This window comes from Fringilla coelebs (assembly GCF_963513975.1).
Source record: "Fringilla coelebs genome assembly, chromosome: 2".
NCBI classification, from domain to species: domain Eukaryota; kingdom Metazoa; phylum Chordata; class Aves; order Passeriformes; family Fringillidae; genus Fringilla; species Fringilla coelebs.
In genome coordinates, this window is record NC_140029.1 from 18,603,631 (window position 1) to 18,891,988 (window position 288,358).

Here is a 288,358-nt window from a genome sequence, read left to right on the forward strand (position 1 = left end):
CCACGGTTTAGTTCTTCGGTCATAGGTTGAACTGGATGATGTCGCAGGTCTTTCCCAAACCTTCTGATCCTGGGATGCTGTGGGCTCGCAGCTCTGTCCCGGCGAGTGACCGGCAGCTCCAGGGGCGGCTGCGGGAGCGGGGCCCCGGCCGCGCCTCCCCAGAGCACCACGAGATGGCGCCGCGGGCCCGGGGAGCGCCGGGCGGAAGCGGCGGGGGAAGCCGCGCTGGCCGCGCTCGGCCCCGCCGGAACGGAGCGAGGGAGCGCTGGAGGCGGCTGTGCGCGGCTCTCCGTGCCCGCCGGAGCCCCGCGCTGGCCGGGTGGGTGCGGGGATGGCGGTGCCCCCGCGCAGGCTGCGGCCTCCCGCCCAGGGAGGGGACCGGGCTGAGGGCGGTGGCAGCCGGGGCCAAACGGCGGCGGGAGCGGGAAAGCGAAGGGCTCAGGAAGGAGATGTGGGAGCGCGGGCGCCTGGCGGGGCCAAGGCCGGGGATTGTGGCCCCAGGCGGTGGTTGCGGTACCGGTACGGGCGCGGAACTTTGCCGTGTCTCTGCAGTTTATCGGCCCTGGCCTGAGGTGGCGGGGAGCGAGCTCGGGCAGAGCGGCGCTCTGTGCGCTGGGGGCCGCCGGGGCGCTGGGCCCGTGCTCCTGCCAGCCCTTGGATGTAATTGTGTGCCCTGCTAGCAGAGGCAGGAGCTCTCTTCCCTTCTTGAGGCTTTCAGTCACTTGCCGGAGTCTGGGCACGAGATCTGTGAGACCAGAAAATTACTTACGCCTTCAAAAGATGTACTGGAGAAGTTCTATCCTCTTCCTTGTTTATGACGAAATTGACCAGATATATATGAAACATAAGCTAACTGGGCTACTGATAATTGTACAGCTTTTAGCACTTTATTTCTTCCCTCTGAGTTTTGGCCAAAAGAGCTTTTGGGTTTATGTCCTGAAGCTCAGAGAATAAAGACCCTCTTTTGGGGAGCCACAGTGGATTACACTGCCTCGGCTTCTGATATGGCCAAAAGATCTGTAGTACATGTGCTAAAGTTTGAGAACGTTATTTTGCATTATACTAATTTGTTTCCCTTCCATTCACAGGAACAGGAGTTGCTGTTGTTGATTTAAAGGCATTGGTGTGAACATCATAGTGATAGGTGGGTGTTCATAGCATTCCTGTTGGGGTGAGAAGCAGCTGTAACTGGATCCTAAGTGCTGGACATGTCCTGTATTTACAGCCGTTGGCAAACCAGAATGCAGGGTATAGTGTTGGGAATTTTTACCCCTTCTCTTGAAGAGAAATAACTTTTGCTGCCAGCTGTCCCAGCAATCACAGGCTTGTGTTTCTATGTGACTGTAACTAGGACACTTCGGTATTAAAGTTAACGTCACAGCAGTGCACAGTGTTAATCTGAAGCACAGAATGTCAGACCCCTTGTCAGACATTTCCCTCTTCTGGTGGTAATTCTGCATCAAAAGTATAAAATGAAGTAGTGTTCATGGGAAGATGCACACTATTGATGTTGTGATGTTCACATTTTTTTTAGCTAGTATGTACTAAGGTGAGTTCAAAATGCACAGCACAAAATTATGTTTAATCCCTTAAAGTATGAAACTTACTGCCAGGGGATTTATTGGAAACACCCGTTACTCAAGGGGGTTTTGGCTTTAAATGCCAAAACCAGTTTGGGCATTTAAAAAAAAAATGTCTGAACTACCATTTGCTGAAATCAGGAGAAATGTATGTGGGAAAGTAATTCCTTTATGAATATGTTAGCATCACGTTTTACTGAGCATCTCCTACTAACCGTTGCCAGAAACTGGATACTGAGTTAGGGCAGCTCTGGCCTGACTGAAGACAGTCACAGCAGGGACAAAAGCAGCAGTGGGCAGAGGGGCTGGGCAGCTGTCTGTTGTTAGGGACATTTCCAATTCAAATGTAGTTGGCTTTTTCCTGAAAGCTTTGTAAAAATATGTTTTGTTGAAACCTGCTGAATTTATTGAAATTCCACCTTCCTTTAATAACATACTATGTTTTTACTATAATATCGTGGAATAGTTTAGGTAATCTTGTGTCAGTGGATATTGTGAATAGTGGAACCCTCGCTGATCCTGCGCTGGGCTTGGAGTTGTCCCTGTTTCCTTCATGTAGCCACGTTGTATCCAACACACCACTAGTCCCAGAATGGGATTTACTTAGCAAGTAATAAACCCTGGTACATTGAGGTTGAATCTAAGGTATGACAGACATTGTCTCAATTTCTATTGACTCGAAGGGAATTAAATGCTGTCATTGCTTTGATGGGATTTATTTATTTTCTCTAATGCTCACCTGCCTCAAGCTGGTAAGGGGGTCAGAGATATTTTGATGAAAGGGAGTACATCCCTGGTTCATTGTCAGTGGAAAAATATTTTAAAACCGGGACAAGAAAGTAGAAAAAATGTCCATAACTAATGATCAGTATAAGCAAACAAATCTCCCATTTTAAATTGTACATTTGGTTGTGAGTTTCATATATTCAATGGTTACATATTTTATTTTTTAAGTATAAATTATAGAAGTAGAACTATTACATTTATATTTCTGCTGCTTGTCATGGTTCATATTTGATGTAGTTTGTTTTGGAAGAGTAATTCAACTGAAAAGAAAACAAACTCACTTTTTAATTTTGTTTCCTCGCTTGCAGCATTTTTATGCTCTGCTCTATATTTGTAGTCTAATGTTTCATAAATAATTTATTAAAATAATTAAAGTTTCTATATTTGGCAAAACAGGCTTTTCATATTTGGTAAACTAATATAGTTGAATGATTTTGCCAGGGTTTTTCCCCTCCTTCCCTTTCAGAAAGCATAGGTACATGTTGTATGTTAATTATAAAGTATCAGACTTTACCAATTACTGCTTTAAAAATTATTTACATTGAGATCAATCCTGATTTCTATTTATTCTGAAACTGTTTCAAAGAAATTTTTGTCATGTAGGAATTAGAGTGAACATGAAAATTAAACACACCTACTTTTCTGAAGTAGAGAATGAAAGAATTTTATATCATGGGCTTAGGTTTTTAAGTATGAGAAAAAGACTTTATGGCAACCTTGACAGTATCCAGATGTATCTGGGAAAGATATATATGGGGAAGAGACAAAAAGTATATGTGTACATCATGAGAGAGAAGATGAAAGTTCTGAAGAAGGCAATGGTTGTAATGAGACGTTTGAAATGCACAAAGAGGGAAGGCACAGCAATCTTCTATCTGAGCATGGGTTTTGGGTGTTACAAGTCACTGCAGTGTTTTGCAGTGATCTCAGTGCTGGGTTTCCTTCTTCCTCCAAGCAGGCAAAAAGAATCCAACATGCTTTAGTTGCCTAATGCCTGAATCTGCAGCCTTTGCTGGCATGAGTAGTTCCATCAACTGCAGTGGGACTGCTCCTGTATGTAGAGCTTCTTGCAGACATGGGGTTATGGTGTTACCAGGGGTTTATGGCTTTGAGCTCCCACATCCAAAAGGACCATCATTTGTTTTTGTAGTTGCTGCATGGTTTGCATTTGGTTTGACCATTCCATTCTCCTTTCATGCAGTATGGCTTGTCTTAAGTGACAAAAAGTTGCTCCCTAATGAATATTGTTAAATATGAGGCAGAACACAACTGTACTGTATTCATATGCATTTTGAAAAACCCTGGCTTTATCCTGGTATGAATCTACAGCAGTTTTAAGTGCTGTCTTGGCTGTATTCCAATGTTTCTGGGAATAGCATTTGACCATATTTTAAGAGTAGCAATAGGTCATTTAGTGTACTCTATTTCTATTGCCTTTCACTGGCACCTAAAATAAAGTTCAGGCTAAGGGTGAGAATGTCAGGAGAAATATGTGAATGAAGCAGCTAACCTATTAGTGTAATAAAATAATTGTCAGATAAGAAGAGATTAAGAATATTTCTCAGTGATATGTACTGGTTAACCACCCTGGATATGTTGATGATTGTACATCCTGCCTGGTGGTTATAGAGCTCTTATTCTCCCTTTCTACCTTCACAACCAGTTTTTACTTTTTTTTTTTTTTTTTCCTGTCCGGTTGCCCCTCTTCCTTATGCCTTTTCCTCACATTTAAAAATTGTGGCTGCAACTTGAACTGACCTGTGTCCTGTGTTTTCTTAATGGGATGCAGGATCAGATGCTGGGGGGGGGGCGGGGGGGCAGGGAAGAAAAGCAAAGAGAAAGAATGGACAGTATGTGGTCAAATGTCCACCACAGGTTAAACAGAAACCTCGCTGCATGAGTGGAATCAGGATGGGTTTAATCATTTTATGGCAATTGCTTATTTTATACAAGTTTCTGTGCTGACACAGCTAAAAAGTGAGAACAATTTGTTTCCTTTAAGTTTATGGTTTTTGTTTGGCATTAATTTGAAGAATAAAGGTTGGGAAAGCATGGAAAAAGAGAAGAGCAATGGCAGAAATGTTCAGTTCCAGCATTTCAGGCTGCATTTTGTAGAAGGCTCTATTTTAACTTTCTTACTGTAGTGGAGAATTTTAAGGAATGGGATTTTTACTGCTGCTAATCAAAATCTATCAGTAAGAGACTTCAACTTGCCCCAACAAAGAAAAGGAGTACTTAACAGGTGTAGGTCATAGTACTCAAATAAAACAAAAAATATATTCAGTGTCTGTGACCACCTTAATGCATATATTTTTATGAATTAAAAAGCTACTCTTTTCTTTTCTAGTTCACCTTGATCATCAGCAGAACAAACTCCACAAGATATGGTAAGAGGTCTTCACAGGTTTCTATGGAATAGCTTAGTCACATTTTATATATAAAATGCATATAAACACTTTCATTGAACTGTGAGTGCAGACATGTAAAAATTAGATGTAAAAGTCAGTAAATTGCTTTGAAAATAGAATTCAGATTACAACAATGAGTGATTTGTCTCCTCCTGGGAAGACTCCAGAGAAATAACTGGAGAATAACAGAGGACTCTGATCATTTGCCTTGGATTTATAGCTTTTGTTTCCTTGAGGAAATCTCTTATTTCCATTTATTCCACAGCTGAAAAAGCACAGACACAGAATTAAGTGAGACCAAAAGTGTTCCTTTCCCTTTTCCACCCAAATGTAAAACATTTCTGTAAATTCTTTTTTAACAGATGTATTTTTAAAATTCAAATGTAAGGAGGTTTTCAAGGGTGGCTTTCCACAAAAAAACCCTTACAAAAAGTAGTTGGACAAGCACCAGCATCACAGTTCTGTCTGTATGAACTGGCTTTTTGTCTTCCTTTCCCCTAAATTAACAACTGGAGCTAGTCAGCCAGACAAATCAACCAACTTGATTCCAGAGCTTTCAGTAAAGTCATCAAGTTCCTTTTTAGAAACATTTTATTAGAACTGGAGATAATTTTTGAGCTTTAAAAGAATATATTGTCTTTTTTGCAGATATATAGAATGTAGGAGATACCTGCTTTTGTCAAGCACCATGGTCTTTCAAAACTGGATTTTAAAGTATTTTAAAGAAAAAAATAATCAAAATGTTTTAAAAGTAACTTAATGTATCAGGTTTGATAATAGGACATTCTCATCTCTCTGCTGAAGGATGAGGAGTCAGTATGACATTCTTAAGCAAAGGGAAACAGTAAATAAAGCATTGTTCATCCTAGCTGTTAGGTAGTTGGATGATTAAGGATGAAGAAATTCCATATGGAAGGCAGATGCTTTCTTTCTACCCACTCATCTTGGGAATGATGCATTTTGGGAGCTCCAAATGCATAGTCTTGTAGCAGTGCAGTGCTAGACCAAGAGGAGAATAACAGTGAAGTTTCATCTCCATTAATTCTTTCTTTTCAGGAAAGATAGGTTGTCTGCACTTTTAAATCACATAGCTGAGCTACACAGCCCTTCACAAATAGCCTGCAGTTTTTGATCAGGAATACCTTAAGGAATGCAAATTTGTGGTGATTTTCTTTATGTACTCTGTCAGCTGAAGATACTTTGTTTCTGAGAGCACTTAGCAGTGACCTAAAAAAGATACAGCATTGATCTCTTATGGAATAATAGGCTCAATTTTCCAGAAAGAAAGGCAGCATAAAAGTTGTAATTTTTATTCCAAGCTCACTAGCATTTGCTTTATTGTCTGAGAACCAGAAAGTGAAAACAAGTATAAGTGAACTAAATGAACTTCTCTGGATAGTGTTAAATGGAAAGTATTTTTTAGGTTTGAGTTTTCTGTTTTTGCCTTGGGATTTCTTTTCCCCACAGAATCATTTCTTTAAAGGGACCAAATGGTGCCAGGGCAGATCAAGAAAACAGACTTGAAGATTTTTGTCCTATATGTCCTTAAAAGGGAAAAAAAAAAAAGAAAATAAAAGAAACCACTTTCATAAAGGACCGTAAATGTCACATTCATCTCTGAAAAAGCCAGCTAGTTTTGCCATAGTTTTGAGTGTTTGCCAGAACATGGGTTAATTAAAATTTTGCTATTTAAAGTAGAGGCATTCTGTTTTACTCCAGATAAAGTATTTTCTATGGAAATTAAGACATGAGGGAAAGGGAGAAAACATTTGCTATTTAGTTTACTTGTTCTAGGCTCTAGTCTACTTTACAGCTTTGGTTTTTTAAGATCCTCTATTATCCTGCTTTTTGAGAGTAGGATGAGGTGGGAGATGAAGTGGCTTAAGGCTACAAGGACTGTGGGGCTTTGTAGTTACTGGTGAAATCTGAACAGCATGAAACTTCTTTAATGAAAACTAAGATTAGCTGGAAGACAGGAGAAGGTGTGTTACACTGTGTTTCTTTCTATAGAACTGTTTTTCTCTGTACTTTATCAGTGGCACTTTATTGCCTCTTTTCATGTTTTGGTTGGTGATGGATACAAAAGGGAGATTTACTGGCAGCTTGCATGTGGCTAAATACAGTCTTGTTGGTGGATATATGAACTTGCCTGAATTGCTGTTTGACCTTTTCTGAGAAACTTTGGCTGGGAGATGAAGGAAATACATTACTGGAGGAAATATGTTACTGGATAAAATGAATGCATTTGTTTAATACAGAAGAATCTTAATCTCTTGTGTTTTCTGTCTGTGGAGTTGGAAATTAGGTATAGGGTAATATCCACACCTGCGAATTACTCAATTCTTAAAGCTTATGTGAGTGTCTAAGGAATTGTGGATTATATCCACATGGCATTTTTCTTGAAAAAAACTGATTCTTACTGTAGTAGCATGAACACTTGGAAAATACCTTCTGGACACTACAACTTCTCTGTTTCTAGTTCTTCAGTGGTAGTTGATGCCAAAGGTGTCTCTTGTAGGAGTAATGAAGTATGGTGCAAATGCACTGTGCTCATACAAATCTCTGTGTTCTATCGTAGCTAAAGGATGACTAAAGATTAAAAGGCAGCATTGTGCTTGCATTTAGTTGCTCCCCTCATTTCTCTCTCTCTTTATCCCTTCTTTTTGGGGGGGAGCATTAGTGCTGTGGTGTGTGGTTGATTGTTTGTGTTCTTTCCCTCTCCCCGTGTGCTTTGGCCGCAGGAGGACATGGAGCCGTGGTACTCTCAGAAGGTGTATGCAAGGTACTGGAGGCACTATGACTTAGCCATGCGCTGGATGCGCAGGCACCAGAAAGCCTACAGGAAAGCCATGGAGTCCTTCTACTGCCTGCTGTGGCATCCCTGGCATCCTGCTGCAGCCTCTCCAAGCAGCCACTACTCAGATTGGGATGGGAATGATCTCCCACATATCCAAAACTATTCTTCCAGCTACAGACCAGATGTCAGAGTTCCGTGTCACGGGGGAGTTCAGCAGTATGCAGGTGCCTACCAGGAGAGGGAGGATGCTGATGAGGACTCCGAAATGGAAGAGGATGCGGAAAGGGACTCTGAAATGGAGGAAGACTCTGAGTCTGAAGGAGAGATAGAGTATGACTTGAGTAACATGGAGATCACAGAGGAGCTTCGCCAGTTTTTTGCAGAGACAGAGAGGCACCGAGAAGAGCTGCGTAAGTCCACATTTGTTCTGTGTTTTGTGGTATTTGGTGGCCATAACATTGAGTGCTGGATTGCTTCAACATTTACAGGTTTTGTAAGAATTCACAGAAATAGGCGCTGCAAGTGAGGAGGTCAGCTGACTGAAATAGACAGAACTGATGGGTGCACTTAAGTACCACTCATTAGAAATAAGTTTCAGTAAATGTTTGGAAGTTTTTGGTGAGAGAGAGAGAAAAAAAAAATTATGAGTGCAAAGAGGAGAATAACACTTCTGTCCAGAAGACAGTAATTAATCTTCAGTGCTGAGGAAAAAAGCTCCAGAATTTTTATGGTTAAATCTAGTTAAAGTGCTGTATGTCTGAGGGGGGAACCCACAGGAAATGCTTGAATATGTCACTGAACCCTTGAGTAAGCCTCAATGTATTTTATTACATGGAGCAGCCATTTTGTTTCTTATTCTTTGGCTAACCTGACAGTAAAATTTCATGACCCTTTTCTCCTCGCCCTGCATCCTCTTCATTCTGTACTATATCACAAGTTTTTCTTTGTTGAGCATCTTGATCTGGACCCAAGTCCTTTAGTAGGGATTGTAAGTCTTAAGATTTTTCTGAGGTGTTGATCCTCAGAGGTCATCTTTGTTTCTGTGAAATCCTTAAAAGAGTAAAGGATTAATCTGTACTTTATTGATACTTTACTCATATACAGATGTTGCAGAAAAATTTATCTGTTTTAAGAAAGCAGAATAATAAAAATAACTTTTCTCACATTACTCCAGTAGAAAATGTGTAATGAATGTTTAATAGAACTTTTTCTGCTTCTCTGAAGGAGAAAGCATTCTAAAAACGTGTAATAAAGGCAATGATTGGAAGGGAAAGAAAGAGTATTTTGAATTCTTTGATCAGCAGGTATCAGAGGGTGAGCTGATAGCTCAACTTCACACTTCTCATCAAGGTGATGCAGAGTTGATGTAGTTAGCAGAGGAAAGTGAGTTAAAGAGTTCTGTGGTAGTGCCTGATAGGAATCCCTTTCTCATTGTGCTTTTGCAGAATCAGCTTGGTGTTCTCTGTTGAAATGTACCTTTGATGAGATACATGGTTCTTTAAGACACCGGGTACTTCTGGGAATGCAGAACATTTTCTTTGGATTTTTTTTTACCAGTATGTTTAGTGGTATTTAAAGGTATGTGAGTGATTAAAGGTGGTGTCCTGGAAATTGGGAAATCAGGGCTTAGACCTTGGTGTAGCTATTTAGTCTCTTCCTGACCCCTCACTGGCTGTGCTTGCTAAAAATATGATTTGTTCTTTATGCTGAGCAGGTGAATTGAGAAGAAGTTTATGACTCAGAATACAGATTTTACTTTTGTTCCTTCCACCACAGCAGTACTCAGAGCCTTTTAGAATGATTTGGTCTCTGCTCTGTGCTGTATAGTAACCTAGTTCTGGATGAGTGTAACTCCATGTGCTTCAGTGGCACTTTTGCAGATCTTCATGCAAATTCAAGCAGGCTCTGGTCTTTCACTACTGCATGCCTCAGTTTCTTTAGTAGCTTTCCTGATAAAGTGAGGATAGTGCTGAGGAAGTATCTGTAATTCCTCAAAGCATGAAAAATAAACAAGTACTTGACTTGAATGAAATTTAAAAGTGACATAGACAGCTAGGGTGAATGTTGCTTTCTAAATGCTAATTTTGTAAGCAATTGAAAACTCAGTGTAATCTTGTTGGAAATAATTTTTTCTTGCATGGGGAGGGAAAAGGAAAATGGAAGAAATTTTTTATTCTGTTAAAGTTTCTAAGAAGAAGAAACATAAGCAGCAGGAGGAGGGGAAAAATCATTGTTTCTCTAATGGTTTGGAAATGAGCTGGTGTGGAGACCATGTTGAAGGCAGTAATACTCTACTTTAAGAGGTAGTTTTATTAATTTTCCTGATTGCTGTTTATGAACGAAATTAAATTTAGAGGTTCATTAAGCTGTGATCCATAATGATGCTATATCGGTTATATCTTTCATACTGTTTAACAGTTGTCATTCTGTGTTGCTGCTTGAGAAGATTGAGATAATGCATCCGCAAAAGAAACCCTCAGTTACTTGCATATTTTCTCTTTAATGTCTTTTCCTTTTAATCCCAAACTGCATGTCCTTAGGAGCACATTTACAGAGAGGGTAGCATAAGCCTCAGTAATGCCTGAAATTTACACCTCCACTTCTGAGAAAGACATTTGTAAGGGTGAGGCAAGAGTTTTACATAGCTTTTAAAGCATATGAGATTGTTTGGGTGTGCCACAGTAGAATACCAATAGGGACCTTGACGATCAGTTAAAGTAAAAGCCAGTCGTTATGGGACATTAGGGGAAGGCTGTGTCTCATGTTTTCTTCCTCTGGCATCAATAAGGGGCTCCGGGTGGAATTCACAGCCTCTGACCCCTACACCTTGATATTCATTTGTCTGGGAGAAGATACACAGCTTGCTCTTCTTCTAAAGGCAAGAGTTTGCAAGAGTTAGATACACGCCTATGGGCAACTTAATGAGGTGGGAGTCACAAGGGAGCAGAGCATCAATGGGGCAAATAGGAATGGGAATTTGGCAGGTAAGGAAGGGGATACCAATCTTTGTGAAGTATAGCCTCCATTAGTTCGGTGTTTTTCTACCAGTCCAAAGTTAGGAAATACTACGCAGCATTAATGCATCTATTTCGGACACGTGTAGTGAATCTGGATTTTTCACGTGTGATACAGCTGGTTCCCACACCTGATCCACAGATGTCTCGGCAACATGTAGAAGGATTATCAAGTAGATTAAAAGGAATCCTACCTGTCAGATTCCTCACTTATAATGCCTGATCTAGAGCTTGCTGGACATAAAGATCACAGACATCAGAGGATAAGATCTTCCAAACTGCAACTGTGAAAGACTTAAGTAGGCCTGAGGTAGGTGGGAATTAGGTGATTCAATCTTGGAGGTCTTTTCCAGCCTTAATGATTCTATGATTCTGTGGCTCTTTGGAAGGCATTTGAGCCTAGATGGTGGCATACAAGCCTTAATGCTAATTGCAAAGAGAAAAGCTCCTTGGATATGAAAGATGTTGTGTCAGACTAGCCAAAGAAGAAAACTTAAGTTTTATTTCATTTCTTTGTAGCTGCCACAAACTTGAAGAACAAGCAGATTTCTAACCTCTGTAGGATTTTTGGTTTTGTTTTCTCAGTGGGCATTTGCAGTGATTGGCTGACTTGCAAAGTAAGGGCTTTGAAACTGGCAAACTTGCTGCATGATTTAACACTTCTGCAGTGATACAGTTCACAACCAACCTCTTCTTAAACAATTTTTTTTTTGTCTTTGAAGTCACATAAATTTCTTACTAGTTTTTGTATTTTTATCATATGTTGTAGTCAATTGCATGTTCCTGGAATGCCCAGAAGTAATTATGAGTAAAGTTTGGCTGAGGCTGTATGAACTCAGACATACTAATTCACTACCTGCTTATCTCATGTTTTAGATAAATGGCATTTGGTTAAAACCCTTACAGACAGTTTTAATTCCTCTTCATTTGTTTCTTCATATGCAATCACAATTACATAGTGATTCTCTTTTTTAGATGGTCTTCTTGTCAGGCTAGTCTGTCGTTCTGGTTCTTCTTGTAGCTGGTGATCCAAATGTACTACACATCTTGGGAACGTTTAGGGTTGCATTTAAGTTTTCCCTCTGGCAGTTGAAAAGCATGAGGTTGTTCTCCTGGGTTACCATAGCTGTGAGACCTACATGTGGTAGCAGATTCTTCAGGCATCCTACATGTAAAGGATAGAATGCAGTAAGTTGCCTTTTTACATTTGCAAGAATTAAAAGGGCAAAAATCAAGAAAGGAAGATTTACAGCCCTAACAGTTGTGTAAATTGTCTAATTGCACATATTTATTACACTTTTAAATTTAGCCTTTGAAACATGTACTTTGTCCTTATACAATTTTTCTTTGTTTCCTTTTGCATATAAGAGAAAATCACTGCTAAAATTGAGTGAGTACAGCATTGCAAGTACATTGAGAACCATTCTGTAGTGGTTAACAGTAAGACACAGACAGAATCCTTTATTTAAAAACAAAGAAAAGCAAGGGAAAGTACCATCATGTCAGTTCATTACCAAAGGATAATAGTCTATAATTTGTTAATGCTCTGACTAGATTTTTCCATCAAAGCCTCTGTTTCTGTTGCCCACACATAGCCTCCAGCTTTTCCCAAAAATAATGTCTGAACCTAAATTTTTTTTAATGCTAGATGGAAAATATTTTTTTTATAAATGAACGGAAATGGTGAATGAAGATCTTTGTTTCAAAACTGCAGTCTGCAGGCTTTTTCCCTCAGGTTTCTTTTTCTCTGAAAGATGGTAGTTGCCACTGTCTCCTCTGTGAAGAGGAAGTAATGGAATTTTCCATGTTTTGTAACTTGTTTGAATCGTACCAGATCCATGAAGCTTTTGGTTTTGTTTAAAGCCTGCATGCCTCTAGGAAAATAGACTTTGATTCGGGGTTTTTGCCACCATGTTTTCCTTCTTTCCTTCATTTTAGGTAATTGCTTTTCCCTGTTTTTTATCTGCCTTTTTCATCATAAGACTGTAGCTCAAATTCTTGGAACTACAGCCTCCCCACCGTTTCTTTTTCTTTCTTCTTCACTACCCTAAACTGTCCAAGCAGTGTGGATGGTGAATTTATAAATATCTGCTCAACTTCCCTGCCTTTAACAGCCTTTGTTGACAAACTTTTTGACAAACCAAAAAGCCTTATTTGGCATGAACTTCAGCCACAGTCTGTAGAGGCTGAGATGCTGAAGCTTCTGAGAAATGCCTGTGAAATAAGAGTGCTCTCTGCAATATGTGTGGGTGCTTGAGAGATGCTTTTGAAACATGTTGTTTTGTGAACTGAAGAAGAAATGTGAAAGTTACTCTTTTGTACCACATCTCTGGTCCTGATGGTTGAACCTTTTGCTGTGTAGCAGCAGAATCTTCTCAAGTGCACACACTGTGTCCAGCAGAGGCTGTGTTATTCGGTACCAGAAGCCAACAATTGAGAAAATGTCCCTTACTAGAGAAACAAGGAAAAGTGCTGCAATTTTCACTGCTTTAATATTGAAAACTAATCTCTATTGCAAAGTTAGAGAGTCTGAAGAGCAAGAGTTGTGCACAGTTTTAGACCTGTTTCCTGACAGACAAGGTTATCTTTATATAAAGCATATCAATTTGTAAAATATTGTCAAGAAAATGTCCTTGGGTCCTATGGTAAAGACAGAATTTGAGCTTAAGAGAATGTGTATCTTTTCTCTGTGAACCTATGGCTTGCTGCTGCTGGAAGTAATGGAAGAGAGACGTTGGAAAGCTCAAGGTACCGTAGAGGAAACTGAGCTGTGTGCTCTGGAGAGCTGCAGAGGAGTTAATACATCTACCTAGGAATTACATATAAAGTCTTTCTTATGTGTTTGTGCCTCAAGCTGAGTCTGTTTGACAGTGTTGGCAACCCCTGAAAGTACACAAGAGCAAGGCCAGGCTTCTTGTTTTCAGCTAAGGGATGCCACAGGCTTCAGCTCCTAGGTGGCATCTGGGCCTTCTGTGGACCAGGTTCCCATGGGTGCAGCCTGGACAGTTGGGTGGAGCTGGGACATGAAATGCCAGTTCCCTGGGACCTGGAATGCCAGTTCCCTATCTGCCAGTGGCTGCACTGTTCTTAGTTTTTTCTAAGCATGCTGTGGATACTGGTATTTGAGTTATAGCAGGTTTATAGCTGGGAGTGTGGAAAAAGAAGCTTATGTGGTTCAATGTGACTGTAGTGTAGATGCTGCTTTAAGAGGTATGCCAAGATACTGAACACTTCTACTTCCTCTTAAATTTGATGGAAATGAAGAATGCTGTCTTAATATGAACGTACTCCAGAAACCTGTGTTTGAAATTGTCATCCTTTATTTGTCTGCCTGATGTGTTCCTGTTATTGTAGTGAGACAGTACATACACTAGGGGGCTTGTTGAGAGGTTCAATTTATTCATCTTTATAAGGGGTTTTGAGGACCTCAGCAGGAAAAAAGCAAAAGCCTCAAATGCTAAAATAATGAACAATCTGATCCAAGTGTTCTTTATAGACCTTTTGCTTAACAGTTAACTTAGATGTCATCCCTGTGACCAAAATGCATCTTATTGACAACAACTGTGCTGAACAAACACAGAATTTGATCTACCTTTCTCCCAGGAAGCTATTATCCCTAAGTTATTCTTGACTCAGTAAGAGAAGTCAGGTAATCTTGTATTGTTGCTGCCCTGGTAAATCAGTAATGCGGTAAAATTCCTTCTGACTGGACTTGTCTTGAGGCTGCATGAATAAAAACAGGAGAGACGGGTCATTGCTCCTCTCAGCAGCTTTGTCCCTCAGCATCTGAGATCCAATTAATAGCAGTTTTTGGTAGTTGCTGGTTGCAGAAGGATCCCATGGAAACTGGAATAGAAGGATCACCCACTGGAACTTTCTCTTTACAAAGAAAATACATGTGGTAATTCAGTTTTAGATCACACAGAGTGTCAGGGCCTGTTTTGTGTACACGAGGTTTCCAAGGATTGAAGGTATTGCTGTGACATACTTGGGCTCTGCGGACTTTTGGCAAAGAACTGACAGGTGGGCCCCAGGGCTGAGGCCATGAGTGCAGCAAGGAATCCTTCCCTAGTCTTTTTGTAATAGCAAATATTCCTTTCAGAATGCTGTTATGGAAGATTGCTTCATATGGGAGCAGTTTGGTGTGGGAAGATGCAGACATTACTTACCCTCAGAACTGGTGCTGGTAATTTTTTTGAAGGCAGGTTTTCCTGCTTGGTTATTCCATTAGCATCTGCAGCTGCTCTGAGTGGCTCCTCTAGTCTCCTCTTCATTCTTTGTCCTTGCAGGGAAGGCTGTTGGAGCAGCTGCAGCTGCTGTGGAAAAGAGCAGGTGAGACCATGCTGACAGACACAGCTCTAGGGAAAAGTGGCAGAAAAGCATCTCTGTGCTAATCACTCAGCTTGGGCAGTCTGTTTTCACAATTGATGCACTTTTCCCTAAAATTCCTTGATTACTGGTTCCATCTGGGTGCCATATGCAGCATTTCTGGTTCTCTAAATGATCTTAGGGAAGAACTGTGTTTCAGTTCTCTGATGATAAATCTGAATTCATCTGCCTTTAGTGTGATACTTTCAACCTTGTAAGTGGACAGTGACATTGAGGACTGTGAAGTGTTTTCTAATACAGTCTATTTTGGTATCTACTGGGGGCGTTTTTGTTGTAGAAAGACTGTTTAAAGTTTCAGGCTGTCCAGCACTGGAGTAATAGTGAAAAGCAAATGCCAGAGAGCAAGGTAGGAATGGATGTAATGATGATGTCTTCTTTCTACACTCATGATGTACAAAATCTGCCCAGAAGCTGCAACAGAGCATGGCAACAAAATACCTTGAGTGTAATACATTTTAGGTCTCTCTGTTACAAAGCAAATCCCTTATACAGACAGATTTGCTTGGAGACAGGTAATTTACCCTGGCTAATTTTAGTGGGGTGTTGTTAGTGCCAGGACCTCAGAGGCACCATTTGCTTTTCAGCATCTCTCACTGTGCCTACTTTTATCAGAAGCATCCAGATGGAGTTCAAATCCTTTGCCATTAGGGAAATGTGGGTGCTGGCGTGGCAGAAACTGACAGTTCAGAGATTTCCATCTGCTGGGGTCTTTTCATAACTCATTTCCTTGGATGCTTAAAAATCAAGTGAAAGATGCAAGGCAGAGTTTGTTAGGCCACCCGGCTCAGACTTGGGTGGCCTGTACAGACTTCTGTCACAGCCTTGGGTGTGCCGGTTGTGACTAGATCCACAAAAGCTTTCAACATAGGTAGACTTCAGAAACAAATATCCCATATAATAGTCTTTGTCTTCCACATGCCTGCCAGGAAGAAAAAAGCTAGTCATTTATACCCAAAGGATGATGCATCTTGAACCCTAAGCATACAAGGGAACATTGTCCTTCTTGTCTTTTCCAGTGACAGGGTTGAGCACCTCTGCCACTATGTGATGTCATCTGCTGTGAAGCTCATTCCAAAGAATCTGAACACATCCTGCTCTAGGAGTTCTTGTCCATTTTCTGTTTATTTAGACCTTTAGCACAGGAGTGATAGCACTTCCATGTTGCTCAGAGAATTGGAGAAGGTTGATATAGCAACATACTGAGAAACACTTGAGCTGTAACCCTATGAAGTACCCAGTACAGAGCAATCCAGCAGTTCAGTGTTAAAATTATTACAATTATTGCTGGCCTCCAAAGTACCCAAATCTGTATGTTGTGTTACTGTCAGAATTTCCCACAATATTTTCAAGGACGCATGTCTGAATTTGTCAGATCACTGCTCTGGTACACTGAAATCATGGAGGTAAAGTAAAAAAATGAAGGCTAAATACTAAATGGATATTTTTTACTGAAATAAATAACGTGGATCTTACACCACTGAGTGTTATCATTCACATTTAGCTGGATAAGAATCTCCTGGGTTTAATTTCATTTGTAGTTGCTGAAGTGATTGTTGCTCTAAAAGCCAGCTCTGTGTTCACAGAAGTTGTAGAAAGGCCTCAGTTTTTCTGTGGTTGTTCAAATGCTGAAACTAATGCTGCTGTTCTCACTTTGTACGAGCCTTGCAGAATACCTTGATTTCTAGAAGGTCTGCAGTTTGTTGATGTGGTTGCTGAACAGAGTGTTGGCAAAATCACTCTAAAATTCATCAGTTGTCATTTCCTTGGGATTTTTGGCCATTGGTAAATGTAAAAGTGTCTACACTGTGAAGATTGCATCATGTACAACATGCTGATGGAGGAGGTGTTGAGGTGGAGATTGCAGAACAGCTGGCTGGCTTTGGAGAAGCATCTGCATTTTTCTGATCTCTCCATTTCTCACTAGGTGATGCTGGTGACATGAAGACATTTGCATTGTCTGCTTTTGCATCCTTCCCTTGGCATTAGGTACTGACCTCTGTCATGAGCAGGCTGTCAGACTAGGGCTTTAAGTCTGGTGGCTCTCCTTGTGTAAAGTCTTCATCAAGTCACTGAAATACTTAATATAGGAAATATCCCGTTGAAGTGACAGGGAGGAGACAGAAAGCTCCCAAGTGCTAAGAAGTACAACTTAACTTTCTGACAAGTGGGATCCCAGCTGTCTCTCTTAAAAAAGAGTGCTCAGATTTGTGCTCCAGCACCAAATCCTGGAACTAACTTTTGAAGTCAAACATTCCCATTTTGTGGAAGGTACAATAGATGCACATCTGCAGGTTTCTTCTGGCATATGTCCCCAATGTTTTTTGTTGTGTTTTTAATGCTAGGTGTAGCAGTCACCCTCATGGGTTCAAGTATATTTCATTTAATTTGCTAGAGTGCTGAAGGGAGCAATGAAAAATTCAGAAGGTCAGAGGTAAACTTATATTTCCAAAGTTATCCTTCAACTATTCCTTACAAAAACTATGATATGTTTCACCATCTCATTTAGTTTGACCCTTTTTTCAGATGTCTCTTTCCAAATGCTTGGTCAGGCAGCACACATAGTTTACTAGCAGCATGGAGAAAATGTTGCTAGTAAACCATGTGTATTTACTTGCTGAAATTAATATTCTTTGGATTAGACCTTGTTATTTAATTCTGCATGTCTTTGGTAATACTGAATTTCGGTCCTGCCGGTTAACTGAAAGGTCACTTCATAGCCTGACTATACTTCCAGAAAATCAGCAACATGGCTGCAGGTTGTTCTCCAAAATGTTTTTCAAGTGTTTTTGATAAAGTAGCTCTCTCATATCAAGCAATAAACCAAACTTGAATTCAGCACTGTTGTGTGCCTGGAGTCAAGAAAGAAATTTCGGTGAGAAGTTCAAATGTGTGAGTTTGATCTAGAAGACTGGCACAGGCTATTTCCTTTCTTTTTTTTCCTGAAAGTACCAAACTCAGTATTATTTAGCTGTCTAGCAGTTCAGTGCATTGTGAAACATGTTCTTCCAAAAGCGTGTGTTTAATTTCTATTCAGGGCACACATAAAAAACTATTGTGAAACTCATGTTTCTTCTGTGTTCTGGTTTGCTTTCAAAGTAGCACTTTTAAATTTTAACATTTCCTTGTTCAGTCTCCTCAGACTGTGCCGTAAATGTATGTGAAGACATAGTTATATATAGATTTAGGTAATCCTTCTGTTTACTCTAGCAGTGTTGTCTTTGTCTGGTGTCAGCATTGTTGCCATCAGTGACAGATTGGAGTTGTTTTGGGGGATGGGAATGCAGAGTCAGCTGGTCTGTATTTAAATAATCTTATTGGAGTAGACTTGATCCTTACTAGAGGCAGCTGCCAGTGCCTGATCCTGTTCTAATTTCTTAGCAGTGGTCGTTCAGCAGCTTCCTATCAGTTTAATTGTGTCAGAGGGCACCAGGGTACAGACACCTTGGTGCCTCTGGTGTGCTGCAGACCCCTGACTGCACAGGGCTCACCTCTGAGTTTTCTCGTCTTCAACAAATCTCTGATTGTGAATTACATTTAGAGCAATCGCATTCTAGAGCAGGCTTTCACTTGAGATTCCATTGATTCATTGATTGTTTCAAATTCATGGGGTTTAATTGTTTCAGTGCATTTTCTGGTTGGACTAAAAATACTTATTTTTAGGGGTTTCATTGTGGAAGGTAATAGAAGAAAATAAAGGTGAATTGATGTTTAGCTGGGCAGTAACCAGTGTAGCCTAGTGCTAATGTCAACATGGACATGAAGGCTTATATTGTTTCTGTGTAGGATCCTTGGCAGCTTGTTTTGGAGACCGCAGAACAATCCTTGGTTTCTAATCATATTTCTAAAACAGAATTCGGCTTCTTTATTCTCCAGTCAGCTGTATAACTTTGTGCCAGTTGCTTAACCCAAATAACAAAATGAGATAATTAATTCTTTAAAGTATTAATTTTACAGATTGTTTACAGTGAGGCATGTGGTTAATTAACTTGAGAGTGACACATACCATTAACTACCAAACCTGAAAGTGGAACACCTTAGTTCTAATCTTACTTCCTTGATTTCTATTCATTTTTATTTCAAAGGTAATTTTTCTCCATTTTCTGTCTCGATAAGTAGTTTTGCCCTGTTTCCACAGAGCTGTCCTCTTCAAGCTGTGTAGAAAGATTGGATTACAGTGAAAGAAGGTATTGGAGTGTGTCAGATGTCCTGTTGCAACTGTGTCTGAGGGAGTGCAGTCTCTTACCTGAGATTATTTCCTGCTCTTAGCAATAGGTTTGAGTTGGGCTGTGCTTCAGTAAACACGTCTTGGTGCCAAAGCCAGGCTAAGCAATTCTTCTTCCTAGCCATTTGTTCCTGCTCTGGTGTTTCCAGGGCACTGAACTGTACTAGAACTAAATATAATGTGTTGAAGTTTGGTTTGTTTGGCGGGGGGGGGGGGGGGGGGAGTTGTTTGTTTTTTGCAGGATTCTTTGTGTTGCCCCTTAGACAATTATAGCGTGAGAGATATGGGAGCTGGAGCACGCAGCTAAGGGGGAAGAGTGGAAATTGCATAAGCTGGTTTTGTAGCTGAGGAAGGAAAAATGTCCATGGAACCATGGTTTCAGGCTGCCTCAAGCTTGCCAAGGAATCACATCTGCTCTTACTTCAAAGCCTGTAAGGGAATGTTTTCCTTTTTTTTGAGAATATTACATTGCTTGTAGATATATGTGATGAAATAGTCGATTTCTTTTAACTCATTCTTTCCTCAACTAGCAAATGGAAATTTAGTCAGTGTAGATATTTGGGGTTTTAATATCCTCAGGATTTTTGGTAGTTCTTTTTCATGATTGTCATGACTAGTAACTGAAAGCTTAACATTGCAGGCAATAACTCCCACCAAAAGTAATTTTTATTCTGAATTCGTGTTTTCCAGTCAGCTACAGCATTTGGTTTTTCTGTATAGGTGAGAATGCTTGCATAGTAAGATAGAACCTAGCTGTCCTTGAAGATCAGACTTCTCCTAAAAATGGGAAGGGGAAAGTTATGTGGTGTCATGAGGAATCCCTTTGTCACATCTTTTGAAGCACAAAGTTTTAAATTTAAGAAGTTTTAAAAGAAGTCTATATTCCCCAAGCCAGCTTACAGCTAGAACAAGGCTGTTCATTCTGCTATAAAATCATCATTCTCTTTCAGTATGTTTCCACAGTTTCAGTAAGTTACTTAGTGTTCATAGTGACCTACCAGCAAGCAGGACCATGCTGGTTTTAGCAACCAAGAATATTTTATCTTTACCGATGTGGGGGTAAGTCACTATTGTTTGTATCTTGTAGACTCCCACTGATGGAAACTTGTTCTGCAAAACTTTGCACTTGATAAAGAGTAGTACTTGAGATTCCAGCCCTGTGGAAATCCAGAGCTCTGCAGAGCTTTGCAGAAATTAAACTCCTTGAATATCCTGTGTACAAATCCTGATTTAAATCCCTGTTTTGGTGGAATTCCTTGAGGCAAAGATTTTTATTTTCCCCACATTATGCCCAGTTCATGCAAGTGTGGGTACAATAAAATGGTCTGATTCTATCACTTCAAAAAAAACCCAAATTCTTATGTAGGTTTATGGTGAAGGTACTTTAGCTTTTCTAGGAAGATGAAGAAGCTGGCATTTTGCATGGACAAACTTGTGTGGGCAGAACACTTAACACAGCAGATAGGCTCGTGGGAAGTGGCATTCAAAGAGAGAACTAGGAGTTTCTAATCAGTAGAAATGGGTAGTGGTTTTAACTGTTAGTGTGGGCTGCTCAAGATCAACTCAGGTAGCATTTAAGATGAAAAGCTCACTAAGTGCACACACAGCAGTAGCAGAAAATAATTAATCATTTCAAATAAGCAGACAACTATGTGAACACACAGTCTGAAATCATGGAAAATTAAAAACACACCAAGACTGGAGAAAGTGCATTATTTCCTTGAAAAATAATGTGCTAACTAAGCAAGCAACTGAAAGTCAGTAATGGCATTTAACACTTGGGAGGAGCAAGCCCTTGGTCTCTTACCACACCTACCATTGTGTGGGGCAGCACATGGCAGGCTGCTGAGTGTGGGCACCTACAGACTGGTGGGGAAGAATGTCTGTATATGAAATGTTGTCAGATGGAATTATTATCACTGGCTGAAGTGAGCTGAGGGTTGGATGTATAAATACCAAGAGCTAAAAATGGTACAAGAGACCACACAATGCTGGGTATAAGTCTTTCATTTAAAATCTGACATAGATAATTATCCTTCCTACTTCTATCTCCTTTTAATGTTGCAAAGTCTCTCCATGGAGACTTCTTCCTAAATAAGGGAATTTGTTTGGGTTTTGGTTTTGAAGTTGTTTCTTTTTCTTGGTTTGTTTTGCTGGTATTTTTTTTTTCTTTTAATAAGAAGAGGATAAGTTCTGGACAGGAATTTTTTTATTATTGCTACTTAAGCTTCTCAAAAGATTTTACAAAGAAAGAAATGTAGAGTGGATCAAACTTACAAAAAGTGTGAGACATTTTCCCTTTATAAAATAAGAGTAAAGCACCTGAGTTTCTAAGGAGCCAGGGGGAAAATAGCTTATGTCTTAAGTCATAGTCTTGCTGAAACTAAATAAGAGGTCATTGGTGTGCGTATGAAGGCCCAAATGCAGTGAATGGCTAATGCAGGAGTTAGGGTCCTCTTCTGGCAGTTCCAGAGCATGGAGGTAGTTCCCTGTATTTGTTCACTTTTCTTTTCAGCTAGTACACACTGGATTAAAAGTAATTCATAAAAAGTGGGAAAAGCGGTGAAGGGAGAAACAATAATCCGAAACTTTATTTCATAAGGCCTAGAATTACTAATGATGGACCAGGAGTGTAGCATGAGTCAGGTAGATGTTCTGGTTTTGGCTGGGGTGGAATTTATTTCCTTCACAGTGACTGGTATGGGGCAGTGTTTTGAATCTACACTCAACACAGGGTTGATAATATAGAAATGTTTTTATTATTGCTGAGCAGGGCTTATACACAGCCAAGGCCTTTTCTGCTTTTCCTGCTGCCATGCTGGTGAGGACCTTGGTGATGCATGGGAGTTTGGGAGGAGACACAGCCAGGACAGGTGACCCTAACTGACCAAAGGATATTCCAGACCATCTGACATCATGCTCAGTATATAAGGTGGGGAAAGAAGAAGGAAGGTGAGGACATGCAGAGTGATGGAGTTTGTCTTCCCAAGTCACTGTTATGAGTGATGGAGCCTTACTGTCATGGACATGGCTGAACACCTGCCTGCCTCGTAAAAAAAAAACCCAGAAGAAAACCAGAGGGAAGTCTCCACCAGTGCTGCCTCAGCTCTCTGCCTGCAAGAATGAAAGGAAAGAGCAAGAGCTGCAGGCAAGAGAGAGCTCTGCCTGCACAACCCCGACTTCAAAACAGCTGGCACCTGCTGGCCTCAAGGCTCCATTACCAGATCTAGAGCCTTAAAGAGACACTTTCCATTCTGGCAACAGATAGATACAGAATGCAATAACCTTTTGGGTAACCCAGGACACTGGGTGCATGACAGAGCTGAACTGTTTTTCTTTGTGGTTAAAGAGTTCTATTTACTGTGTTTGGAAAAAGATGCCCTCGCTGATTTTGGCCAGGTAATGATGACTTCCCACCAGAGCTGAACTTGTTAGGAACAAGTTAATTTTGAAGGGAGCTTCAAGAGAGAGAAAGAGCATCTTTGAAAAGAAATGAAGCTGACCAACTGGGAAAACATCAGCAATGCTTTTCCTTTGTGCAGGGACCAACCACCACTGCAGCTGCCTGCCTGCCTTGACAACGTTTGCAAAATACTGTTTCTTGATTGGGGGAAGCTCGCCAGTAGTTGAAGATGAATGCTGTAAAAGAAAGCATGTTTATTTTAGTCTGTGTGAAGTAGAAAGAGGAACTGCTTAAAATTGTGTAAAAATTACTTGTTTTATGTTTATAACCTGGCAGCCCAATGACTTGAGAATTTGGAATGTGAAATTGATCTGAGAGTGAGCTGGGGACTTCATTGCTGCAGACTGAGAATTAATATTTTGATAAACCATGCTGTCTGCTTCATGGATGAGTATGTATTGCTTGCTTCAGAGGAATTCTGCTTGTCTCCATAGGCTTGTGGTTATAGAGAGCTTATAATTTTGTTTGTATTTCCATTGTCAGATTCTAGCTGTCAGCTTTTTGATGAAGAGGTAGTAGCACGTTTAGCTCAAGTTGTACTGCTTTGTATTGTTTTTAAACTAAACTCTGAGGTAATGGATAGAACCCAGACTGCTGGAAATTACAGCACTTCTATTTCCCAGCCCTTGCCCCACCAAAGAAAGTTTAGTGTGCATCTCGACAGGACAGTACTTTCTCTGTTATCTATTCCTTATGTCTGTTTTTGGAAATATTGTTTTTGGAAAAGCAGTAGCTTGCATTCCCATTGAATTTCATGACTTCATTCCTTGATAGTCTATAAAAACAAATAATGCTGCTTACTGTGAGGGTGGTGAAACACTGGAACAGGTTGCCCAGAGAAGCTGTGGATGTCCCATCCCTGGTAGTGTTCAAGGCCAGACTGGATGGGGCTCTGAGCAACTTGATCTGATGGACACTGTCCCTTGCTGTGGCAGGGGGCTTGGAATAGGATGATCTTGTAGCCCAAGCCATTCTATGATTCTGTCTATGACTCTGGAGTTTGTTCCAGTGGTATTTCTGCACAGATAACTGATTTGAAATTGCAATGCATTCCACACAGCTGCAGTGGTATTACCAGCAACAGCTGTCATGTTCTGTGGCTCAAACCCAGCCTTTGGTGCAAAAAAACTGTGGGTCCCTATAGCACATTTCTGTCCTGAGCCTCTGCCTGGATTCTAGACCTGATTTATGTGTCTAAAACTCTATAGTACAATCACTCTGGGACTTTTTTAACCAGTAGCTGTGGAATAGCAGAAGTAAAGTTAGAAAGTTACGGGCACTATATCTGATTAGTGTAAAGTAAAACACTCCAGACATACATCAAGTAATTCTGAGAATGGAATTTAAATTGGTATTATTACTTTGATTGTTGCAATTAGGATCTACAGATTTATGAACTACTCTGTGTTGAGAAATGGAGATTGATGCACACTAAACTGTAATCCACTCATCCATCATGAAGCTTCTGCTGGACATCCATTTAATTTCCAAATAGAAGAATGCATTATCTATCTCCAGAGAAACTTTTTTTTCTTAAGGATTACTGTGTGCAGTGAGCTATCAGACAGTATTCTACAGCAAACAAGTGAGGAAGCAGCTGTCTCTAGCATGCAGCTATGAAAGTAAAGAATTAAAAATTTCCATGGGCAATACAGAAGTACTAGGAATTATTTAGTGCCCCAAGAGAGTTAACAAATATGGGTCCAATTCATTGCTTTGCCAGTTTTGCTGTGTAATCTTCAGTGGGAGACATTGGTTTGCCAGCATAGTCTTGTTTGGTTTTATCTGTCTAAAACTATTCAGTGTAATGTGCACAAAGTTTGTGCTTAAAAGCGTGCTGTGCAGTTGTGGGCAGCGTGGTGTCCCAGGAAGTTGGTTTCAGTGGGGTGCAGGGTGTAGCCTGGGTTTTACCTTGTCCTGGAAGTGCTGAGCCCTCTGTAGGCAATGTTAGTTACTTTAATTCAGACCTTCTGGTTAAAATGGCCCAACACCAAATAAATCTGACTCTTCCAAAAACACATATGGACTCTAATGTATATTTCCTTATGAATTCTGGCAGTGCAGCCTAATGCAGGGGTGTGCCCTTAAAGCAAAATCACAGAAATGTCTTTCTGGAATAGATGGCTAATAAGTCCTCAAGCCCTTCTATGACCAATACAAATGGTGTTTCAAATGACAGGAAAAAAGCTTTTTGTGTTTCTGTCAGACAAACAGATCCCAAAATTTAAGTTTCTGATCATATTGTGTAAAATATCTGTTTTCTGTGAATGGCGTTCAGGGGATAATTACTTTAGGAAGGCTGACAGTCAGTTGGCTGCTCGGTACAGTACTTTCCAGTATAAAAATAAACTGCAGATGTTTGACATACAAATGTCAGGATATTTAACTTTGGGTTAGGGTTTGCAGATGTCATGTGTGTTGTGAAAGCTACATCTCTGTGTTAGGGTGAAAGAGAGAAGAAGTACATGGCACCAAATGCTGAGAAGCATGTCTTCTGTGTGACCAATGCATCCTGACCTGTGGACACTGTCCTTTTGGATGTTTAAAAAATCCTGACTAGTAGTGAATTGTGCCTGTTACACGGTTTTGAGGATGGTCATTTGTTATTGAGGAGTTCAGTGGCTGGGTGATTTTCTCTCTCTTGTAGAAATGTCCCCATAAGAGGGGAGTTTTGTGTAGCACTTTGATGTTTTAACTGCACACAGCATTGTTTCTTTTATCAGAGCAGTACCCAGGAAGCAAAAGTAAATTTGGACATGCACAACCAAGTTCTTGCTTCCAGTCAGGTTTACCACAGAGCATTTTTGTTGACAGATTGGTCCAAATGTTTCACCTCTTGAATTATTTTAAGTCCTCTTTAAAAGACCCGATGCATACTTTATGTTGGTGATGTTTTGTTTGTTTTCAAAGCAATAGAGTAAGGCTGCCAGCTTTGAACTTTGAAAGTCTTGAGAAATGGCTGAGCTTGGACAGTTTATCTAAACACGATGCTTACAGCTGTGTTTCATTGAATGCACTTAATGGCTGACATGACAGACCCATTTGTTCATTTTCACCGAGTAGTAACTGATTACATTTTCTCTTGGCTATCATTCAGCTAAAGTTGCATTGTCCTGTGCATTGTTTCCTTTCTCAGCTGCTAAGTCATTATTTTGGAAACTCTCCTTTTTGTTTGATTTTTTTTTTTTTTTTGCATGGGGAGTGGTTTGGGATTTTTTGGTTGGGTTGTTTCAGTTTTCTTGGGAGGGAGAGGGGGATTGTGTTTTTGTTATTTTGTCGTTTGACTTTTTTACAGTGCCATATGTGTTTTGGGTAGAAATGGAGCAATGTTGATTTTTGCTTAGTAGTACTAACACAGAGGTTTCCTACACTTTTAGGATTCAGTTCCAGGATCTTCTTCCCATTTATCCAGCCTTATTATTTCTCCCCATTTATTCCAGCCTGGCTTTATAATGATTTTTAGTAGAAATTTCTTTATGGAAAATGAGTGCAGCTGCAGCCTAGAACATGTGGATTTTTTCCTTTTAGACCCAGCTAAAATATGAATGTATCATATTTTTAAAAGTTAAAACAAAACCTGTTTGGTTGACAGCCCTGTAATTTACATCTCTTATGGTTTATTTTTCTAGGGAGGCAGCAGCAGCTGGAAGCTGAGGACCCATATGTGGAGGCTGATCAAGACCTGCACAGGAGGGTGGAGCGTTCAGTGGAGCCACCCACAGAAAGGCCTGGGGAGAGGCGCATGGCAGAAATGAAGAAGCTGTATGGTGCTGAAGCTGCCAAAATCCAGGCAATGGAGGCTGCCATGCAGCTTGTCTTCGACAGGAACTGTGACAAAAAGCAGCCCAAATACTGGCCCATTATTCCCCTTAAGCTGTGAGTACCTGTGCTGTGCTCTGATGTGGCCCAGTGCTATAGGGTCAGGTGCCTCAGGTTGGGCTGCTGAAAGAACAAACTGCAAGTTTTGGTTTTGGGCTTTGATGGAGAGTCTGGCAAGGACAGTATGTATTTGTTTGGCCTTTTTTTCTTTTACAGTGTCTGTCAGTGTTGTTCACAGTCCATTCAACACACATATAGTTGTCGAGCAGTAATAGGAGGGACAGGAATATCAAACCTGTCTAAAATTCAATCATTTGATACCCGCTTGCCTTCACCGTACATGCAAGAAACATAACAACATCCATACCCACTGAACTGGGAAAACTTAAAGTCTTTTTCTTCTCTGCATTGCTTTATGAATTGTCTGCTCTTCCTGTTTAGGAATTTGAGTGATCCTATTTTCCAGTCTTATTTAACATAGTAGTATTAGGATCTTGTTTCACACAGCATAGCTTGAAGTGTTATGTCTGCTAATCTTGGATTTTTTTGAGAATCAGGAGCCCACTGGCCAAGATACAACTTATCAAATTACCATAGCCCAGACATTGGAATTCTTTTTCAAAGGTTTATAATAAAGCAGGAAGTTTTTCTTCCAGACTGATACTTGTCTGGCAGGAGTTTGACTCTAAAGCAACATTATATAGAAAAATGTTTTAATGAAGGGGTGGAAGGATCAGGCAGAAGCCTGATGTGGTCGTCTGTTAGAGATCTCTTTAGCAGAAGAGAAACTTAAGAGGACACAGTGCTATTGGAGCCTACAATGTTTTTTGCCATTCTAATAAAAAGCAGCAATGGGCTTGAAGACTTGAAGCTTTAAAGAAAGCTTATTAGGTTGATAGACTATATCTGACCAATGTTTACAGAGCTGTGGAAGCCAGGTAGCCCTGTGGGCTATATGTCTGTTTTAGGTGCAGGTTTCCAATGGCCAAGAGCATAGGACATGCACAAAATTTAACTACAAGCAAGTAGATGTGTTTTCATCCATCTGCACAGAGATGTGCCTCTGTGTGTGCTCATCCATCTGCACTAGCTGTTTTGGTTCTGCTTCTGCCACTCTTGACTTTGGGCCAGTTGTGTTTGCCCACACTGAGTGAGGCACACTGGTGGTTTGTGTAAGAAAGGCTGAACTGGCCCCTCAAAACCTGTGGCTCCTTAGCAAATGGTACCCTGAATGTTTAAAAGGACTCTCTGTGAAGCTCTGCTGATAAATATTATTGTGGATTGAAGGGCAATAGTCTGTGACATTACTACATTTCCATACCAGGGCAAAGGAATTGTCTGCTGGTTTCATAGTGACATGCTCATCTGCCTTCCTGGCAACAGAGGAAGGTTACAATTAAAATTTTAACTTCAATTCATGCTGAGTTTCCAGAGTTTCTCTGTAGCATGTGTAGTTTGTAATACACTCAGCAGTTGCTGTGCCCTCTGCAGCAGCCAGCTGAAACAAAGCAAGTCTGCAGTGCAGTTTGGAATATCTTTGTTTTAGTAGTAGTTACTGTTTTTTCAAAGCAGAATTTCCATCTCAGTTCCACCTCTTACACAGATGAAATTAAATTGAATGCTGAAATGAAAAAACCTCCAGTTTCCAAGACTTACTTCTGGTGTGATTAATCTGAAAAATTTCAGTGAGACAGGAGAGAGAAAAGGATTATTAACAGTTCTGCGTTTGTTGTCACTCTTGTTTTTGGCGGGTTTTGTCAAAAAATCAGTGTTTTGTTTGGGTTTCCTTCCTTTGACCAAATAAATTTTCTTCCTAACACCTTGTAATTTACTTTTATTTTTTTATATAAACAAACTTCCATACTTAGAACACTTCAGTTCTTAGATGGTAAAGCTTTCTTTTAGCTGCTGTATTGTTTAAGGAAGATTGAACTTAGAGCAGGAGTGTTTTTAACATATGGAGAAGCACGAGGAGTGTTGACAGGACTTTCACAGCATTGTCAGGCAATACCACATATGCATGGTGTGGTGCAAAATGAATGGGAGGGTTGCTGTATCCACTGGGGGAAACCCTGTCACAGATTAATATGGATAAATGTCTCTGTTCCTATTTGAAATGTTTCCAGTGTGGTGATGGTGTTGTCCCTGTGCAGTTCAGTTCAGAAAAAAAAGGAAGAATGGGTAAGGTAGGACTGGGCTGTTCTTACTTTTCAACACAAGTTCCAGTTCTTGCTGTGGTTGATTCTTCATCCAACTGGTTTTGCTAGCAGAAGCAGAAATTCTGGTCTCAAAAGGTATTTGTGGAGACTTCATAAAAGACAAACATTGAATTCTTTTCCTACTTCACATAATATGTAAAATAAATCTATAAAAATAAATATATAAAGGAAATTACCATTGGTTCTTCTAAGTATTTTTAAGAGGGTTTAATATGCTTAAATATGCTATGAGGTTAGAAGGAGAGAGAATTGGATGAGTTGTCCCTTAAGAGCCATGTACTAACTCCTGAAATACCCTACTGCAGATTTAAAAGTTGCTGCCAAATAATCTCATTTCAGGGGATGGGCCAGCAAAATGGGACATGTGGCCAACTACCCCTAGATGTCCCATCTTGCTGGAAATTCAGGAGAACTTGAAAATTCTGTGTTGCAGTTCTTTCACTATATCTTCCATGTCATTTTACATTTCTGATAAATACCTCACATAAAAGCAAGTGATCATGGAGGAAATGTAGCAGCAACTCCAAAATGCCACTTCAGTTGTCTGTAACATTCACCTTTCTTGCACACATGTATTATGCTGCAGTCCTCAGTCATGGGAACATGCACACCATTTTTCCCCAATGTTCCTTGACTGGAGTGCCACTGTGGTGCTGCAGACTTGATTCTTCCTTCTCCAGAAGGTTGCACCTTCACTTTCAATTATGCCAACTGTTGGTATAGCCCTGCCCAAAGGGAATTCTTCACTTGCTGGTGGTACTGTTTCTCATGAGCTTTTCCCAGCTCCAGTAGAAGGAATTATACCCTGAAGTCAAAAGTTGTCATCCACTCAGTCTTGATTTCAAAAACTGGTTTCTTCATTTGTTACAAGCAAATCAGCCTTGTTTTCTGGAGAAGAGTTTGTGATTGGTTGAAGATGCTTTGAAGATAGGAGAAAAATGTAATAGGTCTTTTCTACTAAAAGCCTTCTTAAAAGGAATGAGAAAAAAAGACCTTTTCAGAATTGGTGTGATATAAATGTAACATAGAAATGAAGCAATGACCTGTTTCCTACTGAAAGAAAAATTGCTTACTTTTATGATGACGTTGTCAAGAGCTCTTGTTCTTTTAGAATTTTTTCCCCATACAGCAGCTGACAGCTCAGTGTGCCTCTGTGTACAGGGAAGAGATTGAACCCTTTTGATTTGATCATTTTCTCAATCAGTGTTACGGGTAAGTATTCATCCTTCTTGACAGGGGTCTCATTAATGGCTGGCTGCAAACATCACACACTTGGAAAAAATATTAATAAAAAGCAACCTAAATTTCTGTAACAGCCTTTATGAAGGAAAAACATTACATATGTAACACATGCGGATTTGGTCGCTTGTGTCTTTCTCTTAGTAAAAGCTTCTCATTTGTTACATGAAATATGCTGTAAATATTGGTGTCTTCATCTCTTGTTGCACTAATAGCAGTCTAGCTCTTGGTGTAGAAATTGAGAAAAGCAAGACACAGATTCAGCTGCTTGAATTTTGAGTTTTAAGTGTGATTTTTGGCATGTTGGGCTGAACATTTTGGCTGAAAGAATTAGAGAGGGGCCAAGATTGTTGCCCAAAATGTGAAATACAGTCTGTCAAAATGAAACATCCCAACTCTGTTTTCCTTCTGATTTCTTAAAAGTGTAAGCTCCTGGAAAATGTATTATTTGATAAATAATACATTCATGCTGTGACAAAAAATCTTTTTTCATGTTAGTGTGCTAATCAATCAGCTGTCCATCCTCTCTGACCTGCTGTCTCCTGTGTTCCTATATGGATAGTCCAAAGGACACTAATTCTTACAGGCTCTTTTCTAGGCAGAATAGCAGCCTGTAAGGGAGTCTCAGCTGCTTCTGAAGGGTGATTATAGCCAGAGGGTGTTCAAGGCTTCACACCTCTTCCTGTATTCTCACATAGCTGGAATTGCTGAGCTGGCACACAGTGACATGTGTAGAGGAGCTCGGGGTGGGTGGGTGACAGACCATGACATTGCCATTTGGGTGTTGTGTTGGAGACCTGGCTGTCATGGCAGAGGAATTGGCTTGTACTCAGTCCATTCTTTGGAGTTGGTCATACAGGCATCAGCCTCAACAGGTCAGGAATGGTGCTGGCTTGCTTTGCCAAAAGTAGAGAAAGACTTGCTTCTCTTGAGCTTGCAGGGAGTAATGGAGATTCTCTATGCATGGATTTCATTACACAGTAACAGAAGAAATTTTTTCCCCTTTAATCATGAATCCTTTTCTTCTAAGAAGGCAAGCAGGCAGAGTAAATGCAAACATACATAGTTTTTGAAAAGAAAATACTTTTCAGCCTAATGGTGCCAATACCACTGCTGGTTCCCTAAACTAGGTTGAGATCTTTTGCCTGCAAAGCCTTTTGAAAAACCAAAATACACATAACTGCTATGCCCATGACTGTCGTTTTCAGCCATCCCAAAGACGTAATTTGTGGGGAGGAAGGAATGAGAAAAGAGGAAAGGATTGGTGGGGATTGCTAGAGTTACAAGTGGTACTCCTTAACTTTAAGAGTTTGTTTTAAATAAAAGCAACAATTTATTGACTCAATAAGAAGTGAGGCAAAAGTCTATGAGGAGCTATTAAAAATAAATTACACCACTGTCTTTGGATTTCCATAATCTGGACCTTACTGATAGCTGGGGAGGGCTAAAAAAAATAGTGTTTATTCATGTCCCCTAGACAGCTGGCATCAGATGTTGGCACTGGAAGATAACCAGATTTCTGGTCTGTTTATAGGGATGTTTAGGGCTTCTACTGAAGATGGAGATTGAAATCCCAGTTCTAAAGTTCAGCTTTCACCTATCTCATGCATTTTCTAGTTACAGCAACCCCTCCTGTCTGGTGACTCAGCTCCACCAAAGTTGCTGTTATTGAGGTCAAAAGGAGTCAAGTTGGAAGACACCTAGTGTTAAGATGTTTAATGTAATCCCATTTACTTGTTATTTGGCCTGAGATTCAGTAAACTCTTTTGGTCTAGGCTTGTACAAGTAGCCAGCATGAAGAAGTCTCTGCATTGTATTTCAGCAATTTTGATAGTCATATAGCTGGGTTGCTCCCATCCTTTGCATTGGACAGGAAAAGATCTCAGTCATCACATCTGGTTTCTGCTACCTCCAGCAACATCATCATCTTTTTTAGAATTAAGATCTTGTAATATCTTCTATGTGGACAGAAGGCAGGGACTTCACAGAAATAAATGCTTGAAGTATGTTTTTACTTAAGCAATAACTCATCAAAGGCCACATTTCTGGTCTGTAGCATATTCCATGAAGTGGCTGAGTAATAGCTGAAGGCTCCCCTAATGCTGTCCTTTCCTGAAAAGTGGTGAGGTTGAGATAAAACTTCAGCCAGTTATGCTGCAATGCACTTGAAACGCAAGTTATGTCAGTTTTTCCAAACAGAATAATTCTTACATGACTGCAGAATATAAATCTGAAATGCACTTTAAACCAATAGCAGTGGAATGAATAATAGACTGTGTAATGCTAAGGTAGTAGTATTCACTATTTAATCAGTTTTTCTCCACATGTGTTGATGAATTTAGGATTTCCAGTAATGCCAGACCACACTGCAGTAGAGACAAGAAAATATTTGTTGAGCAAAACATGACATTTTCATTATTACTGCTCTGCAACAGAGTTGTGTCAGCAGTGTCACAGCTGCTTTGCTGTCCTGTTTTGATATCACTGCCCTGGGTGTTTGGGGCACACTGGAAGTCCTTCCTCCTCAGAGAAGTCCTGTAGTTGAGCATGCTTATGGCAGCTGTTTTTGTCATTTTATCCTGGCCCTGTGGTCCTTGTCACCTTTTTCTGCTGGCTGCTGGACTCAGATGTGCCAGCTGTGCTGTCTTTCTCTGAAAGGATGCTGAGTGTGGGATATGTGTGATGACATGATGGTCCCATGGCAACAGGCTGTGATATCATCAGTGCCAGATGGTGAATTCTTTCAGGAACACATCAGAAAGAACAGCTGTGTTGTGCTATAGAAAATCCTTACTCCAGAACTGCTCTTCGCTATCACCACAGAAAAGAGAGAAAATGGCAGACAAAATTTTCCCTCCTTTGCTTTTTGTGTTGAACAGATCCCTCTTCAGGTCACGTAGAGCTCCAGTGTGAGAGCATAAACATGTATCTCCAGAATGGAAAGTGCTTTATAGAGGGCTTGTTAACAAGATTAGTTATTTGCCCTTTGTGAGTGTGTTTTACTATGCAGACCTGTTTTAGAAAGATGTCCTGTACTTTCTCTGTCAACAGCATTTAAATCTTGTTTAAAAGCAGAAAAAGAGCTGCCTTTCTGTCTCTTCCCTTCAGTAGCTTAGTCTAGCTGTGTTACTTGCATTTTCAAGTCTAACAAAATGAAATCTGTTTCTCTGGCATGGTTAGAGCTAAAGCTTTTTTGTGGTAAATACATTGATAGTAATTAGCAGCTAGTGATTTGTGTTACTTTTGGAAATTGTCATTCCAGGCACAGCCTGCAGTGCAATAGTCCCCATCAGCATGTCAGAATTGTTCACCTCAAACCAAGAAGATATGATGTCCTACTGAAATAAAACATACCAACTGCTTATATTGTTTGAAAATTTTAAATACCTTACTAAAAGCCAATAATTAAACAATTTTGTTTTGCTAGTTAAACTTCCTTCATGACAGGCTTTTGAAGTCTGAGTTTTTGTAAAACGGTTACAATGCTAAAAACATTCAGCAGATTCTCAAGTACAACGCAGATTTTTTTTCATTCTAGTAGGGTGCCCAAAATTATTATAATAATTGTTAAGAATATGTGTCCAAAGATTGTGTTGTGTTTCTTGATTTTCCAACATTATTTTGATTTCCTGGTTTCCAGTATTAAAATTTGAGTTTTTTTCTAATATAATTCTTAGCCGAGCAACCTTTAAAATGTTGAGTGGGTTAGCAGCTGCACTTTCAAGGCCTGAAATACCATCTGAATGTATATTGAATGTAGGAAAAACGCCTCCACTGCCTCTCCCACCACTGCCACCCCCATAAAGCTGCCTGGAATTAAATGAACATGCACTGTGATGCATTTTTCTGGCCACATCCATGACACTTTATATCTCCAAGAATCCAACTGAGCAGTTTCCTGGGCTTCTCTTTTCCTCAGTTCTTTTCATCACACCTCTCTTCTTGCTCTCTCATGTTCTTTTTCGCAAAGACTCCTTCCTGACTGTGTCTCTCCACCTCAGCACATGCTGTTCTGCAGTCAGATGATGCTCTCTCAGCCCCTGCACTCCTCTTTGCCTCGGACAGGGAGGGCAAAAACTGTTGCCTGGACACTCAGTTGCTGGCAGAGCACCTGAGGAGGACTAATGGAGATGACCAGATTTTCTGGTCAATGCCTCTGGCACCATAAATGCTGAAAGCAGAAAGTACCAAGACCCTTCCCACAGCATTGCCCCTGACCTGTCAGTGGGTAAGGGAAGATTTTTCTCTCCTCTTTTCCTACCTAAAAGAAGATTTTCTCACTGTTGTGCAAATGGTGGGAATTGTGTCACTGCCAGTTTGTTTCTCTCCACTGCAGCCAGTCACCCAAAACCTTTCTAAAGTTGCAGCGCAATGAACCACCACAATCCTGTTGAACACCAGGGAAAGCTTTTGTAAGACTTTCCCCTAGTGGGAGAAACAATTGCTGGATACAGTGCCTGGCCTGCACAATCCATCTGTTAAATTTATGTGTCTCAACAGTACATCTCAGTCAAGTGCACCTCCAAGGGCAAGGAGTAACTGTAACTTGGGAGTTCAGCCATTTGGAAGACCTACCAGGCAACTGTGATCTATTACCACCCAGCAGATGAGGACGTTGCTAAGGCAGTTTCTCGATGTAAGAATGATTTTATCTTTTTTTTCTCTCTTTTCAGCCCTCTTGGCCAGCTGGCATCCCGTTTTTTCCTTTTCCAGCAGGCATTGGTTCAGTTTGGCGTAATCCTTCAGAGTGGGAGCAGTAGCCTATTTAGAGCTTCAAACACATAAAGACTGACTGGCTGGAACCCCAGAGAACAACCTAGCAAGAGGCTGGTGAGGGCATTTAGCCAGACCATCTCTGAAATACTATTGTTAAAAGAACCTGATGTGCATGTTAAGTAAACATCAAATATGCAAGACCCAGTACATGTAACTTGCAGATAATAGCATAAGGTAATGGGCCCTATCTCCAAATAAATAATAGCACCCTCATAACCACAGGCAGTTTCAATATTTCCTGTTCACTTTCAATGTCCTCTGGATGGGTCACAATAAAGGCTCCACAGGCTCCAGCAGGAGCTGGATTTAGTATTAAACCCTAGGTAAAATGAGGGAAAGAAATTTCTCCTGCATGCAAACAGGCAAAAGCTCTAGAATAAATGTGATCCAGGAAGTTATTATATAAAGGCATTGATAATTTCATTTGCATATAAAATAATAACAACAAGAACGGAAGCTAAATTATCCCATATATACAGAAACCCTGGGTGTTCAGGATTGGCTATTCATTATTCTCTTGTCATATAAAGCAATTCAGTCTGCAGCTGCATTTCTCTTACAAATCCAATTCAATCAAGAGAACCGAAACATCATTAGCAAACCCACTGATTTATCCACCAGTAAAGTGCTGATACAGGCCTCTGTTCCTGCTGCTAATAAATTTTCTGCATAGCAGTGTTGGCTCTCTCTAGGGATCTCCCATTATTCTAATGACTACAGATTTCAAACTTAACCACTGGAATTTTTCAACCTGAAAGTCCATAACAGTAGGGTTCAAAACCTGTGGGAGTCACAGGAAAGAAAGGACATGAGCCAAAGCATCCAGTTGCCTCAGAGATGTGTCTAGATGAAACTATAGATAGAGCAGCACCTGGTGCCTTAGAAAATTGCTGTAGTAAGACCTTTTTTTCCCCTTTCTGAAAGACATTGTCTCCTGTTTTGCTCATCACTTCCTCACCCTATTTCCTTCAATGGGCTTGCCTGCAGAGCCTTGCCTCCCTCTCTGTACCTTTCCCTGGCTCCTGCTTGGTTTGTTGCCTTAATTGCCAGCCTGCAGGCTCATTTACCTCTGCCTCAACCTCTGTTCTCCTACAGAACTGCAGGAAACGGTGTGATAACCCCTGGTGGATGTTGTCTCTGGTTCCTCCTGCACATCATCTGCCATCAGGGCTCTGGGCAGTCAGTCACTTCCGAGCTCATCACAGCATCACCTTGTTGATACTACATATGCATGAGCCCTTACACACTCTTTCAAGGCTTGGGCACGCACTTCTGCTTCCTTTCCAAGGTGGACTTCAAACAGTGTCACTTCTAATGGGTGTTTGAAGTAATGTTGTCTTTTTCTTTTGGGAATAATTTTACAGGTGGCAGTTTCTGTAGCTTCTTTGACGGCCTTAGGTCATTTTGTCTGCCAGGTTCTTGTGATGTTTGGTTTGCCTGTGGCCCTTTCATCTTTTAAACACAAAGAAGCTATTTCCTTGGAATATTGGATGGCAGAATTAATGTTCTAGTCTATCTGGCAGTTACAAAACTCTCATGTTCAGCCTGAACTTTATTAAATAAAAAGAAGTACAAGAAGTAAGAATCCAGATTCACCTATGACAGGATAATGTGTTTAATATAGTTTTAATAAAAAGTTTTATTACATTCCTCACTTGGAATATTATTTTTCTATTTGCTGAACATGATATCCAAGAGAACAAGAATCAAATAACAAGAGTCTTAAAAAAGTGTTCTTTATTTAAAAAATACAGGCACTCCTATTTATCTTATGTATGCTATAAATAAAGGATAAAAGTATCATCAATGTAAGATACTCGACACTTTCATTTACTTTTATCTCTCCTAATTGAAGAATGGTTACCTATGGGTGACTAGTGTGTTCTGCTTTTTATGTTTTAATCATGTACTTGTGCATCTGCAAAAAATTAGCTAATTTTTGTCTGTACTGAAAGTAGGAGGACAATGCTCTTGTTTAGAATAGGTGTTTGGTTTTTTTTTAGGGAAAAATCACCAGGTTTATTAGTCTAGAGAATGAGAAGTTACATTAATCTTCCAAACTCAACATTTAATATCAAAATGTCATCTCGTTATTTTTCAAGTTCCTCAGTTTCATTTCTCAGGTTGGGCCTTCTGGGAGGGCTCTTGCTCATCTGACCAGAATGGCTAGAGTTTTTTTACTCCTGAGTGTCACATTTCTGGCAGGTCTAATGTGTTTGGCTTTCTGTGAAGTCAGAAGGAGGTCAGAAGCATTTCCATGATGTCAGCAGATCTGAAGCCACACCTTCCTCCCAAAACCACATCTCACAGAGCTGATGGAGGATGTTGTGTTTAGAGCTGCCTCTGTTACATCCCAGTGAAAAACCTGCAGGGCTCTGCCAGCTCCTGTAGCTCCCCCAGCCCAGGACACCCATCTTCTGCAGCCTGCTGGCACTGTGGGCACAGCAAGGATGGTACATTATTGCTGGCTAATGGAGTCTTTCCCATCTTTCCTCCAACACATCACATTTTTGCCACAAACCACAGCTCTGGTATAGCCACTTGCCAGAACTGGACTGTGCAAAGCAGGAAGAGCGGTACAGAAGCAATAAAACATTCTCACTGTGTGTGGGGAGAGAAAATCCCAACACAAAACCCAAACCAGCATTTTGGAATGTGTGTTAGTAAAAAACTAAAGCTGAGTGGCCCTTTAGGAGAGAATTTAACTCAGCTTTGTGATACAGTTTAAGGCACCATTCCCATTTACAGAGCTGCATTGAAACCTTCTGTAATCAGTTAGGAGATTGTACCTATTGACAGAAGTAAAAAAATGAGAACTAAAGTGAAATCAGCTGGCTATTTCTCAGTCTCCACTGCCCAACTAAAGCAGGAAAAGTGTTAAAATGACTCCTGCAATTTTCCTCTCCAGTTTTTTGAGTTTAATTTTTCAGCTTGCAAAAAAAGGCACCTGAGAATGTTCTTAAATGCTCTCTGTGCCTGCCATCAAAGGAGTTTTCTACTTTGGAAAAAGAGAGAGAGCCTTGTCTCAAAACGTACTTTGCCAGGAATTCTGTCCTGATTAGGCTGCCTTGGAGCGCTTTCTTGGGAAGCTGCCATGCTGAAGTTGTTGGATGGCAGCCATGTGTTCAACACTCTCAAAATAAAGTCTTTTCCCTTAATTTGCAGTGCAACAGAAAACTGAAGTTGAACCTATTGATGCCACTGGAGGGTGGGGCTAACATACATATGTATGCAATTATTTTCAGAATATTGCAATGAGTGCATATATGCTCACACAGAGATTGCTCTGAAGTTGAATTCTAATGTTCCTTGGGTATGCATTTTGCCTCCCTCTCGTTTCTTCATTTGCAAATTATTCCACATTCAAATCTCCCCAGTGGTACTAATGAAAATGTTGGATAATCCATACTCCCCTAAAGACCCTGGCTGTGGCCTCTCCAGCCCACATGATCATACCTCACAATAGGAACTTAGCAAAGCACTTCAGTAAGTGTTTATATCCAAGACTTCTAGACTGAACTCATCAATCTCAAGTGAATTTTTCAGCCCAAATGTTTTAGAATGAGGTATGTGGAAGAATGCCTTCATAGGATTATTGTATCATGATTCACATAGCAGGAGGTAAGACTTTTCTCTCTCTCACTATGAGAAATGGTTGTCAGCATTTCTACATTTCACAGATCCATTCAGGAGGATGAAATGAGATGGGCTGCACATGAAAGGAAAGGTTGTATTCGCTTATGTGTTTTTCTGTATACCACTCATCTGTTTTCAGATTGTTGGTGCACACATTCACTCTCAAGCTTTCTGCTCTATATAATGCTTTACTGAAATCACTCTTGCTCTCTCAGACCACATATTATTTCCTACATGGTTCCCTACCAGGTGTGGGTTATCTATGTGGCATGCAGACAGAGAAAGGCACAGAAGCAATTGTGTGTATCCAGAATAAAAACAGCTTATACAATGATATAAGGTGTCCCCCAGAGCTGGATCTCTCAGGGACACTCATAAAATATCCTTGCACATAATTGAAAAATTCTGTGCTTAGGGTAAGGTCCCTTATGGAGGCCTAAGTAAAAGCAGAGATCCTAATCAATATATTAATCCTTTGTTTCCAATTATATCTCCTGATTTTTTTTGTGCCTCTAAAATCACAAAGCAACATTGTTAATTCCACAATGAGTTCCACAAGGGGTGCATGAAATAGAGATGAGTCTATCTTTTAGCACTGACGATGTATTTAGTACTCCATAATTAACACCAAAATGGTAATCACTAATTTTCAGATAAAATTAACTGTGGTGCATTGGGAAAAAATATGCATTTTGTTGAATATATAATTATATATTTTTCAAAGCAATCACTGCTTATATTTCCATATTGAGAAACAGTTGTTGGAAATGTGACCTACTTGGTAATAAGAAACAGTTTTCATTTTGAAAACTATTTATTTCTTATACTATCATACCTGAATGTTAAATTCCAGGAGGAGTATCTACATGTTGGCTAAACTGCATCAAATTACTTCTCATTTTTTATCTTTCCCTTTCTCTCTTTTCCCCCGGACTAAATAGTGCCAATGATCTGAACCATTTTGTTGAGCATTTTGCTGGATGAGCTTTGCAAACAGATCTCTGCAGTGAGCACTAAAAAGTGGTTTTGGTAGCAGCTGTTGGAGTCTACAGTGGATCAGCTTCACATAATAGGTACAAAAGACAGAGGAGAGCATGAGTCATTCCCCTTGATGTACCTCGAGTTGCTGAGAGGTGACCACACAGGTCACCTCCTCTTTACACACAGATATAAAGTGCACAAAGTGTACAAAGGGACCCAGCTGTCACCTTACTTCTCTTTAACATCCACGGCCTCTGTGAACAGAAGATCACATGGGAGAGAAAAACCACAGTATGCCTCAACTGTACATGGAATCACAGAAGCTTAATGCAGAGAGGATGGCTCAACCCCCCTTGAGAAAGGCCTCAGAGAACACTCACTGCAACTAAAACCAGTTTTTATCACTTCTGATTTCCTAAAAGCTAAAATACATTTGTGTTAACATTCAAAAGGAGGCAGTTTTATGAGTCCCCATTTATAAGGTTTTGGAAATTTGCAGGATTTTTGCAAAAGCAGAGTAGCACCCCATACACTCACTCTAATCCTCTGGTAAGTGGCCATGACTGCTCCCCACTGACAGTGCCTATGTAGTAGTCAGAGGAAGGAATATCATGATTAACCATTAGCTTCACTGTTGGCAGAGGGAGCCATGGGAGAGGGCCTCACATACAGCTGATGTGGGAGCTGAGAACCCACTGAAACACATAACCCATTAGCACATATTTTTATTAAACCACTGTCTTTAATGCACCAGAATGTTTAGTCAAAGCTGAAACATTAAGTGGAAACACACTGCCTTTGATTCTGTTTTTAATTGGGAAGGTTCCTACCTAGGGCAATCTGTCTAGTTAGACAGCCTGAGGAAAGAGTGGGAGTGAGAAACAGAGACAAACAGGTAACGGCAGCTATCATACCATTCCATCCACAAAATGGGATTTGTTTTAGAGCTAGGATGCTCTGCAGTGGAGAAGTGGAGAAACAGATGGAATCTGATAAACTAAAACAACGAAAAAAGAATTCTATGCAATGAGCCTTCCCTTAATCTAGAAATCTGTTTCACCACTAATTGCTGGAAATGGTCAAATACAGTAAAATGGATATTTCCTACTGATGCCATGCCCTCGGTTACAACTAGTGAGACCCCACATTCCATCTTGCCTCTTCTTGACTGATCTTGAGACTGAAGTTACATCTTGGTCTGAACATCAAATGGCCTCCTTAAAACATCTCCAGAGAGGAACTTACTGCTCCAGAACCAGTTATGAGGTAATCCAAGCACCCTACAGGGGGTGAAGGTGTCTCTTGAAACACCTGGTATCACAATGTTAGTATTAGGGTAACTCTGCATATAGAAAAATGTTTGCAGGTTGTCACCTAAACTATGGAAAAGGTTTTAAGCACCCAACATAGACAATGACATAAATCAGTGCAGAATTCTAACCTTCGCTTTCTATTTTGTGGATCAAATGTGCAGCAGTTGTTTTATAATCCCTTGATAAGAGATTGTTTGGACCACTCTGGCTTCCAGCATCATTTACAGCAGGCCTTTATCCCTTCCTTACAGCTACCAGCTATAGCACCCAAGGGACCATTCAAACAGGGAGACAATGCTTCAGCCTTGGTGCTCTACATTGTGTCCTAGATACAAGAGCAAGAGCATGGACCAGAATCCAGTCATGAGCCTTTACCAAACAGAGAAATACCTGCTTCTCCAGACATCTTGGTTTTGAAATTAAATCCATTCGTTTCTATTCCTAACAGAAATTTCAAGTATTCCTGTCTCCCTGGCCTCAATTGAATATTACAATGTAGTTTTGCTTAAGGAACCAAAACTTCTGTCAACTTCTCTCTCCACTTATCAGAGACTTGGTACTTGGTACAGTGAGTGGAAATCACCACTGACTGTGGAGCCATAACCAATATTTGGACAGCTGTTCTTTGCTTTACCCTTTGGAGAGAAAAAAGACCAACATTTCTGAGAATGGCAGAAAGTGAGTCCGTCCTCTCCCTGAAAATGTGTTGATATGGACAACTTCTTCTGCACTCCCTTAGGAATATCTGCCTCATACTTCAGAGGAAGTCTGTAAACCCAGACTGGACAGCACTGATCAACTTCCCTTGAAGAACTCATCCTATGGATTTCAGTGATGTAGAGTTACCCTTAAGTGCAAGTACAGTCAGAACTAAGGGGCATTTTTCAGCTGATTCTATTATAAATCAAACAGTATGCTGTACCAACTTCAAAGAATATAAATTTCAACTAATTTTTATTTTAAAAAAGGAAACTAACTTACACCTTCACCAGCACATAGTGCTGCAAACAGTGGGATGCTCTTACCATTTGCCTCTTGTTCCCACCATATTTCAGTACTATTTAGTGCCACTCTAGTTAAGGGTCATGTGCTATTTCCATAATTAATCTAATTTTTCAAATGTGCATAGCTCATCTACTTTAATTCCCAGTGGGGTCTGGAAGCAGCTTGCTAGTAACCAGCTTAGCTATGATTTTTTTTATCTTTATAAAATGGCTTACTCCATCAATCCACTTATTGCCTGTTAGAGGAGAGGCATTTACTCCCTGATCCCACGGTGCTTGCGTGGTGTTGAGCCCACAGACCTTACTGGAAAAGCATACATGTTCATTAATCAATGCAAAAGCCTCAGATCATTTTGAGACTGTGATTTTTTTTTTTTAATGGAAAAGAAACTACACATTAACATTGCAACTTTAATAATGAGTGCACACACTCTTTTGGGAGCAGGGCCTGAATTTCTGAAGTATGAACTAATTTCCCTAAAAATTAGTGTTCACACTTCTGTCACTCTTTTGCTTTTTAACGTTATTAATATGTTCTTAAGCAATCGATCTCAACTTGAGGTGAAAAATATTGTTACATAATTGAATAGATTGATGTGTTAATGATCATAAGAGGAAATGAAATATATCCTTACACTGCACATAAATAACAGAAGATTAGTGTATTATTATTGTGGCAAAGACAAAAGAAATGCATGCCAAGTACCCAGTTAATGTAAATCAGCACAATCTGATTGATATTAGTCACTGTAGATGCACTTATTCTGTCTAAAGCACAGGCCTTTGCAACTGAAGCAATCAAATTGCTCTAATGGTAAAAGTCCAATTCAGGAAAGCAACTAAACTGAAAAAGCTGACTTCGCCACTCACTTCCCTACCTGTCATCAGTGTCTGTGAAGGATGACTCCTGTGTGATCCTCACTGTTGTTTTACCTCCAACACCTCTCGGTGTGGGGAAGGGGTTACTGGTAATCTCCTAAGGGAGAAACCACCCATATGCCCCTGAACTACCTGGTCTGTTACTTCCAGGGTCCCGTTCATCGAATTTTCCCAAAGCCAGGACACATTCCTCGCAGTGCTTAGAGTGACAAAGTCCCTGCGCGCACCGTCCTACACGGCTGTGTGGCTGGAACGTCGCTCAGGTGGCAGCTCCCGCAGTGCAGCGTGACGCTGGAAGCGGCATGAGACGCTTCAGAAGGGGCTGTGAAGATAAGAATCACACTGCTGAGCACGGGTACAGAGAGTAATGAATGAAATGATGTTGTGTTTGAGCACACAGTGCCCTTGCCATTGTCACAGAGAAACATTAGGGGGCAGGTGCCTCTGAAGGTCAAGGGTGCCCGCAGCTCAGGTTCCCAAGGTTTCCCAGGCGAGAGGGTCAGGGGTCCTGCCTGCCCGCGGCGGCGCGTCCCTGGCAGACTTCGAGGACGGGGGATGTCACGCCGGGGGAGGACGGGGGATGTCACACCCGAGGAGGATGGGGGCGGCGGCGGGACCGAGCGCGACCCCCGGGCGGCAGCGGCGGCCGCGGGGGGGCGCTGTGCCCCCTGCCCCGCGCGGCCGGGCCGGGCCGGGCCCCTGGGGCGGTGCAGGCGGGGCCGCCCCGCCCCTCCCGGCCCTCCCGCCCCTCGCTCCCGCCGCAGGCGAGCCCAGCCGAGCCCGCCACTGCGAGAGCTGCGGCCGCTGCCCTCCGCCTGCCCGCTCACCCGGTACAGCCCAGCACAGCCCGGCACGGCACAGCACAGCGAGCCCCTGCCCTGCGCCCCCCGCACCGCCCGGACCACGCGAGCCGGCCATGGGTAAGCGAGCGCGGCTGCGGCAGAGCCCGCGCCCCGGGGCCGCAGGAGAGCCGCGGCTGCGGGGAGGGTGGGCGCGGGGGCAGGTGCGGGGCAGCCCCGGCGGGGGCAGCGGCAGCGGAGCCGCCTGTTGAGCGCCCCGGCGGAGGCGCGGGGAGGGGGAGCGGCCGCCCCTCCGCCCGCCTCGCTCGGCGCCGCTGCCGCAGAAACTCCGCGCTGGGAGCGGGAGCGGGGACGGGCTCAGGGACACCCTGTCCGGCGGAACAACGGGACCTTGCTCGCCAGCTGCAGAGCGCTCCCTTCCTCTTAAAGTAAATCATTGATGTGGATGATGATAATGATAATAATGCAGAATGCGGGATCTGTAGTTTCGGAGGCGGTTGTACGCAGCCGGCCCGGAGCTTCTGCATCCCGCGGTCCATCCCTCAGACGCCGAGGAAGAGGCGCGCTCGGGCGGCCGGAGCGTGCCCGGGGCTCTCCGCGGGTCTCGGAGCCGCCGCCCGGCGCTGGGGGCTGGCTCGGTGTCCCCGGCTGCCCCTCGGCGTACGGCGGAGCGAGGGGGCGCAGCCCCTCTTCGGCAGAGCCGCGTCCCCAGAGGTGCGGATCGGCTTTTGCCGGGCTGCGAAGTTTGGTCGGCAGAGGGGGAGCAGCCTCGGGGCACGGGCAGGAGAGTGGAGTGGGCAGTGCTGAGCGCTCCCGTGTGCCGGGCGTGATGCACTGGTGTGAGTGAGCACTGGGGAATCCTGCGGGCCCTTGGGATAACGTGGTGCGCTGTTCCCTCGGCTGCGGTGGGTGGAAAGTGGCAACTTTTGTTCCCAAACTTTTGTACCCGGGGAGGGTAGCGCTTGCGGGAGCGTGCTAACGGGAGCAGAAAGGGGGCCCTAGGGAGGGAAAGGTCCGTAGTGCACATGGGTCCGTCGGCAGTCAGCACTCGCCTTCAGCACTCCCATCCTTTCAGCATGGGACTTTTCAGTGTATGGGCTGCTTCCCGCGAGCTCTTTCAACCAACAATACATCCAAATTAATTAAGCAGTAGTGAAAGTTAGGAGGTTTGGAAAAATTAAAGATAGAAAAATACAGCTGTGTCTTTGGTCTGGTTTGCCACTGGCGTATTATTGCTTAGAGGTTGCAACTGCTAAAGCAGAGCTATCAGTGCGTGCCCGAGTGTTAATATGCACATACTGATGCTGGCACTGTCTCTGGTTTTAATTAAGAAGAAAAAAATTAATTACTCAGCCAAAGCTAAAGGAAGCTGACGGAATTCCTATGATCGCTACTTTGTTAAATTAATTCGCATCACCTAATTCCCTAATTTCTAAATGCTTATTAACTGGTTTGTTCCCCAGCTTAGTGAAGATCAGACTCCTCTAGTATTAATGTCTTTTTACTAAGCTTTTTAGAAGTTTTCTATACCCCTTTTAGTGCACAGTAGAGTACTGATTCCTGTAGCCTCAGCAACTCTGATGGTTGACACAAACCAGCTGTATTAGCAGCATCAAAAACCTTATTTTTTGTGTCCATACTCTACTCATTTTTTAGACTATTCTTTTCCTGTGTGAACTTTTGATATTAAATGAAACTGCAAAGTGGGCGGCCTTTCCTCTTGTTTGTATCTTACTATCCTCCTCCTAACTTACACCTTTACTGGCATGGGTTGATGTCCAATAAATCTTGGAATGGGGAGGGAAGAGGGATAGAAACAAAGGAATGTTTTTACTGTCTCATTAAGGGAAGAGTATTGATTTCCATGTAAAATTCTTCTTAAATGTCTTTGCTGCTAAGTGTATGAAATTGGTTTTCCTTCAGTGAATTAAGCTGTTAGCAGTTTGAAATCAAAACGCTGTTTTAAATCTTTGTGAGTGATTCACCTTAAGGAGAAGCCCATCTTTATTTCAGTCTCAATAATCTTAAAAATCCACTAAAGTTAGTCTTGCACATTGTGGGTCTGCAACAGTGTGTGAAGTATATAATTTATGTCCCTATAGAAGGTGTTGTCCTGAATGTAGCAGTTGGGAAAAGGGGAGTAAAGACAAGAAAACTTTTCTTGAACATTTTGCTCATAATGATGATAATAGCAACACAAAATTCCAAGGTCTGCTGAGTTCTTTGCTTAGAAGCATTGTTGGATGACCAAGCTGTGCCTGAATTAATGGCAGTTTGGTCAGTCAGGAGAGGGGACTTGGAGCAGAAATTTCATATGAAGTACTTCAAAAAGAAGTCACAAAAAGAAGCCTTTGTCAGCTGGTGATCCAGTCCCCCATGAATACAACGTTTTGTTTCTGTCATTGCATAACTGTTGCCTTGGCATTAGGTAGACTGAGGCTGATGTGATTGTCTCACCAGGCCTTGTGTGGAGCCCCAGTGCTGTTATTGAGCTCCCTGACCTGATGGCAGGGATGTGTTGGACTGCTTCTCATTAAGACAGCTTGAGTTGTCCTTGCTCACACAAAACTTTTGTGTTGGACTGGCTTACCCAGGCTGGTTTTTGTTTTCCTTTTTGGAGGCTGAGAGCCCTCTGCAGCCATTGTTGTTCTTTGGGCTTTTGGCTCCCTCAGCACTTCTGAAACTTGGGCACCCTATTGCCAGCCCTGGAGAGGGTTTGCACTGGCTGGATGGAGGGTGCTCAGTAAGGACCAGTGCATTGCTTTGAGCATCTCCTCTGAGAAGTCCCACCCACGGGCATTGTGGCACACACTCTCTAAAATACAGTGTTTCACTTAGAAGTGGAATGGTGGGCTGTTATTTTACAAAATGAACAAAAAAACGCAGAAAGTTTTGGTTCCTAAAAGTTTGAAAAGCACAATACAACGTCATTTCTTGCGAACTGTGTGTTTTTGTAATTTTATGCTTTTTCTTCTTTCTACTCTCCAAACTGTTGCTTTTTACTCAAAAGAATAAAAAAGTGGTTGGAGCGATGTGGGTACATATATTATATTTGGGTTGGTTGGTTTTTTGAAAAGAGATACTGAGGAGAACACTGTCTGCAAAGAGGGGATGAAATTTTGCCTGTCTTTCTGTGGGTTCTAGTCCCATTTCTCGAAGTTCCCGTGCAGGAAGTGCTGCCTTGTGGAGCCTTCAGGGGACTCCCAGAGGTGTCACACTGGGGCCGTCTCCTGTTCTTCACCCCTTCTCCAGCCCATCCAGCTCTATCAGCAGTACTTGCTTCTGTGTCCCTCAGTTCCTCCCTGAATCCTAGAGCAGACCATCCCTTTCTTGTAGGCATTATCTTCAGGAGTTCCAGCTTAGGGGCTGTTGCCACCCAGAGAAATGGTCCTTGCTTTTAAATTAAATGTGTCTGAAGTAGGTTCAAATATTCCCTAAACCAGGCTTTCTTCTTATAAACAGTTGGGGACAAATCCTGAAAGAGACAGTCTACTTTCTTTCTATACAGATATACATTTCATTCAGTTAGGAGCTGAAATCTTTAGTGTCTAACATTAATAGTAAAATCTGATTAGCTTTGGTCATTGAGGGTGGCTGGATTTCAATTGTCAAATGGTGTAGTCCATATTTCCTGAAAACATACACCTCTTAAACATATTTAACCTTATTCTTATTAAAAGAAAAGAAACTAATATTAAATTTGTCTTCTCATAAAACCTGTGGAATACAAAATTTTATACTGCTGCCCTTCCTCTATCTCCACAGCACATGTTTGTGCTGTTAAAAGGTACTTAATTTGCCTTCTCACTATAATCCTTCTTGTCTGAGAAGGAGGTGGAGGAGAAAATGTTGTGTATCTTAAACAATCTGTGTTTTCACTATGTTTACAGGTTCTTCCTCATCCTCTCTTTTTAAGTGTGTGGTTCTGTAATACAGGATATCCTCCATCCTGTGTGTTAATTCTGTGTCTGATAGATCTTGAATTGTTACATTTCAGAAGAACCTACTGGGTGATAAATTGCATCCCAGGGAGGTCTGAACTGTCAGTGCCTGCTTGCCTGTCTTTTCAGAGTGTTTATGGAATTTTTAAAACCAGTTGGAAGTCTCCAGGTGTCTTCTAATCATAGAATATTTTGGTTTGAGCTTTAAAGATCAATTAATCCAACCCCTCTGCTATGTGCAGGGATGTCTTTTCACTTGCTCAAAGCCCAGCCTAGCCTGATCTTGAACACTTCCAGGGAAGGAGCATCCAGGGATTGGGGATGCACAACATTTCTGAACAATATTCAGTAATATCTAAAGTCCTTATTCTAAAAAAATAAGTCCAGCGTCCATTTCAGGATAAGGTGAAAAAAACCTTGACACCAAACCCACTTCCTGGTATCTCTTTTTTTTTCCTCCTGCAGCAGTATCACGTTATCTGAGTGCTGCACATTTTCATTAGCGAGGATTTTCTTTTCTCTGAGGTACACAGTTGTTGAAGGCAGGTGCAAAATAACTCCTCTTATTGTATTTCCACTGATAGTTTTTGGTTAGAAATGTGTTGTCTTTTCAGAAGTGGGAGAGCACTGTATCCAGTGACATTTCCCTGAAGCAGAGCATTTGCCGGGTGAGCCGCTGTGCGTTGCTGCGTTGCCTCGCTCCCCACCATGGCTGCTCTTCCCACTGATGGATTTATTTCTCTTCTGTTTTCCCTCCCCCACGGGCACCCCAGCTGTGTGTGCCCTTTGCCTTCCTCAGACACGCACGCAGCTGGTCCCCATGAGTGCCTGCCCTGCACTGCCCAGGCAGCACAGCACCTTCCCCCTGTGGGCAGCTCCTCCAGCCCACCTGTGAAAAATTCTCTTTGTGGCCCCACAGTGTTAATGTTGTGGAAGGTGATGGAGCACATGGCATCCCGCTGGAGTTCCAGTCTGGTGAGGTGTGTGGTGAGAAATTTGGGAGCTCATTCTCCAGGGTTTGCTTAAGCACGCTTGTGGTTGCATTGGCTTGATAGAAATCAAGATTCTTTCTGTTCTTCCGGCTGTTTCCTTAAAATCCATTTGTGTATACCAGTGCCTCTGGGTTTGCACTGGTGTGAGCAAATGTAAGGAAAGTTAGTTTAGTTTCCACGTGGAACATCAAAGATGGTTTATTCAAGTGATGGGTCCCAGCTGAGCCTGCAAGCTTCTCCCTGGAGAGGTGCAGAATCCTGCACTGGCAGGATTACTGGGTCCATACCCACAGTGCTCAAAAGACAAAACAGAGCCCATCACATCCATCTCCTAAGTTGGCTTCTTCCAGGTCATGTGCAATGTAGCCTGTGGCCCAAAGGAAGCAAATTTGGCTTGGCAGTCCCCAGAGAGGAATCCACGTCTCCTGATCCTTCCCCAGCCTTTATTCTGCAGGCAGGGGTGATTTTGAGATAGCAGGGATAGCTGTGCCAGTCCAGATCCTGTCAGCCCTCCCTTGTAAACACAGTGGGCATCAGTGGAGATGTCACCATTCAGCATAACAAGTAGGTAGCATCCTATGTACCACTTAATTCTGTGCTGTTTGCTGCTTTCTATTGCTGCTCTGTCTTGGTGCTTTGGCAGTCTTCCTCTCCATAATTATTTGTCTCTTGGGTTTTAGGCTCAAAAGCTTGCATGGGGAGTTGTGGCTTGGGAAACATTTACAAGCAACACAAAGAACTGTGAGAATTCAACATCTTTTGTTCTCCCTGGTTTTGGAGCTCTTTGATGAGCAGCAAATTTCAAAATGTGAATGGAGCTTGTGTTTCATTAACAGAAGGATGTGCCTGCCACAGAGCTATTGATAGGCACAAACCTCAGTGCCTTTCTCTGCATCACTTTTGGGCATATTTGTTTTATGCTTTGATAGTTGTGTGCATGGCACACTTGGAAATTGTTGCCTAGAATTGTATGTACAGAGAAGGACTCTCAGAAATGTACTTTAATATTTGGGATTTTTTTTTTTTTCCTGTGGGGAGATGTTGAAAAGGACTGTGGTTCAAAGCTAGCTGGGACTTGGGTCACGAGCAAGACTGGATTTCATGAACTGATTTGAAGTATCCAGTGTAAGATACAGCCTTCATAATTTTGTTTGGTTTTTTTTTAATGTCTCAAGTTCATAGAACAATTGTTTCATATTGCAGCCTAAAGCTCTTGTCTTTGAATACACTCTTTCAATGCTAGTAGAAATAAAAAATTGCCCTGGTGTAAACCATACATAAATCAGAGCTGGATTGCACTGAAGGAGAAAGCAGGGCAAAAGTTTTGCAGGAGTAAGGAAGCAGCTGGCTTGCCTTCCAGGTGCTGGTTTGTGGATAAACAGACAGAAAGGACACCTTGTGTTAACAATGCAGCTGGTCAGGAGATCCAAACCCAGCGTAAGAGTGGGAGTTCAGCCAGAGGAGGTTTATGTTTTGAGTCGTGTGCTGGTTTTCTCAGTATTGGACACATACACTTGTGTTTATAGGTTGTTTTGCTGAGCTGGGGCAGTGCAGCCTGCCCTGGTGGCTCACTGGGGAGGAATCTGACTGCCCCCTGCCTTCTGACCCCCTTTGGGAGCCCACTCGGCCGTGGGGCTGCTCTTGGGTCTTAGCTAGGGCTTCAAGAGAGATTTCACACATATAATTCCATGGGTTTATATGTGTTTTCTGATTGGGCACAAATGTTTCATGGCATAAAACAGTGCTTTCATCAACTTAAGACTTCTTTTTAAAATTTCTTAAGTTCAAGGTTTGGTGAATTTCTGTAAGGATTTTCTGGAATGGAGTCCTTGGCACACACCATGCCAACAAACACCATGCAAGTCTGAACTAGTGCAGAGCCCTGGCTGGATCTTCAATACTTTTTTGTAAATTCTTCACTAAAGTAGTTTTAATTTTCTTGTTATCTGTGTTTTCTATATCCTATATTTGTAGTTTTCTTTTTCCTAGCTTTATTTTTTTTGAAGGAATAACTTTTGGAAGGTTTTAAGCGATTGCTACTTGTGTCTAAACTTACGCTTTTGTTACTAAAACTGTTGACATAAATGTCGTGCACTTTCCCAAACAAAAGCGTAAAATGAGTTTTTGTATTTGTTAAGCACACAGCTGAAAATAAGTCTGCCACATGTAGCTTCCCTTGTGGGAAATTAAATGCTTTTCTTGAGCTGTTTAGGCATGCATTAAAAAAAAAAAAAGTCACGAGGAAATAGAGATGTCTAGTGGGAGTATTTTGGAGTTTTTTTGGTGCAAGCACAGGGATCTGCTCCAGCACATCTGTCAAGAACCCACGACTTGCAAGGTGTGAAAACAAGAACACTTAATGCAACATCTGCTCATGCTCTGTGATGGGCACAGGTACAAAAGCCTTGAAATCTCTGAGATATTTGTCATGCCTTGTCAAGGGATGTAACAGAATCCAGTCCATACAATTGTCTCTTACTGCCTGCTCTCCAGCCAGGGAAGTTCTTGGGCACTAAAGCTGGTAACAGTTACATTGAGCCAAAGTTTTGTATAAGCCAGTGCAAGGAATGCAGTGCAGAGAGGGCTTTGCTATGTGTGACTGATGCAGCCCATTATTTCCCTTATGCAATGTTTACCTTCACTTCATAGACATTTCCCCCATACTGTGCTGAAATTGAAATGGTGATTTGTCTGATGAAATGGTAGTTGTCTGATGAAAATCTCCCAATTCAGATTATGCCTGGAGACTTAAAGAAATAATGACGTGGAATAAAAAATATCCAGCAAATAATTTTTGCTTGGTTTAGGCTGCAATTATTTGTTTCGCCCTTTAAATTATTTTAAAGCAGTTTGAAAATACCAGTTTTGCTCCTCAAACTTTATCTAGGAGAAGCATACAGTAGATACTTAATCTTTAACCTTCTCCTGAAATTCTTTGACATTTTTCATGTTATCTTGTTATTTGCCACTGATATGGTTGCAACACCATGCTTGAGAAATTGTTGTAATCTACCACATACTAAATTCCTCTTATTCCTCAGTGGAAACCTCAGAAAAGGAAAAAAAAAAAAAAAAAAAAAAAAAAAGAAGGAGTAAAAAAACTCTTGAAAACGCTGATTTAAAGTAGCTGTGGCAGACTGAAGGTAGGTATTTGAGGAGTGGGTGGAACTGAAACAAAACACAAATGAAGTAGCAGCCCGACTCAAGACTCAATTGATTTCATCCTTAAACAGTCTACAGATTTCATTAAAATTATTTTATTTTCCTGTAAAACTTTATTTGTGGATTTTTTGATGTTTCCTATGGCTGTCATCATAAAATCTGCTGACTTGTCCAGAATGGCTTAGGCTGTTTCCATTATCCTCGCAGAGAGGAAGTGCTGGATATCATGGTCAAACCTTGTTCCTTCCCTCCCTCTAGGCTGCTTTAGGTTTTTTGGACAGGGATGTGTGTGGGTAGATAGTTCCCTGATCCCCTTATTCCTGTTGGCATTTGATCCTCCACTGCAGACTTCCTCCATGAAGTCCAGAAGTGCTTGCTGGTTTTTCACACGTGGTAGGTGAGCGCAGCTGTGACTGTGACTTGTGCTTCCAAGTGAGGGATGTACCTCTCTGAGAGACAGAAAACAGGAGTGGCTTTAAAAGAAACAGCTTTAAAATAAACAGAAAATCAAGAGATGCTTTCTTAAAGCAAAATTAAGTGCTTTACTGGAGGGAGGTTGGAGTCTTAGATTTCTATTTCCACAGTAACAAAAAGGCATGGTACATGTGGAATATTAAGTTTTGTTGCCAAGGCTAATGGAAATGTCCCAGCTGCTGTTAAAACCTGACATATAACTGTGTTAATTACTGCACACTGAGTCTTCCGTTCCTATAAGAACATGCAAAAAAAAAAGGTTCAGGAAAATGGCAGGGTAGTTACAGTCAGCACTAGTTACTTGTCCCCCTTACAAAAACACATTTAGTTGATAAAAATGCTTTGTTTCATGTTTGATTAGTTGATCTTAGATAGCATTGGTATTTTTTGGCTGTAAAGATACCTGCAAAATTGGTCAGTATGATGGCTGTAGGATAGCTATCGACTTTCTGAAGATTACCTACCCTCTTAGAAAGAACAATGTTCAAAGTGATTAAAAAATTAGAAATGTTCCTTATTTGCCACAGAGTTGTTGGGGTTTATCTGAGGGATGAGAATGGAAACAATACCCGAGTTTCTGTTGAAAAGAACCCAAAGAAACCCTACCAGTTATTTGGAATTGGAGCATCTTTGTTCATTCGTTGTTCCTCCAGCCTGCTGACGGGGCTCTCTGTGCAGGACTCCTGAGAAGAGGCTGAGGAGGATGTGCTGGTTTTGGCCAGGACAGAGGTATTTTCTTTGCAGTAGCCATGAGGGGGCAGAGCCTGGAGTGTGGGTGCATCTGGGTCGCTATTCTGTACCTCCCACATCACTGCCAGGGATGGAAGCAAGGGGCTCCTGCTCCTGGGAGGAAGGTGGGCATGGCTTGCAGGGTGGGGAAGTGTGGCACGTGGAGGGTCTCTGCCACTGTTTTTCACTGTCCCAGGCTCGGTGAGCATTTTTGCCTGTTATACACTTCCTTTATTAGTGTTGTTACTGGTACTGTTCCTTTTCTTATCTCGCTGCTGTTTCTAGTAACTTGTTCTTATCTCAACCCATAATCTCTTCCTTTTGTTTCCCACCAGAGTGGGGGAGGAGGGGAGTGGTTCATTTTCTTTCTAGTGGGAGTACTATATTCGGGAGTGCCCTTCCTAAACCAGGACAGTGGACTTCATAAGATGACACAGAAGGGGAAAAGCAGTTCTCCAGCCAAAATGTGAGTTCCCAAAGCATTCCTTGCTCTTTCCCATCACATAAGTCAGGTTTATCAATTCAGAGAATGCCATCATGCTTGTTTAAGTTCTCGTCTACTGTAATCCTTTTAAAAATACTTGGTCCTTAAAACTCTTGTTTTTTAGGGAAGAGAGTGGTAAGATTAGTAGGAGGGAAGCATGCCTTTTTCCTTCCATATGTGTTGGTGAGCGTGACTGCTGTGCCCACTTCCCACATGGTCAGTAGTCTGTCTTCTTCTGCATGTGTGAAACATCCCTTATGTTGGCTCCTGTACCTTGTAAATAAAGTGTTTCTATTGCCTCACTCAGAAAATATGTCAAGCTTTTTGTTACATATGCTTCATTGCTCCGACACTTGAGCTTTGCATTTGCATGTGGTTCTTAGATCTCTATGGAGAGAGATTTATTCTCCCTATCCAAGTTTAAACAGGAAAACAATTATGGACTTGTAGGATGGTTTGGATTGGAAGGTGCCTTAACGATGATCCAGTTCCAACTTCCCTGCCGTGGGCAGGGACATCTCCCACTAGAGCAGAGCTCCATCCAGCCTGGCATTGAACACTTCCAGGGATGGAGCATCCACAACTTCCTTGGGAGACCTGGTCACAGAGTCTCAGTACCCACACAGTAAAGAATTTCATCCTAGTGTCTACTCTAAATCTGCCCTCTTTTCAGTTTAGAGCATTACCCCTTGTCCTTGGTAAAGGGTCCCTCCTATCTTTTCTGTAGGCTCCCTTCAGGTACTAGAAGGTGCTACAAGATCTCCCCAGACCTTCTCTTCTCCAAGCTAAACAGCCCCAGCTCTCTCAGCCTGTCTTCATAGGATGCTCCAGCCCTCTGCTCACCTTTGTAACCTCCTCTGGACCTGCTCCAAAGGGTTAATGTCCATCCTGCCTTGAAGGTGCTGCAGCCCAGAGCTGGGTGCAGTGCTCCAGCTGGGCTATCACACTGCCAGAGCAGAGGGGCAGACTTGCCTCCCTCAACCTGCTGGCCATGCTGCTTTTGTACAGCCCAGAGCACAGCTGGCTTTCTGGGCTGCAAGTGTACACTGCTGGTTCAAAGTTGGTTTTTCATCCACCAGCAGCTCAGGTCCTTCTTGGCAGAGCTGCTTTCAGTGCACTCATCACCTGGCCTGTATGCATGGTTGGTTGCCCTGACCCAGGTGCAGGACCTTACACTTGGCCTTGTTAAGCAAATAAAATGGCCTTTATTTGCCATTTTAACACTATTTTCTCGTGTCAGGCTAAATCACTGACATCACTGCAGTATCCCAGAGTTCAATTTATCCTGAACTGTTGCTTGTAGTCCCAGAGACACTCAGCATAGCCAGAGACATTTTGTGCTCTCAGGTGACTTCCACATCATGAGTGGATGTGTAGCACTAACCTGTGCTCTTCTGTGGCAGACACAGACAGAACTGTGACACTTGAAGCCATCAGGCTTGGCAGCTGTTGTGTGCCCTGCTTTGTCCTGAAGGGGACAGCTGGGAAGAGCACCCTGGTGACAGCCTGCATCCCAGGCCTTCCACAGCACTTGGGATGTACCGTGCCAGTGCTTCCTGCTAGGAGATACTGACAATTAATTAAAGTCCTTCCCCTAGGTCATCATGACTTTACTTTGCACTTACTCAGAAATTGCCTTTCTTCCTTGAGTGTGACCTGCCAAGGCAGCTGTGTTTCTCTTAAGCACTGAAGTTAATGATACAAACCATGAAGCTTGAGAGGAGGAGATAAGGATTCCAGCACTTCTTAGCTGTGTGCTCACTGTCAGCATCCCTTTTGTGGGAGACCAGAAGGATCAGGAGATTTTGTGGCTGCAGGACAAAGTCTAGGCCATGGCTTGGACATCTGTGGTGCTTTCTGCAGTGGCTTTTGAGGAGGGTCCTCATATGGCCTTTCTGGGCTTAGTATGAAAGAAGACAAGCTTTCTTTTTTCTCCTGGTGTCTTTTTGTTGTTTGTTCTTTTATTTGTTTGTTTTGTTAATGAAGCACAAAGGAAAATACACTCTTCAGATGGAACAGTAACATTGCATAAGAGGGTTCTCCTTGAGTTTGTGGTGCTGCTGACACACTCGTTGGCTCCATCAAGCCCTGTGGAGGAGGTGTCACCAGAGGGTAATGACAATGTGCTATGTGTGTGTATGTGCTATGGCACCAACTGCAGAGTGTGGAAATCTGGCAGTGCTCTGCCCAGCTGTGTGGCTTCTGTCCTCTCAGGGTTATGTGGTAACCTAAACTTAACCTCTGTTCACATAATCCTGAGCTGGCTGTTTACTCAATCACACACACAGACTTTTTCATTTCCAGTTTTGCTTGGGAACACCAGCTCTTTGGTCTCTTTTCACGTGTGTGGGCTCACCTGCTTTGGCGTGGTAGGAGTTTGCTCGAGAAGCGCCTTCCCAAACGTTAGCCCGGCGCTGCGTTCCCTGCAGAGCCGTGGAAGAGGCAGGGCAGCAGCTGCCAGCAAGAATCACCACCATCTTTTGTTTCCCTCATAGCTATGGTGACCTGGGTGTGAGACCAGGAATGTATGCGCTGGAGATGATTTAAGGAAATGTGCAGCACTGCATGCTAATTGATTGGGGTCGTGGTGCTCACAGGATAAGTGCAGCAGCTTCCTGCCTCCCAAGTGGTTCCTGTGGTTCTGATGTGAACCTCTTTGGCTCGTGCCAAGAAAATAAAACTGCCTAGTAATTAAAATTAACCTGACCTGCTTTAGAAGAGCCTGGTTTGAATTAGGGCATGATTATTAACTCTAGCACTATTTGGCTTTGCTAAGTCTTTCCCTTTGCTTGCATTTCCTGCCATTCCATCAGCTCAGTAACTGGGGGAATATCTGTTCATTTGAGACCCCTCATCTCATATAGAGGAGGAGGAGGAGAGCAAGGCTTGGCTGGCACAAAGCACAAGCCTTGCTGGGACCCTGTCGGGGCACAGGGCTCGCTGGCTGACAGGGTCTCGTGCTGTCCCATCTGCAGAAAGCCAGCGCTGTGGGAGTAGAAAACGGGGGGAGAGAGAAGATAACTTTGTGTGCATAACTGGCCTGAAAGCTGATCTTCTCATGGGTATCTAAAATAGTTAACATAATTGGGCTGCCTGCAGTTTACTGCATTAAATCCAAGTCCTCTGAGCTTTAAGGGTATTGTCTTTTATATCTGTGTGTGGGAAATTCAAGAAAAGCAAGAGTGCAACAGAGTTTTAATCTCAAACCATGCAAGTTTCATCAGTTTGAAGGCTCAAAGTCCCTTGCTTGTGATTTTTGTTCCCATGAGCTGGACGATGTGCCTATTTTTTCTTTATATGTAGATGACACCATTTTAATGTCTCTTCAAGCCCTCTTTGTTGGCTGGGTAATAGGTGAGCAGGAGTTTTCATAGAAAAAATGCAGTGAAGCCTTTTTGAAAAGGAGCATTCTGCATCTGGCTGTCTTTCCATCAGGTCACAACTACAGAGTGACAGTGTCAAGGTCTCTTATATGATAGCTGTGCTACTTCTTTTCCAAGGCATTTTTCAGACAGGAGCCATTGGGAGCTGCCAAAGTGTTTTCCCAAATTCTTCCCTGGTGTGGTGCCTGTATGCCCTGATGCTCCTGCCTTGTTCTGCTGTGCCATACAATGGTAAGGTCCTCCATGACTGATCTCTGGTGATGGAGTGAATATTCTTCTTTTTTCATTGTTTGTTTGTTTTTACAGTGTTTAAAAAAGTTGTCGTTGGCAGAAAAACAAAACCAGTAGGATTATTTTTTGATCCAAACAAGCAGAATATTTGAATTAGAAAGGTCTTTCTCTCAAAAAACTGAAATATTTTTTGGGAAAAAAAAAAAGGTTTAACATGCACATTGTGTTATGCTGTCCTTTTTTTCCCTCTGAAAGAATTGTCTCTGCAGTTAAATGAAAATGATCCTTAGTTTGAAGGCTTGTATTGGACAGACCTTCAGCTTGGGAACAATTGGAAAGGAAAGCAAATGTGTGAGTTGTACAGAGAGGCTGTGGTTTTGGCTCCGGTTTTCCCTGATTCTTCCTTTGAAGTTCTAATTTATCTTTAGAAAGCATGAGAAATTAGAGGTCACTAAACATAATTTTCCGCGCTCCTACAAAATCATTAACCACTGATGATACCTAAACATGGCAGTCCCTTCTCCCTTTTTGAAGAATCACATTTTTGCAAGATACCATTAACCCCCACTAGCTGTAAAAGAGAGCATCTCTTTGATGTCTCCTTTCTTTCTGTGCGAGGATCAGTGTCCTTCAGAGAGCTGCAGATGCCTGGTTCTTTAACACTGCAAAATCTTTGCTCTTGGATCCTGCTCCTATCCAGCCATTGTCTGTTGTAGTCTTTGAATGCTGAAAAAAAAAATCACAAGACTTGCTATTATTTTGGAGGCTTTTGTTTGCTGTTTGTTTTCTGAGCATTTAGTGGCTGGTACTTACTTCAAATTTTCCTTCTTCCATGGTGATGAATGGAATTTTTTTTTTTTGGTTTTGTTTTTGGTAATAGAAGATGAAGGCTTTCATGTATGCTTCAGAACTGGGACTTGAGCTGGGTACCAGATCTTGATAAACTTGCTGATGGTATTGCAAGAGGCAATTCAAGTGTAGCTGGCGTGTTTCTTCTTGTGAAACTCTGGTACCTTTGCTGTTGCTTTGGGAAAAAAAGGCTCAATGTGTTCTGCTCTACCTGCCCCTGCTTTTTATGCTCTTCTCTTTTGTACAGGGATTACTGTTGCAGATCTATAGGAAAGCACAAACCCTAGGCAAACACTGAGCCTCCAGAGCCTATGAGAAACCTATGTTTTAAGGAAACATATTTGAAAGGAAGTTGTGGAAACAAAAGAGGGATCTCTTTTTTTTGGTAGGTAGTACCTGTTTGCTGTCTGGAGGAGAAGTGCTGTGGTATACCACAGGGACAGTACATTTTGAATTCTGAAAATACTCTGAAATGGGTTTCTTCTCCCATCTCTTCCACCTAGTCAGAGAAGATCTTGCTATTTATTTTCTTTATTTGAGTGGTGTTTTATGTTTGTCTGATACTTCAGTGCATTCCCTGTTCGGTCATTAAAGAGGCTCCATCAGTTGTTACATCTTTGTTACAAATGTGTAGTTTAATACCAATAAATTTGAGAGTGTGGGAATGGGGATTTTCATAGTATGCCATTAAGGAAGTGTTTCAAGACTGATGTAAGGGTCATATTCTTTTGCTCTGCAAGCTCTGCATTTTTCAGGCAAACTCTGCCATAACAGAGCAGTTAGGAAGCAGTGGTTAGTGGGTCAGACAGGCCCAGGGGGCTAAATTGGGGTTTGCTCAGCCAAATGTTAGTGCTTTCTAATCAACGCTGAATTTTGCGTGCAACGTTCTCTTCCTTCCCCAAAGCCATAGCAAAAAAAAAGGGTGTTCAATTGGGTCATGCACAACATCTGTCCTTTGCTAAAGCACTTAGGGAGGTACCCCAGTGAGGAAGAGAAGCTGCCTATAGCTCCTGTTAGAGCATCTTCTCACCACAGCTGCCAGTGAAAATCTGTGTGCAGTCCTCAAACCCCAATTTAGAAGGAAAAGGAGAATTTCCTTTCAGATTTTGTGCTGCATTATTACAACAATTGCAAAATTCCAATAAAACTGTGTCATGAAAATTGGGAGTGCAGTTAATTTGCAGCACTGTGAAATAATTGCATAGGTTTCTTTTCGCCCTGTTCAGCTTCCTAAGGTGTTAGGCTGCTTCACACTAAGGAATTGTTTTGTCAAATCTCTCTGCTACCACCTGTTCAGTCTCCAGTAAATGTAATTAATGTGATGGTATGAATGACAGAGGCTTTGGCCTCTTTTGTCTAGAGGGTTTATGTATTCTCCACCACGGACTATGTGTTAATTGGGCTATCCTGATAAGTTTCAATTTGCTTTTGTACCGGCCTTTTTTGACAAAAGGCTCCATGGAGGCCAATTTAACTTTTTAAAAGTTCATTGCAGTTAAAAAGCCTCAGTGAACATACATTGCAGGCATCTTTGATTTGAAGTTTTTAAGTTCAGCTGAACTTCTTCCAATTAATGGGAGTTTATTAAATTCATCACCCAAAGCAGGCTGAGTCTGTGCTGTGTATTTTAAGCTAAGAATCAGGATTTACTGGATACTTACTGGTGGCTGCTGCAAAGGAACATAAGAGCAAAAACTGGTGATTTTCTTTTTAAAGTTCTGAAGTAATTCACTTCCATGAAATGAAATATGAGGATCTGCTTTGAAGGGACTCAAGGATGATTGAAGTCCAGCTCCTGGCCCTTCACAAGTCCAAGAGTCACACCATGTGGGTGACACTGTTGTCCAGTCATTTCTTGAGCTCTCTCAGGCTTGGTGCTGTGAGCACTTCCCTGGGGAGCTGTTTCAGTGCCCAGCCACCCTCTGGGTGAAGAACCTTTTTCTAATATCCTGTCTAAACTTTCCCTGTCACAACTTCGTGCTGTTCCCTCGGCTGCTCTCACCAGTCACCAGAGAGAAGAGAGATCACAGCCTGCCCCCTGCTTTCCTTCATGAGGAAGCTGTGGACTGCTGTTGGAAAGAACAGGAGAGTTAACCTGCTTTGGCCTGTTTTGGGTGAAGAACTTAAAAATAAAAGCAGTAATTGTTTTTAGGGGGTGTTTTTCTATGAAATATTGTGGCAGTGGATGACTTTCCTCCGAAAGGTCCAAAGCCAAACAGTTTTAAAGGTAATAAAGATTGAAGTGGATAGCTCCTCTCTGGAAAGCCTGGACTAGTTGTCTTCTCATAGTGCTCAGTGCTCAAGCTGCAGAGAGGCAGTGGGTGCAAGTCTGAAAGTATATAATGCATATTGATATATAAAAGTATAAAATGCATGTTGATAAAACCCAGAAACGCTAGAACACAGACCCAAATGCACATTTATTGAAATAACTGACCCTCAGAGGAGAGCTGTGTTTCAGAGTGCAATCTGTTAGCGTCCCATCCTGATTAGTATGAAAGTTTGTCCCAGTTCAGCAGTGCACTGATAGACAGGTCTCCTCAGATGCACCAGCAAGCAGCCCTGTGAGCTTGAGAGGCAATACTCGGTGCACTCGGCAGCAGAACATACGAGGAGTCTGCTTGCTCGGGGTCTCTGTGTGCATGCTCGTGTTAAAAGACATGTTGGAAAACACCCGTGCACAGCAGGCAGAATTTAGCTGATTTGGGACTTTGCAGTAGTGATTTATTGCTATTGCAAATGCTTGCTTTCTTCAATGGACAGGAAAAGTCATATTTTGTGTTAGAGGCAGGAAAAAAAATGGTTTGGAGCAGTGTATAAAGCATGGCTTGGAATAATGTTTATTTGGCTGAAATATTGCATTAAAGACCAAATGAAAGACTTCCTTAGCTTCATTTTTCAGGTAGGTAATTACAGAAGTATGCATTGGTATGTGATAATCCAGGAAACAACTTCTAATTATAATGAAATCTACGAAGCATGATTTATGCTAGGAGCGCAATCTTGGAGATGTGATTGAAGATCACCATCATGGAAATGAAGTACAGTGCAATTTGGATACAAATTATTAAGCTTATGCAGAGAAATTATTTGTGAAAGCATGATTACTGGCCCCTAACAGATGTTTCTGGCTAGTAATGGGGCAGTGTGCATACAAAGTTTGACTTGGAATTCTTTTTCTCTTTTCCAGAACCATGCAACACTTAGTTTTTCCAACTCTGTTTTTACCGCTGGTTTCTATCTAGTAACCAATTGTAATAAGAAAAAAACTTGGTCTGTGGTGAAAATTGTAGCATAATTTCAAATGTTATGCTGTTTCATAGTTGCAAAATACATTAATTAAAAACCAGAGCTTCTAACAGTCACGTATGTGTTGGGAAGTACTGTATTGATTACAGATTACAAGGACTGCAGCTGAGCAGGATTTTCTGAGCTGCATTTTTCACTCTTTTATAAAAATGCAGAAACACCCCCAGATGTGAGTTAATTTTTCAGTAATGAAATGCTAACAATTACTTTTATTGCAACCTTCCTGGGTAATAATCCTTCTGCAGATCACTACCCTTGTATGTGCATCTAATGGTATCAATTAATGCTGTAATACAGACACTATTTCAAAACTGCATTAGATTGTGAATAAACTTTCATCTCTGAAATGATGAAACTCCTTTAGATATACCCATACTTAAACCTACATGTAGCAGCTAGGTGGCAGAAACTGTGCCTTTTTAAAATAAAGTGGCACTATAAATGCAGCAGTGTTGCTTTGTAGTGACTGCTCAGTTTCTTTAAAAGGAAAAATTTTATGATACCTTTGTATTGCCAGAAATGTGTCCTTTGAGAAGGCAACAGTGAGCAACTTCCTTCAGTTTTATTGATGGTACCTTTTCTCTACGTGGTCAGAAGTACATTCTTCTATTGCATACCTGCCATCTACGTGTTTATAAAAGAAAAATAGCTGAGATGTCACCTTGTGCTTTTATAATTGTGGCATTCTCAGTGTGTGCTGCATCATTTACCTGTCACACCTTGCACACCTATATACATATAACAATAAACATGAGAGTGTGCCCCTGTAGAACAGAAGCCTAGGGTGTTAACTATTTAAAAGCAGGGACTGTTTCATGGGTTTGCTTATCAGTGATGGCCCAGTCTGCTGGGTTTTTTTCTCTGCATAAAACATTGGCCCAGCAATGTGTGAAGGTGCTGTCTAATCTGTGAGCTACCTGTGCTGTGGCAAGAGCAAATAATATTTCAGCATGCACCATCTTATCAAAGTTACACAAGTTAGTTTGTTTTAAGAGTCCAGTAGACTTACTGAAGAACGACTAAGTTATTTTGTGTGACAGGCTGGGAAATAAGTGCCTCGTTACAAAATGGGGTATTTAAGAAAATGCTTGAGGATGCAGAACTTCTGACCTCTCTAAATGAACACTTCATGTGCAACAGCTCCCTTAACTCTTGGCTTTCCAATGAGCTTGATTTCTTAACAGCCAGGTTGGTTAGAATTTGCAACACATGCAACAAAGTGGTTGATTTGTCCTGATGTTTAACCTTCATTAAATGGGACACTAAATAGGATTGGATAACTTTACTAGACTCAGAAGACAACATGCAAGTTTTCCTCATAGCTGAAATTGTCAAGAGCACGGTGTGCTAAAGGGCACTGCGAGGGATTAGTGTATCTCACGTGCATTGAACATTGAGGAACACAAGTCTTACATGGCAGTTGAATAATTTGTAGGATTATTGTAAAGCCCTTTCAGTCACTCTTGTTTTTTAATGTCAGTTTTACACATTACCATTATTGAGAGAGCATTATGTTTTTGACTTCAGAAAGTGCTGTCTGAATAAAATGTTCTTGAGAATCTTCTTCTTTATAAGAACAAGCATATTGACTTAGCAAAATGCTAAGCTGTTCATTAAGGCAATATGCTGTAGCCGCCAGCCTCAAGTGATTTACATGAATTTGAAGTCATAGCTGTACCTGTTTCTTGGGTTTATGGCTTTGAGCAAGTGAGTTGAATTCTTTTAGCCCACTTCTCATTCATTTGTTTACGTATTCAAGGTGCTTTATGGGCAATTATTGTCTTCAAAATGCTTCAGTGCCTAAATGGAGGGTGATGCTGAAGAAGTTTCTCTGTGGAAACACGTGACTCAGAGTTGCAGCTTTTATTCATACTTGTTTTTAGCGTTATCAGCTAGTGTGAGTGTTTGCACTCTCCAAAAGAGTGATGATGTGTGAAAAGGCTCATAAATCACATCCCTCTGGTTTCTTCTGTTGCAACCATGCAGTGGAAGACTGGAAGGCAAAATGAGCTGTAGCTGAAAAAGAGGCATTACCTTGCCTTTAAGAAACCAATGGCAGATTTTTCCTGCAGTTTAGTTTCCTTCCAACATTCTCGTGGCACTGTCCTCTCTTTCTACGTGTCTAAATATGAAAGACTTATAGTTTTTTATAATTTCAGAAGAGACAGACAAACAAGATCCAAACAAGATCACAAAACAACCCCCAAAAACTCAGCAAGAAAAAACTGTGCAGAAGTCCACTGCCACTGCTCTCTTGGGGTGCTTCCACCTCTGGAGCTTCAGAAATACAAAACGTGTCCCTGCTGCCTACCAGCCTGTAATTGGTTTGTGTTCACATGGGAAGGCTGAGTTCCATGGTCATCCAGACAACAGGGAGATCTCAGCCTCTGCTACGTGACTGAGAAGAGGTGGCAGACAGGGTTTAGGGTTTTGAAAAGACTTGCTGCATTTCCTGGAGTTCGTATGCTTGGCTACTCTTGAATGGAGAAGCTCTTGTACTCCTTCCTGGTCTTGAGACATGCAGTCCCTTCCTCTTTGTTTACCCATCTTTAAAAATTGAGTTTTTCCTTGTGCTCTGCTGGTAAAGTTAGTGTTCTCTGTCAGTGGCCATCCAAAGGAAGGCAGAGAGCCTGCAGCTGGAGCAGGGAGGAAGTACATCTGCTGTGGGGCCCTAGCCCCTGCCCCACTGGTGACTGAGTGACCTGGGTGAGCAGGGGGATTGCACTTAGGGATGGGAAAGGCTGCACATGGAAAAGTGGAAAGTCATGGGAAAAGAAGCACTCCTTGCACATGAGGTTAATAAAGAAAAAAAAATCGTCTAAACGGGAAGTGAGTTAAAATTTGTGCTTGGGACCCTGTCAGTTAAATCTTAATTTATCTCTTCACACAACTTCTGTACGTAGTTCAATATATTATTACTGCCATAGATGTCAGTGTATGCATTTTATTTCGGATACGTAATGCTAGTAATGCAATGTGGCATAAATCATCTGGAATTTAAACTCATGTTGTGCCCATTTCACAATTTAGTACTTCTTTCCACTGTTAAATTGAGTTATGGTTTAACATCTGTTGGGACAAATTGGGCTGCGTGGCAAATTGTGAGAGGGAAAGTGTGTGTGACTATTACTCATTACAATTTTAAGTGTGGCTAATTTCTCTTTGTCTTTCTCCCTCCCTCATTTCATAAACTAATCTCAATCTTGGCTTTAGAGCCACTGATTTACATGTATGAGCAGTTTCTCACCTGAGCAGCCTCTTCTCTAGCCTTATGGAAGGATTCCTCATGAATTTAATGTGGAATTCACAGTCTGCTTTAAAAGAATATGGGAAGCTGTGTCAATGCTTTACATTTCTCAAGGACACAGGTCATCATGGTATTTTCAGGCCAGATTCTGGTATCTCTTCTTCATCAACAGTTTTCACTGCAAAAAGGTCCAAATCCAAAGGCTGAATGTAGCAGCAGAATTTTACTCTTCTTGGCTTTTACCGTGTCCACTGTGAACTTGAATAATGTTTTTTCATCATGTTTGTGAGATAATCCCTTTTTTTTTTTTTTCTGCTTGATTTATTTCTAACAACTCTGAAGGCCAATGAATATGGTATTTTCTGGAATGAAGTGTGTGTTTGGAGGCTGGGGGGAGTGTCAAGCTGTTTTTTGTCCTTTTGTTTTGAACTCCTCTTCCACAGAAGACGCAGTGTCCTACAGACAGATAGAACAATGCTATATTCCGCTTTAGCATCCAATCACAAGCAGGGCCTTTGGAATTAAAGCTGGCAAATTGCCTGGATATGTCCAGTTTTTAACAAGCACTGCTTTGTGCATTAGCACCCTACGCTTCCTCCCTCCCTCCCCCCAGTGCTGCCACTGAAGAGAGGAGGAGAAACAAAAAAAAAAACCAAAAAAAAAAAAACCCCAAACAGAATAAAAGCATCTGTTAGAGTGAAAATGGAGAAGAAAGAAGGGATGAAAAGGGCAGAAAAAATGTATGCCAGAACAGCTGTCAAATTTGTCAAAAGAGCTGGAGAGCTGGACATTTTAAGTTAGTCACACTCCTGAGTATCTGATTACCTATGTATAATTTAATTTTTTTTTTAACATTAGGAACAGTGTAGATGCAACACAACTGGTTTTACAGAATGCAGCTCAGTTTTCATCAGGATGTTTGAATGCTCGTTTACCAGGACGTTGTACCCAGGCATGAGCATGTGAAAATTTGACACTCACATGTTCTTTTGGGGAAGGGCACTGAGGCTGATGAAGGCTCTAGAGAGTGAGTCACATGAGGAGTGATTGAGGGGGCTGGGGGTGTTCAGCCTGGAGAAGAGGAGGCTCAGGGGAGACCTTGCTGCTCTCCACAACCACCTGAAAGGAGGCTGTAGCCAGGTGAGGGTTGGCCTCTTCTCCCAGGTAACCAGGATGAGAGGTCATAGCCTCAGGCTGTGCCAGTGGAGGTTCAAGTTGGACACCAGGAGGAATTTCTGCATGGAAAGATTTGTTAGGTGTTGGAATGGATTGCCCAGGGAGTGGTGGGGTCACCATCCCTGGAGGGTGTTGAAGAAAAGACTGGATATGGCACTCCGTGCCATGGTCTGGTTTGCAAGGTGATGTTCATAGGTTGAGCTCTGTGATCTCAGAGGTCTTTTTCAGCCTAATTGATCCTGTGATTCTGGGATTCTTTTTTTGAGTATGCAATCAAACATGGGCTGTGGTGAGGAATATAGGTTATTATTGAGCATAGTGGCTAAGTCAGAGTCTGACAGACTTTGAGGTAGATTTTAAAACAGCATTTTATTAAATATTATTGTTTGTGCTGCCTTTCTTCTTAATTTCCTGAAAGAAAAATAAATGGAAGTGCCAAGCTCAAAGGATTATTTGTCTTTGAAAGAGATCTGTGGAAGTATTTATCTGATGACCTGAAAGACAGTTACCCATGAAGAAAAGTACTATCCTACTGTTGGTAAGCTTATTGACAAAATGGTAGGTGAAGAGCCCCTTCTCACCCCCTGCTACCCTGGTTTACTTTGGTCAAGCAGGGTGACTGATTGCAAATCACTATTAAGGTACTATTTTTACTCACCTGAAAAAATGTTTGTCTGGTACATTTAATGCATGTGTCATTTCAGCCTAGCTACAGAGAAAATTTCAGATTTAAATGAGGATATGTTCCTAAAATTACTCGGTTTGCAGTAGCTGCATTCAGTTCTGCCCTCCAAAGAGGAAGGAATTGTGAACAAGTGTGCAAATAAGCCAACCCTTTAATGAGAGAGGGGATAACTAGGAGGTGGCCCTCTGTGCTCCCCAGCTGGGCTAAGCTCATGGGAGCTGGAATCAGCAGGCAAAGCTGAAAACTGAGAGCTGTGAAGCTGAACAGAATTCTTGTAATTCTTTTGAACTGCAGGCAAAATTATTTGATAATGAAAATTGTACCAGAGGAATGTATAAGCTCAAATATTTTCAGTGTAGAGAGCAGAGGGAAATCTATAGTCAAGTAAATGACCATAACAGATGGCGGGTGTTTTCTGCGTTTGCATTTTATTTTTGACCCAGGAATGAGGCTCTGGAGCAAATCTCATTTATCCTTGTGCACTGTGCTTTGGTTCAAATCTCAGAGCAGTCCTGGAGTCCATGACCTGGTTTCCTTTTGGATGAAAATGGCCTGAAGTTTGCCCTCCAGAAGGGCACTTGGGAAGTTCCCACCATTGAGGGTTGCTCAGTTCATGGGATCAGGTTAGAGGTGGTTTGAAGTCACCTCCTCTCTCCTGAAAGTGCATGGGCACTGAGACCTCAGCAGTGCCTGTTCCCCCTGCAAGTCTGCTGCTATTGCTTTGCAAGTTTACTTTTCTCCAGTGACTACTTAAAACATGTTGACTAAGCTGTAGATAGCTTTTTTGGTAACTTTGCACGTGGTTTTGTCATGCATACACTATGCAGGTCTATTTTCAGAAGATGCATAATCTAAGTTTTTTAATTTATTAAAAGATGGAGGATAAATAATAAATCAGTTTAAAGTCGTTCTTGGTTTGAATGAAGAGCCCATTGTTTTAATGCCCTCCAACACCTTCAGTATTTATCAGTTATCTAAAACAACTGCATACCAAATCTGCCAGCATGTGTGGAGCTAGTAAGCAGAAATAGTTGCATCTGATCACTCTTGACCATGAGTATGCTGTATTTTAAACCTGCATGTGATCTGCCACATGCTGCCAGTGATCCACGCTCGTTTTGGCACAGGTCTTTGTGAGAAGGTGCAGATCTGAGGGAGGCTGGAGAGTGGGGAGCCCTTCTGAGGAGCTGGGAGGTCTGGGCAGCTCACACTTGTCCCTCTCTCTGCAGTGAGGTGCCAGGGCTCACCTGGCTGCCTTCAGCAGCATCCTGAGCAATCCTGCAGGGTTGGTGAGGACAGAGCACTTGGGCTGGCTGGTGCAGCCTGGCAGTGTGCTGCTGGGGCAGGGGCGTGCAGGGCCAGCTCTGGGAAGCACTTCCTGGCCCCTTGGGGTAAGGTGGTGGCTACAGTTGGGTTTTTTTCCCCAAATCTGAATTACTCTCTCTAAGCAACTGGGCTGGCAAATAAATAAAATGAGCAGGAAAATGAGAGTTTAAAAACAAAAAGTCATTTCAGTAGTCTCTAATTGTGGGTACTTAGCTAGGGACTGCTGCTAATCTGATTTGTCTTTCTTTGAAACCTAACCAAAAGCATAAGCTCCTTGAGTATAGGCTGCACACAATAATCATGGAGGTGATAAATCTGTGTAAACCTCAGCTTAGGTTTTCAAAGTTTCAGAGGTAGTTTTGTGTAGCAGCATTTTGCTTATGAGGAAAGCTTATGAAAGTATTTTGTTTAGTTTTTGATTTGCTTTTATGGCACATCCCTTTCCACCCACCATAACTCCCCAGCTGTGCTTGAATAGCTGATCAGGGTTCAGAGTAGTATCTGTGCCAAGGAAATGGTGCATGTGAAAAAATCAGGAGGTAAAAGTTATGTCACAAGGGAGTCAAGTTAGTGTGACTCATTTCACTCTGGCCTTTAGATCTGATGCTTTTTTTGATTTTAATTGGTTTCTATAGTTCTCCCTTGAAACTGTGTTTTGGTTTGGCAGAGCAGACTTGATGAACAAGTAAAACAATCAAGTGATGCTGAAATGGTGGTGTTGAATAGGCTGTAGCTTCTGAGATTCTAGAGAGTTTATTCAGGTCTAAGGGCCACCAAATGGATCAGAGGGATGGAGTACCTCTGCTGTGAAGAAAGGCTGACAGAACTGGGTTTGTTCAGCCTGGTAACAAGTAGGCTTTGGGGTGACCCAACCGTGGCCTTCCAGTCCTTGAAGTGAGCCTGCAAGAAGGCTGGAGAGAGAATTTACAAGAGATGTAGGGACAGGACAAGGGGGAATGGTTTCAAACTGAGAGTAGGTTTAGATTAGATGTTAGAAAAAAATCTTTATTGTGTGGGTGGTGAGGAACAGGTTTCCCAGAGAAGCTGTGGATGCCCCATCCCTGGAAGTGTTCAAGGAGCTGGAGTCTGAGCAGCCTTGTCCAGTGGAAGGTGTCCCTGTCCACAGTAGCGGGGCTGGAACTAATTGATCTTTAAGGTCCCTTCCAACCCAAACCAATCTATGATTCTGTGATGCTTGTAGTCAGAATGGAGACACACCATGCTCGTGGCAGCCCAGCAGTGGCAGCCCACATCTCTTGCAGGGCCGGGGGGGAGCTGTGGCTCTTTGCAGGAGGCGCAGGTCTGCATGGGGCAGGGCTGTGCACACAGCAGGTCCAGCCAGGTGTGGCTGTGTCTCCAGAACTGTGGCTCTTCAGCGTTGGTTCTGTGGGGTGAAACCACTGTCCTAAAGGTCCCAGCTGAACAATTTACTGGAGGGTAGAGGGTCATGTCAGATTAGCTCTGGTTGGGGTGCTTGGTGTGCCCCTGGAGCACATGTCTGGGCTTATTTGCACTAACAAGGAAGTCTGTGTGCTCCAAGGCTACACCACAATGTGGGACAAGAGGAGTGGCAAGGGGGGATGACTGGCAATTGTGTCAGAAGTGCACTTACATCTTCATCTAAATATAGTTGTTAGGGTTTTTTGCTCCCCAGCTGTTCAGTCTGCTGTGTTGTTGTAAGAGGTCAGTGCTGATTTTGCCTGTTGAATTTAGCGTTAGTGTTCCCTGGCCATTGAAAGGATCACTGCAGTGTCCCTGGCTTTTTGTTGGGTTTTGGCTGAAGCATATCAGTTATAATTCACATGATACTGTCTGTCACTACTAAACTGCAGCATTGCCCTTGTCAAAACTTGGCTCCAGCTGTTCACCAGAGTGGCGTGAATGGTGTTTGAGTGTGCACATCTGGTCATTTTGGAAGAGGTTTAGTACATTCTTTTCTGTTTTAGAGTTCCATTTGCAGCTGTAAAGCGGACAGACACAGCACTAAATTACTCAGATAAATGCTTTCTTTGTGACTGCTTTGTGAAAAAGATTTATGGCAATACTCTGTATCCTGATATGTTTCTTCCCCTTCTTTTGCCACTTGTCCAAAGTCTGACACCCTACAACTTGTGTTAGTCTTAGCATCTCCTTACCGAGTATATAATTATTACCTAAGCTGAAGATACAAATTGTGTAATTAAAGCAATAAGCTGAAGTAGAAATTTCAATTGCATACCTTTTTGCAGCTGTAGAAATTGAGAAAAATTTAAAAATTGAACTTTAGCCCATGAGTACCAGCAATGTCTCTGTCCTGCACTTGAGGAACATTTTTGTAAACTGTTTCAATACTCTTAAAATAAAGCTAGGAAAGGAACTTTCACTGTCTGGGAGAGCCAGAAATTGATTCACAAAAAGCAAAATCAGATTTTTTTTCTCTTAGAGTTTCACTTGGATGTGTTTCAATTAGTAAGGCCATTTTCCAGAGGGGAGTGTGTGCAAAGATAATTACTGATCTGGTCTAGGTCTCAGTGATGCTCAGACTCAGCAGAGTTCTATATTAAAGACTTAAAATAATAAACTGAAAGTATTTGTTTTCCCTTGGAGGTTTAGATCTTGTTATTTCTTTCTAAGTAATACGTGATGAAGGAGAAATGGAAGGTGCCTTTTAGCCACAATTGCATCTTTATCTCTGTTCAGGTTTTCTCCTTGTCACTGCTAGTGTCTTTGCCTCTTGCATCTTCTCTGAGTGAAGATGTCGAGGCTGTACCTGCTTTACCTTTTGCAGTTTCTAGGAGGATCAGTCTACTTAGTCTTTCATTAATAATGATCAATTGTGGAGGGATGGAATGTAAGAGAATAGTGCAGCAGGTGGTCTCACACCTGAGGAGCTGCAGCTGTACTGATCACCAAAGACAGGAACAGCCTGCCCTTAACAGGCCACAGCTGTGTCCAGTAAGGATGGGTGCTACAAAAGAGCGGGTGAGCTGGGTGAGGAGAGAGCTGGGGTTTGTTGGCTGTGCTGTGGAGAGAGATGGAGGTGTTGGCTGTACTGTGAAGAAGGAGGAATCAGTGCTGTGAGGAGCTGCCCACGAGAAATCACTGAGAAGGTATGGAAGTTTCTCAATAAGATGACAACAATCAATCCATGTTAATTTGGTTATAAATCATTGTAAGAGAAAATATAATTTATTCATATGAACAGTTACAGTTACTGGTGCTATGGAGGTGCAAACTTTCTGTTGTGTCTTTTACAGCGAGTTGTTGGATTCTGTTTCCTTCTTCAGTTCCCAGCTGACTGGTTGAGAATGCTTTTTGTCCCACCTCCTCCCAGCAATTTCTGTCTGCATTGCTAGAAGCAGCTGCTGTGAGCTGTTACCAGTTTGCTGCTTTAGCAGTTCTTGGGATAGAATGCTCAAGAAAGTGATGTTTCCAGGACTAGTCAAAACAGGTGCTAAGTGTTAGAGAGAGCATGGGAAGTGTGGGTGGTGATAACTTGCTGTTTGCCACCTGACCTGAATTATTGTACATTATTGCTTCTATTTGCTTGGGATGCAGAGAACTTGCTGCCATTATCTGTAGTTTTTAAACCCTCTCCATTTTATTCTGCTTTGTAAAATGACTTTGAAGAACGCCCCATCCAGTTCCAGCAAAGGGCAAGCCACTTACCTGTTTGTTGGTTGAACCACTGGGAAGGTGGGTAGTTGAAGTGGAAACCCTTGAAGTGAAAACAGAGGTATTTGCTTTGTACCCTCATGAGCCAAACTGATCAGGCACTTGATGGTGGATGCTGCAGATTTGAATTCCTCTCTGGACACATATTACAGTGCTCTCTAATCTCTTGACAACCTTTTTACTTGTACAGGCTCAAAACCAAAATGAGTGCATTGACTGTGATATCTTTAGCACTATACGCTCCTGTGTGTTCTCTTTGCTAACTTAATTTAGCTAAGTTAGCACTCTGCTAACTTTAAATCATTAAAATGCACTTACTAAGTAAATCACTCAAAAGTGTTTTACTCTTAAACTATAACTGACTACTACATGATTTTAATTTGGTGTGTAGGTCAGTTTGAAGCTTCATGCCTTTTGCAAACTCCTGATAGGGAGGTGGTTCATGTGAGGAGAAGCACTTCCTAAGAAATGTCATCTTTTCTTTTTTTCTTTTTTCTTTTTTTTTTCTCAGATGGTTTTAGGGTGCTGAGTTGGGGCTTGGACAGTTAAATTGTGTTTATTTGTAACAGATTTACTCCCGTAAAATCAGTCAGAACTCAGTCTTCGGGTTTTCCCTCTTCTAAGCCTTTGAAAATGCTTAGGGCACATATGTGCACTGACACATATATACATGCATATAAATATAATAAATCTCTTCTTCATGGTCAGAGTATTTATCTGGTATTGTAATCCTTCTGTTTTACTGTGAAATGCATATGTTGGATTTGCTGGAGTATTTTATGTGAATTGCTGTTGAACTTGCTAGGTGTCTGTTGCAGCTCATAATAAAAAAGAAACTCTTCTTGTCCAGCAAGTTTGGTTTTTATCCAAATGCTGTCTTGAAGGCTCTTGGTTGTTTTTATAGTGCAATTTTTTTTTTTTTTCTCCTCTGTTATGGTAGAAGACTTTTGACAAGTGTGGTGGCTCTTAGCAAGAGGTCAGTGAGACTGAAGTTATTCAAAAACATCTCTGCTTCAGGAAAAGAAGAGCACACCCTTTGGGGTGCTTTGTTATGAACTCTGCTTGTTCAGAGATGGATTCACTGGTGCTGCTCTGTTCTGTCAGTGTGAAACCCACTAAAATGTTCAAAGCATATTAATAATGACTTTTGCTCCTTGATCTGTCACTTCTTTGTAACTGCTTTATTGAGAGATCAGAGAAGGAAATCTAGCAGAAATCCAGTGAAATATTTAGGGGACCAGAGCATATGAGAGAGGAGTCAGAAGGAAGGAGGAAGGCTGGGGTTGAGGGGTGGGTCTAATCCCCAAATCATAATGGAAGTGTGAGAAAGTGGAGGTAAATACTTCTTATGTGTGCACATCACAAGGACAGGGGGCAGTTGTCACTTATAGCAATAAAAGCAATTTTTTTTTTGGACACAAGAAGAAAAAACTGCAGTGAGAGTGGTTAAGTGCTGGAAGTCACTCAGGTTATGGAAACTTTGATCTTGCATATTTTCAAAACTCAACTGGTCAAGGCCTGGCAACCTAGTCTAACTGCAGAACTGTCCCTTTTGTAAGCAAGAGATTCAGATTTATTCACCTCCTGAGGCCCCTTCCAAATGACTCTGGCTTAATTTGAACAGTTCATAACACACCTTTGTGGGTTGTTTCTTCCCCCACTTCTCCTGCATCCCCTCCAGGGAAATACAGACACACAACTGTGGGAGAGAAATCCCTGGCACAAAAAAAAAAAACTTTGTAGGTTTATTAACAAGTAGTTGAGAAAGTCCTTTCAGACAACTGGCCTTTCAAACTGCTGCCTAACTTCACAGGGAAACTAATTCTGTGATTTGTCACCACACTCTAGGTGAAAAAGATGCAAGTCAAATTTTAAATGGATACTAAATAGATGCTAAACACCAGTGTGAATGTGTTCCTGTAACTCTTAATAGCTTTATGTGACCTTGTAGCTGTATATAATTTATCATACATAACTTTTTGCAATGTCCTGCTGTGAGGTGAAGACTGCAATGAGGTCAAATTGCAGCTCTCATTTAATATACATTTAGTGTCTTGTCCCCCCTTATCACACAGACTTAGACCCTGTTACTAATTTTGGTGATGGCAAATACTTCATTACTGGAAGATGTAGTCCAAGTGCTTGTTGTTTAAGCATTATGTAACGAGTCAGGCCATTTTATGAGTATTCATTCACATGATCGCTGCATAATGCTGAAACTAGGCAACCATAGATGGATGATGGAGATGGCATCAGTCAACACAAGATGATTTTCCATTTTCACCTTGAAATAACAAACATTTATCTTAAAGGGTTGATGAAATTTTTATCATTTCTCTATACATTAGCTAGTCAAAGTAATTGCTTTACCTGTGACCACCTCTGCTCAAGGATCAGGTCACTATTTTAAGAAGCCAGAATAAGTAGTATAGCCAGTGTTAGGTTTTGAAAAACTATTTGTTTGAAAAACTATTGTGTTTAAGCTAAGTTTTTTTTTTTACATTTTCTGCCACTTGGAATAATCAGTGACTCTTGTGTTTCAATTAAACAGAAGAAGAAAACAAAAATAAACAGGATGCTTCCTACAGTGCTGATTGGTAGCTAGGAGCTTGTTCTCCCTGCTCAATCACATAAAGGATCTGCATCAAAGTTGTCAGTGCCACCAGTCTCTCATTAGGCACATTATTTCCCTAAGAGGGTGAGAAACCAGGGAGCCCTGGTGCACCTCAATCCTCTGTCACCGTGGAACTGGCCAACTCTTCAGATACTTCCATGTGTGAATTGTGTGATGTAACTATTTCACAGACACACAAAATATTTTAAATTATTATTCCTTGTTACTGGACTAAAAGATGTGTCTATTTTTGAAGTGTTTCCATAGACACTCATTGAAGTGTTTTCTGACATTCAGAAACATCAAGACTGGGTTTTCACTTCTTGTGAAGGTGTGTCTAAAATATATCTGTTGGGTTTTGGACAACTGTCATTGAAATTTGCCACGGTTTTGTGGTTGAGGTTATTGTATTACAGGTTCAGAACTGGACTTTTCCTGAATGGAAAAATTGCTTTTAAGAAACTGATGACCAAACAGAACAAATATGTATGTTGAATAGTTACATTTATGGAGTGCAGCCAATATCAATGTGTGGAAAGAACTGCATAAGTCTTAGGAGATACTGGAAAGATCTGGTCACTAATGAACTATAAAGGATTTTCAAAAATTCCTGGTCTTTTTTTAATATTTTTTTATTGCTTTCTGTGACAACTTTAAGGACAGAGATGCCAAAAAAAAAAATCTGTGGACAAAAGCTGTTATACATTATCCAGAGCATTACAGTATCATTTCTTTAGCTTCATAGTTAAACAAAGAAAAGTAACTTCTACAAAATTTCATTTTAAAGGATTAGCATATATGAGCATAAAACAGGGAAAAAAGAGCTTAGTTGTACTATTCTTGAGTCAATAAAAATCCCTAGCATGATTGACCTTAATTTACTGACCTGATGAGAAATAATTATGCTTTCAAAATGCAGTTCCTTACAGCTAAACAACAAAATGCCAAAGGAATTACCTTTTTCTGTCAGGTACCATCCAGTAAAAGGTATCTGGGTAGCTGAAATTGGTGAAGAAAGCCTTTATTCCCACGGACTCTTTGGATCAAAAAGGAAATTGCAATGTTGCTGTTCCTAAAACCCTGTCAAATGCCTTGGGATGGGTCTTTGCTTCGCCTGGCTTCACTGTGGTAGTTGAAGTCATGAGATTGGGCAGGGGTGAATTGTTGAGGCTAAGAGCTTCTCCTCCTCTGTTCAGACCTTTGAAAATATCTTAAATTGCCATTCACCCTTGGTGAATGCCTTTCCTTTAAGTGCTAATCTCCTGTCAACTCTCTAATAGATACATGGCTGTTGGTGAAAGCATTTGTAAAACAAAACCAGGTGAATTAAATCTGCTCATCATGTCACCCTGAGGAAACACACTGATATCTATCATCCCCTCAGTTCTCCCCCAGCTCCTTGCAGCCTCTGTGCAATTCCAGCACACATTCGTGTCGCTCCTTCTGGAAAACCTCCAGGGGCTGACACTGGGGGCAGCTCCAGGTGACCTGTTCCGGTCCTTACACCTGAGCTGGGCAATTGTCTTTGTTTTTTCTTTTATTCCTCTTCCCTCAATCACCACCTCCTCATAGTTTCCTAATAACCAGTCCGAATTTCTTTTTATCATCGCTTCAAGCCAACTGTACTGTTTGTCCTGAGGGAATAGGGAGGATATTACACTCCCTGTGATCCTCTTTGCAGAAACCTTTCAGACATCAAAACCTTCTGTCATGCTTCTTTCTTTTCTTTACAGACTATCAATCTAGTGAGAGAGGGAGGTCTATCAGAGTTTAAAAAGTGAAGGTATCTGTGAGCTCACAGTTGTGCTCAGTAACCAATATGTAGCATAAGCAGTTGGGGAAAAGCATGTGTCCACTTTCTTTCTGTTGACCACTCTTACCTTGATTTACATGGCCTTTATCTGTGATGGTCAGTTAGTAACCCATAATGCTCATGACACATTTCTCCATAGAGAAGAATGACTTAGCAAAGCTGGGAACAGTAGTTTCTTACAGTTGCTTGTTTATTCTTGCCTATCCAGTCCAAGCACCACCTGTGGGTGGATTGGGAAGGTGGGCTTGCTTGGCAATAGCTGGGCTTTGTGACTGTGCACCCAGCCCAGACCTGAGCAGCTCCTCATGCCGACCTGCAGTGAAATGCTTCGGCTGGAACCAGAGTGGGGCATTTTCATCTGGCCTTGCTTGAAGCTGCTGTTGTCATTTTTATGGAGTGCAAAAGGCCAAGAGAGGCAAGCATCCCCATCCAGGATCCAGAAACAGTGCCAGAGAGCCTGGCCTGAGAATTTCTGGTTTTATGGTTTCTTCAAAAATTATATTAATGAGGTGGACAGTGCAGACTGCCTCCAGAAGTTCTAGCTGTTGTTGCCTGAAAATCTTCCTGCTCAGGAAATAAAAATGGCTTTTTAATGAAAGCTTCTTTTGGATTAAACAAAAGCTTAATCCAATTCAGAGTGGAGTTTACGTTGGTGTGTATAAGCTCTGAAATAAGTCTTGGCTTGAGCTACATTTGTTAGTCCAGTGACAAATTATAACTCTTAAATTGAAAGAATCTTGTTTGGGGGTACAGATGTGGCCTCTGGCATGTTTTCTGCATACTTTCATCAGCCAGTAGTTTTTTAAGGAGGCAGTGGGTATGAGGATGGGGCCTTTGTATATTTAGGAGTTTGAGGTGATGATTTAACTGGGGAGAAAACAGGAAAAACAGCTGGCCTCTGTTAATTTCTCCTATCAGAAATGGGATTTGACATCAGTAGATGAAGGTTTATTGTGAACTGCAAGAGGATGTAGGTCTGACAGCTTAACCCCAGCCTCTTAGTGAAGATTCAGTGGGATTTCTGTTTGCTGAATGCCACAGCACTTTTCATGAAATACTGAAATTACTGTCATATTATTTATTGGTTTTTCACTTGTGCTCTTCTGAGTATAATAATGAACTTCAGACTGAAAAGATGAGTTAAAACAAAACTGAAAAATACATTAAGAAATTCTGAAGGCTGCCAGTGATGAAGCTTGCCTTGTTCAAACACCGGTCAAGACATAATTGCAATCCTGATCCTGTCTCCAGTCCCTTTTTCCCCTTGGTGTGGGTGAACCCACACACCTGCCTCTGTGGCTGAAAGCCCTCTCAGTTGGGTTTGTGGTGGCCTCTACTGGTGTTCCTCTGCAAGCAAAAAAAGTCACAAGCCCAGCTGTGTTCTAGTTTGCTCCTTTGAAAACATAATAGCCCAGAAAATCTCTCCTTGTTAAGTGAAGTTACGGAGAGGGAGGATGAGAAAAGCTCTTCTAGTGCATCTGCTGTTGTGCCCCTTTGAATGAAGACCTGTAACCAAGAGTGCAGCTCTCAAAGCTGAGCGTTCTTCTGCTGACCATTACAGGTTTGTTGCCCCCAAGAGCAGATGTGGCCTGGGAGAAACTCCTCTTGGGCCTGGAAGCAGCTCCTGCCAGCTTTGGTGCTGGGCTGGGGGAGTCAGGGTGCTCTGCCCTGTGTGCTCCTCAGTGAGCCTTACCTGCTTGGGATCACCCAGGCTTAACCTCTGCCTGCCACTCCAGAACAATTCGATTCCACAGGTCATTAAAGCTACTTAAAAGCCTTCCAGCTGTTGTGGATAAAATAAAATAATTAAAATCAAGATAGGCCTTGAGCATGTGTCAGTGAGAGGATGCTTTGTAAAGATGTGAGTACAGGGCTTTTCCCAGCAAGGGAAGCATGGTGGGAGAGCCTGGAGCCGGGGCAAGAACCATCACTGAGAGCAGTTGTCTAGGTTGTGTCTCCATCCTTCTCAGCTGAAGAGCAAGGCATTGCTGTGAGCAGCAAAAGGCCTTCTTGCTTCAGGTTTAATAACTCTTCACATGCTTCTGAACATCGCACCAAGACCTTTTTGTAACCTTTTGTCAGTAAATTGAGGGAGAGGGGATCTATGGGTAGTTGTCCATCAGGCGTGTTTAGCTTTTTCTAGGAACTGGAAAAGTTTCCCAGCTCTGGGATGTTCTGGCCCCTCCTGGCAGTTGTAGTCCAGGGAGGGTGTAGGCTGCTTGCTTTGTTTGGTTGCTTTTTTTCCCCCTTGACTCTCAAGCCCAAAAATTGACTCTCAAGCTGTTAGAGCAGGGGGTCAGAGCTTCCCAAATCTGTCTGTGAACTGAGCTGCTATGCTTATCTAGCTCATGAGGATGGCAGTCTGGTGCAGAAAGTCAGGCTGTTGGAAATTTGTGACCCAAAAGCACATGGTTTGGTTTTGAATTTTTTGCTTTGAGTTTATTAATTTTGCCTCTTGGTCAATAGTTAAAAGTTACATATTTAGGCTTTTTATCAGAAATAAAATCCAGGCTAGAAAATTCAGGTTTGTATTTTATTTTAAACAACTTATAGCTCATGTTTAACGGTTGAAAAGCTGAAGCCCTGTTAAAAGCACCGCATATCATGAAACTTGAAATAAAATCATGAGATGGCAGTGTTGCTTCTAGCAGCTGATCTCTTTGGCAGTGCTTCATTTTCTAGGTCTCTGTGCAAATGCTTTTTGCTTGCTAAAAGCCTTGTATTGACAAATTACAGCCAAGGCTAAATGCATGATTATTTCCACTATCTAACCTGTTTATCACTTTTGTGTTGCTTCTGGATTTGTCAGTTGAATTTCTCACAGGCACAAATTAGTGCACTTGCTTTCCTGGCAACGCCTAGATTTTGAATATGGTTAAATGTATTTAAATTAATCTGACATCTGGGGATGTGGGTAGTGAGAACAGGTTTCCATGTTAGCAGCTAACTTTAGCTGGTAGCTGAGGAGGCTCTCTCTGTAACCATGCAGGGTGGCAGGAGGGAGCTCTGGCAGTGCTGCCTGTCAAGAGTGCCCGAAGGGACTGGCCTCTTGACTGATGTGCTTCAATTGAATCCAGCCCATTTCAACCACAAGGGCATTGTTGGCCTAAGAGCAACCAGGGAGCTTTCAAGTTCAAGTGATTCTTAAACTCCTTCTGGCTGCTTCTGTCCTTAGCTTTTAGCCTGAGTCTATTTAGGCATGCTTTGAAGGAGGCCATTGCCAGTGGGTGTGAGGGTACCCTTGATCGGGTAGGCAGTGCTTTATCAGTTTGTGTTTAAGTGTTTGAGATTTAAATGGGTAAGACCCTGCCTCCTTGGGCTTGCCAGGTACGTCAAGACTCAGCTAGCATTTGCCACCAGAAGAGGTTTCTGTGAAGTCAGTGTCACGTGCTGCTCGCTTACCGTGGTCTGCTGGCACTGGAATAACACTGCAGTGCTTCCATACTGAGCTTGGAAAAGGTCTCAGCTTACTTATGCAGCCCTTTAAACAGGGTCCAGTCCTCAGCAAGATCCTTCTCTGTGCATCAAAGAGTAACTATGCCCTTTAGGCACTTAGGAGTTTTTTCCCTGGGTCTTTTCTTCTTGCCCCAAAGCTTTCTTGCAGTTTGTATCTTCAAAGGGTGAGGGTTTTTTTCCTTTCAGCTGAAATAATGGCTGCTCTTGCTGCACTTGAATAACATTGATGTCCTTTGAGCAGGGGGAGGCAGAATCATTTCCTGGCTAGACAGCAAACCAAACTGGCACAGGATAAGCTTTTAAACAGCTTGCATGCTGTGTGGGCAGGCTTCTCCAGAGAATTCAAGGATGGGGACTTCAATATATGGAATTTTTGCTTGGGAATCAACACGAATATGTCCTAGAGAAGAAGAATTGGCTGTGGCTGAGCACAGTGGTGGCAGCTGCTTCAGAGCTACGGCAAACTCAGGTGGCTGAGCTGGGCTGTGTGATATACCCTGGTGGCAGCTTCTTGGTCCTTTGCAGTGCTGTGAGACTGTGGAAGCAATGAAACATGGCCTAACAGTGTGAACTCAGGAGGAGCAAGTACAAAAATGAAGGGTTGAAACAGAGCAATGAAATGTAAAAATATTCCTTCCTGGGAAGGGCCTTCATGCCATTTAGAAAGGAAAAGAGATGTGCCTGCGTTCTTCTGCCAGGATCCCCAGTGCCTGTTGGCTTGGCTTCAGTAATTTTTAATAGAATTCAACCTCAAGCTCTTCCAAATGAGCAAATAGGAGTTGAATTAACTTAAAGGACTCTTCTGCCTTTGAAAGATGAGATAACAAAAGAAAAATTAATTATAGATATTAATAAATTGCAGATACTTGCCTGTGTCTTGTTTTGGGGCTTTTTTGTGTCTTTGAGACTTGTGTGCAGCTGTTCAAGGTCTGTAAGAGCTGTCATGGTGAGGGTTAATTTTGGAAGGCTGTAATTTACAGGTAGGAAAGGATTCAGGATTTCAGGGAAAATTTCAGTGATATGTGCTCCAAGTACCCACTAACAGCTTTAGTATACCGATTCCAAACCTTCAGGGAGTATAAGGGGAAAGAGATGCAAAAAACCAGCCAGATTCACTTTCTAACATCTGCTTTTGTCACTGAGTCAGAATACCAGGTTATTGCTCTGACACAGCTGGGCATCATTACTTATGTTTTTAAGCAACATGAAATTCCTCTTCCCGTGTTCCCACAAACATCATGCTATAGATATTTCTTCTGTATATACATATGGACATGTTTATTTCCTAGGGGATGGATGGACTGTCATAGTGCTTATTTTCCCATGCTGTTATTTCTAGACTAGTTGATGGTTGTAAAAGATAATTCCCCAAAGAGGAAGATACCAGATCTAGCTTCTTTCAAAGCTTGTCTTGGGCCCAGTGCTCATTCAAAGGGAAGTTTCTTGCCTGTGTACTGTGGGGTTGAGAAACTTGAGGGGGACAGCACAATATTTTGTTATTCTACATAGAAGAAAATAATTTTGTCCTCCAAGTTACTCCAGCTAATTTTTTCAGTTAGGTGTTTGCATCAGGCTGTGTGGATACATACAATCTGTACTGTAGGCTGGATATAATCTCCATGAAAACTTTGAGTTGTCTTACACAGAGTACCTTCAATGACAGGTTTGTTAAAACTTTGTCACCTTGTTCTCAGAAATGTCAAGTGAGGAGTTTCATCTTGATTTTCTTAAGTGGATTAGCCCTGGCATAGCTGCAATGCTACTCAGTCTTCAAGGTGCCTTCAAGGTTGCAGTGTCACAATGGCTTTAGTAATATTGCTCTCAAAATGCGCCTCTTAGCAATTTTCAGCGTTAATGATAAACAAAATGAAGTGAATTCATGTAGAAAAACTTTACAGGTAGTTTAATTAATCACATTAGATAGCTAGCTGACACGTAACTTTTTGTGCTTTAAGTGTTGTGGAATTCTGGGGTTTTTTTAGCAACTCTCCTGTTTCAGAAACTGTTGCAGCTAGTTTATAGTCGATGTGTTTGGTTTAGTTAGTTGTGGAACCGAAATTCTAGTTTGAGGTTTTAAAGAGCCAAGACACAGCAATATTAAAGTGGGATCCTCTAATAACTTCAGGTACTTAAGAGCAAACTGGGGGAGGGAGGGTGTGAAATTCTGTGCTAAGGATGGATGACTGAGAGCCTGAGTTGGCTTCACCTCATGGGTTGGTGTCGTGTTGAACTTGAGTGTCAGTCCCTTCAAAGCTGAGGATGCATACCACTTGTTTCACTGGTGAAAAGGAGCTTTGAATAGATGTTGTTTTGATGGGCAGTTTCCACAAACAGATCAGTACAATGTCTCCTCAGGCTGTTTCAGGTAACAGTTGGCAGTGTTGCAAAGCGTAGATTAAACAAGGGTTACGCCTCAACTTGAAAACTGGTAAAATTGTTAAAATTGCTGCTGTTCTCATGCAGATGTTGGCTGTTGCAAGGGTGCTTTGGGATTACAGCATTATGACTCAGAGGTGCCATCCCATCTCCTCCAGTGTTGTTTATCCATCTGTGCTGACAGTTTTCTCCTGACTCTGTGCAGCAAGAAAGGGAAAGAGACAAGGCTAGATCTGATGATTGGGTGTATAATTCTCATACTTCAAAGTCTATTGCTTGTTCTTGTCACCTTCTGCACTATTTATGTTGTATGTAAATCATCTGATCCACATTGTGCTCCTAATAATTCTCAAGCTGTTTGCCCGAGTTGCTCATCACTGTCTTTGCTGCTATGGAAACAAATTGTTCCCAGTTTCCTAGGAAGAATATTTACTTTTTCTGTGATTTGGTTACAATGCATCAAAAATTGAGACTCTAGGCATTGTTATCTATTACCAGGTGCTTTTAGAGGAGTTTTTGGATGATGGGTGGTGCTGCCTGACATTTGGTGTTTGTTCTCTTTGGAAAATCAAGTGAAAGAGGCAGGGGAAGGGTATTCAATCATATTTGCCTCATTCTGTTAAGGCAAGCACTGCCCAAAAGTCTTGCAGCAACACGTCATTTTAGAAAATGAATGACTGCCATTGTCTTTTGCTTGTCCTTTGTACCTTCATAACAGTATGACTAGTGTGTTCCCATTGACTTTCTCCATGCCAGCATTGGGCAGCCACTACTTATTTCACAGAATCACAGAATATTCTGAGTTGGAAGAGACCCACAAGGATCATTGAGTCCAGCTCTTAAGTAAATAGCCCAACAGGTAGCTATCCATATCCCTGGCATTATTGGCACCATTTTCTCACCATCATTCTTTGCATCATTGTGAACAGGAAGTGATGAATGCAAAAAACAATCCTTTCCTAATTGTGGTATCCTGTGCATGCACTAGTGGGATTTATGGTGGCACAATGCCACCTTTTGCCTGCTCTTAGCTAACTTGCTGCTGGATTGTTACTTAGTATGTTCCCAAAAGCACTAAAGTCATTAAATTGTTTATCCTTTTTTAAGTATGCGAACAATGCAATTTTTTATGCATGCAAACCTTTTTTATGCATAGTGAAGGGCTTGGAGGAAAAGCTGTATGAAGGATGGCTAAGGTCAGTTGGTCTGATCAGCCTGGAGAAAAGGAGCTTCAGGGAAGTCTACGTCTTCCTCACAGGGGGAAGCAGAGGGCACCAATCTCTTCTCTCTGGTGACCAGTGACAGGACCCAAGGGAATGACATGAAGCTGTGTCAGGGGAGGTTTAGGTTGGATATTAGAAAAATGTTTTTTGTTCAGAGAGTGTCTGAGCACTGGGATGGACTCCCCCAGAAAGTGGTTACAGCACCAAGCCTGAAAGAGCACACAAATTGCTTGGACAATGCTCTCAGGCATCAAACCACAATCTCATGGTGTGCTTCTTGGGGCTGTCTTGTGCAGGGCTAAAAGCTGGACTGCGATGATCCATGTAGGTCCCTTCTGACTTGGAATATTCTGTGAAACAACGTATTCTGATACGAGCTGGATTGCTACTCAGACAATTCTGTTGATTTTCATTGTGCCTTTTTTTTTTTTTTTTTTGCACAGACTTTCTGCTTCTTTGTGATGGTGCCATGTATATGTGAAAAGAGCTCCCTGTCTGTAAAGGTGATATTTAACTAAATATCCCTTTCCTATCAGGCCATGATCTCAAACTTCTGAAGTCTCAGATTTTGATAAAATATTCCCTGGTTTCACTATTGCTTTGTCCTTTTAGTCAAGGGATATTCCCTCCCATCCATTTGGTTTGGGGTTTGGGGGGTTTTTTGTGTTCAGCTCCAGTTATCTATATGGCAGAGGATTCAGTCTATGATGACAGCAGTCTGCTTTCTTCACCTCGCTCAGCAGGAGCCTTCACCCTAATTGAGCATTGTAGGTGCTAATGCAGTAAAGTCTTTGCTGATCGTGACAGCTGACAGCATATGGCTGCTTCTCAGCAGAACAAGAAATGCCCTCACACAGCAGAGCTGCAGGGTGGGCAGATCGGTTGCATTTTTACATTTCACCAGCTGGAGCAAACTTGCATCAAAATGTCTGTGGATTCCCCTTCTTGGTACCTCCAGTCGATTTTCATCCTGCTGTTACTGAGTATCTGTGTTCTGGGCTCTACCTGTCAGCAAAACTGTATCAGTGTTTGATTTCAGATTTGGTGGGACCCGCTGCTAACAAACTGAAGAAAAGGGAGAAGGAACAAAGGAATTGAGGATCATTATGATTTACTGGGCTCACAAATCAGGTCCTTGAGTGACAACTGAAGTAGACAGAGAAGAATGAACTGTATCACCCCCACTCTTTCTTTCCCTTTCAGTACTTTGGACCTTTGAGGGTACATTGTTTTAAGCATATCTGAATTATTTGCTTAATTTTTCATCCTTAAATTTGGCAGGAAATGCTTTAGAAAGAAGCTGCCTTTTTTTTTCTTTTTTTGACATTGATGGTTTTAATGTAAAAAAAACAGATTTCTAATGAAAAAAGAAAAATTGCAAGCAAATCATTAAATTACATACTAGCTAATGATCTGTGCCTGTCTCATACCATCCTGAAGGTAAACCTTGATACTGGACATGGAAATGAAGATGAACTCTTTGCGGTCTTCATGATTTACAGCCAATGAAACTTGATGATGGAACAGGAGAAGAGAAAGCTCTCAGAAATACCCTTTTGTCTCCAGTATAAGCAAGAGAGAGTGGCCAGTGCCCTGCCAGGACGATTTGGCTGTGTGGCGTGTGCTGCCATCCTGTTTTGAGGCAGATCAGGTGCAGGGCTCAACAGACACTCCAGAGCGCGAAGGGCTGGGGGCGGGCGGGTGAAACACTGACTGACTTGTGTTGGCAGATGGGAATTGAGGGATTCATTAGTCATGCTGTAGTCTCTTGTTTTGCAGTTTGTCATGATGAAATGTGAAAAAAGAGTTGCCTTTCGATAGCTGCAGAGGGCTTTTAAATACTGCAGGTTGAAGGCTGCTGTGCTTGAACAATGTTTTCTTCTACAGCGTTTGATCATTGAGATAGTTGTCATGCAGATCAGAGAAGACATACATGATGGGATTAGCATTACCAGCTCCTCTTGATTGCAGAAAGTGCTGGATTTTATTTGGGAATAAGCAGAGAATGGTCTAAAGAGACTATTCTAAATGCTTTTTCTGTAAGTAAGACCACCTATTTCAGCTGCTGCATAATCATGCACTACTGTGGTTCTCATCTGACTGACTTAAGGTCTGTTACAGTAAAAACCAGTCAAGATAAGCAATTTATTTTTTTCCAAAGCATCTTACTAAATGGTAACTATTTGATACTCAAATGTGTATTCTACATCTGTCTTCGCTTGCTCTCTCCCCAGGAGGCTGTAATGTGCTTACTTATGAGACACTTTGCCTTGCTGTTCTTCAGTGATTCACTTTTTTGTGTGGAAATTGGGTCTAGACCTGTGCTGTCTGTCAAAGAAGTATAGGATATGAGATATGTTGTCCTGGTCACATCATTTTAATTTTAGATCACAGGAGGGAGGAGGAAGACAAGCAAGTCTTTCCAACCACCTACATCTTCAGGGTTGAAGTCACAAGTGTCTAAAAGGGTGTTAGTAGAAATGATTAGCTATGAAATCATCCATGTAGGTTAATAGACGGGTAAATATACAATGAAGTGAAAAATGCCATAGAATTAATAGCTGAAGAGACATGAGCATTTGTAACCTCGCTAATGTCTGTGGCAAAATGAAGTACTCTGGAATAAATTAGAATAACAATGAGAGGAGTAAGCTTATGAAAAGTTTGAAGTATATTCTATCAGAATTGGGCAGCATTTCTCAACCAGTCACATCTCAGAGGTACACTTCTGCCTGAGAAAACAAAGTGAAGCCTTGTGAAACAATCCATCCAAGAGGAAACCCGATTAATGGGCCATTTTGCAGTGCTTGCTTGGTACAGAAAAATGCAAAATTCCTCCACAAAGTGAGATCAGTTTAAAGGGACTAAATGCTGGCAGACCCTGGGTGAGAGACTTCAAAGCTCGGTTTCACCCTTTCTCTTACTGAAGTGTAAGTAAATAGAAGGGTTTTAAATAAGTGTTCCTCTGTGTAGTAAATGCAGTTTCACAGAAGTCTTTCACCAAATCTTCCTCTTAAGACATTAAATGTTGTGTTTTCCCCATGCTCTCTTCTGTTCTTGTTGCTCTGCAAGCACTGGAAATTTTTTATGTTAGCTGTTTTAGCAACTACTCTTTGGGTTGTGGTGCTTGTCACAAATACCCTTTTAGCTCTTACAGGAAGGGACATAACCTGCCTTGTTTTAGACAATTCAGCTAAGTATGATATTTGGAGAGGATCCCAGCTTTGGACCTTTTTCTTGAATCAAGGGAACTGGTGATTTTTTTTCCATTTCCTTCTTAGCTGCGAGTACAAGTACAAGAAGCTGATGGCTGAGCTTTCCAGGAATGGTGCCTTTGGGGTGCGTAAATACAAACCAAGAGGCCACTTTTGCTTATGTCATAAGGGGCTGCTTCTGCACAAACATGACCAGGGTCCTTTCAGTGCCAAGCAGAATGAACCTGACAAAAACTGAAGCCCCCATCTTTGAATAGCTTCTGGATATATGTGCAGTGCGGGAGCAGCTTTTTTACACGTGTGTGGGGGGGAAGAATTGAAGCATTCGGTATATCCAAAATGTTCTAACCATCCTGTCAGTGTTGCTTAGCAGCAGAGGGTTTAAAATAGCGGTATTACTCAACAGTGTGAGCCACATTTGCACATGGTAATGTTCTGTGTCCTGTATTGACTTGCTGCATTATAAAAGTACTAAGTTAATGTAAGGAAAGTGAAGATAGCTCACCTCCTCCTCTCCTAACTTGAGGAACAAATGGCTGAACAGTGACATGTCTTCCTTATGGTTTTAACGAGCAGATGTCCAGCACAGGGATGCCAAGGTGTTTTGGTCCCCAGGTGTGTGCCTGCAGACCTCATTTGTGTGCAAAGGCCTCTCACACCCTGCTTGCCTCTGAGCAGGTGCAGCTCTTGACCCAGCACCTTGTGCTGGTGCCAGCTCAGGCTGTGTGGTTGGTGCAGCATCAGCTGGCTTGGGGGGCCTGGCAAGGGACAGCAGCAGGTGTGAACAACACTCAGTGGTCTCCCAGCCTAATTTCTCAGTCCCTGCTAGTGCACATTCCCTCCACTCATCTGCTTCCTGGTGGTTTGGTCTTCTGAGTGATGCTGAGAGTACTTGAGGTGGAGGTATCACTCACCCACTGTCTGTGGGAGTCCCAGCCTCTGCTGGAGTAAGTCAGAGGACTTGCATGACTGCAAGTCCTGTACTCACTGTCATCTGCAGAAAAGTGGAATACTGTAGTGATGAAGGCAGTAGATCACGGTGGTGTAAGTAAAAAGTCTGATGCAGGTATCAAGGAGTTCAAGAGTTTTGGCCTCTACAGGGTTAAACTAAGGGTGAATGGTGGTTAAGTTGTATGGTAGCTACTGAAAAATACTATAGATTAATATAATAATTTTATGTAATATTATAGATTACTATGAGTAATATTATATAAAGATAAACAGCTCAGTGTATTACATGTGTTACCTGCTTTGAAGATTTTCAACTACTGCTTTAGAGCCATAGCAATACTTCCTTAGCCTTGCTAATAATTTTCTTAACAAACGTTACCACAAATTATTGTGTCAAAATAGGGCCATGTTTTACAGCCCTGATGTGAATTAAAATAGCAACTGGATCTGTCTTTAGTGTTTTGTATGCTGTACCATGGAACTAAAATGTTCACCAGATGCAGATATTTAAATGCTGACCTTAAAATAAGGCAAATATGTTTCTTAAGCGGATCTCTCTGGTTTTTTCAGTATTTAAAACCGTGGCCTATTTCTTCAGTGAAGACTCATAAACAACCCCAACCCATCTTAAATGGCACAGTTAGAACATCATTTAAATTTACAGCTATTTTATTTATGCTTTGCCTGAAGTATGGACCATGTTATGACAGGCATTCCCTCACACCCATGATATGAACAGTGGAGGAGTATGGCCATTAAGTGTTAATCTAAGACTGGGAGTTGTGCATGTAAAATACTTCATTCAGCCACTTGCAGTTTACAGGGTAATGTTTCAAAAAGAAATGTGGTAGCGCTTGTGACAAATAGCACAGTATAAATTATGATGATTCATGTTCATTTAAACTGCTGGTTTAAAGCTTCTGAGGAAGGGAGCTGAGCTCAGTCAACTGTTTTGGGTTGGGAATAGCAATGGATTTAATACTTTCATGACTTACCTGCCGTTGCTGTACCACCGTAGAGACTAAAGACACAAGAGACAAGGACAGTGGAAAAATTAGGTTTTTTTCCAATTGCTTGGAAAGATGACGATTTTCAGTTGTTAAAAGAAAACAAAACAGACATCCCATCTTAATCAGAAAAAGATGTGCCGCAGGCTGATGCATTTTTTTTTTCCCTGCAATGGTTATGAAAGACGTGAAGGTCATCTGAGACACCTCAAATTGCCCTGCACACATGCTTTGTACTTCAGAAAGCAGCGAGTCTCTGGAGATGTCAGTTGCTAAGAAAAATATCCTTGTGTTTCCAATCAGGCAAGCGGGGCTTGTAAAACCATCTCTGCAACCTCCTGTAGCTTTGTTTCAAAATTCCTCCCAATGGAGGTGCATTCACAAGAACCCAACTTGCAAATTCTTCAGGTGCACAGGAGATGGTGCAAATATTTCTGCCCTACTGGCTTTCCACACTGGGGCCATATGTGACCTAGCTGATGTCATATGCAGACTGAGGATGTTGCTGTCCTTTGCTGCCTGGTTTGCCTCTGAGCTGGCAAAGCCATTTAGAGAGTTTGATTCAAGGGTAGTGCTTAAGGATACACTACAAAGAGGAGAGAGCTTTTTCAGCTGGGATCCCCTGTCAATGAATTGCTCTGAACAGATTCTTGGCTGAAGGAAAGGAAAACTGGGGGATTGGAAAGTGCTCAGTACAGCTCAGTGGTGCATAGGTATTATTTACTTCTGGTTAGTCCCTGAACAAATGATTTCTCTATATAGTGTACAGGTACATACACGTGTGCTATGACCAGCTTTCAAATGTTTATCCTGTATTTCAGAAGTAACTTGTTCTTGTGATTTCTAGTGACATTGCCCATCTATGACTTTTTTTCTGGATGGTTTCCAATGAACAAAAATATTTAGTTGGAGGAAAGCAGCTGAATGCAAATTAGCTGTCCATATACACAATATTGTGTTTTATATGACTGGCTACCCTTAGTGACACACAGAGATGAGCAGGATTTATTTTATTTGTTGTAGACCAAAATCTTGCTAGAGCTTGAAGTTTTTCACAAGTTTGTAAAATGAACTTTTAGTAGCCTTACAGGAATCACCTGGGCTTTAGCAGGGCTTGGGTTTGGCCCTTTGGCAGTGTTATTTCTGTGTACGTGCTCAATACAAGTGTTGTCTCAAGGCTTGCGTGTTGCCTTAGATTGCCAGTTTGTTTTCTCAGAGACCTGGTGACTCCATACAGGAGGAGGGATGGGATTCCAGTTCTTTCTTACCACCTTCCTTAACTCGGTTGGTTTCCTCGTTCCTTTTTTGTGTCTGTGCATGCTTCAGATCATGAATGTAAACCTCAAGCCTGTTGCTGTGGAAAGGAGGAAGCGAGCTCCACGTTCAAGCTGCTGCTGGCGGGAGCCCAGGTTTGCCATGAGTGTCTCGCATTAGGCTCTGAGGCCAGGCCAGGCTGAGAGATACATTTCCGGGTTCCCTTTGGCTTTAGAAACTAGTTTCACATCTGGAGACAATGCTTCCATGAAATGCTTATTCCCTTTGGGCAGAGGCAGATGTGGGCCCTGCACACAGGCCACGTCCCCACGCCCGGATGTTTGTTATGCTCTGCTCAGCTGCTCGTCTGAGCTCCGGGCGCCCGCGGGGGTTGCGGTGGCAGAGCTGGGGGAGCAGCACCCTCCTGCTTGCACGTGGGGTGATGGGTGCCTCAGGGCAGCCAGGTGAGCCCCCTCTTAGTTGTACCCAGGAAGGAACTCTGCCTGCATCCTCTACCCCTAGGCATACCCAGGTGGATTTTTCTGGTTGACCAGATGAGTGTTGTAGTGAATGGGGTGGTATTTCTCTTTGTGATTAAGTGTTGCGATTAACTTCTGTTCTTGTACTTTTGCACCTTGCCAAGTCAGGATCTAAATCATGAAAAACAGAGCTCAGCTGCATCAGTATGACTTCACTTCCCTGAAGTTTGTTGCTTTCCCATGTTTCCCAGTTGCACTCTCCTTGCCAGATGTGCAGGTAGTCATCAGCTGTGGGGAGCTCTTACATGTCATCTCCTGTTCTGGGATGAGTTAGCCTTTTGCTGTTCCTCACTTTCCTTCTTGCTTTAAAGAGAGTTTTTCTTCATTTTTTCCCCACAGCCAAAGGAACAATGTGGTTGCATGTTTTTGTTTAAGCCTAGGCCTTCTGCTTCTAAACATGGATTGGCTTTACTCTGTTTTTCTACCCTGGAGCAGCAGTTGGGAGTAGCTGAAAAGGAATTGAACTTTAAGTGTTATAAGTATTTCATTAGCGTGTGCTGTTGACTTGTAATTAAGGGGCAGGCCAGAACGTGGCAAGCTGCCTGGTAGATGCTTATGTTTAAAGCATCTGTCTTGGTCTTTGTTGTTGAGGGAGAGTTTGAGATGTCGCTCAGGTGCAGCTCCTTCTCCAGGGTGAGTGTGCTCCTGACAGTGCCTGTGTACAAACTGGTATGGTTTAACCTCAGGCAGAGCTGGGATCAGCACTGAACTGCTGGCAGAGGTGTGCTGTCCAGTGCCCTGTTTTTTAAGCGTGTGTTTTTCTTTTGATGGGTAGAAGTATCTAGAAATCAATCCAGGAGCTGGTACTTGCAGAACTCAAGCCAGTGCAAAGTCCTTTTAATATTGGGTGGATATTTTTGGGGTCTGTCTGCGTATTTCCTGGTGGTCTTCCCTCTGCAATTTATATGTCTTGGAGCTGCCAAAACTCAGTGGTGTGTATGAGCTGCAGGATGGGGGGGCGGTGCACAATGCGGTCCTAGATATCTCCTCGCTGCTTCCTGCCTCCTCCAGCCTATCTCTGTTGCTGTGGCAACTCAGAGCACCTACAGGCATGGAGCTGTTGTTGCTTATCCTTGCCATCATGCTTCATAATCCTCGTATTTCTATGCCTCTCCATTTATCACATGTTTTAGGAGTTGGGGTTTCTTTTGACCAAGGCTAGAAACTGCTAAATTTTTAGGAAGGTGTTTGTCTAAGACACGATGCCATAGATTACTTTTGGTCATGCTGTATTTTGTGTTGTGATTGTGTTTGATTAAAATTCCTCAGGCTTCTTTTCTGAGTAAAGCAAAGCACGTGGTCATGCAGTGTCCCAGTCACACGGTACAAAGGACTCCATTGCAACATTTAATTAGAAGTCTGTGTATATCACAGTTGCTCCTATTTCCAATAAGAAACCCACTAACAACCCAAGGGAAAGTCAAATGTGCTGTCCAGCTATCTGCAGCTGTCTGAAAAGTGGTTTTGCAATCCTCATCCTCTGTTTTGTTAAAAATGTCTTGTACTATTTTCAATTATAAGACTTTAAGTTTTATCAACTATTTAAAAAAAGAGAATGATACAGAATCTATTTTGCTGTCACTTCCTTTAATGTAATACTTTATCTTCCACTAATTAAGGTCTTGATCATGAGCAATTACTGTCATCTTATACAAACAATTGCCAAAAGGTTATCTTCGTCTAATAAGAGCACAGGAAATTGTGCTAGGGATTACAGGCTCTGTGGAGGTTTGCCAATAAATCTTCTACATAAAATATTTGTTGTGGTTGTAATTGCATACTATCCTTCATGGTAGTGCAGAATCACATTCTTCCCTCGAGTTCATCATGCCTGAGTCTTAGGGCTTTTATGGTGCTTATGTGTTTAACATGCACTTGCTTCTGCAGCCAGAAAGTAGATTTACGGAGGAAAAAAAATGGCAAATATTTTGCTTATCTCCATTACAGTGCTACAAACAGTAGTAGCACAGATGCAGATACAGGCCAGTGGAGGGGATACTGTCATGCCTGAAGGGCTGTGGCAATCCCTGTTGCTGGATATGCCTGAAGAGAAAGTGTAGGCCAGAACGAGGGGCATCAAGTCAGACTCATCAGAGCAGATTTGGTTTCATGGGGTCTGCAGTGAAATTGTGGTGTTTCACCCTTCATTTCAGATTAAATAAATTCATGCAGCTGTTCTTGCATCTCTTTCCTTCTGACTCAGCTTGTGGTTAATAACAACACAAGCTAGAGAGAATGAAATTTGTGCATGTTCTCTTGTTCTGCCACTGCACCTCTGACAATAATGTGTGTGTGCTGGAGAAAAATGTATGGAAACTGTACAGGTCACTGTGAATACTTGAGCCATCCCCACTCCCACTTGACTCATTCTTTGGCTAATTAGATTGTTCTAGTCAGGAGTCCTGCAAAATTAAACATTGGGTGTTAAAATACAAACAGAACTCCTTTTTTTGTTTGTTTGTTTAATGGTCTTTTGGCTAATGGAATGACTTCTTGATGACTACAATAAAATGAGGTCTCTGGAATAGGATCATTAGTTTGGTGTTGACCCCAAAAGTGTGGTTCAGAGACATCTTTCACTAGCAAACTACTATCTCAACTTTGCCAGTTGCGCATCCATCTATAAGAAAGGCTGTTGTTAAAGTTTGTGTGATGTGTAGTTGTGGGGTGCACCTCTCGTGGCAGGTGTGTTCTGCAGCTGATCTGTCCAACCTTCTGCTCCTGTAGTTCATCACCCTAGATTCTCCTCAGCCTTCCTTCATATGTTATGTTTTTCTGGTGCAGATAGGATGTCTTTTGGCTCTTACAAGGATTAGAATATAAGGAGACAAACTGCATTAAGAGTGTTGCCCATACTGTGATCCAGCTCATTTTCTTTAGTACATCAAGGGTTTTCTTCTCATTCATCTAAAACATCTTCTTACTTACTTAAAACATAGCATTTGAAATTGCCTTAAGTAATCCAGTTCTAGTGCTTATCAAAATACAAAATTAAAATAAAAGCTAAATTTCAGGTTTATAGTATATTTAATATAAAAATAACATATTCCAGCCTCAGTGCCAACTTCTGAGTCGGTTCTTCAGCGCCTCAGCAGGCCCCCAAATCTGCTATGCAACTTGCAAAAGGAAGCCACCAGTTACTCTGAAGCCAAAACTGGCCATTATAAAACCTCTGTAAGCTGGCTGCTAGTCTCAGAGTTCATTATGAGGGAGGTCATTCCTCCTTACAGCAATGAATGTAGCTTTTGAGTACATTTTGAAAGTTTCATTTAATCACAGTGTGGATGAATTGTTTCAGTTGTGATCGCCTGATGGGAAACTAACTTTCTTCTTCCTGGGAGAAAAAATACTGTGTTGATTCTTGCAGCAGCTTTTAGAACTACAGGATGTGATTGCCTTGATTTTTTTTTTTAAGACTTGAAGATTTTGGTACTAACAAAGGAAATTTTTCCTTTCTTTTTTTTTAAAACAGAGTAGTCAGTTTTCTTTTGAAATCGATGAATATGCAGAATAAGATCTTCACCAGGCTCTTTCTGTACATCTTCTTAAAGGTTTTTTCCCCCTCAAAGTGTTTTCCAATACTCCATAAAAAACATCTGATTGCAAAATGCTTCAAAGAGTGTATCAGTTTGAGATTTAGCTGAAGTAGTTTAAATAGGGGAAAGAAAACAAGTTTGTTGTTGGTTGTTTGTTTGTTTTTGTGGAAAATATTTCATGCCCTAATTGGAAGGGTTTGAAGAAGACACCGGGTTCATCTTGGAGATGTATTAGGATGAAAAAACACGTCCTCAAGCCAGAACACAAGAATTGCCAGTGAGATCCAAGGAAATATTTTCTTTTCCCTGTGAGAGTGGTTAAGCATTGGAAGATGTTGTCCAGGGAGGCTGAGAACATCCGTAGAGATACTCAATGCAGAACTGGACAAAGCCATAAGGAATCTGCTGTAACTGATCCTGCTTTGGCCTGGGCAATGAATTGGAAACTACCAGGAATCCCTACAACCTTAATCTTGTTTGTATGTGCAATATCTATGGTATTGGATGAATTTGCTGTTCTGTTGTACAGTTTTATTTTCTGCATGATTGCTGAGAACTGCAGAGAAATGTTGAGGAGTCTTGGCAGAAGCGAGAAGTCACCATCAGCAGATAGCTGGTGAGCAGCTCAAGTCAGGAGCCCAGTGCAGCCAGCTGCTGCTCATTCAGGATATTGTCCTGCAGCCATGGATGGATGGTGTGGGTATGCCAGTAATCCTTGGCCACTTTGTGAGGACTGTCATGTTGTAACCATCTCTGAACAAGTATGCCCAGCCTCAGTTTTCATCATGCACATGGAAATGGTATACAGTTTGAAGTACTGTATAGCTTTACTTTCCCCAATATAGACCCTTTGCCAGGACCAATGTAGAAGACGCCTGTCTCATTCCACTAGGCCCTGAATGTTGGGAAAAACAAATAGCAATGCTTTCTAACATGTCTTCTCCCATCAAAACTCCAGAACTTTTTCCAAGTAAGTATGTACTTCAAAGCATGTTTAAATGTTAAACTTTCACATGACTTACACTAAACATTTAAAGTATCAAGGATATTCAGTTTTAATCCTCTGTAATCTTTTTGATTACTCTGTGGTTGTTGGAAAGGCTATAGATTGCCTGTTGCTGGAGAGATTCAAGATGATCAAAAAGGCATGTAATATGTATTACTTCCCAACCCAAAAGATCAAAAAGGGAAAATTCCTTGGCATTAACTATGTTTAAATATTTCAGCAGAAAATCATTATGGTTTCCAAAAAATGTTGTATTCTCTATTCTGTGTTTCTTTCCTTCCTATTCAGAAGTAATTCATTAATTCAGGTTATCTTAGTTTTTAACATGGATGTGTCAGTGCTGTCCTATTGCAGGTCCATAGAAATTCTGAGCTATAAACATCAAAGAAATTCTGTATCAATGAGGTGTGTGGTCCTGGCTGGAAGGAGATAGGTAAGACAATTTAATTGCTGGTTGCATTCTTCATATTGGTGTCCTTAATGCTTTTTTTCTAAGGTGATTGGTGACAAGGAGGACTACAGACCTCAGGAAGCACTGCATAGTGTTCATGAAAGACAAACTGTTTCATTTTCATAGAGCTGAAGAATTTTTTTTTCTGAAAACTCAGACAAACAGTATTGAGGTGTATCTTCTATGCTGTATAAAGTTGCAGAAGCTATTTAAAACTGTCACACTGCAGACCTGAGATTAAAGTCTTTGTGGCTGTTAGCTGTAACTCAAAAAGAAATCCCTGGATTTTTTTTGTCTCTCCCACTAGCTGTTCATGAAGTACCCAATCTGCATAGTCCAACCAGTCTAATTAAGGGTGACTGTTACAGTCTTATTAACCAATAAGGGAAAAAAAATGCATAAGAAAATTTTGGTCACACTATTTAAACAGTAAAGAAATGCTGTTTTGCATAAATTATACACGACATAATATGTCTTCATAAAAATCCAGTGGGCTTCAGGTAGATGTTGAAGCAGAGGAAGTGGTGCATGGATAAAGGAGAAAGAGAATCTGGTTTTTAATTAATTAACCAGCTGTAGATAATGAAGATGGAGCACTGAAAAAGGGATAGAAAATAGTTGAAATAGGGATTGAAAAAAGTTGAAAAAGGTATTGTTGAAAAAGGGATTGCATCTAGAATGCAAATGTAGGTCACAATCCACGACAGGAATAAATTGCAGTTTGAGGCCCACAGAGTGATGGATAATGGAATATAAACTCTTGGTGTAGAGCACTGGAGGAAGGGATGCAGCTGATGCCCATTTTCAGGAGTGATGAAGATTCAGTACTGTGTGAAAGGGCTTGATTCACATGAGCTGCAAGGAGAACAGTAATTGTAGAAAAACTGTGAAAGACTGAGGTTTTGCCAGATCAAAGAGCAGGTCAGTCTCTATGAGGGGGAATATTTCTACCAGCTGACAGAGTTTGGATTCATAAGGCAGTGGCATCACAAGTTCCAATGTCTGGAAGCTGGAACACAAAATGCATGCTACTCATAAGTAATACTCTTTATTATGCTGATGATTCATCTATGAAAGAACTAAGCCATAAATTTAGTAGGTCCCTCATCTGGCCAGTTCTTTCAAGATACCAGATTAGCTGTGTTTCTGCAGAAGAAATGTCATAGCCTTGTAGAAGACAGTGAGATGATGGAGGACTCGCTGGATGAAGTCTTGTGGGCTATAATAATCTGGAAGCTTTGTGATCTGGAATAAGTCTGTCAGGAACTGGAGTGAGGCCATCAGGTTTTTTTCAGATAGGCTGCTGAACAGCTGTCAGACACTAGCTGCCAGATAACATAAAGAATGTGTCCTGCGTTGCCAGAATGTCTAAGTGATTTTGGCAGTGGAAGGAAATGTGGGCTTGCTTCATAGTCTTTTCACCACAGGAAGGGATGATGCACATTTTAATCTGTTCTAGCAGAGCATTTATTTGGGCACCAGAGGAAACAAAAGAAAATACGGACAAAAATCCAGACCAGTACCCTGTGGAGAGAGTAAGACCAGGTCTTGGAGGCTTTTACATAATATAACTTTTAGAAGCAGATTCACTAAATCATGTAGTACTTTCTGCTGACAGTTGTGACTTGTTTGAAGCTGTTATACATCATTGATTGAGAGTAGCTTCTACTGGACTCACCAAGGTTAGAGATGGGAAATTTGTCTGTTTTTATGTGTCTTTTGTCCAGCAAGCCTTTTTTCTCTTTGCTTAGGCTGTGCCATTTTGGGACTACTGCCCTTTCACAAGTGTCAGATGTGAATGTTGTGCTTTGCACCCAAATGGATGCTAACTTCCTGATGATTTAGGTGTCCACTTTTCTCAAACCCAATCTCCTGGAGGCTTTCCTCCTCATGATGCACAGGGCTTGAGCTGCAAAATGTAGACCATGGAAATGTTGAAAGGGAAACCGAAATCTCTTGTACTCCAAATCTTTTCATTTTCTTCATGACTCTGAAGTATCATTTAAGCATGTGTCCTGTGGATTTTGGAAGGACTACCAGACTCAGTCTAACTTGATGGGTCTTTATGTGCACATACTACCTCCAGTTAAATTCCAATAAGAAAGCCATCTTCAGATGCAAGTTGGTCTTGTCCCCCTACCTGTCTTGTAACACCCTGGCCTGTTATAGCACTGTATCACTAGCAGGTGTTGGGCTGGTGCAGTGGTTTGTCACCTGCCTATTAGGACAGGCTGAGGTCTCCAGGGCTTTCCATGTGAATATCAGATATGTTCAGTGATTCTTCATTACCAGCTGGCTGTTGTCACTCTTCTCAGCTTTCTTAGGAGAGGGGCATAGAGACGGCAAAGACATTAAACAAATCTGGAATTTCTCAGTTTATAGAAACAGTGATGCAGTCTGTGGACATAAAATGGATAACAATAGGGAACCCTAGATTGTACAGACACCAAGTGCTGTCTTGCTCCTGCTTGAAGGTGCCTCATCTTGAGAGAGGCATGAGGAAGATACCAGTGCTTGTCAACAGGGATAACTGTCAGCCATTCCCAACTTCACAAGCTGATGGCGAAGATTTACATTAAAGCAGTGACTGCTAAGTTAATTCTAATCAACTGGAAATCAGGAACTGAGGAAGGATGAATATACTACATCAACACAGCATTGTTCATATAGCCTAGATGGTTAAAATATAACTTTCCTGCTAGTACTGAGAATCTGCTGTCAGTCTTAAAACATAATCAATTGCAATGAAACACAGCAAAGAAGTTATGATTAATTTTCCATCATAATAATCATATTTATATGTAATTTGTGACTGTTCAGTTCTGTGAGAGTCTTAGATCTCTTGGAAAAAAATTCAGGAAAGCCACCAGTGTTCACATGAAAGTGGGGATCAATGCACTTTCAAGTACGTTTATTTGCTCAGCATGTACAAACATAGGGTTCAAGGGGAAACCAGTGAAGCAGCTAGTGTCCAAAGGAAAGATCTTGCTGATTATCTGTTTCCACAGAAAAGCACCTCTAGCCATTACCGTATTTTGAAGGGCCACTATTACTGCGTATTTCATTCTGTAACTGGTGTATTATTAAGAACTACTAATAGAAATTTAAAATTTTTTTATAGTAATTCATAAGTAGTTCAGTATCATCAAAGATGAATCATTTAATTGGATGCTATCCCTCAAATGTTTTTTGTTGTTGTTGTTAAATCCTCACTTCTTTCTGTGAAGTACCTGCTTTGCTTTGCTGAAGATTCCTCACATTTCACACAGAAGGTCCTCTCCCCCACTAACTCCAGGCTGTGCCTGTAGGTTAGGTCTCTCTCCTCATAAACTGGCAGTTTGCGCCTCATATGTTATTGGGAAGCTGTTACAAACTTCTTTAATTTGTTCTGCTCTTCTGCAAACAGTGCTGAATTGCAAACTCCTGCATGGTGCTGTGCATGATGAAGGAAGAGAGCACAGCTCAAAGTTCTTCTTTGGGCCATCATGTGCTCAGGTTATTCCTGAATAGCAGACCCCATGTGGAGCTGTATATGTGCCTAGTGTGGTTTTGTGCTGCTGTGTGAGAAAATGAAGCAATGTGGCAAGATACGAACAAAAATTTACCACGTTTTACCAAAAATAGATTTTTTTCATACCAACTTTTCTGACTCTTCAGCCTTCATTAATCTTTTTTCTTAATTATTCACTTAAAAATGAGTGAAGTGCAACAATTCATAAAGTCAACTTACGTACATAGAGCCATGAGATGTATCTACATATATATAGGATAATTTCTTCCATGTACTTTCCCAGGAGTTTTGTGACTAGCTCTCTAGGCCTGGCAGCAGGACTGAATTACTGGCATTGTAATGCCTTCCTGAGCTGTGATAGTGCTTTTGGAGAATATCTTGGGTATCACATGCTGGAGGGAGAGAGAGGAGTGCCCATCCTCTACCTGTAATGAGAACTAGGGAGAGCAAGAAGAAACCTGGCAAGTTCAGGTGTGTTTACACTGCTATACCTGCATTTGTAATAAACAGATATTTACCTAGTCACAGGCAAAATTGTTGCTTTTCCTCATCAGATGAATCAGTTCAGAAAGAGACAAAGTTTCTATACCACAAGGGCATTCCTGCCAGAGGACAGATTTTTGTATCAGATACATCGAACAGGCTGAAATTATATCTAATTAATGACTGTGTAAGCTGGCCTTGTGCTAGAAGGCCATATGTTCATTTGTGTAGACATGATGAGGACAGGCAAACAGCATCTGCAGAGATTACAGATCTGCCCCAGAGCTGCTTACTCACTGTGAGGCACTTGATGAGGAAGGCACTGCTGATGCCAACTGCCTGAAGTAGCACTGATACTCACGGATTGTACATGATAATATGTGAATTTTCATGGCATATTGCTGCCTGAGGTCTTTTGTCACTATGGGATAGGGTCCTCAGCGTGCTGATTGATTTGGGGTACCTCATCTGTGAAAAGGTTGTGATATAAATGTTCAGATACTCAGGGAAACCTGTGTGTGGGCACTAATGTGTCAGGTAGTGTACAACTGTTTGCTTTTAAAGAGAGAAGGGAAGCAAGCATGAATGGGAATGGCTCACCTGTGTGGACTTAGAGGCGAGAGCTTTTCTCCAGTCTGTTGGAGCAAAGTGTCTTTCATTATCAGGTCCACTGGTCTGAAGATGTGTGCCATAGCTAGCAGGAATGTGTGTGTGCATGTACTTCTGTTAAATACATTTCTAGCCAATGAGGAAAGGGAAAGTGTGTTTTAAAGGTGTTCAAATAGTAGTTCAGTGTAAAATCTCTCCTGGAAATCTCTCTCAGCCTTTGAGAAGGCACTGAAAGTGATTTTTAGTTGTTTTTCTTTTCTGGTGGAAGATGTTGGCAGCAATAATGTTTCAAGGAGTGACGAGGAGACTTTGGGAAGGGCCAGAGGAAAGAAAATAATTTTGCTGTGATCCATTTTGCTGAGATGAATGGTGACCATTACCTTTCGCTAGAGTTGTGTTGTCTCAGTGGGGACGTGATGGCTTCTATTGCATAGGCAGAATCTGGAAAAATTCTATTGAGCTAGAGGAGAAAGGCATTTCTTTGTCCTTGAGGAGTTTTGTATTCATCCTCTGGGATGAAGGATAAGTCAAACAGGCTAATTTTGGAAAACTAAGAAGTCACATAATTTTTCCCCTGGTATTTTTGCCATTTCAGACAGCTCTGTCTTTTCTTCTGACTCTTATTCTGCCAGAGACCAGCATTCTGGGTAGAGGCTTCTAGTGCTCTTCTGCCTTTGAAGAAGAAACATTAGGCAGAGTCAGCTTTGTGGCCACATATATCCTCACTGTCTACGTGCGGGAGCCCTTAAATCCTCCAAAAGTGAGGATTTGCATTAGAAGATGGGAAGGTTTGTAGTTACTTGGCAGTGATCCGGAACCACTTTTACACTTGTCTGTACACCATCAGTGGGCAAGTGGGCTTTTCTGATCAATTGCAGAAGAAATTGGAGAGATTTTAGTTGTCTCAGTATCTCTGTGGGTTTAGTTCTTAATTATCCTTTTGTGCCATTCTGCTGAAGCACGTTTGTTAATCACTCCAGAGTACTTTAACTTCTTTCAATATATTGAATTCCACTTGGATGCTTTTAAAAGTGTTTGCGCAGCATATGCCTTTCTTAGGAGTATGGGAAATATCCACAGTCTGAAACAAAAGTGCAGTGTTCCAAACTCAACATCCATGTTGTTATCCCGTAAATTAGTACGCACTGTGCTGTTACGTAAGTTTGCCTTGTGTCAGAATAATAAAAGCTGAGTGTATGAAAAGGCTGATAAGCCTGCCATGAAGAATTACATTGTTCAAAATTTTCTGTCTTAAAATAACACCTGTTGCGTTACTGACATGCTGGTAGTATAGTGTGTCTTGAGAGCTAGTAGAAAAAAAGAAAAAAAAAGGCAATTTTTCAGGCCGTTCAGGTCTGAGCTTTGGCAGCCTTGAATTTAGTATTGTCTCAGAGCCACTCTTATACAAAAGGACTTCAAGAAAGCACAGCTGTTCTGTATTTTTGGATATTAAAAATGGACAAAGTCACTTTTCAGTAATACTGCCATAGCCTCGAGGACCGAATGCAAAAAACAAGTGCTCCTTCTGTTGGCAGGTGGGAAGTTCAATCCCTTAAAAAGCAAAATAAAAAATAATAAAATAGATGGTTGTGCTGATTCTGAGGGTAGCCTGCAATGAGGGTGAAGGGACAAGTACCCACAGCTGCCAGAGAAAATCACTGCTAGCAGTGTGTGCATATAAAGTGACACCGTGCTTCCAGCAGCCCTTAAATGAGTGGCGGGGGGGAGAGGGGAAGTTCACCCCTGCTACCACAGTCATGCACAATGATCGCCTTTCTGGGTGCCGAGGTCACAGCTGCTGTCTGGAGATTACGTACAGAAGCACTCTTCTTCTCTGGAGAATGAGGTTTCCTGGAGGATTAAGCACAGGCTGAAAGCAGGAGGAGTTATTCAGGAGGGAGACAAAGACTGTGAGCCCAGGGCTGTGACAGGCAATGGGGGCGGAAGACTGTGAGCAAGAACAGGACTGCCAGGAGTTGCTGCTTGGATGGGAGAGCCTCCAGTTAGGGATCCTGAAGTGGTCCAGTTGTGGAGTGAAACCCACTGAGGGTCTGGCATGACCTTGCCTGCTGCAGGACTTGTAGTGTTGCTTTCCCACTCATGGGGAGGTGGATGAAGTCTGAAGGGCTCTGCCACCTCCTACATCTGGACTAAAGTAATTTCTTGCTCTCAATCTCAAGCCCTGTTCAGTATTCAGAAATAGTGATCAATGCAGTAATCTGAATCCCCATGTAAAGGTACATATGCGTTCCCCATCTGATCAGAAAGTGATGCTTTTTGCATTTTCTTCTGTCACTGATGTGTTTCACCATGCCTTCTAAACCCGATGCTTTGGTGCTTCCTTCCCTCTTCCTTCTTAGCTTTCTTTTTTATCTCCTTTTTCTCTCTTATCCTATTTCACCTCTTGGGTACACACATTCCCAGGCAAGTATCCAGAATATCCTTCACCCACGTATCATGTGCCAGCACCTCTGTTTTGTGTAGGAAGGTCTTCTATATTTGAAGCCAGGGCCATCTGTCTCAATGCTAAAAAAAAAACAACCAAAAAACAGGTTTCTTGCAGTTTCCTGCAAGGGCAGTGGCCACAGTTCTTCTACATAACTCTGAAAGGAAAACTGCAATCAATTCTATAGTAATAATATCTGAAACTTTTATTTATCAGTTCTAAAGTTAAGTCTTATTTCACCTACCGGATCAGATTTCCCACAGATCCCGTATGCTGGCAACTTCTTTTTAGTGGCTTCAGAATCCTAGTGCTTTTTATAATCTGAAAAAAATGAGTGCTGCACATAATGTAAGAAAGGAGAGGTGGAGGCAGAGGAGGCTGACAATGCATGCATTCAAACAAAGTGAAAGTGCAAGTGGGAAAAATCTGTGTTGGTAGAGCTTGTCAGAGGGTGTTTCAGGCATATCATGTATTAGGAAATCATAGTTATTTTAAAAGCCAAAGAATGAAACTTCTTAAAAGGAGCAGAATTCCAGAAGGATGCTAATGAGTAAGTATTGGGTGCTAGTGTTAAAATGTAATGTCATAGTTGCTAGTTGTCCCTGCTGTATGGATATTTCCTAAGTGCAGTGTGAGTCTTAACCAAATCACATTTTAAATTCTATTTCCATTTGCGTCTCACTCAGTAAAATCCTCTCTATTGTCAAATAAATTGGTAAGAATTGAAATACTGCTGTTGTAGCTGAAAATAGTTCATGCTTTTGATGTTGCATTTAGGCACAAACAAGAATAAACAGGCGATCATACAAAAAATGTTGAGAGGAGAAATTCATTGTGAGGTAGAAATGTAACCTGTGCTGCTCACTTCTGGCCCTGGTTGATATATTGTTAAGAGCAAAATGCTGAAGAGTGCTCCCTTGCAAGGAGGAACTGAAGCAACTTTGATTTTTTTTTTTTTTTAAATCACCAGTCTTGTGAAGAGTACTGATGACTGCCCACATCTGGTGAATTGGATTAGAATCTAATTAGCATGCAGAGTTTAGAAAACTTTTATAAAGTTTCAAAAATAATAAAATAATGTGAAAGAAATAGCTTAGCTAAAAATTCAGAGAAGAATTACTGAAATGTTCCTCTGAGTATAACTTGAAAGTTGCTTTCCTGCTCCTTAAAGATGTAGCTCATGTGAATGGTAACCTATTTTATTGGTTAACATTTTCTGTTCAGATAATTTGTTAAGTTTAAAGGCATCTGTAGTATCTAATTGACCCCTGTAGCTAAGAGTCCATCTGGAAATCAAGGCACATACTGAGGAAGATCAATAAAGTGATTTTACTGTTTGTGAAAGCAATTTTTGTGGCCTAGTTTATGCATCAAAAAGGATAATTCACCTGTCCTACGTTTGGAAGTACCTCAGCAAACACAAAAGGATAGTCTATTCAGTTTATGTACTTACTTTTTCAACACTGTGTTGTAATGGCATGTTTCCAAGCAAAAACATACTTTCCTGTTCAATCTCATTCACTTACATATGCATCAACTATTTGGTATAGCAAAGTGGTTAAATTCAGGCTGAAATGTGGTCTAAAGGAGAAATGGAGGCAGAAATATGTTCTGTAATTCTTACTGTAGAGGAATGGAAATTCTTTCCCCATGTCTCTAAATTTAGAGCTTTACACCAGCACCGAGAAGCAGTATTTTAAAAAATAAAATGTTGATTTGTGAAATAGAAATGACAAATATTTTAAGACACAAATGGCTACTTTTTTGTCTTCCTTTTCTACTGCAGTTCTGAGTATCTGCTCAGCCTTACGAGTGCAATCTCTTTTTCTGTGGGACTGCACAGGGCTTATTTACAGAGCATATCTATAACAGTGCTTCAACTTGCAGGGGTGGGAAGTAGAGCCCATTTTGTATTGGTAGTATATCTTTTGTGTCCTTAAGGAAAAATCTTAAACAATATTTATGAGAAAGTATCATCATTCAGATGATTGACACTGTGGAAAAATGACATTTCACTTCTGTAGGGCATCCCACATACTTAGTTGCTATGCCTTGGCTTAGTTGGGATTCTTTTACACATATATATATATATACATATATATATATACACACATACATATCTATATATATATATACACATACACACATTTTTTTTTTCCTTTTTGGCTTATTTAGAAGAAAGATAAAATTCTGTCAACATCTGTAGTGATGTTGCATTGCAGACAGAACACAGGCAGAAAGAAAGGAGTGTGTCTTTTGGGGAGAAAAGGTTTCATAAGTATCCAGGCCCTTGAGTATTTCTGGGCTTCTTGGCTTCATGGTGCAGCTCTGTGAGGAAGCCCCTCTGTAGCAGAACACAGGCTGTTTCTCCCTGGTTTGGGATCAGCTTGTGCAGCAAGTGTGGGACCATGCAGGATCCCTGTGGAAACTGCAGTGCTGTAGAATCATGGGTTCTGTACAGCCAGTGTGCTCCAACTAGGATGCAGTAAGATGATGTGGGGAAGCATTAACTGCTTCTCTCACTCTGCTCTATGCCTGCTTGCATCACTCTCCTGATCTTGGTCATGATGTAGCTGGTGGCCCAGCTCTTCAGTATTTGGCATTCCCTGCTTTCCAACCTTGATCTGAAAGGAATTTTCTGTTTATGATTCTGATCCTCTCTCCAAGGACAAACTTGAAAGCCATGGTACTTTTTTCTTTAACATCTGTGTGTCTGAATAAGTTTTGGGACTCTTGCATTTGGAGCAGAAAATTCAGACTAGCAAATTTCTACCATTTCCTGAAAGGACTGAAAATCGCCTCTGCCTTGACACCTGCAGCAAGATCCCCCAAGTCAGGGCAGTGTTTAGAAAGTAGCAAAAATAGTAATGATCCTTGAAATTGGTTTTGTTAGACGGAGTTAAAAGGACAGGAAAGGAAATATGTGGAGCTTGTCCCGCTTCATAGCACACCAGTCTCTTGTGTGAGTGCCAGTAGTTTTGGGGTTTGGTTTTTTTCATGAGATTAATATAGAAGGCCAGAAACTATTTCTGCCTAGAGGAGCAGGCATAGTATATCCTGCATTCTCTGTGTCTTCCTCCTCTGAGTGAATGCTGAAGCGTGAAACATATTCTGAGATGTTTCTATGCTGTGCACTTGCACAGCAGAAAACAACAGTAGGTGGGATATTGGAAAAGTTAATAGCACTTACTCAATGTGGAGGTGAGAAGGTAGTTTTGTTTCAGCAAGATAGTGACTCATGATGCCAAAATGAATGTGATAAGGCTGGTTTATTTTAGCTTAGATATCACACATACCTGTTGAGGTCTGAGATAAACCAAGCAAACCCTCAGTAAGCATACTGTCAGAGTTCAATACCCTGTAGTGATCCAAGTTGTAAAAGCCTGCCTCATCACATGAGAGCACAGAGGGCTCTTTCTGGAGCTCTTTGAAAGGAAGAGTGGTGCCTTTGTTGGCAGGGTGCTGCCCTGTGCCAGAACACCACAGCGGATGGCGGCATGTGCTCTGTATTCATCGTTGGTCTGAATCCAGTGATTCTGAAGAATAAATGAAATTTGAGAATATTTCCTGGACTGAGGAGTGCTGTGATCAGGTCCCATTGGGTGTCAGCAACATGAAAGGCACTGCTTTACCCTGGTCTGAGTTCGTTCACTTCCTTTCTTCTTCACACCCCAAGATGCTGAAGAGAAAGTCTGCAGGTGAGATGTAGTATTTCTAAATACATGGAGGGCTTTTTTTTTTTCCTCAGCTTTCTCTTTCCTTGGTTTAAATTCAGAGTTATGACACTATTTTACTTGAAGTTTCTTTTGATAGACCTTCACTCCTAAGAAGCCTAAAATCTCATTACTGAGTTTACTGGGGATATCTCTTACCACCTGTGGTGGGTTGACCCTAGCTGAACATTAGGTGCTCACCAAAACCACTGCCCTCCTTAACTGGGTAATGCATAGAAAATGTAGCATAAGTCTCATGGGTTGAGATAAGGAAAATTATATGTGAATGGAGCTGAGATCTGTTTTATTTCATTTTCTGTGTCAAGCTGTTGTGGCATTTGATTCCAAAGGACTCATATCAGAAGGAGTAGCTACAAAGTGAAGTTCTCACTCCAGTGTGAATGAGAAAACAACCAGTCTCCATTTTGGTCTTTAATTTCTCTTTTCTCCTGCCTAGACTGTTTTGTTACTCTCACCCATCTGTTAATGACTTAATGAAGGCCTCTGAAGGGTTTCTTAAGTCCCTTCTCCTTTTTCTTTGACATTAGATCTTCCTGTGGTAACATGGCAGCCTTGTCTACTGTTTTTGCTACCAAGTTGTGAAATGCCTCAGAGCACGGGAAAATGCATGTCCAGCCTTTAAAGGCTGTGGTGGTAGAGAAATACTGCCAAATAATGTGTAGTCCTCTCCAGACAGATTCCTTAGTGCCCCATAACAAACACATTGAGAGTGAACCTGTGGCTTCTGAAGACTACAAAAAAGCTTTCCTGAGAGTGAAGCTGGCAGAGCTGGTGCATTAGAGAAGAGTGTGAGTCTCTAGGGGTCAGACCCTTGGGCTGTGGACGCTCAGTGTCGCAGAGGACCTTGTGGGGAGAAGGGAGGGTCCCTGCTGGAGGGAGGAGGAGGTCTATGGTCATATCTCAGTCGCTGCTGCGCAGTTGCCATATGGACAGGGTGTTGTGCCAGTGCCAGCAGCTCTGTCACTGCGGTGGGGACCAGTGAGTGACATGCCTCTCCTGCCAGGTGGGGCAGATCTGTGCGGGCTGGCACTCTGCGGGAGGCAGCGCGGTGCTGCGTGGGCGCTTGGCACGTGGCAGGGGATGGTTGAGAGCAAAGTGCTTGTGCACAGCAGGCACTGTGGAGTGTCTTGAGCTTTGCTGCAGAAGAAATCAAGGAGGAGAGATGGATGCTCATCCTAAGGAAAGTTTCCTGAAACAGAACAAAAGAGTCTGAACAAAGCAGACGTTTCTCCTACAAGACTCCTTCTGCAGGCTGCAACCCAGGCTTTTTTCTGAAGAGCTTTTATATCCACCTCACTTGCAAGCTGCCTGCCTAGGATCTCATTGGCATTCTGCTTTTCTGCTGTAATCTCATGTTGTTAAGGAGTGTGATTTTTCTTCTTAGCTGTGCCACATATAGAAGATTACATAAATACTGTGGAAATTTTGGGAGAGGGAAAACGAAGAAGAAGAACCAAACCCAAACCACCAAACCCTTCCTTGAAGAAGCATTTTGACTTTGTAATCTTATGTCTTCCTCACAGAGGAAATTCTGTTTAATGTAGAAGGAAGGCAGACATGCCTCTTTACCAAGAAAACCACAAACTGGCCTCCTAATGGTCCAACTGTGTTAATGAGCAATTACAGACAAACACACTGAGCTGAGGTAGATTTATTCTCCTGGCAGCTGTTGCCCAAAGATGGTTTGATGCAGCAGTACTTTTTCCTCCTCTTCAGTGTTGAACTCATTTCCATCTCATTCCTCTTGCCCTCTTTTCCTGGGTAAATAGAAATTCACTTTCTAGGTTGAAGTCATTTCATAAAGGTGATACTTCTGAGATTCAGCTCTCCTGTTAAACCAAAGCATAATTCCAGGATGGACAGAAGGCTTTTTTTTGCTTCTCCTTACAGCACAGTGCTTCACTTTCTCATTTTCAAAACAGCGAGATATGTATTTCAAAACAGATATTTTCAACAGGAAGCCCAGGATACAGGGGTAAAATTGAGCTTTGAATACAGGACCCTTTCTACTGGATTGTTGTGAATGTGTTTGAGTTCTGAAATCCTCGATGACAGGGTGTGTGTAAGTGTTGAGGGCAGCCAGGCCAGCTCTCTCTGGGGGACCCTGGGCTGCAGTTCGGTGCAAGCAGCGCACAGACACCGCCTTGCTCTTTGCAGTATGGAAAGGCTGTCTCTTCAAATCTGAAACCCATCAAATAATAAGATTTTATCGTTTGTGCTTCCTTCTTTACGGAAAGAGTGGAAATTTGTTAAATATGCTTGCAACTCGGGAAGGAGAGGAGGAATAAAACTTCAAACAGTGCTGCTAAGAACAGCCCGGGCTGCTTTTGTTTGGACTTGCAAAACGCAGCAGCTTAATGCCTCCATTGTATGCAGGGGGAAATATGCTAATTCAAAGCACATTTCCCATCAGAAGCCCTTTCAGGCCTGTCATCGCTGAGATATGAAGGATGATAAAAGCGGGGAGCAGCGGAGGCCCGTGCTGTGGGAGCGCGGCTGCGGGCATTGTGCGCTGAATGCGGCTGCCGAGCCCGCTCACCCGTGAAGGCCCGGCCCGGCCCGGGCGGGTTCCCATGGGCGCCGCCTGCCCCGCCGGGCCCCGCCAGGGCGCGGGCCTGGGCCGCCCTCACAGACCGGCCGCTGAGGGGCCAGCACCCGCCTGCAGCGCCCTGACCCGGGGTTTCTCTCTGGGTAACACGGACAGCTACTTTCTGTTCGCTTCAAGTGCAGTTTAAGGTGAAATAACAGATTTCTCGTGACAGGGCCTCCATCGGTTCTTTTCCGAGTCGCTGATGCGTGCAGGGCAGTGGTGCTGAGCTCCCTCTGTAAAGAGGCGCCTTCAACTCGGGAAACGGGGCACGGATGCTGCAGCTGGCGAGACTTTTTTCTTTCCAGTTATGCAACAGAAGGGAGTCTGTGAAAAGCTACTTAGTCTGTTACAGTATCTATATGATTATGTTTGAGGTTGAAATAAATGCATTCATCAGTGTTTGGTATGTATTAAAAATCTAGAGTATGTATTAAAAGCCTAGAGTCTGGGTTTTTTTCCCTTCTCTCCTAAAGTTGTGAAAAGGTCTTTAATTGATGGGGTTTGTCCCAGGACCCTGTTGGTCTAGAGCTAGGGAGATGCTCAGTTTACTCAGGAATACATTTTCTGTCTTCCTTTAAACATGTGTGTGTTGTTTTATTGTAGAGAATTAGGGCTTTAGTGAAATTGACGATCTGATAATGTTGCTATGATATTTGCTTGGAAACAATTTGAAGTGGCAGTGAAAAATCAGTTATAGTTTGTTTGGCTCTATAAACTTGCAGCGTACTAATGGCAAATTAAACTAAGAAAATGGGCTTTTGATTGTGTTTGCAATCTGGTGATGTTCTGTCTGCAATAGAAGTATGTTCTACACTTGAACACGCAATTAGTTTCTGAGACCATGGGTGGAAGTAAGTGCTTTTAAATACTTCTAAAGCTGTGGCTGGTCGTCAGTTTCTTTCCTTTACTAATAACTTGTGAACAAGCGGTTTGGGCTGTGTGATTTTGGCTAAGCATGAAAAACTATGGTCTTTTTCTGCAACCTGTGGGCAAGTCTGTGAGCTGCCATGTCCCGTGTTGAGCCACATGCCTTTGGTCACCTTCACCTACGCTTGATGTGGTAGGTTTTTTTCTTCATAGTGTTCTTCTTACAGACAACAGAAAAAAATCTTAGAGCTTTGAGTGTTGTTTCTGCTGTGTGCTTTTCTCTTGTTTTAATTTTAGGTGTTTTTTTTTCAATGTATACATCCCTTATCCTTTTCCCTGGTTCCTCAACTCCTTTCTCTTCCTCTCCAAATGGTGCAAAAAGGTGGAGCAGATAATTGTACTTCAGGAATCAGTAGCAGTGAGATATATGGAAGATGTGTCTGTAGTACTACAGAAATCAAAAATGCCCAGGGCATTTTCAATAACTAATGTGAGTGTCTGCAGAGGAAGCACATGAACAGAATGTTTAGTGTTTACACCTGGGAAGCTCCGAGTGCAAGAGAAATGGTTACAAATGTGCTGAAAACCAGAGAGTAGAAATAAAATGGGATGGGACTGATGCAAGGAACAGATAAAGAAAAGTAGATACTAGATGAATTTCACTCTGAGTCATGATAAAGTGCAGAAATTATGTCTTTCAGCTGTTTAAAACAAGTGAATGTCACGTTTGGAAAGAAACAGAAATGGGCATGTAACTAGGCATTGCTCAAAAGAGAGTCTGGGTGGGTTTTAGGCAGCAGGAATGGAGGCCATTTCAGATGCTGGGACCCTGCTTCTTCTGCACTGACTGCAGTGGGGCCCTGGCCATTATGCCAGCCCTCCTTTTTGCCAAGCCTCAAAACCTGCCGGGCCACAGAATGGCTCTTCTCACCAAACACTGAAAGACACTTAGAAAATTAGGCAAGACAAAGTGTTGGAAATATATACTCTAGGGAATAATCCTGCCCTGGCAAGGGATTTTACTTGACAGCCTATCTGGGAATCCAGGCTGAAAGCTGCTACTTTGTCCTTAACTCACCCTATAGCCCTTTTGTCTCAGAGCTCACTTTGTATGCAGGATCACCCACTGCTGAGGTTCGGCAAAAATTGAGGCGTGACATGATCCAGACGGAGCTCCAACCACACTCGTTGTTAGCAGGTTAAGTCATTCCTTGTTTACAAAGGTAGAGGGGTGGGGTTTTTTTCTTAATTGTGCTGAACTCCCTGAGTGCACACTTGGCTTTTTGTGGGCGCAAGTGAAAGACCTGTAGAACACTTGAGCGGCGTTGTTTGCTGTTCACAGCGGCACTCTCAAAGGCTTTGCAAAGTGCAAAAGAACCACTGCTTTGGACATGACTGGGATCCCAATCGCTGCAGCTGGAAAGAGGGGACTGGAAAAGCTAGACTGGAGAAGTTGCTTGGCACATATTTAGTCGATGAGTTAATTGGACACTCTCAACGTGGGACTTGTTAATGTCCTGCTGCTTTCCTAATGAGGATATCTGCTGTGGCAAAGAATACAGTGATTAATTGGGGACCATTTCGTTAGTGTCTTAACTGAGGATTTCATGACTAGTGTCTTATGTGTGAACAGAGACTACATTTGCAATTCAACGGGCAGTCCAGCACTGCATGACAGAACTGGTCCAGGATCTTTCCAAAGTATAGTTTAATTACACTAGAATGGGAATTTTCTATCTTGGGGAAACAGCTACAGTCATCGTGACTTACAAGGTGCTGAAACCTCAAACAGTGTACTTCAGTACCTCATAGCAATCATTATTGTGATACTTTCTTTTATCTCGACATTTTGACTTTTGAGTTCAGTGGGCTTTTCAAAAAGTTGATGCACAGCTTCCCAACAATCCATGAGCTGCTCTAGGAGCAATATATGGCAGAGCCTGGGGCTGGTGGTGCTGGTTTCCCAACCTGGGATACTGAGATAAACGGGTAACAATGCTCCAAAGGTGTGGCTTAGCTGCGCTGCAAACTCCAGTCTGATCTTGGCTAACTTGGTTCCTGGCCCTGAAACTGTGAGCTGCAGGAGTCTGTAGCAGTCTGTACACTGGAATGGCTGTGCATTCACTATCAAACTGAATACCTATTGCATGACTCTGTAAATTAGTATGTATGCCTCACAGCAGTTCCAAGGGTGCTCATATGGTTTACTGTTCAATAAAAATACATTGTATGCATTTTCTTCATATACATATGAATATGCACACATACGTGTTTTCTGCATGTGTACATACACACGCATATCTACATCCGTGGTTTATGCACGGACTCCTTTGTGACATTCTAGGAGGATTCTTCATCCTTGTCCTTCCCCATGTACCCCCAGTACGCAGTGTGAGGTGCTCTTCTATAATGAGTGCCCCTGGTTTCTTTTTGGGGAGCTGTAGGCTTTTGCACTTCTTTTTATTTCCCTGCTTTTTTCCATGCTTTGTGAAAAGACTGGACTGAAGCCAAGACTGAAGAACAAAACGAGCACTGAATAGATGAGAGATTGTAGGTGGGATGCTGAAGTCTATGCGAAGAGTGGGAGGGCAATTTTGAAAATCAGGACTGGATGTAAAGTTAACAGAGAATTGTCTGATTAAATCTGACTTTGTGGAGCAAAAGGCTAAGTTTGTGTCAAGGCTGAACTCAGTGACGTTTATTTATAGACAGAGAAAAAACATCAACAGGTAGCCTCCCAATGCCAGTCCTGTGTCAAGCTCTTGTGTTTTTAGATGGAACAGCTGTATTAACAGGAGTATATTATAATGATACCTTTGCTGCCTTCTAAATTGCTGGCAGAAATAGCTCTTCTACAAGTACAAGAGGCACTTCTACTTGAGTGCTGGCAAGTGTGACATAAATATCTAGGATGCTATTTCAGTATGTCCAAGTATTCAGAAGCTCCAGTTAGTTTTCTGAGATGGCAGTAAGCTTTGACAACAGTACTGGAGAAGAGAGTTCACAGCAAAAGCTAAATGTGTTGGATTGTCTTCAAAGTGCAGAATTAAGGCAACAAAGACAAAAGACTTGAGCACATTTTTTTCCTGCTGCACTACAAGGCAGAGGCATGATAGCTGAGAACCTCCCTTCAGCTGTGATGGACAGGGGAACCAAAAATAGGTGGTTATGTGTGCCAAAGTCAAAAACTAGCCCTTCAAATTCTGGAGGAGTATTTGAAGTACTGCTGAAGGCTTCATGTACTAGTCACGTATGTGAAGATCTTGCCACTGATGAAGAGAAAAATTTATGGAGATTGGGTAACTCAAAGGCTTGTTTTGCTGCTTCATTGTAAAGTTAAGTATTTGAAACCTTCCATGCAGTACACTTGTAGAAAACTATGCCATAAAATTGTGGAGCTGGAGTAGAAGCTGAGGACAGCCACTGGAGCTGGAGCTCTGAACACTTGCCTAATGAAAGTTCCTCCTGGGGGAGATGCAAGGAAGTCTTTGCTTTCATTTTCTGTATTTCCATGCTCTTTCTACTGTAGTCTAAATGGGCTCTAGTTTGTCACCATATTTTTTTCTGGCATGCCAAAAGGATGGTGCTACTACAGGCAGCCTCACAGGAGAGAGATGCAAGAGGTGATGTTCATTCCAGCTTAGTTTCAAGTGTATCCTATTTTGTTTTCATTTTTATTGCCTTTCCTTGGAAATCTTTGGAATGGTTGAGAGTCCTGTATTTTGTCTGTCGAGTTTTGAATTATTTTCCCCAGATTTTTTCTTTTTTAAATACAAGTTTCTAAAACCCAGGAAAATGTTACTAAGGCCCTTAGATTAGATAAAATCCATCACTTCTAAAATTATTTCCTTCTGTGCTGTTGACTGCCTTTCATAAGGGGAAATGGAGCTCCCACCTGCTTAAGAAGACATCAGCTTTTTCTTTGACTTTCATTACAGTTCTTCAGGCTTTTTTCTTTGGTAGACTTAACATCTCTACAGCTATCTTTGAGACTAGAACTTGATGAGACCTAGCTACTGGAAAAGCCATACAGAACCATCTGCTCACTTTCTAAGGGATTTGTTCTTTCCTTTTGTGTTCCAACTAAATGTTAGTTGTTGGTGTATGTTCTGGATCTGGGCTGTTTATTACCTTTGATTCTCAGCCGTGGCTGTAACTCTAGTGGTCCAGCTGGAAACAGGCTGGCTGGACAGAGAACTGTATGTACCCCAACAAGTGAGTGACATCTTCTTTGCCTGCTGCTTGTCACCAGGCATTTAGCTTGGCAGCAGTCATTGACATCTTCATGAGGCTTTGTTAAGGGAGTCACAGCACTGGCATCTTCACACTGTTAAGGTTTGCTTACCCTCCTGGACTTAGCTCCATTGGTTAACTCAGTTATTTTCTTTGGCTGCAGAGACAACCATTATCCATGCTTAAGCCTTTATTTTTGCTCTTTCTTACAGAAATTTGAGACTGAGACCCCTAAGTGCAGTGCAGACTCATGTCTGTGTTTTATACTGTGGTATAAGTGCGGGGATTTTCCACTGGTTTTTGTTAATTTGGATTCCATTTTCCCAGTAACCTAGTATATCTGAAAGAATGAACTCCAGTTTTTAAGTTTTTGTAAAGTATTTGCAAGGTGTATGACTACTACACAACTGAAAATTTGTCATGCTATGATTTTATCCACATGAAAAGTTAGCCTGCTTTTGCATAAGTATTTGGATTGGGTTAAGAAAGTCTTTGGTAACAGTTTTAAAGCTGAACACGAGCAATTACATTGCACCAAGTGGCTTCACGTGTATTTGTTTTTTCTCTCAAATATTAAAAAAAAAGTATTCTAAAAGTTGTACTTAAAATTAGTTGTTTGGACTATGTGTCAGTCTTGTTTGAAGGACAGTCTCTGTATTTTAACTTCTGAGTCTTGGATCTCATAGATAATCTCAAATTGCTCTTCATCTATGTGAGAACGCTCTTTATTACAGCTCTGTGAAGCTGTTGTAGAAATGGCAAGTGTGTATTCATCCCCTGAAAGCTTGTGAAGAATTTGCTGTAGCTTATGGTAGAGCTTCTCAGCTTGCAGGAATGTAAACTAGATTCAGTGGCATTAAAGATAGATGTTCAAAAGAAACTGGCACATGAACAGAATAGGGATTCTAATGTATTTTTTAACTTCTGCAATTGTTCTATTTTAATTGACTGAGCAAAATGATTAAATGTGTGGTTTGGGGTTTTTTTTAATACCTAGATAAAATAGATTTAAGCCTTTTTTAAAAACTATTTTGCAGTAAATGGGACTTGGTCTGCAGTGCCTTCACATACTTTCCTCCACTGCTATTCATCCTGAGGTTTGGCAGTAGGCTCAGAGCTGTGCTTTAGCAGCAGAAAGCCTTGCTGCTCAGCCCCTCCCCTCATTTTCACTTCTATCTTGTTCTGCAAAAACAAAATGCTGGGCTGAACTTGTCAAATGTAACTAGCTGCCTGCCCTGGTTGCTGGTTATCTAAATCAGCTTGGTCTGTACAAACGGGTTTTTGCTGAATATCAGTCTTAAAAGTTTTGGGGTTTTAAAAATTTTTCCCTTTGTGTCTTAATCTTGTGTTGTGTTCTCATAGGCATAAACTTGATGTCTCCCAGTCTCATCACATATTATGACAAGGATGTATCTGTTTAAGGAAGGGAACATTGAATGAGACAACTTGCTGGCTGAGATTAGTGCTTGAAGCACAAGACCAGCACCCATGTTAGCACTGGAGGAAATAGTATAGTTTGTTTTATTTGCTGTATTTATCAATGATGATGTAAAAGTTTGAAAATCAAGAAATTACTCAGGATGATAAGTGCTTAAAATCTGTCCTATATTGCAGCAATCCAGAAAATAGTAACAAGGGAAGGGAGAGAATTTTACACTCATATATCACTTGGAGCTTTTAGAGGATGATTTAGTTGGTAGCATTAATGCTTTTGAATAGTTGGGCTTGATAATTTTTGAAGTGCTCTGTTCAGGTTCTTGTGAAGTAGATTCTGGTATCGTGCACTGATTTTTCATTGCCTGTTTGGGGAAGGGGTTATTCTGGGAAGCAGTTGAGGAAATAGTCTCCCAGCCTGTTAGTTTTGAGTTTCTGAAACATCACAAACTCTGAAGTCCTGAGCCTGCCTAAAATTCTGCTCACCGGTAGGAAAGCATGCAGCTGTTGAAGGAGTAGGTCTCACGGGTAAAGAGGGGAGGGCTACAGTCATGGGTTTCCTGGTACAGTCTGTAACCACAGGTTATGTCTAATGTATTTCTGTTTGAATAAAGGAAATTCCAGATTATGTTTGTATTTCCTGTGTATTTATAGTGATGAGTGCATTGATATTGCACCACTTGAATTAGGTTATGAACAGGTTTTTGTAACTTAGGATAGTCTGAAGGGAGGTTTCAGCCTTTTAAGGTTTTAGACCTTCCAATCTAAAAGTAAAGATCATTAAGAAAGAGGGATCTAGACTGTGACAGAAGTACCAACTGCATAATGAGGCATTCCAAGAAGAGAATTTTATGTCAGAAGAAATCAAGTGCTTTGACCAAGTACTAAAATTGGTGTGACTTTCAGGAAGGAGGGTGTATTTGGTATGGAGTTTCAGTCTTACTGATGTTAAATGGGGAAAAAGCCCCACTCTTCATAGAACCCTTTCCTTTGTATAATCATTATACCAACAACTTTTAGTAATGGTTAGAAGAATATAGCAAACACATCACCCAGGCTTTCACATTTTGGCTGATTGTTTCAGGGAGTGTGTTTGCAGTCCATGGTCTTGCTGGGGAGGGATTTCAATCTGTGTGTGGATTGTTGTCTTAGCACTGGAGAGGAAGGTGGGGGAGGTATGTCTTGCCACCTAGATTGAGGTCTCTGCTGTGCCTACTGATTTGATTACTTTCAGGAACCCAACCCCTTGCCTCACATTGGCTCCTGAGGATACTGCATGCCATCTACAAATTACTACCATCATCCTGCTTACACAGAGGTCTGCTGAAGTGGGAGCTTCAACTGCAGACTTTTCCTGGACTCCAAGGAAGCATTTTAGACAAATGCTTGACATCAGGTTTTTGTGCTGTGATACGAAACCATCGGATATGACCAAGACCTCCTGGCAGCTGTGCTGAAGCCTGAAGTCTGAGCAGTAATGCCCAAAGCAAAGTAACAGCTGTGTTGGCTGTGGTGAGAGAAGAGGGTTTGTGCACATTTCTTGAAAGAGATGAGAACTTTCTCTGATGGTTGGGTCTGAGGGCTTTTGTGCTTTTCACTTGACATCTAGAAATAAAAATGCACAGCAAAATTGTGGGTTGTAGTAACTTCAACCAGAAGAGACTAAATTGCAGCTACAAATCTTTGGACTGCTTCCCTCTTCCCACTCTCCTGTTTGAATCTGTTATAGGGAACGTGCAGGGGGTAGATTTTGACATCCCCAGCACTTGCTGAATCTGCTGGGTGTCTTTGCAGGCTGCAGAACTGGCTGCAGTGGCTGGACCACAAAGGCCATTACTCCACACTTGCTCCACCATCCTACACGCACAAAAGGGTGCCTTTGGGCACTTGTGCCCTGTGCAGTGTGTTGCACTGTAAGGCATTGAGACAAGCAAGGTTAATTAGCGTCAGTGCAGCCTTGTATGTGTCAGTTGTCCTGGGTTTTGGGAGGGAAACAACACCTCTGTGTGGTGTTGCCCTGCTCTGTGGCTCCCCAGCACAAGAGTGCGCTGGGGACACCTAAAGTCACCTCATGCAGTGCAATGCTGGCATGTCTTGAGTTTGTTGCTCCCAAGTGCAGCTTATTTGATCGTGCTGCAGTATGGATTTAGGGGAGTGATCAAATGTGAACAGCAACTCTGTGCTCACTCCCAAGCATGGCTTTAGGTCTCTAGTGCAGACCTCATTTTAAAGCCCAAGTTGTGTTTTCTTACATATTTTATCCTTTACAGTGTTGCACGTGCATTTTAGCTCACTTGAACTAGCTTCCTGTCTCTTTGCTTGGATATTTTTTCTTCTTTTTTTTCCCCCCCATCGTGCTCACGAGTCAAACAAAGAATTAAAATTTTCCATGTATATACATATATATGCCCGCTTTTGCCTTTATGCTTCTCTCACACAGTCTTTTACCGTGGGTGAGCGGAACTCTCGGCAAAGAAAGCAAACAGAGAGAACAGACCCATCACCCCCCACCCCTTGAAAGAGCAGAGGGCATGTGGAATAAATCAAAATGCAAAGCATAATAACAAGGTCCCATGGGAAAGGGAGCCTTGTGATTGTGTGCCGGCGTGCACTCCCCTTAGAGACGGCGGCCGGGGGGCTCACCTCACCGTGGCCGGGGGCTCCTTTCTTTCTCCCTTGCATCTCCCCTCCCGATGTCACCAATCCATTCACTACCCGGAGAATTGATTAACATTTGTTGGGAGACGGGAAAGAGGGAAGAGCGGAGGGCAGGAGGAAGGGGGCGCGAGCGGGCGATGCTGTCCCCACGGTGTGGCAAGCCGAGGCACAGGATGGCTATTTTATAGCTGGGGACCCTGGTGACGTATAGCTGAGCGAGCTGGCACTGCTCCTCGTGGACCAGTCAGCGGAGCGAAATTGAAGCTGACAAGACTTTTCTGGCATTTTGGAAAGGACTGTAATCTACTGTAGGGGAGAACAGAGCCGCTCAATCACCGCCGCTGTAAATAGGAGACGGAAGGGAGTGAGAAAGGAGGCGAAGAGAAAAAGTGCTTGCTGGGGGGGGAGGGGGGGCGGCATTTTTGGTGGATGGTATGAAGCCAGCCATGGAAACTGCAGCGGAGGAAAATGCAGAACAAAGCCAAGAGAAAAAAGGTACCCAGGGGTCTAACAATAGCCTGTTTAAATCTTTTCATTCAGGGGGCTTAAAGAGGTTTAGGCCAGTTTTGTCACTTTTTCAAATCGCTCTTAAACAATCATTACTGCGTCTTCGGGCTTTCAGCCGTCCTTTCCTGCATGGCTTGACAACAAATTAATAGAGCATCAACCTCTCTGTCTGTGTCTGTATTTGCTCTGAATCTGTCCTAACCCTACCCGAAATGATGCTTGCGAAAGAAGTCTTGTTATTACTGCGTCTTTGACAGATTTTGGTTCATTTGGTTTACAGAGGTAGTGTGTGCCTGTGTGTTTGCGTGTTGTTTTCGGAGCCGTAATCTGGTGTTTTCATCGAGACTAGCCATGTAGCAAGGCTTTGCAATGCAGTGTGGGAGACCTAGGTTATAACAATGTATAATAGATTATAATGTCACACAACCTAGTAGTGTAGTGAGCTCCATGCCAAATGCTAACTCTTTATTTTTAAAATTCCTTTTCTATGGTGTCATCTGGCAAATTTGACTTTTGTAGCTATCTGCCTGCACTATGATAAGGGAGAACAATGCAGTGAGTTTTGCAACATTAGATTTCAAGGTGTGTTGATCCCTGAGAATTGCTGCTTAATGGAGAGAACAATTCCATGGTAATGGTTCTGTTGTAGGGAGATGGCAGCGCTGAAAGAGAGGTGCTTCATCCATCCCAGCTTTACAGGTTGATTCTGTTTGGTCTGGAGTGCTGAACTTCAGAGCATAAATTCAACTCGCAAGGGATATTTTCTTTCTGTGTTGTATAATTTGTGTTAAATAACCGTTCCTCTTCAGTGTAGCAGACTACTCTACAGATCATAGCAGTTTGTTGGGTTTTTTTTATTTACTGAATGGAGCAGCAGCAACAAAATAATTTAAATTTCCACTGTTTTTTTATTAATGCCATAATACATTTTTTTTAACCTGTTGTGTATCGTTTATAAGCAATCTGAGTATCTCATCTGAGTATCTCATAGGCTTAAGCAGCTGATAAACAACTAGTGCATTTCCCCAAGCAGAATTCTTTCATCGATTGTTAAGTAGTTCCGATATAAACATGATCAATCTTGGTAGTGTCCAGTAACAGATTTTGTTTTCCTGCTTTGAATCTGACTCGTGCTACACACTTCATCTAAAACAAGCTTCAGTTTCAAGTAAATGAAATTTGTCAAGTGATTAGACATAGTACTACATAATCCCTTAGGGATTTCACAAAAGGAGGTCCACTGATGAGAGATTAAACTCCGAAAGCCATTAGTGTATGTGGACAATAACCCACCTCACTGCAGATTTTGAGTAATTAATGTACAAAATGTCCTGAATAGGTTGGCTGTAAAACCACCTTGAATTGATAGATCATTCTTCAAAAATTACAGCAATTCTTTCTTCTGATGGAGCTTATTTAAAACCAATGGAATTCATGTTACAATGAACACTAAAGAAAGTTATCCTCATGTATTAGCAGCATGCATTAGCGCAAAACAAAATGTGTTGCTGAGTGTGTTTATGATGAGTTTATGGCTTCCCTTTTGTTTTGGCAAGGATGAAAGAACAACATGTAGAATCGTAAATCTGCTTCCAAGTCAAGGAGGTTGATCTGTTGCTTTCATCAAATGCAAGCAGGGAGCCTCCTATCCCAATGTTACTACAATTTCTTAATTTTTTCTATGATAATTTTATGCTTTGGATCTGTTACATAAGTATATGTATGTAACACTTGTAGGCTTTGTTCCTGCTGATTCTCTGATTCCTGAAAGTAGCACACGGTCCCTCACAATATGCTCTGTATTTCTCTTCACTTAAATTCTCAATATGCTTCACAGCAAATTAAAATGCAGAAAGCTGAAACAGTCCTACTCCTAATTTCTGTAGGAAAACAAATAGACCAGATCCCCTGCAAAGTTACTGCTGTGAAGTGGTCATGGAGAAGGCGTATTTGGTTTTGAGGGGCAGGGTTTCCAAAGTGCTAAATCTGTCGAGTCCAGTTGGGTTTTCAGATGGGCTCAGCAGGCATCACGTACCTCTCAAATGTCAGAATTTTTCAATAGGGCTCTTTCACCAGCAGCTCCTGTGGAGGAAAATGGGCTTTTTTTCTGTGTAAAGGAACTTGCAGGAAAATGCTGCTGCTTTATTTTGGGGTACAGAACAGAAGATTTCATTTACTCTCTGGACCACATCTCTTACTTGTTATGTCTCACATGCTTGCCAGCCTTGCAACATTTTCTTCTTACTCTAGGATCCTACCTGGACTTGGTAATGGCCATCCTTTATGAGATGCCCTAGATCCAGTGATTTCAAGGCAACTGCCACAGCTTGAAACAGTTGAAGTCCTATCACAGGGTCTTTTAACTCTTCCTTCTAGAAATTGATTGCAAAGCCTAAGGAGATAAACCACCATCTGAAGGGGTTTGGGAGATGCTGCTGTTGCTAGGACTGAGCAAGGGAAGATCATGAGCATTCTGCTTTGGGTACTCAAGTTCACACTCAGTATGCTTTTCACTGCCATGTTCTGGGGAAGTATCTGCATTTTTCTAATAGCAAATCATGCTTTTAAGCTAAGAGGTCTTTTCCCTTAGCCAGAATTTTAAACTGCCTGTTTCTGGGGTGTGTTTCCAATGCAAGGATCTTCTTGATGATGTGCTGCAGTTTTGTGGAATAAATACTTGTAAGAAGTTGGGCTAGGACTGCATGCTGTCTGTGTACAGGTCTCCCAATACTTGGGGAGAACCCTGGAGAGCTATGCTGCTGGAGCACTTGGCATGAACAGTGAGGTCTGTTTTCGGTTTGAGCACCCAAAGCAGTTGTATGTGAGCACTGGTGCCACACAGGTGTTGGGTTGTGTTTCCCATCTCTGTGGCAAATGTGGACAGCCAGCTATTTTGGGCTGCTGAGACAATTTGCACAAGCTAAAGTGCTTTATTAATAATTACAGATTGATTAATGAAAATTATTGAAGATTATTTAGACTTTTTAAATTTTCTAAACCGTGCTATCTTTATTTATTTATTTAATAATTTTCATGAATCCCCTGCCTGATTCAGGCAGCAATACTACCCAGCTGATGGATTCAGTGTTTATCTGACATTTGCTTCTCTGCATCCAGATGAGTGGCTGCTGTCCCAGTTTTTTTAATTGGAATTGGAACAACCCTCATGTTGATGGAGATAAGAAATAAGTCAGCTTTATGCTGTGTATCAGCAGCCCTTATCAGAGGAAAACACCATGAAAGCTGAAGCAAAATGTTTAACAGATACTTTGCAGGGCTGCAGGACAGATTGGATGCATTTTAAAGATGAAGGTTTACAAATTATTACAAATGACAGGGTTTATCTTGCAGGCATTAAATTAAATCAAAATGTGAGGACTGGGCAGGCAGATTTACTGAGGTGGAATAAATAAGAAAAACGAAATGCCGTTTTGCATCAGCAGTGAAGGGTATAGATCCTGATACACATTAACAGAGACAAGAAGTTTCCCTTTTCATTTAACTGTGAGAAATACTACCAAGTTGCAAAATAAAAAAAAAAAGGAGAAAAAAAAGAAAATAAACCCCAACTGTGGATGACCATGGTGAATTCACCAATAACACACGGGATGGAAGAAAGCCATGATACTAGGGTTTAGGTTCCTTATATGAATACATATGATGTTCAAATTGCCTGTGCTCTGCTGAGGAATAATGAAGACCAGTTTGAGCAGCTGTACCAAAGGTCCCTTTTAATTGGCTCTTCCCTGCTTATGTTCTCTTGATAAAAGAAGACCTTGTGGTTAGTAATAGCTGTGAGCTTTATTATTTTTACGGTGTATGAAGCCATGTTTCAGCTTTTAAGCTCTAAATAGACAAATATATACTAGTGAAAAATAGCAAGAAAATACTTTGCTTGTCTTACACTATTGCACACAGTTGTACAGTTGTGTTTAAATGAAGCTGTAAAGTGCAATGTGAGAAAGGAATGGATTGTCATGCAGTTTATTTCACTTCTAGTAAAGTTATTTTTACACAGTGAGCTTATGACATTTTGATGCATCACAGATGTATGTTTCATAACAACAAATTGGAAAAAAAAAGTATTTTTTAAAATATGTCTTATGATCATCCACCAAAATTTCCAAGGTACCCACCTAATGTAAGGCTCACACAGTGGTATCAGAGCTGTCAAGCCATTCAAAGATATTTAGTACGCTTCATATTTCCCCCTATTTAAGCAGTTGATTGGTGTTTCAGATCCACTGACAACAATAACTGCTGTAAGTATAAGTCCCTGAAGAATACGACTGTAGGAAGAGAGGTCCAGCCCTGGGAGAATCTGGGACACGCGATATTCTGGGGATAATAATTTGGCAGGCTTAGTGATTTAGGTTTTAATGAATAGGATTTGGTTTCTAAATAGGAGGGGGTTGAAAAATACTCGGAGAATGTACTCATACTGGTCTGAACAACCTCAGGAAAGCAGAAAGCCTAGACATATGTGCCATGGGATATGGTAACGGGGGTGGGGGAAACCCAGATGGCACTGTGTGTGCACAATGGATTTTGCAGCAGGAGCAAAGGGGGCAAAGAGGGGGGGAAGGTCTCCTTAGTTGCTCTGACCCTTCCCCATTTTCTGCCCAGTCTTGCTCCTTGTCCAGTATTCATCATCAGATCATCAATGACCAAACAACACCCTCTCTTTGCTCCCATGGACTGCTTCATCAGCTGAGACAGATGAATATCAAAACTGTGTTTCCTCTGAAACCATAAGATAAAGGCAGCAAGCATGAGGATGTTGAGTGCTGTGAGTTTGATTACAGGCATGCAAGATGATTCATCCCAATGAATATTGAACACCCCAGTCCCCATCCCTGTGCCTGCATGGTGTGACATGGAAACATTGTCAGTTCTTAGCTGCTGTGTCTGTGCAGGATTGAGGACAACCTGGTCTGATGGGAGGCCTCGAGCTTGGCTGTGGGTGGAGGGTATTATAACCTAGACCAGGGAATGCAATTAGTGCAGTTAGTTACTCAAAAAGCAGAAGGTAAGGACACCCTTAAGCCTCTCTCCTTTCCCAGCTGTTTAGGGTGCAGAGTTAAATTCCAATGGATACGGAGTGTGTGCAGTAGTTGTTGAGCCACTGAAGCCTGGGGAGCTTTTGACCTGGTGTTGATTTTTTGTGAGTGGGCCTGGGTGGGTCCCAGCAAAGTCACCCAGAGATACACTTCAGCTTCAAAGGTTGTGCCAGGCATGCACTAAGGGCTACCAAACAGCCATTGCTAAGTGGCTCTTTGCGGAGCAGTGGAAAAACTGAGATTCCTTATGGAGTTTGAGCTGCCTGCTAATGAAAGGAGCCCTGTTATTGCAAAACCAGAAATTGCTAATTAAAGAAACTAACTCCATGGAATATTTTCACTTACAGAAATGATGCTACGAAGTTTACATGATGTCTCTGTGTTTCAGGATTTGATGTTTGTACCGCAGCAGACAGGTGACTTCACCAGCATTCCCCCAGGCTAAGGGAGAAAAGGAGCTGCCTACTCTGCTGCTCTGAACAAGTGCTTTTTGTGGCCACTGCGGGAGAAATCTCAAACTGTGGGTTCAAGCTGTAGGATAAAATCTTCTTGATGTCGAAGGTTTGGCTTAGATGCTGCTGCAGTACAAATGAATAATTATTTTCTTTTTGCAAGTCTTTGCAGCTGATTATTTTTAATCTTAAATTTAAAAAAAAATCTGAATCTGTTACCAGTGTCCAGTAAGTAGCCTCAAAAAGGCAGTGGGCAGACATTGGGGGAGCAGAGAAGGGGAGGTATGCTGTACTAGCGAAGAATTTTGTTTTCCATTTTGTATCCAATTCCTTTTTTATGGCTTTCCTTGTGATCTCCCAAGCAGGATTGTTCCTCTTTGAGCAGAAGGAGGTGATATCATCCTGAGAGTGTGCAGTCATTTTGGAACAGTACTTTCAACACATTTTGAATTTTCTTATGCTCATAAGATCTGGAATTTGTCTTTCCTAAGAGGAAGAGTGAGCCACATAATACAGAATAATGCCTTCTGTGGAAGATTTACTGATACTTGCTTCCTAGTTTGTGTGTGAGATGCAGAGAGAGGAAAATTACCAAGCCACAAAGTATCCTTTAGAGAGCCATTGGTGCTAAATCTACATTGAAAACCCAAAAGACTCCTAGTATTGGAGTTTGTTTGCTGATAAAGAAGACCAACAAATTCTTGGTTTAAATCTCTAGATCCAGCATTTGGATTCAAGGCTTTTTTGTCTTCTTGACATATGCAGTTGTGACTGTGCCAAACTCCTCATTACACAAGCAGCAAAACCATATGAGAGGGACTGGGTCCAGAACCTTCTGAGCCCCTCATAGGCTAGAAATTTATGGCATTTCTACTTCTCCTGCCCCTTGAAATTTGACTCTCATCTAGTCTACAGTAGATGGGGTTTTCATCCTCACAACCTTCACGTTCTCCACGTGCCCAAACGCTGCTGAATTGGATTTGCTTCAGCCAGAAATGATGGTTGCTTTCTCATTTAGCCACTGCAGAGGGGGACTCTGGTGCATTTTGAATAAAGGTCTGTCAGTGTCACCCTGACAGGTTTGACATGGCCATAGTTGTAGCAATGGGGACATGTAGGCTCAAAAGTGGTTTGATGCTGTTTCCTGCCTCTTCAGGGGCGCAGAAACCCTGTGCCAGTGAGTGTGCCATGAGTGTGTGAGTGGGTAAGGTGAGTTACTGCATGTAGGGTTTTGTTGCTGGGCTTCCTCTGAAAAGACAAGGAGAAGCAGGACTGCTCTTCTTGGCCATGAACGTGGAATAAATAGCTTTTAACACACTTGGTCCAGATTTTTGGATGTGAGCAGAGCCTAGGTGAAATAAAGCCTAGGTGACATAAAAAATAAACTTTTTTTTTAATGTAAGAAAGTATCTGTGCAAACCTTTGTGTTTGCCCTACCTTGACATGAAGCAATAACCTTTTTCTTTGACAGCATTAGAGTCTTTTTAAAAAACAGGTAATGTGATTTTCCCTGACTTTACCTTCCTTTTCTGCTGGAGCAGAGCTTTTTGTCATGGACAAAGAGAGGGAGGCATGAGAGTGGGTGGGGGTAAGGAATAGAGAACCTTTCCTTATGTGTTTTAACTCAAATCCTAGGTAGAGTTTCAGCTATTCAACCTTTCTTAACACCTGTGTGAGCATTTTCCTCTTGATCATCCCTCCTAATCTCTTCCCTTAGTCTGTAAGGTTATGTTGTTTCAGTTCTGAAACCACAGTGTGTTTTTCTGGGCTCTTGTTTTTAAAGTTAAATGACTGAAAGTACTGAACTAAAACTTGCTGGTGACACTGACTTTTTACCACCTAAAATTGGCAGTGATCACCAGACCAGAAATGGAAATTGGCAGGTACCACTGGATGTACAGGAGTTCAAGGCCACACCGGTACCATCATGTGCCAGCATTGAGAGGCAATATTAGTCCTTTGGGGATTCAAGGTAAATAAAGGGCTGGGTGAAAGGGAAATGAAGAGTTCAGAAATGGTAGTAGCATAAACTTAATGCTTTGCAGTAGTCCTAACAATTTAAGATAAACGTTCCTCTGTTTTTCTTGTTTTATTTGTTAAGGCTGTAAGGAGTCTACTTCTTTTTGTATGAATACTTGACATAAATTTGAATTTCCTTGTTAATGCTTGAAAGACAATAATGCGTGGTGTGAGGGACAGCTTCCTTTTAACTGTGCTCCCAATTGCTTCAAAATTGTTTACGGATGAGATGAAATAGTTTGGGGGTTTATGTGGATGAATCTATCAGACTTACCAGCCACAAATGCAGAAATGACACTAAAGCAGTGACAGCACATCTGACTCACTGGTAGCCTATGCTTCCTAGACAATATTCTGTGGTTTAGTTTGCTTTTTTCCCTTGCTAGAAGCACTAAATGCATATGTGAGAGTCTAGAGGAGGATTTCAGGTGAGGCTGTAAAAATGGTTGGGTGATTCTCCATGCCTGTCCTTTCGATGTTTGGCTTGAGACCTCAAGAAGATCCTATTTACTTTTCATGAAGCCTTATTTTAAGGGTCTGTGGAGGAACTGAGTTTTTAAGGCACCTGAAATCAAGCCTATGATTGATCACATTAGAAAATTCCAGTCTGACTGATGGATAGCACAGCAAGGGGTGTATATGCTCAGACAGCCTTTGCAGCTAGCTCAATCCAGAATTCTCTTCTCTTTATGGAGCTGGGTGACTGAAGCCTGCTTGACAGCTTGTTTGCTGGAGAGGCCTGCCTCCGCATCAGAGACTTTAATAGCAATGCAGGGAAATATTCACCAAAGCTTGCTGCCTCATCCTTCCCCTTTCCATCATATTTTCCTACTCTCGTGCTTTAGGATTCAAATGGTTATGTATTTCAAATGGCTTTTTTCCCCTAAAAACTACTTAGGTCACAAATTATGATCTCTGTCCTCAGTATCAATATTCATTTGACCATATTTTATGACAAGTTACCTAGGTGACAGGTTTGGGGCTGCTAGAAGACATTTCCAAACCTCACAGTTAGTACACATGGGATATTTTACACACAAAAGAAATGCTTCAGGGAGTAGTGATATATTATGAATGCTGCCTGCTTGAGCTGTGAAGGATGTGGAAGGAGCACGCTAGACCCTGGTTATCAGGGTCTTGGGCCCCTTCAGCTGCCCCCAGTGATGAGACATGTCCATATGTGCCGGCACAGATGAGCCAGGACAGAGATGCACAGCCTTCTGTTACAGCAGCTGGGAGTCTGGCACCTGAAATGGTGCTAGAAACCCTTGTTTAGGCAACTGAACCCTTTTCAGTCTGCCTTGGGAATCTTTCTGAACTAGCATGCAGGTAAATATGCCGGTCATGAAGGAGTTGAGGATGAAAGGGTTCTTGGTGGTGGTGATACCCCCACCAGAGCCCAGAAATGCCAGCTCAAGGGAAGATGTTTTACATGGCTGCACTTAAAGAAATTAAAAGTCTTTTAGGCAAAAATGCAACCTCTCTGAACAGGTTTTGAGTAAAACCAACCTGCCAGTGATGGATTAGCCACTGTGAAAATGCTGGTCTTTTCTCTTGTTCCTTAGCTTGCAGGGAGGATGTCACCTCAGTCTCAACACAAATTCCTGCTGTTAGATGCCTCCCTTCAGCACTGGCCTACAGCTCCCCACTGCTGGGTGGCACTGGCTGCTGTGCTGAGATGACCTCTGCTCCCTTGACAAACCACAGGATTTCTTGGGTGCCTTTGTCTCCTCTGTCAGTGTCCAAATGGGCATCACTATGAGGGCACCTCTGTGCAGTCCTCATGGCATCCACCTCTTCTCCCAGGGTCTCCAGGTACAACATAATCTCACTTCCCTAATTTAAGCTTGAATCCAGCTCTTGAGCAACTGGGGAAGTCAGTGTGGGAGATTCACTGCAATGCTGGAGCCAAGACATCCCCAGAACACCTGCAAGCTTAATGAGCCTTTCAAAATGCTAAAACAATTTTTTTCCCAGAAAGCAAAGTACCATCTTTTTCTCTAGAAAGAGAAACTTTGCAATAGTTGTTTAACATGAGCTTAGCTGTAGGCACTATTCCAGGTTGTGTGGGTGTTGTTTGCTTTATGGATTTTTATTTTTTTTTTAAATCTGCTTCCCCCAGATGCTGGGAGGTGTTTCAGCTGCTCTGTGAGCACATAAGGGCATGCGAAGGTGGAGTATCTCAGTGAAACAGCCTTACTGCTCCTTTGCTGAGACAAGCTCAAGTTTTGGAAATGATGTGGGGATTCAGCTGGGGAAATAATAGCATGAAAGCTGTTGCAGGGCAAAGGACTTCTACTGTTACAATTCAGTTTTCTCATTTATTCCTCTTGTTCCATAGTTGGATGAACATCTGGGAAGATCCTCGCATCTTCAGTTATCTCTTAAATTGAGAATTTACCTTCTGAATCTGAGATCTGCCAGGCTGGAATACACACACACACACACACACACACACACACACACACACACACACACACTGGTTTTGGCCCTGTTTTTAGCTCTAGGGAGAGAGAGGTTGTGTTTCTTGTTTGCTTCTTTATAGCTTAGGGAGGAGTCAGCTGGGGAAGTGGTCAATAGCAGTGGCTGAAATCCAGTGAGGCTAAAGTCTTGCTCTCCTGCTGGGTGCTGAAGGCTGTTGGAGGGTGAGGTGAGTTACAGCTGGCAAAAAGGTGGAGCTAAAAGTTTCAACTCCATTCTTCCAGGTAAGATATTCAGCTTTGATTGAAGTAAAAGTCAGCTTTCAAAATCACATCAGCCAAGATACAGGTGGGTCTGGAGGATCAAGGAAACTCAAGTGTCCTTACAGATTTTCACAGAGCTATGGAAGTTGCTCTTGAAACCAAAATGCTTAGGTGCCTTTGTATTTCCACGCTGAGCTTGTCTAGACCTTCAGGAATTTGGATATTTTTGGCAGTTTGCCCATTGCTTCATCTCTTTTACCTTTCTGCCTTGAGTTTGTCCAACATTATCTCCTGGGCTGGCACCTTTTGAAGCAGCAGTTCCAGCATGTTGACCCTCCTGAGTGTTTCTTCAAGGAGGAAAAAATAAGGGAAGCGAGGGGAGCAAGGGCAGAAAGGAAGGAGGGTCTTCAGGCCTGTTGAGCAGTGAGTTGTTGATGTTTCAGCTGAGAATTACAGCCCCAGTTTGGACCAGAAGCTGCCCTTGCTGGTGCAATGTGTTTGAACTTTGAGCTCTGCATGCCAGTGAGCAATTGCCAATGCCAATTCCACATGCTCAGTCTGCACTGAATCCCAAGGGTTATTTTGGATAGTAAATGCTAGAACAAGTCTCCAGGAGAAATAACACCAAAGCTTTTATCAATAATGCCTGATCTGTCCCTTATGTGAGAAGTCTACTTTTTAAATCACCAGGTTAATTTTTTTCCTGCAGAAGTAGCTTAGAGCTAAGAAATATCCCTCAAGAATTCCCATGGAAGCCTGTTTGAAGTAAGGCCTTTTCCAAGATACAAATTAGGTATTTTTCTTCTGGTATGGATTCCACTGTTTCATAGGCCAAAAGTTAAACAGAGAAGACATGAAGTAAAATGAAGTTGTGCCTGACCTTTGTCCAAAAGCAATAAAGCTGGACAAGAGCAATTCTCTCCTCCCACCACCTCGTGGGGCAGCAGTGTGTGGGGTGCAGGTCTGACTCTTTTCTCTCATACAGCAAACAGCTGGGATGGGCACTTGCAATAAGTATGGATGGAGTGATTCCTATTCTGAGGATTTTACTGTCTGAAAAAGATGACTTCAGAACACCTGTCAGCTTAATGAGCCTTGCAGAGGTTGGAATGATATAGATGGGGAGTGTGTGTACTTCACTAAATGTGAAGAAGGCAAACTAGATAAGGCATGTAAAAAACACATTCAGATAATCTGTCTTTGCATGAAACAGGTTTGGTTCCAGCCACAGGAGTGCAATTTTTTTCCTGTAAGAACTGCTGATTTGGGAAGAAGAGAGTTGGAGGGGAAAAAAAAGGTTATGATTACTGCCATCTGTTCTTAGAGTCTTCTCTGCATCTTTTAACACCATCCAGAAGAAACAAATCTTGCCATAGTGAAACAGCCTTTTCTCCAATTTGAGCATAATTTTTTCCTTAGTGAGAGAAAAAAAAGAGCTTTTGCTGTGGATGAACATTGATAACCTCTGAAAGGCTGTTTAGTTTGTTTGAGTTTTTGTTTGTTTGTTTGTTTGTTTGTTTGTTTGTTTGTGGGTTTCTTTGTTACTCATGGTAGAAGAAAAAAAAGTGCTTGATTTTAAACCTATGCTTACTGTATTTTTGCAGATAAATTCAGGATCCACTTATTGTCATTATTCATACAGTACCACAGCAATACTTGGTACTTTGTAGATTTGAAGAAGGGTCTGCGAATGGTTCCTCCAGGCTGTAAGATGCTTGTTGTTAATGTGCACCAGTTCTTCTGCATTCTCTGTGTTGGTTTCCAGCACAAGAGGTGTGGGCAAGGACTTTTAGTTCTCTTCTACACAAGAATAGGGAAGCATCTAACTGATAACAGAGAATAAATACCTTCTCAGAAGAGGAGAACTGTATGACAGTGCTGAAACCAAATATCTTGTATCCATGTCAAGAATAACTGGAGAAGTTACAATTAAAGCTGATGATTTTCAGAAAGGAGCTACGTGTTCTTCAGGCAGTTCTTAAATAGTAGAGGTTGGGGTGAGGTTTACTTGGATGGATCAGGCTACCCCAGATCTCACAGGTTTTTACTTGAAAGAAGCATCTTGTGCTGGCCACTTGGAAGGATAACAGAGGTGCTCTTGCTGCATTTCTGAAGGTTTGATCCTTCATGGCAGCCCTGATGGCAGTGTTCTCCAGAGGTCATGTCCCCTCCGCCACAGGGACTCTGCTGGCCAGGAAGGAGTTATTGATTAATAACCCTGGAAGAGGGGAGTGCAAATACACTGGGGAGATTATCAATCTGGCTAGATTAAAGTGCATTTACATTAAGTTTTCTGGCTCTTATGAGTTAAGTATAAGGTAATTTCACAACTTCTTATTTGTGTAGGACAAAAAGGCAAAATTAGGAAATACTGAAAGGAAGTTTCTGTGGAAGAGCCTTTAGCAGTTTGTGGGAGGAGAAGAAAGGATTTTCTCTATTTGAGTTCATCACTTATTTAATCTGTTTAATGTTAATCCACTGGTGAGTGAACATTTATTCTAAGTAGTAACAGCAGTTTTTGCTTTGTGTCATGTTTTGTAAATCAGCAAAATTTATGATGAACAGGAATGAGTAAGGATAGAGCTTGGACAATGACTTCATGTGATTTAATGCAGAGCCTTTTTCTTTTAGTCCCTTACTAAAGCATGGAGAGAAATTTGTCACAGGCTTTAAACTTAGGTTAAATATTTTTTCTTATTGTGTTGTTGTCACCGACCCTTGGCTGCAGGTGTGGGTGACAGATGTGAGGCGTTACCTTATTGACTTAGTCTCATGTAAAGGAGAAAGAGGTAAGGTATTGGCTTAGTCTCATGTAAAGGAGAAAGAGGTAAATTCCTATATTGCTTCTGAGGTATTAGCCTATTCCCACATCCCTCACTGCTTCTCCTGGGGCTGCCAATCATGCAGCAGGTAGGAAAATGTACATCCTAGCATGCAGAAGCCATTCAGAATGGAAATTTTCAAGCATACGGTGGGTGGCAGACAGTAAAATTGGCAGTTGCTTTCATTGACATAAAGTTCATTTTCTGACAAAAATCCATGGTGGTTTAGGCCTCCAAGGGTATTATTCATCCTTGGTATTGGGCAGTCTTCAACACTGGGGAAAGCAGGAGGTAAATGTCAAGTACTGAGTTGTCCTCTTACATTTATTTGTTAATTGGGAGAGATGCTAGGCTCCTGAGGATGTGTAGTAATGAGCCAAATTTACATCCAGTGGCTGCATTTAAGATGTTATCTATCTAGTTCTTTCATTTAAGATGTTATCCCTTGGATTTCTTGCAACTTTCCTTTTGTTAGAACAGTTCCTCCCTGTGTGATTGTGGCTCTTTGGTGGAACATGAAGTGCAATTTCTGCCATGTATTAACTGGGCTGCTGTCTGACAGGCCAGCATTTCTTAAAATGTGTTACACAATTACAGGAAGTAAGTGACGAGGAGAAAATTATGCCCATTGCTTTATCTTTTATGGGAGGGGAAGAAACCAAACTTGTAAGGAAAAGAAAGTGGGAACTAACTCAAAGACAGCCACAGGATCCTGGAAGTTTAGCTCCCCGAAATGGAAATCTTTTCAAAGCTCCTTTCAGGTTTTCTTGGTTCTGTAGTTTTTTGTTCCATAGTGACCTTTTGTTCCATAGTGCCTATGGGCCAGTGGTTAGAACCTGAGATGCATTGAGGCACTAGTTCAACCTAGGAGTTCAACATTAGACAACAGGCTGGTTTTCTGTCCAAGAGGTGTGAATGTTCCCTCTTTACAGCATGTTTTCCATGCTTTGCTTTGAGGGAGGGCTTTGTGAACATCAGCCTGTCTCAGCTTTTCAAGTCTGGGCTTCAAGAACTGGTGTATGATGTTCCTAGAGCAAGCCCTAAGAATACTCAAGGAAGCTACCTGATCCTATTGCATTGCCCTTTGTAATTTCCAAAACACAGATTTGACCTTAGTAGGATATGGTAGTGTGTGAGAACTGCTTTTCTTTTTTCTTTTTATTTTAAGACTATTTTCCATTAATTCTCTATTAAATTGCCATTCTGAGTTTAAATCTTAAAGCTGTACTTAAAGTACCAAAGGAGGTTTAGCCACACAATCACCATTTGGCATGGGAGATTGAATGGCTAAGCCCCTGCATGCATGCAGTAGGCTGTACACTGCTGAGCAGATTGTATAATTGTTCATCATACATTAAGCAACCAATTGCCGATTTATGTACATATGTAGGTTCATCCTTTACCAATTTCCTGGGACTGATAGCTGCCAGGAGATTAAAAGAATAGCCAGTTCCTGTTTCTTTCTCTTCTCTTTATTTTTGTCCTTTAGCAAGAATATTTGTGTGTGTGTGTGTTTAATAGCATTCATTCCCTAGAGAATAATCTCAGTCTTTGTTTTAGCTGGCCTCCTTCTGAGAGTGTGTTAAATCTGTAGCCAAGATCACAGGCAGCTCTGGGCAAATCATTGGGCTGTTATTAACCTGCCTCCATGGCAACTGCTGCTCACCAGCCTGAGGACAAAAAATGTTTTTATTCTGCTGAGTTGCACAAAAGGTTCTAGTGATGCCTTACACAAAATGGCCATTGAAAGGGAAGATGCAGTGATGTGTGTTTGCTCTGTACAGTTTCATATTTAAATCATTTTACACTGTTTCATTGGAAGTGGATGTACAGCTGAACATTTCAGCACTTTGGCCATATGGAAAATAAAAACTAGCAGAAAATTGGAGCTGAACTTATTTTAATACGACTTACTTTTGTCAGCTTGAGTTCACAGGCCTTCAGCCTGCAGTTGTCATCAGAGTGTTAGCAAGTTTTTTTGTGAACACGAGCTAGGCAAACATCTTCCTGGGCTTTCAGTTGTACTGTGTGAAGATAGTTGCTGACTTAGAGTTGCAGAGAGAGAACATAAAGGTTTCCTGGAAAGCTTTCTAATTGTTTTCAGAAATCCTTCAGTGCTTCTTTGGGAAGCTTGGTAAGCGTATCTCAGTTCTTGATGAGCTCCAAATTGTATCTGGTTTTGAAAGCTGCTCTTAGCAGTACTGTTTCAGGCTTTTAGGCTTAAAATTACAAAATCGTCCGTATTGCTTGGGCTAGGCATGGCTTTAATCTGCTCATAAGGAGTGTTCACAGTGGGATTTGGGGGGGAGGTCTGGCAGCCCCAGCACTGAGATGAGGTTGCATCCTGCAGTTAAGTTACCGTCTGGCAGGAGGCCGTGCAGCTCTGCTGTCAATTTGGGCGCAGAATGACTATGTATGGATGGATGCTGTCTCTTGGAAACACGCTGGTTTGGGATGCTTCATGTGTTTGCAAGCTGGCTGTGTGCTGTTTCCAGGTGTACCAAAGTCTCTCTGATTCCTGCTTTAGTCTTGGGGTCAAGGTGAGTAGTTCCTGCAGTTCCATATTTGGGCAGTTTTCTCTGTTCAAGACAATGTGGTTGCTTTAGACACCTCTGAGGGTGTCTAAAGCCAAGACACCCTTGGCTTTGTTCTACACTGAGAAAATGAAGGCCACCCAAATTCCATGATGCCTTTTTACTTGGATGCAGTGGAAGACAAAGAGTATGGCTACAAAGACACTCTGTGTAGCTGCCAGTTGCTGAGAGGTGAGAGGGGGTCTGCCACTGTTACCTTGTGTTTGAGGGTCTGTGGATTAGTGGCAGATACTGTCATGTGTTTGGGTAAGGGATCCAACAAACTCCTCAGGGCAAATGTTCTGCCAATGGCCTGGAAAGCTGGCTTGGCGGTATGGGGTATTAAACATCAATTCTGAGTCTACACCAGTTTTCAGTTTTGTCAGGCTGCTCCCATTTTCTGAAACCAACAGCTTTCCTTTTGGATCTTGTCAATCTCTTGGTTTTGCTTCCAGCTGTTTTCATTTTCTGTCTTTGATGGGATCCTTCTCTAGAGCAGCTTGTGGGATCAGCGCAGGTTAAGTGATCAACCTCTCCACACTAAGCAATGATCAGGTGTTGGGTCTCCTGCTTTAGGAGTGTGGCTCGAAAGGTGGTTTGTTTTGTGCTGGGCTGTGACCACAAGTGTGTTGTCTGCTGGGCCAGAGCATGGTTACTTTTGGATAATCTTTCATGGCTAATCCTGCACCAGGTGCATGCATTTCTTGGATTAGCTCCGGGAGGTTTGGACCAGATGCTGTGGAGGAGAGCCAGGCTCACGTGTGTGGCTGCCCTTGCATGTGAGCTGCTCTCAGGCAGATTCCCCAAAGCAGAGGATTCCTCTGCAAGGTTTGTTGTCTGAACTCAGCTCTGGACCTCTGTGATAAAATGAAAGCCAGAGATGATTTCCTCTGATAGCATGCATTTGGATTTTGTTTGGCCCATCACTGCCAAGCTGCAGTGTTTGCTCATTTGGCAGTATTTTTGTCATGAAGATAGTTCCTACTGAGTGGACTCCAGCTGTGGACTAGACTATAAAACCTTCCTAGGCTTGTCTCTATACAATCAAATCTTGTCTGCAGTTAGTGAAGTAAGTAATTTTGATGGTGATAGCTGCTTACGCCTGAGTAGGGCATTTGCTAGTGACTCTCTAAAAGAAGAGTTTTCACTTATGAAATGGGAAATCTTTCAATTATCGGATGCATATTATTCCCCAGTGCCTCACAGAAGTGCCTGCTCTGCAACTCATTCATTAGCGGGAAAGGGAGGGGGAGAAAAATAAACTTGCCTCATGTGGTGGCTGGAGACTTGCTGATCTTTGTGAGGAATTTTTTGGGTGGGAAGATACGATGTCCTCATTTGCCAGCTGTCTCCTGCCTTCAAATGCTTTGTCCATGTAGTGCCTTGCCATAGCAGCAGTGGCTGTCCTGCGACGCTGGCCGCTCCATTAAGCGTTGTCTTAATGGCTTGTGTTCTTTGCAGTTGTATGAAATGCACATTAATGGGGACAGCTTAATGCCATCACCCTGAAGTAATGAATTGGTATGGATTGCCACGACCATTATAGTGCAGTTAAAAGCTGGGTTTGTTTCCGATTTACATTTCCCAGCTTTGTAAGCAGATGGGTTTTCAGGCCACGCAGTTGGAACGAACCTGGCAATTCAGCTGCAACCTCCTTATTACAGTGTTCATACAAATAGCAGCTCTGGGGGGGTGTTTTGTTAACTCAGACCAGTTAAACAATGCATTTCACTTGATTGTGATACTGCAAACTGTATTCAGGGATCACTGTAAATCCAGTGTATCCTATAAAAAGCTGGAAATGTATTGCTTATGTAATACACCCTCATACAGCTGCCCTCGACAAAAATTGTTACTCTTTGGACCCCATTCAATTTTTCTGTTGTAAAAGTATCTGTATCCCTATAACCTCATGTGGATTTATATAAAAAGGAAGTACTGGGAGAGTGTGGGGTGGTTAAGTTTTGTGGACCTAAATGCATTAATCTTCTAATGAAAGTGCAAAGCATCTCCTACTTTTCCAGAAGGCTTCATTGTCTTGAGTAGTTGCCTGTCTGGCTCCCAGACTGTTGCCAGCATAGCTGCCATTAGTAAAGCTGAAACATGGTGAGCTCTGAATGAGCAGCTGAATTGCAATGGATCACTTTAGACAGTGATTTTTTTGCTTTTTCCATTTCATAGGCTTTCTCATCGATCTCCTCTTGATCCTGTAAAGACAGGAGCACTCAGCCCACTTTCTGGGCTCTGAGTCCATACCAACAGATCTGTAGGTCACTGCTTTAGAGGGTGATGCTGTCTTGTACCACCTATAGATTTTTTGCTTAGCATGTCAATGCCTGGGCCTTTTATTCCCTCTGGCTTTTACCAAGTGGAGGACAAATACTCTTTTCCTCATAATTTGCTTTTTGCTCATGACATCTCTTTTGCTTTCTCTCTTCTGCTTAGGTTGCTTTGAATGTTGCATTAAGTGCCTAGGAGGAGTGCCATATGCTTCACTCGTGGCAACCATTCTCTGCTTCTCGGGGGTAGCATTGTTTTGTGGCTGCGGCCACGTGGCGCTCACGGGAACCGTGTCCATCCTTGAGCAGCACTTCTCCACGACTGCCAGTGACCATGCTTTGCTGAGTGAAGTGTAAGTATGCCTCCCATTCCCATTATTCATCATAACACCCTCATGCTGAACGAGTAGAGATGGATTCCAGCCCCAGTCTCCATCCCTGAGTATTAGGTTGCTTGTTTTTGTAACAGCACTCGGTCATTTACTGGTGTTCACATGCAAAGAGCCAAAGTGTGTGTCCTGGTACACCTGCTTATGCTGGGACCAGCACTGTGTAATATCTTCATCAGAATTCCAGACAGGGGAATTGAGTGCATCCCCAGCTGCTTTGCAGATGACACCAAGCTGAGTGGTGCATTTTGCTGGCCTGAAAGGAAGGATGCTACCCAGAGGGACCTTGAAAGCCTCATGATGCTCACCAGCAGGAAGTGTAAGGTGCTGCACCTGGGTCAGGGCAATGCCCAGTATCAATATGTGCTGACAGATGAAGGGATTGAGAGCAGCCCTGCCAAGAAGGACCTGGGGGTGCTGTTGGATGAAAAACTGAACATGAGTTGGAAATGTGCACTTGCAGCCCAGGAAGCCAGTTATATCCTGGGCTGCATCCAAAGCAGCATGACCAGCAGGGTGAGGGAGGTGTTCCTGCCCCTGTGCTTTGGTGAGACCCCAGCTGGAGTGCTGCGTCCAGCTCTGGCTGTGCTCAACACAGGAAGGACAAGGACCTGTTGGAGTGACTCCAAAGGAGGCCACCAAGATGATCTGGGGGCTGGAGCACCTCTTCTGTGAAGACAGGCTGGGAGTTGGGGCTGTTTAGCCTGGAGAAGAGAAAGTTCTGGGGAGACTTTAGAGCAACCTTCCAATACCTAAAGGGACCTACAAGAGAGCTGAAGATTTGTAGCAGGGCCTGTTGTAACAGAACAAGGGGTAACAATTTTATTTTAAGAGTAGATTTAGTTTTTGTTGATGACATAGAGTTGGAAGGGATGTTAGGAATAACAAAGAAGCATGGTTCTGACCATCCCTCTTCAGAAGAAGCTGGTCTGGTATATGAGAAAAAAGAGAGATAAAACTGGAAAGATCTGCAAATGTAGCCTTTGGATATAACCACAGGTGAAATATTTGGGTCATTTATGTTCCCAGTGAATTCTGTGGGGTTAGAGGAAGGCCTGGAGTGCTGCCTTGGGTCCCATGTCCAGCAGCCAGCCCGGCCACGTGTGTCTGTGATGAGGGGCCCCTGGGATGGCACGGTGGGCATGGCTCATACAGGAGTGCACAGGCAGCAAGCCAGACAGGTGATATTTGAATACTCTGGTGTCAGGGCCCTATGCAGCACACTTAATTCTTATTTTCTTTTTAATTTCTGTTGTCACTGACTCCCTGTGTATGCTTTGCAGGCATAGATCTGCCAGTTTGCTGCATGCCCTCTGAGCACTGGTGCTGGTCCCACAGCACCATTTCAGGGCTTCCCCTGTCCACAGGACCCTCTGTACCCTGACCTGCTCTGGGACTGCTCCCCACTGGGGTTCTCCCTTCCATGCCCACACTCAGTCCCTGGCTGTGGCTGGCAGTGTGTCCCCAGCTCCAGGGCATGAGCCACCAGGGCCCTGCAGTTAGACATAAAATTTAGTGAGAAAATGTAAACAGCTGTTCTTCAGCAACTGGATAACAAAACACCCTGTGCTTGCATCAATCTCCATTTGAGCAAAATAGAAGAAATTGCAAAAGCAGCAGTCACAGGCAGCAAGTTTTATGTTTTGGAGAGTTGCTGACAATGTTTCTTGTCATGTCAGCACCAGCAGCTGGGGAAATGCGTAATTCCTACCAAAGCAGCTCAGGGCTTGATGCTGTGGAGCCAAGGGGGTGAGAAGGGAGAAGGGGTGTTAGAAAGGGGCAAATTTGAGGCTACAACAACATAAAGAAAAAAAAATGTTAGTAACACACCCTTTGGAATAGACTTTTTTAACCAGTTTTCCTATTACTAATTTCTGGTAGCATGGATTGGGTCTCTCCTGGACTATTAATGATGGTGAAATGATTTCTTCTATACTCTCTCAAATCCTGAGTTAATTTTTTTGTTCTTTACAGCATAGATGCCACAGATTTATCCAGTTATTTTTAATCAGTTTGGAAAACAAAGATAACACTTCCTACATAAAATTTTAAATGAGCAATATCCTATTTTGATACAAGGGTAACATTTAACTGTATAAATGGTAGTCATCAATTTTCCTTAAGCTAAAACATTCAGATGCTCTTTGGAGATCTATGCCAGCAGCTACTTGGTGGAGAGTGGCAAGAATCGGAAAAAAACTATCTTGAGCAAAGCATAATTATCCTCAGAAAGCTGGTAGTGTGGATGTGTAAAATTAATCTGTGAATAACTTCATCGAAAATAACCATCCCAACAATCAAATTCCTTTTAAGAAGCTCCAGGGAAATCGTGCTAGTAACAAAATACGACTTTTGAAGACCAAAAATGATGTATGGAAGACCTGGAATTCTGGTCCTCCAAAATAATTCACTTTGGATACAGAATCTGATTGATAATATTTAGAAATTATTCTTTTCATCTACCTATTTTAGCTAAAGGAAGAATGCTGTTAGAGTGTCATTGCAGATGGTAGACATCAAGAAATCAAGAACTTTCTCAAATAACATCTGAGGGGAAGTGCTTATACCATGTGCCCTGAGATGATCTTCCTCTGAGTGGTTCCAGAGTACCTAAAATGGAAGCATTTCCTAAATAACTCTTCCATTAAAAAAAAAAAAAATTAGCATTTTGAGGCACTCAGCACTGCTGTGACTTAAAGCACTGAAACTACCAGCTCACTTGGAACTACCCTTCCAGGCTGTAGAGCAGCCTCAGGAGAAGTCACTGCATGTTTGCTGAGTTTTATATCAAATTTAAAATATTGCTGAATTCAGAAATTTTTGCAAACTTAAGTTAATTGGATTTCACAGGTGGAAACGTTGAATTTCAGGGACTGCTTTCTTTCCCTAAGCCAAAGGAATGACCACAGAGCCTGGTAGTTCAGTCAGGGGTGCAGCTCCAGGCTTTGCCACTTCAAAGCCCTGCATTGTCCCTGTCAGCCATTCCCAAGTTAGGTGTCAGGAGCAGTAAGAGGAAAAAGGAAACCTCCATAGTGGAGGCGTGAAATTGCAGCTTTAACATAGTGACTCACACCAGTCAGTGCAAGGACTGCAGCACCAACAGGGGATGCTCAGGTGGCTGCAGGAGTAATGCACATGGGGGTTGCTTACCTGGGAAGGGGCACAGTTGTAACAGTGTTTCCCTGCAGTCTGCTTGCTTAAAATGCTAAGGAGCCTTGAACTTTGTTTCTAGGAGTTCTCTCATTTATTATAATTTGAGAGGACTGACTTTGTTTTTATAGGACTGAAATCTAATTATACAATTTCTTTCTTTTCCATTTTAGAATACAGCTAATGCAGTATGTAATTTATGGCATTGCATCATTTTTCTTCTTATATGGCATAATCCTTTTGGCGGAAGGTTTTTATACAACAAGTGCTGTGAAGGAGCTGCATGGAGAGTTCAAAACAACAGCCTGTGGTCGCTGCATCAGTGGAATGGTGAGTGGGATCAGAAATGGGAACATCAGTCTTTGCTGGCTAAAACCTGTTGACTCCTGGGTTTTGAATAACAGAATGTTGTTGCCTTCTTTGTTTAACTCCTTGTGTGTGATCAAGGTCAGTCCATGTCTTGGTTCTTCTCTCAACTTCAGGGGTGCCTGGTTAAATCAAAATGCTGCAGATGGGCTGGGTGGGGGCTGCCATGGTCTCCCCTGTCATAAAGCTGAACCCACTGGTCTAAAGTAAACTGAGGAGACTGCTAATTTTAAAACACTTAATGTGAGCTAAAATGAAATTCATACTTTTAAACATGGAACACTTGAGTGATGCTTAAAGGCAGACTGTAAAAGGGCTGTGGTTTGCAGAGCTATTTAAATATCAAACTGTAATGGCCCTGACTTCCATAGTCAATTGTGCTTGAGTGTCTGGATCCTTCAACAAACAGTAATGAATGAATGAAGCTTCACAACATCTTTGCACTTGAATCAAGTATTGATTTGCAGATGGCAAAAGGCAGACAGATAGAACAGCGAGGCTTTTTTGCAAAGCCCTAAAGTTACCAGCCATATTCTCTTCAGCATACTTCTGTGTTAGAACAAAATTGTAAGCAAAGTTTAGCTAAAAATAAAACTTCAGATTCTCACCCACATTGTCCCCAAGGGCACACTCTGCAAGAACAGCCATAACTATGTTTCTGAGAGAAGATTTCAAAGCTATTACTGAAAATCTGAATTCAAAGCTCGTAGTTATGGAGGAAGCTAAGCAGTATGACAGATCGCCCACGGGAAAGTGTGGGTGAAAAGAGAAGAGGCTTTTGATGTGATTGTTGCATTTTAATATACAGTCTATATCCTGAACTTAAAAAATATGTACTTTCAGCTGGTTAAATACAAAAGAGATGCATGTTTATTTTCATGAGAGTTAACAATTTTCCACTGTGCTGTTGGGTACTTACTGAATTTTTCAAGAGCTAATAAAAATAAGGCATCTGATAATTTTCCAGTTAAGCAGCTATTTGCTCAGTTTTTTCCCAGCAAGTATGGTCTTCACCAAGGAGCCAAATTAGATCTAAAGTAGTGTTTTCAAAAGATCCAAAATAAAGTAGAAACATACACATCCATTCATCTCATCAGTGCAGACAATTGCTTGTGCAGTTGAGTAGTTACAGGCACATGACTGTCAGCTGCTTATACAAATACCAGTGTGACACATGGAAATAGGGCAGAAAAACGTGTTTTCATGTTTGTCCATACAACGGAGGAGAGAATTTACCAGCTGAGGAATGGCTTGGAGCTCTGATAAGCTGCATTAATGTTTGGTGTTGACAGGAAAAGTGCCTGTGTGCTGCTGTGTAAAACCTTAGGGCTAGAACAAGGTTTGTGAGGACATAAAATGTTTAACAGATTAGTGACTGCAGCTGGGTACAGGCAACAGGCTTTTGGACATACAGTGACTTTTTGCCATTTTCATCAAGAGCTTCTCTACTTCTTTTTTCATTACCTTACTGAGCAAAGTCCTGAAAGGCAGTCCCATCTTGCCTAAGGTTGCCACAGAAGACAGACTTCTATCTTCCCTGAATTATTTGTGTTGGCTCTGGTAACACAGAATAGCCATTTCCCACAGTTATCACATTAAATGTGAGAGGGAGTGTGTTTTTTCCTGGCTATTTTAGGATTTAAAGGCTTTGTGCACTTCCTCTCATGCACACTTCCACATACACATATGCAAACTCATGTATTATTTGTAGTGTATCTACAGAAATCCTTTAACCTTTGGTCCTTCCCAAAATCCAAAGAGAGGATTTTCAGTTCTCACACAAAACATACAGGTCTGGTGAATGGTGCTATCTAATATGAAGTAGGGTATTCCAGTGGAGTTGTCTCTAAATTAAAGCCTAGCTGGGGTTTTATGGGCCATAGTTTTGCAAGAACTTCCCCACACACCACCTCCCTTGACTGAAACCTAACCAGTTGTTCAGCTTTTGCTCGAATACTTGTAGGGTTATTCTGGAAAAAACCTGTGCCACCACTGCAGCATTAGTTCAGTCCCTTGGTTCTGGGTCAGGCTGAGAATCCTCCCCTCTGAGAGCCTTTCCCATCCTTGCTGTTGTCCTCTGGCACACAAATGTTAAGGTAGCAGGGCAGCAGTGCTTTAGTGAAAGTGAAGCCTTTCCAGCCCACTTGCAGGCGAGAGAACAGCCACAGCTAACACTGAGAAGAGAGCCCAGAAGATGTAACAGCATTCCCCCACCTTCCAAGTGGGATCCAAATCCTGGTCTCACCAAGAGGAGGGAGCTAGGAACTGATGCCAGAGCTACTGTTTCACCATAACACTTTGAAGGAGGGAAAAAGGAAGGGGCTTAGTGGGAGGAGGAAGCTGGAGATTTTCAAAGCAATCAGTGCCACATCTTTTAATCTAACTGAAGAAAATGCATGCAATGTAGTGGGTTTTTTTAAAGAGCAAACCTAAACCAGCAAATTTAAGTGGATAAATCCATTTCTAAGGTGAAGTAATTAATTTTCTGCTTGGCAGTGAGTATTAGACCAATTGAATCCTTCTGATTTGCTCTTAACGGTCATGGTATGTTTGCAAAAATAGGTATTTTCAAATGTTACATTCCAAATTGATTTCAATACATCAGGGAGTGTGGGGGAGCTCTGTGAGCATTGATTAACTGCATGGTTTTGATTTGCAAGTTGTATAGAAATGCTAGTATGTTACAGTTAATTTTAAAAAAAACCCTTCAATTGATTTTTGTTGGAATTTATTGGTTTTAGCCTACAACCAGCATCCCTGCTTAGCTGAGAATCTTGAGAAATCAATGGGCTGCTCTTTCACATGAGGGCAATCTGTTTACTCAAGCAGGCTGATAAAAAAGGAAATTACTGTCTGAATTACTTTCTCTGTAGCACTTAAACTACCAAAGTATTTGTAAGCGATGAGAATACTGATTTTGTGTGCTTGAAAATCAAATGCTTTCTCGCTTAAATTCTGAAAGAATGCTTAAGATTACTTTGAAGCATTTTTAAGGAAAATTTAAGTAGTCTTTTGAAAGATAAACACAAAGTGTTTGTGTTTTCTCTGCCCAGTTTGTTTTCCTCACCTATGTGCTTGGAGTGGCCTGGCTCGGGGTCTTCGGCTTCTCCGCTGTGCCTGTCTTTATGTTCTATAACATCTGGTCAACTTGTGAAGTCCTCAAATCTTTTCAGAGCAATGTGACAGTTCCAGGGGACCAGATCTGCGTGGACATCAGGCAATACGGTACCCATTTTAATCCTGATTACATCCTTTATCCATCCTCCTTGGTCTCTCTTCAGTAGTTTTGTCTCAGCCTGATCAGATGAATCAAATGCAAAAGCATCTTCTATCTCTGAATGTGCTATTACTTTTCTAATTAATTCACATTACACTGATCTCTTTCCAGATGCAATCAATTTAACTGAACTGACAAGTCACTTATCTGAAATGATTTTGTAGCAGCTTCCAATACTGTAATATTAGGTTTGAAAATAGATCAGCCTCAAAATAAACTGCTTGGACACAGTGCTGAGAAATAGATATCTAGATTGTGGGTTTTGAACCCATATGCATATATTCTGTTCTTTCAGAAAACTGTTTTACATTTAAAGATGTAGTAAATGTCTGAATGTTGCACTGACAATTACTTTCAGTTAAAAAAAACAAAAACCTGCAATTTAAAAGCCTGCCATAACTAATAATGAGTTAATACTGCTTTCTGAAGACACGCAGAACTCTGAGGGAGCTGGGACAATAACTTAAAATAAGGTCAGGCTTTTCATTTCTTAAGGTGAGTTTTTCCTGAAGTTAATATTTTCAGCTTCCCTTGTGCAGAAGATCTTTTGTCACCATTACCTTTGGCTTCATTCTAGCTAGCATTTTCTAGGACTGTTTCTTTCTTTGGACTAAGTCATTCAAAGCTGAGAAAATGGATTCAAAGTTGAAAAAGTAAGAAAGTTTGGCTTTGCTCTCCTGTCCAGGTAAGTGCACTAGAAGAAACAAGACACTAATTTTAAAAGCAAGTCTTCAAATCAGTTAAACATATACATTCTGTTTTAGCAGCTCACAGCAAGAGGCTGGGAAGACATTTTCTTCAGCAGCAAAGCCTAGGAGTGAAGGGAGATGTGCTCCTCCACCTTCCTGCTTCTCCTGGTTGTTGTGCAGCTGCATTAGTGCTGTATAGGGTTGTATTGCTCCCCTGAGCAGTTAAAACCATTTGGGTTTCAGTGCATGATGGGAGACAGCAGCTCCCTAACAGACACCATGTGTCACTGAACTTTCCTCACCTTTTTGGGTGGTGAACTTTCCTCGCATTTTTGGGTGGAAGCTAAAAGCTGGAATTGAACGCAGCAGTTACTGAGAAGAAGCTGACTTGGAAGAAAATCCTATAAAATCTTTTTGGAAGCCATGCCATCCTGAGATAATTTCAATGACCTGCCACATATAGATTTGCTAATTCCAACCAGCTGGGTTGAAATGCAAAGTTTTATGGGAAAACAAACTGGATTTCTCTTAATTCAAATAGGTTTTGCTGAAGCTTTACATTTGTTACTGGCCTAAAAGTTTATGTTATTTTAAATCTGCTAGATTCTGTTGACTTTTCAGACTTGCAGTCATGTAAGAAAAGTCATTTGGAGTACATGAGGTGCAGCAGACTGAACTTTCTTGTAGCAGTGTTCACTTGATGCTTTTTACCTTTTGGAACTAAACCAGAATAAAATCCTGTAATTCTTCCCTCTTGCTCTGTATTCACACCCTTCCACAGTAGTTTCTTGTTCAAGTAGAACCTCATCTAGTAAGTGCTGCATTGAAAGGTGCCAAGTACCTCTGAGATGCAGATTCTCTCCTCTGTGCCGAGTGGGGGAGTAGGCAGAGTGTGCAACTGGACTCAAAGTGCAAAAACCCAACCAACTGTTAGGCTGCCAGATGGAAAAATCACATCTGAGAACATGCCTTAGCAGCCCTCAGTGTGAGGAGAAAGCATAACCTGAGGGAGTTGTTTGAATTCCTGCTGCCAGCTCCAAGCTGTTCTGGTCAATGCACGGATGCCCAGAATGGGAACACAACTGGCAAGTGGGTGAAAAAGATGAGAGGAATAGAAAGCCTGTGTTGATTGCTAAAATTAGTGGTTTCTTTTCTGTGGTATTTCAGGTATTATCCCTTGGAATGCTGTACCTGGCAAAGCCTGTGGCCCAATTTTAGAGAACATCTGCAACACGAATGAGGTACAGAAATGTAACCTGTGTGCGGCTTTTGCCTACAAGTCACTTGAACACCATGTAATAAATACTTGATTCATGTTTTTGGAGAGAACTCATGCTAGTAGTAGAAAGAGATTGCTTTAATTGTAACAATGAAGTAATTGTCACATCATCCAAAAAAAAAAAAATATCACACTTTTATTTTCTAAAGCTTTGCTACCATGCTAGAAAGATGGTTTTATTATCCTTATTCTCTAAAACACTTGAAATGCATTTTATACTATTCCTAATGAATTACTTCAATGTTTTAAACATGTTTTTTTCTCTAGTTCTACATGTCTTATCACCTGTTCATTGTGGCTTGTGCTGGAGCTGGTGCCACTGTCATAGCATTGGTGGGTAGTATTTTTTGTTGTTTTATAATTAAAAATACTCATTTTAGGCTTAAGATGCTTTAAGATTAAATTTTGTATATATTAAAGGTAGTGATACTAGACATGAAGGGGGGTGAGCTGTAATCACCATTATTTGCTGCTATGGTTTGGTCATCACAAGTCAGCAGGTCCCCAACTATTGCTTTAGGAAGTCACCTTAACCCACCTTCCCCATACTTAGGAAAAAATTATTTGCATGTCCTTTCAAAATCCTACTTCTATCTACTATTTCTGCTTTTATTTCCACTATTTATTTTCATTTTTGTAGTTTATTTGATCAGCTGCTTATAACCTCTTGGTTTCCTTTGCCTGGAGCCAGGCAGATTGACTGGTCCAACCCTGCAGTGCCCGTTCCAGGTAGCGGCGGGGAAAAGGGACGTTAACAAGATGACTCGTTCCTATGTCTAACGCTTCCTTTAGTGGCCAGCTTCTAACCCTGTGCCAGCCAAGCCCTGCTTTAGCACTCACAACTGGCTGACAAAATGGCCTTAGGGCTTCTACTGGGTTATCCTCCCCAGAGAAATGGCAGGTTTATTTATTTGCATCTTCACCCTGGAAGGAGCTCAGAGTAACATCTGTTGTAAAAATATCGAGAGTTGCCCAAGTGGGCTTGAGCCGTCACCTTGTTGTATCTTACTCTCCTGTATTTTGTTCTCTTCCACCAGCTGATCTACATGATGGCTACTACATATAACTATGCTGTTTTGAAGTTTAAGAGTCGGGAAGATTGCTGCACTAAATTCTAAATTGTATAAGCCCAGTAAAAAGCTGCATTGCGTAGCTTGAAATACCACTGACACCCTAGACTAAAAGTCTAGCTTTTTGGATTTTGTTACAGTAATTGTAAATAGCTTCAGTAAGCATCGTTTAGCTTATCAGATTAATGAAATGACTTCTTGTATATGAACTATGATGTGGATGAGATCTGGCTATTTTTTCATGTTGAGAGGATTCAGTTACTGTAGGGGTGTTTATAAAGCATCCTTCTGAAAAGGGGATGTTTTCATTTCAGGTCTCCACTTGATTTCTAACAGTCATCTCAAACAAATACTGGAACAGTTCAGGGTCAGATGCATTAATTTATTCTTCAACACGAACACCAAATATAAATGCCCCTAAGCATGCAAAATATATATGGTGTGAAAGAAAAGGAATAATAAAGTAGTGCCAGTCTATGTTGGCAGAGGTCAGAAGTCCAGGTATTATGAATTAATTTGCTTGTATTTCCAAGTGATTCCATGGATGATGAAATCAATTATTTTCTCTTACTCTTAAGTGCATGCCAAATGATACTCTTTCTCTAAGAAAATAAATCCTTGTCTTAGCTCTGCGTAAAACAATCACATTCTTTCTTTTGGACCCTGAACTAGTAAGAAACAGCATATAAATAGCTTCTGCTCTTGTATGGCTGCACTTTAGTAACTGATTTCTCAGTAGCCAGATCTCAAAAATGTAAGTATGACTGCACAGGAAGCAAAACCATGCATAGATCACAGGGACTTTTTCACAGTGTTGGGGGGAAAAAGAAGGAGAAGCGAATCAATGCTTTCAGATGTAGATGTTTTTGCATGAAGTATGGGCAAAAGAAGTTGGCAAGAGACGAATGCACAAACTAGAAAAACAAACACATAATAATTTAAAAAAGAGAACCGTTTGCTATACACAACTCTTCACCTGAGGTTGGACAATGGAAGTTTAAAATGTAGCTATAAAAATGCAGGATTAAGACTTCTTAACCCAGACATTGCATGCTTTTGCTTAGTTTTGGATTCATGTTTTGATGTTTAATTTTTCGATGTGTTAATGTAGCCTTGTTTGCGTGAATAAAACGGTTCACAGTTTCAGGTTTTCTTCCAGGGGGAGGGTGGAATTTTCATCTGCTTGTTGGGGAAAAAGACCTGCCGGGCTCTGGGCTTGGATATGCATAAACACCACGACCTTAGAGAGCAGTTCTTCTGAGCACCTCGTAGTTTACAGATTCCGTATACTGCCACGTACAAAACTGTTTTCCTGCTTCCCCCCCATTCTGCATTTTAATTGACCCGTACAACTCTGTAGCTCATTTTAATATTGTTGTACTAACTTTCTCTAAATTGTGAATAACCAACTGAATTATTAGCATGCCAAATTCTAGAGATCTTTGAAAAATAGCCTCTGTGCTTGTTTTAATAACAGAATGCTTATTAACGTAGAATAACTATTTTTTTTGGTCGTTATTTTAAAGAGCGTCTATTAATCTGACTAGCAGCTTGCTTTGCCTCTTGACATGCTCACTCGCCATCATGCTCACCCTTCTCTTCCAGATCCACTTCCTCATGATACTGTCTTCTAACTGGGCCTACTTAAAGGATGCAAGCAAAATGCAGGCCTACCAAGATATCAAAGCAAAAGAAGAGCAGGAGCTTCAGGATATCCAGTCTCGGTCAAAAGAGCAACTCAATTCTTACACATAAATGTTTGCCACAATAATTCAGCAGAAGAGTTCTGTAGCTCTGACAAATCAGCAAATAGCTGCTCTGCAGTACAGATGTGTGTCTAGCAAACGAAATTAGAGAGAAGTGTAAAAGCTTCACATTCCAGCTCCTGGAAAATTTTTTTAGGGAAATCATCCCACTGGTAATCTTCCATCCTTTCTAAAAGAGAATGGAGGGTTTATTCCAGGCATTTTAAAAGGCAACACTTTACAAAAAGTGACCAAATTATTCTTCTCTGAGACTTGGTATTTAATATTTGACTTGTTCTAGAGCATGACGCCCTGCACAGAACAGTGGCGGGTGCCCTGGCCGAGCAGGCAGATGATCTGTGCAGACCTCAGGCACGTGCAGGGTGTGTGACTGAGCACCTCCCAAAGGAACCCGTGCCCAGCTGGGATTTCTGAGAGGAGCTCGTGTGTGTGTGATGGCACAGCTGCAGCTCCTCCCAGGTGGTGCAGGGGGGCTGTTTGGGAACGCCCCAAGCCTGGGCCACGGGAGCAGCTGCACTCCTGTGCCACACACTGCCACCATGAAGCCGTCGCGTCCCTGTTCTCACCTGAGGGTCGAGCACATCTCCCAAGTTCTAATCTTTTTATTAACTATTTAATGGAATGTAGATCCCTATACCTGGATAATGATCCCCTTCTTTGAAAATAAATGTCAGCTTTGCCTTAATATTTATTTTCTATAAATGTTGTAGCATTTATATAGTGGCAGGAGACCATTATCCTACATTTTAAGTGAAAGTGTTACCTTATTAAAATGACACTGATCTGACAATTCCAAATGAGTGGATGAGAAAGTTTGCAGAGTTTTACACAAACAATAAAATTTGCAGCCATAAAAATAATACAGGATGTCCACCTTTCTCTATCTTGGTGCTTAGCAAATTTATAGTCAGTGCTTATGTGTTTTCCTTTTTACAAATTAATTAGCACACTAAGAAAACGTGGTGTTCAGAAAAAAAAACAACAAACAAACTGGTGCCATTTTAAAGTCATTTCCCATAGAAGTCTGCCTTCTAATTAATGTTTTTTTTCAGAAGCATTCAGTGATATCTTGAGTATTAGTGATGGTATATTTGGTGTTTGTTCTATATGATATATATATATATATATATAAATGTTGGGGGGGAAAGTAAAAATACATCATTCATTTGAAAAAAATTAAATATTCAAGTCATACCCCTGCTAAGCTGACGTGTGGTTTGGTAGTTTTGACTGTTTGCTGAATATACATCAAAGGAAGCACAAATTCCTTCAAGTCAGTATTAAGAGAAAAGGCATTTTTTTTAGGGGGTATTAACTTCAAATATAATTTCTTTTGTTAACTATTGAAGTCTAATTTGACAGTTTCAAAAAAGGGGCAAAGTTGATTGATGTAGAGCAAATATGACAAAATAGCCTAGTGTATGTTCTTACCTGTTGCATGAAGGAGACATTTCTACAGCAATGCAGGTGATGTTCTAGCCCAGTGTTTGCATAAGGGTAATAATGGAGGCAGTGTCTTAAAGCCTAATTCTTTTCTAATTCAGTGTAGCTATTACTGGGAGTTTTTGAAGTTTTGTTTAAGTAGTCTAATATTTTTATGTAAAGAGCATTAAATTTTGCTATGTATAAATTTTTGTAACCTAACAGTGAATCAATATTTTCTATCAGTGCCAAGGGCTTCCTGTAGTTACATCCAAGTGTTAAAATAAATATTTGTAGATAATAGACAACACTTGTGTATGCTTATTTGAACCCAGACCCACAGCTACTCCATGGCAGTGCATCTCTAGGCTTTATGTCTCTATCTGAGGTGAAACATGTTCTGTTCCAGAGCTCCCTGCCCTCCTGCATGGGGCAGGGCTGCTCTGCAGGTGCAGCTGCAGCAGCAGCTGTGTGCAGCATGCAGTAGTGGTAGTTGTTCCAGGCCAGCATAATGCAACAAGCACTACCCATTCCCAACTCAGAAATTCTGTAAAGGCCAGAGTGGCTGCAACAGCAAATTAAGCAGCATGCAAAATCAGAGTAACCACATCACATTTTAGCTCCATTTCAAAAAGCAACGTTTGTATCTGTCACAGTTTTGGTACTTTGTGTTTAAACATCCAGCGAATTTAAGACAGAACTTTGGTTTTTTTGCCCCTAAATTCTGTCAAACTTGGCTTCATGTTCTTGTAGTTAGGTCAAGATGAGCAGCCTCAAATGCAGTGCAAGTTGTAATATATGCTGCCACCCAAAATTACTTCATTGATAAAAACTACTGTATTTTATACTGTAAATAAAGTTTAATGATCTTGCCTATAATCTACCTACAAAATACAAAGCTTAAATAAAGATGAGTTAAATAGCATTTTTATTTTAATCTCTCCATTCTGGGCTGGTTAATACCAATGAGGTGATACATGAGAGGGGCTGCTTTTGAAAGTGGCTCCTGCCCCTGCTGTGCAGCAGAAGGGACACCTTATTTTGGGTCTGTCACACTCAGTGCTCTGAAGCTGTGTGAGCCAAGTGCCTCTACAGGACACCTTTATATCAGGTGATGATGAGGGAATTTTTCCTTCCTTTTATCCACACTTTGAAGCATTTGGAGAAGGGGTTGGGAGGTGGGGGTTGGAAAAATTCACAAAGTTTAGAGGAGTTCAGTGCCAACACAAATCTACCCAAACATACTGATCAGTTTCTGTTCCCTGCTTTGTTCTTTCTCTCACCCCACCCAAGGGCTTCCTCCTGGATTAGTAACACATCAGGACTCCCTGTTTTAAATGAATGACTGAAGTGATGAAACAGATCAAAATCAGCTTTATTAATTTATAATTACACAACCTGCAGTGTTGGTGCCTAACATTTATTAAAGGCATAAAACTACTTTTAAAATATCTCTCATAATAATAATAAAAATAAAAAAATCAGTAGCTATTGTTCACCAGAAGCTTTCATCCACGTCTCCATGAGAAATGTCTGCAAGACTGTATTGATTATAGGAGGGAAGAAAATAAAGTGGTATGAGTCCAATGTAGCTTATCTTAAATCTTAATACTCATTTTAAAACAGAAGTTAAAAGACTGCCTTTGCTGTTTCAGTGAACTGCTGGCAATAAAACCAACCCTAAAGAAGGAGGATTTGGGCCTTCATTAACTGAAGGCCATCACCTATACCTCAAAAAGCAGAACTATCCTCTGTAGTGCTCACCAAGTGAAAACAACACAACTGGTGCCAATTCAGGAGCAGCAGGGTAGGGTCTGTTCTGTTTAACAGCACAGACAATAGTGAATCATTACTATAGTTAGAGTGAACCTTTATGGGTTTTTTCCCTAACTGCTCCATATTTTTTGCTTATTTTCAATTCTACATCTTGGAATAAACTGAAAGATTTGGAGGAGGATTGTTTGGTTTTTCTCTTGCAAGCAACTAAAACACACATCTGTATTTATCAATGCCTAGAGAAAACCAGAGGAGATGCCTGGGTTGTTGTGACTCAGTGGAGGCAGACAAAATCTCTGAATAAAGCATCTTAAAAATCCACAATGCTACTGAAAAATCAAAGCTAGGAACAGACTATGGGTGAGGTGCAGCACAGTCAAACCTTTACCCAGGGTGTCATCACCCAAGAACAATCCCTCAAACTCCAGCTCTCTGTGAAAAAGTTGTGAGTGCCACAATTACTGAAACAGATCATAAAGTGCAGCTCTCAGATATGGGTTACATACAGTGCTTAACTTGCATGTACAAGAATTGGAAGGATCTTCAATTTTCTGACACAATTGCTTTTGATTAATAATTTATTTGGGTTTCTAAGGAGAAAGATGTCTCTTAACATAATTCATACTAAATCTCTTACAACTATATTATTATTATTATTATTATTGTTATTGTTATTATTATTTATTTATTTATTTAATATGGAGTACTAGAAGTGATTAATACATGAGCCTTACCTGTCATCATTTTCAGTAGACAGAAGTCCTTCTGAAGGTGACCCTTCTCTTATTTCTTCTTTTTTTGAATCCTGGTAACCAAGAGGAAAATACACTTTCTCTAACCAGTTCTAATGTCAAAGTGACCTAATAATAGTATCTAGATTTTTAAGGCTTATAACTGAAAATAAAAATCTTCCAAAGGACCAACCCTATTTCTACAAATGCTACAGTGCATCTAGAACAGTAACTTTTTGGAATTTAGATTGGGATGATGTCTGAATAAAAGCATCCTGCATTCCTTCACTGAAGTAATGTCCACCTATACCTCTTCTTTAATAGTCCAATTTTCCATTTTTCCAGAATAAATTCTGTTGTGTTAGAGGAACACAACCTGACATGTGTAGCTTCAAACTGTATTTAAATGCAATTTAAGCTAAAAACTGAGGATTTTTAAATACTGCCCTAGTGCCTTAAAAAACAAATTTAAACCCCCCCCACCCAGAGGATACCAGTAACCCTTACAGAACAAAGTTTTCCATGTTTTTTTTCTTTTGGATCATCACACTTTTCCAATACAAATCCAAACATTCTACAGATTGTTACATAAAGTTTAGAAATGAAGAAAAAATTAAATACTAATATTGTTTTCATTCTAAGCATGCCTATCAAGACACAAATTTGGTCAATAATATTTTTAGGACAGTGTTTTGAGAATAATCACCTTGTTTGCCAGTTCCTGCTCTCTGCTCTGCTGAATTATTCTCATGTATTTTTCTAATGGATTGGAAGGAAGATCCTTTACATTATTTTCAGCAGCAGTGTTACTATGCTCAGATTTTACTCCCTCTTTATCTTCTATTTCTTCATCTGTTTTTATCAAGTCTTGGATATACTTTAGGACACAAAGATAAAAATAAATACTGATTAGAAAAATACATTTATACCTTACTACATGCAATACATGCAGAATTTCATGTTAAACTCAGTAAAACACACCAGTCTAAGCAGCATTAAACAGGACCTAAAAATCCAGAACACTAAACACTTAAGTGTTTAAGCTCAAAGGGATTTAAGCAAACTGAAGGTCTCCTTATACCCTGTGCTTCCCAGAGTACCCTGGAAGTCCTGACAGATGGACATGAACATATTCTGGTGGTGTCCCCACCTGCAGGGGCCACACCACAGAGACAGCAAATGTTCAGCTTGTTCCAACAGCATGGTGACAGTGGCCATAAAATTGTAGCTTCCAGTTACATGAGGCAGGGAAGGAAAGGCATCTGTTTCCAGTGAAAAAGTCACTTGGCATAAGGAGACACTCTAGTGAGGCTGGTTAATCACACAAGTACATAAAATAACTTAGCCTCTACTGCTTTCACTTTATAAAATAAAAATCTACTTTTAACCAAGTAACACATATAACAATCCTAAAATGCAAGCCACTACAAGGCTGCATTACTGTCAAAATTAAATTACCATGTCTTTGTCAAGCTTCTCCACTTCTTTTGGCTCACTTTCCAAAGCTTCCTGTTGTTCTTTCTCTTTCCTTTCTTCTCCTGCTTTCCTTTCTTCTTCTAAGTTTTTCTCAACTTCTCTGTTTTGTTCTTCAATCTGCCTTTGATCCAGCACCGCTGTGAAAAATTTTTTCAACATCTGTAATTTGATTTATGTAGTTCAGTAATCACTACAAGCACATACAAATCAGTACCAGGTTCCTGAATAACGTTAACAACAAATTAAAAACAACCACATATATTGTTTGTACATACATTGAGCTTACTCTTGGGTATGGGCTAAGGTGTTTTCCCACCTCTAAACATTTTCTAGTCTGATAAATGACTCACCAAGAGTTAAGGAGTAGAGCCAAAGCACAGGCCACAGATTTGACAGATCTGTGCACTTCTCATTCCTTTCCTGGCTATTCTTATTAAACAAACCTTTGGGATTCCAAAGTCCATGTTATTGTATTCTTTTCCCCTCTGCAATGTGGTTGGATACAATTCTTTGTATTTATAAAACAAAGTATTTAAAATCCCATGGAAAATTATTGCAGGACATGCTGCTGATATGACCAATATATTTAGAAAGCTGTGTACAAAGAACAGCATTAGATAGCAATGAGATGGGCAAACTAAGGACTGGGAATCATGAGAAGCTAGAAAGCCCTTCTCTAAAATAAAAAGAACCATAATGTTTCCATCTTGAACAATTAGAAAAGCAGCATATGTTGACTATATATGAGATATTATTCTCATCTAGCCAAAGAATTAAAACTGCATTGTGATAATACAGTTCACCAAGAGAGTCAAGAATAAATTTTAAAAAATCCAGACAAGCAGTACATAAAATTCTTCAAAACATTTAATGTCTAATTCCTGTCAAGAGCAGAAATTATATTTAATAATTACCCTAAAGAAAAAATAATCATCTGACAAGAGGCTGGTGGGGTGGGATTGGTGGCAAGAATGTTTAAATTAAAAGCAAATTTAACTAAAGCCAGGAGGAAAAACATCATCCTCACACAAAAAAGCAAAGGAAAACACTCCTTTCTCTTTATTACAGAAATGGCACTCTCTGGAAAATTTTTCAACCACACCAGTCTATATAGCTACAGACTCTTAAATATTTGGCTGTGTTACATATTTGACATTTTAAAAGGGTACTTTCTTTTGTGTCTGAGAGCTGAGAACTCACTTAAGTCCTGCAGTGAAGTGGCTGCTGCTGGCAGAAGGGCTGTGACACAGTTTCCATCAACAATGTCCCCACATGGATGCAAGACATCACTTTCACACTCCTCTGGCATGTCCCCCTGATCTGGAGAACAAATTTGAACAATGGCTTCATTATTTTGTAATTGCAAAAGTGGAGCACAGCAATGGTCAGAGAGTGTGGGAATGGCCAAATTAGAACAGAAAAATATCAGCACTAATTGAGCATTTTCCTTTCAACTTGATCATCTCCCTGAGAATTAAGAATTATCATAGGCTGTACTTGCTTCCTTAATTACAGAATTGTTAGTTTTGAAATTAGCTATTGGAACACATTTGTTTATAAAGCCAAAACTGTAGAAATATACAACAGAAACCCAAGATGTTTTCATTTCTTTACAAAATCAAGATACAAGTAACAGAAAAATTTTATATCCAAGTTCAGCTCATAGTTTTTATGCATATAAAAATAATCTTTAACTATTTGGTCACACACTCTTTAATGGGGTCTTTGCCTTCTTCAGTGCACAGGATGGATGCTGCTAATTCAGATATTCTACATTATACTGTCTTTTCCCTGTGCAAGGTTGGCTCTGAATTCACAAAAACACAATTACTGTCCTTCCTCTTTGATCATTGCTGTGATATTCAACTGTTTTTAAATTACTGATTTGCAAATATGCAGACTGCTATTATCTCACTTGATGGGAGACAGAAAAAAAGAGCAATTACCTCTAGATAGTCATTGTGGCCATTACCTCTAGATAGTCAGCCTGAAATATACAGGACTATTCTCCCAAGCACTTTGTGTAACATACCACAGATACTCCGTATTTCTCTAGGTTTTGGGTAAAGCTTTAGAAAACAATAATTTTCATCTTTCATATACTAGCAATGTCTCAAACTTTTTTCTTTTTCACATAATAATAAAACAAATATTTTACATGAAAAAACCCAAGTCAACCAAACCAATCAGCCCCTCTCTCTCTCTGAATGGTTTAAATTTCTTTAAATTAAAACTCTTTTAAAGGAACTATAGATGAAAGCATAACAGAAAATTTCTGTGAAGCTGTCATTCTAAGTTAGGAGAATGTTTTCAGTTTCTTACCATAGCAAGAGGAATTCCTACCAGTTTCACTAGGAAAATAAATTCTATATATGGGGTGCTTTTTAAGACTAAAATAATGGGCTGTCTCACTCAAAAGAAAATCTATTCTGTTTTTTTGCTCTCTCTTAATTATAAAGCTATCAACAACATTATTTCCATATGAGGCACCAATAAGCATCAGGTGTATTTAAATTTTAAAAAAATCCTTTCATAAACTTGTCCCTGTTAAATATTACTTCTAACTTGAAAAGTACTGCTAACAACATAAACAAACAAAGAAACCCAAACTGGAACCATTAATAGTAAAAAACATCTTAAATTAGCTACTCTGCAAAGGAGGAAAAAAAGCTAACTCTGTACACATTCACTCCCTTTTTAAGGGTGAACAGCAAGAGATGCATTATTCCCTTTAGACAAGCACATCACCCAGAAACAGTTGCTGCCAAGAAAATCAGCTGATCTTTTCTTTCTAGAACTCACTCATAGTAGGACTAAAAGATTTCCATAGTTTCTGGTATCTCCTTTAAGTCATTGATATTTTTTTACTGTTATCAACTTCATCCTTCACTATATCTTTTTCTGTGCTTCCTTCTTAGCTTTTACTTTCTTACCTACCTCTCCCTGCAATTTCTCCTGAGCCACCTCCTCTCCTTTTCAGCCAATCTGATTTCCTCCTGCATACTGAGATTGTCGAGGTAGGCTCACCCAACTAAGGTACTGTTGATTGAGAAATCATCAGCATATGTGAACTCTTACAATTATTGACCACCACACATCACTAAATGATATGGTGGTCAATAATTGACCTTACTTGGGCACTGCATCTACTCAGCCCTAATTGTCAAGAAAATGCCAGTCTGTTGTCACATGTAATAAAATAAAATAAAAGTGAAATATGTAATGTATTCCCAAAAGTCTGCCATACAAAATTTAAAAAATAAATATAAGTCTAATTAAATGTGAGATGAGTAGAAACCATTAGTGGCTACAGGCTTGGTTCATATTCAAATAATGCATTTAAAGCTTATAAAAGAAATAAATGAGAGAAATAAAACCAGCTGAGTAATGAGTAAAGCTTCACAGAGGAACGCACAGATGAGGCATTATCTCCTGCCAGTTATCACTAAACACTATCAGCACATCTGCTGTTTAAACAAACATCTTTTTTGGTTGCTTGCTTTTAAAATACTGAAAGCCATATTCTCACTGGGTCAGGAGAGTGAGCAAGGGCTCTACTGCATCTTCCATATGAGCTAACCACAGCCAAAAAATAAGCCAGTCTGAAAACATTCACACCAGATAGAATCACTGGTTTCCAAGAAAACACCCCTAACTCTCCCAGACAACAACCACAACCACAATCTCCTCACCACCTATGAGTTTAGTTACACACAATGGCACATGTCCACCAAGCCTCAGGACTGTACAGACCCAATGAAATCTGGAAATAGGAATAGCTGGCTGTTCACTGACAACTTCATTTACTTTAAACCCACAGTTTCATGGGAGATAAGGCTGCTGAGGTTCAACATTAGGATGTCACTCAAAACTAAGTAAAGCCTGTAACTGCTTCTATTTCTCACTCCACATAAAAATGGCTATAAAGGACATCAAGTTTGATTACCCTCTTCTTTCTACACTACCTTAGTTACGTCAAAGATTTTTGAAAACCAACCCTGCAGCATACAGAGAGAAGAAAACATTTTATAGCCTGCAATCAACAGAGAGAAGAAATGCAAATAAATGGAATACTGACCTCAGAGAAAAAAAAAAAAGGACAAAATTCAGGTTTCAGTAACTGAACCACATGTTCCAAAACTACTCAGAGATGCTGATTAACTGCATAAGAGTTCTTTTGATTAACTGCAAGAGTTCTTTCTTCCCACATTTACAAGCAACCTAAAGCAACTTCTGATTAATATTACTATTTAAGCCTCAGTTAATGAAGGAAGAATCAAGAGTGCATGCAATAGCTACAGAAACCTACCTTTAGACTTATAATCTGGTTCTAATTTATGCAGCAAATATAATAAAGCCTCAACTGAGTTCACATACTAACACTTTTCTGTTTAAAAAAAAATTCTACACTATTTTAAAACATTCAAAGCAACCTTCAGACCAACAGTATTCATCAGAACAACGTTATGCAACAAATTTCTGAACAAATTTATGTTAGAAATTTCAGAACCGACTCAATGTCTGCTTATTACTATATACACTTACCTAAAGATGCAAGAATTAAGAAATTTAATACCCCATCATCTGAGACATTGGTTTTCCCTAATTCCAAAATCAGTCAGAAATTTTTCTCTCCAACTACAGTCTTAAAACTGTGAAGACAGTTATCCTATAACTGTTAAGCCCTAAGGTGTTAAAGAAACTGTCTGAAAGGCACTAAAACTTACCTTCAAGAGTAGAAATGTGTTCTTCAAGATCCTCATACCTTAATTTCTCTGGTTTGTGAATATCACTGAGATCTTGTTTATCTGTTTGTTGACTCTGAAATCTGAAAAAAATAAGGAAGAATATAAATAAATTAATAAATATAAATGCTGAACATCTAAGCAAATAGCCATCTGAAATTCACTCACATGCTAAGCAACAGACTAAACCAAACCTAAAATCCATGAAACTTTCTGACTCAAATCTATGGTATTTCAATCCACTTCTCTAACTTTTACCAAAAGTCCACTGCATTCCCCTTCAGCCTTTCCCCAAGGTCTTTACATGACATAATTTTATTACATTAAAACAAAATAAAAAAGAGTAAGAAAAAACGTAAAAAAGGAGAAATACAATTAATTGTGACAGTCAACTGAAACTAAGAAATTTGCCTTTTTAAGCTTTGTGTTACAGTTTAATTCCCATTTTGATGTCATCTTAACAGATGTGTTTGAAATGTATTAGGGTTAGATGTCTGGCAAAACAAGAGATGCAGGGGTGAAAATCTGGGTTCTATCAAAATGGGGTTAGTGCTCTCATTTTAAATCCCCATTTATCTCATCACAAAGATAATGTGAAAGAACAATGTCTCCCACGTGACCCAGCTACTAAACTCTGATCAGAACCAGAACAGCAAAAGGAGTGCAGGTCACTAATGAAATTCAGCATCAGCACTTCATAAAGGAGCTTACTTCACACCAGCTGGTGCTCTTCATCACAGCCTGTTTGTGCTTACAATTTCTGAGGAATACAGGTCTTCCATGGGGCAAAAGTGGAGAACAAACAATACAAACAATACCAAACATACCCCCAACAATGAGATTTGTTCATAAGCAAAAAGTGAATCTGGGCACAGACAAATAAATTTGCATTGCCAGAAGAATAATTCAGTGATGTCGATGGGGAAAAATATCCTGTAAATTAAATAGGACAGAGTAAATAAAATTTCAAGTTTTGGGAATCTATTTCATGTTTGAGTCTTTCCTTCACAGAAATGGTTAAGTGTAAATAATTCTCAAGGGTGTGAAGTTCAAGGACATGCATGTCACTTTCTTCAATAGTGTCCTGCAACACTGCTAGAAAGACAGAGAACCCACTGCCTCAGCAACAACCCTCAACTGGTTTCTTCAGGCCTAAACAAACAAGCTAACAAAAAATTAGGTAATAATCTGCCTTATCACTTAGTCTTCCTGTCTGTGTTTACTGGTTTCCTTCATACCACTCATATCTTGGAAAATAAGAAAACAAGGAGCTCCTGTAGTTGCAGAAGCCATTGTTCTTCCCCACTGACTGAGCTCTGACTTCTAACGGCTTGTCACAGATGTTACAGCACCATGTTCGCTTTTCTTGCCTTTTCAAAGAAGTTCCCATTGCCACTTAAAATCTACAGGTCATAAACTAATCCCACAATAAACACCACTGATGTGGCATTTGCCTAATAATAAGAGTAAATAACTGGAAAAGCCCACACATGCATTTCTCAAATATTTCATGTAACAGAAAACAGTCCAAGGCACATGAAATCAGAAAATACGCAACAAAAGAATGTTTTTCCTTTGAGAAAGGCTTGGGAAAGCAGCAAGTTCAAGACAATTATTGGGACCTTATACCCCTGCTGTGTCATAAGAAACCCAAGAAAGCAACAACAAACTATAGCTGCCTTCCCAGACCCTGGTCTGTCCTCTGCAACACAACTTGCTCATACTGTTCATTCTTCAAGCAGGATGGAGTCTACAAAATCCTTCAAAGAAGTACAGTCCCTCACAGGATTAGATCATTTTCCCCTATCACCTTAACATGCAGGTTAATTCAACCTCCACTTTTTCAGGTCTGTCAGAGAAGTACAAGAAATCTGAGACATACCACAGAAAATGTGAATGGATAGGGAAAGAAGACATAACCTCAAGGGAATACTTAAAGGAAACTGACCTCACAGTCCCTAAATATCCCAACAGCTCATTTTGAAGACAAAAAACATAAAGGCTCTCCCAAAACTCTAAACAGATAAGTAAACCTCTCTGCATTAAATGTATGTTGAGACCTTGATAACAACAAAATAAGAAAGGCCTACAAATGCCTGCTAGAACTGCCCCAACACAAGCTGTCTTCAGCCACCAAATCAGGAATGGCTAGCAGGTTAATGACAATTCAGTTGTCTCTTCTGAATGTAAAAAAAAAAATTAAAAGTTAAATCCTATAGCACAATTCTTAGGTTTGGAGAGTGGAGGCAACACTGGCCATTAAGAACAGAAAAACTCCAGACATGGAAATAGAAGATACGGAGATGAAAGAGAAGCCATTTTAATGCAGCCTAATTTTGTCAAGTTATTCATTTACCTTAAAAAGATCTTTAAAAAAACCAACAAGAAAAGAGAAGAGTTGTGCTACCCATCTCATTCCCACATGCAAAGGACTCTGGAAAATCCTACTTTGAAAACAGGCAAGTGAACAAGCTCTTCAGAGAGAGAAAAGAAGTAATAAATTTAGGATTACAGCTTGTTAATGAATGAAGTGAGAATGTACGATTGCCTTGATTTAAATTCCCAAACAGGAAGCAGAAATTCAAATGCTTCAATTAGCAAAAGCTCATCAGTCACGTCACAGATGTGAAAAATAGAGACACAGTAAAGAGACATGCTTTGCTCAGAGCAAACCAAAGTGTTTTGTTTTTTTTTATTACTAGGTTCCACTTGAGGCATGATATTTGAAATGGAAATCCTCATTCATCTTTAGAAAAGTTTTCACTTATAAAATCAATGGCTTGCTTGATTCGTAAAAGCAGCTACCACTGTGAGCAATTAGATAAATGTTTCTCTAAAAAGCAGGTTAAAAATGTTGCTTTGTAAACAATGTTACCTGATTTTCTGGCTCATGGATGGTGAGGAAGGAACAGACTCAGAAGATGAAAGCAAACATCGCTTTGAAATAGGAGAAAGAACCTGGTCAACACTCTGCTGTGAAGAGGTAAAGGATGAGCTCTTGATGCTCTCTGCAGAATAAAAATCCCACAATTTGTATTAGCTATTTGTGCTACTATTTCTCAGACAAGGCTGGTTGTACAACACATGGTTCATTGTGCATGGACCTAGGAAGGTAAACAGTCAAATGCATGAGCCAGTTTAAAGGAAAATAAAATACTGCATAATCCTTCCACTTGCAGATTATGCAGTAGAACAGCTGTTGGATCTGCCAACTGGAAGTATTTTAGAGGAGAACATACTTCTTCCTTTCATTCTCCAGAGACAGGTGCCGACAACTGAGCTGCACTTAACCTCACTTAAAGGAAAAAACAAATCTCAGACTCACATGCATAGTATCTTCTACCTCTTTACATTTACTTAGTTTTTCAGAACTGGTATTTCCAACAGCACTAAAAAGCTCCACAGAAGCTTCCAGAATGACTTTTAAGAGTTTTCTAGCAAAACCACACCTGGTGCTTCAGCCATCTCTAGCAGGAAAGAATAATACATGTACATGAGTATAAAAGCACTCCTCAGAAGACTCATGAGAGAGAAGTGACATCTCGGTGGGGAAGCAATCTGGAAGCTGACAAATCCCACTAAACAGCATTGAAGCTAACCTTAATATCCTATCACCCAGCTTCAGCCTGGTTTCCTACACTCCAACCACTCTATTTCTGTAACTCCTGAGTCAGGTAATGCACTCCTTTGTTTTTCAATTCTTACTCCTCTCCAGAACCAGTTCTGTGCATTAAGCAAAGAACAGATCCAATGGGAAAAAAAAGAGATCTACCACCCTGTAACTAGCTTCTGAAAAGTACGAAGACAGGACAGATTGTTCAGTTTATGAACACAACTATAGTTTTAACATTTCATAATTTTTCAACAAAACCCCAGTATTATGAAATATTTTGTCTGTGTGCAGTGCTAAACAAATAGTCTGTGGGTATTTTATATAGAAGCTGACAGAGACAACTTACAACAGGAAAGATGTTTTTGGTAACATCTAAGAGTATGATACTCTACATGCAGAAATGCAGGGACAGTCACAATCAATCAGCATCTGCAACCTGCTTCTAACACCACCCATTACCAAAGAAAACTAAACTAAAATTGAAAAAGGAGAATTCTTGTATCGTACTGCTGGAAACACCCATCCCAACCTTTCTTCAATAAATGCTTTCTTGGATCACCCTGACAGAGAAGCTGTATTCCTGCATCTATAATTGTTCTCACAGAAGCAATGAATTACATGGCTTACTCATGGTATGAAAAAGCTTTTAATTTTGTTTCCATTCAATGTCAGGGGATTCTGGGGTCTGTGATACAGTAATCAGTTGATCCCTTTTCACCTTCTTCACATCGCTCATTGTTTTCTGGATTTCCCACAGCCATCTTTCTTCCAAATGAAGCTGCCCTTGTATTTAACCTTCCTTCATGGAGCAGCTGATCATTATCTTTTTTTTTTTTTGTTATTGTCTCTTTTTTAATAGTATTAAATCCACTTCAAGCCAGGGTGAAAAAAATTGCATCACTCAAGAAGCAGATGTACTGCAGATTTGAAACAACAGGGGTTTTTTTACTTTTTGTTCTATTTTGTTTCTATTTTGCTTGGTTTTTTGAGTACTGTCCTTAAAAAAAAAAAAAGACTAAGCAATTATTAGAAACTGTGATATTAATAGCAAATGAAAAATTTTCAAAACTAGGTCCTTCCTCCTTACAATTGCTGAGGAGTATTTTATAAAGATGTCACACAAAATGAACAAACAAAAGGAATCTGGACCTTTCAGACTGGAACTCGATTTACGAGAAGCCAAAGACATCTTCTGCCACACACTTCAACTACAACAGTTAAATGAAAGGTTAGAAATAGAGGAGGGTTAAGAAACTACAATTAATGTTCAAAGTTATACTTAATAGCAAGTTTTGAATTAAACTCTGTATATCATAAAGTTACACCTGTAGGGATTTATATGGTGTAGTCTTCTCTTGAAAGCTCCCTAGAGCATGTTTACGATCCCTCAACATAGTTCTCCGGTACTTGTTTCCAGGAAGAAGCAATACTCCAAGCAGCTGGTATATTCTATCTCCTGCAAAACCACATCTCCTGACTTCTCCTGCATCTTAGCAAATAATGAGTCCATGACTAACACTGCTAAATCTCTCTGTTCCCAGAGCACAAGAGGAACAGTAAGTAAAACCCATGACTGTACCCCATTGAGACTTACCATCTGGAATTTTCTTGTTACTGAGGTCTTTCTTCGGTTTGGAAACAGGAGTGGAAGAAAGGCGCCTTGAAGATGCTCCTCTGCGTGGTGGCGTAAAGGGAGTTTTAAAGATACCGGCCTGCCCAGTTCTTTTGATGTGTTCCTCACCTCTTGGACTGCCCAGAGGGGAATGTGGGCAGCTGGGATTATGCTCCAGCAGTTCCTGCTGGGTAGTCAAAGGGCTGCTACTAAGAGGACACTGCAGAATTAAAGGAGGCTGCATCTTGCTCGGTGTTCTGCTTGCAGCCGCATTCAGCATGACCCTGTGTTGATAACTCCTGTAGGCTTCTTCCAAGTACTCGGCCTCCTTCTCCAGCTCCTTCACCCTGGCCCGGGCCTGCGCGACGCACTCCAGGTCAGAGTCCGGGGAGGCGCCGCGCGGCTGCAGCTGCGGGTGACAGCCGGGCCCTGGCACGGTGCTGGCCATCCCCTTCCTCGGGAACACACCGTCCACGTAAAGGTCGTGGGGCACCAGCCTGTCCCCCGCCCTGTCCCCGAGGAAGTCAAGGACGGAGCGGTCGACGAGCGACGGCTTTGGGTTCCGGTACACCTCATTCTCCAGAGCTAAACGGCAGCAACAAGAGGAAGTGAGTGACACCAAACAGAGAGGGAGACCCACAGCAAAGCAAAAAGAGTAAAACATGGCATTTAAATTCCAATTTGATCAAAATTATTCTACCACGCAATTGGCTTACATTTTGAGAATTTAATAGTTTAATTGAAATGGATTTAAATGTATTTTTAATGCAGCTTCAAAGTTGCAAATTACCACTGCTAGTTTTTAAATATATAATTCTTCCACGTAAAACCACTGTTAAGTATGTACTCCACAATGTTATTTTTTAAATTATATTTAAGTAAATAAATAAACATGAAAACATTACCACTTTAGACATGCTATATCTAATCATGCTGGTAAAGTCTAAGGAACACAGGGCATGCCACAAGTTTTCAGTTTCCCTTTATTTAAATCAAAAAATAATTTTGGAGAAAAACAACACAGGACATAAGAAATGTTTTGTTTTAGTTTTTTTTTTTCATTAAAAGTACTCTAAAATTGTCAGTTAAATTGAATGTTTTGGGGCAGCCAGCTTTGATACACTTGCATGCCTCAACAAGCTGAAAAGACCAATCTGCTCTGTCTTTCAGCAAATTTACAGCCTTGTTTTTATTCTACACAAACGGTTCTTCAATGACTTCATTAACTCTGATGTAAAATGAAAGTTCCTAGAGTACTTTCAGTCATTCAATTAAAAAATATATTTGCTATTTTCATATAACAAATTTCCAATTCGAAATGGTACCAATATGTGCACCATAAATGTACATGTAAGTCTAGTGAATAGTATGAAATGTATAGTACTGCATATACTGAGCTATGAGACAACATGTATGCAATCTATAATCATTGCAGAACTGAATTCCGTATTTTTACACTAAATACACATACTAACTCTTTTATTTATAATACTTGATATTAACAAACTGACAGACAGGCATCTTTAAAAGAACATTTCTTCAGCAGATTGAATTGCTTTATGTAAGTGCTCCTGTTTCTAATGCCCTTACAAGATAAGTTAAGCATAAGTTAGGCAAAAGTTAGACTTGACTAAATCTGTTTAAGAGTTAGACTTAAATTTCTGAGGTACAAAATAAAATTTCAAATGGATTATTTTTATTATAAACACTCAAGAATCAAAACACATTAAAACACAACTTGCCTGCTGGAAAATGTTGTTTATGTTATCAGCAAACATTAATGGCCTTATACTGAGGAAAAACAGACAATAAAAAAATGCAAATCTTCAGGGAGGAGTATTTTTCTTCCTCTGCTAGGTTTGTTTTCTGAAAGGAGTTTAAAATTAGTCTCCTTTTTAAACTGGACTTTAAATAGATTTTGATTTTAAACTTTAAAATCTGCTCCCTGGTGATGTGTTGGTTCTACACACCTGCAGGTTTTTTAAGCTTCTGGAACTTCTTTCACTTGTCCTTCATAAAGGACTGCTCTGGTGTAAGATACAAACCTGCCTGTGTTTGCTTCACTTGCAGTTTCAGTTCTTCAACCTGCATATTTAACTTCCTGACAGTAGCTTCAGAGTCTAACAGCTGGGCCTTTAACTGGGCACAACGCTCAATCTATAGGAAATCAAGAGAAAAACAAAACCAGCGTAATTCAAACAAGAATAATAATCTCAACTGGCTGAATACTTAGTTTCTAAATGTTTTTCAGGCCCAGTCAGATCATATACACCTAGTATCCTACTGAAAGTCAGCACTGACAATTTGGTGACTCAATAAGACTTGGTAATGTTGGGTTGGTTTTATTTTTTGGTAGCTTTTGCTGTGGTGATATGTCGCTTTCTTTAGAGTTATATACATAAAAATAAGCACAGTACAAACAATCCTTGTAACTGCATGCCAAATGGGCTGCACAGGCAGATGGGTAATTGTGAAAGAGATCACAGAAAGAAGAAAAGATTCAAAGAATTTTGAAATAATAATTTACCTCACTTTGTAACTGTTTTTCCAACATATGCTTATGACTTTCATATTCATCCAGCACCACCTTCATAGAATGCTCCACTCTCCTCAGCTCCACTTGGCAGGCCAGGTACTCAGGCGAGGGCTGGGACAGCTCTACCCCAAAAGGGAAACACCAGGCACTCAGACAAAGAATAACAAGTGTGCACTTTGCTACACGATATCACGTGAACACGGAAAGCTGATAAGATTTTAGGAACATAACAAGGCTTTGTCTGAATAAGTACTTGGGGATATTTTTCTTCTTCCTTTTACAAAGGACCAAAATTTTTGTTGGTGTAGTCCTTTACTAGACCGAGACTATCCCTACGCTGGAAGAAAAATACATATCCTTATCTTACATAACTGCACACATATCTCTACTCTCCTGTAATCTGAAAGGCACATTAAAAATACTTTGTATTCATTACTGTAGTCAGGCAAGCACTTCAATAACAATGCCATGTTCTTTTACCATGTTTAACCATAATAATGCAGTGGTTAGAAATATTGCACTGCCTTTTTCAAAGGGTGAAAGGGATATCCCTTCCAAATTACAGCTACCACTTAATTCAGGATTTCCCCCATACAGACATAGAAAAGAAAATAAACTTTTGCCAAGGATTGCTCAATTATATGCAAACACTAGCAAACACAATATAAAGAAAGCATTTTAATGAAACTTTACTTCTAAACAAATACTTGTAGAGAAACATAAACAAGAAAATAACTAAATAATTCACACTGACTGTCTCGAAGATGCTGGTTCTCACTCCGAGTCTCATCCAACTGTTGCCTAAGTACTTTATTCTGCACTTGGAGCTCCACTTTTTCCTCCTTTAGCAAAGGATAGTCTGATACCTCTTTCAGTTTTTCTGTCAACAAATGATTCTGTTTATTTACCAACAGAACCTGGGCCTTCACTGACTCCAAGTCCAGCTGCAGACAAAGAACAGTTTAGAAGCTTATGAACTGCTGTACTACTCAACAATTATTTTTATTTCACTTTTGTTTTATTTGTAACATACCTGAACTGCACCAATTAGAATACAGGCTTCTTTAAATTCATATTTACAATTACCTCAAGCTCTTTGGCACGTGATACAGCTTGCTTGAGTTCCTCCTTTTTTGAATTAACAGCAATGGCTTCTTCTTGCAAAAGCATAGCTTTCTCTGCAGGGAGGATTACAAATGCTGAATTAAAATTAGTAGAGTATTCTAGTAAAAAACTGTATCAGCAGAAAACAGTTTTAAGCTGCTAAGCCCAAAATTCAATTTAAGACATAAAAATGACTGTCATACACACGCCTTCAAAATTAACTAAATCATGCTGTATATACAAATGTATACACATGCATATACACTTAATTTAGAATTAAGTAAATCAAATTCATATGCCTGTGATACATCATTTCTTACACGTCCCTAACTTTAAAGTCTAACCCTGGTATCTGTTCTGCTCTCTTCCGCAAACTCCAATTAAACATTTTGTGCACAACAAATGTAGAAATTGGCAACTGTGCCAGGGTACAGTACCAGAGTTCAGTTAAAGCCTGAATGAGCCAGTAGGACTTCCAAAGGAAATGGGACACTGAAAAACCAGGAATGCTTTGCAGCCTCTGTGCAAAGCAGCAGTTTATGATTCCCACTGCATTTCGAACAGCAACAAGCTGCTGAACTGCCACTGTTGCTGAATGTCACCCGTTCTGATGGCTCTTCTGTCCCTTACACCACTGAACACCAGGACTGTTCAGGAGCAGTAGTGGTTTGCCATGACAGTAAAAGCTCTGGAGATAAACTGGTACTTTATCAATCTCAGACAGATGGTTACCTTTATTTTTTTTCTCGTCTTCAGTAACTTTATTGGTTCTGGCTATGTGTTCTTCTTTCAATTCAAGCTGGTATCTAGAAACAAAAAGGATTATGTATTCCCAAAGGACATGTGTGCATCCATTCCCAAAGGATGTGTGTACATCCTTTATGCATGCGTGCATACATAAAGGATTATATATTCCCAAAGGATGCATGTACACAGGCATTTGTATAAATTCCATTCTTTCCCAAACTAAACTACAATCCCACAGTTATTGACTAACAAAATTAACTATCACAGAGCCACCAAAATGGTTGGAAAGGGTCCTGCCAATCATCTCATTCAACTACCTCCTCAAAAAGCCAGACTATTGCCACCTGTACAGCAGGGCAGATGTGGCTCTTCCAAGCCAAGTCTTGAAAACCTCAAAGGACATATATTATCCTGGATGATCTGTACAAATGCTGCACTACTCTCCCAGTAGATTTTTTCCTTATGTCCAAGCTAAATCTCCCAAGCCATAACTTTCAATCCCCTTCCATATGAACTCAGAGATCACATTTGAGAATCCAATTCAAATGGACTATCCTGGAAGACTTCACCAAGCCCTTTCCAGTTTCTTCATGACTTTTTTGAACTGGGGAGTCCAAATCTGGGCATGGCATTCCCAGCATAGCTTTCCCCAGTACCTTTCAAGGGACAGTAAGTTCCCTCAGTCTGCTGGCCATGCTGCTTCTAATCTTACCCATCATACTGTTTTGCCTTATTTGTCAGAGCATGCTGCTGGCTCATAATCAACCTGGCATTCACTGTAACTCATCCACCTCCTCTTCAGAAATGCAGCTCCTCAGTCAACTATTTTTCCCATTTATACAACCTCATAGGGCTATTCTGCCCCAAGCACTGAGCTTTGCCATTTTCCTTGTTAAAATTCCTAAGATTTGCACTGGCATGATTCCCACCTTGTCAAAATCTGCCTGAACTAAAACTCTGTCATTCACTGTGGAAATGATTCCTCTTAATTAAGCCTCATGTTCAAAGCTGAGGATGCCCTATGCCCATATCCAGATGAAGGTGTTGGACAATAAGGGCCCCAGAACTGGCCCCAGGGATTCTCTGCACACCACCAGTCACCAGCCAGACTCTGAGCACTGCCCAGGTACACCATTATTCATAGCCCAATAGTTATCCAACAGTGCTGTTCCATTGAACTGGAATTTACAGGAGCTAAGAAAGCTCAGCATTCTACATGACTGGGACATAATTATAAATTGTTTCAGCTATAGCCAAATCCATTTTCCTGCATCTGTGCAAATGGTCCAGACCACTCAGATCCTTCTCCCAAAAATGGGATTTAATGCTTACTGCAAAAATAAGAAGATTGATTTGCTAGCAAGCATCACTACTTCTGTAAAAGAAACAGTAGTTCTTTAATACTTTTCATCAATAATTTGGGACAAAAGGATATGGATTTTGTCTTTCTGAGCACCTGCAGCATGCCTTAAAATATTCTGTATGTTGATAAAATAAGCAAAGCAGCAGTTTATGCTTAAAATGCTTTGCTTCTCCTTATGTACTTAAAGGACTTTGCAACCACTATTTGTAACTAGCTGTAAGGTAAGTCAATTAGTTGCATTTCACTGATCTCTAAAAAAATCATCAAATGCCGAGGGATTATTTTTACCAAAACCTACTATCAACATCTTTGCTCTTTAATTTAAAGACCTAAAACCACAGATAATACTGCTCACTGGCTTGCAATAAAAAGTAATGATTCATCAGTTACTTGCTTTAGCTGCCTAAGTGAGACAGGTTCACGACATGCCAAGAGCTCTTGTCTGCATTGAAATATCGAGGAACCCTTCAGGTGACCAAGGTACTACAAGGAAGTGCTATAGTAAAGTTTGGATATACCCACTGCAACATCCCAAAAGATGCCACAGATGACTGCCAATGCCTTAAGACTAGGTTCAAACAGAAGGTAACCAACAAGAGAGAGATCTGTATCACAGAATCCCTCTTCAAAACTGGGAAGGAGCAAAGCTAAGAGCCAGTCTGTCTGTACAATGGGGATATTTTCTCTGTATGCCTCTCACCCCTTTTCCAAGAAACGTGTAACATCTCTTTAATGCTGATTTCCCCTTCATGCCTCTTCTGCATACATAAAATGCTCACTTCTTTTAACTGTGGTCAAAGGAAATAACTAATACTGCTTCAGATCCTCTTGTCTAAATATACAAGCTAATGTCAGATCTCTTTTCCAGATATTGACACAGAATTTAAACTGCAGCAACAATACAACCTATAACCAAAAGATAATTATTTTCTATAGTAAACTTACTAGCAAATAGCTAAGCAGTAAAGTAAAAGATTCAGTAACACTAAAACAAAAACATAAATGCACATTTTCAAAGTCCTTGCTTTGCTACGCTTTTCAAAATAAATTCTCTAGGATTTATTATTCTCTTTTCATAGGAAATATTATGTGTCCTATTAAAGACAAAAAAAAAAATTACTTTAAGAGCTCTGTCTTCAGCTTTTGCTCATATGTCTCCTCTATGCTCTTCACAGCAACCTCACGACGCCGAAGTGCATCTTCTATAGCTTTGTTTTTCTCCTCCTGAACTTTCTGGGTGCTGAAATATCCAGAAATATACAGACAATGACCAGTTATAAAGTTAAAGTTTTAGTTTGGGATTCTGCTTCTTTTTCAAAATAACATTTATAGACATCAAAGGGCAATGTGCTTGTTTGGAATACTGTTGCAATTTGAAATCATCATCAGACTGTCACTGTAGTTCATTAAGAACATGGTGATGTGACAAAACTAAATTGCCCTATTTAAAATTCAGTACCAATCAATTATGCAGCTATCCCGGGTTAACCCTGGCTCAGTTTCCCACAGCAAACACACTTCAGAGGAAAGAGCTGAATAGCTAAATAGCTGAGCATGCTATTCTATCAGCACCCTCTGCTGGGTTGACAGAAAACCCCAAGTTTTTGTTAGCAGGATACTCATTTCACTATGAAAAACAGATGACAAAGTAACATTAAGTAGTATTGAAAGTTTGGCCAAAAATGGATTAGTTACTTTTTTTTATTTAACTAAAGAAAATGGATCTTGCTAAGGACAAATAATTTTTAAAAAATCAACCCCAAAACATAGGACTAATAGGCAAAATATTCATGTGAAGATTTTATGAGTGTTAGGGTTACATACTGTGTTGTCTGGGGGTTTGACTTTTTTAATTTAAGCACTTGAAGTAAACACCTGCTTCCTTGCCTGCAAAGCAACGCTGAACTGTTTAGGTTGGATGAGGTGGAATAGAAAAAAAACCAGAAACATCTTTTTGTATGGGGTATCCCTGCTAATAGAGACAGTATACAGTACTGCTCAAAATGTAAACTTCTAGGATATATAATCTACTTCAACATCACAGAAGCAGAAACATCTTGAGGCAAGTTTTGCAGAAGCATAATTTAGCATTGTACATATCCTATAGCAACTTACATTTCAAATGCCTCCATCCTTTGCTTCAGTTCTGCCTCCCTGGTCCTTATGGCTTCAATATCTTTCAACAGGCTTTGTCTCTGAGCATACACTTCCTTTGCTTCTATCTGCACCACAAAACATTATCCTTAGTTTTACTTCACTGTAAAACTTCATTTACTGTCTAACACACTCAAACGTTAAAGGATCTTCTTCAGGAACTGACTGATCTTACTCCCTTAAATACTATTTATATAGTCATTACATGAAATAACATTTGGATTCAATTTGAACTATCTTTTTTAAATTTCTACTTTCACTCAGAGTAAAAATGTTTTAGATGGAGTCACTTCTGCCTACCCATAAACATACTTCCTTTAAGAAATAGCACTGATTAAAACTCAAGAAAAAGGAAACATCTTTTTTTTTAAATTGCAGAATAAACATGTTCCAACACTTGACTTTTTTTAATAAACAAGTTTTGTATATTCTTCAAAAAAACATAGTTGAAGAAACAAATACCAAAACCCACTGATAAAACCTGACTTAAGACTAAAACTGAGTAAACCAACAGCCTTTCAGTTTTTGCAGTTTAATTTACAGAACTCATAAAAAATTGTAAGAGGGATTCTCCAAGTGATGAACATATTAACATCAAAACCCACATATATTCATATTAATAATAACGGCTTTTTTTGCCCTTAAGCACAAAAGACATTAATTCTCTCAGGAAAACAAAAAAAAAGTCTAAGAAGAAAATTGTGGTTTTGCCATATGGACCCTTCTATCAACTTTGAAAGCCATGTGCATTTGACAGTGCTGACAAATTTAGCTGCTGCTCCTGGTACAAAAAGTAGACCAGTTTCTCAAAACCACATTTCCTAGACCTGAAGTCATCATAGTGAAGGGTTAAATGACCTGACATCATTAATGTAAATATACCTGAACTCTGTTAAAAGAATCCCCAGGTAACTGAAACAAGGCTCTCAGTTAGTGCATAAGCTGACAAGAGAAATCAAATATTTATACAAAATACATTGATCTAGTCATTGGTAGGGTTTTTTTTAATTACTGAATTAATTTCACGCCCACAGAAGAAGACTGATAGCATAACACAGATGTTTTCTTGTCAGCTTTAAAGTACATAACCATGAAATAAATTCATGGCATGGTGATAAAATATTTAATATTATAGTAATTTATATAGACCCCTGCACAGCTGCTTTGTTAACCAATACCACATGTTCTCAGGGAAAAACAAAAAGAGACAAAACCATAATGCCACCACACCAAAGCAAAAATACAGTTAGCATTTGTGGATGACTATTATTTGGATATGAAGTTCTATTGCAGTTAGCAGGGAGGTGGCAAGGCAAACAGGCAACAGAAGAGCAAACAAACTATTCTTTCAAAAACTGAGAAGTAACAGCTTGAGATTGGATAAGCAGTTGAGAACCACACACCAATTATTGTGTACTGTAGTAACAGTTACTACCCTGGCAAAGCACCAAGAGTTAAGAGCCCAGAGGAGTACACACAAAAGTGTTCAAAAAAATGAAATGAGATGCTAGCTTAGAGTAAAGATGGTGGTTATTAATAACAGTCAATATATAAATCCAAACAGGAAGAGCATATCTGTACCATATGAGCTATTTATTCCATTTAGGTTAGAGTCTCTTGAGCAGCTAAAAGAACTTAAAAGTGTAACTAAAAGCTATGTTCAACTTTCTGTGAAAAAAACCCCTGTGATCTGAATTAGGCAAAATTATTAAAACAGATTTAAAAGTATTTATTACATTTAGATCCCAGCTTGCAGAACTGTCTCTTTTCCAGCCATCTCTCTTAGATGTTTAACCATACTCATTCTTGCAGTTGCTAAATGCATTTATAAGAACAAATGTGAATTCTAAGTTTTCCCTAATCAGCCAAGTAAGATCTGAAGATAAATCTCCCAAAGATAAAAGAACAGTCTAATCAACTCACTGAATCATTTTGCAATAGCTTAGGAAAAAAATATTTGGAACTTTACCTCTTGTTGCTTTTGAAGCCTCTCAATAGCATTCTTTTCACGAGAAATCAAGGCTTCAGACTTTGCTTGATGCATCCTCTCTAACTCATGGCGCAGCTCAGAGATTTCTTTCTGGGTCTGCACTTTCTCCTCCATTTTAATCTTTGCTATTTCAACTTCTTTAAAATGTTGAAGCTTTTACATAAAGTAGGAGAGGGTTAAATAGGGTCATCTTCAAATCAAAAAAGACAATTCCTCCTAAGACAATTCTAAATTTCACCTTGAAATTTTTGTTAGGAAAAAAGAAATTGATAATAAATAATTACCATGATAGAAGTAACTTAGCAGCACATACTATCTGCACATCTCACATAGTTTTCATGTGCTTATCCCAAAGCAGATCTTACACAAAACTATCAGCTTTAGACAAGAGCAGAACAGAAGCCTATGAAGAAAAATGCACTGCAGGAGTGATACTCTGCTTGGAATTAAGGAATGGCCACAGTCTTTTACTCCTCTTCCGATGCTGTCTTTATTCTAGTCCCTTTCCCAAAGAACCACTTGTCATTCTAGTGATTCAAGAAATGGCAGAAACAGACCCACACCCTGAATTGCTCAGAAACCACAGTAATTCACCTGGACACAAAAGAAGTGCCAGAAATGTAAAAAAATGCAGAACATGTAACTTATCTAAAGAGGATTACAAAAAGAGAATCCCAATTCACTAACTTCTAAGCACAATTGAAAAAAAGTAAATGCCCATAAACAGGAAAGTACAAATCTTGCAACTGCACAGAAGAATCATTGGGAACATGACTCCATACAGCATGTGAAGGACAATATAAGTGAAAGCAAATGGGATTATAAAGAACTACAATAAAAATTTGGAAAAAAATTGAAAGCAAGCATGCAAGACAAAAAATGTGAGGAAAAACTGAGCAAAAGAATCAAGAGAATGACAGAAAAATTGTGAGAAAGGATTAAAGAGTGGAGAAGGCAGAGTAGGAATGTCTGATCAAGCAACTCAGGTGTGTGGCCACAAATTTTGTGAAAAATTAAAGAAATAGTGAGACGATACAGCATGACCTGTATATATAGAAATTTGATTAGAAATACCTTACAGTAATTCACTTCATGTTGCTAAGGAATTAATGTAAAGCCAATTGAATTTAGAAGAGATTCCCATGTCCTTTGTTACAACTGGTTTGCTTAAACTGATACAAACTTAACACACCAATTAACATGTTTTACAAACTAAAAAAGACAGAGCCAGTTGGGGAATAAAGGCTAAATGAAGAATGATGGTAAAAGAGAGGTTTAACTCTCCATCTTTCTACTTGTCTGGCTAAATAAATGATTACTACACTGAGTGCCTTTAAAAGTGTGTGGAAAAATTCTGATTATCAAATAATCATCTTTACATCCCAATGAATGACTGATCATCACAGAAATTAATGAAAAATATATTGAAATGAAATACAGTTGATTTACTTTTTTCTACCTAAATAAACAGACGATCTTCACCAAAATTTATAGAAAAGAAAAAAGACATATTTAAATAAAATATTCCCTCTGCTCCATTTTTCAGACAGAAGGATTATCAAAGGATTATGTGACAAAATTTTAATCTTATTTCCAAAATGAAGGAAAATTCTCTAAAAAAGCTGTCTTCAATTATAGGAAGAAAATAGGTCAGAAATTATTCATAATTCTGTCTTATGACTTTAGTGTTTCTGTGCAATGTTTTGAAATAGAATGCAAATTCTCATCAGTATTAAAAATTAATGATCTGTCAAGCTACACAACAGCAATTCACACCTCTCAGTTGCTATGCCCAATACTGAAATTCAAGCATCAAAATCTTAACTGGGAAGGAAAATTAAAATTGTGGGATAAACATTTCTCCATAAAACAAAAGAATCAAATAGCAGATAAAATTTACCAAATTAAGACAACCAGAGCAAGTAAATGTTACGTTACAAATTAACATCAGAATACAAAGCTTAACATTCTGTGCACACTTAGCAAAAAAGGGGGATGACAAATGTACATGTTATATCATCAAATTAACAACAGATATTGGATTAATTTAGCCTTCTGTGCTTGTTGTTACTAAGTATTAGATTTTTTTCAATTTGCCTTAAGTATGAAATGTTTACAATATGTAAAGTCAAAGTTAATGTCTCCTGCAAATTCATAAACCAGAGTTATACCTTTTGATGCATTTCTTCTTGAAGCTGCTTCTCTATTTCTTTTCTATATTCATTAAGTTTTACTTCTAAAGATTCATATTTCTGATGTTGAGGATAGGAGTCTGCAAATTGTTCATCAATCAGCTGAAGCTTCTCAGCTATAAAAAAGCAACACATCCATCATAATTTAAAAGCATTCGCTGCAGTTACTTTACCAAGACTGCAGGAATCTCACTCTGTAGGACATTCCTCAGCTTATTCAAACAGCACTATCCTAGAAAGACACAGCACAAAAGCAGAGGCAGCACAGAAATGCCATTTATCTGCTTTATATATCTATAGGCTGTTTAGGTACTATTTGTGGTATTACAAAGTCATTCATCCTCTTTACCATGGGTGGACAAGAATTTCCTTTTGTACGCAACCTGCAGCTTTTTTGTATTAATATATTAATAACAGCATGCATATTAAACATTCAAGGACTCCCAGTCTATGCCTAACTTGCTCACAGAAAGAGGGCACACATTTACAATTCTGCTCTTCGGAACATATTCCAACACATAACATTTACAGTCCATTTGTCATAGGTCTTAGCTGAATGCCTAAGGAAACACACAAGTCATTTAAAAAAAAATCCTATCCTGACCTTGCCTTATTTTAAGAAAATTTAGAAATTCCATGTTCTAGTGACAGACATGACCTTTACTCATTGCAACTTTAGGCTGCATTTGAGTAAGTAACAAAGTAACATATTAATGCAGTGTACATAAAGCCATACCATATACCAGTATGAAAATATCTGGGGAGACTTGATTATACTTACCAAGAGACTCCCTGTAAGGAGGCACTGAGGTGGTCTGTGTTTCTGTGTTGTGAGTTTCCCTGTTTAGATGATGTTCAGTGAGTCCAATTAAAATTTGCATAAGGAAACCTAGCAAGATCCAATAGATTAGTAATTAGTAAATCAAACAGATTTGTAATTAAAGCAATTTTCAATGTACGAGAAAACCCATTTGATTTACAGAAAGAACAAGTATTTCAGTAAAAATCAATACTAGTGAACAATTATAGTTTTATTATAAGCATAATGCAGTCCATCTCAGTCAGCAAAAGCTGTCCTTTTGCAACTTTTCCTCCCATCCATGTCTCTTGACCACCAAAGTCAGTTGAGAGTGAAGATTATTAGTACTTAATTATTAGGCAACAGGGGGTTTTGAAGATCAAGCTCCTTTAGGTTATACAGTATAGCTAGGTTTTGTTATGCAGATATAAGAATTAGTTCTTATATAATACAATGGAAAATCAAATCTGTAACTAGTTTTTGAAGTATATTCTGCAGGCTAACACAGTGTTATAAAGACAACCCAAAACCTGAGCTTTCCAAAGTTAGTATGAAAAGCCTCCAAAGAGCATTATATGTAATACCTGATTACAGATTTTTCTCATATTTCTAATGTTCAAGTCACTTATTTTATAAGTAAATGTCAACAGTTAATCCACAAATATGAGCTGGATAATCCTGAAATATAACATTAATCATCCTGGTGTACTGCAAGTTTCAAAATCCAACTAAATCCAAATTATTCCATACCAACACACATTTAAGAAATCTGCTTTTTTTATTGCTTAAATCTTAATAAAAATTAAGCTAACACAATTATCTCTGTCTGTATTGCATGCAAACATTTTGTACCTTTATGTTTCTTCCGAGTTCCTGAAGTCTGTAAGAAAGAAAAGAAGTTTTAGCCAGCCTATTTTCATCACCACTATCATTTAAGCTTATTTTTAAACTCAAAATAACTTTACCAGTGATTTGTAAAGACTGGATTCTGGATTGATCCTCATTAATTGAAGAAGATCTTGCACAGTCCACAGCTTTGGGGAAAATAAACATCAGTTGGAAAAGGTTAACAAATTTAAAATAATTTCAAGTATGCAAATGACAGTATTTCACAGTTGTAAATGTTTTCAATTTGTGAAAGATTTATTTACTCCCTGTCAAATCATTTTCAGAGGCCTGCTGTTCTACATTTACTTATCTTCACTACTTCAGACATACAGCAGCCAGCATGTAGCTCCATCATCAGCTGAAGCTGTGAAAAGAGTTTTGTTCTCTCCCCACTGTCAACATGTGCTTGCTACTTTCCTTGTCTGTTTTCTTGATTTATCATCCAGATCAGATGAGCTTAGCAACCCAAATGATGATTAACTACTCACCAGGTAAAAAAACTAATTTTCAGTTAGAAACAACTTCACCCTATCACACACTTACAGAGAAGCAAAGGGAAGGCAAGGACTGCCCTTTTCAGCCACACTTCGCAGTTAAAACAGCTTGAACTGCCCATGGAACCACATTTTCAGGGAATTCAATGGTCAAACACACTTCTATCAGGTTCATTTCCCAAGTGCTCTGCCACACAGCCAGATTGTGGCTGCACCCTTCCAGAACAGCACCACTAGCGTACTGCCAGCCTAAAGTATTCATGAAAATGACCCTGAATGACAGAATGTTTTGTGGAGACAATCAGAACCTGTACTTATGTTTGTATTTCCTATCACAAAAAATGATCTTTCCAATTGTTAGAATATTACAACAACCTCCAGAGAACAAAGCTACTGCACATCGTGGAATAGGCAAAGCACTGAACTTACCTTCTTCTTCTCTAATCCACTTTCTGGAAAGAAAACAGAAAGTGAATACTCGTAGCCACATCTCTCTAGGTGATCTGCCACCAAACTGTTGGAAGCAGTGATCAAAAGTGAACTGTCCTCACTTGGAACCATCTGTGGCTGAAGCTCTCCAGTCAAAATTGGGTGCATGAGTTCATGGATTAGCTGGTTTCGGAGGTGTGTCTAATCCAGAAAAAAAACCATTGTATTAACAGTTTTCATGTAATTCAATGAGAGTTTAAATTTTTCAAAATACACAGGGAGCCTCATTTTACTTGTACAACCTACAAACAGAACAGGGCAGACTAATTTTGGCAAAATCTGGAATGCACTATGAACGCCCTGCCCTTCTTCAAAACTTTCTAATGGTGGATAAAATGAACTCTGACTTTCCCTCAAAATGTATCAAACGTAGGACTAAAAAGAAGCTCCCAGTCAAGAGCTCACATAAACACTGCTCTTGTACCATCATTTTCAGATCACTGCTCTCCTGTTTTCCTTCCCTTTGGCTTTAATAATACCCTCCTGATGTGGCATCCATCTCAGGTGTTCTTGGAACTCTCACTGGTCCTCTTTTGAGTCTCACATCAAGAAGCCACTCATGCCATCACAAAAGTACATTGCAAAATAAACAAAAAAATTCAATGTCTTTAATATCAATTATTTTGTAGGGAAGCAAAAGAGTACTAACCAAAGAGACCTACAAGCACTAATAATAACTAAAGGGCATTTTTAAATTATTTATTTGCATTCTGTTCTGGAGTTACAATAGAGGGGAAAAAGTAACCTAAAATCAGAAGATCTCCCTTCCATGAAAGGAAGAAAAAATTATTTTCATTATACAGTTATTCAAGTTGTTTATACAAATTGTTTATAGGAAAAAATCATGGCACAAATAGTGTTTTAAGCTTTCAAAAGCAGGTATGCAACAGGGACACAACTGAATAAAGAGGTGGTGTGTTACCAAAAATGTGACCAAAATAATTGCCAAAACTTAACAAAGCCAGATCATCAGACCAGCCTGATATTTTAGCATGGTCTTCAAGAGAAATTAGGCTGACAACAAAATTACAGAACTACAGAATATTCTGAGTTGGAAAGGATCACTGAGTCCAACTTTCAAACACAACTGAAAAAAACTGTTTTCCTTACTAATTTCTGAACTTGTCCAGTCTCAACTAACTTTAACAGACATAATGTCTCAAAAACAACCAAGAACAGCAACCTCTTATACATCTTGTGGCAAAGTGAAGGTGGACAGCACAGGGCTAAATCCCTATCCCTAGTACAGAAAAGGAAGGCAGAAATAACCTTCTAGACAAGTTAAACAAAGCAGAAAATTGAACTTAAATACGAAGTAATCTGATAGAATGTTAAGTCAAACAAGAAATGGTTCGAGCATTGCAAGCTTGGTATGGAAAGCAGTAACGCAGAAACCAATTGTCCTGAACAGGAAATTCTTAGCTATTGGATTATCAATGATATTTTTTAAATACTGTCTTGATTTTTTTCTATCCATTCTCCTGAAGGAGCAGACAGGGACAAAACAGCTCAAATAGCTTTAAAACGGGAATGTAGTATTTTAGAAGTATTATTCATATAACACGCTTAACTGTCATAGGTAATAAACACATCCTATACTATTCATATAACATGCTTAATTATCATAGGTAATAAACACCCTGTAACCTGAGAGATCCTTTCCAATTTTATATTCTAATTTATTCTTCTCTCCCCTGCCGGACTCCTTTTTTCAAGTATGTGTATTTTCAAAGACCTAAAGCAGGCTTTTAACCTTCTTGAAAAACACTCCGAGGCCAAGGCATAATGAAAGGCCATTCTGTTTAGGAAGAAACTCGAAAATGGGGGGAAAACCCCCAAACACAATACACCCCACCCCCCCAAATAATAATTGAGTTGTGGCAAAAATAATACTTCGTGGAGAGAGCAAGACGCTTGTGCTCGGCACGGCTTTTAGGGCTCTCTATGTTAAAGCAGCACAGAGAGCACAGGCAGCACCCGCTGAAAACAAAGCACACCTTAAGTGTGTCCAGTACGCCTCGGCTCTTAAAAGTCTGATACAGCCTTTTCCGGAGCTCCTCCTGGGACAGTGTCTCCTTTTCAACCGATGCCATCCTGCCCTACGACACCGAAACAAAAAGGGGCATTACTGACTCGCAGCGAGACCCACAGCCAGCGAGACACCGAGCGCTCCCGCCGCCTCCCCTCGGCCCGCTCGGGCTTTCCCGGGCAGCCTCCTGCTACCCACGGGAGGGCGCCGGGGCCGGGAGCGGGGCCGGGCACGGCGGGGCAGGGCACGGCGGGGCAGGGCAGGGCCGCTCCGGGCGCGCTGCGGCGGCCGCTGAGGCGTCACGGTGGCGCCGGATGGGGCGGGCGCGGCGCGGCGCTTCCGGCGGCCGCGGGCGGGCGGGCGGCGGACGGGGCGCGGCGCAGGGTAGGCGGCGGGACCCTGCGGGCCGGGGCTCCTTCTCCCTGCCCGCCTTCCTCTCCCCCTGTGCCGCGGGCCCCCCTGGGGACGGCAGCCCCGCGGAGTCCGGGCCTTCCCCCCGGGGGGCGGCGGGACGGGTCGGCCTTGCCGGGTACCTCTGGAGCGCCCGGGGCTGGAGCCGTGGGACCGTCCCAGGGAGGAGGCGGCGCCCGCCGCCTGCCGCCCTTCCCCTTCTGCCGCCTGCGAGCGGGGCCCGGGGAGAGACAGGCGAGGAGGTTCCTCGGAGGCGGGTGCTGCGCGTTATGGCCTGGCATCGCCGTGACTGGGGGCTCCCGGGGGGTAAACCATCGGTGAGCAGGGCAGGCGTCGGTTTTAGGTACCTAGGTTCACTTCCAGGCCCGCTTCCCAAGGATGCTCTCCGGCTCCCCCGGAATCTGTCGGGTTGGGAGGGAACACAGGCATCTGGCCCAGCCTGCTCAGACAGGGTCATCCTGGAGCACAGGGCACAGAATTGTGTCCAGACGGTTCTGGAATAACTCCAGGCTTTCTGGACAGGCTGTTCCAGTGCTCAGTCACACATACAGCAATAAGTTCTTCCTCGTGTCCTGGTGGAACTTCCCGGGCATCAGTTCCTGCCCGTTGTTTTTCATCCTGGTGGGTGGCTGCACCAAGAAGAGCTCGGCTCCATCCTCTTGATGTGCATACTTAAATGTTTATCTCTCTTTGGCCTCTTGTAAATATGGATGGGAGCACATTGGCTGATTTTTAGGAGCTCTTCTACATGGATTAAGAGTTTGCATATAGGCTCATCAGCATTTTTGTTTTTTCTTGTAGGGAGCATTGTTTTGAAGAATGTCTGGAAGTTTCTACTTCGTGATAGTTGGTCATCATGATAATCCCATATTTGAAATGGAATTTCTGCCTCCTGGAAAAGTAGAGTCAAAGGTGTGTTTTTTCCCCCTGTGACACTCCTGTGACTCTTTTGTAATTTTACAGTGTATTAGAAGCATGACCGGCATTGTTGTTAAAAGAAGTATCAATTGTTTTCTGGGGTTTATTAAACAGAAATTTTGTCAAAGGGAGTAGAGCTCTGGAGTTCTCAAGTCTCTTAAAAATCTTTGCCAGATTATACCAGTTCTTCACAAAACACAGCTTCCTTATATATTCCCTGTTGTATGTTATAGAATATATATCTTAGTTTTGCTTTGGTAATTTCTCTTAGTGTGCAGAGGTTTTATAGTAGCTGTTCATTGTTTAATGCCACTTACTTTTAAGATATTTATATACAGTAATAAGGTAAAGTAAGAAACATAAATTTGAAAGCTCTAGTGAGTCCTTTATTCTTTATGCTATAAAATACCCAATTTTTAAATCATCTACATTAGTCATACTTGCTTTTAAGTAAGGAAAGCTAAAAAATTATATTGATAAATAAAGACTTTGAAAATGTGATAAATGTAATACTACTCAATAATAATAGTTTCCAGTGGGAAAAGAACAAATCTATCTGTAAGTGGCATTACATCAGAGGAAAAATAGATTTCAGAATAAAAGGGCATGTATCTGGGAGTGTATCCAAAAATGGAAGTATGTGATGTCACTGATTGGAACTGCATGGCATCATCTGTATTTTGAACTAATGTCCCATGAAAGATCATAAATAAGGCTACTCAGACTAGACTTTGTGTGAGGATATGTAAAAGCTGATTGCAGGGAAAACCTGAGAGGTGAGAGTGGCAGTAACAGCATCCTGTTACTATGAGAAACAGTACAAAACTGCTCACTTTTCCAGCCTAATAAAAGCTTCCAGTGTGGTTTTGTCCTGTATCTCTTCTTGACAGATGTCCTCTGGTGTTCTAGATTGCCTACAAAGTACACAGGCCAAACACTGTGAACTTGTGTTTATTATAGGAGGAGATGCAGTTTACATCTGCAGGCATATATTTAATACTAGTTGCAGAAAAAAAAAGACCCCAAAACCAATAAAACAATCCTATTTCTAGGTAATCAACATGAGAAAAACAGAATCTTTAGGTGATTTTATCATTGACCCATGGGTTACATTGACTGAAATGTTATAGCCCAGAAAATGCTACATTTTATGTATGCTATGTAAATATCACAAAAACAGATGTCTGTAAAGAAGAGAAAAAAACATACAAGGACCTCTGTTGGGGAATAAGTTAGCAGTAGGAATTTGCCCATCAGTAAACAAAAGAATTCATGCTTGAGTTGATTCCTGAGATGTAATACAGGCTTTACTGATTTTGTTGCTCTCAGGACTGGGTCTGTGATGATCTTTTTGTTATGATCTTTTTTCTCCCTTGAAACCAAATATCATGAAAACATATGCTAGTTTCATTGAATTACAGGATGACACATGTGACAGAAAAGCAGGGTATATGTAACATTGAACATTGGTTCTGTAGCAATTGGAGCAAATGACTGTATTTCATTCCTTTCACTGAATTACTAATCCGCTGTCTTCTGGAAATGCATTAGGATGATCATCGCCATCTCAACCAGTTCATTGCCCATGCTGCTCTCGACCTCGTGGATGAGAACATGTGGCTTTCCAACAACATGTACTTGAAAACTGTGGACAAGTTTAATGAATGGTTTGTTTCTGCTTTTGTCACAGCTGGACATATCCTTCCCTATTCTCTTTCCTTATATTTATGTAAGAAAACCCTTTTCCCAGAAAGAGGTAAGTTAGTTGAAGTGAGTTTGGAACAGATTTCTCTGGCTATTTGCTATTATTGTTAGAGTCATCAGCTTCAGGAAGAACTATATTGGGAGGCACAGCAACTGGAACAGTTGGAAAGGTGGATTTTCACCTTTGTAGGAGCCAAAATAGCATAATGAAATGTGGTACATGGAGTAAAGAGGTATGAGGGGCTCTAAGCAAGCTTGTATGATCTCTGTTCCTACCCCTTTGACCGTGCTGGAGAGGAGAAGTGGCGGTGAACATGCCTGGCATCAGTAACTCCAATGGTGAAAATGCACTGCCGAGGCTTGATACTATGTATGGGTAGTCCTGAAACTGTTTGTTGAGAAACATTTGTTACACATAGCAAGTAACATTGAATACATTTTAACTTTAGGGGCACATGGCTGAGGTCCAGGGAGCATCATCCACATTCAGAATTACATTGTTCTGAAATAGAAACCTTGGATAGAGAGGTGATTATTTTCAAATAGGGGGATGTTATAATATAAAGGTAAATCTTTCCAAATTTAATTGCTTCAATTACTTTTTAAAATGCTTCCTCCTATGAGTCACTGCTATTTCTTGTACAGGTAAAAATTTTAGGTATATGTTGAATTAGATGTAAATGCTTATCTCAGGATAATGTCTCTTTTCTTTGTAAAAGTTTTTTTCTCCTTAATTACTGTACATATGAGATTTTTAATGCTTCATGATGTAAGGCAAGAAGATGGAATTAAGAACTTCTTTACTGATGTATATGAGTTGTATATAAAGGTAAGAAATCATTTTTTATGGTCTTGCTGCACTACTTTTAAGCGTGTTCTGCTGTTTGTGCTCAGGCCCAGCTGCATTAGCGTGTTTTCTCTTGGGGGCCAGTATAAGCACCTGTGCAGTCCACATCAGCCAGAGCTGGTAATGTATGACACAAAGGCTGTATTTTCCATTACACAAAATAGGTTTTTTGAAATTGTTATAAACTGTGCTCTTTTAGACTTCTTCCCTTTAGTCCAGTGGTTTTTTTGTAGAATAGGTTAGAATGGTTTGGGTAGGAAGGGACTTTAAAAAACATCTACAACTTCTTTGCCATGGGCAGTGACACCTTCCACTAGACCAGATTGGTCAAAGCCCAATCCAACCTGGCCTTGAACAACTCCAGGAGTGAGGAATCAACAGCTTCTCTGGGCAACAGAGGACTTGTGGGGCAACTTCTTGTGATGCATTTTGTGGTAGTATGGTATCATTAATGATGATAATGAGAGGACTCTTCTACAGAGCCCACTAGCTTTGCTCTCGGAACACATAGCCCTTGTTCCCAAATCCTGGTGGTACTTCCACTAGACAGGGTCATGGCAAACAGTCGTGGGAAGCATCACCATCTCAGCCTCCCACAGGCACTCAAATTGTCCTAATTTCCACCAGTGTGATGGGTTTGTTCTGAGGAGCTGGTGCTATGGGATGGCTCTGCACATGTATGGAGAGAATGCAAGGGCCTGGAAAGCAAGGACTGTTAAGAAGCTCTGTGTTGTTAGTGACATAAATAGGCTGAAAGCTAGTAGTAGATGTCACCTGAAGTGACATTTTCCAGGGCTGAGCATTGTGCTTACTGATGGGTTTTTCCTTCTTTCCCCAGTTTGCAATGAATCCATTTTATGAACTCAATACTCCTATTCGATCCACTGCCTTTGAAAGGAAAGTCCAGTTCCTTGGGAAGAAACACCTTTTAAGCTGAATAAATAAATCTCCTGAGTGAGTGCTTTTCCTACTTTCCTGATTGTTTGAACTGTACTTCGTCTGGTTAGTCTCCTGCATGTTTTATACTCATCTTCTGAAGACTGACTAATTGGATGCTGAAGCAGTTTTTTCTTTTGCTGATATAGATAAGAACAGCCAAACTTCTCTGGTTAAAAAAAGGTGTATCTCAAGAAGTTTCCTTTTATGTGATATGAAAATAAAGTTTTAAACTGTCAGAGGCTGCAGAGGTACAAAGGAAGAAACTGAGATGTGTTAATGCATGTGCAAAGCATATGCCTCTGACACAGGGTGGGAGGAAATCAGACCTAAATGCAAAAGATGTCACCAGTCAACTGGTTTAATATGAGCAAAAGGGAACTATTGACTGTTTGGCCTAAGTGTTTAATTTTATTATAAACTTTCCTAGTTGTATTCCTTCAGTAGAGAGCTCACTCTGAAGACTAACCAGACTAAGATTACACTCTGTGGTAGTAAATCAAGCCTCTATTTATTGATGTTTATTTTTATGTATATAAACTGCTGAATAAAAAATGGAAAATCAGAAAAGCTGTCTCTAGTACATCAAGAAATTTTGAGGAAAACCCCCAGAGTTTAAAAGTGTCTCATTTCAAATTTTCCACATGTTTAGTGCAATGCACATTTAGCTGCAGTGTTGCATCAATAAATGAAATAGACCAGAATAGCCAGATCTGCCCTGATATTAATTCTAATTTAGTCATGAAAAAAACCCAAACTAAATTTACATGTTTAAACCCACTGTTTTTTTCCCATTATTTCTTCAACTGCTGAAACTTTCATTTTGTAAATAAATTTAGAGGACGATCTTTGCACCATGACACTGTATTTGTTGAGGTTTCAAGAAAGGCATTATTTGGACTGTCTGGCTCCTATTCCACTGTAAAATATTTTAGGAACCGTTTTGCAAAACTTAACATCATTCCAGACCAGTAATTTTTAAATAGATCATTTGGCATATGTGTACTTAATACTTTGCTTGGATTTACAATCTTAAGTATTCTGTTTCTTTTTGCAGCAAATCTGTATAAGCTATCTTGTACTTTTTTTTTCAATGTCTGAAAAATAATTTCCAAAGGAAGTGACATGCTATTCTAAGAAGTATTTTGCATAGTCTGTATAATCAAGGGGGCCACATCTGTAGGCTGTAAGTGTATAGTCAGTCATCATTTCTGCACTTACTGCTAAGTTGTCACTGTAAAATGTTCTATGAGAAAAATGAACATATTTACTCAAAATAAAAGATGAAATGTTGTAGTATGCATGCCTGTTGAGTATACTTTAAGTGATTTTGAAGAAAACTAGATAACCACAGTAACAGTACCTGGTGGGGTGGTCAGTGAAGATGGGAATACCTGTCTTTGCAATGTTTTTGCATACAAACTGCATTGTACAGCACTTTGATAATGTCATGTAATTCTATATAAATCAATTTTTTTTTTCTGTATACATGGAAATAACAAACACACTTGAGGTAAAGCATTCTTGATCGTGTGATAAGGAGCCACTGAGCTGCAGTTATTTTCTGCCTCCTCCCCTGTAGCATGACGTCTGGATTCACTGAGGAAATACTTTAATTAAATAATCATATACTTAGCAGGAAGAAAAGGCTTGGCAAATATGAAGGATTAGTGCTAACAGTTTCTACCACTTTTAGAAGCTAGAGTTTTTATAATTGCATTTGCTGCTGCAGTAGGACATTAAGTAAAATGAAAGCATTTTCTTTCTTGCCTGATTTCTGAAGGCAGTTAGCCAAATGGTGCCTGCCTGTTCTTGTGCCTCCCCTACATCTTTCCCTCTTTCCTCTGAATATAGGAATTGTAGATGGGAAATGCAGACTCAGGTCCACCTAGGCTTTATGAAAACAGACTGTTACTGGCACAGGAATGGAAGAATTATGTCCTAACTCATCACCTTTGTCCTAGAGTTTGTGGTTCAGGATAGTCTTGTGACAGAACTCTAAAGGCCTTGGTGAGGTAGCTCCAAGTTCTCTGTACATGGACAAACACTTGTTTATGCTTTAGTTTGTGATTCTTCTCAGTCAGCTGAAAGACCACTAGCTGAAGTGATGGGTGAAAATTATCTTGTGGTCAGCTAAAGTCACAAATCTGCTCTAGGCCTGAAGGCTGCAGTTCCAGCACGCTTCAGTGAACAGTTTCTCAGTGAAAAGACACCTCCTTTGCAAGGATTACGTTCCTACCCTCTCAGGGGCTTAAGAGTAAGAATTCAAAATAAAGTCTGTTGCAGTACAAGAAAACAGAGATAATCTGCATTATGCAATAAAGGCAATAAAAAATTTATGAGTTAAAGGAACTAGAATTATCCTAAGTCATTCAAAAATCAAGCATAAGGAGATGAACATTAGCACAAGCTAACATGAATCAACCTTTGTAAATCCGGGCTGGAAATGCAACTCAGACTCCACTTTCTACAAGGTTCTATTACTGTTTAGGTAACCTGTCAGGTGACTTAAAGTAAGATCCATTTGAGGTATGGAGCAGCTGTTACAGCAGCTTATGCAAGCATTGATACAGTTTGTTGTGACATGAGCTGTCAGCTATCCCAGGTAGCTTCTTCTACCCCTTCCCATTCTGCTCTCTAACAAGCACAGCTTTCAGCAGTCCCACCAACCTGCCACAACTGGGTTTTTTTCCTCATTTTAAAGGACACTGGAACTTTGCATACGTTACACAGTATGCCCTGTCAATCTACAGAGCTCCACATACTGCTAACAGGACCCTGTAATATTTGAGGTGTGTTTGCTCTTGAAACAAATCAGTGAATTGAAACATAAGCCATAAATGCCTACCTTACATCCATATGGAATGATACCTAGCTTTTAAAAAGTACAGAAATTAATGTTTATTATTAAGCATTATGATTTTATACCTGTCACCTATAAGTGCTTGCCAAAAGATTTTTGATTCTGTAGGCACTAAGTAGTTTCTCTCTGAGACCAATTCCTGACCTAAGCCTAATTCCTATACTGTCATATTTACTAAGCATGTACACTCCTGTTTATCTTTACTGGCCACTTTTGTGATTAGTGTACAGTTGTGGTACAGCAGCTAGCAGCTGCCAGGGCATGAGCAATACACTTCTGTGGGATTACGTTTTAACTTTATTAAACCTATTTCTGAGATGGAGGCTTGGTAACCATGATGTGAAATGGAAAGGGACAGATGGGAAAACACAGATTCCTGCACAGAAGAAAGACAACAGTGATTCTCATCCTTCATTTTTCCCTTTTAGCAAACTTACTTGAATGGTATCTGTAGTACTCTAGTAACAGTAACTTCCGCTCCTGTTTTGTTCCAGCCTTAATCTCAGCTAAAATGAATGTTAACGGAAGCTTTAAGTTATAAGGCAGTGGTTTTACAACAATTCCATGTCACTAATTTAGTAGCCCCTAACACAAGCAATCTTAATTTCTAAAGCTTTTAGCTAAATCCCTCTTAATCTTAGGATGAGAGAGCAAAGATTTTCTTCACAGATCTTTTCATTCATTGACTAGAAATTACACATAAGTAGCAGTTCAACCTATATTTAACTGCTCAGGGATGGAACTTTAAAACACAGTTCTGTTGGTGTAGATGCAGGACTGCAATGATGAATCAGACTTAGGAATGCACAAAAGATAAAAAGATGGATGTTTTAAGCAGAACTAGCAGTTCTGCAGACTAAAGTTGTCCTGAACAGGTTCGAGCAAGAATAAAATACATTCAGAAAAGTGTACTAAGAGCAACAAGAAGGGTTTGTTTTTGCAAGCTTTACTTCCAAATAATTACACCTGGTACAGATTGATCAGATACTTTTAAGATAAAGTGCTTGCTGGTAATGTACTCTCAAGAAAGGCTTTTCCATTGAAACAAAAAAGTTTCTGTACAGAAAGCAATTGTTTAGTGAATAATATGGCCTGTCCTGCAGCATCAGACTTCCTCTTTCAGACCACGTGCACATGTGTGCCTGTTAGCCGTCAATTACAGATGGAAGCAATTGCAAGTGCACTAGCAATTTTGCTATTACAAGGACAGTGGTTACTCTGAGAGCCAATAACCATTTCTCATGCAAGTATTCTAGCACTTAAACTGCAGCTGAAAGACTCAAAAACACCTGTAGTTTTGTCTGCCTGACTGCAAAAAACTATCCAAGAAATACAGATTTTGCTCTGGTTCATAATTATGAAATGAATTCAGTAATACAAAAGATATTATCTCTTAAAGGTGCAACTCCATATCCTAAAATAGCAATTTTAATAATGATCAAATTCAGCTCAAATACTATCTATAGTTATATACCTGTATTAGGGCTGAAAGCTGTCAAATCTACTTTAAGTCAAGAGCTTCCTGAGTTCTCTACGTATTGCCATTCCTTAATATCACAGTGCAGATATTACAAGTAAACACATTCATAGCTCAGGTTAACAGGAACAAGAAGTTTGGAACTTCTAAGGCTGTACACAAGTTTTCCTAAAAAACTCTCACAATGTGGATCCTTTCAAGTGCTATTAAAGCTGACTGAATAAAGCATTTCTTTTTCAAAAAATAGTTATATTTCAGTTACTCAATTTTCTACCTTATTGATCAGAAACATGCCAGAATGGACTTAAGGCAAGGACACACATTAATTTTAAAAATGATCAGTATTTTGCATTAAACCACTGGAAAAATTAGTGCAGCATTAGAATAGTATATGGGAGAAAATGGACATTAAACACGTAGGGAATTTACTTCCTACTTACAAACTTACACAAATTACAGCAACATTAGGCAATTAGAAGACCTGGACGTAATTTATATTAACTTATAATAACCACATTAGAGATGAAGTACCACTCACAGCAAAAGGAATGTAGTGAGACTGAAGTTTAATATCTAGCATTGTTAAGAAACTGACATCTAATGAAACAAAAGTGGAATGCCAATTTCATAAAAATATACACATATAAAAGTATCTTTGTGCCTGAATTCCAGAACAGCTTCTCCAAAGTAGTGCTTCTAGAACTTTCAAGTTTTAATTATATTCAAAGTATTTATCAATTGAATAAAGTTGGCAAATTATATTCTTAAATTATTTTTTCCTTGATGTCTTCCTAAACAGAAAGCATCACCAATTCAATAACGGGTCACTCTGAATGGAGATTTTGCTTTTTCTCCCCCATGAAAGCAGCAGAATATTACAATTTTAATAATAGAGTGAAACCCATTTGTTATTCTATCTACTACACCTTCCCCATTCTTTTACAGAGCAAGCTAGTCAACAGTAATTTGGCAAAAAGAAATTTAAGTCAACAACAAGATGAGCTGGGCTTCGGTTTCCGATGAAGGTTTACTGTATCTGTTTGAATAAAGTGATCTGATCTATCTTCAGAGGCTAGAACTCTTCTAACAGCTTCTTCAAAGGCTGCTGCAACATTAGTGGCATCTTTTGCACTGGTTTCAAAATAGGGATGGTTGCCATTATTCCTGCACCAGTCTTGGGCTTCTTCTGTAGATACTTGCCTTTCATCAATATCAACTTTGTTACCCAGAATCACAAATGGAAAACTTTCAGGCTCCTTGACATCTGCATAATAAATGAATTCTTTCTTCCAGTTGCTTAGGTTTTGGAAGCTTTGAGAGTCATCCACACTGAAGGTTAGCAGGCAACAGTCAGAACCTCTATAGAAAGGAGTCCGCAAGCTCCTAAACCGTTCCTGACCTGCTGTGTCCCATATCTGCATTGTAACAAAATGTCCATCCACTTCCAACTCTTTATTTAAGAATTCCACACCTATTGTATGAAACAGCTGTGCATCGAACTTGTTGGTGACGTATCTGTTCATGAGGGAACTCTTCCCAACTCCACCATCTCCTAGCAGTATTACTTTAAGGAGTGATGATTTTGCTGCCATTGTTACGGGAAAAGATCCTCCTGTTTTCCTAGACCTGAAAAGATTAAGGAAATCATTAAAAAGGAAAATAGTTGTGAGCACCAAATTTTGCACACATAAATATCTAGAATGTGTTTTAAATTCCACCAACATCAAGTTTCATGTACAAAAACAGGACTCCACTAAACAGGAGAAGTGTAGATACACTCTAGTAAGAGTACCCACTCAAGAATATCAAATTAAAGAGGTGTCTCTTCCACAGACAGCAGTCTGCATCTAAGCAGTATGCTGCGTAAATTACTGGTCTGTCACTTAGAGCTATTTTAAACCCCCTAAATCCTTCAAACCACTCCTCCTTTGTACTGAAGGGGTATCACATCAACAATTATAGCATATTTAACAAGTGCTATAATTCATTTATGTTCACTGGAAAAGGTTCATGGAAAAAAGCAGAGTGAATTTTATAGAGCATGTGCCTTGAACTAGTCACTTCAGTGCTGTATTTTATTACCAAAGTTACTTTTTATACCAAAGCACTAGGAACACAGTTATCTATGGAACTAATGCAAATGCTGTCATTAGAGAAGCATTCAATAGTTTAGAGTTTACTCTTTGCAGAACAGCATTGATGAATGGAATACTGTTAAAATTACCACAAAATAAAATTTGTTGTTACTACTTCAATGATATTCAAAATGCCACATACCAAGCCCCAGCCTACAATGACAGTTCAGTTAGGAGGTGTCAATTTCCCATAGTAAAACTGTCAAAAATTCTGGAAGTGGTAGTGAATAGTTGGGCTGCCAGCATGGGGATGGCAAATTAGCAACACCAAAGAAGGCTTTTTAACTGTTAGACTTAAAAAGAAATAATAAAAAAAAATCCTTTAGCACATTAGTTTGTTTATTAGTGCTTTGTACCCAACCTTTGTCCTCACAACTGTAGTGTCATCTAATACTGTAAAATGATGTTTTAATTGCTTGGGGGTAAAGTTTCATTTTATCAAGCCCAAATTGAAGTTTCTGTATGAGAACTGTGTTCCTAAACCTACCTGACAGTCTGGGTTTCAGCCCTAACAGGCTTCTCTGAAAATAGCATCTATTTAAAATGGAAATGGGTCATAAGTTGCCTAGTCCCTCTCTTTCTTTGAAGGAAGGAATGTGGTCTTGCTAGTTGTAATTAGCATTACTGGCATATACATCACCCACAGTGTGGCTGTAGAATTAGTACCTGATACAAGCTGGTGTGAGAGTCTCATGACTCTGTGCTGCCTTACAATCAAGGCCTACAGTAGGAGCAAGAAATTTCAGGAATTTTTTTTTTTATCAGTGACTTTCCATCTTTGAATATTTGCTTGCTAGACACAATCTATAGTAGGACAAAAGGAGTAGTTTGAAGCCTCAACACAAAAAAAGTCAAAATACAAGGAACTGACTGCTTCCATTAAAATTTTTTTCAGAGCAAGTAATTTAATTCATTCATACTGCATAATTAACAACAATGTTTATAAAACCTTAATTCTGTACAGATTTGTATGATGATAAAACTTCTTAGAAGCTACAATAAGGTAGTTCATTTACCCTTCAGAGAGCTACAGGATAATGGCTATGGCTCAGGTTATGAACACATATATTTTAGTGCACATGAAAAGCCTCATTAGAGCACTGGGGTAAGAGTTGCAGGTGTATGCTTAACTCTGAAAATGGTCCAGTGTATTTATTTATGTCTCCAGTTTCTACATCAATAGACAGGAATTGCTTCTTAATAAATAATGCTTTCATGGGAACAGAGGGTACTGAATGTTCTCCTGTTCTTCCCTACCAGTGCAGGGAACAAGTTTTAATTTATTTTTTCAGTCCTGCAGAAATCGCAAGTTCCGTGAAAAAACACAATGTGCATAAATAACTGGCTTAAGTAGTTCTGACTGGTACTATGCACTCGTTTCTTTAGCATCTGCATTTTTATCAATGGCAGTTATTATCATGAAATTGTCCACAAAGCCACATTTTAAACAAAATACATGTAAAGAAAGTGTTAACAGTATCTACTACTTTGTGCATCTAGGACCTGCAAAGTTAATTTGCACAATTTCAACTATGTGGGCCATTCCAGTGAGGTCGAAGAGACTGATGACCATAAAATTAGTTTTACTGGGCAGAGCATTACAGACCAACCACAAGTGGACCAAACCGGTCCTTTCACACAAAAGCTACAGAAAGAGTCTTCCGTGATGTTGCAGGACCATGTGGCTTTTCAGGACATTCAGTTTCCGCAGCCGCCATGCTAGGCTAGAATTAAGTTTCTATAAAGTTTTTAATTCAAAATAATGGTATATATATTCAATAATTTAAAGAGATGCTGACAAGCTGTATCTGAAGCACTAAAGAAGCATATTTGAAAATATTAATAAGTATTTTTGTCTGAAAGCAGCTAAGACTTTATACATCTATAGTTTTATTACTGTATAAGGGACTAATCTGCAGCCACAACTGATAATGTGATTTAGAGTATCTGCTGAATCAGAGTGGTATTTTTCAGAACAGAGGACTGCTGCATTTATTTTCTGATTGTGCATCTTTAAATAAGTTAAGATTTTTAAAGAACTCAATTTTTGTAGTTGTTTTTTCTAAAGTCATGAAGCCTTAACACTCCAACAAACAATACAATGATAAAATACTTAAAACACTACAAGAATTAATATTATTTCTCCTATTATAAAATTTATCTGTATAATGTGCATTTTGACAGTGTTTTTGGAAGGGATGGTTAACATATGATATGATGTTTCTGAAAATTTCCTACGTCAATTTTTCAGTCTTAATCATCATTCATCATCTGAAAACAAAACAAAAGCTTAATTCCTAATGTGCATGTGGTTGTTTTAATCAGCATCAGGAATCACAAGGCAGTATAGAATTACATGGAACTGTTTGCTATAGTTATTTCTTAGTGAGCTACACAGTTAATGTAAAAGTAATCTCAACCTAGTAGATAAAGGGCCTGTATCAAGAATAATTTTTCTCATGTTCTTCAATCATTTCAATATTCAAAGATAGAGCAAATAAAAAGCAGCCCTACTCCGGTTCATTTTGATAACCATTTCTGAATTGCTTCCCCTAACTTAAAAGGATTACAGTGCTTAAATAACTGACTTCAATATTCCTGTTAGAAGCAGGGAATGATTTCTACTAAAAGTAATCTATGACATGAACATATACCATAACACAAAAAAGTAAATTAATTGTTGTCTTTCAGGATGTCCCTTTTAAACAGTAAAATGAATTGTAAGTCAAATATTTCCACTATTAGTGCAAATATTTGCTGTCACAACGAAAAACAAACAGCTAAGCAACCTCAGAAAAATCAGTTTGCATTACAAAACCCAATCCTGCAAAGCTTAAGGAAACCACTGCCTTGTCCACTCTATCCATCTAGATTGTGTTACTTCCATATGTCAGCTTAATGTCTGTCTTTATTTTGAGTGCAAATACCTCTCTTGTATAGGTACTGAGGCAGCACTATAGAAAAGTAAGATTCTTGGTCTAGAAAACCATAGCAGCAACATGTGAACTCAAGTCTAGGAATTTGTCCTTTTACTATAAAAATAATATCATAGATAAGGAGGACACTCTCACACCAGTGTACTGAAGGTTGAAGACAAATGCTGAACTCAAGTTCTAAGGAAAAGCAGTGCTAGCCAACACAGTAACTGCATTGCCCCTATGTCAGCAAGCTGCAAACCCCATGTAAAATATTAAGCAAATCAAGGCAATTGGATCTATTTAGTTTCATTTTCCCCATGCTGATACCAGCCACTTCAGCACACCATTTAAAAACCCAAACAAAAAACCACACATAGCAACTGAAATCTCACCTCCACTCCCCATTTTTAATAGGGCCCCAAACCCTGGATGTATTGTAATACTGCCACACCACTGAACTGCCTCAGCATTTTTGAAGAAACAGATGTAAGGGGTACTTCCAATTTCTAGACAATTGCTTCTCCACTGGTATTTACTTTCTAACTTGGAAACGGGCGAGAAAATTTGTTTCAGCTATCACTGTCATTCAGTGGTCACTGGTAAACCACCTGTTATACAAAACCAAGACTAAACCTAAAGGTTTTCTTGAGGATATGTAGTACACTGTCCTTTAACTAAAGCTGTTAAATGTAAAACAGACTCAAGTTTGTTCCCATCATGTAAGCAATCAAGTTTATTTACAATCTAATATGCCATCAGCCAAAAAGGGGCCATCTTTGACTTAAAAGACACTAAAGTTATGGACAAACAGAATTACCAGTTATATGAGCATAATACTGACCATGTTTCACAACTTCCTATCCTCAAATTTACACATATAAGCACATCCATTTCAGTTTTGAAGCTTATTCACAATTTTATTTACTAAGCCACTGTATTTTATTAAGCTACTAGTATCAGATTAGAAGTTTAAAAAGGCACACCACTGCAAGTATTTTGACTGAAAAAATACTTGCAGTGGTGTGCCTTTCCATAGAAATGTAAACTCCCTCCCTCATTAGCAGTTGGGGTTTTCTCACAGAAACAAAAGCATTTGACAATAATTGCCAGGCTAGCATAGAAAACGTAGTTTGTTAGTTACAGCAGCCCATCAAAGAATGACATTAATTGCTTCTCTGTGAAAGGTCTGAAAAGAACTCCCAAGAACTACAAGAGTTACAGCAGAAAGGTCAGAATCCAAAACGACATACTTTTCAACACTTACTGTTTGTGGAAGATTTACATTTCTCAGCCCTCAATCACTACAGTGGTTAAACTTGTTGCCTATAGCAGATCTGCAAGTTTCCAAAAATCTGAAAAGAAAGGACAGAAGCATGTTTTCTCACTTTTCTCCCCTTAGTCAATCCTTATTCTTATATTTGGGAGGTAGTGGTTTGTACCCTGGTCAATTAAGTGGCAGAAGAATACTTTTTTAGTGCATAAGAGGCCACAAACATTTTTGACCTTGAAAGACTTCTTTCTCAGTTCAAAGGAAAACAACCTGATATGAAGCCAAGATGCTACAGGCTTTGTACTTTTGAATGTGTTACAAGCAGAGACATTAGTCAGTCTCCAAACTGACCCTCCCCTCCATGGGGCATTGACGTAAGAGCTGTGGATCAGGAACACCCCTTTACTGACAGTCACTTGTCAGCTGCCTCAAAGCCAGCCCTTCAGTCACACAGCTTGACTTACCAAAGTCCTAATCTCCTCCTAAGTCTTCCTTCCTGTATCTGTGATTACACCACTGCACTATGAAGATAACCTGTCAGCAAATTATTAAACATCTATCCAAAAGAAAACACAGACTATTTGAAATTGCCTCTAGTTGTAAGCAGCCTTGATATAGCACCAGAATATCACTAGAACTTACTTGCAATTTCTTATATGAACACAACCCAAAATGAACTGCCATTCAGCTGTTGCCACTCATTTAGATACCAAAAAAGTTTTATTTGGGGCTTTCTTTGTAAGGTTTTCACTCCTTTGAAGCTCAGGACACTAGTTCAAACAGTTGCCTGGCATGACCCAGGGCTATGAAAGATCCAGTGGCCAAGGGAAGGAATTGTGAAGTTCCCATAACCCTTGGATCATTAAATCATTTCAGCACCTACTGCCAGAATCTCCTCATTTATTCTAACTTCTAGCTAGACACTAAGTCAATTAACAAAATTTGTCAGGAGAAATACCTACATTTTTATCTCTGCAGTTTAATCTTGCATAAGCCTAACCTTCACCTCCAACCTCATTCCCCAAATTCAAGTAAAATGAGCAAACTTATTTATCCCAATTTAATCAGAGTTGACATTTCTTAGCAGTTCACAGTTAAACATCTTCCAGCTTAAATGCTCTATTACTTTCAGCCAACTTCAAGACACCCTTCAGTGCTGCCTGCTGCTCATGGTCCAACACTGCTAACAATGCCTGAGCTATTTGACATTCTCCTTGCAACCTAGTTCTCTATTACTGCTTCCACTCTTTCAATAACTTATCCAGCAATTATTTCTGCCCAAATGTGCTCATCTTTCTCCCTTGCATTAGTTTCCCTTTTCCTTCAGGGAATCTTAGTAATAGCAGCCTCTATTGGTTCAAGGCTACCTTGTACATTCATATTCTTCCCAGTGTAACTCTTGTGACAAAAGCCCGTCCCTAAGGCATTAAGTGGGTTACACTGTACCAGGCCAACACACTTGTCTGCTCTGCTCAGAAGGAAAACAAAAACAAAACATAGGGGAGAACGAACACTATTAAAAAAAAAAAAAAAAAAAAAAAAACAAAACAAAAACCAACAAACCCTAAGGACTTCTTCCAAGCCTTTTTGCTGGGAAGTTTTTATCCATTGTGAAATATTTATGTAAAATTCCAATCCTAAGGAGCTGGAAGACCTGTTTCCCATAATTTATTACTAACTTGACACAAAATAAAACAAAGCTTGAAATTTAATATCTTACTTGACCCTCTGCAATTCTTTTTTCACACTTATTTTCAATTTAAGGAAACTGATGGTGTTTGAGCACTCAAAAGTAAAACAAGGACTGCCAGAGCAGGTGTTTTGGTTTGGGTTTTTTTTTAATACCCACTGTCTCTTTTTAACTTCATGGAAAAGGCTTTACTAAGATTAAGACAGCAAAGAAAGCTCCATACAATCTGAATGAAGACAGAGAAAATTAACTGTTCATTATAAATTTGATGTTGGTATGAAACACAGATAAAGCTGTATCATCCTTTGATTAGATTTCTCTGAAAATAAAAGTGCTAAGAAAAAAATGTTTTGTATTTATTTTTGGTATGTGTGCTCTCCCTCCAGTTTGCCATTACAGCTTGTTACCTACAAAGCTACTAAAAGTAATGGAAAAACACTTTGAAATAAACCCCAGTCACACATAGCTACCCTTGCTCTAAAAAAAGCTAGCACTGACAACTTCAGTGTTGCACAACACGTTAAAAGTAAAGACAAATAAAACCCACATGCTTATTTAGGGTAGCTGTAAATTATTATGGACAAGAAGGAAAACAACACGTAGGATGGGAGGCTGCATGACGGCTATCTGCAGACAAGCATTTCAATTCCTGAACAAAACTTAGCAGAGACGTTCCCTACTTAACTTCCCACTTAACTTTTATTAACTTCCCACCCAAGTTAATAAAACTTAAATGCTCTCCATGTGTCTACTTATATGTAAAGGCGCTAATGGAGGTTTTTAAAACTATTTTTCTTGCACTATGCTGTTATCCACTAAATTGTTTTGAACAAGTTACCTGTAACACGGATTTACTTAGGCCGAGAGCAGCCCATTAAGCACGCAGACGTAAGCGATTCCCAGCCCTGGCCCATCCCTATCCCTGCCCACACCTGAGCCCGCAGAGCCACCTGCGGCCACGGGGAACTCCCCCGGCCCCGCAGAGCGGCTGAGCCGAGCCACTGCTTCAGAAAAGGAGAACTGAAAGCCAAGGGCGGGCTGGGCAGGCGGCCCCTCTCCACACCGAATCCACCGGGTTGGAAAAGACCTCAAGATCACCGAGACCAACCTAGGGCCGAACACCTCCCTGTGAAGCAGCCCGCGGACTGAGTGCCACGTCCAGCCTTCCCCCAAACACCTCCAGGGACTCCATCACCTCCCTGGGCAGCCCGCTCCAAGCACACAGCAACGAGAGAAAAAGCAGAGAAAAGGAGCTTCAATACTTATTCTGTTCCCAATCTGAAACGTGTTGAGGACACACATATGAAGCCGAGTTTCAGCCTGGCAGACCAGCGGTGTCTCTCAGACGTGAGGAAGTGCTCCGGGGTCGGCGACCGGCCACACAGCAGCTGGAGCCGCTTCCCAAAGGAGCCACCGCCTGCCCCGGAGTCACGGGATCCGGATCACGCCACATTCCCCGCCACCCGCACCGGCCCCGGGGAGCGCCCGGGGCCCCCTCCCACCGCGGGCCCGGCCGGGGCTGTCCTCCCGCTCCCTGGAGGCTGCGCTAGGCAACACCGGGGAGCGCGCCTGGGATCCCGGACAGCGGCGGGGAAGCGAGCGGGGAACGCGCCAACAAGTGAAAGGAAAATAACGCAACCTGACTCGGCTCCAGGCGGCGGGAAAGGAACTGTCGCCGCTCCCGGGCGCGCTGGGAAGGCCGATCCCTGCCCGCGGGAAGGGAATTGCCGCCGCTCCTTCCGCCGGTCCCGGTCCCGGGCTGCGCCACCGCCGCCGGGCGCTGCGGAAGGAACCAACATGGCGGACAGGCCGGGGGCGGGGCTGATAGTCACGTGATCCATGCCCGCCCACTGGTGGGGGCCCCGCCCCGCCCCGACGGGAATGGGGGGAGCTGCAGGGCCCGGAGCGGCGGAAAGGTGCGGGACAGCAGGACAGCGGGACAGACGGACAGCCGGACATACTGTGCCTACAGCCACAGCAGCGCCGGAAAGGCCCATCGAGGGCTATCTCCCATCGAGCACTATCGTGCGCCGTCTGGCAGCGTTCCACAGGAAAAGATAACACTTTTACTTGCTCTAGAGTGCCCTGCATTATTAAGGCCGAAAATGCCTTTATAAAGCGTTTGCCGGTCAGAGTGATTTATGAAAGGCAGTAGTCTCACTGTGCTCCACACTAAGGGGCCTAGGTATGCAAACTCACAATTGTAAGGCAGCTTCACGTTACAAGCAGAAACATTTAAAGTATCAATGAAGAATTCATCGAAATACAAAGCATGCTACTTTAAAAAAGTGGCCAGGCACATTTTTTTCCTGCAGTAATTCAGAATAACACCAACTTGACTGTTAAAACAAGATCAAATGAAAAAAAAAAGCTAAAGGAGACAGTGATAAGAGTCTTTCTGTGTCTTTACAACCTCCCCACAAGGGCAAAGTATAATTAAAATTAAAAAAACCAAAAAAAATTAAAGAGGTTCCCACACCATCAGGAGGAATAGGTGATGACAAGCATAAGTACACCCATTTGCTCAAGCAGTCATCACATGCTTCTGATCATAAGGCAGATGCAACCAGACTGGAATTGCCACTTGTAGAGTTGTCTTGTTTTGGATCAGACATCAACATGGCCCAAGGAATGGAAAACAAGATCTCAGTATCATCAAAAGGAGATGTCTCCTACTGACAGGAGATTATTAAAAGGCAGGCCATGCTAGAGGCAAATCTGATGATACCAGACCCACTTTTATCTAACAAAGCTGGACTTCAAAAATTTTTAAGTGCTTTTTCCCTGGAATCTGCTTTCATCCAATTCTAGACTAAAAGACAAGCAAGTCAGGAGGGGTAGGAAAGTGGACTTTAAATTGTGGTAATTCTAAGGTATATAAGCTCTTATCAGTTATAAATCACTATTTTATGATTTATACAGAAGAAAAAGCTGCATTTAGAAATGGAGAAAATAATTACTCTATTTTGCACTTAATATCTTTTGGGGAGAAGCTACCATGTTTTTGTTTTGAAACAACACTGGATTTTGTTTTGAAACACATTGGATACATGTGAGGAAATCTAGAATTGCAGGATAGTTTGGCTTGGAAGGGGACCTTTAAACGTCATCTAGTCCTATCATCCTGCAATGAGCAGGGACATCTTCAACTAGATCAGATTACTCAGAGCCCTGCCACCATCAACCTGGGCAACCTGTTATAAGGTTTCATCACCCTTGCTTGTAAAAAAAATTAATTCCTAGCCTGAATATAGTCAGTCTGTCCAGTCTGGATCTGTGCTCCTTTTTCATCCTACTGGAACAGGCCCTGCTAAAATGTCTGTCCCCATCTTTCGTATAAACCCCTTTATAGGTCCTATAAGGCTTCAATGAGGTCTTCACAGTCTTCTCTTCTCCATGCTGAACCACCCTTGCTGTCTCATCCTTTCCCCCATGGAGGAGGTGCTCTAACCCTCTGATCATCTTGGCGGCCTCCTCTGGACCTGCTCCAACAGGTCCATGTTCTTCCCGTGCTGGAGACCCCAGAGCTGGATTCAGGACTGCAGGTGGAGTCTAATGAGCACAAAGTAGAGGAGCAGAACCACTTCCCTCAACCTGCTGCTCATGTTGCTTTTGATTCTTTCTGGGCTGCAAGTTCACATTGCCAGCTCATGTCCAGCCTCTGACCCACCAGCACTCTCAAGTCCTTCTCCTCAGGGCTTTTGTCAATCCTTTCAACTCACAGCCTGTATTGACATCAGGGGTTGCCCTGACCCTTGGTACAGCATCTTGTACTTGGCCCTCTTTAATCCTGTTTGACTGTCCTAGTGGTGGGGAGCAGGGCTGGGGCAGTGCTGGTGGAGACAGAATCCCACTGCCGGCAAGAGCCCCATTTTGGCTCCGGCACTGTACAAGCCTGGTGGCCCCGTTCCTGCACCCCACCTTGTGCACCAATCTCTGTCCGACAGCATGTCCCCAGACCTGCCCAGCTCTCACTGGAGTTTTGGCAGATCATTGTCACTAGACCTGCCTAGCTCTTCTTTGGGTGCTGCCAGACAGTGACCCTTACAACTGAAGCCACAGTCCTTGCATGCCTTGTCACCCACCATCCTCCCCTGGCTCGCCCCCCTCTGTGCAGCAACCCACCCTTGCTGCTCCCTCACATGCACCTTCATCTGAAAGCTGACTTTGCACTTCAGGGATTGGTTCACAGAGGTGTATTCATGTTATTATGCCATGTCACAGAGAACAGCACAAAAAACCTCCAATGGCAAATAAAGGGCAACTTTTTGTGAGTAGGAGGAAGTTCTGTATCAGCAAAGCTCTCTTATAATAAGAGCTTGTGAATAATACTTGTTACTATCTGTAGCTGGCAAGGAGAGTATGTCCCATCCTGGCAAGTGATGACATGGCCTCAGTAAAACATGACTTTGTCACTTCTTGGCTGAATTACAACAGCACAAAATAAGGGGATATGAAGTCATTTATGGCTCTCTTAATACCAGAATGCAAGCCAGCTCCCAAGCAATCCAAGAAATTATCAAAGTGCTCTTGTTTCTTTCCTTATCTTCCAGGCAGTCAGTGAATTGGACCGCTACACCCTGAAGATTCCCTGAAGGACTGTAATATTTGCTCCTTAACCACAGCCTGTTACCAGCTAACTTTCCTTCTTGGCACAAAAAAAGAGCTGTTTTTTGTTTAAAGAGCTGCAGTTCTTTGCTTTAGTAGCAAATGTAGATAGCACAGCAGATGGAAAGAAATACACTTTAAATGAAAAATAAACAGCAAAAATTTCCTTTTCCTTTTGAAAAGAGGAAAGAGTTATAAATAACAAATGGCAGCTGAATACCTCCCTAAAAAGTGAACAGTAAGAGGGATATGACAGAGATAAAAAAGGCACTCAACAGAACAGATGGAAGTGGGTCTGGCAGGGGATTTCCGAGAACCAGAAGGAGTTTTGTTACTGGTGTTAAGGGAGCAACATTGACTACAATTAATAGAGCACTTCAGATATAGAATAGTGTCTTTGCTTTTACATTGAAAATTGTGTGAAATTCATTGTTAATTCAGCTCTCATCTTCTTAAGATATGTATCACAAGTTCTGCAGCTACAGGCTGCTTAATCTTTGAGAGCAATTTATGCTTTAGACTTTATTGCTGCTGTTAAATCACAGGATTCAAGGAGTTGAATTTACAGCATTTCTGGAAAACCCCATGGAGACAAATATAGACTTTAGCCTTGTTCAGCATATATTTGTCCTATGTTTGTGGGGATCACCTCTACAGACACACTTCTCGTAGGAGTAGCAGCACAGACATGCTAATTATCATACCCAAATTAATGGTCTCTGCTAAAAAAAGTCCAGAGATCTTTTTCTCACCCTGAATCAACTGAAAAAAAAAAAAAACCCTTCAACAATATAAAAGAATCTCATTTTTCAAAGCTTTTCTTTTGTTTCTGGACTCTACTTCCTGCACTCCAGTGATCTACATCCTCCTGCTGTTGTACACACTATGTAGTTGCAAATTGGCTTTTTAAAGACATCTTGAGACAAAGCATATAATACAGCATATAATCTTAGCCAGCCAAATATTTTAAGCCTGCACAGTTACACATTTAGTGATGGGCAGTTCAAAAGAAAATTATGTTACATATTACATCCCAAATGTAGCCAGTGTTACAGATACAAATTTTACTCTTGAAATATATTCTGTCAGAAAGACCCTCCATGCCTCGTAATATTTCCCTTTGCCAAGATAAAACTTGGATGAGCTGTACATTACTGGAATGGCTTCAAAACCAACTGCAGGCAGAAATTGTTCAGAGCTAAAATAAAGTCTTCTGCTACATGGTGTTCTGACACAGCACAATGCTGTCATAAAGCTCTCCTCAACAGGACCATGACCTTCAAAATGACTGCACACTATCCTGTGCTTGCTGTGATCCACTAACACAGGAGTGTTGGCTTTCCTGTAGTTTCACTGGAAGCTAACAATAATACTTTACACAAAAGTACTGCCACTTAAGCAGGACTACTCATAAGTATCAATTCCAGCACACAAGTAAGGGCTGGGAAGGAAGGCCACATAGTAACTCCTTGGTTACACAGCTGAACACTGGGGGTCTGGCCTAAAGCTTTAATGTGTGTTTTACATCAGTGCACTCCCCAAAACCACATTTTTACATGTTAAAAATCTAATTAATGTTGCTGAAAGGTAATTGTTAACCCTTCACAGAATAGGAAGATTTTTCTATTTTTTTTTTCAGTAGAATACTTTAGGTGTCTCTTTGCAATGTAAGGTTACACATAAATTTCCCCATATACAGATAAAGGCCTGTCTTTCAGTCCTGGCTGGCATTGAGCTCACCAATACCTATTTTCTCATCTCATGCCTCCAACTCCTTTCTCTGAGAGGTCATGCAGCTCAGCCCAAAGGAGCTGACCAGCCTCAGCTGTGTCACAGTCATATGCGCACAGAACAGTCCTCAATTCCTCCAGCAAATACTAAGCAGGTTTCTCTGCTCTGCTGATATTTTTTCACTTTGAAGTGCTAAATGCCTGTTGTGCATGTGTAAAAGATACAGGTCACTTACTTTAGTGAGATTTTTTTCTTTTTTAAAGTAAGTACTTCTAGTGAATGATGAGTGAGAATCATGTTGACTCTGGAACAAAAATATGCATAAAAACTTCAGCTATTGGTTTTCCTTCTATTCATTGTTTGTGGGTAAGGTGTGCCACATTGAAACATTAATTTTCTCAGTTTAGGACAGATGTCCCAGTTCCAGAGAGGATATCACTCCTATTAATTTTATTTATGAAATAAACAGACATCCAATAATATATTTAGATAATATTACATTAAATGATGTAATATTTCAGTATGTGCTGAAATAATTGTCGGATCCTGCATTAATTTCTTTGTAGTAGCAGGACACACCATCTTACATTATAAATCCAGCCTGCATACTGATAGACTGTCACAAGTCCTGTTTTCCTTCTAATAGCTAAAACCACTAAAGCAGAATCTCATTCTTGCTTTCATTTGCTAGCTGCTTTCTACCCCCTTTAACGCTCTACTTTTAGTTTCTTTTTTCCCTTTGAGAAATCACCTCTCAAATCAGCTTAATAATCTAATGCTTGCAAGAAGTTAAGTAAGGAGTGAATCCATGCTGAACATTCTGCAATGCACATAAGTATGTGAAACACAGTTTTAGAAACAGTTTGTTTATTGTAAATGAAACTTATGTTCCAGGAAAGAACTCCTCCTGAAGTTAAAAAAATTTCCAAGTATCCCATTCCTTCAGGAAAAAACTCAGCACTTGGAATAATTTTAATGGATTCACTAGCAAACATGCCACTCAGATACAGTGTAACCATTTTTTTCCTTTTACCCTTTATTTCTTTACATATTTACATTATTTAAAAACATGCAAGATCCAGTCAAGCCATCTTTAAAAATACATCAACAGTTTTTTAAAACTGATTTTGCAGTTTTTAGTGGCAGCACCCACACAATATCAGCACAGAATTTAAAATTACAGAGTTTCAACAGAGGTAAGTTGTCATACACATTTCCAAGCCCTTTATTATAGAGGGACAGCATTACAAACAAATCCATCTGCTGTGATACCACTGTTCTCCACATTCATTACAAATAACGTACGTCAACATTTGTTCGTCTGGATTTGTGTTTCGCACCCAAGCTGGAAGAAAAAGAGTTCCTCTGGCAATCATAGTGACAGTGCAATCAAATTTTTCACAGCGTCTGCACTTTATTTTGTTTGTCTGTGTTCCATTTATCACCTGCGGAAGCTGATGTTCCTGAACAGATGATTTTGTGTACAGAGCCCTAAGCTGTTTCAGTTCATCACTGGCCATTTCCATCACTGTCATCTCAGCAAAAGCCTTTGGGCTCAAAGTTCCCAAAAAAAGGTTATGCTTTAAGTGGCAACTTTTAGGGTTCTTTAGGTTAGAGATTTTACTTCTGATACAATTTTTATACTTTTTATCATTTTTAGCATGAAGAGCAAAAATATGTTCTTCAATTTCTTTAGCTAACTCTAGCCATTTAACAGTTTCTTCTTCATCTTTGGCAGAACCAATCAAAGCTTTGAAAAGAAGATCCACACATTTACACCTTAGAGCTCTCATCAGGTCCTGCTGCAGGCTTGCTTCGCTAACAACAGATTTAGAATCTTCATGAACAGTGTGTTGTTCCTCAAAAGAAGAATGCTGATTAATACTGACTTCTGCATTGTTATGTACCACATTTTTAACAGTTTGTGATGGGACCAAAGTGTTGGAACTAGTACCATCTAACGCCTCCTGCTGACATGGTCCTTCAGACAGCAACTGCTCTCTAGGAACTACACTGAGATGCTCAATTTCTTCTTTCACATACACAGAAACTGACTTTTTAACTTGCATTGACTGAGCACAGTTATTCTTGTAAAGTGTTTTCCACCGTGACAATAACTGCTTTGCTTTCTTTTTTAACTCTCCTGAAGGGCAGCTCTTGAGTACTCTATATACAGCCTTGGTAACTTCTGTTCCCTGAAGATATTCCACAGTCATATCAACATCTGCAAGTTCTTTAAGATGATCCTCAATATCTTGCAAATTGTTCTCAGACAGCAGTGTTTCAATACAATGGGTTCTGTGTACAATATCTTTTAGATCAGACATTTTTAAACCTGGAAACAAACAAAAAGATCATCTTTCGTGCAGTTACAACATTAATTCATCTTCTGTATATTCACACAAGGTCTTCTTTTCATTTTATGCTATTTTACACTATTTTATTTGTATATATCACTGGGTTTTCTACCATTTTCTTAAAAACACCATTCTGGTTCCTACATGACCCTCAACTTTTCACTTGCTATAAAAGAGATCATCTCTTTCAGAAGTTTCTCCTTAGAGCTATCAGAGAAGAAAGTCAGTGTCATGACTTTTACCTGAGGTCCCACTGTTGCTCTTCCCCTCACAGTGCTAGCTAATACTAGCACTGGCATCATATTACAGATGGATTATCAAGATGGGGCAGCTCAAAAACAATGACATCTGCAGTGTTTCAAAACACTGACATCTACAAATTTTGAAAATTCTTAAAGGTTAAAGACAGATCCCTCTATATTTTCTTGCAGCTGTAGCATTATTAAAGCATGCTCCCATATATTCTCACACATAAAGGAAAATCAAATGGGATTTTCAGAATGCAAAATCTCATGGTTTCAATAGTATTTCCTTTTGATTCCTTTTCATTAAGCCCTTTGATCAAAAAATGTTCAGTGCATTGTTATTGCAAATTTGCATGCAAAAAATAATTTTACATTCCTAACATTATTATTCTTCTTGCTGAAAAGGAGAATTAAATGTAGAATGCAGAAATGAATTGTGTGTTATGTTGTGCTCTTCATTTCTGCAGTTAATCTAAGTTTATGCATGAAATCAGTTTTTTGTCTGAAACTGCATCCATCCTGATTCTACTCCAGAAAAACTCCTCTGCCTGACAGAGACGAGGCTAGCTACACACATCCCTATGGGAAGAAGTCATAAGCTGATTTCTTACAAGATTATTGTTTCCATGATGAAAACCCCTGACAACAGGGGTAGAGAAGGGACAAGAGATACAGCTGGGTAATTTGCACACTGATGTTTCTATGACCTATACCAGATAACTTCTCTTTTACATGACCGAAACAAGTTCAAACTTTAGCTAGGACTTCAGAGCTCCACAAAAGAATAGGACAGAGAGGATAAGACTTCATTTTTTTCTATAGGAACAGAACCAACCCCTCCTCCATAGTAAATGTTCTGAGCATTTCCTTAAGCTGTCTTTAAACACTCTTGTCTTACATTTTGAAGCCCTGCAAAACCTCAATAATGGCGATTTCAGAAACCAATTTATTACTCAAGAAGTTTCAAACTCAGAGAAACAGGATGCAGTTTTTACATACTTAAGACGAGCCCTCTGCTAAAAAAGAATGTCAGAGCATTCACTCCTCTGTTCTGCTACAGGAAGACAGAGGCTGTGAACAGAAAGAAGAGCTTTGTCATGTAGGAGACACATCACAAAGCAAGAACAGTTCCCTGTCTCCAGAATACCGAGAGGGAGAAACTTGAAATTACTGATGTCGTGGTAATACCGCAGTGTATTTTCTAGCCACAGCTCACTGGGAACCCAAGTATAGCAAGCCTGAGTTCTTCCCTGATCAGACTCCTGTTCTTTGAACTCTGATGTTTCTGTTATAAATCAGACAGAACAGTAAGTTGGGAGAAGCCCCAAAACCTTTTGAAGGGAATGCAAATGTGTCACAGAAATCAAGCTACAATTCCAAATGGAAAATTATTCTACCACTTGAGGGAGCTGTGGCATAGCAAACCCATGGAATCTTTTGAAACATGCATGAAAAACTCCAGACTGTGGAGAAAAAAGATAAAATAATTATGCTATGAACTTCAGGAGACTTCACATTTTAAAGGTACATATTTGCCTAATTTTGGCAAACAAACTGTGCAGAATCCATAGATGCTAGGATACAGACAGGAGGGAAAGAATATATCCCTTATCCAGTTATTGTCTGTACACTGAGCTCTTTTTTTTTAAAATTTGGAATTTGACTGCTTATCTACCTGATTTAATGCAATTTGACAAATTCTGCTGAGCAAATATTTATAAAATTAACTGAATCAAACTCAGCACTGTTCAGCTGTCTTCCTAATTCTAACAGACAAGAAATTTGAGAATGAGTAGTTTTTTTCTTAAGTTATGAAATGAATCACGCATCTTTGTTAAGGTGGAGCTGTAAGAAAAAGAACAAACAAATGATAGTGTCACAATTTTGTACAGCAGAAAACAAACATCCTCAACGCTCCCACAACTGCACACGGCATTTCAGTTTAGCAATGACAGAATTACAGAATGGTTCAGGCTGGAAGGGACCTTAAAGAACACCTAGTTCCAACCTCCCTGCAAAGGGCAGGGATGCCATTTCCTAGACTTGGTTGCTCAGAGACCCATCGAACGTGGCCTTGAATAGGCCCAAGGATGTGGCAGCCACAACTTCTCTGGGTAACCTGTTCTAGTGCCTCACCACCCTCTGCATAAAGAATCTCTTCCAAACATGTAATATAAACCTGCCCTCTTTAAATCCATTGACATTTGGTCTGGCACTATCTACCCATATAAAAAGTCCTTCTCTCTCCTTTTAATAAACACCCTAAGGTACTGGAAGGCCACAGTACGGCCTCCTCAAAGCCTCCTATTCTCCAGGCTGACCAAGTTCAGATCTCTCAATCTGTCTTCTTCATGGGAGAGGTGCTTCAGCTCTCTGAGCATCTTTGTGGTCCTCCTTTGGACCTGCTCTAACAAGTCCATGTTTTTCTGGTGCTGGATGCAGCGCTCCCAGTGGGGCCTCATGAGGGCAAAGTAGAGGGGGAGAATCCCCTCCCTTGTCCTGCTGGCTGGGCTGCTTTGGATGCAGCCCAGGGGGCCACTGACCTTCTGGGCTGCAAGCGCACACTGCTGGCTCATGTCCAGCTCTTCATCCACAGGAACCCCCAAGTCCTTCTCTGCAGGGCTGCTCTCAGTGACTTCTTGTCCCAGTCTGTGCTCATGTCTGGGATTGCCCTGACTCAGGCTTGTTGAACCTCAGGAGGTGCTCGTGGGCCCGACCCCTCAAGTTTGTCCAGGACCCCCTGGATGGCATCCTGTCCTGCTGTGGTGTCATCTGCAAACTTCCTGAGGGTGCACTGATCCCACTGCCCATGTCACTGATGAAAATATTAAAGGGCACCAGTCCCATGAGCATCCTGAGGGACACCACTCACCATCAGCCTCTAGCTGGACACAGAGCCACTGACCACAACTCCCTGGCTGCACCCATCCAGCAACTCCTTATCCATTGAATATGAATGAGTCCATCCACCAAAATCCACGTCTCTCCAATCTGGCGATAAGGATGTCATGTGGGACTATAATAAAGGCATTAGAGAAGTCTACTGATGACTTTTGTCAGTCTTCCCTTGTCAATCCTGTTGTCACTCCATCATAGAATGCCACCAGATTGGTGAGGCATGATTTGCCATTAGTAAAGCCATGCTGGCTACCTTGAATTAACCTCCTTGTCTCTTCTGTACCTTAGAACATCTTCCAGGAGGCTCTTCCTAGGCACAGAGGTGAGCCTCACCCATCTGAATCTATCTTTCTCTCATTTTTAAAAATGGAGGTGACATTTCCCTTTTTCCAGTCAGCAGGGACTTCACCTAACCGCCATGACTTTCCAAATATGCATGAGAACATCAGTTTGAATTCCAAGCTACACTGAAGGTTACAAGGCTCGATATTCACAATGAGACTCGGTAATGCTGTGCTGATGAGGCACTTTCTTGCCAAATCATTATGAGCTCTCACTCTGACTGCACAGTATAATGAGCCACTTGTGTGTACAAGAATAAATGATGACAATCAATAAAAACCTTGTAAGCCAGTTTGCTTCCAAAAAAAACCCCAAAACATCAGGCTACCTAAGGTTTAAAATATGGCCATCCTGTAATAATGCCAAGTTGAATCAGAATGTTTTTAAACAGTAAAATGACTAAGTAAGACAAACCAAAAAACAAACAAAAAAAAACCCCAACCCAGCCCGAGATGCTTCCTGCTAAGTGCAAATTCCATCCCCGGGAAAAACACTGCCCTCTCCAAAAGTATTTGGGATAAATGCGTTGTCTTTGCTTTACACCTTATCTTGTACAAAGCCGGGGCAGGAGGAAAAGCAAGCACAGCCCTACCTACCAAACCCCCGCTTCTCAGAGCGCTGTTCCCGCTGCGCCCCGTTCCCCTCGGTGCCGAGGGCCAGCCGGGGCTTGCACCGCGCTGAAGGGCAAAGCAGGGCTGCGGAGCAGCTGGGCCGTTCGTGCCCTCTGCGACTCTCCCCTGACCTCACCGCCAAGGCAAGGACGGCGGCTCCCCGGGCACTACTGAGGCGAGGAAGCCGCACTCCTGCTGCCCCCGGCGAAACACGCAGCGCTGCTCCCGCACCCCCCGTGCCCCGGCCGCCGAGCCGGCGCCCTCACCTCCGCAGCGGGGCCCGACATGGCGCCGCCCGCCCGCTTCCTGCTCCGCCGCCATCTCCGCGCGGCGGCGTCCCAGGCGGCTGCGCGCTGCTCCCGCCGCTGCCGGGGCGCTGGCGGACGCGGGCTTGGGCAGCTCTGCTGCGGGCGCAGCGGAGAAACCACGTCCCGTTGTACCAGGAATACCAGAACCGCGTACCGTTGTACCAGTGCGGCCGGCAGGACTAGGGAAGCGATTCTTCCCCTGTACTCGGCACCGCTGAGGCCGCCTCGACTACTGTGCCCACTTCTGGGCGCCTCACTCCAGGGTGGGCGCTGAGGTGCTGGAGCGTGTCCGGAGCAGGGTTGGGAGCGTATGTCCGATGAGGAGCGGCCGAGGGAGTGGGGGTTGTTTAGCCGAGAGAAAAGGAGGCTTAGGGGTGACCTTATCACTGGCTACAACCGCCTGACAGGAGATTGTAGCCAGCTGTGGATCGGCCTCTTCTCCCGCGCAACTAGTGACAGGATGAGAGGATATCACCTCAAGCTGTGCCAGGAGAGGTTTAGTTATACATTAGGAAGAATTTCTTCACAGAAAGAGTGATGATATGCTGGAATGGACTGCCCAGGCAGGTGGCAGTTACGGTCCCTGGAGGTGTTAAGGAGAATCTGGACGTGGCCCTCAGTGCTCACAGGGTGGGGTTGGCTCCGGGGTTGGACTGGCTGATCTCGGAGGTCTTTTCCAAGCAGACTGATCCTGTGATTCTGCTGTGCGATGTGTATTCCCCGCGGGCTCCTGTGCTGTCCCCAGGGCTGCCGCAGGGTGAAAACACTCCCGAAAGGGCAGCAGCCGTGGGAATAACTTTGTGTCCCATGCAGCCTCAGGTGTGAGAGCACAGTTTCCACGGAGGCTGACGGCTGTTTTGGGCATGGATCCGGCACATAACGTGGCTATGGGGCGAAAGGAACCCCATGATGCTGCCCTGTGGCCCCTGTGCAGGGCATGGCCTTCCTTTGGTATCTCTCTGCGTGGCTGGGAGAGCCCCACCACGCTCCTCTTAGCCCTAAAATGAATGAAAAGTAAGTGAAATTCATGTGATTTTAAACTTTTAACTTCAGTCGTGATATGGTCCTTCTCGAGCAAACATGGCTTGGAAAGGCAGTGTGACACACAAGGTAAATGAGTATCAGACCTAAGGCTAACACAGAACAGTAACAACAATAACAAGCTGTAAAACTTCCTGTTTCAATATAGTATTGTGTTACTTTTGATATAACCATCTAATCTTTTGGATACTAAACTGAGCTATTGGTATACACAGAGTTAAAGAAAATAAATACAAAATTTCTCAAGGTTACAGCTTTTTGATATGATGAAGTCTGCTGGACATGTCTGATTATGCAGTAAATGTAGTTCAGTCAAAGTAAAGGTATTTTTCATTGCCTTTGTTGTAGTGCTTTCCTCTTTCACATGTATTTCCTCTTTCATGTAGTTCACATAGGTGTTCAAAATTATTTTTTAAGAGATTACTACTTCCAGAATTTTGGCTCTACAGCAAATCTATAGATGATGCTGGGATTTATACTCTGATACATTAAAATGCTGGTATGATTTTTTTGGATACATGTTTTTGGTTTTATTCACTAATGAGGTCTGTGTTGCCCTCTGCTGTCAGTAATCTAATTTTACCTACCTGAAGGCGCCAAATATATTTTGGCAAGATTTTCATGTACTGCAGACCTCTTTTTCCTTATTTTGATATAATTAACATCACCATTACTAACCACACAGGGGAAAAAAGCCTTGCATTGTTGTATAGGATGTAAAAAAACTAGATAAACAATTTATTAAATTATTGTAGTGAACCAGTTTATCAGTGCTCGTCACTGAATGATCTCAGACCTTTCCTTGCTAGTGCTGAAGTGGCTGCATTATACACTGATTGCTAATGCTGTTCAGTTCTTCACTCACAGTGTGTTTGTGCCAGACTCATGAATTCATGACTGATTGAACATGTGATACAATGCGTAGCTGAATGCCACAGTTGAAATTACGCTTCCTTTTTGCCTTCCCTTTGTGTCTCACAGCAAAAAATGTGTGGAACAAAACCTCTGCCAAAGACTTTATGACACAAGACATCAAGAATTTGAAGTGTGACTGTCCAGAAATGGCACAGTAACATACTAGCAGAACAGGATCAGAACCTTCCAGGTTCAAACATGGCATGCCATCCAGTGGCCTGTGTTACATATTTTGAAGTATTTCTGGAGCCTACCTTTGTCAGGAATTCAGCAGCAGCTCTCATTGCAATATCCAGGAGTTTGCAGTTTCATTTCAGTTTGGGGCTCCAAGGCTTTAAATGCCAGTTTTGTTTAATCTTTCTGTACCTGTGTGATTATGAGAACATTACATATTGGATTCCCTATGTCCTCAGCTGAGAGTGCCTTGCCTACTACAGAGGCCCAGAGCTCCCTTGGCAGGAAGGCAAAAGCAAGCATGGCTTTTTCCTTGTGATTAGCCCTCCTTTGAGATGGGATCAGGACTGAGGATGCCCCTCCTGGAGACTGGTTTCTCACTCAAAGGACTGTTTGGGCATCTCCATTAAACTGTCTTTGATCTAATGAATAAGGGATCATTATTCCAGTTTCCCATTTATAGAACAGACGCAATAATGCTTTCTCAATTGTTAAAATTATACACTCAGTAAATTCATACATATATGTGCACATGTGTAATCATATATGTGTATGTCTTTGTATGTTTTCCAGGATAATATCAGTGCTACTGTAACAGTGATAACTTCCTTGAAACTTCATTATTGGCTGTGATAACTATCTGCATTTCCAGAAAAATAGTCTTCTATTCAACAGATGGAGATATTCTGCCAGCTGGAAAGTATTGGGTATCCAGAGAACTATTTGGAAAAATGTTTGTCCATCATAAGCTTTCTGTAGAGAATAGTATATGCTTCAAATAAGCCTCTGTAATTTGTTTTTTCTTTTTCTAAAACAATTGTTATTTTTAAAGAAAAAACCCCAACAAAACCAAATGCATGGATATAATATATTCAGAATTTTAAAAAATATTTTTACTTTATTTTTAAAATTGTGTCCTATCTTAATGTCATAATAGGATCTATGACATTCATTTTGTGAACTGCCACTGTAATTCTTCCTGAAGAGCTTTCTTCAGTTTAAGGTTTCTTTGTTTAAAGATTATCCTGTCAGTAAGTGGGAATTTGTATTGATTTTAGAGTTCCCAGAAAAAAAGCCAAAATTTAGAAATGCGATTCTGTTCTTGAAAAGGCTCCCTACCTTGTACTAGCAAATGAGGAAAAAAACCACCAAAAACCATATGAACCATGAAGCAAAGCATTATAATGAAATTAAATTAAATTGAAAACACCAAAGTGTTTTGAACAATTATCTCCATCTATCCTTAATGATATGCAGAAGGGAATCCTATATAAATGTCATATTCATAGACTAAAAATGCAAGAATTGGGTCATACTTTGGGACTCAGATTTCATTTCATGAGAGCACTTTCAGTCACAGCATTTGAAGTTTGTTGATACACACAAAGAGTGATTTCTTGGGTGGATGTTCATTTCAAAAGTCACTTTCACATTTTCAGGCTCTGATCCAGTTCTGAGAGGGAGGTGGATGAGGCCCTGGATTTCCTTAGGCTGGTGTTGAACTGATGCTGCTTCTATGTGATGAGATAAAGCCTCCAGCACCGAGCAGTGGATGAGCTTGGCAGTAATGCTGCTCAGCTCTCCTGATATGGCAGCCCATGCTGTTTATTTCCATGGCTTGAGATGCCTGTGCATTTTCTGTAACACTGGAATGTGCTGAATTTAGGATTATGAGGGTGATGCACATAAAGTTTACTGGGTACATTGACAAGAGATATTTCCCATGTGTTTCCTGGCTCTTCCTCCTGGCAGGAGTTCCAGTATATGGTGGGAGTATCATACCACCTGGAAGACCTGAAATTGAATTGCCAGGAGGATTATGAAGAAATTCTGCCAGAGTCAGTGGAGTGTTATGAAGCCATCTGAGTAACTTCCTTAGTTAAGCACTGAAGAATACTTCGTTTGAGGGAAATTGAGATAAGCAGCTCTCTCTGTGTTTCCTTTTCTGCTGTGCATAGGCAGTGAACCAGTCTGGTGTTGATGAGCCAAATATGATTTTGTTGTGGCAGCCCTGGGGTTATTTATATACACACAGTGCTCTTGAAATAGTTACATCTGAAGGAACCAGCAAGTAGATCAACTACAAAGTGATCCTGTGTTTCACCACTACACAACTTAGTGGACTGCAATGCCAGTACAGGAAATATGAGAAAAATATATTAGATCTTTTTCAGTCCAAGTGAGTTTCCAGAAGAAAATGCAGTCACTCTCAGATAATTTTCCTTAGAGGTATTAGCTAATTTGGAGGCACTGATGATATTGATGTAAAGTAGATTGATTGTTTTTTCTAATTCCATTACTTGTGGTGACCCGCAGTTAATTTTCATATCCCCTTTGCTTGCACAGTCACTCAGTATCACAAGATTCTTATCAAATATTATTATCTTGCTATTCACACTTTCCCATGCATTTTCAATAGTGCACATACTTGAGCCAGCCTACAAGTGCCCCCTCAACCTCTAGGAAGGGTGACTATTTTAAAATCCTGGCAATTTCAAAGAAGACAAAGAAAATTAGGACTCCCATATATTTACATCCTGGGCAGGAAGGTGATGCTAATGATTAACTCACTGTAAGTGAACGTGTGGCTTTCTTGAGTATTTCTACAGTATCTGTTCTAAAAATCAGCTGATTTTTAAAATCAGCTGTTAACATTACTTAGTTTAGAAAAAAATTAATGCTTGAGGGGAGGATAGTTTTTGTGGGTGATTTTGAAATATATTGTTTTGATTACTTTATGGCATGTATTTCTAAAAGTTTTTCTCATTATTTTGTACCATTTTATCATATTTGTGACTTCTGGTTTTTTATGTTATTGTATAATTTTAAATTATACATCATTAAATTATACATCATTAAATCATTTTTCAAGTGGGAAGACAAATCCTTGTGCAGTACACAAAAATGCCATGCTTTAAGATATCAAATATAGCAAGAAAATATAATACTGCAGTGAGTCAAAGCATGGAGATTACAATAACTGTAATAACCTGCAGTGAGTCAAACTAAGGATTTAACATTAAACTGCTATCAGCCTGAAATCAAACCAGACTCTGGCTGATTGCTTTATCCACCTAAGTCAGATTTGCTGAGTGCTCCCCAGAGGTGTCCAGTTCAGCAAGCAGATTTTGGGCATCAAAGTTAAGCCCTGTACAGCAGCAGAAAGCAATGGAGCAAGGCGGTCAGCTCTGGACAAATATTTTCAAGTGCCTGAATGAGCTGCTAACTTTGCTACTGCCTTTCTAAAGAGTAAACAGCAGAAAAATAAACGTCACGTCCTCTACGCAACAAAAAAGTGGCACTTCTGCAGTTAACTACCTCCAGAGAGTGATTCTTGGAGCATTTTGACTCCCAAACTCTTAATGGGAATCATTTGAGGGAGAGCTGGAGCTTGGGCCATGCCAGAACATACCTGAGGAGCTATTTATTGCTCCTGCAAACCATCCTAGGTGTTGGAGAAGCACCATCTTCTCATGGAAGCAAAAGGAAGCATATGAAAAAGAAGAATTAAATGCTGTTTAAGGCATGTCTAGAGGCATGCTGTTTCCTTTAACTCAGACCTTATTTCTATCAGAATTAAACACACTAATTGTTTATCATATCTTGTATTATTTTACATAATGTTTAACTTTGAAATATTTCCCTTTCATTTTAGATGAATTAATCAACCACTCTAAATGTGTGACTGAACTTAGCTTTAATCTGAGGACCTCAAAGGATCACTTTTTAAATGATTTCTCAAATCTGTTGGAAGAGAAGTTTCTGCTCAGGAGTATACCTGAAATAGAAATTGGTATGAGGCAATATAGAAATATTGAGAAATTGAGAGGTTTTCAGAGTATCAGGCTACAAAAAAAAATACCAACCCAAACCACAGAATCACAGAAGGCTAAATATTCCACAGCTTAGTATTTCCTTAATAAAAATTAATAATCAGTTTTCTCAACAGTTGTATAATATACCCTTCCTGAAGAACTGGGGAGGGTCCAAGAGACTGGATGTCTAATTTTGTTGAAATCAAACTTTAAAGTGAGGTATTTGAGAGGTTAGTAACTGTTAAAATTAGAAATTCTTCTCTATTAAAAATCTTTTGCTGTGATGAGCTTTAATGTAACACTTGCACATATGACCAAGTAAATTACTCACACTTTATTGCTATTTACCTTTTCATTAATATGTTGTCATGAGTTACAATACCTCCAGTACATGCAGTTGTGTGTATCTGTCATTAACAATATACCAATTATGAAGTAAATATGTGCAGCAGTTATTGAAAACTTCTCTTAATTATCTTGATCTTTTTGATCCTGAAAAAACTGCATTTGGGAATAATTTTTTAATATATAAAATAACATCTAATAGCTGGAAAATGTTTTAAGTTCCTTTCAACTGCAGGTTAAAAGATAACCATCTTTTGGGAACATGCCTCAGCATTTCCATGTATTCACCGTGGTCAAAATGAAATGCCTCTGTTAGTTCTTTTGGCAGCTGAAGAAGAGTGATTCAAACCTTTTGTTACAACATTCAAGATTAAGTGATCACATCTGTTGAGTAGCTTTTGAAGGATGCAGTATAGACTGGGGCAATTAGCTAGAAGCTCTTTTTTTTCATTAACTTGCAGGCAGGGTAGTCTCTAAAGTGTGTTATCAGACTTGAGAGTTACAAATTATGTTATCAAGGTTCAAGCCACTTGATTACAGCAGAACTTTAACTTGATCAAATACTCCCAGTACAGTTTCTTGCTGTCTAAAATAATCAAGCAGATAATGGATTTCACAGTAATGGAAAACTGTCAGGAACATTTTGAGCCATTAATGACTATAGGCATAATATGTCCTTTTACTATTTCCATCTGAAGGAGAAATATGTAGGTTTTGCCCATAGCAGTTCCATCTTCAGGATGAATATTGCAAACAGTACCAGGTAATTTGCTGATGCACTGATGTGGTTTATATGACCGTCTGTACAGAATGGATTTATTTTGTTGCTTCTGCAGAAGCTATCTTTGAATTATTCACAACAAAAAAAGGTTTCAGTTTTTCTATTCATATCTTATTATGCTAGAATTATGCTATGATGCAAGGTATCTTGTGAATCCACTGCAAACAAATGGGAAACCACTTCTGCATCTACTACAGAAAGCCTTATGGCAGCTATTGCAGTTAGCTGGTGCTAATCTGTGCAAATAATTTCTTACTCATTCCATGAAATACAAAATCTTTTTGACTTGACTTTTGGATGGAATTCTACTACTAAGTATTGGTCCCAGTGATAATTCATTGTGGGCTATGATTCAACCAACAACAAATATATATTAGCTCCATATTCATTGTGTTTACTCTCTGTTTGTGTATTGAGCAAATACCCTTTAGATACTATACCTTCCACAGGCAGTATTTATCTTTCTATGCCCAGTAACTGCCCATGTAAGAAATGCCCAGATGCACTTTTTTAGGTGGACTCAGTTTGTTCCACATATATACATCATTTGCACTTCAAACACTGCAGCACTCAAGACTGTAATGATTCTTAGGCTTCTTAGTATTTCGAGGTGCTACATAAGTTATTGCTGTTTGAAGCTAGATACAGAATTTTACTTCAGTAAAGTTGAACTTTCATTTTTTTGATCTTCAGTAAGAATAGTTCAACTTCAGTCAGACAAAGAGAAGTGAATCCAGAAAAATACTTGTTTCACTTTTCTGCCTCAGTGTGACCAGGATATTCAGGCATCCTGACATAATCACAGTCAGCATTCAATTTGATATTGAAGGAACTTTGCCCTCATTTTAAAGCTACCAGAGTCTTTGCTCTTAAAATAAATAGAGTTTGCTTTACCCAAGTCCTTTTTCTGCAATTTCCACAGCAACTCCAAAGATACCAGGAAACAGATTCCCATGTCAAAGCTGAGGTCTGTGTACACTTCCCAGAGCATCTGTTTTGTAACACAAACCAGTTCTCACAAAAAAGCTGCATTTCCTGGTTGCACAGCTATTGTAAACTTTCCAGATATTTCAGTTCTGCCTACCCTTTCCTCACCTGTGTGCACAGCACAAAAATACTGTATTTCAACCAGAAATCTCTCAAGAATTCCTTGCTTCATGTGTGTAATTCAAGGTATTTGAACAGGTGTAGTGTTTTTGTTAAAAAACTTAGGTTCATAAAGGCTGAATTCTTCAAAATTCTTCAGTGTTAGAGCACAAAATTCTATTCAGTCATTTTGGATGTACCCTTCTTCATACAAAAACTAAAATAAGAGGGTCACTAATAATAAACAGTGAGCAGCCAGCCTGGAAAGGGATACACAGAAATAACCAAGTGGAAAATATATGCACACATATTTAACTGAACATTGCCTGAACCAGGGCTTTTCCATGGGCTTCTCTGTTCTCTTAGAATCCAGACCATTAGGTACATTCCACAGAGATCACAAGACAAAAATAATGTTCTTATCTTTCACAGCATTGTCATTTGACTTCTTTTCAGAAAAGATGTAACCTGGATTCTGGTCCCTCAAATGTGTATGTGTACATTGACATCCCCTTGTGAGCATGGACAAGCATGGCAGTGGGTGGCAGCCCCTGCTCTGTGGGAGAAAGTTTTGCTCACCTTCCTGCTCCTGGGGATAGTGGATAATCCCCACCCTTTTTGTTGACGTTTAAAGGGTCATGAAGGAACTCACAACAAAGACTATTTTTTCCAGTTGTGTAAGAGGAGACTTAGTTTGTGGCCACTAGGTCATACTGTCTCCTGGACAATGAAAATCATTCTCACCTCTAATGGGGTAAAGTAGGCCTGCAATCCAGCAGGAGCCTTTTGTTCAGTACATAATGTGAAGCTTCTTAAACATTAATAATGGGTCATTCTTTTTGCTCTTGCATTTCCTTGCCAGTTGGTAACATCATCTGTTAATGGTGAACATTAAATGCTTATAAAACTATAAAGGGATCATTTCTTATCACTGATTTGTGTGACTCAAAGACATTGATGACAATCAAGGTATTTTATATACTTTATTGGTAATGAAAATATTCCTCAAAGACATGAATCTGCTTAAAACATTCTTAGCTCCATCAGAAAGGAAATGAAGGTCTTCACTTTCTTCCTACTTGTTCAATAGATTGAATATTTACCTCATGCCTAAGATAAATTATTTGTCAATAGAATTACTTTATTAAAGTTTAGGGTTTGACATGCTTCAAAGAGCACAGACCCAGAGGGGTAACAAAATTTGGGAGGAAGGGTGTGCTACTGCAGGACATCCAAGATAAGAAGAAAACAAAGCCAGCTCAGCACAGCTCAGCAATAATACAATAGTAAACACTTAAGGCCACCAGGCTGCCCAAGATAAGAAGCCAGCTCAGCACAAGTCAGCAATAGTGGAGTATTAAACACTGAATATATACTAGATAAGTGGAATATATCAAGATTAACAACATATAAATAGTGGTCATCATTTCTGCTTGGTGTCCTGACTTTGTGGATTTACCTAGCACTCATCTTTGCACAAGTATTTAAATAAACAAACACCTTAGCTCTGTGTGTGATTGCCTTACTGCAATCACACACACAGGGTGATGCATACTGATTTTTGGAAGAACATAGCCACTAAGAAGTTAATTATGTCACCAGAAATAGTAGCATTCTCTTAAACACCGCTTTATGTTCTTATGGAGTAGAAGAAATGAAACAGAAGACTAATGAATAGCCTCAAGAAGATTTTTAAGAAATAAAAGCATGTAGAATTGTAAAAAAGCTTGACAAATAATACTTCAGAAACCCTGACCTTGAATTATAAAATACAGTAGTATTACACTCAATGCATGTATTAAAATTAGAAGAACTCACAAAAAAGTGTAATCTGCATCTTGCACATCAGTTTTTCTGTTTGCATTGTTGCATTAGATTCAAGGCACAATTTTATAGGTTTGTTTTGTTTTTGTTTTTGTTTTTTTTAATTAAAAAAAGAATACAAAAAATACACTATTAATAAAGTGTGAAAAATAGGATTAAATCTGGTATACTTAAATGTCCATTATCAGGTATCTTCTGGGCATGGACCAGAAATTAGTATAACATTGTCCACTCCAATTTCTCCAGTTTTACCCTTCCCACGTTCTGATTCAAAAGTGACCTGTCATAAGAAAAGATATGTATTAAGGGTGAAAATGTAATTTATTCAACCATTTAGCAACTCCTAATTAGTTATAATGCTATAAATGAAGAATATTTTATTTCAACACAGGACTTAATTACTTGAATCTTTGCCATTTTTAAAGCTTTTGTGCATTATTTGAACTAGGTTAAATCCTCTGCACAGATTTACAATGCCACATGGATTACTTTAATAAGATTATTTACTTTTATTGTAAAAAAATGCAAATTGAGTGAAATCCTCTTATAATAATGTAGTTTTATCATAGCATGTGATGTTCATGCATTTCATTTATTCAAGATATTACAACTGCTCATTTTTGATCTATTTGGATCCTCAGGTTTTGTGTGCATCTCCTATATATATTTACACACTCTTGTATGTATTGAGTAGACTATGTACTATATATAAAGAGGAGGATTGTTTTTATGAATAGGATGTCTGGGTTTTTATTTTATATTCTGATTCCCATTTATTGAAGGGCTTTTCTACATCATCCCAGTTGTGCAAAGGACCTTAAAGAGGGCTTGCATTTCCTTTACGTTCACTGTATTCAATTACACAGCACTGAAATGTTCCATCACACAAATGCAGAGCAGGCCCCAGAATTTCGAGGAGAAACTGCCTGAAGTCCTGATTGAGGCAGTTTCTGGCATACATCAGTGCACAGTGTTCCTTGTTGGTACTCCCTGCTCCTATGGTGACGGCCCCCCTTTGGTTATACATGATGTCTTCTTTTGCTAGAATGGTCTGGTTTAGTGTGGTTTGAGAGCAACCTCTTCTATGAAATGAAAAATTTTCATTTTTCTAGGCATGTTATGTAGGCTTTGTTGTGTGAGGTATTAAGGGCAGATTTTGATTACTTGTGTTAATTTATGATGTGATGCAGTGTTTTTACAAAATGACAGAATTACTGGCATCAGTACTCTAACCAACTGGGGTGATTCAGTTCTGAAATTACAATCAGGTGATAACTTTTATGCCCCCTAAAATGTTGGCTCCTGTTTCCCATTTCAGATAAGCCTTTTGGTTGCTGATGCCTATAAAACAGTTAGTGGAACACTTGAGAATTATAAAATCAAACCAGCATGTTGGTTATGGTCATTGGCTTATAAACTGTGTTATACTTACACTGTTGGTTGTTTCAGCCCCCTGAAATATCTCTATTTTTCCAGTTCTCCACTTTTCATCTTTTCCTTTGTTCTCTTCCCAGACAGGAACAGTTTTTTTGTTTGCCAGGAACACTCGAAGTTTTCCCACTTTCTCACCAGCAAGTCGATAACTGAAAATCAGGCAGTAGCTGCTCTTTGGTTTGAGGTCAGTGAGGAGAAGTTTTAAACGCCCCATATCATTCTTGTGCCCCACAAAAGCTGGAACTGCCATGTAGTAGCCATCACCTTGTAAAAAGAAAATAATTTAAAAAAAAAATTATCTTTCATGCACTTGTGTTATTTATTGGGAATTTGAATACGTTTGCTAAGAAAATAAGGGGAAGCTGAAAGTAGTTTACTTGAATAATTTAAAATCGCATTGGAGAAAAGCAGCAGGAAGTGTACTTAGCAAGGAATAAACTTGTAGGGTTGGAAGTCAGATCAGTTTACAGAGGAGATGAGTTCATATTTCACTGGCAATTACAGTCATTCCTCCTTGCACTATCTTGTGAAGGCAAAACCATCTGTTTTTTAAATGCAAGTCTGAAACATGCTGCTGTGCCTCTGTGGTTAGATTATTTCAGTACTTGAGCTAGCTCAATATTCTCTCCACTGTCCTCTGCACTAATGACAAATTCATAAGTGAGCTGACAGCTTCTTTCCCAAGTCCTGGAAGACCAATGAAGTGACAGACACACACAAATCTTAAAGGAATAAAACATCTGGGGCCGTAAATGAAGTCACAATCAGCATGTGTAAGTACAGGGAGACAGGATAAGGCCAGGGTAAGGTTTTCCTGGAAGTGACAGCACAGAGAAGAGATTTAGGGAATTATGTGGAGCAGGAGAGGAAGGATTAGTGAAGAAAGACTAACATGGAAAGACTCTTAAAGAGGAAGAGAATGTGTGCATGGGAACTGGTGTAAGCAGCCTGCAGGATCTGTAGGATCCACTGGTCACTACTGCAGCAACTTCTGCAACATTTCTGTGTCACAGGGAAAGAGAGATGCTTTCAAACAAACTCATCCAGCCCCACCTTTTTAAGTGCAGCCACTCAGCAGTCCCACATTGCTCTCATGGAGCTGTTTCTCAGGTTTCAGCAGGCTCCCATTGGTACCTGTTCATGTATTGGTTGTTCTTCAATAGGCCCCTTGCCCTTGGCTTATTCTGAGTTTGTCTTGCAGAGTTTGAGATTTCTGAGCAGTTATCCCAGTGATATTTAAGCCATGTGGGTGACTACATTGCCACATCCATCTAAATGACAGATGTGTGATTAAATGTCCTACCAATCTTGGAGACGCAACAAGTTGTTAATAAGGTTTCCATTGCCTTGTAGTTTGCAATTTTGAACAGTTATGTTCTAATAATTTTTCTTACATTTTGATTTATTTGTGTTGAAATATATTGCTGATTACTATTTTCTATTGGACATCTCAAAGAAACAATATCCACTCCTAGCATCCTCTGCCTCTTTTCTTCTATTATAAAGATAACCCACTGACAGAAAAGAAAAGTCCTGGATTCTGTTTCCCCTCCCCCCCCCTTTTTTTTGGAAGGGATAATCCATCAAATCAAAGCCTATCTAGATGGCAGATATCTGAATACCTCTATCTCGATCAGCAGGATTCCAGTCAAAGTCATCATCAGCGTCTTGTTTCCAGTCACAAACCCCTCGACTGAAGCTGCAATCAACTGAAAAAAAAAAATTGGCAGAGATAATAGGAGCACTTAGGAGCATATCCTAAGTACTGTTAAATCATTTTGCTCTGTATTCATATAGTTCTTAATGTACAGATCATTCTAAAACTACAATCTGAATTCAGATAGTGTTGACCAAGATGCAACAGCAAAAAATCTAAATATTATGTAGTAATTATTTCTTTAGCTCAGTGTCTTTTTAGTCACACCTGCACATGAGTTTATATGCTGTGGCTTGTATTTATCAATGGCCTGCAAATCCCCAAGTATAGGTGGAGCTGTTAGAGTTGAACTCTAGCACCAGGAATTGTTTGAGATCTGCCAGCTTTAGAGTTCTCCATTCTCCATTTGTTACATTGCTGCAGTTGCAATCAGCTCAAGTTCCAGTTCAATCCTTTGAGAGAAACTGGCCTCCCATGAGAAGAATCCCTTACATCAGCACCTGGTAATCCAACTACATGGAGCTGGGAATAGCCCAGATCAGTTGACCTTTAGAGCACCCTGCAAAGAGTGTCAGCCAGAGCACACCACGGTCTTCATGACTGTGCAGACGAAAAGCATCACACACACAAAGAGACACTGTGCAATGCAAGCATGACAGATCAGATTAAGAGTAATACATCAGCCTCTGAATTTCCTCAGAAAGAAGCATTCTTCTTGTTATTTTAATGTATTTTATCATGAGACAGAGACATGCAGTACATGGCATTTAGAGAGCTTTGTTTTCTAAATCCATTGTTTCTGAGACTACTGCTTTCTAAATTGGAAAAAAAAAGTCAACCAGCACATCTATTTTGTTTGTTTAAGATTATTGTGTGCTATGCAACATGCTTTCATTTTATAGACAATACAAGCTACTTTATCTTTTCACGACTATGAAATTATTTAAGTGAAATTCAGTTGCAAGTCAAGTTCTAATGTGGGGAAAATTTCTATCATGGGTTATAAGCAGTAAAGGAATGCTTGGGAAAGGACACGCTGGAACTGGTAGCATAGTTAGGTCAGATACTGTCTCTAACATGTTCACAAAATCTTTGGTTTATGTTAAAGGCTTTTAAACTAGTTCTGACTCCGCTAACACAGGTTGTCACAAAAAGATACAATACACAGGAAAATAAATACTGTATGATAAAAGTAAGCCACCTTCTTGCTCTGGTCTCGACACTGGAATTTTCCTCTGTACCAGGTGAGGGCCAAAGGCAGCTGCTTCTTTTACCTTCGGAGCTAGGGAAAACAACTTGTCAAGTACTGAGTCATCACAGAAACAGAAAATGGAACTTTATTCCTTCATACAAGCTGACATAATTTATTTAAATAAATCAATATATGCATTTTCCACTCCACCACCAAACCTATATTCCTAACAGCAATTAGATACTCTGAATTTTAAAAATTTGCTTAAATTGCTGTTTTCCACAGCACTGAGCCTTCTAACCCATAAATGCTGGAGCTACAGCTCCATTCAATTACAGATTCACAAGGTCATAAAATGGTGATCTTTCCTCACAGGCCTGATCTGCTTTCTTGCTATAATGATCAAATGAAACTGAACTCTGCCAAACAGCAGAGACAACAACTTGGCAGCAGTTTGCCAACAGCAGCCTCAAAAAATGGATAATGTCAGAGACTTTGTAAAAGTTAGGGCATCAAAGGCCCACAGATCTGCATTCAGGGCAGTGATAGCTGGTGCTGACAGGAAGAGTCAGTAAAGCAGCACCAATGAATGTTAGGGGTGTTTTCTAAGACACTGGCCTGAAAGAGGTAGTTACTCAAGAAGCATTATTTCTCAGCTTCAGAGACCAAGGGAAATCCTTTCCTGTCTGGTGAGACAGAAGATTCTATATTTGTGTTTATGCTAAGTGATCTCTAGATTACTATAATTCTTTAAAAATTTTATGATTAAGTTTGTTTTGTATTATTTTAAGTAATGAATAGATGAGTGTACTCATTAAAAAAAAATCATAAATCTCAACTTCTTTATGCATACCGTGTTTAAGTAACTAATCACACATGAGATAAGGGAAGGATCTGCTTTCACTGGTATTCTATCATTTGCAAACATGTAAGCAGGTGATACCTGTGATATATTCATGATCACCTATGAAAAGAGGAGGAATTTAAAAGTGCCATTTTAGAGGAGTGAGGGAGAAGCCTTTGGATTACTGCTTACAGAATGTATTAGGAAAAAGCCTGAAACAACTCAAGTTCACTTTTCAGCCCCATCCCATGGGTAGTTGTGCTAAGAAAAGCTATGAAAATTACTTTTCCCTACTCAGCATTGCATCATATATGCATATGCCAAATATTTTAAAAGTCATCATTTTCACATGGATGCACATTTGTTCAGAGGGGAGGTTTTTTTTCCCATGAGTTTGACTGAGCTAGGGCTTTCCATTTAAATACTCCAACAGGCTCACACATACTCAGTTTTAAGAATATACTCAGAAGCGACTGCAATCCAAAGCCTCTTAGCACCATAAAGGCTATGCCATCCACTTAACCTTTCTTCTTCTTCAAAACTGTCAAAAATTGCTCTGTGTACACCAGTGACAACACACACTAACAAAGAGGCCCGGAGGCACTTCCAGAAGTGCTGAATTGGAGTAGATTCATGCAATCTTATGAGCTTTCTGATGAATTGCCAGGAGCGTGTCGTCTCTTGTTGTCCTTGCAGCTTCCCCCTAACCCAGTCCATTGCTTAGATCACCTGGATAATATTAATACTTAAGGCAAGGATTAATATACATCTTTCTCCAAATTCATTTTTGTTTACATATACACATTTAGGAATAGGCACATCCAGATTGGTGTTAAGTTTACTCTCAAGCCATAAACTTGGCCTTGTACTTGGTGAAAGAGGCTCAGGCTGTGAAAACCTTTGCCAAAATGAAGACAGCTATTAAAATATGATCAGTTCTGGAAAGAGTGGAGTGATTTAACAGAAGACAACAGCTGCCAGAATGATTTATTTGTTAAGTTATTGAATTACACTTGAATTCACTCGAGAGCGATACGTGCAGGTGTAGCCATGTGCTATGAAGGGAAGAACTGTTATGGACAGAAAAAGAGTCCAGTTTTCTTTCCAAATCTATTTTTGTTTTCAGTCAGGCATTAAAATCAGGTTTTGCACTCGCTGAAAGATATCAGCTGCATATTATGAGAAACTGCAAGCTTCAGTGTACAGAAAGGTTTCAAATAAACCTTACTGCTTGAAAAGTGCCTATATTTTAATCAGATCATCCTCATGCACAGCCAGGATCCAAAGTTTACTCCCTCATAAGTAATAGGCAGGAGTCATAATTAATCTTTTTAGCTCTTCTGCTACCAAGTGGTCTTGTAGAAAGGCAGGTCTCCTCTCATGGTCCCTAAGAATAGGCTCTCACCAACAAAAGCACACATATGTCCCATTCTAGGCACAGAGTCCCTCCTTCTTTCTGTACTGCAAATACCCTCTCATCAACTTATATGCAGCAACAGCTGATATGTAATCTCTACATACAAACCCCTTCATATCATGGTGCCACATGTTCTTAACCATTGCTGTCATCAAACCCATTAAAAACAACAAAACCCAGAAAAACAGTGTGGCCACTGTAAAAAAAATCAAGCAGAATAAAAGACGTAGTAAATTTAAGATGAGCTTCCTATGTATATGGTATACCACTAGGTTGGACTCACAGGAATATCCCATTTCTCTGCTACCACATCCTGCTCTGAAAGAATTACATTTGCCAGAAATCTGACATGTATAGCTATGAACTAAGCTGTGGTCTGAGCATTAATAACTCACAGAGTGATGTAATTACCAGAAAAGAATGAGACCAAACATCATGATTAACTGAGGGAATTCTGTTGTTCAGCATCAAGAGCTGTGAAGCCATAAGGGAAAAAGTCTACTTTTAGTATTGCCAAATACTAATCCCTCTTTATCATTCTTGATGCTACCAAAGGAAGTGTCTCTGTTTAATAAAATGGTTGGCTACATGATACTACAGGAGCTCTAAGCATGATTTGAATTTCATAAACTAATGAAGTACAGAATGTAGAATTTAGTTGCAGTTGACAATATCATTCTGAATTACCAATGACAGCCAAAAAGCAATAAAATGTTAGAAACTGTCAGAATTAAGGCTGTGCTAAATTATTTCAGTGGAACTTGAGCATCTCTGCAATCCTTGCCTATATTACCAAGTACTTTGGCCCAGCTCTCTGTGTCTTCTCCCATATGCAGAAAGGGCACTTCTCATGTAACAAAGAGCTTTCCAGTACTAGGTTTACTCTCATTTTTATTAAACTATTTGATAATAATGAATAAATAATTAATGATGAATATTCATATCAATAAATAATTAGTTTATCAATAAATAAATAAATAAATACTCTTATTTATTAAACTGCACCTTTCACAAGAGGACAGGTCCTTCCTTCACACTGGAAAAGGCAAGAAACCCATGGAAAACAGTAATTTGAAGTAATTTCAAACTGTATCATAAGATACAAAAATATAAGAAAAAAAATCTAAGTTTTCATTGATGACCTTAATTTTGACATTTCTTACATGTTGTGGGCTTCACTTTGCTGTCTTTATCTATTAACCCACACTTTGTATGGGTTTAAAAAAAAAAAATTGGTAAATAGCAATTCTCACAAAGGTCCAGTATTTTGGTAGTTGGGCCTATTTTAATAATTTCCATGTCCATATATTTCCCTTTTTTCCTACGATATTTTTCTATGGCTCCCTATGAGCCCTCCTCCTATTATGCAGTATAACTACTATGATAAAATAATACATCTATTTAAAGAGACTTTTCTATTTTTTCCTAATTAACTACTCTTCCTGGAAGACAAACAATACCAATATTAATAATACAAAAGGCAGATGCTATGTGAATACCTGAGGGGATTATATGGAGGAATTTAATGTTGTAGTAAAGGAATCTGCTGAATAGACATTAGCAATGAAAGGAAAAAATGTACAAATTTATGAGCTGTAAATTTGAGCTAATGATGTTCTCTGAAAGATCACTCAATATCATTAAAATTGAAAGTGTTTTTAGAGCCAAATGTTAAAGCAATTAAGTGCCTGAATCATGACTGAATTTTTATGATAACAAGGATCAAGTACAGCACATGGAAATTTAAAAGGAAGGAAAACACAGTTAAGCAATGTATCCTGAAATGAAAATGGCACAATGCTTTAAGTCCTTGAATCACAGCTGGTGTCAAACAAGAAAGCCACAGATAATACAGAGTTCACAAACTTAATGAAACTACATCCTGGGCATGCTGCTCTCTCTGCATGAAGCTGCACACCAATTTTCTGCCAGAATCCCCGAGAAAAATAAAATCACTCTAATAAATTCAGCATATTAATCTCTCAGCTCTATAAGGGGAAATTCTCGCCAGATGTGACTGGAACAAAGGCAGTATAGGCAAAAATACAGATAAACGACAGTGCTTTAATATTTTCAAGCAGTAATATCCATTCTTACTGCTGTCAGCTGTAGTGGTAATTATTGCAGAAACAAGCAGACTCTTCCTCTCTGCCTAGCCCAGGTATATAGTGTTCAAATCTCCTGGTTTGCTTGGGAAGGTCCTTGAAAAAGAATCTCACCAATCATCATGACAACAATATATTATTTGGATTTTCCTAGGGACAGAGAATTTTCCCTGTGTGCCCTCACTCAAATAGAAGTCTGGAAAATGAGTGCATTCCAATGAGTGTAGCACAGAGTACTCAGCTGGAAGGCAGCATAATCCCCCCTTCACAATTGCATCAGGTCCCATAGCCTAGTACAGGAGACTGAGTTCTCCTTGCATCACCAGGCAGAGAGAGCAGAGCCCTTTGTCCTTCAACCAAAACCCAGGGTGACCCCACCCTAGGCAATCCTTCCTGACCTGTCCAAGCAGGCCGAAAAAGACACTTGTTGTGATGTCTGAACTCCATCCATCCCTCCATCCATCCCTCCATCCATCCCTCCATCCATCCATCCCTCCATCCATCCATCCATCCATCCATCCATCCATCCATCCATCCATCCATCCATCCACCCACCCATCCGTCCATCCATCCAGTATGTCCTCATTTGTCTTGTAATGGGAAGTGCAAAACTTGCCTTTTACTGCAAAGCATCTTCCTAAGCAGTCATCCCAAATCCATAATGTCCTTTTCCATCTGCTTTTGTTGGACTTTATATTGTTCCTGTCAGTCTACCTCCACAGCCAGATCCCTTTAATAGCAGTGCTGCCCTTCAATTAATGGGTCATTCTCCCCATTTTGGTATTGTCAGCAAACTTGAAACATGCCATTAGCACTCACTGTTAATATTTGCAGGAAGGGAGGCGATAGGTGAGCAAAGTCCTGATTTTGTTCTGTTTATCAGCTCGCTAGCATAATTAGTCTATATCCTTAACTTAAACTGAAACAGGCCAATTACCACTGAAAACAAAAAAGAAGGCAATTTTAGGAGAATGTCTTTGGCAAGGAAGCTTGTATTCTCCACTGTATTAAGTGAATAATTACTTTTTTCCTTGGCTGTCTTACAGAATTACAATATTACAGACCATTTTTTCCAGAGGACTTTAAAATTATACTTCCTTTAAAAAATATACACTTATCTCTCCTTCCAGGTTAAATAGCAATAACTTGAATGTTAATTTCATTTTTCTCATTTTATTATTATACTTTTAATTGCTGTGGGATAGTATTTATTAGTTTTCTATACTTTGGAAAGAGAAAATTTAATGAATGAAATATTTACAGTGTGTTTTTCATTGTAATTATTTTTGCCACTACCTTGAAGAATGTTTGACTGAGACAACTGTACTAAAAACCAGTTATAATAATAGAGCCACTTAGGTTTGAAGGAACCTTAAAGATCATCTAGTTCCAATATGCTGTACAATTTCTTGCTGTGTTTTTCAAAGTCTTCAAATGTATTTTCAAAAGCTTTAACTAGAACCCATCCATCCTATGATTCTGTGATTCATTTTCTACAAGTGAATTCTGATAAAGTGTCTGTAATGTTTTGTGATGATTTTTTAGTGTTTAGACATATTTGCATTGAAGCCAGACATTTAAAAAAAACAAACAAACTTACAAAAGACATCCCCTCTAAGGCTTCGCTCATCAATTAGATTTTCAAAATCTTCCTTCTCCTTTTCATCTGACTCTTCAGCCTCCTCTTCTTCAGCAGCTGCAGTTTCTTTCTCTTCCTCACTGTAGCTCCCACCAAGATCAATAACACCTTCATAGTCCAGCAACTGCAGGTGGGTCTTAGAAGGTGGAGTCACAGCTGCTTCTGGGATTGCATTCTTGATTGTTTTATGCTTTTTCACACTGCTTTTTTGTGCAAGAAGTTTCTTAATTGTGTCCTTAGCTGTTCCAGGGCTTCTTGCAATTTCCTTCACTGACTTTTCAGGGATAACTAGAACCAAGAAGAAAATAGAAAATATTCATTGAAATATTCATCATCATCCAACAATGACAATGTTTTTAAATGGGACTGTGGTGTCCTTTAAAGGTCCAGAGGGCCTCAGAATTAAGTTCTCTACTACAAGATGTGAGTTCAGTTCTGCACAGAACTGAACACACATGCACATGTTCAGCTCTGTGCTACTGACACCTCTGAGTGAAAAGACCAAAGCAGCCCTCAGCAATGATCTATTTGGACTCCTGTGTAGTATAGGAGTAACACAGGCCATAGAGCTCCTTACTTGAATTATTTTTACACTGGAGCTCGGGCAAAAAACCCCAACAATCCTTCTTCAATTTTTGGACTAAAATTGTCCATGGAGATGGGATCCCCTCCACAACAACTGCAGCCTAATAATAATGAGCATTTCTCTTGGCTGTCCTTTGTGAACTTCTCTGGTCTAATTTTCCTTCCATGGCAGGCTGAAAGTTACTGAAATGCAGGACATTTTGAGAAGACATACATCAAGCTCCTCCATCATAATTCTTTTAGCTCTTATTTAATTGTAAGGGGTAAAACCAAAATGCAGAGAAGAATACAAAAATGCCAAATTGTTACCATGTTGCAATCCCAAGATGGACTAGAACATAAATGTAACATGTGCTGAGAAGTTACCATTTTATGACTCCTCTTGGACGTGAAATACTGTATCTTATAGTTTTGGTTAAAGTGGTGTTATTTTCATTATTCTGGAATTATCCTTTTGGATACTACTATCAAATGGTGTGCACAACTATGTCATAAACGACTGAGAGTTTGAGTCTCTAATGTGAAGTACCTAGAAAACAATGAAAGCTGAGCAGTTCCAGTATGCTATAAAAAAGCTTTCATTAAGAGAAACTATATTCATCAGTGGATCAGAATAGTGTTTCCCATCTTTGATTCTCAATCAGTATTGATGCTGCAGTGCCTACGGTCTTTTAGGATTAAAAATTATGGTGGAAGACAGCTATTTTTATTTCCCCCTGCTTCTGCTGTCTAATGATTACATTATCATAGGAATATATTCCTATTTTGCTCCTCACTATGTATTTATGAAAATTTTATAGTAATACTTTGAGACAGATGGACTGGACTTGGAACCTTGGGTAGTATTATTTTCTCTGTGCCTTTTTTCATGGAGACAGAGCAGAAGAAAAAACACCAGTAAATAAAATAGAAATGCAGTCTAGTAGGAAAATAGGAAAGTTCCCTGAATTTATATTCACTTCTGGAAAATACAATCCTATCGCTGTGAATTTGTCACATTACATTTATGGCAAGTGCAGCTACATGCAATTTAGTATGTCAGGAAAGAATCAGACTCTTGATGAGCTCACTGTAGCATTTAGGTGTTTTTGAGATTGCTGTTGGAGTAAACAGATGCCAATAAAATGAAAGTCAAACTTGAGGATTTGTTCTTCCTTCTTTTGGATAAAACTTATAGCCTTGCTTATCAAATACTTGCAAATAAGCTCTCTACTAATACTCCACTAAGTATCCTCTGGAGGCTGATGTCATGAAGGATGTAAGATTCCCTAGGTCTAAACTCAGAATTCAGCCATAAAAATTAACAGGAAAGCTTAATTCCAAACAAATTTCCTCTTGACTGTCAGGAACAAGAAACTTTTAACAGAGAGGCTATGGGGATTTTCAAGGCTACAGGACTGACTGCTCAGCAAACCTGAACATCTGCTTTTAGTTTCTGCTTTGAAGTTTTCCTCACGAAATGGAAAATTCTTACAGTTCAACATAATAACCTCTGTGGTGTCAGAAAACCAATCTCCTTGTGTGTGCAAAATTTAGCAGAGTGGAAAATCGACTGACAGGAGTGACAAAAATAGGGGGATGAAAAGGTATATATTCCCATGTGCTTGCAGACTCCAATTTGCTGCTGCACTATGAAAATCTCCGTGCTTGTGGAGACAGAGACTCAAGACACTAAGCATATTTTAGGACACAGCACTAGTCTCCTTCCAGCTTGCATTCATTTTTAGAGTAGCCAGAGGTGTGGATTTAAGGCTTTTTATATCTAGCCATAAATTGCAGGAGGACTAATGCAGTGTAAGGATGCACCACCTTAAACTCAGTCTGTTCATCTGAATCCATGGCCTGTGGACTTGCCTGAATAAGCAGCTCACCTCTCTGGTGCTCTGGGGTGCTACACCTGAGGCAGTGATTTTTCAGGACCCTTTGCCTCAAAATATGTAGATAAATGCAGTCATGGTCACAAACATTTGTGCTCTTACCTGTCCGTGACTGCAGAGAATTTTGAAAAAAGTGCACAGAAACGTATTTTTTTTTTATTTTTGAGCATTCCACCTCAGTTCAGCTCTTTCTCACCTGCCTTTGATCTGGAAGCATGCAGTTTCTGTTTATTGCCCTAATATGAAAATATCTCAGTTTTCAAAGGTATTTTCTTTCTTTGAATTAGAGAGAATTAAGGCAAGAAGTAGAAAAAACAAAGGCAAACAGTGGCCGAGGGCTAAAAGCAAAACTCTTCTGCCATCAGAAAAACTCACAGAAATTATACAAAATTATAAACCTGCAGAAATAGATTGGTGTAGGATGTCTAATGACCAAGTTGTGAAAGCTGAGTTGAAAAAAATACACAAAGAGTATGTGCCAACACATTGACTGTGTGCTGCATTGTGTAAAGGGAAGTGCTCAGGGGATGATACAGGAGAGGGACAGACAAGGGTCTGTTTTCCTTCCACACACCCTGTGACTGCAGCTGCTGCTGGCCCTGACCATCCAGGGGATGCAGCAGGAGACAGCTTGCTCTGCACTCCAGCAGGCACCCCACTGCTTCCACCCCAACACCTCACAGAGCATTTAAAAACCTGCTGAAAGACAAGCCTGGGAGATTGCCTTACAAATCCTTTCGTAGCTCCCTTTATAGCTTCTTTATGATAGAGTTGAAGAAGTGTAGACAACAATGTACCACGTGTAGGTGGAGTCTGTAGATGCGAGTAAAGATTTGATCAGCGTGACACACTCCCAGAAATCATTCTTAAAGTTATCAACCTCTTTTAGATATTCTTAAGCCAGTCTGAAAGCTTTCACAGATAGGTTAAAAGACAGATTCTGGGCTATTATTTTCTTCTAAGCCATGGAACATTATCTACCGATATGTGATGCTACCCTATTTAATTTCTAAAATTTTTACTGTCTTATTTAGGGAAGGATACTTTGAGAAATCAGAGCAAGTTTGTTACACTGGACTGTGCTTAATACATGATTATACCAGCCAGCAAGGCATCTGGTAGGAAATGTGTGGTGACAAAAGCCTAAGTGTTACTCACTGAAGAGTGACAGCAGTATTTGACTCCATACTGAATTAACTTTTAAGAATATGACCACTGATATGACAATCATAGAAGCTTTGAAACTTTATTATGTCAAACTAACCTTTCTCAGGATTGGCAATTAAATAAGAAAGCAAAGTTATATACAGGGTCTGAGGGTTACCCTATCAGCAAAAAATGAATGAGTAATACAAGAGGCAGAGAGAGAGCCAACATGAATTTTTATTGACACTTAGATACCCAGCAAAGCATAATGAAGAAGAGTAACCTCTGCCTGTAGCTGGGCAATAACAGGAGTATGATTGTTTAGCTCCTTAGAGTGATATCTGTAGACTTAAAGATAATAATCCTTTTTCCTGTTATTTTGTAGGACCAAAAAAAGTGAATCAAAAATAGGTTTCTTTTTTTCCCCCAGGAATCTTAATTGCTTATGGAACCTTGTGAGACTCTATTCTTAAATAAAACTTGAATACACATAAAAGCAGGTTGCAGGGGAAATCTGGGTTTTCAAGGCACAATAGGAAATCAGGAAACACATGAACCTGAGAACAGCAACAGATTGCAGCAAGATAGGGGCCAGATGTGGAAAAGACTAGGACCCTTTTAGGGATTGTTCAAATTGATCCATCCCTATGGATTCTCAAATGTGTGTGCTACAGACAGTTCAGAAATGGTCTCCAATGTTTCATAGATATAGGAGTGTTAAATGGCAAAAGGGTGCCTTAATAATCACAGATCATATCCATACCAACAGCAGTGTTTGCAGCCTGACGTTTCAGCAGCTTTCGCCAAATCAGTGTATTTACATACAAAGTGAATGAAAGAATTTCCATCACCTTCTTTGCAAAGGTGAATTATATATTATGTCACTTATTAAGTTATTTGGTAGCATGAGATGTAGCCACAGAAATTTCATTATAAGCAATGTGCTTAATTGGTCTCCTTTAATAATCCAAAAATTAAGTTGTATATTAAAACAGTTTTCATTTTTTGAAAAAAGCAAATACTGCTTCCATGGCAGCCAGTTTTTTTTTAATACTAGAGACAATTGCTGTTAAGAACTAATGCTTCCCTGTGAAAACAGGATTCCATCTCTGTGGGAATAATTATGTGGAGTACTGGAGACTTATTTAAGAAGGTTTTTGTTCAGCTGCAGCACAAGCCCTGCTGGGAACTGGAATGGGCCACAGGAATTGTAGCCATTGTCAGCAAAATAAGTGTGAAGCCACAGCCTTCAGCTCCTAAATGCCCAAGATGGTGTCCTCATCCCATTAAACCCCACAGCAAATTTTCTTTTGGCTGCAGTAAAGGCAAAGCTTTTCTACAATTGCCATATGACATGGAGAACCCTTAGTTTCACTGTTGGCTGGTACATCCAATTGTTTGTGTCACCGTTTGAAAAAAAACATTTTCCTCAGTAGCAAGACATGTCCTGCCCCCATGAGTTACACTGGTCAGATGTTCTTGAGGAGTGCAGTAAAAGTCAACTAGTGAAAATCTCAGAGCTAAAAGAATCTCCTCCACTTCTCTTTAAAAGAAAAGACATATGTGGGAGAATTACCACCAGAGAAACCAGTCTGTCACCGACATATTTTATGAAAAATCCTTTTGCTAGGATTTTTTCTCCTTAGAAGCTGAGAAGCCTCAGAAACTAAATGTAAACAATGATTATCTGCTGCTGTGGAATGCAACAGGTGCATCTGTGATTGGTCTCATGTGGTTGTTTTTAATTAATGGCCAATCACAGTCCAGCTATCTCGGACTCTCTGGTCAGTCACAAGATTATATTACCATTCCATTCCTTTCCTATTCCTTGCTAGCCTTCTGAGTAAATCCTTTCTTCTGTTCTTTTAGTATAGTTTTAATATATCATTTTCTTTTAATATAATATACACTATAAAATAATAAATCAGCCTTCTGAAACATGGAGTCAAGATGCTCGTCTCTTCCCTCATCCTGGTACCCCTGTGAACACCACCACACCAGTCTCTGTTTAGCATCTCTACTTTTTAGGGCTCAGCTACCACTGACTCTATTTTAATTTTCCTCTATTGTTGTTTACCACTTTCTAGCTGGACCCTCAACTTTTGACCTGCCTGTGGCCCTGATTGCTCTCATTACTGTATGTTATTCTTCTATCCTCTCTTGTAATAAATCTCTTTTCCATTTAGTGTGTTCTATTCACTTTATGGATCCTTCCTCTGCTAAACAACAAATGGATTTCAATAATTGGAAATATGACAGGAGGAAGTAGGCAGAGGGCAAATTATGTAAGAAAAACACCTGTGAGAAGATAGGAATCATCTGAATTCAGAACTCATTTTTTACAGGGCTAGACCTCAAAAAAAGTCTCCATAAGTGAAAAAAAAATCTTATTTATATTTAAGCAATAGTTCTTGTTGAATTGTTTTTGCTTGATGAAAAAATATTTTATACATAGAATTAGTCAAAAAGAACATTTCCCTGGAATTTGTACGTTCTCATTAAAAGAAAAGGCAAATAAATGAAAAAAAAAAACAAAACCAACAGATTCTTTTTCTCAGACATGTGTTTGTTTAACATTTCACCTGTGGTACATTTTGTTTTAATAAAGCCATACCAAGATGTGTCATGTCAGTTTGCTTTGGTATCTAATCAAATGCATCCTTCCATTTCAGTGAGCTGCAATGACATATCACAAGACGTGGTCTAGCAAGGATCCTGGCTCATAAATTGAATTTGAGTAGAAGAATGCTCTAAACAGCTCTGCTGTGGCAATACATGTCCATATCAAACCATTCAGTAACAGTCAGATTTTTGTGTATTTTTGCATATTTTTGCATGTCAAAAGTAAACATTTCTATAATGAAAGTTGAAACTTAATAAAATGGTGCTCTCCTGTGCAGGGCCAGGAGTTGGACTCGTGGGTCCCTTGCAATTCAAAATATTCTGTGAAAATATTAATTTATCAATGTGTATTGTAAGTTTCAATTGCTACCATAATGGGAGTAGGAACAAGAACAAGAGAGGGACTCAGAGAATATCTGTGACCATGAAGTATAATCATAAGACATAGCTGATCAAGCATTACTTGAAAAGATTTATATATTATGTAGACTTCATCTGCCACAGACAAAAACTTTTTAAATGTTTGAGCAGAGCTCTAGTGTCCTCTTGAGGAAATCATCTCTAATGATGTTTCAGGAGAAACATCTGCCAGGATTAATAAAGGTATAAATTAAAATGTTAATTTTAAATATAAAGACAAGGACAGTCTTTCTTTCTTTCTTTCTTTCTTTCTTTCTTTCTTTCTTTCTTTCTTTCTTTCTTTCTTTCTTTCTTTCTTTCTTTCTTTCTTTCTTTCTTTCTTTCTTCTTGAAGGGTCATATTCATTTAAAGTGGGAAATGACATCTTTATAGGACGTCTTCCATATTTGATAGACAAACAAAGTGAAAACAATTTAACAGAGAAGTCATAGCTTTTCTCCCTTTTCTCATTTTTGTTAAGTTAGCCTTCTGGGAGAGACTGCACATCCCTCCAAGGAGCTAACCTTGGGAATTCATTGAGAAATCACAGTAGATTTTTTTGAACTATTTTCTCTGTTTCTTCAAGATAAATTCATGTCTCTGTTCTACTTGCAGTTCCTAGAGATGAGACTTGAAGGCTTACAGGCAAAATTAATTTAGACAAGGATACTTGTGTTGACTATGCTATGAGTCATGCAGTTAATAGAGTATTTTGAGGAGAAGTCTTGCTTTGCTGATACTGCAGCACTGTTCAGCATGACTTTTCAAGGCTGATCATTCAGCCTTGCAATGATCAATTATTGGAGAAAAACAAGCCAGCACTCTTCCTGCCATCCAGTGGTACTCACCAGCACAATCAAATCCACTTCCTCGGTAGCCCTGCTTACATTTGCACTGGAAGGATCCTGGGGTGTTGAGGCACTCTGCATGGAGGTTGCACCTGTGTGTATTTGTCACACACTCATTTACATCTGGGGGAAGAAATGAAAACTGTGTTGAAACCCAAGGCTCCTGACAGCCTGTTTGTGCCTCCCATCTCATCCAGGGACTGTAAGCACTAATGTTAGACCAAGCCAGTGCAGAGACCACCAGAGGCAGAAGGATCCTCACTAAGGGAGAATGCTTGGTGTCAGCTCCAAACGCACAGATGCTGGTGTAGCATCCATGGAAAACATCCATCCCAGTAAAGACAAAGTGAATGCAGTGATTTCCTGACTGAGGACAGGATTCAAGCTACAGGTTGCACACACCCTTCTATTAACAAAATGCACAAAGCACCAAGAGAATGGGTGACAACCGTTAAAAAAGAGCTCACCAAAACATTATCATTCTTCCATTCACTGTAGAAAGAATGCAATGGAAAGTAACCCTGAAAGTGCCAAGATGTCAACATCTTTAAGCTACCTCTCACATTCCAGCACATATACCATGCTGCATGAAAAAAAGTTATAATAAGGAAAATTCAGTAGAAAATACTACATTCAACTCACAGCAAAATGAGTATTTGGCACCAAGAGTATTTGGTTTTGCTCCGTTACAAAGATGTTTCTGATTTATCCCACATGAGGGAGCCATGTTGGTGCACAAATGTTTGTACCACTCACATTTTATCCAGATTGCATCATTTTTAGCAGCTGACAGGCCCTCTCATAATGTAAGTCAGCAAACAAACCAGTAGCAGGAAGACTGACTCAAAAGTCTGATGTGTCTGAAAGTGAGATTTAGGTTTGCAAATAAAATCCTCACTACTGAGACCGTTCCAATTTTTCTCCTGTCCACACATATTGTATGAGAAAAGAAACTATTTTTACCACTTGAGGTCTCTCAGGGTTTGCAGACATGAAATGCAAGCCTAAGTCTCCAAACCTGACTTATGATCTTCCTCCCACTCCTCACTTCCAATATCAATAAAATATAAACAAATCCCATTAATTGTCTTTTTTATGCACGTGTATTAGTCCTAACCCTTCCAAGCCCTTGTGTAGTCAACAGCTTGAACAATACTCCTGCAGAACCTGCTGCAGTAACTTATATTTTGCTGATCTTCCAGCATTCAGTCAATAGATTGAAACAGAAGTTAAGGGTGTTTTGACATTTGTTTTAGCACCTGAGCATGCCAAGATATCTTTTTGCCTGTATTTATTTTTGTTAGGGAGAAAATTGGTCATGCAACAGAAACCTGAAAAGTAATTGAAACCTACTATTGTCACTCTTTTTTTTCCTCAAGTTCTGTTCAAACCATCCAAATAACTGTTTTTACAGTCATGAAGACACTTCACATTCCTCAATAATGACATGAAAAAAAGGAAAAAAAATATAGTGGGACTGTTTATTCATCACAGCTTGAACCCAAGACAACAAAAAACAGTTCTTTAATTAAATCTTTATCAGAAGTAGATTTTTTTAGTCAACAGTTGCCAACTTAGAACAAGCTCTTGAATACCTTGACTTGGCACAATGAGGCAATTTAAATTGCAAGTGCCAATGATTTGGTTTTCATAAGGCTACAGGAAAAAAAAAAAACCAGAGAAAAATTCAAAGTCCCATCAAGAATATTCTTAGCATGACACCTTTTACCTATTTCTGAGGCAGCATCCCCAGGACAGGACAATGTGCTGGGGGCAACCACAGGGAAGATGTGCTCTGTGGGAATCAGAAGAATGAAGAAGGGACATGCATGGCCAGCTCCTACCTGCACAGCTGTAGCGGCCACTGGTGTATTTCAGTTCATATCCCAGCTGGCACTTGCAGTAGAAACTTCCAAATGTGTTGATGCATCTGCGGTTGTAGGAGCAGACAGCTTTGCCAGTGGAGCATTCATCAATGTCTACAGCAGGAGAAGGGATGCTGGTCAGATCCATGAGAAGGTAAAATGGGAAAAAACTCACTGGGATTTGCATGAGAATGATTTGTTCTTGGCTGTCACAAATAAACTTAATAAATAAATCTTATAATTTCACATTTGGTGGTGGCTTTCGCATGTGTTCTTATGGGTGAAGCAGTAAAATGTGAACTAACTTTATGGAAGAACACAGTACCGAGTATTATAAGCAATGCTTTCTTCATCACAGGAAACTCACAGGTAATGTTGAGGCTTCTGGAGAAAAATTGAGAAGTTTGTATTGTGGGTCACCACAATAAAAGAAAGCCCCATCCAAACAAAATGCCCTAATCCTATAATACATTATGTCAGCAAGGCAGCTCCCTGCAGGTAAAGCACAGTAATAAATGGCCTCACACCAACAGGGAGAAACCAAATCTGTTGATGACTCTAAATCATGTCAAAACATTGAATTATTTACTTGGGATGAGAGTTACCCAAAGAATTACATGGCCAGTAGTTCAAGAAAAATTATTAAAAAAAAAAATTAAAATTTTACATTACACTGAGAGTAACAAGAAGCATTATTTAAGCCAGCAAGGAGGGTTAACTACTTCCTAGCCTTTCCCCAGAAATCTTATGGCTTCAGGGATCCTGCAGAAAAGAAGCTGAGTGAGCTCTCTAACCATACCAATGCATGTCCTTCCATTTGGTCCCAGCTGAAGGCCACCTGATGGACAGAGACACTGCACCTGGCCTTTGACTTCTTCACATCCATATTGGCAATTCACCATGTCACATGTCCTAGAACCTGAAAACAGTATTTAATATAACAAGAAGAGCAAAATTCTAGGCAGGAATCATACAATTTTAAGTTAGATATGGATAAACACAGAAATTAATCAGAACAACAAAAATCCATTTATTATAAAGAAAGCTGTTTATAAATTAACATATAAAAAATTTAGGACTCCATTAGATATTTTCTACAAACAAAACTCTGTCACCAATAAACTAGAAGCTTCCCCAGGTCTGAAAAATCAGGTTGTCTAAAAAAGCAGAATGCTTTCCATTTCATGCTGGCTTAAAGACAAAGAAGGTAGGTAGAAATACCTATTTTCATAAGTTTAGATAAGCCTTAGGTCATAGGGCAAATGTTTGCAAGAACAGTTTTCACCAACTGTCGAAAGCATATTAACACAGATAAAATAAATCAGTGGTGGAGCACAGAAAGGTAAAGCAAGGAATAATGGCATGAAATGCAGCACAATAGAAATTTATCTGTATTGGTTCTTTGCTTGAATACGTTCAGTCATCCTTATTCAACAGATGAACTGGCAGGACTATACACTGAGATCATACTAGCTGTTCTTCATCTGAAGCAACACTATCAAAGACTTTTACTTCTATCAGGACCAAAACCCCTCTGAAGACCAAAATATAAGTATGACCTAGTTTACTTCACCCAGGAGCTACCAAACAGGAAGCCTCTTTCAGTTGTGACAGTACCAGAGAGCAGGGGCAAAGACCCTATCCTGAACAAGCTAAATCAATTCATCCCAGGAAGAAAATCTGCTGGGATTAGATGTGATTAGATGATCTTGGTGTGCCTGTTCCATCAGCTCTGTTACTTACTTGCACACGTGCCATCTGGCATCAGCATGTACCCGTTGAGACAATAGCACTTGTAGCTGCCGTGGGTGTTCATACATCTGTGCTCACAGGGACGTGGCTTCAGTCCACATTCATTCAGATCTGCAGAAGTCATTGGAACTGAGTGAGTGCTGGGCTTTCATATATATATATATTCATGCATAGAGGTGGATAATATTGGCTAATGCGTGGAGTTCCCCAGAGTAAAATGATCTGGATGGAAAATAAGCCAGCCCCTTGCAAGATGAGAGTTGAGCAGACCATCTGGCTGAAAGACTGCTAGTAAAACCAACATACACAGACCTCTACACTTGAAAAATTAATGCAAACTCTGGCCACATCTGGCAGCTTGTTAGGAAGAAGTGGAGGGGCGGGGAGAATCGTAGCTAATCTTTTTCTGGGAGTTTTTTTAATGGATTTTTTCTGGTTCTAGCCCTCCAGTTGACCTCTGTATTAGAAAAGCAAAAACGCAAGACTAAGAATAGCAAAACAGTTTGAGGTAAAGTGAAATAAAGATTTTTACTTTAATTTTTCTGAGCTACACACTAGCCCCAAGGTTATCAGTAGCACAAATGAAATACAGTTTATGATAACTGACTTTAAAAGGATCTCAAAAATCTCAAAATCCTGAACATCAAACATCCTAAATCCTTCTCAAAATCCAGGATTTAAAGGCTTTCAGAAACTAAATCAATTTCAAATTCCCAACATCCATCCTTCACAGAGAGAAAATGAGAATTCTAAAACGTATATTTGTGTGGTATAGGGTGAGCAGTGCTGACAATAATATTTGGCCTATGACAAGGGGACAACATCTGTGTTTTTTGCACCTCTACCTCTTGTAGTGATTAGTGAATAGATGGAGCTCATTTACAGAATGCACCAGCATATGCAGCCCATTCAATATGTGTTTAACAGCACATATGAGCGATAACATAATTTCAGTAAAGGTGCAGCTCTCCAGTCAAGCACTGAGCTTGTGCAACTCCACTTGCAATGGGAGAAGCCTCTGTTCTTGTGTCACGCCCTGCAGACCACAGGATCAAAATCTCCAGGCCATTCAAAGCATAAACTTTGTGGAGGTGCCCAAGTGCTTGTTACAGCTCAGTCCAGGGAAGGGAGAGGGTTGCATTCTATTATTCCCACAGGGTCTGTTTGAAAAATGACAACCTGTCTGCTTGCAAATCACACTGGATTTTTATGCTACTGTGACTCCACTAAATAACTAAGACTCTTTTAACAAAGAAACTACAGAGCATACTAGAGAACAAAAGTTATTCCACTTAGACCATACATTTTCAAAAGTGCTTATCTGTACCTATCTCTCACAATGCACAGATAGCCTACACAGCTCTAAAAAAGAACCTATGGAGATAAGGCTAATTTAGCTCAGACTTGGTGGCAGACTAATACATTCCCCTTATCTCTGTTATTTTAGTTAGCTCATGTTGAGCTTGCTCAGCAGGACATTCTGCTGTAAGGACTGACCAAGGCTACATCTGCCAGTAAATTAGAAGTGGGTATTAACACTCCTGGCTGATGGAACATGGCCACCTATACAGCTGTACTGTTTGTCTACCCATCTCTTCTGATATCTTCCTATATAATCTCTCCATGCCTTAATTCTCTGACTATAAACATGAGTTTGCTCTTGTCATCAGCTCATAGGAGATAAACAATAGAGGTTCAAACTTTTGTCTGCTGAAGGAGGCTTAGTGCTTGTCTGGGATGCTGGAGATGCAAAAGCCTTAAATTCTTAAGTTCTTCTACATAAACAAGAAACCATCCTGGTTTACTGCTTTGGAAGATGACAAAAACCATAGTACAAGATAAGGAAACAGAAAACCAGCAGTCTCCTTTCTGGAGAACACACACAAACCTTGATTACAGGTTTTCCCTGTAAATCCAGGGAAGCATTTGCATTTGTTTGGTCCCATGCACTCGCCGTACTTGCAACCATGTCCACAGGTAGCTGGTGGAGTCAGGCAGAGAAAAGAGAGAGAAAAATAAGAAGTTAGAAATATTCTATTTGAAAACTTTTGCCCTGCTTAGTTGCCTAAGAGGTTTCACACAAGTTCAGCATCTTCCACACCTCTCTCTCTAGTGTGAGCACAGTAACTACTGATTAACACTTTATTTGGGCTTCAGAGTAGTGGCACTAACATTAATTACAAAAATTTGGTTTTTTCCAGGTTTGTGAAGACAAAAGGTCTCTCCCTCTTTTTTTTTTTTCCTTTTTATTTTTTCTGCAATGATTACAGGACACATTTAGTTTTGTACTCTTGCCTTTTTCCTTTCATTAGGAAGCCTACGAGAGAAGCAGCTGGCCAGCAGCTTGAATTGCTATGCTTGGCATCTGGAGCAGGAAAGAGGCAGCACCACTCTCCTCGAGCCAAAGGAGACACATAATCCTATAGCAGTTTACAGTCTTGGATCTCCTCAGTTACAGCTGAGGAACGTGTCTATCCTGTGGTGAACATCCTGAGCACATCTGTCATCAGGCAACTGTCCTTAGCACACATCCCAGGGAGTATATTTGCATCGTGTTCACAATAATTTGAGAGGGCTACATTTAACCTGGACACATTAAAAAGCAACTCTAAGTCCTCTGGATCATCAATCAGAAATTAAATGCTGACTTTTATAAGCCATAAGGCTCCTGAAATCACTTTAATTGTCAGCATGGGGGTTATTCAGGAACAGCAAACCAAATACGCATTTATATCAGGACTGCCTCTGAGGAAACAGTGAAAGAGTATGGACCAGGATGTGAATCTCAATTCCTTATGTAGTTAAGCTGATCTGCAAACTATAGGAAAGTTTAGTTACTATATAGTAAAATTAATATTAAAATTCATTTTTCTGAATTCAAGTATCTTCCCTCCATTAACAGATACATTCAGATGTACTGAAGGCACTAACTCTGCAGACTGAGGCATTTTTCAACACTTCTTCCAGCCCTGAAAGCAATGTGGCACACTGCCAGACCAACTTGGTCCCCTGGGATTCAAAGCATCCCTGCTTGGGATGTTCTCCCATGGGATGGACATATTTCTCTTCTGTAACTGTGGGGGTGCAAAAGACCAGCTTGCAGTGCTAGCACTGAAGCAGTGAAAACCAGCACATCTGGATTTACAATGAAGAATTACATTATGGATGGCTTAAAGTGATTTGCCAAAGAGCAGTCTTAAAATTTTATGAAAACCTATTGCTTTAAAACAAGACAACCTACTTCACTGGCTGATCAAAAGTTACAATTGCCAGTTATCTCTCCAGGTATTAATTTGCATCAAAACTAAAGTGCAATTAAGCAATGCAAGAAATATTACAATAATCCCCTTTTTAAAAATGGCATATCATATATACAGAGCAGAGACATTTTAGTATCTTTCCCTTTTAGCATATGGATTTTCAGCAATGACTAATCTTGAGCCTCTATACAAATTCCCTAGATATAAAAGGTCAAACTCTCTGGGACAACAAGTGTAACATCTGAAAAAGATCTAAAACATATATTTTATTATTTTGTTGTGTTTTGCCCAAGTACAGTCGGAGAGAGAGATTCCATACTGCATTTTCCTTGGGATATGTAGACCTTTCACAAATTAGAAGTGTCCTAAGAGTCATTGTCTCTTCATTAAGCAAACGATCCACAGACCAGGATACTGGCTGGCTACCCAAGCTCAAGTCAGGGGCACTTATTGCTTGAGTTTTATTTATATTTTTAGGAAGTTAAAACCCTCTGTTTCTCAGAGGCTGTGTAATCTGAAGATAAAGGATACCAACTGATATGAAATAATTTTAGGGGTCCTTATATAGCATAAGAAAACACTGCATTTATGGCATGTACTCAACAGCTGTAACAGTGTAGCCACTGACCAGGGCTGCGCAGGAGGTTAGAACAGATGGTGCCTTCTGGATGTAAGAATTTCTGACCACCAAGTTATGGTTTGGTGTTATTTTCCCAAAGCTCTGCTTTTATTTTTTTGAGGAAATGGTCTCTCAAGCATGTTTTATTTGGTCTCTCACAAATTTGGAGATTTCACTCCTCAGGAGCTTTCCCTCTGTAACTTCTGGCAGACACGTAAGAAACCCCCTGACTAGTACCAAGTACACAGCAGCAGAGAGGAAACAAGCAGAAAGTCAATGTTACCTTCACAGTGGCCCTTGTTCTTTCTCCAGCCAGGACAGCAATCCCACCTGGAGCCGTAGCGACACACCCCAGGCTGGCTCACAGCCCCCAGCTGCCCACGAGCTCTCGAGCTGTGTAAGGAAGGACAAACACTAGCTCCAGCAGGAAAATGCTCTAGTCCATTCCTCTGCATACAAGTCTGTACAATGTCTAATCCACTGTCAGACATTTTCATTTCCCCAAACCTAGAACAGTATTCCTAGACAGGAATGCGAGCTTCCATTTGACCAGAGAAACTGAGATGATGGGAATGTTTCACCTGCAATAAATTAACTGTGCAAGGTAAACACTTTCTAATGAGAAACACGAAAAGGTGAAAAATACAGCCAAACTCCCTTGCTAGAATGAGTCATCTTACTGTCAGTGAAGTCAACAGGGCTGCCCCAGTTTGTGTCACATGAACAAATGGATCATACAATGCCATAACTGACAGCACTACTGTCTCGGATGATGACAGACTGATTCTACAGAAAAACATCAGTCAGCCCCATAAAAGCTAATGACTTACAGGCTCATAGCCACTGCACACATGCAAAGTGATGGCATAAGTCCTGACAGTTCCAGGCACTCTGGTTGCATGAGACTCCCTGACCATACAAATGAATGTTAATTTCACCTGCCAATAAGCCCAGGGGGTTCAAAGTCATTGTGCAGATCAACAGCTGCAGGAGTTGGAAAGCCTGCCATATAATTGCCAAAATTATGAATCTGATGGAAATTCACAAGTGTGTAAATCTTCTAGATTTCCTCTGTGCTTCTATGAGTGCTGTGGCTTTAGTTCTCTTCTCCCTCTGCTTGCTGTTACATAAGTTGTTCACCACTACATGCCTGTCCCCTTCATTAAATTCTTTCCTTTATCCAAAATCTTCTGTCCTCATTGCTTTCTCCAAGTCATAATTTAAAATGCATTTTCTTCAGAGAGTCCAAAGTGTTGGTTTTGACCCAGAAAATTCCTGTTTGGTGAGAGCTTTGTAGTAAGTGATTTGGGGTCCTGAGGGGGGGACAATACAGTGCAACAGAAATCTCACAGTGGGAAAAAAATGATGGAAAAAAGCCATGAACTTTTGCATTTTTTAGTCTGAGGCACAAAAAAGGTAATATTTTTCACATTACAGGAGTGCTTTGCATGTATCCTCCTGTGCTTATCTGTAACGGTTGCACTCACATTAAACCAGTTCCTGCAAACATCACTGAGGCAAACTAGTAGAACAAATATATGCATACACTTCAGACACAAGGTGTTACTCCAGAGTTTTCTTTAGTAGCTGAACCATTGGAATTAGAAAGGAGTTCAGAGGAAATGCATGAGCTCATGTATCTGAGATACTCTATGCAAAGAGATGGTCTTCATGTCACCTAGCAAGTAAAAAAGCTTCAGTGCTGGAATAAATTGTTCTGAAGCCACCCAAGCTTTGCCATCAATGCAATGATGCAGTTTACAGGAGTACATGTTCTTGTGCATGAACATCTTCAGACAGGTGAAAAGGTGTGTTGAACAGCTCTAACTCCTCTGTGTCTGTGACAAATCAGCACCCTGCCTCTGCATCCTATAGACAATAAAATAACCTTTCTCCATTTTCTTATCCACATGCGGCTGCCTTATATTGCTTGCAAGTATACAAGTTAAAGGACATGTGTTCTGCTTGCAGACTAGAAAGTGACCTTGAGTTCACCTGGACAGTAAATGTACATTCTCTTGCATCTCAGAAATTCCCTTTGAAAGCATCTGGATAGTGCTATGACTCCCCTGGGGGGTTAAAATGCCTAAAGCCTGGAGGAAGAAGGATCTCATTCCTTTCCAAAAGGTGCTCATTTTCACAAGAAAACTGATTCAGTAATGTATTATATAATAATTGATTTCAAAATTAAAAAAAATCATGTCATTATAAAGTATACAATATCTCTCAAGATTTCAGAACAAACTTTCCTTAAAACTGGGAAATGTTCTGTAAAGCTGCAAATTAAATTAACACAGCTGAACTCTATAGATATTGCCCTGCACAAGGTCAAAAAGACTTGTTCTGACTTCCACAAGAAGCATCAAGATAAAACTACCTTTGGCAGAAGAAAACTAGATCCCAAAATCTGGGAGGAAAACCAGTTTTGCCAGGTTAGTCCCTCTCATCCATGAAGAATCAACACCCATCAGCTTAGCTATTTCTATCAGGAGTTCAGCATTTAAAAAAAAATTAGAAAGAGGAGATTCTTTCAGGCAGGCAGACCCTTTCTGGGAGAATGTCACATGAAACTTCCTAGATACAGGGGAAGAAGTAATGTAGACTGGGGGCACAGGACACTTCTGATCCCTCCTTGTCTGATATTCCTGTAGGATTTCAGAGGAACTAGCTAAAGTACCTGAGTGAGATGCCTGGATTTATCACAGTCTGCTCAGTGTGCAAAAAAATCCTAGCCTTGAAGAATCTGCAGCCAAAATACGTGACTGAAAAAGAAAGGCAAGAGAAGGCACACTGTGCAGGTCGGATCACAGCGCAGTGGAAGAGTGCTGCCTGAAGAACTCTGTCCTCTGAGATGCAGCCCTGATGCTAAAGGGAACAAGTGGCTACTTAGCAGTCCAGCGTGCCCAGGGAGGAGAGAAGTAATTGATTTTATGTGGCTGTGGTATTGCTAACAGCGCTATGAGACATTTAGCAAAGAACGGTGAGGATAAATAGTAACCACAACAACCCAGGACCGCCTGAGTTGAGGAGATTGAAATAAAGAGCTGGCTGCATTAGCTGTCACAAGATTGCTGTGAGCCACAGCACCATTTTAAACTAAGTGGGACTAAATTGCACTGCTGCTATAATCTGTTATTGTTTAGGAATGATATTCCCCAAATCAGTCCCCCCACCAACTCTCTCCACAACCACATGCCACCCTCTCTTGCTCCCCCAATTTTCCCTCACCCTTTCCCTTGCAGCAGGATGGAGGTGAGAACTGGAGGCACAAAAGGCAAAGATTGCAGGCTGAGGTAAGAACAATTTACTGGAAACAGCAACCAGATAAGGAAATGAACAGTAACAGCAACAATACTAATGACAGAAGGTAGAAGAAAAGAAACATTTCGCATGAGAACACCCCAATAATAGACCAGACAGGCTCCCTCCACCACATTTTGTTGACTGGAAGGAACTCCTTCTTCCTCGCCCTCAACAATGGTGTGAGGTGGTATAGAATAATAAATGTGCTTTCTCTAAGACATAAGAGCAGGTCTGGAGTTCATGAACTTCCAGTTCCCGAGGAGCTGACCGCTCAACAGCCTCACATGTGCTGGAACAGCACACTGCCACTTGTTGATGACAAATGTTTCCATTCACAGATCTAATATTAAAGAAATAAACCACAAAACATCTTGAAGGCTTCACATGCAGTTGCTTGGAACTCTCCCTTTACGAGCTATTCCCTTGCTGCAGCATTTCTGCTTCTGGAGAACTGGGAGAGGGAACACTGGAATGGCTTGGTCTGGAGTAAGTGGTTTTATTGATCCTCTCTCAAAATCTCGTTCTGATTCCAAAGCATACCTGTCTCCATAGAACCCAACATCTGTGGTGACTGGCTGCTGGTGAAGGGCCGTTTATGCTGGCAGACCAAGAACTGGGGGGGCTCACACCTTTCCACAGGTGGTGCAGCTATTCCCTCATTGGGACCGCAATTTAAGCTGCCGCTTTTCCCAGAGCCCGGGTCCCCAGCTCCGGTGTGAGTAGCTCGGCGGAGCGGCTCACACGCCGGCTGGAGCGCAGGAACCGGGCGGGCGCCGTTCAGCACCACGGCCCCGGGCGGTGCCGCCGGCGGGGCGAGCCCGCGGACACGGGCGCGGGAGGGACCCGCGCACACCCCGCGCCCGGCGGGAGCCCCGACACCCGGGGGACCGTCGGGGAGCAGCGGCACCCAGCCCCGGACCCGCCGGGAGCGGCGCTGCCGTGCCCGGGCCCCTCCCGCCCGCGTCCCCGCTCACCTGCCCGCGGCCAGCCCGGCGAGGAGCAGCGCGGCGAGCAGGGCGCTCCCGGGCGCCGGCACCATCGCCCGGGTACGGGCGGCGGGCGGCCCGGCCGCGGCCCCGGCGCTGTCTGTCTGTCCCTCGGGCCGTCCCTCGGCGGCGCGGCGGCAGCGCCCGAGCGCGGGCGGGCGGCGGGACGGGGCCGTATAACCGGGCGGGGCGGGGCGGACCCGCCTGGAGCCGGGGCGGGCAGAGCCCGCGGCGCAGAGGGGCGGGTGGTCCCGGCCGGAGCAGGGCAGCGCCCCGGAGCCGGCCACGGAGCCGCGGCGATGCTCCCCCGGGGAAAGCCGTGTCACTGCGGCGGGCGGTACGAGCCCCGGTACGAACCCCGGCCCGGCCAGGGACCGGCCGCTGGTGGATCGGTAAATCGCCATTCACCAGTGCCACAGCCGGCGTGACCGCGGGCTGTGCCTCCGCAGGCACCCGCCGTGGCAGCGCTGCGATGGGTTCCCATCACCGGGAAATGCATTTGCGCCGAAAGCTTTCCAGGCTTTGCCCTGCAGGACCATCCCTGAACAAACTTGTCCCAAGCTGCTAAGTACTCAAATATTGGGAAAAATCTTATTTAGAAAAAACTTGTGCCGAGTTGTTGACATATCTGCTGCTGATTTCTTCAGACTTCTGAAAGTACAGATGTTCCTCCCAAGTACGCTTAAGTCACCTTGTAAAGAGGAGCAGTGTGAAGTCAGAGTTACCAAAAGATTTAGCCCGAGGATTCAACTGACATGTGATTAAAATCCAACTTATTTAAAAGAAACAAACTTGTGCAATACTGTTTATGTGTTGCACAGAATGGTAAAGACTTTTTTTAAAGTCCTGGATGCTGGACACAAAAACCATTGTTGGTTTGCAGCTGTGCTGCTGTCTTTCTGAAATGCAACAATACCTTGAGAATCCCCAGCTCCATTCATTAGACTTGTCTTCCTGTATGGGAGGAGTGGTCTTTTGATTTCAGTTAAATCAGCACCATGTAGAAAGCATACTAATTACTTAAAACTAAATTCAAAGACTTGTGGTTTTTATTGTGTACATTTATTCCAACAAATAGATATGAGTGTATCAGTTGAGTCTGAGCTTGCCACTAAAATGTTGATTGGTGTTCAAGATGAATTTTTTTGGTCAGAAGACAATTTCTGAACTGTGATGCAGGTAGTCTATTATGAGCTGTAATTATTTCCTCAATTTTATATTTTTTTTAACAGAGTGACCTGTGGATAGGTCTGTCTGCCCTGGTGGTCCCTAAGCAGTATTTCACATTGCCTGCTGGAATGGGCCTGGCCCTGGGTCCCCCCCATTCCCTGTGATTTATTAGGGAAATGTTTATTGAGGCTGCAGTCATGTCTGTCTCCCAAGTGAAAGCTAATGGGCAATTTCTGGACTATCCTCCCAACCTTGCTCTGAGCTCTCACAGGAGCTCTTTCATGCCAAGGTGATATAAGAAGGGCCTGTGGCTTCTAGAGTCATATATAACATGCCTTACAGGAATGTCCCTCAGCTTTTAGGAAAACCTTTTTGCACTTTGTACAATCCTGGTCCCAAAGCACACCTCATGGCTGCTGCTGTTCATATGTTTTCTTGATATCTAGAATGCAAAATGAGAAATTAGTGGGATGACAAGTATAAATCCTATTTCTAAACTGAACACAGTTCTTATTGTTGTTTTTGGGTCTTAGTTATGTGTTGTACTCCAGTTTTTACATCTCTGGACCAAAGTGAGTCCCATGATAAGACTGCTTTGCCCATTGAAGATGCCATTTCCCATTTGGGGTGAATGGACATAAAAGCTCTGAATCTGTGTGTGCGTGTGTGTGTGTGTGTGTGAGTCCTGCTCATCCCCCCTCGTTGCCTCCTTTTCTTGACATGCCAGGTTGTACCAACAAGAGCATCACCAGCAAGCAAAGATGAAGTAATTGGCCCTCTCTGTTTATCACTTGTCAAGGCATACCTGGAGTACTGTGCTTAGGTTTTTCCTACTTGTCTCGCTTGGTACTTTCTGAAAGTTACTGTTGAACAGCTCCACAGACTCATGGACCCTGGAGCTTCCATGCAGAGGAGGAGATTCAGTGTCCAGAGCTCGCTGAAAGTACATGAAGGACAGGCCCTGACACAACTCTGGCTGTACCATGATTTAATATGCTTTCTTCCTCTGAGGCAGTAGCTCTAATACCCAATGGGGTGGAAGGGTGGAATGGAAGATGTTCTACAAGGCCATGGAAGAGAACTAGATTTGCCCTTCTTTTCCACACTTTGAGGGTCCCTTCCCATGGAAAGAAAGAGGTTACATTTTCAAATTAAGCCTTGAACTCTGAAAAGTTCTGTAAATCCCCTGTGAAGAGCCCAACACCAAGTACCTAATACACAATATCTCTTATATGGGCCCTATCTTAATTGGTACCTACACAATCCATGTGTGCATCAGGGATTGCCATTTCCAGCAGCTCTATGAATGAATGTAATAGGAGACCACCGTGTGGTTTTCAGGGATGAATTTTATAGGTATAACTTCCTGGCTTTTGGTGTGATTTTCTTTAGTTTCAGGTCTCCTGCCAAAAAGATTTAGACATTTTTTCCCCTCCCTCATATAATTTCTCTACATACTAACACACAAATCTTTCATTGCTTGACTACATTACCCTATAACAAAAATAGGGTAATGTAGTCACCGGAGATCCTCTTTTATATATAATACTTTCCATATGGTATCCCAATAACATGGTGCCTCTTAGTAGCTTTTGGGTTTTTTTCTGACAGAAAAAAAACACAGTGATTTTATAGTTTGTTCAGCTATACTATGTATAAAAAATGTGAAGTTCATGTAATCCATACCTTTATTTTGTCATATTAATAAATATTAAATGTTAATTGACTATCCTGTAATTCAGTATTCTGGAGCTTTAACTTTGATGGTTTGTCCTTTTTATTTGAATTATCAAAAAGTAACAGTTGGCAGGTGGCAAAAGAATCAAAAAAATTAGAGATTAAACCAGGTAGGATCTGGACCTATCATGGACTTATTATGGGTCCATAGTTGCTACTTTTCAGCTTTTGCTAATTTGCTGCTGCTGCCTTTTGGGATTACTGTGTGGGAAATGGCAGCAGATTTCTCTTTTACTTGGATCCCAGGTTCTATGCTCATTTGTTCCCCTTGATCAGCTCAGTGCTGGCATGCTGAGTAACAAAGCAGAAACTTAGCCTAGTGGGGAGGCTCACACTTGGTGTGACTTCATGAAATCAATAGCAGGATCTTTGTGGTTTCACATCACAAAGGTATTTGGTCCTGAATTCTCAGATTACACTTCTGCTGTCATGACTTCAGGTGCTCTCTGTGTCTTGATAGTTGGAGTAGGTGTTGGTGTAAGACTCTAACTTTTCTTATGCTGTAAATATGAATTATTCAATCTCTATTTAGGAATCACAAAGGACTGATGAAGTTGAAATAGAAATACTTCAGCTAAAACATATTAAGCATAGATAGAGTAAAACATAGAGCATTAAGGACTGCAATATTGCTATAATAGCAACCATAGCTAATATCCTTTTTTTTTTAGTGAAGTTCCATTTATACTGCCAAGTAGTTTCAGATCAAGTTATTTTATAGGTTTTTCATAGAGTAGAATAAATAGAGAAATAAAATCAAGCTATTTATTTTTTTCCTCATGGATCATTTCATCAGCTTTAACAGACTATTTTGAAATAGTAAGAAGTCATGAATGGGATTTCTGAATTAGAATTCCTGAATAGAATCATAATTATAAAATCAATTAAGCTTATTTTTTGTTTTGGTTTGCTGAGTATTGCTTCAGAATATCTTGAGAAAAAAAAAATCAGTTTCAAAGTTGAAATTCTTGAAATTATTTAACTGTGATCTGAGGATTTAAGAAAATGATCAAATATCCAGAGATTTATGTGACCTAGTAATATTGCTTCACTGAGATTATGCATGTGAGGAAAAGTTGGCAGACTGGATTGTTAAAGGCAGAGCACCAGGATTAACAAACCTTTGCTACTAGGAAAATTTAGCTGTAACCTCAACCTACTTTTTAGCTGACATTATAAAATACTCTCAGAAACTATGAAATACTCTCAGAAGTGGTCTGTTTACATTCCTTTGATATTTGATAACATTTTTCAGATTTCTACTGAGGTTAAACCCAGCCCAGTGGTTCATGGGGCAAAGCTTGCTGTCCTTTGTGTAGCAGAGTAGGAATCCATTGGCAGGATCAGTCTGGATCCCAGATATCCCTAAGGAGGGCTCTATGAGGGAATCCTTATTTCTGCTTAAAAGTAATTGCAAGCATAAAAGCTGAGTGTTTAGAAAATGCTTTGTATTGTACTAGGTTTAAATAATTAAAAATCACACACACAAGATGGTGGGTGGCCTAACACAGCATGAACAAGAGTCTGTAAAAATTATACCATCAGGCTGGAGATCACTTTTCTAAACATATAAGTAACAGGTTCTAAACATATAAGTAACAGGTTTCACATGTTGGGTTTATACTCCACAGCCTGGAGTTCCAAGCAAGGTTATAAATTTATTTGGCAGAAGCAACTGAGCCAAAGGATATTTGTGCCTGTTTGATGACTGGTTCAGGAGAACATGAAGAACTCAGCAAAAGCTGATGAAGTTTATTTTGGCAGCTATGACAAAAGTCATTAAATGAAAGGAGGACAGACAACGTGGAACTAATGAAAAATCTGAGGGCATCATAGATGAATGTATGCATGGAAATGTCTACTCAAGGTTTTCTTTGCTGTCATTTGGTTCTCTGGCATGGATATTCATTACTGGTTCAGCTGTGTCAGGTCTGCTTTTGAAGGCTATCTTAAGGTTTCAGCTAAGATCCACAGTCCATTTCATATGGTCCATGAACCTAAGCATGTTGAACAGCCAGTCACAAGATTTACTTCCAAAGTGCAATTCTGATTTGAATTAGAAGGTGGGTGTAGAAACACCACCTGTGTCTGCATAATGAACAGTACCGATATCATAACAAAGAAATACTGGCTTTTTGGAGAAAAATCTCTCCAAAGGGACTCAAGGTCTGCACTGTCTGCACTTATTTTTATTTTTCATAAGCTCTTTTCTGTAGACCTTAATCTTCAGTGCTTAAAAATGTGATTGTACAATTTTTCTGAAAATACTCCCCTCCTATCTCTGCTCTTAAAAGAACCCCCTTGCCTCATACATGTGTACAAAGTGTTTTTTCACATCTAGATATCCTCTAGATGAACATTTTTCATTTTTGTCAAAAACCAGTACCTTTTACCATATGAGAAATTATTTTCTTCTTTGGTTGCTTCTCTTGTTGGCCAAAGTAATCTAGATATGGCTTTTATTGCAGTGATCATCTGCTCTTTCCACTACCTAGCAGCCATATAGGAATCATTGAGGAGTCTGGAGTTTGTTCAAATATGATGCTGAAAAGCCAAATGGAAGTTTTGGGGCACATGTTCTTACTCTTCTGCTGAACTGCCTGAATTTCATCAACTTCCCTGAATTCATTTAGTCAGTGTCCTTTACCGCTTTGTCTCATAAAATTTATGAATACTCTTGTCCTCATACAAATCTTAAGAGAATCCAGAGATTTGACAAAAAAATAGAAGTAATACAGAATTAAGTTAAATGAAAAAATTACAAAATATACAGTATTTTATAAAACTTAGTTTATTTTCCAGTACTGACTGTTCGCATAAACATTTTGTGGATACAGTTTCATATTTACAAGTGCACACATTTAATTTTTTTGTGTTGGTGCTTTTAAAACTGTTAGCATTGGTTTTAGTCCCAGTCTGAGATCCAGGTAGATTTTTGAGCTGGGTTTCTTGCATAATCAGACCTGATTTGCTATTTTGTTTCAAGGGCTGGAAATCTTTGCAGGCATTTGGAGTTGAGCCTTGTTTCTTTCCTTGGGTGATGCAGACATCTTTCACCACCCATCACTTTTGTTCCACGTCCTTCTCTTCTCCAAGTGGCACTTAAATCTCATTTCTGCATTTGAGAGGAGGCTCCCAAGGACCCTCATTGGGCTTTTCCAATACTCAAAGGGGGATCCTAAAAAAAGAGGGAGAGCGATGCTCTACATGGACAGACAGTAAAAGGACCAGGGGGAACAGTTGAAAACTAGGAGAGGTGAGATTTAACTTGAATATTGGGAGGAAGTTTTAGGCTGTGAGGGTGGTGAGGCCCTGGGAAAGGTTGCCCAGAGAAGTTATGGATGCCCCATTCCTGGAGCTGTTCAAGGCCAGGTTGGATGGAGCTCTGGACAACCTGATCTAGTGGGAACTGTTCCTGCCTAGGGCAGAGGGGTTTGAACCCGAGGATCTTTAAGGTCCTTTCCAACCCAAACCATTCTATGATTCACTGATTTGCCTTTCCGAGTAGACATCTGTCTTTTTGGCTTTAACCATTCTGTCTTGGAACCTCTTCCTTCAGCATGTATTCCTCTCCTTTAAATTTTGCACATGACCATATATTTTCTAAGCTTATATGTGGAGATGTACTATTACAGATATTTTTAAAAATAAACATCTGTTTAACATCTATCTGCTGCTATTATGCAGTGTTAAGTGTATGCTTTATGTCCCTCCTGGAAAATAATTTGGCTGCTTTTCTTCCTCCTTCCCAGCTGTGTACATATTGTAAATAAATTAGTGCTCTGAAGCCATAGTGTTTATGTCCAACTGCCTTTCTCCCTCTTCCCCTTTCCTTCCCTTTCCCTTCCCTTTCTCTTCCCTTCCCCTTTCCTTCCCTTTCCCTTCCCTTTCTCTTCCCTTTCCCTTCCCTTCCCTTCCCTTCCCTTCCCTTCCCTTCCCTTCCCTTCCCTTCCCTTCCCTTCCCTTCCCTTCCCTTCCCTTCCCTTCCCTTCCCTTCCCTTCCCTTCCCTTCCCTTCCCTTCCCTTCCCTTCCCTTCCCTTCCCTTCCCTTCCCTTCCCTTCCCTTCCCTTCCCTTCCCTTCCCTGCTATGCAGAAACATCTGCTTTCTGTTATCCCCTGTGTCAAACAGAAAACAATAACAGTGCTCATTAGGAAGTTTCCATGATTAACTTTTGCATGGCAACATTCAGAGAAAGAGGACCTCCCAGTTTTTTTCTTGAAGAGCTTTGTTATTTTCTCACCATAAACTCTCCAGAAGGCTTTTGGCAGCTCTGTCATGATGCTCAGTTTCTTGCCTGGAAGCCTGACCTCCTGAAATATCCATTCTTACACTCTTCAGTCTTCCATCACATGGGGTGTTGTGCTTGCCACAGTAACTGGAAAATGACTGCTCTTAAAATAATAGCTGCTGTTTCAAAACATATAAAATATTTCAGAACCTCCTTGTTGACACCCCTAACAAACAGTTTGTTCCCATGAATGCACAGTGTGCTTCTCAGCTAGTCCAGACAGATAATGTAAGCTCAAAGGCAACTGGTGTTTCAGCCTGCTTGGTGTTCTTTCATTTCAGTTACCTGTGGGCTGAGTTCAGGGAGATGGAAGAGCTCTGCTTTTCCCCGTTACCCAAGAAATGTGGAATATGTGTTATACGAAAAAAATCCTGAATGGGAAAAAAAGTTAGTAACATTATATGGATGGATATTAATTTCTAGATTATTTTATTATCTGGTTAAAGTTTTATTATCTTTTGAACTCTTTTAAGACCTCATAAAACAGGTCACCTTTATGGATGTGGCTGTATGGTATTAGTATAGATGTTATACAGAGAAGTTTGTTGGTAGGTAATATAGCAAAACAGATCAGGTCTAAAAGGAATGGAAAGGTGAAAGTTACTTGCAAAAGCTCTGAGTAAGTTGATTTTACTCACACTCATTCTTACTTCCACTTACCACAAACACCAAGTGTGCCTGAGTGGTCTGACACTGTGTGGGATGCAAAGGACCAGAGAAACTGGCTGCTGAGCCCTTGTCACAGCTCTGGGGTCCTTCACTGGGGCTGGCAGTGATGAATTACTTTTTAAAGAAATATTTCATGTCCATTTAGGAATAGTGTTTATTCTCCTGTTGTGATAAGAGGAGAGAATAGTGTGTATGATGTTCTGCAGCCTTGTTGCCATCCATTCCTATGTTCTCAAAATGTCTCACATTAATGAGTAATTTCTGCTGAGTTCTTATCACAATGTGTGTTGTCTGGGGTGACACATTCCTCAGTGTGATTGACTGCCTGGTTCATTACATTTTTTTTTAACCCTTTTGTTCCATGTCCCTCTGTTCTGCTGTTTTCTTCTAGTACTGTCTTTTTCTCACACACATTTCCACTCATAATTAATTCTTAGCAACCTCAAAACCTTGGTTACAAGTCTTTCCATCCTGGTTACAGTTCTAGAAAAACCCTGGAATTTCAGCTGTGCAGGACTTTGGCAGTGGGAATAACTGGTGCTTTCCCCATATCTAGAAAAGAGAAGAGATGTGTGTGGTTCATTATAAGAACATAATTTGGCAAACAACACAACTCAAAAGGATGCATAACTCTAAAGCTTATAGGAAAGTAGAATGTAACAAAACCACACACCTTCTCCTATGTATAGTTGCATAAAATTCATTAAGGAGAGGCCATGCCTCTGTCCCATTCAAATACTTCCATGCTATGTGTCATAATGCCAAGACTGAGAAAGCTTTTAACCTTCAGCCTGAGGATTATCTTTCTTTTGAAGAGAAAAATAATGAAACAATTATTCCTGGAGTATATTGATTTTTTTTTTTTTTTACATATTTTCACTAGTCCATGTCAGAATTCTTATTCTGGAAAAAGAAATCTCTTTTTTCAACTGAGTAGGTGTTTCCTATGTATCTTCATTTATATCACCTGTCAATAAACTCTGGGATCTTGATGCCATTGTGTTTGAGGAAACAAGGACCCCATACCATAGATTTAAAGAAAATGGATATTGTAGGATAACAGTGCAAGCCAACACTGATTGATGATAGGATTGAGTAGACAGCAGTATACCTGCCGGTTTTGTTTAGAAATGTTGTATCCTGCTGGTATCTGCTGTGCTTGAAACATGTAAGAGTGTTCAGTTTTCCTTTTTCAACTCTGGACTGAATTCCCTGCTTCTCTAAATGGGAGTGTTTCCATTTTGAAATCTCAAGTACTTCTCCATGGCACAGCATTTAATATTAACTTTTTGTATTCAGTGCAGATGGATTTATATGCTGCCTGGCTTCTTTTTTCCCCCCCCATTACTGGTTTGGCTAAGCAGGCAGGTGGAGGTGGATAAGTACATGTGCAGGTTGAATGGGTGCCAGCTGTAGAAACCATCTGCATGATGTTATCTGCAGAGCTCCACAGTGCTGGCAGCAAAACCAGACTCATACCAGCACTTGCAACCATTGTCTTGGGGTGCTTTTACTGGGCACCATGTGTTTGTGTATCATCATTCTGACCATGTGTAGTAACTTCAGATGTTTTATAAGAAAGAATGATTCATTCTAATCCTGCCTTGCTAAACAAAAGTCCAGTTTGGGCTGGGTGGAATTACAGACTCTTTGTCACTGCTCTGTAATTGTGTTTGTGCAGTGTAAATGACCACCATGAGAGACTGGACACTGGGATATTCCTTAGCAAACAGATGCCTACAAACATTTTAGATCCATGTGGGCATGTGTAGTGTAGGGTCAGTCTCGTTGTAACAAGTGTTTTCTAAATGCCACCTCCTGCAGGCGGATGGTGAGAAGTTGTTGCAAAAGGGGTGCATGGGTTCCAGAAGCTTTCAAGATGAAACTGAGGACTGGAAAAGTTCATTTTGTCTTCAGCTTCCACTGTACTTCTTACAGTATCAATTCTGCTTTGGCACTATGGTCCTGTGAGTATGTGAAGGGCAAATCTGAAGTATGTTTATGCATTTCCAAGTAATTCTGTCCTTTATGACTGTGGTTCCAATAATTTCTGCACCTTAACCACTACCTGAGTTAAATAATCACCATTTTCTGGGAAAAAATCCCCAAAGTAGGAGTTCTTTGTCCATTAATCATATCTTGACAGAAGTGTACTGGTATGAGATGAAACAGGTGAACTGCTCCTTTCCAGAAATTCGAATTCAATCATCTACCTTGCTCAATAATTTGGATTTGAATATCTTTATCGTTAATTTCAATCAGCACAAAAAAATTGTGTCCTCTCACTAGAAATAGCAGAAATTGATATGGCATCATTTGAAATTACACTTGTAGCTAATGAATCCTTCTTTATGATTCTGAGTCTGTCAGCAAGCTGTCTTCCCTCTCCAATACCATCATAGTAAAATAGACATGTTTATTAAGCTTAGATATAAATCACATAATCACATTTGTTAAAAAGGAGAGTCTGGTCTGTGGGAGGCATCCAGAGCATTAGGGGGGTAATGCTGAGCCCTGGTGACAGTGGAAGCTGTGTAGACACTGTGGGCTATGCAAGCTGCAGAATGTTGTGAAAAAGAGGATTAAAAGTAAAAAAGATGAGTTGTGACCCAGAAATTCTGACTGCCCAGTGCAATCTTGCTGAGAAAAAGGAAGGAACAAGTAAGAGCTTTAGAGTGTTAAAAACATTTTGTTTCAGTGTGTAAAGAGGGCTGTCTTTCTCATTGACCTTTCTGTAGGATATGTACTTTCCTGTTCTTGAAAATAATGCTGTTTATGGTATAAGCCTGAGCAGGCAACTCTTGTTTGCATCTCTTGGAAGTGGAAACTAATGGGCAGTGTCTTTGCTCTCTTTAACAGATTGCTGTGGAGAGACAAGTTACATCTCCTGCCTTGAACAATAGTGGTCTCTGGAGAAAATCTCTTCTTTAGAAACAATTGCATGGCTTTGTGTCACAGAGTGTTCATTGCTTTCTGGAGGCAGATTATAATACTGAATAAATGCCAGTATCCTTCTGTGTTTTAATGAGCATAATTGTGCTGGTTCTCTACATTTAATTGAACCTTTATTTCACACATGTGCAGCTAATTGATAAAACAGCCCCATGTGAGGAAAAATGGCAGGAAATACAAAGTAGAGAAATCCCAGACATCTCTCAGCAAAATCTGTGTTCTTTTGTCATGCACACAATGCATTCTTTTTTCTATTTCATAACTCCATGTGTTTAGAATGGAGCTCTTGATTTAGAAGTGAGTAGGTCAGTTCCTGTGTGTTGGGGCATTCCTCAGAAACTTCAGCCTTTAAGCCCTGGTCTGTGACAGGAACCAAGTGGCTGAGCATTGATTTCATGACTCAGGTCCATACAGGAACGTTATGATGGATTCTTTTAACAACTAATTTACTAAAGAATTGTCTTATCAGAAGAAATATTTTTTCATCTTTTCTCACATATTTTTGTTACTTTCCCTTTGAAGATTAAATTGACCTGTACTTCTGGCCGAGAAGGATTTCTGCAGGGACTGACAATATGAAATTCTCCTTGTTTCTTCTAACATGTTCAACATGTTCAACAAAACACAAAAATAAATCACTGATGACCTGCAGTACATGCCCAGTTTGGAAGTTTGATATTTAGCTGCCATCAACTGTCAGCAGTCATCAGTTGCTCTGAGTATAAACATGGTGTGGGCAACCAAGATGGGAACAAGTTGTTAGAGGTATGAAGACACCCTGAAGTTATCATTTACTGCAGCAATTACAGCACCTGAAGGTTTTTTTCAGAGAGGCCAGCAGCAGAAATCTCACCATGACCCTTCCTCAAGTTTGCTGCTTGTGCTGTCTGGAATTTGACATGTGAAAAGGTGGCAGAAAAGATGAAGTAATTGATGACAAAAACATCCACAAGCTGGGAATGATTAGATTATGCACAGTTTATGGATAGGCTGGATTCCCCTCTTGGGTTGGTACTGCCTGATAATGGTGTTTAGATACTCAGGGTTGGGATGGCAGCACAAACCAGCAGACAGAGTCTGTACTACCTTCTAATTGTTTCTGGAAAAGGTTTTGTTTTAGACTTACAGGTTGTGGTCACAAACATATCAAAGATAAACAAGAAGTGATCCATTGCCTTCAGTAGGCAACTTAACCCAACATTTACAGTCATGATAACACCAGTCTCTCTGCATCACACTGTTAAATTACATTCCTTGCTGACAGATGAAGAAATTGACTTGCATTGTATGTCTTAATATTAATGGGTTTTTTCTCTACCTTCTCTGATTTAACATAACTTAACTTGTTGATTTTTTGGTTCTGAAAAATTCTGAAAAACATGCATTATTTTCCTGCTGGGACAGTGGCTTTGTTAGTAGTGACTTGAGAAGAAATGGAAATAAGTTTTGGTAACTTGGAAAAACTCTCCTCTGGAAAATAAAACACATGTTTATCTTTTTGAATTTATTTCCCTCAAAAGATGGCACAGCACATAGAACAATGTAGAGTAAACGCCTTAAATAAAACTGGCATAAATCCCAATGCATGTAAATAACTTTAATAAAGAAATTGCATTATGTCTGGCACTCCACAGCTCAGAAGGGTGCTCTCCTCTAGTACATGTTTCAGAATCCCCAGATAGGTCACCCTGAAGATTATCTCCTTCTCCATTGCTGTGAAAGCTCTGGGTTATTATTTCTCTTGTCTCATTCTTTCATAAGAAACACAGCAATAAAACTCACTAATCTGTCCTCCCACAACACCCTGCTGATAAGATGTGTAAATCATAAATGATTCCTTTCCATTACAGTAGATTTGTTTCAGAGAAAGAAGGAAATATTAAAATGGGAATCTAGGGAACAACTGAATATTGCTTTTGCATATCTTCAGAGAAAAAAATTTATTACTAGTACTAGTAATAATCCCCAAATTTTATTCTGGAAGAAACCTGCCTCTTCTCATGCCATCCTTTCTCAGACCTTGGATATAAGTTGTGTATTTCTATTAATGGGATGGATAGATAGATAGATAGATAGATAGATAGATAGATAGATAGATAGATAGATAGATAGATGGATAGATGATAGAGATAGATAGATAGATAGATAGATAGATAGATAGATAGATAGATAGATAGATAGATAGATAGATAGATAGATAGATGGGAGGGAGGGAGGGAGGGAGGGAGGGATGCCACTGGTTGCTGCCTGCCACTGGGACTGTGCACTGGCAGGCAGTGCATCACAACTCCTTGAGACACCACTCTGTCCAACCTCCTACTTGCCTTGCTGGCCACTGGTTTGCTGATCAGGGGGTTGTGGCACAGGCTGTGCTCTCACCAGCCACCAAGGCTACTTGCCTTTTCACAGGAGACAACCAGGTTGCTTCAGTGTGATCTCTCTCTCCTGTTCTGCCACCTGTTCCAAGACAAGCCTCCATGCACTCCACTTTACACATATTTACATGTGCCTATGGATGTAAAGAGATAAGTCAATGCACATCAACACAAATGAGCTTGCATTTGAGATGCCATGTCACTTGTCTCCAGTGTCAAAAGACAGTGCTTTGGCATGGTTCATTTCTAGAGCACATGAAATCCAATATGCTCAAACCTAGAAAAAAAATTTTCCTGTCCAAATTTTGTCAGTCGAATGCTCTTTGCCAAATGCCAAAAGGTGGCAGGATTTTGGAATTGGGCTTTAGTTCACTGAATGAGGTAAACACTGGAGGCAGGTCATATTCTCTTTTCAACCTGCTGGCACTGATGCTGTAGGACTTAAGAATGCTCAAATCTTGACCAGAACCCCTTCAGGCTTATAGGAGGTTTCTAACTTTTGGAGAACTTTTGGACTGTAATTTGATGTGCATTTTTCTGTCTGCAGCTCTGGATTGAGCACACTCTTCTCCACCTGCTCATTTTTCACCTCAGAGCTGCTCTATTGTGCTGTTGTTTTATAAGAATCCTGAATGCATTTTTCCTGTGAGGTATTGATACGGAGAGCCAGGTCTGAGAGAGAGATGAATGAGTTTTCTTCTGCAATATATTTATATGCAAAGTTTTGTTTTGTTTATTTTGAAATAGGACTCCCTCTGCTGCATTAGTAAATGATGCAAAGAAGACTGCCAGAAGCATAAGGAAAACTGTGTACTTTTACACTTTCTTTGCTTCCATAGTACCAAAATTGGACAAAAAAATCTCATGGTATAGAAAAATAGAAGGTCTTAATTAACCACGACTACATTTAACACTACAGTTTTAAATGTATTTATTTATTTATGGATCTGGGTTTTTTAGCCTGTGGCCCCCTTAGTAAGCAAAAAGGTGGATGTGCATGTATTTTTATCAATATACTAGCTTCATATTGTGGGTTTGCAGACTTTAAATTGATACAACTTTGTTATTAACAAACTGACAGATCAAAGTGAGTCTAGACGTGAGGAACAGAGTCCAGGGTCCGCTAAGACTCTTTTTACTCCTCACCATACTCTGAGATGTTGGCTGGACAGAGGACCTCAAATGTTAAACCAAAAAATTGCGAATCTCCTGGTGTTCTCGTGAGGATGGAACCCCCAGCTCTGCCCATGGACCAGAGAACAAAGCTGCACTTCCCTCCTCCTCCAGGCCCCTCCTGGAAGCAGCAGGGCTGTGAGTGCGGACTCTTGAGTTCTCCCCACCTGAGCTGGTCACTTTTAATAAAGGCATTAAAAAAAAGAAACATCTCCTGCCCTGTTTATTTACCAGTGATATACACAAAACTGGATATATGGCTGTGTTAATCCTGGCTTCTCCCTGCTCTGTTGGGCCACACTCAGCCTGTCACAGTCAGGATCTGCCAGAGCTCTGGATGGGTCTTGTAATTGCAGCAGAGAGGGATGCTGCTTCCCTCAGCACGGGTAACTGTGTTCCACGGTAATCCTGAGCGCTTGAGCACATGTTTCATATCACAAATGTCTCTGTTTCTGTGTCTCTGTAGTAAAATACAGGTCTCAAGGTAGCATTTACTCTCTCTCAAGCACGAGAACAGGAAGGAGTGTGTTCATAGCATTACTGAGCTGGGGATATAAAAATTAATGGAAACCAGTTCAAATACATTAAAGCTTTTGTGCAATGCTCATTTCTTGAGATATTGTGTTATGATGCTGGTTAAGGATGCCTGTGTATTTGTATCTTTTGTGTACTTGTTTCCCCAAATTAGGAGTTAATTTGTAGCAAACTTTTAAAGAGAAATCAAGGATTATCATTGAAATGTATTAACTCCACTTAAGTTTGGCATGTAAGTAGGGAACTTTGACAAGTAGTAAATGGTGTTCTGGTTGTAGTCCACCCATTAATAGCAACCAGGAAACCAGAGAGCAGAAAAGGATCATATTCTACTCTGGGATGTATTACAGCTTGTCTTCTCAATGGGAATTAAGTATGTGCATCCCAGGGAGAAACTTGGCCTTACAGCATGGTTTTTCAGACCTGCTGTATGGCCAACCTCCTGAGACAAAAACATAAACTATACTGTGTCTGCTGTGAAACTACACTTCTTGGAAAAAACAAACCAAAAAATGCTTCTCACTCTTTTTCTCATCTGTGAAGTCATCTGTTCTCCAACTTAGTAAAAAGGGATTTGAGACACTTTGTCTTTTCTGTTTCTATTGCTTTTTCATCTCCATAGTGGATAGATTCTGCTATATTATTCTGAAACATAAAACTGCATTTCTTTAAGCTCTTGCAGGTTCCTGAATATGTTCCTGAATATTTGTCTTCTATGTATTGCCAGGCCTTGTTTTGGTATCCCAGAAACATTAGTGGGACTTGCATACTCAAAAGGCTGTTAAAAGGAGCATAACAGATCATTCTTCCTTCCTTAAGAATATTTGGTTTAAATATATCATGCAGGAAAGTTACCCTGATTGAAAGAACTTGGAGGCGGGGAGCTCATGACATTGCAAAGCCATTCTATGAGGAGACCATTCTTTAATATGTAGAAGCTTTTCTGAAAAGAGGTGAGTGAAAGTTGCTACCTGATACTTGAGTTTATCTGGTGCTGGCTCCACATGCTTTGGGTTGTGGGTTTGACTCTGTTAGATTTTTGTTGACCAACAGCATTTAGTTGTGGCTGGAAAAGAAGCTGGAGTAAGTGAATCACAGTCAAGGTGATTGCTACAGGGTGGCCTCTGCTACAATCAGCTCTAAATTTATCAAGCCTTTTCTTGACAATAAATAGAAGTGACTATTTTCAGCACTGAAGCACTTTCTTGATCTCAAATCCTGCAATACTGTGTCAGAATATGTCTTGAACCTTAATACTGTGGGTAAAGAGAAAAGGTAATTGGTTGTAAGTGTAATAAGCCTGTGAAGTATCATAAAAAAATCTACTGCCAAGGAAAGAGAGCTGAAGCTTTTTAGTCACCATGGGCAATGTAGGTCCTACCCTTGATTTTGGCGATAAAAGACTTGAAATTCTGTTGTTGAAAAGTTCCACTTATGTAAAACCCTGGAGCAGTATAGGAATTACTTTCTTCTGTTGAAATGCAAATTAAGAACACATATTGAGCTTTTCAGCCACATCATCTTGGCTTTGAGGTTAAATTAAGCAAATTAGTTATTCAGAGTCAAGCACTTAAATCATGCTCTTAAGATAATTCAGTCAGCAATGGCACAGCTGAAGGAAATCACTGCATAAGTCCATTGTACAATAAAGGCTGAAAGCAGAGATGCACAGTCTGAAGAACTTTGGATTTGCTTGTTCTGCAGCAAGAAGGAGCCTTCTGAAAGGGGCCTCCTGAGGACTTATTTCCCAAGTATTTGGAAGTTGCTGACTGAGGTAACAGCTGAATGATCAGATAATCACTCAGATAATCATCTGGCATTAGTTATTGAGCTCCCACAAATGTTCTATTAAATAAGCCTCTACCTCTGCACGATGGCTGGTGGTTTGGTTGTTATGAAGTTATATGGAAACATATAATTGCTGGGAAAAGGGAGATTTACCTTACCTAACTCCATCTGACCAGTCTCAGGTGGGATGCAAGTTTCTCTGAAGGCGACTAGGTCCTTGCTGGAAAGTGAAGGAAGGATGACCACCTTGTGCACAGGCTTTCAGACACCTCAGCTTGGGCAGACGACTCTCAGCCGCCGCTCTCCTTCACTGTTCTACAGAAAATGTTCAAAGCACCTCCTTACACATACCAGGTACCTCTAACTTTCTGGTAAAATCAAATAATCATAATCCAGATCATTAGTAAATGAAGTAGTCTCATCTGGCCCTTTGTGCAATGTCTGTCCAAAATCCACAGAGGAAAGCAGGCTTCTAACATATTTCCAAATAAACCTTAACTGATAAAATACAACAAACTTATACTGCTGAAGAATTACTGTCTCCTCAAAGAACAACAGTTTTCCAGGCATCAGACACTTTCACCTAATTTGTGATAGAGTTATTTAGGATTTTCAGTAGCTCAAAACGCAGATTTTAACTTATGTAAACTTAAAACAAGTGGCAAATGAAGTGACTATACTCAAAATAGTCCTTAGTGACCATGTCAGAAGTGGTATATTCTTATTTCACTGAAAGAAATGTCTTTACTAGTCTCATTATTTTCAGTCATATGTAAAGTGTCAGTGTGTTTAGATTTGATTATAGTAAAATATGCAAACATTCTATATTTTTCATGTACCTGATATTTAATTTAGTTTGCATGTCACACACATGAACTGCTGTGGAGGCGATTCTTTTTTCACACTGTTGTGGACCCAAAGGAGATACCTTAGGATAGGGGGACATATGTGAGATAAATTTGCTTGAACATTGATTAGGGAACCAGCAAATAGGTGCAGCAGCCTTTGCAGTGAAAGTAGATGGTGATGGAAAACTCAGAGGCAACTGCTGGATCTGACCTGGACCAGGGAAGTGTAAACCCAGTTATTTGAACTGTAGCATTATGTGGCAACATAACTAGAGAAATTATTGTCTTGTCAGCGCAGTGCTCTTTGGTGGCTGCAAGAACAAGTCTTGGTTTTAACATTTCCTCACTTCTCACTGCTTAGCTAAGGAATGTTGATATATCTACCAAAGCTTTACACATAATTTATATGCTGCTGAAAAGTACTTTGACACTAACTTTATGAGCAAGATCATGCAACATAATATCTGAGGATATTTGTGAAGTGTTTTCCAGATAAGAAGCCCTCCTGTCTGTACAGAGCAAATTATTCTTTACTGCTGGCTGTTCGACAGGCAAAGTATCATGAAGTTTTAGCAACAAATAGACTTTTTAGGAACCAAGAAGAACCCAGAACCTTGGGGTGATCTGCAATTGTATGCCTTCAGCTCATTATTTCAGCAGTATTACTTTATTAAAGATTGGATGTGAACATATCCGGGCTCTTAATGTAAATGCAGGAAAATCTATAAAATATCTGAAAAGGTGTGATTCTCAAGAGCAATCACAGACATGAGTATATAACACACTAATGGACAGTGAGTGAGTCCAGGTTAGCTTGCAAGTAAAAGCTTGTGAAAGGGGAGCAGGAAAATCAATAAAAGTAAAAGAAGGAGCACAAAAAGCCCAAAACACTGTGCAAAAAGCGTTTTGTCTAGGAGCAGGATAAAGAAGAGAAAGGACATTTGAACTGAGTACTGTCAGGAAACGGGGCTTGAAACAATCAACAAACCTTGACTTTTCCTGAGCTTGGGAAACCAAAACTTTTGAAATTATTTGAAAATACTTTTACACAGTTGCATGGCAGCAACATCTGTACATGTATATTCTATCCACCTGACACTGAATAATTTTTTTTGGCTAGTTGTCCTTGCCTGAAAACAGCTTGGGCAGTGGGAAATTGTCAGCTGAATTTACCAGAGAAAAATAGTTCAAACAACAACATTTAAAAGACAAACTTTTACTGAGTGTGCAGAATTACATCTAAAGAAACATTTTATTACAGTTCATATCAAATGCTTTGAGAAGATGTCAGTAGTGATAAGCATTTTTAACAAAGAAAATATTATGATCTGCATTGTAGAAAAAATAGTCTGACTATAATCATAAAAAATGACTGTACAGCATGGAGAATATGTTTCCCTTACTGAATTTGGGAGTGTGCTTCATTTGTGAGCCATATCAATCTCTGAGATGTGTCTTTGATCCAGTTTAGCCTTTTTAGCAAAGAAAATGTAAAATATTTTTGTCCAGCTTATAAAACATCTAGTAATATTTTAGAATTAGTGGTCTGAAAAATAAGTCTTAGCTTTGAGGCTTCCTCACTGGTGTGAAATATATGTAAACATCTGCACATCTCTTCTGAAGTTAAATACTTTCACCTTTCCCATTTGCTTTCCCACTAGCTTGCTGAGCTAGTGTGTGTATGGATATTATCAAGAATTATGCATTTTGGTGCCTGTTTCCAGTCTGAGTGCAGCAGTCTGATTTCAGATGGGTCACTCAATTGACCTGATAAGACCAAACAGCTTTTCTGTTTTACAGCTGGAGGCACCTGACAAGCTGCTGGAGATAACTGCACTTTACAACATGTATCCTCTTACTGTGTAACTGTAAGAAACAGAAATATCGTGACATAACTGGGCTGAGGGAGACTTTATTAGAATCTTTCTTAAAATGGTGGTGCCCATCAAGATGGGGACTGAATACTGTGCAAACACGTAAAACTGAATACTTTGAGTTTCTTGTTTATTGGACCAGCTGACTGTCATCAGATCTGGAAAGATGAATTTTATGTATTTTTAAGGATTGTTCCTAACACAAATATCCTTAGAGCCAGAGGAATGACTCCTTTGTAAATTTTGTTGATTTTGATTCAAGTTTATAATGAAACTGTGGCTTTGCTGTGCATGCCCTGAGTAGAGAACTGCCCAGGTGAAGAATGTGAACGCCTTCTCCAGTGAATGCCTTTTCCCAGCCACACCCACACTGCTCCTCTTTGGCTTTCAGCACTGCAGAAAGCAGCTCACAGGTCATGGGACTGGAAGACACAGATATGGCAATTTAGGAACTTCCAAACAGTGACCTCTGAAATTAGCAGGGCAGGAGATCTTTCTCCTTTTTAATGCCTTTATTAAAAGTGATCAGCTCAGGTGGGGAGAACCGATGGATCTGCGCTCACGCTGCTGCTGCTGCTGCTGCTGCTGCTCTCAGGTGTGACACAGAGGAGAGGGCAAGTGCAGCTTTGTCCACTAGCAGGTAGAGCTGGGAGCTCCGACCTCACAACAGCACCAAGGATACCCCTTAATCTTTTTCTTGGTCTGACCTTCAGATTCCTCCCTCTAGCCGACATCCCTTGGGCAAGAGGCAAAAAGGGTTTCAGCACCTCAGCAGGCTCTGCATTCTGTTCCCCACGTCCAGACATCATTTTGATCTCTTAATTCTGTGTTGGCTCGTTGTTTTTAGGGGTTTATTTGCTAGTTTTGGTGGGGGGCTTTTCCCGTTGCATGCTGGCTCCGAGGTCATTTGCATGCCAACTCCAACGTCCCCTCCTTTCACTGTCCGAGGGGGTGCCATCCCCCTGGCAGCCGGCAGGGTAATACTGACAAAAAGGGAAATTCTCAACAATAGAGAGTTAACGACTGACTCTTAACAGGCGAGTACAACATGAAACTAACAAAGAACTCTCCCCTGCCAGCAACCGGCTAACTTGTAACTCTGCAACCTTTAAAAAATGGGTAACCTTTTTTTTCACTCATAACAACCTCTGTGACACTCAAACCATCTCCTGCTTAGTTATTCCCGTCAGATACCTTGGCAGTCTGCTCGTTCAGAGCCGTGCTCAGAGGCAAGGATAACCCTGTGAGATGCTGTGTCATTATCACTGGAATCCGGAGAAGAATTCCTGGCATAAAGTGGACAAGTTAAATCTAAAAATGGTCCTGGAATTGTGTATGTAACTCAAAAGATCATTGATAGTTTAGCTTGAAAAATGTGATGGAATTTAATTTCCCCACAGCGATCTGTGAATAGCTCATCTTACCTTTATACTGTTGCCTAGCCATGTCTGGATCCTGGAGAGGGGTGAGAATGGACTGGGAAATATTTCACATGTGGGAATTCATGGCACGTATTTCAACTCTGTGTTCATGTATGTATGTTCATGCATCTCATGCAGGTGTAAGGTTCCTAGTTGTCAGTCACTCACAGATGCATTCTTATCTTTTATCACTGTTCACATCATCTTGAAATGTAGAGCCTGGAAAGAATGCATTTTGGAACAGCAAATGCCTTCCAGCTCCAGGTGCAGAGCAGAGTGTCCAGGGGTGCTCAAGGCAAAGTGCTTTTGAAACTGCAGTTTTGTTGCCTTGGAAAGAAAGAACCGGCCATTGCTTACGGAATTTGAGAAGTTGCCTTTGGTTCTTACTCTGCTGAAAGATGTGCTGTAGGTCTGGATATGTCACTGGGAACCTGTGTCCTGTGTACAGGATGAGAAAGAGAAGGAAAGTCATACAGTGGGTTTGTATGGCTTCGCTCAGCACTAGACCTGGATAATATTTAAATTTTTTCACAATTTAAAGAAATGTTACAATTGGCACTGCTCAAGGCTGTTTCCTCAGCTGGTCTGTAGTTCCAGAGTCTGCCAAAAACGCTGTAGGTGTGCTGAAGAATCAGACTGAGAGGAATTACACATTCATAACACTCAGATGATATTAGAGGATTTATTTTTTTCTGAGCAGTCAGTCAGTTTCCTTGCAATTATCTTGCATACCATCTTAGCCTTGAAGAAACGCTATGGAATAAACGAAGTTAGAGTAATTGGGTATTTATCCCTTTTTTTTTCTGTCTTTAAAGAAGACAGTAGTGATATTTTTTTGGTATTTTTTATCTAATATTCCTGAAAGAGAAATTACATTCACAGTGATTTTATCTGAGAGTGCTTATTCCTATTCTTCTCTTAGAGTCATTACATTGATATGTAGAGACAACAACTCAGTGAAACGTTCTGACATTTACAATGGCCATTTGCATTAAGTTCTCTCCTTGAGCCTCATTCTGAATTTTGCTTTGCAGTCATGGTGACTTTGTAGGTCTCAATGGATCCTCTTTTACATAATTTCTCTATTCCATTGCTCAAAGGGCTAAAAATTTTGAGCAGAGGGAGTTGGAATCATAGCAGCTATAGTTGAAACAACAGGACTATTTAGAAATTATGTATGTTAAAACTAGAGTTATATCTGTTGAAACCTGAAATATTCAGTGGCCCTTGTTCCATGCTTCTTTGTAGAACATTGCTGAAACCAACAGTATCTCCATCAGAGTTCTGAAATATCTTAGGTATGGAATTTCTACCCCCAAATCTACTCTCCTTAGAAAATTTAAATATATGTTTGGAAAGGGTCTGTGCTTTACCAGATCTAATTAGCATAGTACAGTAGATTTTATTTATAAATATCATTCCTTTAGAAAGCTTTTTGTCTCAGGAGAACTGCATATTGTTCCACTAACAATCTTCTCCCCTTCTGATATATTTTTGTGGGAAAAAGAAAGAACATGGTTTAAGTTTTCTGTCTTACTTATGGTAAATTCCTGATGATGATGGACCATTTTCTGCTGTAGGTGACAGCACTGGCAATATTTCTAATCAAAACTAGAATATCATAGAAATTAACACCAACCCAAATTGAGAAAAGAAAAGAGCATCAGTTTGTTAGCAATAATAAAGTAAATCTTGCATGTGGCCTGCTCTGTCAGTTGTAACATCATCTGGAATATTGCACATTCATCAGGGACTTTTTCATGACCCTGGCAGAAAAAGTAATAAATGCAAATGAGGAGTCTGTGTGCCTCTATCCAGGAATGATTTCATGTACCTGCATGCAATGCTGATATGCTTGGATCCTACAGCAGCCACAGCAGGTCAGAGCAAACCCTGCAACCTATTTTCTCAGCTTTATTGCTCATTTTTCAGACTGCCGGTAGCTCTTACTACATGGAAAGGAAATTGCTGATAAACTATTTTTGGTATGAATAATCTTTGGGACTTCTTTCAGATTCTTTTTTTGCAGGCCATAATTTGTCTGCTCTCAGTATGTCCTCAGGAACTCCTAAATTAAAGAGCCCAAAGTTTATATGAGCCTGTCTGCAATATTGTCAGATGTTACCTTTTTGCCCATTAATGTCTTTTGAAGCTCTTGATTTCTAGCCAAATATCTGACGGTAAAATCAGTATGATGCTTCTATTCCATTTTTGGAAATAAGTTAATTAGACTCCCTTAGGGTCCTGAAATAAAGCCTCTTGTCTTATGTCAGTTTAATTTCTGCTGTATCCATTTTTGTTAGTGCTATGTGAAAGAATACTCTTATCCTATTGCTTGTTTAATTTACCTTTTTCTTAATTTTTGGTTGCTCTTCACAGGCTTCAGAATTTATCTTAAGACCAGTAATCTGGAAATTAGAAAACAAGATCTAAAAAACTTATTTATCTTAATTTTGCATCTTGTCAAAGCACAAACCACAACAACTCTTACAGTGAACTAAGCTTATGTCAGAGGCAATTTTAAGAGGAAAATTGTGCAAGAATCAAAAAGAATGGGAAGGAGAGAAGCTCCTGAGTGTTAGCACTTGTTGTCATCTGCAAGGATGTGCAATTCAGCTTTCAGAAAAGTAATTTTTCTTTCTTTTATTTGTACAGCTCCTTTCAGTTTAAATGAAATGGTGATTTGCTGAAAATTGAGACTGACAAAAACATAATGATTTAAAAGGTCTATGAAAGGCAAGTTAATGGAGCTGAGCTGTTTAGTCTCTTCACTTTGGTCACTCAAAAGTAAAATGCTTATTTCTAGCTCTGCCTTATCTGGGAAATGTGTGCATTATTGCATTCAAAGATGGCTATTTGTCAATCAGATACATGCCTTATGATAGCTGCAGTTATTGATCATGCATATTAGAATGATGACTAAAGGAACATACAGTTAACTCCACTACAACCAGTTACTCCAGTAACTTCCTTTTTTATATAAGAAAGTAATAATCTACAGATATGCTTCTTGTACCCTTTTGGTGTGGTGGTGGATGCATTTCCCTTGTCAGGAGCAGTAATGGGCCATAGGTATATATGAAAGTGAAAGAAATAGCACAAGTGGAAATGTGTTGAGAGGATTAATCTAGTGGTAGGGCTTTGTTTGTCCATCTTGAAATGGGTTCATCCACAGCAATGCAAAGATTAGGAGTCCCCAAAAGTGATGTTTAAAAATATCCTGTGTCTAACTAAGAAAGACATAGAGCTGAAACAAATTAATCTGAGAAGAAAAGAAACTAATGGGACTTGAAGTAACAGAAAATACAGCAACTAAAGAAAACATAGTAAGGAATAGAAGCAATTCCCAGCTTTCATTTTGCTTTGCTATTAAAAGACCTTTTTATTCAGGTCTCTGGCCCCATTTTCTATGATGAAACAAAGCCACGAACCATAACTCTGAATAATAACATAACTCTGCATGATAACTCTGCCAAACTGTGACTTCCTTCCAGTGAGGAGCTTTGTATACGGCTCTTCAAAAGTGAGAACTCTCAGGAGGTCTCAAAGTGCATTCAATTGCCATAGTTGCTTTAAATAGGTACAGTAAGGCAATAAATTAATTTCCAGATGTTAGTTAAATGAGATCCAAAACCACAACATCTCCCACACTTACGAGTAGTGTAAACTGGACTGAGAAGGACCCAGGAGGTCCTTATGGAGTTCTGAGTATTCCTGAAATGCAGTGCTAGCAGCTGCACTGCTGTGGAAGTACAACAGAGCAGAGTCTGCTGGCCAGCACCTCAGATAAAGAACAGCCAATCTCATAGGAGGGCTGCTTTGCTCTGGTTTTTGCTGTGTTTCCATGGCAACACAACCTCAGCTACAGCCCTCCTCTCATGCTGACATAAAGCAAAATGCATTCATGCTTCTTGGCTCACTAAGAGCCTGCTCTATGCAAATCTTCTCTCTGTGCACACCCTCACTCTGTGCACACCCTCACTCTGTGCACACCTTCACTCTGTGCACACCTTCTCTCTGTGCACACCCTCACTCTGTGCAACCTTCACTCTGTGCACACCCTCACTCTGTGCACACCCTCACTCTGTGCACACCTTCTCTCTGTGCACACCCTCACTCTGTGCACACCTTCACTCTGTGCACACCTTCTCTCTGTGCACACCCTCACTCTGTGCAACCTTCACTCTGTGCACACCTTCAGGCTCCCACTGCATGAGCTCCCTGGCAGCACCCCACTGTCTCTGTGTAAAGGGTGATGCTCTGAGTGCCAGACACTGGGTCTGTCCCTCCCCTGTCTCTGATCTTCCTCATGGCCTGCTCTTCCCTATTCTCCTTTTGCTAAGAGCAGACAGTTTTGGAGAAGCTCAGTTTTCTTCCCCCACTCCTGAATCCACCACGTTCCCCCTGCCAGGGGTCCTGTGCTCAGTCTGTGCCCCCCAGGATTCCTGCTCAGAGGCAGGAGCAGCACACACGATTTGCCCTTTGCCTCTTCCCTGTGTAAGTTTCAATCCCTTCACCGAGGGACTGAGCAGGGCTCTTGTGTTACTACAAGCTTTTAGTGGAAGCAGTCATTTGCTTGGAAGGTAACTGTAGGAAGTGAAAAACACCTTTGATATTTCTCCCAGATAATTATAGCCCTGGCTAGAAGGCTACTATTGCTTGAGATTCTAGAATTCATGAATGCCTCAGGAAAACTTATACCAAGAATCATGGGTGGTAAATCCTAAATCCTCTGGAGTTCAGCCTCAGTTTTTATAAGGCAAGCCTAGTGCTGCACTCCTTCCAGAATTGTGGGAAGGGAAGAATTCAGCTTTAGAGAAGATTTTGGGGATATCATATGTTATAAATGATTGAATCTGCAGCCAAATTTAAAAAAAAATTTAACAAAGATTTATTAGATCAATAACAAAATATAATTTTAAAAAATCCACCACAGCCAAGACAGCATCAGCTCCAGAATTTGGCACTGGGTGAACCTGGCTCCAACTGACAGAGTGCCAGCGTTTCCCAGTGGTTCACTCTGACTGCTTCATACAGCCAGCTTATATCCTGTGTATTCTGCCTGGGGCAGAAATGACAGAATGCCCTTTTTTGTCCCTTCACATGTAGAGGTGGATCATATAGATACAAAGCAAGTCCAGGTGTCCCAATGACTGTCTGAGCTCCTCCAGAATGGCCTTCTTTCACATGTACACCTGGGACCATACGGATGCAAAAGCCAGTCCAGGTGTCCGTATGGCTGTCTGAATTTCCTTCTTTCACATGTAACCGTGTGGTGCCGGTATTCGAGATGGTAGATGCAATCTGCTCCAGGTGCAGGTCTTCCTGAGAGGCTCAGGCATTCCTGGGAAGTTGATACTCATGGCCCAGGAAGGCTTCATTCTTAACCTAGCGGACTTGATATTATCTTTAGCGTTGTCCAGGAACTAATTGAATAGAAATAAGACTCTTCTCCCAGCCAGGGTGGTCAAGGACAGGAGTTGGATTTTTACAATATTTTATACACACACATATGCTATATAAATAGCATGAATTAATTCTATATATATAAAACACATGTGAGTGCATGATGACCTCTCATGTGACTTGGCTGCTGCCCTCAGCCCTCAACTTTGAGGTGGCCACAAGACAGAGTCCCTGATTAGTGTGGGACATCAGGACATTTGACGCTTTCATGTTCTTTCCATGGCCTCTCCTAAAGACAGAAATTTCACTCATATTTAAAAAAGAAAAAAAGACCAAAAATCAAGAAAATGAGGAAGTTTCCAGGAGCAGTTGGGTGGTCCCGGTTTCCTTTCTGCTTCTGATTTTACCAAAAGTTGTATGAGTCTGTTCAATTACATATGAGACATTTTTAATTCATTACTAGGGTAGCAAAATTCCTCTCACTTTATGTGCTTCCACCCTACAGACTACCTGAATACCTTTTGGAATATGATATTGTGGCCATATTCTTAAGGAAAATATCCTTAACTCAAAATCTTTCCCATAATGTAATATTCTACTATTCAATTTTTGATGTGTTGCATAATAGATTTATACAATTAAGTTTCCTATTCAACATGAAATGCCAAAAAGCATTCCTTCCTCCTGATATACTACTATCCTACTTCATGTCTGTCTTTTCCTTGTTTGTGTAAGAAGCTGCCTTTTGGGATGTCAGCAGCATTTTTGAGTGCCAAGAGGAGGCTGGGACTCTTGTGGTGGAATTCTGTCTTTGAGAAGCACCATCAACATTCCTTGTGTTTCCTTGTGAAGGTCCAGCACTGCAGGTTCTGGAGGGGCTGCTGAGAATTTGTTGTTTCAAATACTGCAAAATAACAGCACGGGGATACAGTGGGAAGGGGATCTGGACCAGCAGTATGATTAACCTGTTCTAAAGCAGCTTTACAGATTTTCTACGAATCACAACTGCTTCCACATAGGAAAGTGTTTGTTAATTACTACTACACACAGCTTGTTCTGCTCTGCTTTTGATGGCATCTGTTATGGTCATCTGATAAAGTTTTTACATTTAAATATGCTAATGTTCATATCATGCTCTATGAGTTCTTGTATTATTTCTGGTTTTTGGCCTCAAGGATGAGAATTTTGGGGTAGACTAGGTTTTTTAATGTGAGGATTAAGCTTTCAGAGCTCTGAAACATGACAATTGTAAAGAGTAATTAATATTTAGTGTGATTTTTCTTCTAGTCTCCACAGGCAATATGACTTAAGCACATTAAAGCAGAGTTTTTAATAATTAGAATAACCAGATTAAAGTAGAGATTTTTTTTTACAGCAAGCAAAAACATTAATCATAGATTAATCAGCTACAGTATCAGTTTTTTCTACAGTATCAGTTTTTTAATCTAATGTCTAAAAAATGCAGTTTCCCTTTCTGACACTGAAAATTTTTGCCCATGGTTTGAACATGACATCAGCTTAGAGAAATATAGCTTCAGTGTATGGGTTGAAATCATGGGGAAAAATGGAATTATCCTGTTTTTATTTGCTTTTATTATCGTGTCCTCAAATATAGAGAATTTTTCCTTATATATTCAATGTTACTTCACTTAATACATCACATCACTGTTTCCAGAGATAATACATTTTTCATTGCTTTTTAGGACTCTTCTCCAGGCACTTCATGAAAGTCAAAGATATGATCTTTGCACTGAAAAGTCGGAGGGAATGTGAGAGTTTGTGTTAACTGATAAGCTGTACTTTAATTTAAATCATCCTTGACAACATCAAACATCCAGGTGCAACATAATCTGATATGGCAAATTGAAATTGATGTATGAATAGAAGTATCATATATTCAGGTTCTCCTAGTTTGCTTTTTTTTCCTTACCCAGAAACCTTTTGAAGCTTTTTTTGAAGTCAGCATGTGTGCTGTGAGTCCATTTAGCCATTGACACAGAACTGCCTGGTCAGAGGGATCCTGCACAGATTGCAAAGTCAACAGTTTTAAAATTGTACCATTTTTATTGCAATGGTGCAACTATACAGGCAAAGGAAGCTGCACGGGGCAAGTTAAGGTATGAATGGCCAAGAGAGGAGTAAAGCACTGGCTGCTCTCTGTGTTCTTGACCCCACACAGCAAACACAGAGCTGCTTTTCCTTGCTGACCATATTCATGCAGGCCCTCTGGATGCTATTTCACAGGTTATTCCTAGGCAGCTGCTGGAGTGTCCAGGTGCCTGTAAAAACCTCTCCCCAGCCATGGAGTGCTGCCTTGCAGACTGCCCAGTGGAAGGTCAGACCTGGGGATAAGCTGCAGCCTCCTAACATTATTAAGTTCACTCTTCTCAGATATGTTTGCAGAGCTATTTCCTGATTTCACAGACCACACGTTGAAAGCCTCTGCCGTAACTTAACTTGCCTAAGCTGTACTGAACCTTTCTGAATATTTCCAGAGCTATTCCCCTTTCCCCACAAACACAGGAGATGCCGTAGGATATAACAACGTGCATTTCTCTGCCTGGTGCCAATCCTGCTCAGTGCTGAGAACCAGGGCAACCTTCTCTGTCTTGCATTAGTTGTAACTTTCTCTTTTAACCCTTTCCATTGCTTTCCAGTTCCCTGGTAAGGGGGAAGCCTTTGACTTGCTTGTTAGGGATCATTTGCATTTCAGAGAGCTTCAAAGGATTAGATCAGGGAATCTTTTTGCATTTGTTTACGGCACTGAAGTCTGAAAGTTCGAGCAGCAGCGGGCCACTTGCCACATGAAAAATACATTTTAAGAAGGCAACAGGATGAACACTACTCCCCTGAACTGAATTGCAATTTTCTCTTTTGCTACTTTCCATTCTTTTCCTATTCCTTGGACACTTGTCCATTAGACACTCTCTTCTCCTGCTCTTGCTCAAGCCAAGCTTGTTTGCCTAGAGAAGTCAGTGCACAGTAACTGAAGCTGTGAACTTAATGACTGTCCAGACATCTTACACTGTTTCTCTGCTTGAACATCTACACAGCATTGTTTGAAGCATCTTACCTTAGAACATACAGAGACACCAGTGGAAAACTGGCTGTAAATCTACACCCTTCTTTATCTGTATTTTACTTTACTGTGTGAATAAGCCAAAAAATAATACTTCTCTAAGAATTTGTGAGCTTAACAAAAAATTAAACATCCAAGTCATGACTAGGAAATTCAGCCTTTCTGCTATTTTTGACATGATCTCTAACTGTAGTATGCTACAGGAAAAAAGTCCACTGCTGGAATTAGCTGCATACACATTGTGGGAGCATTTCTCAAAGGTGCAGGTCCTCTAAAAATCCAAATGCAGCACTAGCAACAACCAGTGCCCAACAGCTCTCAGAGAGACCCCTTTGGCTGTTCTTTGGGCGTTTATGCTTGAGCAATCCTTTGGAAGGTGGTATAATATACTGTAATGTTATACTCAGTTAATGAGGGTGTGCTCTGAACTCAATCCTTCTTCACCAGCTCCTGTCTTCACTTTAATTCTGTCAGCTGCAGAGAATTTAATAGCAGCTTCTCTTAATCACCAGAGTAATTTCATTTTAGAATAAGGAAAAGCTGTGGTAAGAGGCTTTTCCCACTTTCTTTGGTAAGCAGAATTAATTCTTTGGATCTAAACAATTGATTAAATGCCCACCATTGTTTATGGTGTTCCTGTAGATGGACTTTCAATCAATACAGACATCCCTTTCACCTGTACTGTCACAAATCATGGCATTTGCTTCTAAATTTTAACCCTGAACAATGAACTGAGCATGGGAAACAGACAGGCTTCTATTTGGGAGGATAATTTGGGATTGAAGCCTTATAAAGAAAGAGAATAGCACAAAAGGGCTTTAGGCAGAGTACAGTTCATTCCTACTCGACTGTCATGTGCATTTGCTTTGGCAGAATTGCCAGGCAATAACCAAATGGTGAAGACCATAATGCAGGGGAGGATATTCTGTGAAGCAGCTTTGATTGGTACCACCTCAGCTCATTTGTCTCCTGCAAGAGAGAAGACTTGGACCACAGATGGTGTGGAACAGCTCCAGCCATCTGGTGCTCTGTGGAAACGGAGAATTTATCTGGCTTGTACTGAGCTTCTCTGAGACGGACTTTAACTGCTGTCTGTCGTTTAGCAAAACTTTCTAAGGCTGCTAAATACATATTTCTACTTCTTTTCCTTTTGCTTCCTCCCCACCTCCATGTATGTGAATGTAACATTGCTCAGCAATTTAAATAATCTCCAGGCAGGGGGGTGGTTTGGATTTGGTTTGGTTTGGGTTTTGCTGGGATCTGAGAAAGGCTGTTTGAAAATGTGGCCTGTCCCCACACAATTGTGGGCTGTCATTTCTTGTTCTGATGTCTTCTATTCTTCCACAAAGGGAATTTGAGTTCAAATGGGTCTGAAGATGGAAAGCACTTGAAAAACTTAGTATGGTTTCAGAACATAGAGCTGCAACTTGAAATATTTTTTAAGGTGCATTGTGTGGGTTGTTTTTTTTTTTTGTGGTTTTGCTGATGTGATTCATATTTGCCTGACCCCCTGCTCATGCACAGAGATCTCAGATTGTGACATCCCTGAAGAAAATTCAGCTCCCACTTTATTAAACTCATCCAAATCAGATTCAGGGACTACAAGGTTATCACCATGGTTGTCTTACAAGATTTTGGCTTTTTAAAAAAATTGTCTTATTTTATTTTACTGTCACATCTAATACAACTCAATTTCTCTCCCTGATAAAAAAGCTATGACTGTGTCTGTTCTACAGTAGCTACCCTGACTTTAATCTGATGCCTGAGAAAAACAAACAAACCTGAAATAGAAAGTGTATAAATTTGAATTTAAACAGTACAGACAATCTGAATATAAAATTGTTTGCTGGTTTTTATTAGTGCCATTATTCATTACGCCACTGGACGTACCTTAAACAATTTCAGTGTATTAAATTCTCTTTGAATACTTCTGAAGTCTCTAAAAAAATATTTCTGAAAAATCCTCCTTGTTGCACGGTGGATAAACATCAGACTTAGCCAGTAGGTCTCAGTGGCACTACTTGCCATAGGTTTGGCTGAAGAGGAAGTGTCTGGATGTACTCATTTTGTGCAAGTGTTTCATCATTCTGGTGTTCAAGCTGTGGTTGTGTGGATCGAGATCGCCATCCCATGGCTGCTCGCAGGTTGGTTTTCACGGGAAGTCCAGCACACAGCTGTGCCCCTCACCGTCTCTCCTTGAAAGGTGTTTTTACTGAATCAAAAGGTCACTGAATCACCATATTTTAAATATCCTGTTTTGCCATGCTGCGAGCTGTGTTAAACTTCCCAGCTGCCAAAAATCTGCACATTTAGCTGCCTATAACAGGTAACTCTCACAGCTGTGGAAAGGGTGAGAGAGCACAGGGAAAGGATTAAAACAGAAGTACAGCATGGAGAGATTAAAAGGAACCCCCAGGGTAAAAAAATTATAGATATTTTGTCATCCTGAAAGAAGTATTTTGGATGCTGCTGCTTGTCAAGCTAAGTGCTGCAGCAGAGCCATCATAGGATCATAGAATGGTTTGGGTTGGAAGAGACCTTAAAGAGCCTTTTGTTCCAACCCCCTGCCATGGACAGGAACACTCCACTTTGCTCAGGACACCATCCAACCTAGCCTAGGAAACTCCCAAGGATGGGGCATCCACAGCTTCCCTGAGCAACCTGTCCCAGTGCCTCATCTGCTGCAGAGTAAAGAATTTTTTTCTGATATCTAATCTAACCCTGGTGTCTTTCCAGAACCTTACTGGTACTTGATAAAGAGGCAAATTGTGAGGCTGCAGTGATTTTGTGCTTGCACAGTACTCCGGCACACTGTAGCTTCTCAGAGGAGATGGTCTAATGCCTAATACTCTTTAGGGACCCGTGATAGTTTATCCTTCACAGATGTTTTTACAGATGCTTTCTGAGATAAGTTGACATCAACTGCTCATTTTCCAAGTGTTTTCTGAAGAATGGCTTCAGAGCTCTCTTAACCTGAGAATACAGTTTCTGTTTTCAATAGAAATCCTCAAAGTAAATCCCAACAATTGGAGGAAAGCACTGAGCAGTTTTCTGTTTATGAAAGTCAAGTAGCTGTTTGTTTGAGGCTGCTTGTTGGTACGTGTCCCACTAGAGATGGTTACTGCTGCTGCCAACTTTTGAAGAGAGCATTTATGTAGTTATCTAATACAGATTCTGCTGATATGGAATTTTCCTTCACTGCATTCTGCTTTACACTAATGAAATCTGAAGACATAGCCATATGTGAAATTCAGGAGGGGTGATCTGCACAGGAACAATCTATAAATGTAAGGAAATCAGCTGAACATATAAAGTTAATACTTCTAAATTACTCTATCTGAAACTCCTCTTTAGAAAATCTCATCTTTGAGTAGAGTTATTTCAGTTTACTGCAGACTAAGCTAAATGGTAAAATTACTTTACAACACTATGCAATAGGCTATAATTTAGGAAGCGTGAAGAACATCCTCTTGTGATTCTGGTTACACTTAACTAAAAAATTCTTTTCTGCAACTATTTTACTCCATTAGCAGCCAAAGGTTACTGCCTTTATCCACTCAATTCGTGCAGGTTCAGTGAGCCCTCTCTGACCTGTTTCAGTATAAATTTAGGCAAACCACGTTTGAACTTTTTTTTTAAGTGATGTAATTTGCATCAAAGCTTTGAAAAATCCCTTCACTGGCTCAGTTTTCTTCATCAATGATTTTCTTCATCCTGGGCAGTTCTTGGGTTTTTATTGGCAAAGCTCATGTTGGACCAGAATCAAATGCAACTTGTCTTTACCATTTACCAAAATCCTTTAATTAGATCTTGTTTGGATTTTCTTGGGAAAAAACACTATTGCAGTACTGTATCATTTTACAGATTAACTGTGCTCTTATAATTTTTTCTCCAGAATGTGGTGCCAGTCTGCTTTGCTGCTTCATAGATTAGGATAATTAGCTTTCAGTGCAGTTTAATTCACTGATTGCCAACAGCAGAAATTATACAGTAGATTTTTTGATGCATGACCATTCTTCAGCTAGACTGTGACCACAGCCTTGCTTAAATCTGGTTACATTTCTAGTGCTTGCACCCAGCCAGCTCTTCTGCTTAAGTCAAATGGACTAAAAATATATTCTCTTCCCTGAGACATATTGTTTGTCTAAGAAAAGAGGCAGGTACAGGCACACCAGGACACTAATTGCATTTATTAACAGTCACCTAGCATCGCCAAATATGACCACATGATAGAACCTCTAAATGTGCAAAACTGGTTTTATTTATATACTTTGTAAAAGGTGAAAAAACTATCAAGTATATTTTCCTCACTAAAAAAGATGGAAACAGACTTTTAATTATTCTACTATTAGTGTCTATAATTTTCATAAGGAGGGAACACAGGTGGCTCATTTTGTACTACCCTTGAAATCACCTGTTTGTTATATTAACATAGCAATGTAGCCAGTAGGTGGCAATACATATTTAATGTAGTAAAGGAAGGCAACTCTCCAGCTCGAGTCATGGCACTCATGCTGGCTTTGAGCCTTACCAAGTAACTCAGTCCTCAAGAGTCTTGCCAAGTGTTTTGTCAGCTTTGTAGCTGAAGTACCTGCTGTGCAGGCAGGCAATTATTTGTCAGAGCAGACAGACCTAGGACTAAATTTAAGTTCTATCTACTATTCTTGCATGCATGCTATGCCTCATTAGGAAATTCTGACTATTTTTCCTTATATTACACAGACATTTCAGATGTATTCTAAAGCTACTGTGAACAAATACTTTCCCAAGGCCTCTTTTCCTGTAGCATATATGTATACTTTTGTACCTGTTTTGAGAAAGACCAGAAAGCTGTTGATATGCATTTGTGTGCACACTGGGATTACAGATACAATATCATCTATGATATAAAATTAACTTTTTTTTCAATGGGCAATGCAGAGTGCTATTTTCTATAGGATATGAAGGAGGAAGGACTTGTATATAGTCCTTAATACTGGTAAGAGTATAACAGCTGTAATGTTCAAGAGGGCTTAGTATAGGGTCATGAAGAGTTTTCTCAGATTAATGAGACATTGCTCTCATAAAGCATTATGTCCAGACATTTTGGCAACTCTGCTGTCAGTAGCTGCTCAGAAGTGTAGTAAAAAACCCAAAAGGTCTGGTCCTTGAGTTGTCAATTGATTAGCTTTGTTTTCTGAAAACAGATGTCAGGTGGCTCTGCTGTTCAGACCAACTGTTCAGCATATCTTCAGCCAGAAATTTAATATGAGGTGGGAATGAAAGAGAAGGACCAGAGAGAAGAGGGTAAACAAGAGGCAGATGGTCCATGTGTGAAACTTGCAAAGCCAAACAGTGGATTAAGATGTTCTTTTTAAAAAGCAACTTCACAACCTGAAAGCAAGTGAGAAAAGTTACATTTCCATTAGCTACAGAATGAGCAAATTTAGTCCTCTCTCCATGAGAACATCTCCCATTTGTTGAACTGCTGTAGGAGCTGCTTGCCTAAAAAGTGACCTAACAGCAGTTGATTTCTGCTCTGTTAGTACAGAGAAGCATAAAAGTGCCATCTCTATGCATGGCTCTATCAAACCAGTTACCAGACTGATCATCTCTGGGTCAGAGCTAAGAAGCAGGAGACCTCTAAGAAAAGCCTTTGGGCAGTGAACCATTTGCCCAGTTGCAACACTGCATCAGAGCTGTTTCTTCAGTCAGTGCTGATGCCAGGATGCTGTGGGATATCCCCCCAGACTCCAGTGCTCTGACTGGTGGGTTCGCTGCACAGCAAGGCAGCTCAGCTGCATGGAGCTTTGGTATGGAAAAGATGTTTATGGGATCAGTTTATGGGATCAAGAGGGAAGTCACAAAGGAGACAGGGTGGTAGGAGTCTTCTATAGTCTGCCAAGTCAAGGAGACAGGGCGAACAAAGCTTTTATTAAAAAACTGGAAGAAGTTCCCTCATCACAGGCCCTGCTTCTCATTTTGGGTCTGAACCACTTTGACATCTGCTGAATGAACACCATGCAGGGGGCAGGCAAGCTTATGTCATTGTACCAGCGACAGCAGAGGGTCTGCTGCACCTGCAGGGACAATAGTGAAAAGCTGAAGGGTGTTAGTGTCCCAGGAGCTAAGCTCTTCTTGTGGGAGAAATGAGAAGCTGGCCTCATCTGTCATAAGGGGAAAATTATAGTGGGAACAGAAAACTTCCCAAGGCAGTTTCTTTTTCAGAAAAGATGATCCCTCTTCCTGAGCTGTGCTGCCAGAACTCTTTCTTTGCATGAAAGGAAATTACAGTTGCCATTAAAGTGTCACAAATGTCATGGATGGCTGGCAGTGCAGAATCATTGCTGCTTGTTGAGTAAACATGTCCAAGCAGAGAATAAATGAATCCTCATCTGAGGATTTGGGGTAAGGTAGTAGAGAACTGTGTTAGGGTATTGTTACCATCCTAAATATATCTGATACCAAGCTATAGCAAAATGAACTAGCACAAGTGGCACAACTACTTTTCCCCCCACAGTGTGGGTAAGAGTGGGCAGATGTGGGGTGTTCATGTGTAGGGACAGAGAAAATGCAGTTACATATCAGGAAGGCACAGCAGGTAAGGGCTTCTATTCTTATTTCTGCTACAGACTTAATTTTGAGCTGTTGACTTCAACACAAAGTGAGCTGGTGGAGAAAAGAACCCTATATATTTCATTTCCAAAGACTTTTACTGTGTTTCAGTACTCGACAGTACTGGAATATATGTAAATCTTGGTATCTCCTGTCACTCAAGTGAACTCTCTTTTACTGTGCCCTTGAAGGAACAGGTGATTTGGGAGTTTACTGGTGACTGGTGTCCCAGCAGTAGGACAGGGAACTCCAGGCCTGACCTTAATGTGGTGCCAGATTGTGTTGGTACAAGTTCCTGTTGTATCATTGGGAGTTTGCATGCTTGGATTCACACTTTGCAAAGCTCTGGAGAAGTGACAGTTTACACAAGACTGCAGGGGATGAAAGAAGACCTTTATTAAGTGCATGGCACACTGTCTAAGCAGGATGAATGTCTGTGTAGGCTGGTGACCTAGAGGTAACAGTCGTGATTGTGTCTTGGGCACCTAGTAGCAGAATGATCTCAATGCATGAACTTTTTTTTTTAGAATTCATTTTTTTAGTAGTCCTAAGGAATCCAAAACTCCTCTATTTAAGGCATTTTTGAGACTGCAAATTGTTCATTCAGGCTTTGCCTCTGAAAGTACAAGGTGTTTGCTTTTTAAATAAACCTCTTTGTAGGTTTTGAGTAGCAGTTGGCTGATGGTGCATTTTTGCCCCCTTGTCACACTAATGCTCAAAGAATTTAATTTTGAGCTATTTGTGCTACAAAGAAAAAAAAACAAAAATGGGTACTCAATGCTGTGTCTATTTTGCTAAATAAAACAGGAACAGCTTTACAGCAGATTTTTAGCAAAGATTTTGTTCCATTAAAATGTCCAAAAGATATGTCCCATTTAAAAAAGGTTTATTATACTGTAGTCTTTAGAATTAAAATGTAAAGGTAATATTTTGTGGGTTAAAAGGAAAAGCAAGATGTGTAAAGACTGTAGCAGATGTGCTCTTATGCTTAAAGTGAAGATTAAAAAAATTCTTTCAGCAAGTGCAGTCAGGAAAAATTCATCACTTCATACACATAGACTGTGGGCACTGAGTCAGAAACAGGGAATAATGACATCAATATATTTGTCTTAAAAAATGTTTGGTATGAACACACTTTCCTTTCTCTATGCCTCACAAATCCTGAAAATGCAGTTCCAGTTTATATTTTAATTTCTACCAATGAACTGCCTCCTTTCAGTACAATCTAATAATTCATGCCATAAGGTACTGTCATGCTGAAAGAGAGGATCAAGTTAGACTCATTAAAGGCCCTAGGCTGAGATGTAGCACCTTCTCCAAACCCCTCTGGTCACTTTTCTTCACCTCTTGCTGCTGGAGGGCTGTTCAGTGCATGCACACCCAGCCTGTTTTCACTGGAGACACAGGAGGCCAATTCACTGTCCAGATTCCCCAGTCAGCCACGTGCTTTCTGTGTGATTCCAACCAAGTCATGCTCAGACCCTCCAACACACAGAGGAATTTCTGCCATGTAGGAGTTGGGTAGCTCACTGTGTTTGAGAAGCAGAGCTGTAAAATCTTTGTGCTTCTGTGATTCTGAAATTCTCATGCAACTGGGATTTGAAAACAAAACAAACAAACAAAACCAAACAACAAAGTCCTTCCCATTTCATATAGAAACAAACAAACAAACAAACAAACAAATTAATCTGAGACCCTGACATAGTGTAGTGAAATCTGAAGCCATCTTAAAAAGAAATACCCAAGAAAAGAGCATATCTATGTGGAAAACAAAGGACAAGATCTTCTATCTTAGCAAAAATCCTACCCCACTGGAGCCTAGTTATTAAAATACAGGGGTAAGAGTGGACTGACCCAAGCAAGGACAAATGGTTGCTATCATCTCATACAAGTGCTCAGAGCTCCTCTTCCAGCTCAGCTCCTGCATTAGCAAAGCAGTAAACACTACAATTCCTACTGAAGAAAACTGAGGTTTAGGTTGAGGTTTCTCTGCCCAGATTTATCACTTGGGTTACTTTCCTAGGGTAACTGCCTCATATAAGATTAGAATATAAATGTGTAAATGAAATAGAAAATCTTTAGTGTATGGGAAGTTAGTGTGAGGCTATTTCCCTCACAAACCCAAAGGGAGAAAAGCTCCATAACCTCTAAGCAATAGATTTCTTGTATGCACAAAGGAATTCCAGTTTCTTCTCTGTTAGCTGCTTAGCGAGTTTATTCTCTGGTCAGATAGGATTGATTATGCCTTAGCATTAATTGTCTTGACTTACACTGATGGATTTATTTGTTTTGAAATGTACTTTTACTCACTTCTTGGCTTCCAGTCCACACTCTATCCTAAACAGAAGAAATTTGAGTTACACACTATTAATTTATTGCAAGTTACAGCAGTTCTAACAAAGATTTTGCAATGCCCACAAATCTGGAGGTGGTGCAAGAAGGTAAATCCTAGAATTACAGAATAGTTTGGGTTCCAAGGGACTTTTAAAGGTCATCCAGTTTAATGACCCTGCAATGAGCAGGAACATTTACAAGATTATGTTGGTCAATAAATACCTTATTCTAGCCGAATGAAGAAAAAATCATCCATCATTAGAGGAGCAAGAAGAATATATTGTTTACAAGCACCTAAGTGGATGCCTGGAGACTTAGTTCCTCGCTGTGTGTGCTGAGCACCAGCCAGTACCAGTCACACTGCCCACAGTGCTCTCACTGGCAGCAGACACACCCAAGCACCTCTAAGTCTCACTCATTCTGTAATGTTAACTTCCAGATGCTGCGGCTAGGGGCAAAATCCCATCACATTAAACATGCCCCAGTGAATTAGCAATCTAATTTAATACAGAAAGGTTTTCTTCAATCAAACAAATAAATGTGGTCATTACCATTGTCATTACCACAGTCCTTGATCATATGATGCTGCAGTCATACAACAGCCATTGGCCATGGAGAGGCCATGAGCTCCTACTGACCCCTACTTTCTATGTATGCTTCCCTGGAAGAAGAAATCCATTCAGAAGAGGCATGGTGCATGCATTTGCAGTGTGCTGCACAGACATTGTCTGCTGCCGTAAGATGTGTTAACACTTCTAAATAAAAGAAAATAACAAGCTTGACTGCTTCTTCACTGGCA

The 288,358-nt window shown here is 40.5% G+C and overlaps 7 protein-coding genes across 15 annotated transcripts; 3 read left to right on the forward strand and 4 right to left on the reverse strand.

The window, feature by feature from the left end:
- The first annotated feature begins 229 nt into the window (after positions 1-229).
- On the forward strand, positions 230-28,654 carry GEMIN8 (gem nuclear organelle associated protein 8). Its single transcript, XM_084226480.1, has 5 exons — positions 230-319; positions 1,089-1,144; positions 4,714-4,753; positions 7,516-7,981; positions 26,289-28,654. Exons 3-5 carry the CDS (start codon positions 4,751-4,753, stop codon positions 26,537-26,539), a joined length of 720 nt encoding a protein of 239 aa, XP_084082606.1. The 5' UTR covers positions 230-319; positions 1,089-1,144; positions 4,714-4,750; the 3' UTR covers positions 26,540-28,654.
- A 14,690-nt stretch (positions 28,655-43,344) lies between these two features.
- On the forward strand, positions 43,345-149,645 carry GPM6B (glycoprotein M6B). 3 transcript variants are annotated; one of them, XM_084226147.1, is made up of 7 exons: positions 43,345-43,445; positions 135,536-135,722; positions 139,082-139,238; positions 142,328-142,499; positions 144,408-144,481; positions 144,787-144,852; positions 147,195-149,645. In XM_084226147.1, the coding sequence occupies exons 1-7, from the start codon at positions 43,442-43,444 to the stop codon at positions 147,342-147,344; spliced, it is 810 nt and encodes a 269-aa protein (XP_084082273.1). In that variant the 5' UTR covers positions 43,345-43,441; the 3' UTR covers positions 147,345-149,645. The 3 variants fall into 3 exon arrangements, with proteins under 3 accessions (XP_084082273.1, XP_084082272.1, XP_084082274.1); XM_084226146.1 differs by lacking the exon at positions 43,345-43,445 and adding an exon at positions 117,374-117,468; XM_084226148.1 differs by lacking the exon at positions 43,345-43,445 and adding an exon at positions 117,374-117,468 and having other exon boundaries at positions 145,557-147,323.
- Positions 149,646-150,186: 541 nt separating this feature from the next.
- Positions 150,187-179,817, reverse strand: OFD1 (OFD1 centriole and centriolar satellite protein). 2 transcript variants are annotated; one of them, XM_084200903.1, is made up of 23 exons: positions 179,714-179,817; positions 179,484-179,585; positions 177,427-177,627; positions 176,581-176,649; positions 176,468-176,495; positions 175,598-175,705; positions 174,796-174,932; positions 172,604-172,777; positions 170,596-170,702; positions 169,601-169,720; positions 167,103-167,176; positions 166,353-166,444; positions 166,021-166,210; positions 165,258-165,388; positions 164,776-164,887; positions 162,713-163,315; positions 160,381-160,513; positions 157,488-157,588; positions 153,961-154,080; positions 152,743-152,897; positions 151,991-152,161; positions 151,288-151,358; positions 150,187-150,318 (listed from the first exon to the last, which is right to left on the reverse strand). In XM_084200903.1, exons 2-23 carry the CDS (start codon positions 179,577-179,579, stop codon positions 150,273-150,275), a joined length of 3,039 nt encoding a protein of 1,012 aa, XP_084057029.1. In that variant the 5' UTR covers positions 179,580-179,585; positions 179,714-179,817; the 3' UTR covers positions 150,187-150,272. The 2 variants fall into 2 exon arrangements, with proteins under 2 accessions (XP_084057029.1, XP_084057030.1); XM_084200904.1 differs by having other exon boundaries at positions 179,484-179,580; positions 179,714-179,781.
- A 47-nt stretch (positions 179,818-179,864) lies between these two features.
- On the forward strand, positions 179,865-186,061 carry TRAPPC2 (trafficking protein particle complex subunit 2). Of its 2 annotated transcripts, none has more exons than XM_084226185.1 (5): positions 179,865-179,899; positions 180,728-180,838; positions 182,396-182,538; positions 183,290-183,377; positions 184,234-186,061. In XM_084226185.1, exons 2-5 carry the CDS (start codon positions 180,746-180,748, stop codon positions 184,330-184,332), a joined length of 423 nt encoding a protein of 140 aa, XP_084082311.1. In that variant the 5' UTR covers positions 179,865-179,899; positions 180,728-180,745; the 3' UTR covers positions 184,333-186,061. The 2 variants fall into 2 exon arrangements, with proteins under 2 accessions (XP_084082311.1, XP_084082312.1); XM_084226186.1 differs by lacking the exon at positions 179,865-179,899 and adding an exon at positions 180,224-180,243.
- Positions 186,062-189,220: 3,159 nt separating this feature from the next.
- Positions 189,221-198,480, reverse strand: RAB9A (RAB9A, member RAS oncogene family). 3 transcript variants are annotated; one of them, XM_084226905.1, is made up of 3 exons: positions 198,324-198,480; positions 194,989-195,076; positions 189,221-190,297 (listed from the first exon to the last, which is right to left on the reverse strand). In XM_084226905.1, the coding sequence occupies exon 3, from the start codon at positions 190,261-190,263 to the stop codon at positions 189,658-189,660; it is 606 nt and encodes a 201-aa protein (XP_084083031.1). In that variant the 5' UTR covers positions 190,264-190,297; positions 194,989-195,076; positions 198,324-198,480; the 3' UTR covers positions 189,221-189,657. The 3 variants fall into 3 exon arrangements, with proteins under 3 accessions (XP_084083031.1, XP_084083032.1, XP_084083033.1); XM_084226906.1 differs by lacking the exon at positions 198,324-198,480 and adding an exon at positions 197,947-198,294; XM_084226907.1 differs by lacking the exon at positions 194,989-195,076.
- Positions 198,481-204,063: 5,583 nt separating this feature from the next.
- Positions 204,064-210,057, reverse strand: TCEANC (transcription elongation factor A N-terminal and central domain containing). 3 transcript variants are annotated; one of them, XM_084227122.1, is made up of 2 exons: positions 209,939-210,057; positions 204,064-205,358 (listed from the first exon to the last, which is right to left on the reverse strand). In XM_084227122.1, exon 2 carries the CDS (start codon positions 205,348-205,350, stop codon positions 204,268-204,270), a length of 1,083 nt encoding a protein of 360 aa, XP_084083248.1. In that variant the 5' UTR covers positions 205,351-205,358; positions 209,939-210,057; the 3' UTR covers positions 204,064-204,267. The 3 variants fall into 3 exon arrangements, with proteins under 3 accessions (XP_084083248.1, XP_084083246.1, XP_084083247.1); XM_084227120.1 differs by lacking the exon at positions 209,939-210,057 and adding an exon at positions 209,743-209,914; XM_084227121.1 differs by lacking the exon at positions 209,939-210,057 and adding an exon at positions 209,613-209,682.
- A 9,843-nt stretch (positions 210,058-219,900) lies between these two features.
- EGFL6 (EGF like domain multiple 6) lies at positions 219,901-249,368 on the reverse strand (the record flags this gene model as incomplete). The annotated part of the gene is made up of 12 exons (XM_084227030.1): positions 219,901-220,045; positions 221,198-221,463; positions 222,822-222,908; positions 224,058-224,138; positions 230,015-230,341; positions 237,531-237,653; positions 239,375-239,509; positions 240,195-240,314; positions 241,139-241,258; positions 243,036-243,128; positions 245,310-245,419; positions 249,304-249,368. 12 exons carry the CDS (start codon positions 249,366-249,368, stop codon positions 219,950-219,952), a joined length of 1,623 nt encoding a protein of 540 aa, XP_084083156.1. The 3' UTR covers positions 219,901-219,949.
- Positions 249,369-288,358: the final 38,990 nt, after the last annotated feature.

Bases quoted from the DNA above. Each gene is read 5' to 3' on its own strand.
- RAB9A (XM_084226907.1), bottom strand. From the start codon at position 190,263: ATGGCAGCAAAATCATCACTCCTTAAAGTAATACTGCTAGGAGATGGT.
- GEMIN8 (XM_084226480.1), top strand. The intron at 7,982-26,288 runs GTAAGTCCACAT...TTATTTTTCTAG, and splicing joins GAGGCACCGAGAAGAGCTGC to GGAGGCAGCAGCAGCTGGAA.
- OFD1 (XM_084200903.1), bottom strand. From the start codon at position 179,579: ATGGCATCGGTTGAAAAGGAGACACTGTCCCAGGAGGAGCTCCGGAAA. The intron at 163,316-164,775 runs GTTTGTATCTTA...GCTGCCGTTTAG, and splicing joins AGTGAAGCAAACACAGGCAG to CTCTGGAGAATGAGGTGTAC. The intron at 157,589-160,380 runs GTAACATTGTTT...TATTTTTTTCAG, and splicing joins TCCATGAGCCAGAAAATCAG to ATTTCAGAGTCAACAAACAG.
- GPM6B (XM_084226146.1), top strand. From the start codon at position 117,408: ATGAAGCCAGCCATGGAAACTGCAGCGGAGGAAAATGCAGAACAAAGC. The intron at 117,469-135,535 runs GTACCCAGGGGT...TCTTCTGCTTAG, and splicing joins ACAAAGCCAAGAGAAAAAAG to GTTGCTTTGAATGTTGCATT. The intron at 139,239-142,327 runs GTGAGTGGGATC...TTCTCTGCCCAG, and splicing joins GTCGCTGCATCAGTGGAATG to TTTGTTTTCCTCACCTATGT.
- TRAPPC2 (XM_084226185.1), top strand. From the start codon at position 180,746: ATGTCTGGAAGTTTCTACTTCGTGATAGTTGGTCATCATGATAATCCC. The intron at 182,539-183,289 runs ACATATCCTTCC...CTTAATTACTGT, and splicing joins TCTGCTTTTGTCACAGCTGG to ACATATGAGATTTTTAATGC. The intron at 183,378-184,233 runs GTAAGAAATCAT...TTCTTTCCCCAG, and splicing joins TATATGAGTTGTATATAAAG to TTTGCAATGAATCCATTTTA.
- TCEANC (XM_084227120.1), bottom strand. From the start codon at position 209,797: ATGGCGGCGGAGCAGGAAGCGGGCGGGCGGCGCCATGTCGGGCCCCGC. The intron at 205,359-209,742 runs GTGAGGGCGCCG...GTTTGTTTCCAG, and splicing joins TGTCGGGCCCCGCTGCGGAG to GTTTAAAAATGTCTGATCTA.